The sequence below is a fragment of the Tyto alba genome, unplaced genomic scaffold, assembly GCF_018691265.1.
Source record: "Tyto alba isolate M040663 unplaced genomic scaffold, T.alba_DEE_v4.0 Super-Scaffold_1000006, whole genome shotgun sequence".
Taxonomy (NCBI): domain Eukaryota; kingdom Metazoa; phylum Chordata; class Aves; order Strigiformes; family Tytonidae; genus Tyto; species Tyto alba.
The window spans coordinates 17233278-17521635 of record NW_024881272.1 but is presented as its reverse complement, the minus strand read 5'-3'; the positions used below and the strand labels follow the sequence as shown (position 1 = coordinate 17521635).

Genomic DNA, 288358 nt, shown 5'->3' with positions numbered 1-288358 from the left:
CGACAATAACCCTTCTCTCTTTTTGATCAAGTGTTTAATTTTCTTGAAAGATCTTCTCTGACTTTAGTTATTATTGAAGGGGATTTTAATTTTACCCCAACTCTTTAATGGCTAAATCTTACATATCCACTATTTCAAATAGGGGTATTTCAGTTACTCTAAGTAAATAGTTCAAGGATTTGGTCTTGATAGGTAGCTGGAAAATTTCAAATCAAAACAAAATTGAAATTGCAGTTTCTTTTCCACTTCAGAATAGAGTTTTTAGTCTCCCTGAGTGACCTGTCAGTATATTGGAATAAGAAATGGATACTGCTAGACTGCTACTGAGCGTACTCCCATGTCAGCAGAGTTTCATCAGCATGAGTGGCAGCCCTGTATGGGAAATCAGTTAGCTGGTTATTTCATCTGCAGCTGATCAAAAATAAACAAGATAAACAAAGACAAACAAAGGGAAGTGGTGATGTAGAATGTATTCTTACTTTCCTAATCTCCACAGGCAATATTACTGCTAAATTTCCTCTAATTGTTTATAGTAGAACTTTAAAGTGTAACAGGAGAAAAATGAAGCAAAAACTAGTAGACGTTCAGCAGACAGCAAAGCCCAGAAACCCCTGAAACCTGCTTGCTTTCCCTTTACACAAGCATCCTCGGTCCTTCCCCACTGTCACTGCATTTCCACAGCCCAGTGGAAGTCCAGATCATGGGTGAACAATAATGTAATAGCTGTACTTAGGGCAGCCCATAGAGCAGGGAAAGATTGCACCATAGGACTGAGAGGTCTTTTGGGGAGGCTTGTTTTGTTTTGTCATACTGGGCACTCCTGTTTCAAATGATCTTGTTGTCCATGGTAATTATAACAGTTTACAACAGTCTCCTGTTCCTGGAGCCAGTAAATTATGAGACTGGACCCGTGACTTTGCAACTATAGTCTGTATTCCCAATATTGGCTTATTGTCTTTGCTTGTCCAATCTGAACATGTGTGAGTGGAAGCACAGAGCCTCAGCCTGCTCTCTCCTGTGCAGCCACTCTCCTTTCCTTGTTCCCAGGTTCAAAATGGGAGCTCAGCACATCTTTCTTACATTCGAAAGCGAGATGGTCCTTCACTCATCTTCCTCACCCCTCTTCCACAATAACCCATCCTCACAGCTACCCTCCCTCACAGCATGGACTTGCTCACAGGATGCAATCGGAGAGGTGCCAGGAGCTGCGTAGGACACAGCTGCTCCATGACCGGGAATTCAGGTGAGGAAAAGACTTGAGTGAAAGTGAGCAGGGCCAAATGCCTAGTTAGCAGATATGAGAATATGCAGATCTAAATCTATACATCTGAGCCTTAAGTTTCCCCACCTATGAAACCAATGTTGAAATACTTCCTTATTTCTCAAGAAAGCTAGTAGGGTTAATAAATTCATTAATGCTTACATAACACCATATTGTCAGAAAAATCTTTTCCCTAAATCATGTTTTCAAATACTTCAGTTGATGACAGAAATTAATTTTACAAACAGGTACAACACTGACAATAAACAGTGGCTAATAAACTCAAGATGATGCCCTTATGATTAATCTAATATTGCAAAATCTTTCAGAGTGACTATTTATTTCCCCTGTTGTATTTCTGTTGAGGCAGTTGGACTCAGCAGCCCCATTTGCTTTCTCAGCATCTGATGCCAGAGTACACAACAGTATGGGTGGAAAGAACGCAGCAAGGGATAGATGTAATCACCAAAGAAATGGAGCAACAGACTTATAAAGAGCATGATTCTCACAGCAGGTCAGCTGAAGTGGCAGCTGTGCATTTCTGGGCTAGTACCAAGTGTCCACTACCACCTTACAAGAGCCTTGTGGCTTTAGATTTTATCCCTGTTGACTGATATACACAAATATTTTCTAACAGTATCATTACTTTTCAGAAAGTACTGGTTCAGCCCCAGCATAGGACAAACTTTCTCCACTTCTTCTAATTTCTGTAATCTCTAAGGCTCAAAGAAGAGATGTGTGAAGAATCTTTGTGTGCTGCCCTTCACACTTGCATTCAAATCTTCCCTGCTTAATGAGCCATGGGCTGTTGCTCTGAAACAGAGGACATTAACAGTTCAGAAAAAAATAAACCCCTGCAGATTAATCACCTGGCTTCTTCATGGGCCCAATTCCAATCAGCAGACAGTATGAAAGCAGAGTATCTCCATATACACTGCCTGACTGATAAGCATATCAGCTGATCGCTACGCCTGGCTCTGACAAGCATATAGCATACGAGTCTTATTTCATTTTTTATTGCAAGTGAGTACCAGAGGTCTCCAAATGTCACTGTATTCACAGAAACTAACAACTGTGCCGCCATTACATGATTCTCTTAGCATCCCCCCTTCTTTGTGCCAGTGAAATAATATCTATTTCATGCTTCTTGATTTTTAAAGTGAATGTTTTATTGCTTTCTGAACAGCACTTAATTTCCAGGTATCACTTCTGAGTCCACCATACAGTAATCCTTGCAAAGACAAGGATCTCAATTCACCTTGAGAACTACACTTTGCTAGAAACTGGCCACTGACTAATGGTATTCCTGCTCCTTAGTAAACCAATATTAGCTTTATCGTTACTTAGCCTGACCACTCCATTTTAGTACAGGAGGGATAGTATGAAAGGGAAACGGATTAAGTGTTGGCCAAAAGGATGGCAAACCCATCAAAAGCCCTTTTGCCAAACTTTGAACATAGCACAGGCAGGACACAGTGCTTAATTTTTCTGGAAACACAGAGAAGGGAAATACCCAACCAACCAGTTGTGCTGTCGGCACAATTTCCCTCATCCCACAGCAAAGTAAGCTCAGAAAAGACAAATGGGATATGGCATTAAACAGACCTGAACTGCTCCAATTTATGTAATGACAATACCCTCCCATCACCATAACCCACCTCTTCACCCCTGCCCGCCCCAGCTCTCCATGGTTCGGGAGACTTTTTGAACAGAGTGATTCTAGCATAACATGAAGGAAATACCAACTGTATCTCTTGATCATTTCTTATTCATCTCTTTTCTCTTGATGGGTCAAATCTCAGTCTCACTGAACTCCTGATTTAGCCTATTAGCAGGGAGCAGTGAATCCCCATCCTCATTTTTTTCCTTCACATATCTACTAGCTTCTTTCCCGTGTTTCAATTTGTATAGCCCTTAGAGGCTACAGGAGCATGCTGCTTTGATTGCCTTTACCTTATCCTTCTTATAGGTCATGCAGGTCAGTGGCATACCTGGAATAAACTGGGACTGTTATTTCAACCATCAGTCACACTTCAGCTGGAAGGCAGAGTCCCGTTAGCAGGGAGACTGAAGTGCTGTAGAGCAAAGCAGAGGGCAGTAGTGTCTTTGATGGCAACTGTGTGCTTCAGCTCCTGCCTGTTAACAGGTATCCACGGGCACCGCGGTTCCCCTGGCTCCATTTCCCTTTGATCATGTTGTGTTGCTATTGGAGCATTTCAGTAAACAGGCCCAGAGCAGGGTGTGTGTGCCTCTGTGACTGTGCACCACAGGCTAAATCCTCCACAGATTAAAAGTCAAAAAAAGCTGTGGTGTTTTCCTGAGCTGAGGATTTGGCCCTATATTCTTAACGTTCCTTTGCCACCAAGCAACGCCTCATCAGGCAAGATGCTGAGCAGTGTTTGATTAAAACCAGCGTGAACGGAGTATGCACAGCACCACAGATTCCCCAGAAACGGTCCTTTTACGAAGAACCACCTGGATGCTACAAAATGAGCCACGTGCGGAGACCCCATACACACAGTAGCACTTCAAACTGGACGCCTTTGTAGACTGTCAGCCTCTGCTGGGGTCACAAGCCCTGGGTTTGGACACATTAATTCACCACTTCTTCAAAGAGGTAAAAACACTGCTGAGAGGGAGGCAGACATGTTTGCTTTATGATGACGCATAAAGACTCTGCCTGGAGTCTCCCAAACAAGCCTTCCCTTTCCTTCAGTGGCATGAGAACAGTGCACACTACATGCTTTAAATGGGATTCAAGTCACTTTTTTTCATTGCTACTAGAGCAGGTACTGTTGAAGATAAAAGCAACTGTCTCAGAAGAGCAGGTATGACATCTGGTACATAGCACCAAAAATAAATCTTTAACTTCCTCTCATACCTGCCAAACCTGTTCCAAGGAAATAAACCTGGGAAATATTACAAATACACACTTCTCTCTGATTTCAAAGGAAGAACTGACCTATTTTTTCTTTGCCCATTTTAAATATTTCCTATGACAAGATCAGTTTGCTAAAACAATGGGCTGTGTTTGGAATAACCACAATCATAAAAGAAAATTGCATGCATATGAAAAAGGCAAGTGGCCTGATGTTTGCACTGGAGGTAATTCACGCTAATACTGCTATTTATAGTGGAGCAGCACCTTAGGGACCCAGTCATGCTCAGCACACCTACTTGGTAAGCACTATACAAACATGAAATCTGATAGTCTCTCCCCTGTAGTGCACTCATACTTGTGATTTATGGAAACGGGTTGTGTAACGCCATATAATTTGGGAGTGGTCCTTTGTTAAATTATTTTCTCTGGTCATATTTGTGTAGTAAGTATTCCCCATATCCTTTCAGTAGCTGATCTGGCTTACAGGAAGACAAGAGATTTGTGTATTGGCAAAGACGACCTACTTAAATCAGGAACAATTAAAGACCCAGTTCCTATTTACAAGCTTGACTAAGGAATCACACACACACAAAAATCAAATTGAAGAAACCATGAAATGTTTCAGTGCTACAATTCTGGTCATATGGGATGGGGGGGGACACACACTCAAAAAAGGAAGTGCTTGTGGTTCATTATTAGCAATGTAAATAGGACACATTTGGAGGCTGTCACCATCCTGATCGCTCATCTGCTTTTATTAGTCCTCATTCTTTATTCTTATTGTCTTTGGTTTTCTGCGCTTGTCGTTAAAGTTAGTTATGTTATAGGCATCTGTTTAGCATATTCTATATGAAAATGCAAATGGCGATGAAAAACAGTAAAATAAAAATATGCAGCTTCCATGTCATGTATATATTTGACTGTACCATGTCAAATACAAAAGAATTGTTTATCCCTGAAAGTCTGCTTGTTCATTATGTGCATTACTTTTTTACCAGCAGATGGCAGTTTACCATTATTTTAAATAGGTTCTTTGTTAATATCAGATGTTTTAAAGTTCTGAGTGGTTGGTAAAAAGCTTTGAGCTCATTTAAAAGTTAATTTTTAATTCCGTTTCCTTCTGCATCATCCCCTCTAGAAAAAGTAATCAGGACTGAGCTATTTGTTTCAGTTTACAGCCCTGCTGTTGACCACAGCTAAACATTATCTACAGTTATCTGACAGCAAGTTCATGCAGCACCAGTGGGTATTATCCAGCCTCAAACACTCACTGCTGTACCAGCCCCGTGAGGCATACTTTACACTCCCTAATTCCCAGTCGGTGCTCGGGGAGTTGCACACAGCATTATTTACACTAGTAGCAGGGGTAACAGGAAAGCTGTACAAAGGGGCCAGTGGTTTATTTACTGCAGTGTTGCTTGGACACTGTCTGAATTTCAGGTAACAAAGAGTTAAAACTACCACCCGGGCAACGCTGCACTGCCTCCAGCACTGCAGCTGAGGAGGACCAAGGGCACAGGGAGTCTGCCCAGGAGATGCAGCCTGCAGGGCATTTTCAGAAATTCTGCTGCTACCCAAGGCCATCCTTTAACCCAGTCAGAGGCGCAACTACACCATCTCCCTTGGCCTAACAGAGGGCGGAGAATGAGAGCTTTCATAGCAAAAAAACTGCAGCAGGGAGCAGGAGCAAAATGAAGGGATGGGTCTGTCAGTCCAACGCTGCTTGAATGCCCAGGCACAGATTTTCCCTGGGCATCGCCTGACACATGCAGCTCTCGCAGACACAGCAGTGCCACGCACATCCCAAAACCAGGCACCGGGGAGAGACCTTTGCACCAAGAGCCTCGCTCTCCACTGACCCTGTAATGACATTGCTCAGTCCGTGTGAGCCCGTCTTCCCTTCCTGCCCCAACAACTCCCTCCTTTGTGTCAATACCGGCATTCAGGCCGGCCCGATGAGGCAACGCCACAGCTCACAGTTGGATTTGTTCCCTCATCCAACCCCGCCACCCACCACAGGACACAAATGCTCCTTTTGGCAGCATCAGCCACAGAGATTTTTGCTGGATTAAAGCAATGACGTGACTCCTGGCTTCTCACAGGAGCAGCACCAAAACGGCAACAAAGAACAGAACTCGCCTCACCTTACACCACAGGCACGCCAGCTCGGCCTTTCACTATGTGCTGGTATTTCAGGCACACGTCCATTTCTGCCAACTCTCCAGCCACGGAGCACAACGGCGGGTTGAAACAGACTGTACAGAGTGGGAAGGAGGAAAGGGCTTCCCTCACCTGCCCACAGGCTGGGGACAGACTGGTTTTGTGGCTGGGCTGGGATTTTGTTAATTTGTTTTTTTGTTTTGCTTACATGGCAAACTGCCCTTTCCCTAGGGCTGCACAAGTCCTTTCAAGTCCTGCAACTTTTGAATTTGTGTTCCTTGTATTCTCACACTGAAGTGGAGAACAAGAGATCCAGAGATCATTTTGCATCTCTTAGAGAACTAAACAAAGCTAAAAGTTTCAAAACAAAGAGCACCGATACACACCAGCCTGTAACCTATCTTGGGAATGCAGCGTTTTCTTTCACAAGCAGTCCCACATAGCCTCTTTTTAATGATCTGCAGAGAGACTGAGAAGTTCACCAGTGGTATTAAATTAGAAGCTGAAAACAACAGAGAGAGCAGATGCGTTACACAAATGGGCAAAGAGAGATGAAAAACATGGGAATGAGAAAGGAAATGTGACATCTGGGAAAAACAGGAGAGCATACATTGACCAACAGAGCAGAGAGTATACATTGACAAGGGGAGATCAAAAATGTGCCAGGGGGAACAGTTCAGCAGCAGTGGGGGAGAGACTGACTAACAGGTCTTTCTCTCTAATGCTGAAGATGCAGGACACTGGGTACCCATCGTGGTGAAGTCCTGATGAGCAGAGCTGTGCTTCTAAAATAACCACGGATAAAGTTCCAACAGCCTTTTGTTGGAACAAATAGCAAATGAAAGTATTTACGAATCACATTACCTTTTAGCCTTTGATATAGTTCCCAGGCAATCATATAGCCAGAAAATACATGCTGATCAACTTCTCTTCCTTGTATGGGCAACTGCATAAGCAAAGCAGATGTCCAAATGAACCTGACACATTCCTATCAACTTTTGTTTCCATCCAAGACGTACTTTAAGTAACATTCAAAGTAGGTGTAACATCAGTTATTACTCTATTTGATTATTGCATTCCTAAGATAATGGATTTCAGAATTGTATTTTCCAGTTGAAGATTAAAGAGATACTTCTAGGCTTCCTACCTTCTTTATTAAAGTAAGATTCAATCTAGTCTCAAAAGTTGAACATTAATATAGAAGAGATTTGCTGTCATCTTAGTAAGTGTTAGCAGCAATCATTTAGCATTCCCATTACTTTCCCACCCAAACTTCACCTACTCATGTTGAGAAGCAAAGTGGATTTCTTATACCCACACACCACCCTCATCTTGCAGATACTCAGGGATACCTACCAGTGTTGGACCCCAGCTTTTCTGCTCTGCTTCACAGAGCGAAAGCAGGTTTGTGCCTCAGGGCAGGAGGAGGGCAGCTTTTCACGCCTGTGATGCGCAGGTACCCTCCTGACCTTCTGAGCAGCCTGTTCCCACTCCAGGGAGGTTGCTGTGAATAGGGGAGAACGCTGCTGGCTCACTGCATGGCCAATGTGCAAATAGCATCTAGCCCACATTTGATGCTGTGGTATATACTTGGCATTGGAAAGCAAGACACATTATTGACAGTGCAAGGCAAGAAGGGAATCTTTTAATTGTCAGATAGGGCACATCAGCAAGCAGTGGAAGTCCATTTAGCTACCCCTGCGTTTCTTGTATACACATTATCACCTTCATATTGCAGGCACAGATCCCCAGCACTTGCCTGTGCTTACAGCATACATGCCCAGAAACAGGGGTGGAAGGAAGAAGGAAGAGATGAGTCTTATCTCTGGGCAAGGTGCAGAGCTGGGCCCTCTTGATCTCACCTTGCAGAGCCAAGAACAGGTTAGCTCCTGGCCCTGCTGCTGAAGAAAACAGAGGGAAAATCTCACATCCTGATGAGAATCCAGAGCAAAACTATGCCCCCTGGATTTTGTGAGATGCAGCATTGCCTAAAATAGGTCTAATTGCTACACAATACAGGATGGAGAATCTCTTAAATCCCCCCAAATCTGTCCCAAAGGCTGAGCGCTCTTAGGCACTTCACAGTCTTGTGCACCGTCATACTAAATCGCTATCACAACTCAGCCCGGGTTTGCTGCTCTCTCAATGTGCACTGCATTGGGAGGAAGAGTTGCAATCTGAGCCTAAAAGCCAGGGTGCGCATCTCCTCCCCCCGCTTTCCCCCAGCTTTAGCCAAAAGCATAGCAGCAAACCAGGTGACTTAGCTGCTGTTAGCACCTTCTGTTTTTCTAAGTTTCCTATCAGGGAGCAGAGAAGCCATGATGCTGAAGAACTACATTACCTCACTCTGCACCAGATTTTCCACCTCCCTCTGTGACCTACTGTGCCAAAATCTTTGCCATTTGAGTGATACGGAAAGCAGGAGATGAGGGCTCAAAGTCTGCAGTTTTGCTTAGAATATGCAGCAAATACCTAATTAGAAATTAATATTTATGAGCTATGTTCCTCTCCTATATTTTTTTTCTGCCCCAAAGTATCACCACAGTGTCACTTAAAAGACAAGAAGGGTCAAGGTGAAGTCTCTTAATAGAGAAACATAGCGGAGTGCCATGTGGGGAGCAGAAGCAGACTGGAGGCTGACAGTACTTGGCTATACAGAGATGCCGGCCTGCAGGACAGGGACAGAGGAGCCCACGGACAGGAGAGCTTCGAGACACAAAATACCTGGTGGCTGAGAGCTGGTGCAGCTGCAGCAACCAAGAAGGGTTTGTCTTCATCCGCAGAGCAGGGCTGTGGGCTCCTTCCCGGTGGAGGCGGACGCGGGTGGGTCACGTGCAGCCGTGTCCCGGGAGTCCAGCTTCCTGCGGCGTGCTCGGCAGCGGGCAGCCGCTCTGCCGCCGCGGGAGCGTCTCGCAGCACGTCTCCCCGGGAGGGGGTCCCCGAGCAACAGCTCTCTGCCTTTGCCGGTTGGTTTCTGGGTAGAACTAAGTCCTAGAAATGAGCGTCTTGAACCCAGCTCTGCAAAATGGAGCTTCCAAATAACCAGTCGCTTAAAAAAATTGCACTACAGTGTGTGTAACAAATTTGGGAATTAAACATAGGGCAGAAATTCAGGATTTCATTGTGTGTGTAAAAGAGATCGTGTCACATCAGGAGCCAACCTATGATTAAAACCAGGAACAAAACAAGGCCTGAGCACCTACAGAATGGAGAATACCCTCAAATGAGGCAAACAGCTGAAACAAAAAACCATGAGAGTCAAATCCCCTTTCACCTCCAAGCAGTATGTAAACACATGAAGGCCAGACTTGGGCAGAACTGTTGGTTTTGTGGCAGGTTTTCTCTGACCAAGAATTTGTGTTTTTAGCCCAGTGTCTGAGCTCTTTGGACAAGCTGCACACTGCTACATACTCTGCAGTTCTACTTGGCTGGGGTGTGGGACAAACACAGGACATTCTTCAGCCAGGACTCATCTGCTGTGGCAAATACAATGAATTAAGAACACACTCACTAGGTCAGTGGGTCCTATAAATTACAAGTGTTGCAAGGGTTACTAACAAAAGAAATCGCAGGATATACTGAGTTTAATTTACAGCTTGGATAATGAAAGTAAGGATCCTTACCCAGGAGTGAATTTTGCTCAATGAAACTCAAAGTTTAAGTAAATGCAAATAGCCTACACTGAGAATGTGAAAAATAAACAAAATATCATTTAATTTAATTTGAGCACCCAAGCAAGTCATTCACGAGTCTGTTTAATGTTTAGGAAGAAAAAGCTTTAGTTCAGTCTCTACAAATGGTTTTAGTTACTTCTGTGACTTTCCATCTCTTGAGGATAATCTACTCCTAATAAGGACAATTGCTTAGATTTATTACCCCACTGAGGTCTTGTTAAAGATCTAACAAAAATCCGATTTAAATGAAAAGGACAATAGAATCTTTAAAGTCAGTGTAGAGTTTAATTAAAACCTGAAACAGAAACCATGTCTTTATGCATAAGAAAAGCAAAAACAGATTTCAAAGCTGTTAAACTACATGTAATTGGCATAAACCATCCATTGAGCCAAAGTAAAAAAAAGTAGGCTATCGTATGGAAATTGGAATCTATTAATAAATAACAAACCTGATACATGTGCATAGTGCCATATTTTTGCATGCATTTTTTAATTTGCCTAATTTGCTAGGCATAACTTAGAGCAAACATAAGACATACTGTTAAATTGAACAAATCCAAAAGGGACAAAAAAAGACTGATTGAAATCAATGCATTAACATGCACCAGCATTTAAAAACGTTTCATAACGTTCCCAAAGAGAGCATGTAAACTGCAGCAGTCTCAGTGCAAAACTGCTGTAATCTGTGTTCCCATGTAGTCATTATTCACACATGGGAGTATACAGTTCCTACAGTCATTTTTCATGCATGAATAGTTTAAAACCCAAAATCACTGACACAAATACACAAGGGGCACCTCCCTTTTGAAAGTTAACATCCTATCAACTCTGAAAGGGAACATGAAGCTGGGTACCAGTCCACGTGCTGACACAGCTCTCCTGTCAGGGAGGGTCTGTGTGCAGCCCCCCTGCAACCACAGGTGCACCCCAGCCTTCCCCAGGCCAAGGGTCACCACCAGCCACCCAGCCCCCAGCTGCAGAGCCAAACCCAGCAAGGTCAGGACAGGTCGAAGTTTTACCACTTCTCTCTTCTCCCCCCCCCCCCCCCAGCTATGCAACTGGGGCCACACATGTAGGGAAGGGAGGCCAGCCTAACAGCTGCTTTGGGCACAGAGTTTCCTTTCCAGGAGATAATAAATTCTGACACACACACAAAAAAAAAATAAAAAAAATCCCATAACCTATTTCTGCATTAAAGGAACTTTTCCTTCTTTTCTACATGATCAAGGATGATCGGCAGGCTGGGGGTAGGCAGGCACACAGACGGGCTCTGCACGGAGAGGAAACGCACACGAAGACATCTCCATGGAGCAGCAGCAGCGAGTGTAATGCAGCAGCTGGAAAAGGAGGTGACAAAATGGTGGCCCTCGCCTCCTGGCTGGCTCAGTTTGCATCCCAGCGGGAAGAATGACTAAGCAAAAGTCATCAGGGAACTCCAGCTCTGGGGTGGGTCACACGACTCCCTCGTCTGGAAAAATCCTGTCAGGATGGTATGTTAACCTTCCCTCTGCAGCATGTCAGTCCCTGGTCTAATGATTTAATCAATTTTGTCAAAATACACTGTAAGCCCACAGTTAAGTGGCCATCTTGTTACTTAGCCTTTTCTCCATTTAAAATTCCAGCTCTCGCCGGTGCTATAGTATAGTCGGCGCCTTTGATTTTAAATTGCATTTTGTGCTCAGTACTTAGGGCCACCTCTTTTAGGTCCAGCGAAACCTGCCCAAGGCCAGCTGCGTGCCCAGCCAGCAGGCCCCTCAGAGGGCTGGGGAAGCAGCCGTGGTGGCCCAGGGTCGCCGCTCGGCACGTCTCCCTGGCACCGCTTCCCACCCGGAGCTCTGCCGCCTTACCCTGCGGAGACTTGAGAGCTCTTCGGATAAAACACAACGAAATACACCACGCTCTGGTTACGTGACCTGTGCGATACCTCAAACTCACCTTGCACCCGGTGCTACTAACACCGAGGCGGACGGCAGAGTAACACGCGAGTGCCACCGGCTAATTTAGCGCGGCGGCGGGACGGGGGCACTCGGCCCGCCCGGGGCCGGCGGCGGGGAAGATGGCCGCCGCCCCGAGCCCCGCCCGCCGAGCACCAGCCCGGGGCCCGCCCGTCTCCATGGCGACGGCCGCGACAAAGCGGGGCGCAAGGAAACGGGTCGCGGCGCCGGGCCCAGCCCGCCGCCGCGGGCCCCGGGGAGAGGCCGGGGGAGGGCGGCCCGCCCACGGTGGCGGGCAGTGAGCCCCGAAACGCGGCCCCGGCGCCCCGCAGCGAGTACCGAGCGCAGGGAGCGGGCTGGCCGGCCGCCTCAGCCCGGCAGCGCCTGCGGGCGCCCCTTTGGCTGGAAGAGGGGAACCGCGCGGCCTCGCTGTCATGAGAGGCGCCTCGTTCCTGCCTGCGGTTACTGCAAGGCAGATGGGTGATCCCTCCGTGTGCCTCAGGCCGGCGAGTGTCGGCGTAATTAAGAAGGGGGAATGTCCAATATGAGGCCTATGCAAAAGACATATTGAAACGCTTAACGTGCGGTGCATCCTGGGGGTTGTATTCCTCAGTGTCCTTTTTAAAGAAATAATGTTCTGAAATCCCTTGTCAGAATCGGTGGGAAGACACAGATGTTTACAGATGTTAGCCAGTACTTGAAATTATATTACTGATTCCATTTGGTCACAAAGAGCTCATTTGCCATTACACCCGCATAGCAACTGGAAGTGTAAATTTAATGCTGCACCTTTTTTCAGCTCTTTCACCAGAAATAGAGATCCCAGCACAGTTTCAAGGCAACGTGGAAGACTAAAGCTGGGATGAAATCTTGGAACATCCCAAGCGCTTTCATCCTCCTCTAAAGCTTAATAAGCAGAACTAACTACATGTTGATGAGTTATTACTAAGCTACAAATAAAAAATACAATTGAAAATACATTAATAGCTGCCAATGGCAATTTCAAGCAGGATTTAGGTTATGTTGTTCACTTGTCATATACATGAAACAAAGGCTATTTTCCAATTTAAGGATGAGTGAAATATAACTGTGGAAGGTAACATTTTAGTGTGCTTTGCTCTTTGCACACATGCACTTTTCTTCTAGCAACAACAGCATTACCAAGAAACAAGAGATCAGCTTCTCAAATTGAAGGGGGGGGGGAGGGGACGAGAGGGATGGACATTACTCACACATTCTTTTTTTTTAACTAATTTCACACAACCACCCCGTGGAACAACTAGACTGGCACAACAGCTGGGTGGCACAGAGCAGCAGTGGAGCTCAGCAGTCAGCAGCATCAACAGGCTTTTCTGCCAGAACATGCTTAACACAGAATTACACTCTTCAGCGAGTACTTTCATTACTGGTTAGATTCTCATGTCTTCACAACCATGTTCCAGTCATACTAACTTCCAAAAATGTGTGGCCAGTCAGCACAACCCTGTGCAGCAGTAGACAACATAGCGCCTGCATAAAGTTTGTCCATAGTAGAGCCAGGGCAGAATACAGGCAATGAAGGTAAGGAATGACCCTAACAACATGCCTACGTTGCTCCAGAAGCCTTAGTCCCTCACGTAAGCAACAGGTGGTTCCTAAAGCTGTGCTTCTGAAGGAGGGAATACTTTGTCCAGTATTTTTTCCTCCTGTTTCTTTTAGTTATGAGATGAACTGAATTAGAAGTCTTAGACCAGATGCCCCACTCCTGCATTAAAAGTTATGGGAGGGACTTTTTCATAAAAACACATCTACAAGAAGCTTCCTTAGTAATCTTACCATGTTGGGGGAATGGATTGTCGTACTTGTCCTGGGGTAAGCTGCTCTGAGGAGGCTAATGCTGGAGACATGGATGCTTTGTGGGCCTTCCCCGATCCAGAGCCCTGGGACCCTCCTTGCAGGCCTGTAACATAATGTTTCCATGTCTGACACCAGCTCCACCTATGCTTGCAGTCACAGGTTTTTCAGTGAACACTTACACAGCTACAGCACCTGACAGTGTATCAGCCTAGTGCTTCCAGAACATAGAAAGGAAGGTATGGAGGAATACAGATGAAGTACTGTACTTCCTGTGCATCATCCCACACCAGAAAAGAAAACACTTTCTCCCAGGGCTTCAAGTAAGTAAAAGCTGTGGCCTACAATTAACTGGGGCCACAACTACAAATGTTTTGATAATTATCTCAATGGACAGGTAAATGTTTCAGTGCTAACACCTGGAACCTTGAAATTGGATGACACATTTTAAAAATCAGCCCCAGAGTGACAAACAACCCGAAGGAGAATATACAGCTATTTTGGGAAACATTCATGCAGATTTAACCCAGTCAATAGCAGAAGTCATAAACCCTTCTGGTCCTCAGATCTGCTCTTCCAGAAGAGAAGCACTTCAAGAACGTGACAGACACTTTGCTTTTAAGCACACTCCAGATGATCTCAGCAGAGCTCATATACCCCTAAGTGAGCATTTCACTCAACCAAGTGAACAGGTCTGTCCCACATCTGCTACAACTTAGCCACTTGCAGGACCAGCACCCAATTATCTCTGTAAAGCTAAAACCAACCGAACAAACCCAGAAAAAGGCGAGGTTTAAGAATAGTTAGGGTTTTTTTGATCCTATCCACAGGGACCCTTGTAAGGGATGAGCCCAAAGTGACTGTATTGTGAGCCCAGGCAACGCCCAGAGAGGAGGGACCAGAAGTAAGTCACAGAGAGGGACCTGGTGTCTCAACCATTCCTGGAACTGGGGTGAGAGAAGGTTTCAGAAGTCCAGGAACTGGAGCCAATAAATACGGGCACGTATGAGTCCAGGGAGGGACTCTTTCTCACTCTCTACATGGAATCCCCCCATTGGCAGGTCTGACACAGGATCCAATAATGGTGATCTTTCTGTCTCTCTTTCTTCCTGTCTATCTCTTTATTTTCTCGTAAAGTTGTTTAAGTGTTAAAGGCCCACCTTGGTTTCCCACAAAGCCGCGTCGCTTAGATAGATATAATTGTGAGAGTGCCAACATTTACAGAATATTTGTTCACTGTGTTTTCATTAAAATTGATGTTTATGTAGGGACCATGAGCATTATCTCACCTTAATCCACACCAATGGGATATGCAAATCTTAGTCACTCCTCCCCTCCCCACAGGTGGGACATGACAACCCTGAATTAGCAATTGTCTTCAGGTAGAAGCTTTTCCTTCTGATAAACACACCCACGGAATCCAGATTCCTAAGAGCAGGTGCTGTTAGAATGGTAGGGCAGAATTATTCTTTAAAACATTACAACTCTGATCTGTTGGAAAGCTAGATTAAATAGAGAAGCCTGTAAATGAATCTCCCCGTTATGTCACTGCAGGGTGACAGTCCTACTTTCAATCCGGGTATTTCTAAATAGTTCACAGAACACCACAGACACCCCTCAGCCTGCTCTAGGGAATTCTCTTTTCTCCTGTCACTTCTAAAGCTTGGCTCTGTTCTGCATGCAAAATCCTAGTGCCTCCACTAGGTTGACTTGGCTCACTGTGTTTCCCTTCTGTACCCCACTTTGGAGTGCCAGCTGTCCTCACCCCTGAGCACTGCTCAGGTCCTCTCAGGGGAGGAGACATTTGCCTCTTCCCCCAGTAACCCAGAATGCAGGAGGCAAACAGGTGCCCTCCTTGCAGTCTTCTTCATGCCCTGCAAAAGTCCCAGCAACACAGTACAACAGGCAGTACTTCTGCAGTGAACTGAATGTGTATCACAGACACAAGCAGGGAAAGTCCAGGACAGTAGTTAACATGAGGAACAACTGAAGAGAGACTTGGGTTTTTCTTTGAGACAATCCTTTTTGTTTACACAGACTATAGAAAAGTAAAGTTTTCTTGAGCTTTTTTTTTTTTTTTAAAGCAGGAGGTGTCTTCTTTGCTGAAAATTCAAAGGGACACTGAACTGCACTAAACAGAAACATGATTTAAGCATTTTATTAGTCAAGCTGTTTCTATTGTTACTATGACTAGTCCTATCTTACTGTCACCTTTCCCTCTTTACTGACTAGTGCTGCATTTCACATGCAGGTACGTGTGGACACACCCATCTACTAAAACAAAACACAAGAAAGCCTCTACCCAGCTTTGGATCTCCTTAAACTGACTGAAGCCACATGGTACACTAGGAACTACCTGTAAGTATTCTAAAGAAAATACAATTAAATAAAAAAACAAAACTAGAAAAAAATTTACAGCAGGTCCTGTGAGTGTTCAGACAAGAACTTAAAATCGTAACTCATTTCAGGTTACTGTTTGGTTTGCACTACACTTAAATAGTGAAGAATGCTGGCAGGAAAAATGTTTATGTTGTTATTCTAGTGTTTCTCTAGGCACCATAAGACAGCTATTCTCCAGCAAAACTTCTGCAGAGGTAGGCTCTGGTGATAGAATGCGTTTAAAAATGATGGCCAGATGGTGGCACAGTAAACGCCCTTCTTCTGAAGGGCTGTATGTGTCTGTTAGAAATATTCCTTGTTCCATATGCATATCACAGAGAATTAGACACATACACTCCTTACACAGAACAACCACCTCCCAAAACACATGTCAGCAGAGTATTTACTACCAAATCCAGAAGGAGTTTGTGATTCTAACATTGTCCCCATTAATGAGAAAAATGTCACTATACAAAAGCTCTTTTTTTTTTTTTTTTCCTTCTTATCAAATCCTTCAAACAGCTGATAACTAGCTTTTATAGATTGGAGAGTCAGATAGAATTCTGAATCTATTATTTTACTAAAACCCCGGGGGTCAACTTATCACCGGAAAACCATTTTACATGGACAATTTGACTTTCATGTGGAGTGTCAGAACATACCCTAGATGGAAATCTAAAATAAATTATATGGAATGCTGCCTTCTTTGTGCTGAAATTTATCGGTCCCACACTACAATAATTTTGAAAATTTTATCCCTTAAGCTACAGTGCTGAGATATTATTAACTGCTTGAACTGAAAGAGCAGTTCTGATGGGCTGCTGTAAAGTCTATGGACAGAGACTAATTTCTATTGAACCACATGCTTATCTGAAGCTGTCTTCGAGCATTCCAAGCTGCCAACTTTATTTTCTTCCAGAATACACTGCCCATTTTATTACTATCATCCTCAGTATGCACTGTCACTTTGGTAAATCTGTTCCAGAAGCTAAGAATGCATCTAAGCTTCTGCTAATATAGTTGCCTGAGACAATCACACCCAAGAGAGAGGGAGGGAGAGACACCCACTTGTACCTCTTCCTAATGCAGTTTATTTTCCTCACTAAGCAAGCTTTCAGTCTCTGAAATGCATCTCTGTGATATACCACAAAATAAGCAGATCTATTTCATGGCCCACACTTTCTTAATCACTCTAATTACCATACTTTTGAAATAAAATTATTTGATAATGTGTTGATGCTTTGGTGGATGCTCCTTTTAAATCTAATAGTACAATTTTTAGAAAAGACCCAACTGACCTCAAAACCCAAAATCTTTATGATACTGAAATACTGAAAATGTTAATGATCCAAGCTACTGGGTGACTATTCTTTGAGTAGAAATTCCCAGCTAAGCAGAAAAACCTCCTCTAGGCATAACATGTAAGACACAAGAATGGAGCTCTGGGATAAAAGAAGTTTATTTCCTGCACCCAGTAACCTAACAAGTCTGGACTACAACAGCTAAAATATTATATCACAACCAGAAAAAAAAAATTAGAACCCTAGTAAACAATTCTACACTCTCATTTTCATTTAGATAAATGACTAGGATTTATAAACTGAAAGAAATAGCTAGAAAGGAAGTTCTGACCTGCACATCCAAGTTGCTAGATTGCCACCCACGGAGGTCTATGGCGGAGCAGATGCTGACATGCAATCTGTGGGGGGCCCCACACCACATAAGGTGATTGCACCCGAAGGAGGCCAGGATCCTGTGGGAAAAAGCAGCCCCTGCCATTGTAGTTCAGCACTGGGAGGACTGTAACATACGGGGGTGTCCCATGTCAGAGCATCTCGGGAAGGGCTGCAACCTACGGGAGGGATTCAAGTCAGAGAAAGTTTGCGTAGGCCTGTCTCCTGTGAAAGGGGGACCACGCTGGAGCAGGGGGAAAGAGTTCCAGAATTTCCCCCTCCCTGAAGATGGGAGAAGTGGCAGCACCCCCCCACTCCCTGCCCCTTGCGCCACTGGGGGAAGAGATAGAGATATCGGGAGCAAAGCCGAGCCTGGGAAGAAGGGAGGGGTGGGGGGGAGGGCGTTTTCAAGATGTGCTAATGCTTCTCAGTGGCCTATTCTATCTGTTAAGTGGTGGTGTTGTTGTTAGTGTCTGTATTAAATTAGTATTTTTTTCTTTCCCTAACGAGTATGCCTTTTGCCTGCAGCTGTAATGGGTGAGTCACCCCTCCCTGTCCTTATCTCAAATCCTGAGCCTTTGCTTATTTTCCTGGGAGGGAAGGGGGGGAGTGAGCAGCTGCACGGTGCTCACTTGCTCTCTGAGCTCAAACCATGACAACGACCTGTTGCTTCTGGGAATGCATTCAGCTCAGTAAGACCTTTACCAGGGGTTTGAAAACGAAGGTTTGGCAGGTCTCTTCCAAACCCTTTACTGCCTGGCTCCCAACATCTTTCTTTTATGTTAGGGTATATTGAAGAAGCAGCAGGATCCTGTCAGTAAATGAACCCTCCATTGCAAAGTCACCGTTGCAACCTTTCAGGGAAGGAAGTGGCTCATTGACTGGAACCCTGTGTTTGCTTTCATCCTAGCTGACATCCCAAGGGCATTCCTCAAGGATCTTGGGGAGCTCTGCCAGCTTCCCTGGGAGCAGTATGGGGCTGTTCTACAGAGCTTGGCTTTGCTGATGCCTAAGCTCTCTATGGGCACCAGTGCTGAAGTCATGCTGAATAATGTAACATCCAAGTTCAGCAACTAGATTACTACTACGTCAAAGACAGTTCAATATTAAAATTAGCTAGAGTTAATACTTCTACTGAAATACATACCCTATTTTAGAGAATTTGTGCAGCGAGCTGCAACAACTGGGGTGAAATGGCATATAGAGCTTTAGCTTTGAGACACTTGTTTTCTGGTTTGGCCAAGCATCAAAGTTGGTCAGTGGTAGCCTATGAGAGGCAGAAATTTTAGATGCATGAACTTATCTTTAATACAAAAGATAACCCGAGGAAACTATTTGGGACAGTAAAAGTAATAGCCCTATGTCTGCTTTAATTATATTCTACCATTTATTAAAGTGACTAGAGCAAGTTAGCAGGAATTCTGTCTTATCCAAACAACAAGAATTCCTAGTATTGAAGATAAGGAAAAGTGCCAAATTTGGAGTTGTCCACTTGTATTGGTAAATATTCTGAGCACTTTTAAGTGCTTAAACTGTTGAGATAAATGTTTTGGAATCTATTTCTACAAATTATAACTTAATTAGATCAAAAGAAGAAATTCGCAATTTCATAGTGGGCACAACTGATAGAGCCTGAATCTAGCTGGAAGTGTGATCAGGTATCAACATGCAGCAGCTTAAAAAAAAGTTACGCAAGCTGACCTTAATATGTGTGACTATCAGGTTTTCACTGTAGAAATATGTATTTTTCAATATCCTTTTCTGAGCAGAAATCATGTCATTTATATGCAAATCAGACTATATTCTGCAGCTGTTTCTTCTGGGCTGAAGCCATGGGAATTATTTGCACTTAATAAAGCCTCATAAATAGGTTTTGTCTCTAAATGGGTGGGGGAGCAGCAAATATATCATAGCCATTTACAGTTACAAGCATCTTTTTATTTTGAAAGTTACATGCATCCTTTAATAGGAAGTTTCACAGTTACAAAAGAAACACTTTCATTTGTATAAACAAAATACCCTTACAGCCTTCAAAACAAAAGGCTTTGCATTTTTCCCTATGCTCAGCTACCTAAAAATGTAGAAATTGCCATGTAGCATTAATTAAAAGGACAGTCTGTATCATCATTGCATGCTAGCTCCATGTAATATATGTTAAATACAAGAAGAAATTCCTTGCTATTGTATGTAGGCACTTTTATTTGAAAGAACATACACCTTTTTTATAGAAAGTATGTCCACCCAGTGTAATCTACTGCATTTCTGCAAAGTGTGTAACATTTTCACACACCACCCATCAGGTGTGTCCCTCAAGTCCTGGCACATGGTAAAAATCCATTTAAAAACCACAGGAGGACAGACTCAGGACCACTCAAAGCACATCCCACAAGACCAGACTAAAAGTGTAGTTTTTTAGTGTGGTAGGTAGCATACTAAAGTGAACTGGGAAACAACTTTCTGTAACTTGTATAAACTGTCTGGATTGTGACCTCTTGTTAAGAACAGGACACGCAGTGCAAGGCTGCAAATTAACAGTAGCACAGTTTTCCAGTCACTTCACAACCCCAGGGAAGAGCAACGATCATCACCGCCTAAAGAAAGATGGAGGACTGTTCTGGTTTAAGCCGGCAGGCAGCTAAACACCACACAGCTGTTTGGTCCCTCAGTAGGATGGGGGAGAGAATCGGAAAAAAAGGTAAAATTCATAGATTGAGATAAAGACAGTTTAATTGGACAGAAAAAGAAGGGAAAATAATGATACGAAAATATACAAAACAAGCGATGCACAATCTAATTTCTCACCACCCCCTGCCTGATGCCCAGACAGTCCCTGAGCAACGGGCCACCAGTCCCTGGCCAACTCCCCCCAGATTTTAGTTCAGCATGACATCATATGGTATGGGATATCCCTTCGCCCAGTTGGGGGCAGCTGGCCCAGCTGTGTCCCCTCCCAGCTTCTGGTGCCCCCGGCCTCCTCGCTGGCAGGGCAGTATGAGAAGCCAAAAAGTCCCTGACAGTGTAAGTGCTGATCAGCAACAACTAAAACAACAGTGTGTTATCAACAATTATTCTCACACTAAATGCAAAACACCAGCTAAGAGAAAGAAAATTAACTTTATCCCAGCTGAAACCAGGACAGAGACAAAAGGGCTCCAAGGGCCCCTTATCACTTAGAAAGACGCAGTCTCTACCCCATCCCACTCCATCTGAAATACCTGTCAAGAGCACCTGGAGACCAAGAATTAGGACACTGGGAGAAAAGTGAGGGCCTGGACAGATATAATTGTATCTCATACAGGTTTAAAGAACAAATACAGAAACATGGTTCAACTGAGGCGGCCCTTATCTCAGCTGAGCAGTGGCAGACAATGAACCACTGATTTTTTTCAGTCAAGCTGAACTTCATCACTGTGAACTATCAGCACACAGTACGTGCCTTAGTTTATTTTCATATAAGCCCTCAATAAATTCAATGTGGCGTTAGTCCTCTGAAGGAAGTGAGTTTTACCCTGACTAGTACCTCCTTTTCTATTTCCTTGTTAAGTAGAGTTAGAAAAAAAACAGGCATTCATGGATCTCATTTAAAAATTTTGTCAGTAAAACAATTGATATGATACTGCTCTCTTGCTTCTACATGAAAAGCAGAAAGAGTGACAAAGAGGTAATCTCTTTTAGAAGAGATACCACTGAGTCTGTCGTAACGATCCCTTAGAGAGGTATTGTTTCTGCTCTACAAAATTACTAATTTTAACTATTTTTCAGGTGCATATTGGTTCCACACAATGACTTCTGTTCACTCTTTATCATTATGCTGACTGCCTTTAAGAGCACCAACTTTTATACGTCATGTAACTATTCTGTGAAGGTATATTTAAGTAAAAATACACCCAAATAACGAGAGTCTGACTAGTCGCAACTGCCGTTATTATTTTATCAATCACTGTAATATTTAACTCATTAGTCTCCAAATATATGGATGTCTACATAATTAAAATGATCATGAGACATGCTGCATACAATTAAAATGATGTCACAATATATTTACAGTATCCTATATGCTATAAACGTGCCTTATACAACAAACTTGTCTCGCAACATGTTTAAACACTATACTTATTTTTCTGCTAACAATTTTTGAAAGATCATGGGTTTTGAGTGCATATTGCATTTTCTTCAGGCACAGATATGGTTGACCTCAGTTTATATTTTGAAACCAATGTATGTGATGGGACAAGGAAACATGTAAGGAAGTTGAAGTTAAATTAAAAGCAGGTATGAGCATGTATTTTATTATGGAGAATCAGACAAGTAAGATAGTAAAATCTGACTTCTTGTCATATTGAATTTACTTTCACAACTCCATTATGGGAAGCAGTATTTTTATAATGTAAATTTTACAGAATCATCCCCAGACTAAAGTCTGTGGCATTCTGCTGTATCCCCAAAGAATTACTTATACAATCCCACTGATTCAAACTCAAGCCACTCATTTAATGTTACAACTCTATGCAGAATTAAAAACAAGGATCCTTTCAGACTTTAACAATGTTTTTATGTATTTTAGTCTGTCTTTTATCTATTGGTAGTATCTTAGTGAAATTGTCTGATGTTACCTTGTTGAATTTAATTAGCCTGTTTTATCATCTGGGCAGCACCTGAAAGGAAGCTGCATGCAGCAACATTAGTGGAGCACAGCCATCTTATGCTGTACAGAAATGAGACTATTCAAAACTTAGAAAAGTTGGATCTTTATGTGCGTAAAAGAACTTGGGCATCTCATGTGCCCAAGAAAGGCAATATTCAGTGAGGCTGGCTGTGAATTTACAGCACACCAGCTTCTCCGTGCTAACTGTATGTGGTCACTGTCATCGCAGGTAATTTGGTGAGTTCCACCAGGGAGCAGTTCAGCCCTCTTACAATCTGAATCATCTGGCAGTGTCTGCCTCTTTCTAGTGACTACACAGGGAGTCCAGGTAAACTAGGTTTATCATGGCGATTCAGTTAAATGACTAGAATTGCAGCTCTTCACAGCTATGTCTATACTTACCTCTTAGGGCATGACCTGGGATTTTGGTCCCCTGGCCATTCATACAAAGCACTGGTGGAGAGAATCACCACTGTTCCTGCCTGGAAGCCATCTGATTTCCATGGAAATCAAAAGATGGTGATGGGCAGGAGTTAAGCTCTGCATTCTGCTGGGCTAAACACAGAAGTAGTATAGTAATTGTGAGTTACGTCAGCTTGGAAGTTTAATTTAAGAAAAATAATTCAGATTTGACTAGCTTTTTTTAATTCTGCACTTTAGTCTTTCTGCCTGTATTTGTTTTGAGGTATAGTCACTGTGTATCTGCAATTAATTACTGCCAGAGAGACCTACTATGGTTATCACTTCCGATCTTTCAATTATTATGATTTCAAAAATGGAACAATAACAAATGCTACCATATGAAAAGCCATTTCTTCTCCTGAGATAGAGAACACTTCAGCATATAAGTACTTCCAAATTGGTTTTCTGAAAGTGATTTAGGCTTTAAAGAGTCACAGAGCTAATATGAATAATGAAGCAAAAGAACAATGCCAAATAAAGCCCCTTTCAAAAAATGGTTTTGCACCAGAGGTTCAATATCACTGTAAAGACACTGCAATACTGAAAGATTTATGTCCTGAAATCTGTGAAATGCTGCCAGCAGCAATAGTAAAATTTTGTAATTTTCCAAGGATGATATAAGATGCTGATTTCTTGTGAAAAACAGAGATTGGAAATGATCTTATAAACCATCTGCAAAGTACTCTGATTAGTCTTGAAAGTCCTGAAATGCATTTGTTATCATGTGTTCTGACTATGGATCAACTGGAAATTAAAACCTTTTAAAAATCAAAAGGAAAAAATTTGAACACAGTGTCAGAAAATTAATCAGCTTGAATGCTGAATAAACCGAACAATAACTACTGAACTCCTGCACTGGAGAAAACTAAGAGGAAAATAAAATGCCTGCCTGCAAAGATATTTTAATTTGAAGTAATAGTCTAAATATAAACCAACTCCTATAAACTAACTAAAAGCAAGTGGTTATATTTGGCCTATAGAAAAATAGCAATAATGTGAATTACTTTCTACACATTATACAAACTACCAAAATATTTCACAGAAAAACAGAAATACACCTTCAGTATAGAAATGGGGCCAAAAAACATCTCGAAAAGATACTTCCTTAGTACAGAGAAATAAATAGAATCTTACCTTATTCATTTTTATGAAGACCTAAGCACAATCAACTTCCACTACAGTTGCTACCGCACAGTTCGGAACCTTTAGAAGGAGCTTCACGCAGATTAGCAGGAAAAAGCACAGCACATGCCATCAGAAGCATGCCTGGTTTGCAGGCAAGGCCTGAGCAACCAGCAGATGGGAGGTTTTAGAAAGTTGCAAGTTTTATAATCTCAGGATTATATAAATTATATAAATAATGTAAGCACAAGATTATACTAATTGTTTCCTTCCACTCCCACTTTCCATGTTTGACGCTTAGCTTTGTGTTGCTGTCTAAAAGCTTTTGTCAAACTTGAAGAAACTGAGGAACAGTTCCATTAGTTGTTGCAAGCTAAAAATCATAGGGAAGGGCAGGAGATAAATTAAAGAATGCTATGTAAATATTAACTGTCAAGCGGAAAAAAAAAAAAAGTGTGTATTTCAAGCAAGAGGGAGAGAGTCAGGTGCTTAAACACTGGCATCAAGTACCATTTTAGATGCCCTAGTAGGCCTGGAACATCTGCATGGGGGAGACCCGTGCTCTTCTGGCATGGTAGATAGAGCCCAGGGAAGATTCTCTGGGGCACCTAAAACAGCTCTGCATTCTGAAATCTCACCCTGACACAGAACTGGGAGGTGACTAGGATGTACATGACTAGGACTGCTGGGCTAAACACAGCAGCAGTGTAGTAATTCCAAGTTACCTCAGTTTGGAAGTTCAATTTTAAAAAAAAATTGAGACAAAAATAGATCTGATGTATTGCTAACTTCCAGATATAATGAAATATTTAAGGCACAGCAAAGTGAGTTATAAGCTTGTGCCTGCTGGAATTTGCAGTCAAAAACATATTGAGTGGTGAGTGTTGAGGCTGCTTGTGCTAGGCCATTCTTTCATATGAAGAAAGAGTTATACCAGAAAGTAAGTCAAAAGTATAAGGAAACACTGGAGTCAAGTAAAATGTTACTAGCTGAGAAAAATTCAACCAGGCAAAACATTTAGATGTACCACAAATGGTGCTGCAAGAACAGACTGCTAATGTTCCATGTGCAATTTTAACATTTTAATTCCACACATTTCAAATAATTAACAGTGAAAATTAACATTCTCTTGGATTTTAGGCAATATCACATATTTTTCTAATTGTTGAACTTGCAAGGTCTACGCTTCAAACACTAGAGCTACAAGAAGATACCCAAATGCAATGCTCAGTTGCCTGCATCTGACTAGGATGCATAAATGTCCATTTTATGACCTTGGGTGTCAAAGAGAACAGCCAAACACATCTTCAGAATATTGTTTATAGACATTTTACAACTGGTTTGTTGACAGTCTGGAAACATGTTTGCTTGAAGGAAGTTGCACTTTTTTATTAACAAGTTGATAGCACTGTCAAAAGAATGATAGTGTAGAACAACTTACCACTCTGTTACTTCTACTTGTAAATCTAATTGTTTTACAGAATCAGTGCTATGAAAAATTCAGTATTAGAGAAATGGAAAGGCAAAACCATTAAGAAATTTCTGAAGAAAGGGTCTTTCATTCATTTAGGGTACTTGTGAGCAGGGCATGTAACAGCTTACTTTCCCTTATGTGATTTTTAATTTATCTATAAAAACACCCTCCATTTGACAACTATTCTCCTTTGACACATTCCAGTATTTTTCTTTGTAATCGTGAAAATGGCAAGGTCAACAAACAAATATCTAAATATGTTTCAAAATTAGATAATCTACTTAGAATTACATAAATTAGACATCAATCTTATTATCTACTCTGTGCAGTAATCCAGCTATTGCTAAATAGGTATACAACAGAAATCAAGTTCTCTTAACTGGATTTGAAGGCTTCACTCTGTAAATATGACTATCTTTTTTTTCTCCAGCACTTACAATGTATTTTCTTTGTATGTTTTACAAAATACCATCAAATATTCCAAGAAAGGGGTTGACATCGTTGTTTTCATCGTCAAGAAGATATCTAATGAAGATTAAGCAAACAAGAAAATGAAATGAGGTATAGTACATCAAAACCTATGAAATCAGGAACACTATGCAAAGTATAGTCAAGAGATACCAACACAAGCAAAATAATTTTAAAGTATTTTCCTTTCTAAGAAAAGTTAATTGCTACTATTACTGTGAAAATTAATCTTTTTAAAATAAATGGTTTAAATTAACACATTGCCTAAAGGTCCATGATCCATGAAGAACTAAGCACTGGAATGCTGAGGCAACAGCAGAATGTTACACAACGTATTACCTGGGATCCACTTCTTTTTCCTGTTCTTTTGTGAAAATAAAAAAATCATCTTTCCTAGTGAATTTCGAAGAATCTGAGATTATTTTTGAGATTGAAGGACACTGTACGTTTTTCAGCTCTTGTGAAAGATTTGAATGCTTTTTTTCTTGAAAACTGAGCTGCAATGTAAATTTTAAAAAGTGTATATGGTTAAACTGCCAGATTGTTGTAGTATGTAGTACAGATATTGATATTATGGTATTTGACAAGGACCAATCACATGATAAATATATACTGTATGACTTGCAGAATCACAATCACACTGAGTAAATAGTTTTGAAGACATACTATATAAACTAAATTCAAGTCCTAGTTCTTTGTATCATGAGTATCACACTGAACACGGTATGCATGCATGTTTGGACAATACAAATTGTTTCAGGAATTCAGTATGTCCAAACTGATTCATAAATCAGATATGGCAAATATATTTACACATTAAATACTCTTATTATAGGAAATTCTGTTAAAATATTTTTGCTCACCATATTCATATTTCCACTCTGTACAGATACATTCACTTTTGATGTGCTGCTAACCACAGAAACAACTGAGTTCCAAATACTGGTCTCATCTTGTAATGTGCATGAGCTGAAAATACCAAGTTGAATAATTTAAATAATTTTACAAAAGTGCAAAATTATTTACTTTCAGTTCAGTATTTTCTATTTATTTCCCTTTACACTTAAATTAAAAAAAAAATATTCAAATCCTTTAACAATCCATACCTTTTAGAAGTTTAACCTTCACTCACTTTTATGAGTGAAAAAATACATTTAATACAGATACATATGAAATACAGACAATATTTTTAACTGAATAAAAGTTTCATAAGTTATATAATGCTTACGCTTTTGAAACATCATTTGTGGCTTTGCTTCTTGTATACTGGCAAAGTGGTTCACACTCATCTGGAATTTGAAGGCAGATATTTTCATGTTCCACATAAGAATGAAAGTTTTAAAAACTGATTCACAAAACAGCTGAAACTCCTTGTAAATATTTTACATAATATGATAAATAATTTGAAAATTACTCAAATACTTGAAATATTTATTCTGTGGTTTTGGGCTAATGTAAAGATAACCAGAGATAAGCAGTCAGATAAAATAACAAATATGCAGTTGCCATCCATTCAAAAAATATTTAATTATGACTTTCTCAATTCTCCCTTCCATATTAGATTTGTCTCAATGTAGGTGACATTAAAGGTAGAGTAATAAAGCTGGCAGTCAAGTCAATTAACCAAAAGATGTCAGGTAGTTCTATTCATTGTATACTATAATAAATTATTCTCAAATAATAGCCTGTAAAATAATTTGTACAGAGGAAGCAAAGAATTTTGTTATAATAACCTTACCTAATTCTCTACTGGCAAAGTTGCTCGCAAATACTAACTTCTCATCATCAATATCATCCCAAATATCATCTCTCAGTTCAAAGTCCACGCCCAAAGCATCTGAAAAACAAGATCTGCTTTTATCTGTATCAGTGGAGTTATAGAGATTTTTTTTTTATGCCATTGTCTCTTGGCTCTTCTCACTCACAAACACTGGATGTTTCCAAGAGAAGGCTGTAATACAATGGACAAGTACAACAAAAACTGTTCTATGTTTTACAACCAGTTGTTCAATCTATTGAAAGGATTGTCACATACGCATTTTTTTCTCAGCGTTATTTTGAGAAAAGTTATTCTCAGTGTAGATTCTAGAAAAACAGGCCTAATAAACATCACTGCAATTTCACTTTTTTTCTCTGTCAGAGGTGTTGTTTGAGTCCAAGTTTAATACTTCTAATTCAGTCCTTTCTTCTGTCCAGTTTTCCAAGCAACTCTGAATGCTGTCTTTCTCCCATACATCTAATGTCTAAGAACTAGCTATGACAAACACACTTTCAAGCACTGCTAAAATTCTTAATTAAATTTGTGATAGTTAATGTTCTAAAAACCCCTTTTTTTCTGGTGCAAAGATGACTTTCCTGTTTCTTCTCTTACTCTCTGTTTGTTGTATTCTCTCTTTTCATCACCAAACCAACTCCCTCTGCTAATTCTTTTTCATCTCTCTTCTGCCATACTACCCTCCAGCATCAGACAGTGCTGGAATCTTCATTCTATTGTCATGGTCCTAATACGCCTAAGAAACCCTGACCCAAGTGTCTATTTCAACAGAGTGGGAGCAGAACAGGCTCAAATCGAAAATGCTGTTCCACTGACACTGGTAACACCAGGAAGGCACTGCTATTGTAATTTTGGATGTGCACAGTCAGCACAGTGCATTATTGCACAGACACACAGACTTTAAATACAGTACAGGTTTAGTTTACTACAATTTCACAGTAAATTCTTAATTACCTACTTTTTTTTTTTTTTTTGTATGGAACGGAAAGATACCATATTACAGATGCAGTTAACCCTATAAAAATCACAATAACTGATGCCTTGCTTCATTACAACTATTTTTAGTGCTTTTTTCTAAATGCAGCTGGCCCAATCAATATGTCCAAGGTTACCTCTTCTGCTACTGTTCAGTGGAGATGGTTTTTAGTCAGTAATATCTACTATGTCCCCTTGATTCTGTATGATTAGCCTCAAGATGTTCTTGAGCACAGACCATGGAATATCCATCTGTCTACCCATGTGTCTTTACTCTTTTTAACACAATCATATCATACACTAACTGCCCACCCCACCCAGCAACTGACAATATGGCTATGCAACAGTCTTCCATCTGAAGACTAGATAACAACTATAGCAAGTGAATGAGTATGGCAGGAAAATATGAAGCATTAATTTAAAAGAATAGGATTACAATCCCACTGTCAAGATATTACGTAAAAATGAAATTATGCAGTATAGCTGCCAACACTTAAGGCAATATGAACTAAAACACATTTAAATTCATTTCAGCACAGTGTTTCTTATATGTCTGAGTATGATCTAAACATTGGAGCTGCTACTTATTAGCCAAATTAATCAAAACCCGATTTACCTCAACCTACTGTCACCAAATATAATGGCAAAAGGCATGAAGTGAGGAGAATACCATAGTTGTGTACCGATAATGAAGACTGATCATTTAACACCAAATGTAAAAAAAATTGTGGCCTTTCCAGTGGAAGAGAAACAGAAAAAGGATTTTTTTTTCCAGATAGAGCTGCTTTATCAGTTATGAATTCAGTTACTGAATGGCCACATTTTGTCAACTACCAAACAAAAGCTCGTATTTCACTAACTTCTTCCAGCAGAAAGGGAAAAGAAGAAATAGGAATAAAATATCTCTTGTATTACAAGTGGCTTTAGTGGAAATAGAGTCATACCTTTCAGGAAGTACTTATAGACTTGGACCCTCATGTATTTGATTTTGTCATTACTTTTTTACTTCAAGGTACATTTAGATGCCTAGATCTACACTATACATTCTTAGCAATACCAGAAAGAAAGCCAACTATATTTCCCTATACATTCAGTGTTCTATAATGCTATAATGGTTGCTGTAGTGATTTCTGCAAGTTTGAGTTTACAAGTATATTCAAATCAAAACAGTGAAAATCATAATTTCAAATATTAGCAATAACTTACTACTCTTTCCATAATTCCGGGATTGCAGTTGTTTCTGAGAGACTCCTAAGCTATTAACATTATCTACCTGGTCCACTGAGGGTGATGAAGATGACTGTTTATTGTCAGACCTATTAAAAAAAAAGAAAACCACAAAAAGAAACCAAAACAAAACCAAAAAACTCAGTGACATGTCAGTAAAACAGTTGTAGAAAGCTGCAAAATAATTTTATTCAGAAAACAGTTTTTAGTTGCTCTAACTCGACATACTATCTAGAATAAGACAGATTTCTTTTTTGTTACTTATATTTATCAGTACCTTGGCAATGCTGGCGACAAAGACTTAGGTGTAAAAGCAAATTGTTTGAGGTCCACATTCTGAGTATGATTTAACATCTGCATCTAAAGAAAGCAGATTATTGTAATTGGTATGATATAAACATACTGAAAACTATTGTTTTTAACAATCTTAATGACAACATTAATATTGTATCAAGTGAGCATAATTTTTAAAGATCACATAGAAGATCTTTCTGTTGTCTGCTTATCTAACGTAATCAGTTAAAAAGGTTTGAATTACATTCTTCAAGTGAAGTTATCCAAGTGCCCTGGCAAAATCAGACTGATTATCACTAACTCCCATCTTTATTAGCTATAGGCTAAATCAGTCCCTATTACAAACAAGCAAGCAAACAAAACTGTGAGGAGGAAATAAAACACTCCAATATCTCAAGTGCCATTCTTGATACAGGAAGTATTACTTTAGTATTACATTCAAAGGGATAATGTGTAAGCCACGAAAACTTTCAGAGGTTAAAAACTGACATGGTTCATTTACTTATAAACAAGTAGATCTACCTGTCAATGGAAAAAGATCTCTTAGTACCATTCCTTTGATAAATACCACTATTTGTTCTCGTTCAGGTCATATTTTGTCGAAACCAAGTCACAGTACAGTACCTTCCAACGACATCCCTGTATTTCACCCATCACAACCTACCAAGTGCCATAATCATAAAAACAAGAGTACGTTCACTGAAGTGGATCATTGGAAGCATTCCAAACAGCAATAGAAACTCTCAAAGATTCCTGGACCTTTGGCACCTTTATACTTCTTTGCTGTTTGCATTCTACTCAGAAAAGACAAACTTGAACATTCATATTTGGTTATAAAATTGTCCCTGCAGACAATACACAGAAATGCATAACAGATTAAAATAAATATTCAATGGCTGACTGTATTCAAATGAACCTTTAACCGTTTTACTGGGGGTACAGATGAAACTGAGTTCCTGCTTCTTAAATCAGCTAGGTATAAAGAAAACTTTGAATCTCCATTCATCTCAGACTTTGGAGGTACTCCCGTTTTACCTGAGAAAAGGAATGAAAATAATCTTCAGATTAGATTAGAAGGGATAAATCCTAATTCTTTCCAGATCAATAGAAACTTTGCCACTAAGCTTAGTATTGTCTATTAAAAGATCCTAAAAGATTTAACACACTGATTAAATGATTTAACACACCAATATTTATACAAAAGCATAACGAGCTTGACATTGCTCTTAAATCATATGCTAGCTGTTCTGAAAAATATTATTAATCATTGTAGTGACTATAAAAGTGTTACTGACAAAGCTTTTTATTACCACTTTCATGACTGCATCATAGCAACAACTCAGGCCCGACTCTCTTGCTTATATTGCTTCTGTTAATGTAGCTGTTGGTATAAATGAAACTATTTGAAATTATATTTGTCTAAAAGTAATAGAAATAGTAGATTTAATGAAACTCACAGCAGTCATGTCCACACACATCCTTATTTTTACAGCGATGGTTGCATTCTCTGTTTCCATATTTCTTGTAAGTAATCTCTTGTTTAGATCTGCCTCCTAAATATAATACAGAAATGCTCATTTTTTATTTCACGTCTTGTTGAGAGAGTACTTCATGCAGTAAAAAGTTAAAAGTAATCCAAGTCACTAGAATTTTGTTGCCTTCAGCAAAACTTTGAGCTGCACAAACAACATGACTGGAAATAAATTAATCAATGATATTGAAAAACAGAGGCACTACCACATTCCCAAATTCACACAGTAATTTTTCTTACGTTCGAATTCATCAAAGAATTGCACTGTAGTACTTGACAAGCAGAAGGAGCAGCGTTGCATTTTTATTATACTTGAGAAAGAAACAGTATGGAGAAATATTCAGCTCTCTACTGAAAACAAAATTCAATTTTCTGTTGACTTTTGTATTAACCAGATGTTGTGATCTGACCATTTACCTCTATCTACTTTTGCTGCTGGCAGACTTTGTGGTGAGCCATAATACATATCAAGTGAAGACTCAGCTTTCAGGTTTTGATTTGTAACCACTTTACTTCCCACTGGTTTTGGTGTTAAGTAAAAGGCAGTATATGCTTGCTGTATATCAAGGCCAACTTTGAAAAAAAATACAAAAATATTTAGAATTGCTATAAACTATTTCTAAACTACTGATTACCTTCAATTTTCTAATGAGTTTAAGAAAGCATAAGCATTATTAAAAGATCACAGAAACTTGTTATGATAATGTACCATTAAAATCACACTATTATACGAATGGATTCTTTATGATTGAGATTTAAAAAACCAAACATTTTCAGAATTAAAGACATGGTTACTTGAGTAACGAAATTAGTTCCTTTAACAGATTTTTTTCTGTATTGTTTGAAAACAAATTACGTTTATCTACAGCTTTGCACCGACAATATAATTTTGACTTTAAAACTGTACTGCAGTCTGTGTTACAAGAGTATCAGCAGCTCTGTACTGGCAAAGGCATAAAATAAGTATGTTAATAGCACTTTTGAAGTTGAATGCTAATAATGGTTCTAGTTCTAAATAAACCAAAATTCATCTAAAACTATGAGAGACATCATTTGTAAAAAGAGTATTTTCAACTTTAGGCAAATATTGCTGGAAAACCAGACAGGCTTTTAAAAAATCAGAGATTTCCTTTAAGTCTGAAACAGAAGTGACTTTAAAATAAGTAGAGACTAGAGAGATCTGCTTTTAGACTAACTTCACTACTACCAATTTCAGAAAAATTAACTGTTGTGTTGTTTTACTCAATGTGTAGATAGCCAAGCAGTAATAAAAGGACCATTTTTTCTTCATCTCTGTTTGGTTAGGAAACCCTCCTTTTTCCTGAGCCACAAGTTTAGCCATAGGAATACAGATTATTCCAGGCTTGATTATTGTAATAGTCTCAATATTCAATGTTTATCAAATATACTTCAGTTAATCTAGCACATAGCAATCTTCTTTACAGGTGGTGCATGATGACAGAATTTAATACAGCCAGTCTATTATTAAATTGTATTTCAAAGTTCTGTGTTTCAAGGTCATCAATGCCTCCCCTCATCTGCTACTATACTTCCAATCCTATGGAAATTGACACTGAGGGGACCAATGTTTAAATCTACACACATTAAGGCACAAAATTTTTTTCTACTGTAGAAATTTCTTGCTACTGAAGTGGAGATGAATCCATATCTAACATTTTTTTATCACAATGCAAAACCTAACCATTCACAAACACAGCTTTTCACAGCATAAATAACCTATCAAGCTGATAGGTTATCCCTACTGAAAGTTAATTCAACTTGAAGGTGAAGGGCAAAAGAGAATCCTACTCTGCATCAACAGAGCTAAGGACTATCTCCTAGTAACAGTTTTGATGTTTCCCAGTTCATTAGTATGCTAGTAAATGAAACAAACAGGTATGTAATTAAGAGTGTTAGGTAATAACCCAGTAAAAAACATGTAATAGAATTTTGTTTCCAGATCAGTTCATTTTCTTGTATTTTTGGCTTGACATAAAGTGTTTTAATAATTTATTCAAAATTCTTATGTTTTTTTTTTTTTAAATTAAAAGCATACCAATCAACCTACCATAATCAGAACTAATTAAATTTATACTAATGTCCTCTGATTTAAGAGCTCTTTTCACTTCAATTTTCTTTGTCCAATTTCCAGTTTTCAGCAGCACAGAATCCCTGTAATATATCAGTAACGTTTCATTAGACATGGACAATGAAAACAAGACTATACCATGGCATTTGTAACCAAGTGAAAGTCTTTATTTGGTCTTAGTTCTCAGATTTTGCTTGGTAAGTGGCCTAGGAATAACCTTCCAATAATATATGATTTATGGCCATAAGAGTGCCAGGATCCTGCAGATCAGTTTCAGTTCTGCCAGAAGTGCCAGGCTTCAGCCAGAACTCATGTGTAGGTCATGCAGTTGGAAAAGATTTTGCTTCTCTTTTCCCACTTGCTCCAAGCGTATTTTAGCCAACTGGAGAATTTAATTCCATCTCTGAGTGAAAAATGGCTTTGACAATAAGATATAATTAAAGAAATATAGCTAATAACAGTAAGTTACAACTTGAGAATGTATCTTTTTAATAGGTATTTTTTTTTATATTTATGTGGAAATTATTATGACTTCCATAATATGATGTCAGTGTTGTTCAGATATTTACACACACTCTCTGTACTGACAAGCACACTGGCATGTTTTGGGGATTTTTGAATCTTTTACAGCATTTCAAATTACGACAGTGACTATTAAATGCTGTAGGATAATTTTGTACCATTTGGCATCAGTAGAAAGTATTGCAAAAACTGCAAGTTACAGAAAGGATTAAAAGCCAATACCCTTAAAAGATGCAAGGCAAAGAAACCTCATCATACATACATAATTTTCTGATTAAAAATGACTTGGTTGTCAGCATCTCCTATGACCAATGTAACATAGTGAAAGTCTGTTGCTGTTCTCTTTGTCTGTAGCTGCTCATAGTTTGTCAATTTGATGGTTATCAAGATTTCAGCCAATGTATCACTGTATTTTGGAAGCTAGAAAAAAGTTATATAGAAGACATAACTGCTGTAATATACAAAGTAAAATATATGTCCTTCCATAAATTTTTAAACATTGATACAAGCACAAAAGTTCTGTTCAAGCAACTTCAATTTGTGGTACAATTTTTGTTGTTCTGAGACACTATTATGCACTATACTAACTTGCGCATAGCTGAATATCCTAAAATTGATTAAGTATTGAGAATAAAAGACAGTCTACATTAAGCCCTTGAAAAATTCTCCTCTGTTCAATGTAAAGAGAAAGATGCAAGAAGAAAACTAGGTATATTTTGGCATCCCAACATTCCTCCATAAGATATTTATCATTGTTAAATCTTTATTCTGAGAATAACTTCTGAGATACTCATCTGATATTATGTCAAATTAAAAACTAAAATGCAACTGATCATTATAAACACAGTAGTTCACACATTCATCAAGTTTTTAACTTCAAAGGTGTCTTCAACTTCACAGATACTTTACTGCAAAATAAGGCTATTTTTCAAGTTTTGCATTTTAGAAAGGTAGTGTGGCTATGTGACCTGTTTAAAGACAAAATCAAAACCTCAAAGCTCTTGACTGCACAGGGAATTTATATTCCTAAGTGTGATGTAGAAAATAAACACAAGTTAATGCTTCTTCAGTAAGTTTTATACAGATGTTTTTCCATCTCTAGGGTTTGTTTATATTCAAGATAGAAGAGACCTCTCAGACTCACATATAATGCTAGCATGTGGAATATATTGGTTTGCATCTCTAATGTAAAATGCTATTAACAAGAGAAAGAGAGAGAGAGAGGGCAATCTATTATTATAGGGAATGTCTATTCCAAGGCTCTCCATTAGTTTTTAAATGTTTGACTATACATGCTAAGGTGGAAGGAGGTCACAATATTGTGTAATCTCCTATCAGCAAAGGCTCAAAATTTCTTAAAATCAGTATTTGCTCTTTCATTTGATAATATGAGCATAAAAACATAAAATAAATAGGAAAGCATTACCTGTTCAATGTCAAGTTCATATTTTGGAAGGTGCAAAACAGATTCTTTTATCTGGTTTCCAAAAGGAGGATGTCTGTTTAAAATCTGCAGAGATTTAATTTAATTTCTGATACATTCAGCTGATCAGAGATGCCAACAGAAATGTAAATCCAAGGAAACAAAGTCACCAGAGTAATTATGCTATCAAGAAAAGCTCTTATCACTCCTGGTTCTCTACTGTCAGTGATGCTCAGAATAGCAACATAACCAAAATAAAATTCCACTACTATTTCATGTTTCTACCACTGCTGTTCAGGTAACAGCCAATGAACTAGCCAATAACCCCAAAACCTGACTACTCAGGTTTTATCTGAGATGGCTCTTCTATGTTGCCCTAGTCAAAACAAAACAAATTAGAGGGAAACTGCAAAAGGGGGCAGAAAAGAGAATCCAATTCCTAAAGTCAAAACAGAAAAATCCAAGAAAGATTGATTTCCTTCAAAAATCTGTTGTATCTTCCAGAACACTGGAAAAACAGTTTCCTCAGAAAAGAAGCCAAGGGCCAAAGAACTTGTCTTGGGGTAAAATCTCACTTCCCTAAAATAAGAAGTGTTTTACAGATGATTCAGAAGAATTTTATTCTACAACTATCTTTAACTAAAACTAGCATTAACGGAAATTCAGGACTCATCATTAACACACATTAAGAAAATCTGTAAATACATATTCCCTTTGATATATTTTTCTAACATTCCTAAAAGGGAAATTCATATTCTCCTTTGTTTCAAACCACGTTTATGATGAAATTCTACACATTTAAGCAACTGCTTTCCAAAACCAGCTACGTCAGTGAGATCATCCACATTAAATTCATACACATATAAATGTTCGTACATATTTTCAAGGAAAAATAGCAGTAGCCACATTTTTTTTAAATTTACTAGTATAAATGAATAAACTGCTTAAAAACTTCAATTTTGCTGACAATCATATAGCAGATATATATTAACCATACTGCTTTTACTGGTAACAGTATTAATACTCAGTATTTTTCTTATCATATTTATCTGCATACAACAGAATAAGTTACCAATTCAAGTTCCCTTGCATTTGTGTCTTCTATTTTTTTAAATGATGTCAGCCCAGCATTTACCATAGTGTTTGACAGTGATACACCTGTGAAAAATTTAAATTTTATGCTGTTAAATGACAACCACTAATCTCAAATTATTCTTAACAACTGCATTATAGTAGGTAAAACCAAAGCAGAAATAATTTTATAGTATGTTTGTTCCACTTTTTTGTCCAGCATATCACTAAGTTTTTTCAGTTGATTAAATATTTTATTATTATTTAATTTCACTTATCCATGAGTGAAGATAAAAAGAAATGCAATACAAATCAAACCTGAAAAAATTCAATCATTCAATACTGACAACTTTAAATTACATTTTATAGAGTAAAACAGATTTTAGATCACTTTCTACAAGAGTCAAGAAACATGTTCTGAATATATATGATGAAAAAAAGCATGTCACACAGCATTCTCAGAAGTTTTTCCCCTATGCAAGGAATTATTTAACTATGTTGAAGTCATAAGGATCTCAGTGGTTTTGAGCAAGCCAATAATGAAATTCACCCAAAACCTGATTTATTATAATCACCTATGAGTCTTTGCAGATTTAGCAAAAAATTTTCCCATGGCATATTTGCCACAAAAGCAGACTGGCAGAGAATTCCACATACAATCTTATTCCTCTTTGTGATTCCCAGTTCTTTTAAACTTCCAGTCAGATTTAGAGTTTTCACAGCATATGAAAGGCATTTCCCTTACCCGGAACTACAGCCTACTACAGTAACTACAATAATTTTAGATAAAAAATACTATCAAATACTTAGAATGAGTATGTGGAGTCTTCATACTTAATTCTGTAGAAACAGTAAAAGAGATCTGAAAATTAAGTGGGAAACCTCTCAAGAGACTCTTGGGTTGCCTATTGGAAGATGTTACAGCAATCTTGTAAGAAAAGACTCACTTCAATGCAAGAAGTTAATGCTTTAGAGAAACAGAAGATCTTTTGTCCTTTTATGTATATTTGAACACTTTTTGGGTCTGACTTAGGGAAGGCATCTTCTACCATCTCCCCTCTCCTTTGCAGAAGCTCTGCAAACAGTCTGAAGACTGAAGACTCTCACTACTTCTGCAGCTACTTCAGTTAGAGCTGTTGCCTTGTTTCTTTATAAGTGAAGCTGAAAACTAGTTCTTTTGTCATAATTCCTAAAATGACAGAAGAGTTTCCACCAGTGAAGAAAATACAAGATACAAATAAGACATTTTCTCCTTGTCCTTATCTGTTTCTGAGCAAGAAAAAAAACAGAAGTGTAAATCAAGCTGAACAAGTAGTAAAGGCGATAAAATCCTGTACAGCAACTGATCATTATCCTGTCTGTCAGAACAAGCTAACAGAAATAAAGCATATCATACAGCAATGACAGGGAGCATCATTATTGGACAAGAGTAACAAATTGAGATAATTGTAGAAATGCAGTAAGAATTCAACTGAATCTTCAATCTCAGTAAGGCCAAATGTCAGTTACAGAACAATCACTCTTACAAAGGAAATACCGATTACTAAGGCTATTTTTTAAGATTGAAAAAAATAACATACTGAGATAAGTTTAAAAATCAGGGATTTCTGAATATATTACATGATATCAGTACACTTCCATGAGCTCAAACGATTCACTTAACTTCACAAAGACCTAGAATAGGCTTAGCAGCCATAGCATGACAGAGATCAAGAATCAGACATCATAACATAGGCATCAATTCAATATTTGATTCAAGAAAAAAAGAGTGAACTGTCAGCAGACAGTTCAAAAGAAGCCTATGAGCAGAACAAATGGAATTTTGAAAGTCAGCAATTTTTTGTAACGTACGCTGCAAGAGCAAAGACAGCATAGGAAAAAATACCAAAAAAAAAGGAAAACAAGACAGAGATGTATATATAGCACTTCTATTATTAAAAAACTAAAACTGACTTTATTCTATTGAATATAGTGTACTGGAAAGGGTTTGTCTACACTGCAAGTGCCATGTTTATTCCACTCATCCTAACCCCCCTGAAATGCTGAACATGAGGCAGACTCCTCAAATGATCGTGTGCACATCAGCACAGATCTGGCAGCTGTGGAAATGGGTTCCCAGCACGCTGTACTGTGCTGCGCACAGGCTAACAAGCCTTGTCTCTTGATTTGGATCCACATGAATGAAGTAATACACCTTCTGCACCTGAGCTGGCAAGGCTGTAATGTACTGTACCACAGGGATGTTCTGGCTTAGCTATTCTGTAATTTGTAGGTCTCTCTACTATCCTGTTCTGTACAGAGCAGGTGTGTCTTTAAAGAGGAAATACAGAAAACACTGCAGTGAATTCTGGAAGCATGAAGGTATGATAAGACCAGAAATCAAAGCGGGAAGCTGTACTACTACCTCAAACAATTAACTACATTTTTGTAATAGAGGACTCGGAAATTTCTGAACTCCTTTTCAAATAATTACGACAAGGCGGTACTTCCAGCTAGAAGTTTGTCTGGTAACAGAGCACAGTGATAGAAGATTATTAGAAACTTGTGATCCTCATGTGTATAAGAACGTCATGCACAGTAAATTTATTTCTATTTCACGATTCCTATCCATGTCAATGCAAATTAAAGGGCTCTCATGCATACGAGTAACAGGACCTACAGTGACAGCTGTCTGGAAAGGAAGGCATAGCCTAGTCAGAGATGTGCAATCACACAAATGTGGAATATGCCCAAGATACTGAGATGATCATTAAAAAAAAGGAACAACTCTGAAATACTTCCAAAGCCTGGAGAAAATTACTGAACAGATTACTTTTACTTTCGTCATGACAGCCTATTCTGACAACTGTGGTACTCTATTGTGACAAATGAGTAATTAGGAGACTCATTTAACTATGTAGAGCAGACACCCCAGAAATTAGCAGGCTATTTGTGAGTTTTGATTCGCTATCAGATTACAACTTTATAATTTCTGACTAGTACCTACCAATTTTTTCCAATTGCTTAGACACATGAAGTGAATTTTCCCAAAGTTTGCACCTGAAACACTTTGCTAAAATCAGAGAATTTAAAAAAGCAGAAAAGTTGTTCTTGCATGATGCCAGGAAGTCAGATAACCCTGTAAAAATAAGACTGACTTGTATTAATCAAATAAAAATGTACCTTATTATTATATGTACTAGAAAAGGATTAAATTTTACCATACATCTAGTAACTCTTAAGCCATTTCTAAATATTCTGCCAGTATCTTGCGTCAAAGTGAAGTCCTGAATAGGAATGCATCCTAGCTGAGCCTGAATAAGACTAGAAAAAAATATGTTTTGGTGTATAAGCCATACAGTAAGCAAAGTATAACAGCATAAAAGTTTCTACTGGAAAACATAAAAAAATTCAGAATAGAAAGAATGAAATGCAAGATCTGGTCCTCTGTAAAACAACGCAAATTTTAACAGGGTCTTCAACAGCCATAAACGACACCTTTTTGTTAAAAAGCAACAACACAATATAATATTTACCAGTTTATTTTCATTTCTCTTGTTTTTATCTTCCCCTCCATTGGAAACCTATGTATGAAAATATACATGTTTTCTGCTATTGATTTTACTTATTGCTAAAAAGATACTTTCCTTTGTCGGTGTATTTATTTGCTATACCTGATAGTCATTTTGTCCTTGTCTTTATTCAAAGTGTTAAGTATTTTCTTTTCATTTATTCTTAACTTGACATCCAGAAATTCTGTGCAGTTGGAGATCATTGTAATCTGTAAAAGTTTAACTTTTTAATTAATTGTCTGTCTTTGCCATTTTTTCTATCACTTCTTCCAACTTTTTAAAAAAAAAAAAACTTTTAAAAACATTTTATTTTCTCAACACTATGACCATGAAAAGATGGTCAATCTGTTCTTTCTAATACTGACCAATGTTCTTTCATCTTCCTATAAAGGCTATTATATAACAAAAGGAAAAGGTTCTTCTTTCAGCTTTTAATTACTATTCTACTTGAAATTATCCACAAATCAACCACACTGCTAACACTTTATGACATAAAAGGCAAATATAAATAGTTTTTGCTATCTGTTATGTATTTCATTTTACTTTCTTCATATTTTACTAACAAAGAGCCATAGGAAAACAGGCATTCCATTTTTTTCATGGCCCATCTGTTCTACCATGGTATTTGCTTGAAAATAAAATGCCTTTTGTGACTTAACAGTGGCAATAACCTGTTATCTGACAGAGGAAAATTTCTTAAAACAGAAAGACAGTAACATTCCTTTAGAAGTAAAATCTGCTCTCCATGCAGCTGGTTTTTGCAGTAAGGAAAAACTACTAAGCCACAAAACAATACAGTGTTTAATACATAAACAGAACAGCTTCAGCAACTTTGTATCTTCATAAGCAAGGTTAGTGAGGGGAGAAAGAGTTGGAAATTGAAAGATCTCAGAATACAAAGCCTCAAAAATACTCCATATGGAATTTATTCAGATGTATTCTCTAAAATTTTATACTTTACATAAACAAAGCCTGCGCTTTTTAAAAGAAAAAATCCCCTTCTGCTTCTTATCTTTGATCTGTTTAAGTCAATGAAACATTTGTAAATTTTATTGAAAAAGTTAAATTACCAATTCATTCAAAGTCTCTGTTCCCTTAATTGTGAAAAATTGTTTCACTGTATCAAATGCAATATAATACCATGCCATTAATCTTCCAGTCTCTGTAAAAGAAGAATATACCTTAAAAAATAAATACGCAAAGTATGTTTTTAGTGCATTTTTTTTAAGTCACAAAATCAAATTAATTTTCTTATTACAGGGCTCTCTGAGATTTACCACCATTGACTCAGCATGTTATTGCCCCTAGCTGTCTGATGGATATTACTGATCCCATCATAAAGTGGCAGAAAGAAACACGTGCCAGTTACAGTTTTCTCCAATGGAGATGAATTCACACTAATATACTAGACTGTGAACTGTGACTGCGGAGAATCCAACCACCTCTATCAGAGGATTGTAGAGAGGAGCAGGTATTGATAAAACCTGTCCTTCATTGCAACGTGTCACATCCAATTATTCTGTGATAGTGTTCTGTAATTTTCTCCTTATCTGCAATAAAATTTCCAACAAGAGAAGATCTATTTATGGATCAACATTAAGAGAATGAACTTCCGTGATTTGTTAAATAAACTTGCTCATATATTCCAGTCAAACAGTCTCTCAGATTCTGCCCTCTACTACATTTGTATACTCCTATTAATGGGTCATAAGAATAGTTATGACCCTTTGTAGTTCACTACTATCTCAACATCACTCTGAAAATTAGTTTATTTTAAAAAGTGTTACCTGTTGGTTTGAAATTATTTGTTTCATCCATCCTGATCAAATCAAAAGATGATAAATCATTTAAGTTCTTCAAACACAGTTCTGTCGACAATTTGGAAATATATCTATTTTTAGTACACGCAGAAAAACTTATGTACAAACCAGAAACAACATCATCAACTTGCAATGAATGTATACCCAAATAATTCTACTGAACTCAAATAAAGGTTTTAGAATATGATCCTGCTTCTACTAAAATTGGTGGTTAACTTCTCCCTGGGGAAAGCTCCCTAAAAGATATCTGATACAGGACAACTCAACTCTTTTTCAGTAAAGTAAAATTAGCAAAGTAAAAGAAACTAGATGCACTGGACAGCCCACAGTATTTATACAAATGATTTCTGCTACAGTGCTAACACTTAAGTGGTTGAAATTTCAATATCCACAGGTATTTATGAATCCTTCATCAGAAATCTTCATACTGCATAAGGTGCATTTGTATTTACTTCACTAAACCTATTTAGTTGGATATCTACATGAAGATGACCAAAATGTTTTGGTTTTCTGTCTTTCAAATCCAAGGTAATTAAAATGCAAAAATTAATCCAATGTTCCAGATTTAAAATTAAATTGGGAAAGCACTCAAAATGATAGTTCCCTGAAATCATTCATATTGTACATGAAATGTATGAAAACATTATTAATTATACACATTACTACAAAATATTAATGTGTGCAGGGAAAAGCAGCTAGTTTCTGTAAGAACTTTAAAAAGGGGCTATTTTTAAGACCATAGCACTTCAAGGTAATATAATCCACACCTAAAAAGCATTTTTAAGTGAAGCCTTCTACCCTAGCACTGTCTGTAGAGGTGATTTCAAACCATGCCTTCTCGCATAAATTCTCCCTCTTATTTAGGTAGTAACATGCTTCATTCTCTACCTTCCTTTCAACCTATATGCCAAAAATAGAAATGTCCTGATCTAAAAGACAGGAAAAGGTAGAAAACAACTGAACAAGCATATGAACTAGGCAACTTTCTTTCCTATCTGCAAGTCACAGTCAATGTCTCTCACACTTGGAGACTTCATGCAGTAGTAGATATACTAAGTGTATTCCTGGAGATGGGTCCTTGAAACCCTTATACAATAAACAGCCTCAGCATAGTTCCACCAAGCCCAACAACAATCACAATTTTTTTCTACCCAATTGTGTAAAATTTAATGTATATGTAAGTGGAGTTCAAGTATTGGGTCTACAAATTTCAGGGCATATATCAGTCTATTTTTTTCAGGTACCAGGCCCCCCTTCAGATATTTAAGCTCCAAAGGGTCTAGCATATAAACACACAGAATTATGATGAACATGAGGACCTTCCCTGAAGAGAGAAAAATGCATTTGAAGATATTCAGAACTCCATTTAAAATCTTAGCAAGAAGTCTTTTATTAATATACTTATTTTGGATCTACTAGAAAGCGTATGTTTAAATAAAAAAGACTTGTATGTTATTTCCATATTTAAAGATGAAAAGCACTGATTCCCAAACTATTTAGTCAGCTGAAGGTTATCTGATGGAATTGCAAATAACTAAAAAGCAGTATTTTAAAAAAATAAATAAAATTAAATAATTTGGTTTTATTCATGCCTTAGCAACAAAAAAAGCCTCTTGAAAGTAGTCTTCCAGTAATTTTTACAGTATTACAGGGAAAACATGGTGGTGCTAATATTTTTTTTTGTATCTATAAAGTTGGATGCCTCATTCTCACATTACTGCACACTTAAAGACCAAATGCAATTTCTTATTTATATATTTGCATTCTCTCAGTTCTTTGCTACTGTATGATGCATTTGCTATTCATATGCAAATTTCATAACTAAATTTGGGATTAAAGTAGCAAAATAATTCTTAAGAGGATCTACTAAATCCATACCTCTCAGATATGACTGATATTGTATGGAATGCTTAATGCACAGAAGTCTTTGAAAGACTGCAAGTCTTCCCTTGACTCCCCTTAGCAAAATGAGTAATTCAATCCATAAGGGCCAATTTTCAGGTAACAAGCAAACAATACACTAGAATGTACATCTCTGATGCAAAATGTCATGGTCAGAGAGTGGAATTTTCAGATCATACCAGTCCAGACGTCTGAATAGCAAACCTGAACAGTGTGAGTACTGTGATTTACCTGTACAAAAATACAGAACTTAAGATCTGCTCCTATTCTCCAATTTACCAAGTCCATCCCTGGACGAGATCTGCCACACTCTGGAGTTCTCCAAAATTACCTTTTCACATTATTTATGCATTTTTGAGTGACCAGTGCAAAAATATCAATCATATAAAAAATAACATGTTCTCTCTCTCCACCTGCTCTTTTTTATTGCTGCCTAACATGCTATAATCATGCAGTTTTAAACTCTTTCTGAACAAGGTGAAGATGTTTACATTTTACATCCTTTGTTTTCAATGCTAAACTTGTAATGAAGGGAAGATGACAATTTCTGAGGAGGGCTTTTTTGGAAGTATAATAACAGAAATTAATGAAAGCAAATGAGATCAAAGGAAAATTAGGAATAATGACAAGCAATCAAAATTGAAGTGCTCTGCTCTATATTTCTGAGTATATGGAGATGAGGTAGGTAAAGGCAATTTTTTTTCCTCTATACAAGAAGAACTCTTCCACCAATCAAAATGTACTGATAGTGTTTCAAAAGTATTAATAATTAAATAAAATCAATAGCACAACATAGTAAATTACTTCTGTTCTGTGAATGGATATTGAAATTAATGGAGATATATAATAAACATGGATGAACCTGCCCTAAAAATGTAATGTTTTACTGAAAAAAACTTAAAGGTCACTTACCTTGTAATTTTGCTTCAATTCCGATTTTATCTAATCCAGGTGAAAAACCTTCACAAAAAGGCAAAATGCTTTTTAACCTAATACAGTAATATATTTCTGAATATCATTACCCTTCAAAACTGATTTGCTGATTTTTGGGAGCTAGACAAATATCTCGAATTGAAGAATTTGTAAATATTTATTATACTGGGAACAATTCAAAAGCCTTACATAGTGTAAGTATCTAAGTATTATTAAGTGGCTGTTACAACAGATGTGCAAAGGTAAAAGCTGCAGATATCCCCCTGCGTAAAATATCAGAGTCCTAAAAGCTGTAGAAATGTCAGTGAGCAACTTCACGTGTAGAGCCATCCTATTTTAGAATACAGGAAGCCACCTAAATTATAACATCCATTCAAGTACTAGATGTACCATGTTTCAGTTGCATCTATTAATCCTTAAAAAAAATTGTCTCCAGCAAGTGCCCAGTAATTTCACGATCAGGTGTAGAGCAAGTGGCCAGGAACAAAGATATGGTCAGAACTGAGGACCAAGAGGCTGTTCTGTACAAGTCAAATCGAAGACACCAGCATTAAGATTATTGGAATTTTGTTTTAGAAAAAACTATAAAATATTAGACTTTTTTTTTCTTAGCAGATTACATATTCAGTACTGAAAAGTACATTAAGGCTTGATACTGCATTAATACATGGTCGAGTTTACTAGGATCAAAAGCAATATATCATTATGAAGCTCCTTCACAGTTTTTAAATATTATACCATGCTGAAATTCCTATTATATTAAAACAACTGAAACTGTTGTTCCTAAAAATGTTACAGGCCATATTACACATCTTGTTTTCAACCCCTTATGAACTAATAGTCCATAAGAAAATGACAGAAAGAAATAATATGGATCTAATACATTCTAGTGTCATAATTTTGATCAATAAAAACAAACCAACCAACCAACCAACCATAATGAGTTGGATTTTTTAAAGCTCTAATGTACAAGAATGTTGATCGTATCCACTCCAAAGCTACAGTGACATCTGTGACGGTATGTAGCACTATTTCTGCATTTAAGTGCTCAACAAGATGCCTGTGTAAGCTAGGGGAAAAAAAAAAAAAAAAAAAAAAGGCAAGTACATTTACCAATGAGTACTACAAAACTGCTAAAACTATTTTTCAAGAAACCAAAACAAAGCAAACCCCTCCCCCCAAAACCACAACAGTTTTATGCCTTTTTTTTTTTACTGTCAACTATTCACTTCAACCAATGAAATCAATAAAAAACAGTAAAGAATATCTAATCAACAATGTAATTTGTTTATTATGGCTTAATGTTCAGCAAGTAAAAATAAAAAAACTCTGTCAACTGTAAAGTTTCACAATTATTTAAAAAACAAAGCTACATACATTTAAAAGTTAAAGCAAAATAATGTGAAAAATCAGTCTGTAGAAGCTATGAAATATTGCTACCATCTATATAGTCTCATAAAAAAATACTTAGTTACCTGCTCTCTATTATATCAGCACCATTTAACATCTGTATATACTTCTCCCTTGTACTCCAACGAGTCATAATAACTGCTGTAGCTGTAGTGTCAAACTGAAAATTAAAGCCACAAACAAAGACTGTTCTTTAGGTCTCAGCAAAAAAAATCTGGTTGAATAAGCATCATGTATCTGTGGAAACCATTAAAACTATTTTTGTCAAATCATTGTTGAAATAGCTGTTGAAAGCCAAGGCCTCTCTAACTTAAAGGCAAGTTCTGACTCATTTGGGTAGCAAGCAGGACTTGTGATTCCAGCCATTGCTCGCAGACAAGTCCGCACACCAGCCTGTATGTGCTAATGTACATATAACAGAGATATGGCGAGAAACAACACAGATATGAACTGTTATTGACCTCCTTACAAGGTCCACAGCTACAGAAAGAATTCCTAACTACAACCACAGAAAATAATTTATTGACATGAATTCTCATTAGTAATCACCAAACATTAGAAAGTCTTGAATGGACTGTCAAGTCTTCTATAAGTAATTTTTTATAATCTTTATCATCTACTCTCAAGCTACTCACTTAGATTATTTTGTTTTGTAGTAGGAAAAATATTGTTATACTGATTTATTATTTTTTGTACGAGAAGTTTCCTGACTTCCATTTTTTAAATCAGATTAGTGTATGTAATACTAAAAGGCAGATCTTAGTAAGTATTTCAGGTCTGGACTCAGTAAGCTAAAGTGGTTTAGGATTCTGAGTCACAACTTTAAAAATCTTACTGAATTATAATCTCTATCAGAAAAACCCCAATCAGTTAAGAAAGTTAGGAATACTAGAATTTCCATACTAGTTCAGAACTTAGGTCCAGATAAAATACTTTTATGTACACAATATACCACAGTGGCTAATATAAACAGCTTCTGAGACAGATCTCGGGGTAAGCTATCTCCCATATTAGGCTTTATTTGTATTTCTAAAAATCAAAAGACTTAAAAGTGTAAGATTTAACAGAAATTATCTTGAAACCTTAAAGAGATATAATTAAAATATTTTTAAACTCTGTTGTCGTCCCCCCAGCTCTACCCTTCCTTTTTACAACCAAAGCAATGTCTACAACCTTTCCAAATCAGAGCATTCTTAGCATCAGCAACCTCTTGTGGAAGCAAAATGAATTATAGCTTTTTAAAGGCAGTGCTCCTGACCCTCCCCCTCTGCTCCATTTCTAACTTAGATGTTTTCTTGTTCTGATATTATGAGAACAAAAGCACATTTCTATCTATACTGTCCAATATTCCAGATTTTTTTTTATAATGCAATTTATAAGTTGCGTGCCAGCTTCCTACTTTTTCTCTAATCCCCATTCATTGGGTAACCCAAAGGTAATCTTTAGATTTTTTTCCACAGCAAGGTGAAGCAGTACTTTTTAGTGGACAATATGAACACAAATTTCTTTCTCAATTAAGAAATTACCCAGGAGTAATTTAACTACTAATAACAACCCTTTAAAAACTAAATGCTGCAGTAAAATTATTGGAATTGTTGTTTCTTTGCCAAGAACAGTTTCTACTATCTGCCTATAGATAGCATCAATATAATACAGCATTAACTTACTTGAGGCCTTCCTGCTCTCCCAATCATTTGCAGAATATCAGTTTCACTGTACTCTTGAAACATTCCTCCAACATAGTGCATTGTGGATTTTATAACCACCAGATGTGCAGGTAGATTGACTCCCATAGCTAAGGTGCTAGTAGTAACTAGATTAAAGTATATTGATTGCAAGATGAACACCACTGAAATGTCTGGCAGACATCAAAAAAGCAGAAAATAAGTGACTAACTCTTGATTCATAAGAGCTCTTATTTTCTAGTGAAGTCAGTGGGCGTACTACACCACAAATAATTAGACTTACAGACATGTATTTGCATAACAACTTCTGTGTATTTGATCATCAGCATTCATTTACTATCAAGTATTCTTTAACAAACCACATCCCAGATATTTTTAAATGTTCCTTAACATTTGGAGATAATCCAAAATCCAATCCATCTTCAATATAACATGCACACACCGAAGAAATATTATTCATATTTCTTCATGGATAGATATGTGAATATAGCCATGACTTCATCTTGCTTTGTGGGGATCAATATCTTTAAGATGTACTTTTAAGTCATCAGTAATTAGCATTGCCTATATCCATGTTACCAATCCAGAATCACCAGCAACACTATCATAACACTTTACCAATGCATATTCTCACATGAAAAGCACCAGCTAAGTTTGTGGCAAATTATCTCACACTCATGTTTTCTAATTCACTTTCCTGAACAAATATATGGGGTGGCAGAAATTGAACATGGAAAGCTAGCTATACAGGCCAACTGATATAATGATTCCACTAGGAAAGCAAAGTATTAATGAATTTTCCAATTATTTTTTTAAATGAAAGAACTAAAATTAGTATTTAGGTGCATCAGGAAAGAGGAATCCAATCTAAACTAAAGCCGTAACCACACCACTTTGTGAGAATATAATGTTTTCATATTGTGATGGTATGCAAAATGAGAAATTTGTCAAAGCAAAATGACCTAACCATAAAAAAGTTGCAAAGAAAGGTTACTTACCAGTGCAGTCAGAGCTTCAGTCCACATATATGTATGTACATATATATATACACACGTATACACAAACATACACTGTGAGTATATATGTACTGTATTTCAAGGCCAAAGAATTTTTCCCCTTTGCAGTATTTGTGAAAGGTGTGTTAAAACTCTATCCTCATCATGCTTGCAGACATATAAAGTGAAATATACCCCATACTCTTTCAGTTTCCCCTCAATTGTAGAAATGTAATTTTAGTATCTCAGATGATTCTGAAATACTCATATGAACTATAAATCTCGAAGTATTTAAGTACCAATAAGCAACTTTGCATTCATTCGGTGGTAGTCCATATGTATGTTCACATTGTGCTCAGCTGTGGCACAGGGTCTCAAAGTTATTTTTGCGAAGAGCAATTGTAGAACCACAGTTTCCTGAGATTTCTGAAATGGCACCACAATTGTCAAAGCCATACACAGTGCAGCAGGCAGCCAAAGTACAATAGACTGCAGGGATGCAGAGACTTTTTATACCATGGGCATTGCAACTCTACTAAGCTTGCCAGATCACAGTAAGGGTATCTACCTTCAATTTTCATAGTGAGTCATGACCACTATACAGGAAAGAAAAAAAAATCCATTAATCTTTCAGTGTTGTAAATGAACCACACAAACAATTCCCCACAGGGTCTGAATCTTTACAGAAGAAAGCCTGGAGGAGGTGAGATTGTCACGTCTCAAACAGATACCTTCTCATTTCAGTTAACAGCAGACAGAGTATTTCTTAGGAACCTCCCTATCAGTCAAAACACCTTGCAAGGAAATCTGAAAATAATATCCTGCCCATCTAGAGAAGCATAAATGTAAAAGACTGGCTTCAGGGAAGACACTGCTGCAAAGGACAAAGACAAAAAAAAACATCATGTGAACTCTGAGGAAAGGCACACTAGCAGAGAGTTCCACCTCAGCAAGATGGCTCAGTGGTATGAAAAGGAAATGGACATGGCAAGACCTATACAGACATATGAGGGAGGATGACCTCTGTGTCTGCTGAAACGAATAAAAGTTCTATGATCTTTGGTAACAGTGTGTATGTATACTCACAGGGTAGTAGTGTAGTGGAATATAAACACATCTTTATCTGGATTTCCAGTAATTCCAAAGGATAAACAAACTATAGAATCATAAAATTTTTCCACTTCCAAACCGTAATCTTCTCAGGATACATTAACAACATTTTGACTTTCAAAATTAAATTTACTTACAAAGTACTGGTAAGTCTCCTACAGTAAAAGCTCCTTCAATTATTTTTCTGTCAGATAACTCCATACCCGCATGATGATAAGCCACACCATACATGAAAAGATCTGATAATGAAATAATTATATCCATCCTTGACTAAGTTTACTCAAGCAAGTATTCATTCACAGAGCAGAGTAATAGTAGGTTATATTTACCTCTCAGTTTGGAATCTTTCAATGAATTTGCAGACCTCTGTAATCTATGCAACACAAAAAAAAAAAAGAATACTTCAAAATCACAAAACAGATTCACTAATGTCAGTGAAATATACAAAGATGCAAGCATATTTTTAAAAAGCAGAAATAAAGCTTCACATGAAACTAGATACACAATTACCTCGCTGAAGTTTGTAAGATATATTCCTTGACATAACATGCAGTTTTTACATACTATCCCACAGTTCTACTGCGTTTGTGCTTTTTAAAGATATTCTCAGTTTCCAACTACATGTTAGACTATCTAAAGGACAGTATTAAAATCCTTTTTTAAATATGCATTCTTTGGATATTTTCAACCACCACCTTTCCCATCTTTGCAAAAGGAACAAACTGATTCTCTGGGGCAGTTGTTGCAGCTTTTCCAGCCCAGTCATCTTTCCAAGTCACAACCTACAATCTTGATGTGGTTCACATAAGGCAAAGAAGACAATGTTTGAGATCCAAAATCAGAAAGTAGCTTCTGCAGTTGACATGATTAGGCAACCCTGAAGTAAATAATAACTAAAGTGGGTCAGAGCTCTATTAATTAAAGGTACCTGATAATGCAAAGACTTCTTATGGCTTAACTTAAAAAGACCAGTAAGACCACATTCAATTCAACTATTCATATACTTAATCTTTGCACTACAAGGCTTTACAGGTACATAGAATTTAACATTTGTATGTTTAAAAAGCAGCTTTCAGAAACAACTTAATGCTTGTGAAAAGTACCCTAAAAATTTGAAAAGCAAATAAAACTTTCCAAGAAGAATGCCAATTTACTAAAACAAATGTCAACTGTGATGATGATTTTGTTGCAGACACTCCTTTCCTAGAAATTGTATTAGCTCAACAGCTTTCTTCACAATGTCACAGGTTTACAAAAAACACTTATTAACAACTCAAATATAAAAATACCTTTGTTTCTGTTCTATACTCAGTAGAAATTTAGCATCTTTTGCAAGAACAGAAGCAGCCTGCTGTACGCCTTTTCTTGTGGCACAAAACTATAAATAAGGAAAGATTTGTTTGAATTAACACTTTTAAGATAGAAACAGTTTCAAATGTGATGAAAAAAACTCTATTGTACCACAAGTGCTGGTTTTTGTTCAGAGTATGTTTGTATAATACTAGCTATCTTGTAGTTAAGAGTTAAGTCAAATTTGAATTCTGTCTGATTGTCACTGCAAGGAAAACCAAGCACAATTTTGCGTAGCTTCACTGGTCGTTGATCCTCATCTATTTTCAGACATACAGCAGGCATCTTACGATCGGAAAGCCATTCTGCAATCTTTAAAAAAGAAGAAATAGAACGAAAATGATAAATTTCTGCTTTTAATCTAACTGCATCACACAATAATTAACTTAGCTTTTGCCACATATAAACCAAATAGCACATTTGACATTGCTTTTATCTTTAAAATCACAGGTGAAGGTCTGCTTTCTACAGGACCAACATAATTCAGACTGAAACCTCAATTTGTGAGAATCATAAAACCTGTGATTTGTACTTAAGAGACAAAAAACATAAACAGAAATCAAACTGAAGCATGCCCATGCTTGGCTGATAGTTCCATATGGTTGCAGGTCATTTGTTACATTAACATCAGCCTCACAGCTGTCTTCAGCTGACACCTTCAAAATGACAACTTCATTATCAACCTGAATTTATAACTCCAGGTAAATTTCATAAAATACAACTAGATTAATTAAAATACAGTTAAAATGTAACTCTTACATCTTCAGCATTTGGGATTGTTGCAGAAACAGCTACAAATCTCAAGGGAGGCACAGTGTCATGATTTGCTGAAAGACGCCAAAGAGAACACTGAACAGTCTTCATTCGACTGACTACAACTTCTAATGTTGCACCACGGCTTTCATCCTTTATAACATGCACCTATTAGGAATTTTAAAAGATTTGCTACATATGTCTCCAGTTACAATCTATACATGTGTTAAATAAATGTTACATTTTCTAAGTTTCCTTTTATCTTCAAGAACAAAACCTGTGCACATAAAACTTCATTTTTTTTACCTCATCAATGAGAAACAGTCGTACAAGCTGGACTATCGAGTTGTCTCTCCACCTTCTAGTCATGCTATCCCATTTTTCCTAGGAGAAAAAAACAACACAGCAAAACAATAACAGAAGGTGAAAGATGTTTTAAAGATGAACATATGCCAGAAGTACAGTACAGGCAGACATGTCTAAACTTTAATAAATCTTTAAATAAAATCAGTTAAATTAATTCAAGCTAATGCCATGCATGTTTCATCTGGCACATTATTTTATTATTAACTATCGTTTATATGCACTAATAGTATACACAGCAGTGTGCAGGCAAGCATAAAGATCATAAAGTTACTACTTATAAAAAAAGGAGCAGTCCTAGTAGCACAGAATTAGTAGACTAGTAATGTCGACTTATTCTAGGTTTTTTAGAATTGGGATTGAAACCTACAGGTGTAGTGATGATAATGTGAGCGTGATGTATTTCAAATAAATCATCCATCACTGTATCTCCTGTCAGTTCCTTGCAGCTGAGTCCTACAGGCCCAAATTTTTCTTTCCAATCATCAAAACGTTGACTGCATAGAGCTTTTATTGGAGCCACTAAAAATACAACAAAATAATCAGAGTTGTATCAGGAAAACCAAATCTTCAACTGTACTGCTAAAGGTACTAAATGCGTATGTTTTTAAGATGTCTTCTTGAATTTAATTTCCATAATTTTCAGCTTTTCTCCCAGAACCACAAAATTTGTAACTGGTATTATTATCCTTATTATCCTATTCCATGTGCACAGATCAGTGTTGAGCTTTGGGCCCCAGTACTTCCTATCAGCAACCAGAAACAGAACCCTTTAATTAAGGTTATTTATGCCCTCTCTTAATCCTGATTTTTTCCTCAATCCCACATGGAAACAATCATTCAGGTATCAAAGGTTTTTTCACAGACGGAAGAAACCACAGGAAATACATATTTTCTAATGGAAGATCATACAAATATCAACCTTTTTCCAGTTCAGAATGATTTGAGCACTCCATATTCAGAGAGAAAAGGCACTATAAATAAGGAACTATCCACAAGCAAGATAGAATACCAGAAGAAATCAAAATCTATCTAACCCAAATGAAGTTAAGTATAGTCAAGGTGATGCCGAGCAGCTAACACAGCAGGTAGCAGTTCTGATGCTGGCCCTCATGAGCAGACTCCTAGAACAATCTATTTCTTAATTAGCTTTTTTTTTCCTGTGGACACATACTATACTTTTGCAGATGAGGTTGATTTGTAGAAATCAGAAGACATTCTCTACAAATACTGATGCTAATAACACATGTAAGTCTATATTGGATAGATAATCTATATGGAAAGAAGTAGTGATTTACACATAATCTGAAAACAGCATTAATAAAATAGATCTTGCAGTGATTACATTCTAGACTAGTTACAGTCACTAGAATATGAACCATTTCTGTGTGTCAGTTGACAAGTGATCCGTAAGATGAAAATATTTGAAGAACCAGTTTCTACTTCAGAAAGAGGTATGAAATTTTGTATCAGTGTCCTATAAAGCAGGGGAAAATCACTAGCTCTAGAAAACTGATTAAGCTACCAGCAAGTAACTCACAAAACTGCAAAAGTAATAATCTTTCGTTATGCAAGAAGCTAGTGAGTGCTTCTGAAACTTCAGTCCCCAACCCTTAGCATGTGTTAAAGCTACTGGGAAACAACTCTAATTTACACAACTACTGCAGGCTAATTCACATACACCAGTCCACTGACGAACCAGGTACCAGAGCATGTTCCGGCAGTACATAATCTGATTAAGACCTCTGTTCCAACATTTGGAAAACTGACACGTCTCCTTCCCCATCACTGTCAAACCTGGAAAGGTCAGCAGATCTAACTCCACCAGTGAGTAACTGCTTCCTTACTGAAAGTTCCAACCAGCCAACCTGTATCAATTCTACCAAGGCAATCAAAAACATTACAGTACACTGAAATGCTTCACCTCAATCTGCTGACAGAGAAACTATGATACGTATCTGTTTATAAAAGATCTGTTTATAATGCACAGTAAACTCTAAATCAACCATAGCTTTATTGTAAGAAATTGAACACATTGGAATTTAAAAATAAATAAGAATTAAGTTGAAATTTCTGCAACTATGGAGATTAATCATTAATAGCAAGACTGACAAATATATCACTGCACGAATTAATTAAAACTGGGACAAACCCACCCATTTAATCTGATTTACATGATATGAACTCAATTCTCCAGGAAGAAAAGAAGTGTAATTGTTGTGATTATCTTACAGTATTTTCATTAGTTCCTATACAGACCAATTAAACTCATGAAGATCACAGCTCTGTTGCCTCTAAACTAGTAGACAGAAAGTAATAGTAAGCATGAAATCTTGCCAGGTAAATGAATATTGGAAAATCTGATCCTCATCTCAGAGCAACAGACAGGCATACAAAAGATACTGCATGATTTCTGGCTCTGCCACTAAGAATTTGGTTTAGTTTCTTTTGCTTCCTTCTTTCCTTTTCATGTGCATCTTGCCTTATAAAGAGACAAACCCTTTATAAGACTTTTTTAAATTTTTTATTTGTAGAGGCAATGCTGAACACTACAATTACACAGTGCTGTTGAATACTAATAGTTACAATGGTATCACAAATAAACCAACCCTAAAAGAAACAACTTTTTAAAGAATGAGGTAAGTCACAATTTCTTAACATACTTAATTTCAATATTACTAAAGCACTCGCTCCCAATCTCTGCATTTACAGAATGACTTTTTCTACTGCTGTCACCAAAATGTTTAGAGCTGCATAATGCTTACTGTAAACAACTTTAATATTCAACCAAGGCAGTGGGGCTTCCATGAGTAATCTGGTAATAGCTAGCTCGAACATTACAGTTTTTCCAGAGCCAGTCGGAGCACAAATCACAAAATTTCGATCTGTATAAAGAAGCTAGGAAAGAATTGCAAAGTAGTAAATATAACACAGCTATCCATTGTATCAATTCATACATTCCAAAAGCATTGTCTAGGGGAAAATAACACGAGGAAATTATTATTACATTGATATATGTAGTCTAAAAAATTTTGTATTAGATATGATCTTTAAGTTACAGCAAAAGAACATCTTCTGCTACACATCTGCCATAGAACATAAATGAGATATGGTTCATCTAAAGTTATTATGTAATGAAGTCTACCATTCTGTAACAAATAAAAGAACCAGTATCTCGCCTCAGATGACATTAATACAGAATCACTGCCAATGTCCAACTGCAACCAGTCTCATCAGAAAGACGTATTTTGTGCTCAAATTCAACATGCAATTTGTTTTCTTTCTGTAATTCAATCTGCATTCAAAATTCCAACATCGTTGAATACATATAATTTTAATAGAATGCTAGGTTATTTCAATAATGTCGAAATTAGGTTTTGTATGACTATGCTTCCCTCCTTCCTTCCCCCCACATTCTATTCTCAACCATTTTAGAAGCCATGTATGTCCATGTCAGGGTTCCCTCATCTTCCTCTGACCAGGTTGACTCTACCCTCCTTCCTCCTCCGCAGTGTCACTCACCCATCCTCCTTCCATGCAGCATGCTCTGTGCAGCTCCATTTGCTTCCTTCCCCCCCAACTCCTCATGGATTCTACTGTTCTCATTTTTTTTTCTTTTCCTTCTATCCAATAATCCTCCAAAACTATTCTATGAGCATTAGGAGCTCACAAGGGTGAAAGGGAATCACCTAGTACTTGATTTCTAAGTAACTGTAATAATGACTGACACTGACATTACTGCTGAACAGTTACAGGAATTACCTGTGTTCTTCATCTACCATTCCCAGTTTTCCAATGATCACAAAAATCAATGAAGTATGAATGCTGTATGGATATAAAGTTTTCCCTGCTTTTTTGTTAAATAATCCTTTGTAACATTCACTGTGAATCAACCAGAGAAATTCTACCAAGTTGAAGGCTTACAACTCATTCCTTGCAACCTGAGAGTCGCCACCAAGTTGAATTTTGCAAGCTTAACCAATAAAGAAACAAAATCCAAGACCTATTATCTTTTTAATATGCCGATTTCTCTTATTTTTTTTTAACATGCCATGCCTTATACATGAGTGATAAGCAAACCTTGTCCTTCCTGGTAATTTACAAACAAGTTTATACTTAGGAGTACCAATACGTAAGCTGTTCAAAAAAAAATTTTTCTTTTAAACTATTGCCCCAATAACTCTGTTTTTGCAGCTTTCATGAAAGTAAATCTTGCTTACAGCTGTGGTTTTCCATTATTCTAGGAAAAAAGAGTCACACAGATTATTTTACAAGCCAATATGATACGTAACTCTCACCAGAAAATAAATGCAAATTTGGAAGTAAGGAAAAAATACCCCAAATCTATACATAAAGCTAAAAACATAAGGAAAAAAAGCTAATATACAGCCCCCCTATATACTTTTAAAACAAGATTATTCTGCTCACATAAGCACCATTGTTAAAAACTTCTCTTTATAAAACATTACCTAGTGAATAAGAAATTAAAACAAGATCATCTACAGCATCAAAAGTAGCTTAAAAAACATGCTTAGAAATGTTTGTGAATGACACTGGGATTTCCCCTAGAGTTGAATAAAAATTTCAAATGCTCTTTTCCCAGCTAAGCACAACCCTGCTCAAATATTTCAGGAAGAGGTTCTACATATATTTGTTTTCTAACCCTTTTAAAGTTCTGAATATCAAAGTAACATTTAAATTTATCAATAAAGTACTACCTGCATCTAACGTTTCATACTTACATCATCCAAAGCTTTAGACTGTGCATAGTTAAAATATGGGAACTCCTTAAAAATACTTCTAAATTGGGTTGCTTGACAACATTAAGGAACCGAAAACAATTGAGTGAAAATTATAAAATCTGAGAACTGTAAATGCATCTCTTTCTTGTAATTTAAATGCAAACTTAAAACATGCAACAATCTTTAACTGATACAGACTTGTAAAAAGTTATCAAAAAGTAACCTATTAAATGATTTAATAGTTTTATTTAGATTCTTGGTGTGCTATATGTTCCACTTTACCAAAAAAATCACTACCTATTTAAGAAGTCTCAGGATTATACCAATAATCAAGAACCTCTTCCTTGCCATAGGGATCATGGACTGGCATGCAAATATGGAATGTGAAACCAAAAGGGACAAAAGCTTTATTCCACACTGCAAACCAGATAGACACAAGCAGAGCACAGCTGTTAGCATATCTAGAGTGTCAATGGTCACACTGTATTTGTAACATAACACAAATTAATTAGCATAATATTGTATATCCAGTCATAACAGTAGCAAAGAAATTGACCTACAATCTCTTAGTGCTGGCAGTAGTTTTAAAGATAATTTCAATAGCTAACATTGCGTACTATGCAGACAACACCACTTCTTCTAAAATGTAAGTAAGAGGAAAAAGAGTATTGTTACAGGGAGTTGATCCTTGTCTTGACTTGCATTGAAGTCATTTCACATTTAAAAAATAAACAGGTTTAAGGATAAAATTTCAATCTTTGAAATAAGAATCAATTTGCTGAGCAGTGAATGATCTATAAATTGTCTTATTTTCATTCTAGCTTTGGAAGTCCAAAGGGTAAACACCTATCTACCATTTGATTCCCAGCATTACATTACAAATCAAAACTATTAAAGTATAATGCATGAGTTCCTATGGCTACAAATTAAACACTATAATTTTGTAAGTGTAAAAGCATTGTAGTAAAATTAGTAAATCAGATATTGCAAATACAAGGATACGTATTTCTGTAACCGCCCTCAAAATTTCCAATTTTCTTCCTGTAGTTCCTAAAGAAATAAAACCAGTAAATTTACAAGACCAAATTTGTTTTCAACAAATAACCATGAAAAATATCTTCCTGACCTCAAGCTATGTGCTCTGTGAGGAGCTGCAAGGCTACAACAGGGTCCAGGTGATACAGAAGGAGCTGACAGGATAGCACAGTGAGGTCACAAGCTCATCATTTTAAAGGACCATCGTGGCAGCCTTTTGCTGAACTCATTCCAGTCTAAGGATGCCTTGCCTGTACCAGAGGCTCAGAACTTGATGCAGTATCTAGAAGTGGTCTTGAAAGTACCACGAAGAAAGAGAGAAACACCTCCCTCAACCTCCTGGCTTTGCTCCTGTTAAAGCCCAAGATACTGTCAATCTTTGATATTGCTGAGGCACACTGCTTGCTCACATTCAGCGCCGGCTGTTCGCCAGACCCAAGGCACTTCTCCACAGAGCTGCCTCCAGTCAGTCCACCCCAAAGGAACCCCAGGGGTTCTCCTTCCCTGGGGCAGGACTTTGCATTTGTTCCTGCTGAACTTCATGAGATCCCTGACAGCCCTCTCCTCCAGGACAGATCTCTTCAGTACTCCACTTGTGACAGGCATGTGGGCAGAGTGTGACCCACTAACCATCACCCTCTGAGTCTGACCATCCAACCATTTTTTTTTTTTTTACCCATGTAGTTGTCTATCCATTTGTAATGTCCTAACTTGAATACAAAAATGTTGTGGAAGACAGTGTTTCTCAACCATTCTATAGATTAAAAACTATTAAAAAAATAACTCTAAACCAAGTATTTTATCCTTACCACTTTCCCCCATTTTACAGATTTTTTCCTATTTAAAATCTGTTTCTACAAAGATACAAGTGACCCACATCACAAACATTCCACTTTCTCATTTCAAATGCAGATGAAACTATTTATCACATGAAGGGACAAGGCTGCTCTTTTTCAAACTGTTTAGGGGACTGATTTGAAATGACTTTTTCAAAAAGGCTTACATGACTTGACACTTTTGAAAATGTGATTATCCTTCATAAATAGTTTACCCAGCTCATATTAAACAACAACGCAATTAAGTTCCATAGAATTGCAGTATGTTCTATTGAGTTTAGCCAATTATATCACCTTGAGCTGGTGGGAAAATGTTATTTACTCTACTCAGAACATGGATATCCATTATTATTACATACCAAAGACAGACAGTGGACTATTTTTCTTGAAAAAGAGTAATAATAATTACCTGTCATATCCAGAATCTCTGAAGCATTGGAAAATGATTTAATTCCATTTTTAGATTCAATGTCCCCATCATTTAATCTATGCAGAGTGAAATTTGAGTCTTTAGTTATCAGAGTATGATGATCATTTCTCCATAAACCTTCTTTTCTCATTTCTTTCATGTTTTCTCTTGTATTTAAGTAAGTATCAATTTCTTTCACATCCACACAACTATCTTTAAATTCTGTATTTTTGTATGTATAACCAGACGTTTTAAATAAGCTGCAAAATATCCAGGATTTTAATTAGTTTGTTGTAATGTTACACAGTTTCTCTAATATTTTAAAAATATGTATGCTTGTATTAGAAGCAGAACTAGTAAGATACAACAAGAAAAGTTTTTATCTAACTTTATTTGATCTGACACTCTTCTACCTGAAGAATACTCTTTTCAAGGTAAATTTTAATCTTACTTTAATTCCAGAAAGAACCTGAAAGAATAAACTGCCTGTCCAGATGGGCTCTGAAACCCAATAGCAGATTAACTGTCAGTCTCTGCATAATTAAAACCAGACATATACAGGTTCTGAGGAATGAGAAGAGCTAGGCATAGGAGTTTATCTGTAAAGCCTCTCCTCCCAGGCAGCACTAAAATCATGTTGAGGACTGCTCAAGGTATTCCTGGCTGGCTGACCTCTGCTCTGAAAAGCAAGTCATTTTAGTCTTCTTGCTCATTACCATGTGGATAAAGAAATAAAAATAGCATTTTGAAAAACTTCTTTTATCTAACAATTTCTTTAAAATTAAACCTACATACCTCATCCTTACTTTTCTCATAAAAGAGGCTGAGGTCAGGACACATTTATTTACACTACTACATATTGCCAAAAGGAAGCATCCTTTTTCCTTATACTAAAAAGAATTAGTGTTTGGAGCCCTGTTAAAGTACCTTCAATTGAAGGATCCAAAACTCTGTATTTAACAAATGTATCTAAAAGAATAATATGATCCTGACGGTTGATAAATTATCAGAATTGACTAGACATGTACCTTTTTCTTAATGTTGAACAGACACTGTCATCATCACTGTTTTCTGGAAAATTGCTTAATATGTTATTTTGTGAAAAAATTGTACCAGGTTGCTTAGAAACCTGTGTTCCTGTTTTAGATTTATCTTGGTCAGAAGAGAGAAACAATGAAACCATTTTCAGATTTTCATGCTGAAAACTAATTTTCTGTCTTTCTCCTACACTTAGTTGGAGAACTTCTTTTTCAGAGGCTATGTCAAAATTAACAGGTGCTGCTGATTTATCATTTATTTCCTCAGCTTTAGTCTTATATTGTTGTATAAACTGCTGGTGTTTTCTCCCTCCTACAAAAACAATAAACTATTATTTGTATTAATATTCATATTCCTATTAATAGCCATTTAATCAAATAACTTCCACAGAGAATAAGCCAAATTCACATATATTATATGAACTGATATTTCTATCTTATTGCAAGAGCTTTAGTGCATATTTTACGACTCATGCTGATGAACACAATGCATTGGTTGTCAATTAAAAATTATAAAAACAGGGTCACATTCTATGCTTGCTATACAAAGTAATGGAGCAAAACTATTCCTCAGAACTACAAAGCCGTTTGTAAAATAGAAACTCTTTACCCTGTCCCAGAATAACAATGTTGGTTTTTTTTTTTAAAAAAATGACACGACTAAGCTTGCAGTTCCTACTACAAAGAGCTGTGAGATAAACCCTGAAATCTCAACAGACAAAAACTGTAATGAAGTCCATGACGGGCTGGGTTCATAGTCACCTTGGTTAATTTTCACATTTTGCAGGGTTAGTTCTCAGTAGGATCAGTGTCCTGATCTGGCTGACCATATAAATATTGCTGTCAGCAAAAGGAAGGTAAGAGCAGAAAAAAGCAACTGAATGCAACAAGATTACAGAACAGCTCTATTCCACAGCCTATTAATTTCAGTGTTATCCATCTAGAAACTGAAAATTACAATGGCCTGTTTGTGACATAACCCCAACAATTCTAATTCCACAAACACCAGAAAGCTTATTTGCATGAGTAGCTCTTAATGGAATTGCTCTTGCATAAATTAGAAAAAAACCCTTCTGTCTTAACAATGTAATTCCTAAATAGAGAATACAAAAAATCAGCACAACAGCTAGGAAATGCAGAAATCTAGTTGACAAAGATAAACCAACCAAATTCTTTAAATTAAATTTCCTTAAGGTGATCCTGAACATCTAGATGGAAGGAATACACGACCTAGCAGCAATCAATGTTCAGATTAAAATTTGGCCTCCTGAACGGCAATTTGAAAAAAGCCCCAAAAGGGAAAAACAAAGTTAGGTTCATACAAACTCTCTGCTCCTTGGGTGGGAGACAGGTCATCAGATCCATGTGTTGCATTATGCTCTTACAGTTGCTTCCTGCTGTGTTATGATGCTTCATGGAACAATGTGGGGCAGCTGAAATTTTGATCATACATATTACCTTCCCACTTTGCACAGTAAACATGTAGCCTGTATATTTCCAAAGGGGACTGCTAATACTCTAAAGATACACAAGACCATTGCTTTCAACTAAAATACATTCTTTGTCTATATTTGCATACCTAAAATATTTTGTATTTCACAGCACTAAAAGAGGAAGGAAGAATTAACCATCAAGCTAATTATTTGTTAAGCCATTCAGAATGAACGGCAAATATGATGGTTTAGTGGGCCTTGGCAGTGTTAGGTTTCCGGTTGGACTCTATCATCTTAAACACCCTTTCCAACCTAAATGATTCTATTCTACAATATTTTACCCATGTAAGTGTTGTCTGTGGTTTTTTCCAATTCCCTCTGTAACTCCTCTGCAGTTGGAATTTCAGCAATAGCTGGAGCAGGTGCAATACACCAAATCTTAGGCTCTTCATTTTCTAGATACCTATTTTTAACAAACAAGTATAAGGTAAAAGCATTCTGTAAGCACCCTTCACAACATCTAGCTCAAAATCACTAATCATAAATAATTTACTGTTTCTGGAAGAACTTTTCAAAGTGAGTCATGAACCTGGAACTTTCTAGCCCATTTTTATTCTTAAACAGAAAAAGGAGTTAAAAAAAAATTTGGCTGTAAAATGTTGCAGAGTGTGAAAAAACTTGGAAAACAATTATATATATTTAACAATAAAGATTTACCTTTGTCTTGTATCTGGGCCTTCATAAAATAAATCATCCAATGAAAAGACCGTATCTGTACAGTTGAACATTTTTAAATCAAATGTGAAGTCTCTTCATCTGCAAAAGGCAGAACAAGGAACTGTGGAACCAAAATTATTAGAATTGAACATGTATAAGCAATAGAAAGTTTATTAGTTACAGGTATCAATGCTTCCTATATTTTTTTTTATTTCAGACCTCTTGCCTGCATCTCTAAATTCTTCTTCAAAAAGAGAATCTCTCTCATGATAAACCATGGTTCCTATTATTTCTGACCAAAAAATCCTGTAGGACAGCACTTTAAATAATCTTTACATCACCTTGACATGTCAGAAGAGAAAAAGTGGGTAAGAGTGAAGAACCAGATAAAGTTTCTGTTAAAATATTTAATTTCTAAGAATAATGCGAAGATTCTTTTATACAACTGCAGGCAATCTATTTTCTCAGATTGCTTCTGTTCTGATGGAAAAATACAATCTGTCTTATGATCAAATTCTGTCAACTTTTACAAAATAGAATTATTTTATTATCTAACAATCCACAGTAATTATGTTGATTTACAAGCAGATCAGATTTTTTTTTTTTTTTTTAATCTACATGCAAATTGCTTACCTGGACAACTGGAATATGGGCCCAACTCCTTAACGTTCTTACAAGTTTGTTCTGAAACATCAGGACCAGAGGTTATAAATTACTTATCATATACCCCAGTTTTAAAAATACACCATTTCAAATGTTTTTCATTTAGCACCAACTCTAGGCATTAGACACGTTCTCTTTATGTGCTTGTGTACAGAAGTTTCACAGCTCTTACTTAAGGACAACTTTGAAAAGCAAAGATCTCACTAAAAGAGTACCACCGAAAGCATTTTATGAGTCCTAAATCTTAGGTTCACCGAAACAAATGGTAAAATACCAAATCAACTTCAACAGTTTATAAAACTCAATAAAGGCCAAATCTGGTGATAAAATAACAAATCAAAGCTACCTTCTTTCCCTACAGAGATAAACCAAAGGTGACACTTCTTTTGTACTCCAGCATCTCATTAGTAACATATGAAAAAAAATCTTTCAGAATGCTTTGCAAATAGGATTCAGGTTTACTTAATTACTGTATACTGTCAGCTGTGAATCAAATATTTGAAAAATATTTTTCTTCCACAGAAGCTGTAAAACTTCAAATATTCCAGAGAAATGTTTCAAATTTAAAACAGAAAACATTTCACAATACCGGCAGAATAGAGAGCATATAATCAAAACTGTCTGAGAACACAGTGAAGATGGGGTTTAGAACTTCAAACAAGAAATCTGTCAATGTTCCTTTTACACTCCTTTTCAGAGTAAATCTGCAACACCATTTCTGCTACTTCTCCACTGCCAGGTTTTGCTACTTTTTCCTTCACACTAATAAATCTATCAAAGCTGATTAATTTTGCCACTATGCTTTAGCATGCTTTTAATATCAGTAATGTAAACCAGGAGTTTTCAGGCTTGGGTATCAGTAGTGGCAGCAGAAAGCATCTGTCAGTAGTACTATCAAGTTGTTGCTGTTCAAATAGTAATTATCTGTGTTAAGTGCTTATACAACTGAATAACCACCACTCCATCAGCTCCAAGGAGCTGCAAAGACTGCACACCAGCATGATATGGTTTTCATACCTCAGGTGGGGAATGATCAATCAATGATTACACAACTCATATTTAAATAATTCGGATTTATGATTCCTGCCCTTGAGCAGTCTTTGTTATACACAATATTTAATCTCTCAGGCCCTTCAGGCCTCTGCTCTCTATATGTCATTTATACTTTGACTGGCTCCACTAATTACAATTGCTTGATAATGTAAATAAAAATGGTAAGAGATGTCATGGTCATTCTGAGACAGGAAAACACTAGCACGACACTCCTTTACACAGTTTTGCATTCATCCACCTGCTCGCTGGCTGTCAGCTGTGACATCCACCTCAAAACACCCAGCCAAAAGCAAAAAGAAAAAAGGGCAAAACATATATCCAAGATGGACAGGTATCAAAGTATCTTTTCTGTACTCTCAATGCTGTTTTGATAGCACAGGTAAAATGCATATTCAAGATGGTAGAGTAAGGGAGATGAGTAGATGTTTGCAGGAACAGCACAGATCACTGATTCACACAGAGATCTTTGCCAAATCCTGTAAGCAAAGACCTCTCATGTATCTAATAAACCAATAGTCCTCTCATGTATCTACTTTAAGAAACAACTTACTACAAACACTTCAGGCCACAAGGGGGTTTGCTTAGTTTTGAAGCCCCTTTGATTTTCACTTCTCTCCCAACAACAGATCCTCTCCTCAGACCTATTTCACCCGAATGCTCTTTCCAGGAGACCCAACGCGAAGGTCACAACTTTTCAGTGGTGCCGACCCAAACAAACTGCAGCTGCTCGCTCTCAGCTGTGGACCAGGTGCCTTGTAAGAGGCAGAGAACATCCTCACCTCACAGCGTTGCTTCCCCGTTCCTGCAACCCCTAGGCACGCCCTCACAGTCAGGCTCCCTCTCCCGCCCGCCTCCCTCAACCGAGGAAGGAGAACCTGACACAGTCGCTGCCACCTCACCAGCAGCGCCTCCCGCCACCACCGCGCAAAATGGCGGCGACCGAGGGCCAAGGCGATGCCACAGCGGCCCGGCAGCGCCGCCCGACCAATGCCACTCAGCCGGTCCGGCCCAGCGAGCGGGAAGCGCCCATTGCCACCCGGCCTTTTCCTAGCACCGCCCCAAGGGAGGGCCGCCCTCCGGAGTTGGCGAGTGCCGGGGCATTCTGCTTCTCTCTTGCGGCTGCACGAAATGGAGGACGCCGGGCCCGCTCACCCATGGCTGCTTTTCCTCTGAGGCGCGGACCGGCCGGCCGTAACACCTGACTAAAACGCATACATTCACAAATCCTGAAACCAGTGGGGAAGAAAGGGGCTAAATTCTCCTTAAAACGGTAGAAAAAGGAATGTGGAGGGACTCCCCTGGTGCTGGATTTAGGGCTTGTCCAAACATGGATTTATTGGGAACTACTCCCTTTGTTGAAAAGTCCTTACTTTTACCCTAGTATAAACCAAAAGAGGTGGCAGATTCCTGCACCTTATTGGCTCTTAAGGATTCCAACAGGAAGAAACAAATACACTGAAAATATGCATCCTTAAAATATGTTCTAGTGAATTTCTAAAATTTTCTTCCCTTGCTGCTGAACTTGAGCAACAAAGCAGCCTCAAACAAGTTACTTGAATTGAAACAATATAGTGTGAAGTATTTGTAAAATGCAGGAGTACATTGCTTTCCACCCCCACGCCCCCCCCCCTGAAATACTACAATTTACCATTCTGGACTTACCATAGCCTTTGAACTAGTAAATTTAAAGTAAATTGCAGAACTGTCTCAAAGACTAAATTTTAAGCTGGTTCAAAGCTTCATGCCATTCAACAAATACTATAGAGGCAGCCACTGTAAATATGTATTTCCTCATACATAAATAGATGAAAAGGAGACATAAGATTTTCTCAAATATTGATTGATTTTAACATAAATAATTTTTATTAATCAACTTTTTGGTTTTCTTTCTTGAAAATATTAATTTTTAACTTTCCATTTCAAATTCTTAGACATTGTATGTTTGCATAATGTAAGTGTATTCTCTCAGACTGTGCAAGCCCAGGTCAATTAAAAACATGCAATGAAGGTTATGCTTATTTTTACAATCCTGTGTATATGAAGTCTTTCCTTTATTATTCTTACCTTAAAAAGACTCACATCAGAACTGTGTCATATTACAATGTTCCAAAATTTGCACCACATGTTTGGATGCTTTAATCCACCTCACCATCTAATTACTGGGCAGACAGCCAAGGGAAAGAAGCACTTCATTCCTACTTCCAACATGACAGGATCTTGGCCAGCACAGAATAAAAGATTCTATGATAAAGGGCTTAGAATACAATCAGGATTGCTAATGAACCCATTGTCTGAAATTAAATTCTGAAGCCACCAATATTATTCGGTAATTTGAATAAACATGGAGAAATGTTTGTGCTTATAAGCATACAATAAGCATTCATTTTGTGCTTATAAATTCTGAAACCAGAAAGTATTTTTACTTCTTAATATTAGAGAATGCCTTCTTCGATTCTGGCCTCAGGCAAGTTTCCATCTTAGCTCACAACATCTGCTTTTAGCTGACCAGACTTTAAAGTTTAAAGCCATAATACAAACAGTTCATTTTTTAAAGCTATTTTTTCTTCGATTCCCTTCCCTAGGTGACATGTCCCTCAACACACACACAAATCACATAAAATATATAGCAAAGCAGTCTCTCAACTGCTCTGAGACAGTTTAATTTTTTATTTTCCCCAAGCCTAACATCTGATCTGCCATATGGTTTGAGTCTTTTCAGCTCATGGAGATCACATACTAACTCATAAACCTGCATGTTCTGGAGCAATGCAACTAGAAAAATCACAACCACCAGACATTGGTCAGTGATCCATATGATAACAGAATAATACTCACATTTACTAAATGCAAAGCTGTTAGAAGATTCCATTTTCTCCAGAATTTACAAATTGAACAAATCAGCTACAAACAAATTAAATGCAGAAAAGTATCAAGACATAAGTAGGCTGACAATAGTTGGTCCCTTGTCTCAGTTTCCTTTGCTTGGCTTTATCCACAGTTTCAGAAACATGACAAAATCATTGGTCTCTAAAAAAATGCCCTACCTCGTAACATAAATCACTATGAAATATTAGAAGGTGTTAGAGACAGCCCCTGAACTATATGGTTCTTACTACATGCTTGAGATGGTTTCAATGATTCATTTATTAAAGAAATTACAAGATTCAAGCATTAAAAAAAAAAAAAAAAAATTGCAGCTGTAACCTTCTTACAGTCAAAATTAGGAAATAAAAATAAAACCAAAATTGCTTAGATGAGGAAAAGAGAAGTTTCTTCCATTTTATCATGTTAGCTAACACAAACAGGGGCCTGATGTTACACCACTCTTGCAAAAACTTAAAACAGGTGAATAACTTGATTCGTGGCAGCTGAAATTACTCATGTGCATAAGCGTTTGTAAGATTGGGTCTTAAGAAAGCTAAATGCAGCTCCTGCTGGGACCTGGCTATACCACTCTGCATGTCCGCCGGAGGTGATCTCCCAGGCCTGATACAAGGCACTGCTCCCCAGGGCAGCAGCAAGCAGCCTGCTCTTGCTGCGCCCCTAAAATATGCTTCCCCAGGAAGTTCAGCTCTTGAACTTTGATTTTTATGTGTCTGAAGTAAAATATTTTTAACGTGCTTCGTCTTTTTTTTTTTTCCCAGGGTGAGGTGGGAAAAGTGTTCTTTTCTGTACTTTTTAAACTTTGTTTCCTTTTTCAGTTTCTTACCCATACATTTTTTCTTTTAAGAGATGAACTCCTCCCACTGAAACCCTCAAGCATAGACTAACCACAAAGGACTCTTTTTATTATGTATAGTATTAGGATCATACTTCAAACTAAGAAAACAAGCACATTTCACATTCACAACTCCACCCTGAACAAACCTCATCATGTACAAGCACATTACTTTATGTCATATGCTATTTAGATACATTAGCAATTTTGCACATAGAGAATTGAGTATAGATTTTATAGTTAACACAGCTGATAATTTTTAGTTTTTGTATATTTAGATCATAAGCTGATTTCATAAAATGAGATATATGCAGAAAGATAGAAAATGAAATTAATGCTGTGGTGATATTTATTCCTTTGGAGTATACCTCCTAGGAGGCAAGTCATTGCTGCTTCCCTTAAAAGTAAAACATAAAGAATGTCCCATTGATACGGTGTCCATGGACTCTGCTTTTGAATAAATAACAAATCAATCTGAAAGTTGTATCTACAACTACTGTTTTGGAAAATAACTAACTCTGCTATTTTCATCTTGTCAGTTCTAACAATGTATTTTAAAGGGAGGAAGGGAATGGATGTTTTTTAAGATAGAGCTATTTTATTCAAGTCAGATCACAACAGAAGTATAAGGTACAACTAAATGCTCTTTTTTTTTTGCTCTAAATTATGTATCAGTGATATTTACTACTATACATCAGCTAACATCTGGATTCCAGATCCTCTAAGAGTTCATTTACTTTGACAAGATTTCCTGTCAGCATAATTTATTGCTTTAGATTAGAAACTATAATATTGTCATTGAGAAAAAATATTAATAAAACCCTGGAAATTAATACATTCGTAGATTTCTTCTTTCTATTAGATAGGAGTACTGTAAATATCTATAGATTTTTCCTAGAATCATCTTCTCATTTGTAAGAAATATAAACAGTTCTAATAAAAATTAATGTTATGAGTTAACCCAGTTCTGTGGTGAGCTTTGTGCAGGAACTGGGAACTTAAGTGATAATGTTTTCTTGTTGCAGTGTGAGCCTATTTATCTTTTTATCAAACTAGTTCCTTGAAGAAAATAAAGTCTTTTTCTGCCTGTGTTTTGAAGTAATATGCACTATTAATTTAGTGTAGTTTTGGCAATTTAAAAATAATTTACTCATAGTAGTCTTCATTTATCATTCTGAATACATATATGTCCAAAATGTTAATCTTCCAAACCCTCAGTTCTACAAATATTCCTCAGTAATACTTGCAGACCAGTTGACTTAGGATTGTAAGTGAAAGCTTGATAACTTGCTGCTGCTCATTAAACCATCAAGAAAATAGAAAATGGAAATAAAAGGTCCATAAAATAAGTCAGGATATGTAATTCTCAGGAAAAAGGATGTTTCTTATCTTGGAAAAGCTGCTTATACAGAAATCTTAATATAACTGAGGTATTTGTCCACACTCAAGGGACAGAAGAAAATTTGTTAGTTTTGAAAATATGAGTCTGATAAAAGATTAATTTTTAGAATATATTTTGTTTTACACATACTATTCTCATTCACCAAGAGAGTTTGTCTGTTGAAATGTGTCCCCAAACACCAACAAAATGCTTTTTATTTTGGCAGACAATGGCTTGAGGAACAAACAAGAGGCATGGAGAGCTTGATTCTTTTTGTGACACTATGGGCACTTAACCTCTATATATCTGATTCTTCCTCAGGAGAATTTATTTTCTTGGTTTTGTGTCCACTCCATTTTCTTTAGGAAAAAAAAAGGAGCAAATATTTCAGCTACTGCTCTCTTTGAAATGTTCATCCAAAGATTTCTAGAAAAGTTCATCTTACTTCCTTCTCTGCTCCCATCCTAATTACTAAACTTACGTCAGTTATGGTGGAATAAAGAAACTCAGCAAAATAAACCATGTTTAAAGAAGCAGTGTGATCCACATGCGAGGTGAATGGGGTTCACCCAATATGACTAGTGACTTGATATAGTCAGGGCTAAGACACATGTATTCTAGAGATAATTCTGATAATTTTAAACTGTCTTTTCTAGGATGACAGCCTGCTTACTCAGTTGTTTCTATAATCTTCTGTACTGTAGCTATGCTGTGCATTTTAAGTTAAACAGCAACAATATGCCAATTAAATTTCTGCAGACTATATGATCTGAACGCCCTGCAGATCCTTAGCTTTTTCAAAGTAGGTCCATGTATACAGATTTTGTTTGATCTCTGGTTCATGTCAACCTGGTTTTGAAACATACCATAACTAGAAGATATTTCTTTATGATATGTTAGTTATCAGGAATGTGATCTAAACTGATAGAGGGGAAAAGAGTCCAAGCAGTGATCTTTCTTAGAAAATAAGTTTATTCTCCTTGCATTAAAGGCATACATTCCTCAAAGTTTGTATTTTCTCCCATATTTATCTATTATAACTTTTATGATCATAAAGAACTTTGCCTTGAACCTTATGATTTTAAATTGAATAATTTGATTCTTGATAATATATTAGTATTTACTGATTGCCTCATAAAAGGGTTAAGTTCAAAACTGTGGCTCTGGTACACAGCTAACAAAGTATGGTTTAGTCCTGAGTAGAGCTTTAGGATATTACTGCAGTGCAAGTAATACACAGTAGGAAGTGCAGTAGAATGTACCCTTGCAGATGATGTAAGGGACATAAGCCAACCCTCCTGACTCTATATCAGATACCAGGAAAATGTTTGTACTTTATAGCCCTTGGACTATATTGATTTAGGAACTTTACATGATGTGGGCCTTCGAAAGGTGTGAGGAAACTGTACTGTTGTATATGCAACACAATGTTGACATTATAGTACACACAATAATGATACAAGTATCTAATATCAAAGTATTATGTTGAGTACTTCATCATATGTTTTGGGTTCACGGACCTTCATGTACAGAGCTATGCAATTCTATTGTACTAGTCTTAAAAGCATTTGAACAAAATATTTTTCCAATTTAACTAAATTTGTACCTCTAAACTTCAGCAATGTTGTATTTTTGGACTGAAAAATCATTGAGAAACAAGTATAATTCAAAACTTGAAAACAGTGAGTGTCTTACATTCTGCAATGCAGCAGCTTGTACGGATGTTCAGCTTTCAGTTGGGACACTTGGGGCAATTGTACCCGTTCCCAACATGTTATCTTCTGAAAACAAAAGCCAAAACAGAAAATGACATGAGAAGCCACAAAATAGAAAGCCTGAGTACACTCACAGTTAAGAAATTGTCCATCACCAGATGGGTTTGTTCCACAGCAAACTGTGGACTCCACATTGCAGAGCACGTCAGGAATAGGCATTGAATTAGGTTGAACATGTTCTGGGAAACTTCCAAACTAAGAAGTAAAGGCAATGACTGAAGCTTGGGGACTTCTCACCATCACAGAAACATTGGAGTTCAAAATCCCACTGCACTTTGGCACAGAATGCTGAAGATGGTTTACACAGACTCAACTTATCCTCAGACTAGCACAACTGCTTTGGTGACAGTGGAGAACCTGAGATATCAACATGTTGTAAAGAAAAAGAAAACCTTCTGTCACATGGAATTCTTGATAAAAATGGAAGAAGCAGTTGAAAAATGCAGTATGTTGACACACTACCATAAGAAACAGAGTTAGATATGAAACACTTTTATAACAAGCTGACTACTGACAATGATACAGAAAGTAGGTGACAGCATTTCAAAGTCAAGACATTCTACATACTTGTTGATGTGTTTACAACACAGATGAAAGAACAGTTTCAGGATTTCACAGAGAAATGCAGGCTGACACATTGACATTGATAAAGTTTTTAAAACATCTTTTCATATAAAGCCATGAAGAAAACTTTGCAATTTGCATATTTAGTCCAGCTACTCACTAAACAGCCCTTTCATGTATTAATTCAGACCATATGGACTTCCTGGTTAATTTTTTGTAAGATATTCATAAGAGGATATATATATTTAAGTAAATAAAGAAAAGATGGAATGGTCAGTGGATTAAGGCTGTATCTGCAGAAGAACTCAGGATGCTGTAATGCTCCAACAGTTTTGTGTGTCTTCTGCTGGAATGTAGTATGTTTTCTACTGGAATGTCCTGTGGAAAATTGAAATTCTTGGCTTCCTGTGTAATTCTGGGGAATAGTTGGGAACTTACAGAATCTAGCAAGTCACTACAAAGTATGATAGGGTTCTCCCTTCCCATTTTTCCAAACAGCATTATAGTTACAGCACTCATTCAAGATCCCTTCCCTTTTTATAAAGTGATTTCAATCCACATCTCCCACCTTCTGAGCAAAAACTCCAGTTAGTCAATTATTGGGTTTTGTGGACCAGGCCTGTCAGCTCTTTCATGGTAAAACCATTCGAAATGCTATGGTATAATTAAACCTTACGCAGAAAGAGTGCTTATGTGCCAACACGACTATGGCTAAGGAAAATCACCTGAGAGTTGGGAGACACCCCCCACCCCCACCCCCCCCAAATCACTGCATTCCCCTGGGCTACAAGAGAATACAGTCATGTGCACTGTTGTCCAAATATTTGATTCATGCAAAGGAACCCAAACAAATACCCATTATAAGCAAACAAAGTATTTCTAGTGACATCAGTGATGTTTGGATCACATTTGCAACAGAGCCAACAGGTCAAATCAATATTTAGAAATGGAAAATGTAATTTGTTCACATTCTAATAATGATGAATTGCAGGACTGGATTTTATGTAACTTTTAAAACTGTTTAATTCAGTATGAAAGAAACAAAAGAGTAAAGACTTGTACCTTAACAGAATGCTTTTGCAAATCATACATACTTAGAAAAAATTAATAAGATCAGCTTAACTGTTGCTACAGCATTGCTAAATATTAGAAAGTGTGGGTTTCAAGTGTTTATTAGCATTCATTACTTCTTCATACTCATTTAAGCACCTTATTTTCCTGTAAAAGAAGCTAGAATTGCAACATCTAGGCAAATTACTTTAACATTTGGTCTTCAGAAGCTTCTAAAGCTACAGAATACCCAGTGTGAACTACAGAATACCCAGTGTGAAAAAAAAAATATATTTATTTTTGAAAAAGTGGTGTTATTTTGTTTCTTGAGGAGTTGCCATTAGATCTCTTTATGCATGTATTTTTAGCTAATTAAAATACTACCTGAATATCAGGAGAATGTTATCTCTCCTGTTACCTTGTTTTAGCTCTTGTTCTTGTCTTGGCTTTAGCCCCTACAGACCCAGAGTTGTAAGAAGAGGGAGTCCAAAAGAATCTCCAACATGAGCTCCTGCATGTAAAAAGCCATTAAATGTCACCAAGTCACCCCTTTTTTGAGATCTGTAACTTTTCCTTTTGTCTCGACTGGTTTTTGTTTTCTTCAAAGTGTGACCTTTGGCCTGTATTCACAGTCTGTGCATAGGCTTTGGAAGCAGAGGGATTTGAGGCAGAAGCATTTCCTTGGGCAATAGAAGTGGCAACAGCAGGAGTGCCAGAGAAAACAAAGTGTTAGGATAAATCTCTTAAAAAAAAAAAAAAAAAAAAATCACAGTGCCAAGCTATTCCTCCCAGCTACTACCTATGTATAGGGAAGAATCTTTACCGTCAGTGCATGAGGTACAGAATATAGGTCTACAGAACTTTAGAATTCACTTAGATAAATTTACAGTATTCATTAGAAATAATAGTAATTTAAAAAATGGAGCGTGAACAAGAGAAAAGCACCAAAATGTTAAGACATAAGCCCAGTGTTCATAGAGTTTTAGAGCACATATTTATCACATTGCCAGTCAGCACACTGCAGCTGGCAGCTCTGCTACGTGGGTTTAACCACTGCTTTCCAGACACCAAAGGAGAGCAGACACAAGGCAGTTCTTGTGATGGGGCTGAGATCACCACAATAATAACCATGCAATGAAACAGTGGACATCAGGTCAGTGGAGGAGATTTACTCAGCAAAAGGAAAAAAAAAAAAAAAAAAAAAAAAAAAGAAGGAAGAAGCATAGGGAAGGGCTCTGTGAGTGGCTGAGACTCCTTGGAAGGGGCATCTGGATCCTGACTTCCTAACTTTGATAACCACATGCCTTAGATCCCAAAGATCTGGTCTCATTTATTCACAGATATTTCATGTTTCAAAAGTAAATTCCTATTTCCCCAAATGCATTCTAAGTTTTTAAAACGGGGCCATTACTACTGCTTCTTGTCATCTGTTTCACAAAGACTAAAGGGAATGCACAGTGATCTTTCAGGAGAGACTTTCTGCTTTGTAATTAGCTCATGGGGTGTGTGTTGTACGTATTTCAAGGGTTGAAAATACAGCTTGGGTGTCACCTGGTCCTTCCTCCTGACACTGAGAGCATGAAACATGCCTCCAGCACTAAATACAGACCAACATACATTGGGAACCGAGAAATATAGTCACACACTTGTACATATAGGTCTAAGAGCAAAAACTAATTTACAGCAGTTATCTTAGAGACCAAGAGAGCAGCAAAACTCCCCCTTTGAGACCACCACGGCTGCATGTCTAGCTTGAAATAATAGTTTTAACAATTATTCCTTTCCTGCCAATTAAAGAGTTGTATGATATGTCACTGAAGTACAAGGAATTTCAAGGACTCGGACTAATCTCCCAGTAAATGCTGCATCATTTCTCTGGTAGTAAAGTACAGCTTTATTTTTAACTTTTATAACTAGTGATTCCTTTGTTAATTTCTGGGAAGCCCATAGACATTATCATCACAGTTGGAGAAACATAAAATTCAAAGATATAGGATACTAGTTAGACAGTTTGGTTGACTTTCTCTTTACACTTGGACAATTTAGTACAAATTCAGGGTGATGCTTGAGAAACTTACCTTAACATTGTGCGTTGTTAAAACTGCCATCTTCTGTTGAAGACCGTTTTGGATGATGTGGTAGAATAGGACGGAATCAGGTCTATTCTCTAGACCAAGAGGACATCTTTCATTGTGTCGTGGTTTGAGCCTGGCTGGCAGCTAAATGCCACGCAGCCGCTCACCCACCCTCCCCCCACTTAGGAAGGGGGAGGGAATCGGAGGGGCAAAGGGAGACTCACGGGTGGAGATAAAAACAGTTTAATAACAGTAATAGAGTAATACAGTGACAGTATAAATGGGTAATGTACAATACAGGTGCTCACCACCCACCTGCTCCCAGCTGGCGATCCTGAACACAGAGACACCGTGGCCACACTCCTGGAAGTGGCAGCCCCTCCCGGCCCACTCCTGCCTTTATATAGTGAGCACAATGTCACATGACATGGACTATCGGCCAATCGGGGCCCAGCCCTCCAGCTGTGCTCCCCCCCGCCCCCGCACACAGGTGAGGGCACTCAGACCCGGGGAGCCCCCGGGGTCTCAGGGTGCTGCAGCTCCTCCCGCTGCCAGACCAACCAGGATACATTGCTGGCAAAGGACAGATAAATAAAAGCTAGTGACATACCATGATCACCATTAACATGACACAGAGATTAAACCAGTGGAATGAAGGAATAAGTAATGCATTTCCACCAGGACCTGGTTGAAGAAAAAAAAAAAAAAAAAGTTTTCATCCTGGTAAGATTCTTATAGGTCAGACTGCTTCCCTTTTAAAATACCCAATTGTTTTGAGACTTTCCATCAAAATTTTGGGCAAAGATGATATCTCCAAATGGAATATTCTGATTATGGTGAAATTTCAGCAGAACATGGCTTTACTTCAACAATGTTTCAGTAATTTTTCTACATTTTTCCTAGTTTTATTTTAGTAGTGGAAGTCTTAGCAATGTTATTAGCTACTGTCATAAAAACAAGCCATCTTTACCGTGAAGATTTATATAGCTAGGCAGCATGTATCTGAAGTCCCATATAGTTGACATTTGCATGAAATGGTATTTATGTTATATTTTGACATTATATGAAGAACTGTTGATTATATGTTTGGAAAGGATTAAAAAGCACTATCTTCATAATAAATTGTGGAGAGGGGCTTGCTAGTTATCAAATTTCTATTTAATATCCATGGTATTTCAAGTAACTGCTATTTTAAACACTAAAACCCACAAGAAATATCTACAGAAATATTGGAAAAGAGAGGAGAAAACCTGATACTAAACACAAAAGACGATGAGGCATTTCATTACTGTAATCGTTGCATTAAACCAGGCTTCTAGGTTAGTAATCTAACAGATCTCAAGAAAAAGAGACAAAATATTTCAATCATATACATCAAATTTCTCGGTTTAAAATAAATTTCTTTCAAAGAAGGTAACAGTTAACACTGCAGAGGGATTTTTGCCCCTTTGCAATGCTCTGTAGTTCTGAAATACTAGCTGGAAACAGGACTTCAAGGCCATGGAGGGAAGCATGAGATGAGTTCAAGAGCTTTCTGTGATTCTGCATCCACTGAATCATTAGTACTTCTGAAACTCAAGAAAACTGGGTAATGTGTAAAATAGCTTGAGGGAACAGCTTTAGAACATTAAAATATAGTCCATGGGCAATTTTCTAAAAGAAGTCGCCCTTCCATCGTTCTGTCCTCCCTTTTAATATTTTAAGCTAGCTGCCTTAAGTAATATATGTATTACTTTCCTTTCAGTATAAATTTTTTCTTTGACAGATGCTTTGGTCTGGGGGGCCCCAGCACTGCTGTCTGCTGGGGGCTCCGAACCTCTTCCCTCAGCCCACCGGGACCCCAGCACACCTCCGCCAGGGATGCTGCTGTGCAGGATGCGGCACAGTTTTCTTTGTATGTATTGCTTTCTTCTTCTGTATGGGGATATGGAACAGTTTTCTTATGAACTGCAGTTCTTTGTTCTTGTGTTCTTAGCTCTTCAGAACTGCAAGTGTGGTAGACACATGGAAAAGGCCAGACGGTACCACCAATTAACAAAGAGCAGCAGTGAACTAAGGGGTTAATTTTATCTCTGTTACACTCATATAAACATGGAGTAAACACAGCCTTGTCTATAATGGTAAACAAAGATGAAATATACATAAATAAGAGTAGCTATAGCCTAGAGTTTTGGGGAGTTGACAGCATTTAAGATATTTACAATTTTTAAGTTTTTATTTTAAACTGTAGTAGAGTCAAAGTTTCCTGTGAGTCATGAGTCGGAGCAAAGACTGAAACCACACAAGTCACTTTATCATGGGAGGGGTGGGTTTAGAAAGGCTTACTGGTTTTGTTTGGCTGTTTGTAAAATAATATGTAGGGGGGTTTCTGCCAAACAACAATAAAAGAGGTAGAGTTTAAAAGCAAATACCTGTAGTTTCTTCTGGTTTTAGAGCAGTGAAACCTTGTGTGCATGCACACAAGCATAAAGTATAATAGCAGGTAAGTGAGCACAGTTTTGCTTGTATGCAAAAACCAGGTGTTAGACTGAAATAATTGTTCTCACATCAGTGGCAACTTCAAAAATAATATCAATGCTAGAAGTATAAAAGATATGATAAGAAAAATGTTTCAAGCAGTCAGTTTTCCTGCTTAATGATTCTGGGAGCTGATTCTCTTCTTCATCACTCCTTTTATACCACTCATGCCAAAATATGGATAAAGTGAATACTAACACTGTAAAATACCTAAATGTTTTAAAATAGGCATTGATAGGTAGAATGTACACAGAATTCTTAGTTTTAAAATGTTCATAAAATAGTATACTGTTCAAGCAATAGTGTATAGTATCATGCTTTCCTAAAATGATCTTTTTAATTTGAAGAATTTAATCTTCCTAAAGCAGAACACAGATGTGAAGCAAGTGAAATGTTTACTCATAGAAGGTATGCAGAAGAAACTCAGCAGTATCTAGAGGACCATAACAGTAACAACAATGGAACAGTGAAGTTACAATTGCCTAGAAACAGCATAAGAGTATAAAATTTAGCCTTGTGCATTGATTTAAATAAAACCCTGCATGTATGTTGTTAGATCATATTGAAAGTGACATTGCATTAAGAGGATTCAGCCAATGAAGTTGTACTGACGTAAGCTCTGGCAGAATTTGACCCTGCCTACTGCATGTATTATACATGCACTGCTCATTCTCTTTTGTTTTGCTCCGTTCTGACCTAATAGTTGTCTGCTGCCTGTGATGCTGACTCCACTCTTGACCCTGGCTTTCTTTCTCTCCCTGTATCTCCCATGGCTGCATATTACTGCTCTCATTGCTTTAGCCATCTATTTTTCTACCTTAATTCAACCTCACTGAAAGCCCCTCTTAAGAAATCTGGTTATTTAAAGCTATCATTGAAGCTACTTGCTTTCCTAATTTGAAACACTTATATTTTGACCTTAATGGTTCTCAATACAAGCACCGAGCAGAAACATTAAAATTAATCCACTTAAAGCAAATTTTAATGTAAAATAAGATAATTTTAATCTTCAGATGTCCCTACCAGCTCTTCATTGATTTCAGAATCTGTTTTAAATGTCTCTCCTTGTATTCCCGCATGGATTTTCTCCAGACTACCTTTTCATCTAAAGGCTTGACTTTCCATTCCACCTCTCCTTAGGAAGTAACTTTCATCAGAGCTGCATGGGTACCAAGTGCTATCAAGTAAGACTGTGTTACACCCAGCTTTGTTTGCACTGTATATATACACACAAATGCAGATAAAATCGGTGCAGAATAAAGTCTCAATGGTCAGTGCTATGCAAGAGTGCCCTGGGATGAACAGACCATCTACAACACAGAATACCCCTAACTGTGTCCAAAGGGTGTATTTTGGATAAAAACAAGAGGAAATTTGGTTTTCAGAGTTGACGGGGAATGGTTAGGACACAAAGCCTCTGGCTACAAGAATACTGAATGTAATAGGGATTGTGATGAAATGACATATCAGCCTTTCTTTTGCCATGAAAGGCAGTGTTCACAGGGGAGGGGAGCATTACAGTTGCCTTATTTCTTCTCCCTTACTCGTAAAACTCTGAAGGAAAACACTCTGCTAGGCTGTATGCTTCCACAAAAGCTTAGAGATTCTTGTAACTAGGACAAACATGAACACTTCTCAGCTTTCCCCATCATCTCCAAATTAAAGCTGTAATGTCCCTGTGAGTTTCCCCCCTTGATTAGCACTATTCTCCATTCTGTCTTTTGTTAGTTTTACCAGCATTGTTTAGAAAACTGCTCCTGAGCTGCTTCTGCTATCCAAAAAGCCCCATTTTTCTCAGTCCTTCCATCCAGCCCTTCTGCTTTCCCATTTGTTTTCAAACTTTGTATGATAACACCCACTGACTCCTTTTATTTTGCTACAAATTCCAGTTAACAGGAGGACAAGAGAGAGAATAAGAGATCACTGTGACAGCAACGTCTCAAGAGTGCCATGGTCTTGCAGAAGTATCAGTTTACTACCATATTTGTACCAAACCAGTAACATTTCAACACCTCATGTTTGTTGAATACATGTGCTAGCAACTAGGTAGCTGAAGACTCCTATAAATGAAGTATGAACAGCCATCATTGCCTCCATCATTCCCCTTTCAGGGAAGCTACTAGCAAGTCCATTTCCAGTTAGGCAAGTGAACTGAGTACCTTCCTGTGTTACTTGTGAATTAAATTAATGTTCAGTTGTTTTCTTAACATTAGATATTTTAGAAATGCCTGTTGGACAACAATATTTCAGCTTTCATGGATAAGTGTTTGGGACATTATTCTTGATCCATTTAACGCATAATTTCCATATTTTGTAGCTATAATAGGAAGCAGTTGCATAATCAGCTCACACATCTCTGTAACTGTGCCATATGGTTCTGTGGTTTGCATACCACAGAGTGAAGAACAAAAATAAAAATCAGAATGTAGTCATCAAAATTCTGCCTTGGAAAGCTTGTGTGCAGCCAAACCCTCTACTTGGAGCATGCCCACACCAAATTATGGCACTAAAACGTTTCTTCACAGAAGATGTGAAATGGATCCACAAATTCCAAAAATTATGTTTTGTGGGAAGACTTCTGGAAAAACTAATGCCACCCTGCAAAAACATACTATGGCAGAGAGCAGGCAACCACATATAGGCAAGGCAATGTGACATAATAAAGTTTTCTAGATGATTTTCTATGCTTAGACGAACATTAGAAAATCATGGCATTTGTGGGCTCAGAAAAGTTCATTTTTAATTTTTAAATGACTGTCCTGCCTATTCCAGAGGCAGCCATATGTACTACTTGGTAGTGTTCCTCAACTGTCAGGAGAGCTTGTCACATGCATCTGAACATGTAACTTGGTAACAAGGAAAGCACAGCTCCACTTACTTGCCAGAGGTCAGGGTAGACTAGAAACATGACATGCTTTCCCACCTGGGGAGGAAAAGAAACAAAACAGCCTTCCCACACCATCGCATCACTGTTCTCCCTGTGCTAGAGCCCGAGAAGGGCCTTCTGCTGTATCTCAACACAGAACTACGCCGGTTGCAAGGGACAGAAGCCACAGTAAGCTTCAACATTTCCCTCTACCTGCTCACAGAAGCTAGTTTTCATTTCATTACCTGTAGCTGAGAGTAAAGGAGGAAAAAAAAAAAAAGTCAGACATTTTTCTTTAAAAATAAATGAATCAGTCAAGTCACATCAAACTACTCACAAGAGAATTCATCCTTGGAATTTAATACAGAACAGGTTCTGCAGCGCACCAATACACACTTTAAATCAAGGCATGCTAGCCTCTCCTCTTAGTGAAATCAAAAAAAGTCCCAAAAACCCCAAAGGTTATATATCCAAGTTCAGTAACTATTACCCCTGCAGTAGCTGGTAGGCATTGCAGTAATATTGGAGACAGCTGATTTAGAGGTATGACTACTTTCAGTATGAGCAGATTGCAAGAAATTAACTGTTTTTCTCAGATTTTAGTATTGTTGCCCCAAGGATAAACTGAAGTGGCAACAGAATCAAGGTATGAGTATATCACAACCCAGACCAAGTAATCATTCTGATTTACTGCTGGGCTGGGAGAGCCTGCAAATCAGGTTCCTTAGTTGCCTAGACTAGGATATATGGTTCCTGATTTAAATTTCTGTATTTGCTGCCCTTTGGCCAAAGAACCTGGGAGTTTGAACTGACAGCACAGGCAATTATATGCAAAGAGAGCTGCCAGGATGGAAACAGGTGGGTCAAGACCTACCTGTCTGGAAGGCTTTCATGGAGAGTCTTTGCTGTACATCTCTGTAATGGAGAACTGAGATGATGAGTGCTGGATTTCCTTCCCAGTAAAATTCAGCTATAATAATTTTCTTGTCACAGGGACATCAAAGGCAGAGAGCTCTTAGTGCTGTGAGCTGGGAAGGACTTCACCAGCCCTGGCCAAGGAGCTGGGCAGGGCAGGGTGGAAGGGGGAGCAGCCCCCAGCACCCCTCTGGCACCTCCCTGGGCACAGGGACAGGCCAAGGCTGCGCTGGGACAACAGCCCACAGGTTGGCCCATGACCAGCCAGGGCTGTGGGGAAGCTAGAGACCAGCACTGCTGCAGCCTCACCAGAACACTGACTGGAGGCCCCTGTCTGGGCTGAAAGAGGGTCCTGGGCAGGGCAGGGCCAGGCCCCAGGTGGGGCTGATCAGGCCTGTTGGTGCCCCAAGGGCCACTGCAAGTCGATGTATGTAACCACTTCCAAAAAAAAAACAGCGGTGGGGGAGGAAAATCATCCTAGCCTGGGGTTTTCCTCCATTTGCAGAGCTAGGAGTAAAATTCCCATTTATTTCAGAAGCGAAAATTAGCATCTGCCCTCAACCAGGAGTGGAGAGGAAGGAACTGCTTATGAATTTTTGGATCAGCAACTTACTCCTTCCACTGAGGCCCACAGAATGAGGTAATGTGCAGGTGACAGCTCATGCCTCCAGATTCAGTGTTTACTGAACTCAGTAGGTGAAACTATGTAATTGAAGAATACTGTATGCACATTTTCTGAACTCAGCTGTGCTTTTAATTCTAGCCTTACTAGAATACTGCAAATAGTCTACAAATTTTCTTTCTAGATGATATACAAGCTGATTTGATTTTCAGTTTTCAGCCGTGGGGTATCAAACATATCAATATTAGCATGCACTTCAAGAATTTTCTTCTGTTGCTTTTACTACTCTTGTTTTTTTTAATAAAGCTTCATAAAATATCCTAGGGGTTAGAATTTGAGTCTATTTTCAAAGAGAAATTTTTTCTGTAGACTTAAAAATTTGTTATTCTTGGCTACAATGCTGTCACAGACATCCCAGCAAAACAGACATTTATCCTTGGTTTACTTTCTGTTTCGACTCTGCTTCTTGTGAATAATTGTGAATAGGCAGCAAATATATACTGTTAAAGCAATAACAGCATTCCACCACTGTCTAAAAGTTTTAGCTTGTATTTGACATGCAGAAGATTAAAGATTCTACAGAAAAAAAAGTTTACTGTAATGACTTATTTTTTTAAATTAAACTCCAGAAATTAAAGTTACAGTGCCACAATATTGATTCTTCTTCAAAAACTAATGCAGTGAATACTTTAGGTGTAGTGCTTTCAGGATTTACTCAGTGTTATAAAAGTAGATGAAAATAAAATCTGTGATTCTACAAGTTAGCATAAAAAGTGTGTGTGGGGAGGAATTTTGTAATTCTAAACACCTGATCACGTGTAAAATAGCACAGAATTAATGTCAATTGCTCTGACCAGCATTAGGTCCATAATGACTATGCAGAGTTGAAAATTTCTTCAACATCCTTTGCCTCCCTGATTCTGTCAACCAAACCGGGATCCTTCAAAGTAGCTGTGAGCTGTTACAAAGGAATGTTCCCTGCAGCTCTTCTGAACACACACATGAATATCTATCTAGCACGTGCTACATGCAACTCAGTTTGCGGCCTTCAAGAAGATTACACATATGTTTAAAGTTATATACACACTTAAGTGCTTAGTTGGATGGAGCCCAGTGTAGTGGCTCGCAGACCCTTATTTCGCATGCAAAGAATTGGTTCAAGAACAGTCATGTATACAATTACAGTCTAATTTCTTAGTCTTGGTAACTTTGAGATGTTGATAGTCTTCCACAAGACATACTCCATGGTCTTGCTTCCAGAGAAACACTACAACCAGTCCATATCCAATTAGCAATGTCAAAATATAAGCCAGCAACTTTTCCCACGAAACATCTTCAGCTCTCTACACAAGGCCAGGCAGCCTAGGTGTACTTGAGTACTTCTAATTTACAGTAGTTTTGCAGCAGTGAATATCAGAGGTACTTTGGGTGAGATTAAAACTCTACTTGGATTGCAGCATACAGTATTAAAACCATGTGGGCTGATCTGTAATGATCAGCAGGTGTTTCACATGCAGCCTTTTTCCCTTAAATCTTCATTGTTTTAAGTTATCTATAGGCACATAGGTGCTATTGTGCAATAGCACTGGACATCTCAAGACTGTATTGCTCTATATGTCTCATACTTAAACTCCACAGGGAGAATTCAGTGCCAGTATTTCAAAACATGCCTATTTTAACTGCAATATACAGACCTATCTTAGACAAAGCAATTTACAGAAACTTCTTTTAGCCACTTTAGTCTCTATGGCTTGCTCTGATTTTGCTGAAGAAAATACCTGGGTCCCTGAAGTCCCCCTGCTGCGTGCATGAAGAAGCTGATGTCTTGACTAAGCAGAGCATCAGGGCAACCCTGTTCTGCCTAAATCCATCAGGAGGTTGTAGACCTGGCTGACCCAAACCAGGGTTCCGTGCCGGGGCTCAGCCCTGTAGGCAGCCTGTTTCACAGCACAGGTAGAACTGAGTTCGCCATAGGAGTACTCTGACTATGATCTGTAACCAAAGGGAACATTAAATGCTGGACACTGAAATGATGGTTTAAAGGCCAGGCAATTTTGGGCTGTGGACACATGCAGTTAATCCTTGGTATGTAGACCAGCACCTCTGCCCAGAGGAGGTACAGTATTTTCCACACGTGCTTCTCCCTGGCATTCCTTATAGTCTTCCTTAGGCATCTTTTAATTATTCAAAATTATTTCAGTGTATATGATCAAAAAAAAAAAAGGTATTAAATTGCTCTGTTCCTTTCACAGGCAGTTCTTGGAACTTAGTAATGGGGATGGGTTTCATCCATTTTCTAGAAAGTGCCACTACCAAGGAGAAATGCATAAAGAAAAGAGTATTTCATCTGGATAACCCAATGTTTCCATTACAATCACATAACATCTAATTATGTACTCCATAAATCTTCATATTTTGTTATGAAGCTCATAATAACAAAGTCTGATAAATAGATTCTCTCCCCCAGCCACTACCAATTGAGTAGAAAAAATACTTATTTATGAAGCTTTATTAATAAAATGTGAATAATTCAAACAGCTTCTTCAGTGAAGAAACAGCAGTAGAGTATATTCTTATTTGCATATAAATGAAATGATGCTTTAGTGTCAGAGTGAAGAATTAAATAATATGAATTTTTACAGTGCAGTCCTGACAGCCTCATAAATATTATGGTCATAAGTTGCAGTTTTCTAAAAATCTCATTTTATCTTTTATTACAAAAATATGACCAAAGGGCCAAGTCCTGCTCATTTTACATATGTGAGTATTCCCAATGACAACACAATTATTCAGTAAGTGAGGTTACCAGATTCAGCCTTATGTCAGTGGCGCAAAAGCACAGTGTTATCTACATAACTATTAGGAAAACAGAATCTCTTATTTAACCATGAAAAAAATCTTGTATGTTGGTAAAATACAGGGAACAACAAAGAAAACTGTAGCTCTACATTCAAACAGATGCTCCAAGTAAAGACAATATACACCATGGAGAAAGGAAAAGCACTTGACTAATATGCGTAAGATGCCAGTTTTCCCCCTAGTTATGTCAGGTACCAGTTTGGCCAAGCTCAATATTCCTGCTAGGCTGTAAGCAATCACAAAAGCTGTAGCAGATACAAGAACATTTAAATGACTTTAAATGGATTGTTGCTGCTGAGGAAAGCTTTGATTTTTTTCTATTTTGATTTCTTCTAAAGGACAAAAAAGTGTGAAGCACAACCCCAGACCAGCTATAGGGAGAGCTGGGCTGGATATAATGCAATCTTCTAAAGGACAAAAATGTCTGAAGCACAACCCCAGACCAGCTATAGAGAGAGCTGGGCCAGATAAAATGCAATCTTCTAGAGGACAAATAAAAGCAAGACCCAGAGATACTACTTAAGAAACTCCTTTGAGAGATGTTGAGCAGTCTGGGGTGCTGGGACAAGAAGTGGGTGCTGTCACCTCCCCATTACCTGTCAGTGGTATTTTTTCTGGCTACAGTTCTGTGCAAGTGGGACAGGATAGTCAAATACAGAAAAGGCATACATGGAAAGCAAAGCTAAACCTGGGGTGGTAGGAGGAAAAGAATTACTTATAGAGGTTTTGGAGAGCTTATAAAGTATAGAAATTTATTTATCAAGTCTAGAAGAGAAGGACTATGGGAGTATATAGCGTGATCTCCTGTAAATTACAGGCAACTGTATTTAACCCTGAACTGAACCCGTTGTACACAAATGCAACATAGGCTGTGTTTGGCTAGCCCGTGTTTTCCATGAAGGCATTGAGTCTCAATCTGAAGATATCAAGAGCCAAGGAATCAGCCGCAGCCCTTAACTTTATTTATTTATTATTTATTGTCAGTGGTACTGAATTAGATACTAAAGACTACACTACTTTAGTTTGCTTGATTCCAGCTACTGGGCATTATTCCTTCTTATTTCACTCTTTGGTAGGTTTAAGTGGCCCTTATATTCAATATTTTTTCCTGTGCCTATATGTATACACTGTTATCAACTCATCCTTTCAATCTTTTTGATCCATTATATAGGTTTTTAGTTCTTCAATTACATGGCATTTTCTCTGACTTCAGATCGTTCTGTAGCTCTTCTCTATACTTACTTCATTTTTTCCATATCCATCTTGCAATGTGAGCATCAGAACTGTGCACACCATGCCTTAATCACCCTGGGCAATTTGCACATGCACGTAAAAGTTGCCACCATTAACATCTGCACTCTATAAGTCAAGGTTTGCATGAACCCTTTTTGCTACAGCAAACACATCAGCTGACTCATCAGTCCTTTTCAAACTTTTCCATGTGTAGGAGAGTCTCCATTTCTTATTCTTAGGTCTATGTCTTCTGTTGATTTTATTAAAACATAATTTGTTTGAGTAAGACCCAGTTTATGAAAGATCAAGAATTCCTCTGCATCTTTGCCCAAGGTAATTTTTATATCTATTTTAACTCCCTATAATTGGCTGTAGAGGCTGCTATATTCCGGTATATTTTCTGATACCACCATAATTCTTGACATTTCAGATATAACTGTTCAGAAAATACTGGCAGAGACAGTCACTGTCACATCCAAGTGCATTATTCTAGGGCTGCATAGCATTGGGAAGTACTCATTTGCATGTGAGACCAAAGCTGGCAATCTCAGCTTTCCTGTAAAATAGTTAAGGTATGGAAATGGAAAATGAAAAACAGAAGAAGGTACTTTAGTCCCTTGATTTTCAAATCAATCTCTTCATGTTAGTGCAAGACTCATGAGTCCTGAATGATTGAATTTGACAGTATTCCTAAAGGGCACAACAGCATGAAGAGATTTGTTTCAACCTGGTGCTCAAGAGAGCAAAATTTTGCCATAGACTCATATTGCCTAACAAAAAGAGGAATAAAAAGTTGTAAAGCATGTGGCATTTAGGCTAATGAAGACTGAATAATACATTTAACAGTCTATATGATCATTAAAATTGAATTTTGTGTCTATATATATTTTTTTGTTTTTAATACTGCCAGGGCAATAACCACCTTGATTTGCTCATTTCTAAGTAGTTTCTAATTACTAAGTCTCTAATTTATGAGCAGATGTTCTTTGTAGCAGGGGGATATAAGGATCTCCTACCTCTATCTGTGCTGGATGCATTCATCAATTATCTTCCTAAATCTTGCTTACCTTTTTTCAAGGCTGGAGGACAGTACAAACACAGGGAGACTTCTAGTTTAATTGACCTAGGAAGAGGTTAATATATGTGCTGTAGTGTCAGCATGGATTCTTTTAGGTCTGTCAGCAGCAGATACAAAAAGTTTGATTCAGCTGCCGATTCTGGCACCAATGGATGCAACTGCACAGCAATGTTTGGATCCTTTCTTGGCAAGCTCCCAGAGATGGGCTTTGGCAATTTGCTTGTCAGCTGTAAGGAATGTTCTGCATGGGCCTGGCTTGTCATTTGGCTTCTCATCCTCCAGATCCAACCCAGAGATAAAGCCACAAGAGAAGACAGTGCAGCAGTTTGGCTTGCAGAGCATTAGACGTGCTGCTTTGTTTGTCATATTCAGTTGATGCAATTTCTTCTCTTTCCTTCAGAGAAGTTCTTGCCTTGGTGCATTGTTACAACTGGAAGCTCAGTAATGAATGAGAAGATGGAGCCTTCTCTGCCCCAACAGCAAAGAAGGGGTTTCTGCTTAGCCAAGCCAACAGAAAAGGAGTCTTGTGCTGTAGCAAATGCACAGAAGCTATGCAGAAGCAAAGCAGACGCTGTGCTTTTACCTATTCTACATTCATTCTGAATAAAGCAAAAATAAGCTAGAGATATTTAAGTACGTACTGAGGAAATAGAGTGGAAGTGGCACACATCCTGTCACTCTCCTGTGAAGATATACATGAAGAAAGACATTGAGGAAGAGGTGACTTTTGAGAAGATATTCGTACGAGGAGACTCATAGCCAATTTGACTGAACTTCCTCCTTAAACAGAGGAGAAGCGAGAAGGTAGAAAGCCTTTTTTAGAGAGATAAATGAAGGTAAGCATGAAGTCTGGCATTTCTGGCAGACTAAAAAGAGTAGGACAATAAAATAAGAGACAGTATTAGATTATATTACAAGGGCAGTTATGTTTGTGAGAACAAATAAATGTAAATTTGACATGATGGAGAACCAGAATCACTGGAAAGACAGCACAAGAGAGCACAAAGCATCTGGATCAATAAGAAAGGAGGAAATGGAGAGGAACAAGTGATCAAGGTAGATAAATGACCTGTGTCTATATGAAAATGATTTTAGGTGTTGGAACCAAGATAAATCGAGATATTGCAGGGAAAGCAACCACAGCTAGACAAAGTGTAGAGCAGAACATATAATGAAACAGATTTCTCACTGTGTATGAATGCAGCCTAAGTGATGGGGAGAAAGGTGGTATGGATATGACTGACAGAGAAATGCCAATAACGGGAGCTGAACAGAAACAGCGAAGGTTTGGTATTCCATGTGATGACAACTCCAAGGCAGGGAGGCCAAGGAGGTTGTCTGGAACCCTGACCTGGCCAGGAGGCAGCAGGGATAAATATGCAACCCATAAATAATCACCATCTTATTAATTTGAAAAAGTAATCCATGGTTCAATACAGTATTCAGAAATGACTGCAGGTAAGATTGTCCCAGGAGGTTAATTTAGAATGAAGGTGCCTGTCATTAGCACTAGGAAAAGCCTGCACTCATAAATGTTTATGATGCCCTTCTAACTTCTGTAAGATTACATGGGTAAAAGAAATAACAGAAATTGGCCTGCATTGTTTTGTTATTATCCCGTATTTAATTCATGTTTGCTATAATCTGCTTTTAAATACTGTCACCCTTAACTGAAATTATTGAGAGTTAGCATACTTGGCTAAGTGCAAATTAGAACAACTGTTGAAAACCCCCCACACACATCAAAACAACCCCCCAAAAAACACCAGATCAGCTCAGCAACTTGTTTCTACACCCTCCTTCTAAACTGTGTAATAAGAAACAACGAAAGTTAGCAGAAGTGGTGGAACCTGTTTTTGCTTTTAACGTTTTTGCTAACCTAGGCGCATCAATAGCCAAGTTACATTGTTGCCTTGGGAACTCTGGCAACCCCAGGCTTGGTTGTTATTTACCAAGGGGTGCAGTCAGGCATCTCTACATGAAGCATGTAATAAACAAGAGTATCATAGTTCATATTCAGGTAAGCAAGAGCTCTATGCATTATGAAATGCAGGAGAGCTGGTCTTTAACAAGAACAATGTTGTTTTATCTTAAAAGAAATAATGACCAAAATGGATAAAAGACAAAAAGCGCTAAATTATTTACAAACATGCAGCTGCATTGGCTTCACTAAAACCCAACCACTTTAAAAAACAGCAAAACATAATTCCAATAAAGCCTCTTTTCCTAGTCCTGCTCACTGTTGGTCAGTGGCTACAGCGCAGACCAGAATCGCGATGCATATTTATTTTTAGTTGTGTATTCTGTGCAATCCCTTTTGTTATGTGATCGGGTAGTAAGGCAAAGCTGCAAGGCAAGTTATGTTCTCCGTTATCGCTGATGTAAACGGAGTCGTTTCACTGACTCTCGACTACTTAACTGAATCTGTATCAGAGCTAACAAGATCTTTCCCAGGGATTGCAATTATTTCGCAGTAATCACACTAAGAAAAGAAAACGTATAAGGGCTGAAGGCTGCCGTTCAGAGCACGAGTATCTCGAGCAGTTCCCGACGCGTGGGGCAGCGGACCCACGCAGTGCCGGCTCCCAAGGCGCGCACCGGCCGCGGCCGCGCATTCTCCTGCCCGGGCGCCTGCGGCGGAGCGTCACCCCGCTGCGGGGTGGCCCCGAGGAACCGCCTCCCCGCCTACCCACGCCGGCGGGACACCGCTCGCTCAGTCCCCGCCACGCGATGTTCGTTACCGCTCCACGCAGCCCGCGCCGGCGACCGGGGGCGAGCCGGGCCACGGTTGCGTGGGGCGGCAGGGCTGCAGCCGTGGCTCGGCCCGGCCCTCACCCACCGCCCCGCCAGCGGACGGTCTGCTCCCCTGCGCCCCCGGCCCCACTCGCAGCCCCGCACAGGACAGGACAGGACAGGACAGGACAGGCCCGGCCCGGCCCGGCCCGGCCGCACCGCCCCACGCCACGCCACGCCACGCCACGCCACGCCGCGCCGCGCGCAGCGCCCCGGGCCGCTCTGGGCGGGCCCCTCCGCCACAGGCCGGCCAATAGCAGCGCGTCTTCCTCCGACCGGCGCTCCCATTGGCGGGGTCTGCGGCTTCCGCCCCGGGCCGGGATTGGCGGCCGAGGGGTGGCCGGGAAAAGGCGGCAGCAGGCAAAACCCCGGCGCGCCGCGGCAGCCCGCGCCACGCGTGAGTCCCCGCGCGAACCCCCCCCCGGCCCTGCCCGCGCCGCAACCAACCCTCCCCACACCGCCTTTCCCCCCTCCCCGCCCCGGCTGCGGCCGTGGCGGCCCGGGGGCGCCGATCTCGCGTGGGCCTTGCGAGGGGACCCAACCCGACCCAACGCGGCGCGGCCTGCTCGTCTTTGGGGAGGCCCCGCTCCCCCCCCTCCCCGCCTCAGTCCTGGCTGGTCCCCGCGGGGCGCAGTTCCCGTGGCCGGGACGGGCGTCTGGCCGGCGGAGGGGTGCTAAGGGGTTGCTCCCTGGGGGGCATCCGGGGGCCCCACGCAAACGCGCGCGGATCCCTCACCACCTGGTTACAACCGCTCGCACGGTGCAAGCACGGGACGTGGGTTCGGCCGAGGGAGTCGCTGCCCGGGGCTGTCAACCAGGCGAGCCCCGATGTTTTCCTTTTGTCTGGCAGCGTTGGCATCATCAGCGCAAACTGAAATTCTGGATGTGCGACTTCTGTGCTTGTAGTGGACGGATTTATTGTGTATCTGCATAAAATTTAAACTTTTTGCAAGGCTTCACCCAGCCACAACGCCTGCTTTTATTAAATGACAGAGATATTCATATCAACTTTTATTTTTGGCATGCCAAGCTTTTCCTAGGGGTGTCTGTAAGTTCCCACCGAAAGGAGCTTTGCATTTCCCTGGCCGCGGACCATGTTCCTGTTAGCAGCGTTGCTTTAGCCAGGGATTCAGCAGCAGTATCACGAGTTTCTATGTGCAAGGTTCAAATATCTGACTCAAAAGATGCTGAAGCTAAGTGGGCTGTTTGAATCTGTCCCTGTCTGTTTTTTGGTGTTTTTTTCCTTGTTTTGATACTCTGGAGATTTTTTTTTTTTTTTTTTTAATTTGAGATGTGATTTAACTGCAAGAAAGTTCCCTGAGCTGAAAGCTTGGATCATTTTGGTCTTCTTAATTTTTTATCTCTAATGGTGTCTTTTGAGTGTTTTTTAAATGTAAAAACTACATACCTGACTGAATCAAACTTTGCTTGATTTTCCATTCTATAACTGACAAGCCCACTTCCAAATTAGTAACCATTTTTTAGTATACTCAATTATTTGAAGTATTCACTTCTGCAGATAGTAGCCTGTGTGTTTAACATAAATGAATGGAAATGATACCTTGAATTATCAAGCCCCTTTCACCCTCCTCGTGGCCAGCAAGCCATGAATGTGTTCCTATGGCAGTTTGCAGGCAGACGGGAGCATTAATTTTCTTTTTCCAAACAAGGTGTTTGTGGCCAGCCTTGAACTGGAAGAGGCTAGAGCTGAGGCTGGCGTGGGGCTGAATTGGAGCAAGTAGGCTGTGGTGAGCGGCGGGGGTGTGTGTTCCTGTAGTAGTTTATGCTCTATTCTGTTAATGAGGCCATGCTGTTTAAGATTTGGAACGGGATTATCTGCCTACTCAGCACTAGCAGAGGGAGTGTCTACATGTGAGAGACTAGAAATATCTCTAATCTCATTCCATTAGTTTCCAAGTCCCACTTTACAGCAAAGCTCTCAAAAAAAGAGGCTGTTTGTTGCCTGTCCCTGTCCTGTTGCACTGAAGGTAGCTCGAATTCTTTGGGGAAAATATATTTCTAGCTCCATAGCTGAAACAGATAAATCTTTTCATTTGAAGCTTTTTAGAATACATTTCCCCTGTGTGGAAAAGTTCAGCTAGAACTTTGAAGGTTTGGTGAAGTTACAAGCAAGGAAGATCTTTGAATGGAACTAGTGTTGGGCAACTGTAAGCAGTGGCGCTTCCAGGCTCATTTATCACCGGTTATCCTGCCCTGGGGCTCTCTGCCTTTCTTTTCTTCATGAAATAAGATTTTCAGGGTTTTTTGGTTATACAATATTAGTACACTTTAGTAATTTACAGTTTTATTTACAGTGTTTCCAAGATTTGGGAAGAAGCATTTCAATATAAGCATGTGCTATTATTTCTTGTTATGGAGGAGGGCAACAAATAATTATGTCTTTTGTTGATCATATCTAGAAGAGAGAAATCTCTCATACTGAGATGATAAATTTTTCTCTTATAATTTTTTTCCAGTTTTCTGTCTTTGTATGGGTGCCGTTGCAGTATGCAATACAGCTATTTCTGTGTGCATCAGTTCCTTGGCTTTCAAAGCAAATTTCAGGGAAAAGATAATGCTTTAATGTGAATGAGGAGACACACAAGAGATGAAAGAAAATCACTTGTGTCTCAGCTTATCTTGCAGTCTTCCCTTTCCCTTTTTTGTCTTACTAGAGATAGTGGGTTTACTGCTTTAGTTTTTCTCTGGGATTATGGGTGATGCTTTGTTGTTTTAGGTAGCACAGAGGTACTCCCCAGACTCCCAAAATCTCATCTCAGGAACTCAGTGCAGGGCCAGGAAGTGTTTTACCAGATATGCTTGCTCCCCCAGGTGTCCAGAAGTGGTCCTCAAAGTCTTGGATTTTTTACTTCAGGTTTGTTTTATGATGGAGACAGTTTTGAAGTCTCACTATGATGAACAGCACCCTCATCAGGCTGAAGACTTCCATGGGAAGCATGAGCAGAACAGCAAGCTTTCAGGTACCTGCTAAAATAGAGATGGCTAACATTACATTTTGTTGCTAACATGCTTCTTCATCACTTCAGGAAGTTTCAGCATAAGTTGTAAGCTTGTCTGTATATGATCCTATTGTATAAAAAAATAATGACATTAAAATGTTTGAGGTGGCTTTTGATTTTAAATTTATTCTTGCTTTTTGTGTGTTACAAAATTTCAGCAGCAATAGTTTGTCACAAGTCGCTAACCCTACTACTTATTGCAGAATATGTTATTATATACCAGAATTCAAAAAAGGCAGTCCTTGAGAATAAAATTCTCTGACCAAAGTACACAAAAACAGTACTTTGCCTTTTAACGTATAATCACCAGCCTTATCCTTAAATATCTTTAGATGTTTCTATGTGCATAAAGCCACTGTTCACTCTTATCAGAGAAGCTGAACTATAAACATGTGTTCCAACAGTGGTTTTGTTTTCATTTTTGGGTCTCTTTGTGAATGTACTTCAATCTGGCCTTTCTGTGCAGTGCTTGCACAGTAACTGTGGATGGTCAGCCAGCTTATATATATTTAATGACTACTTATTTTCCTAGAAATAGATAGTCCTCTGTCAGTCCTCAGCACATCCATGCCCAGCATTGCATAGTATGATGCTGAATAGCATTTAATTGTCTCACTTTACAAATGCTTTTCGTTCTAGGAAGTAAAGAAATCACTTTAAAATATGCCTGTAGAAAATGTTGGACATTATTATTATTATTACACACTGATGGTACAATGACTGTTGTCTGTATCCAGCTGGGGATTCAGGTCCCAGAAGAAAATAGATGATGCTTGTATTGCTGTCTGTCAACAAGGACAGTCACTGATTGTTTCTATCACTTTTCAGCACCTTTCACACAAGAAGCTGTGCTGAGTTACTAACTGCTCTCAGTGCCTTGGGTGGGCACTACTCAGGCCTAGGATCCGCAGCCTGTGTCACCCCGCTGTTAGTGCCCAGACAGCAGTGAACTTTGTTCAGGCAGGAACCTGAATTCAGTGTCAGACAAAACAGAGTATTTGGCAGATTCTACAGCAGTTAGTGAGGGAGCTTTTCATGACTTAGTATCTACCTTAGGACAATTAGATTGGTGGCACAAAACAACCCAAAACCTGTTATGGGTAAGGAGAAATGTGCCGGTTTCTAAAGAGTTAAAAGATGTGCCTTTTGAGTCCTTGTTAGGAACGTTGCTTTTTGCCAGTTAAGACCTTTTTTCCTAACCAAGCAACTTTACTGGAGAAATTCCAGTGCAAATTATGCTACAGGTTACTGTCAGTACACTTTTTTTTTTACTAAAAACTGGAGCTTAAGCAGCTGTCATCAGAAGTCAGACTAAAATGTAAGTATTGGAATAAAACTGTAAGTTGCTTTATTTGGAGCAAGTTAGCAAACTAGTTCTAAACAATGTTGTTCTAAGAGAGCCTGTTAGAACTGTATCACTACTGAAAACAGACTTCTAGCTCTGTCCTGTGACTAATGACCTCTTGGGATAATGTTTGTGTAGGATGTTTCAGAACCCACTAACAGGCTTATCTTCCCAAGAGGAAAGGCCTGTGTCTTTGATTAATGCAATAATAACGTTTTGATGTTAAGTTCTTTATAGTTCTGTTATGTGGTTTTATTTCTTAACATCTTGGAGTATTCCTGGGGAAAATGAAACACAGTACAAATATCAGCCTTTGCCCTTTCCTGTAATTTCTGAAGATTTCAGAAAGTGTTCTTGAATGTCTTACATTTGTTTTGTAATACATGAGCATTTGTGCAAAAAGTTGAAATTACTGTACAAACTAACTGGAAATACCACTTTTTGTATGATAAAGCTTTTTATCAACTTTCTTAGTGACAAAACAACAAGAATTACAGCAATAATAAATAAATTTATCAATAAAGTTCTTGGCACACAGGCAATATTCATGCTATCAATTAAAATAACGTTAGGTAGTAACTTCTTGAATTTTTAGTGTTATTTTCAACAGAACTTTTTACTATACTGACAGGAAAATTAAGTAATTCCTTAAACTTTCAATTTCTTACTTTTCAAGGTGTTTAACTTAATCTGGCTTTCTAAAATTGGAGAATAGCCAGAATAAGTGTACAGTTGACCAGTTTTCCTTAGCCTTTTCCTTTGGGAATTATTAGATACAGAATCCTGTACATCTTGACTGTTAGTATAAATCTGGTCATTTTATCCTAGGATATTTTAAAAATTTTTAAATATGATTCCTAGCAGAACTGATTAACCTTTTATTTTTATTTGGTGATCAAATGTATCTTAAATGTATGTTAGCTGTTTTGGTGGGTAGCATAGAGGGTTTTTTTTTTTTATTCCTGAAATATCCCTCCTGAAATGACTTAGAACAAAACAACTTTGAGAAGCGTAGGGGACAACCTAAAGGAAGAAAATAAGTAAATGGATAGTAAGAGAGGCAGCAGGCTTCAGTTCTCAGAAGTATTTTTGGTATGTTGGTTTTTATACATTTTTGAAATAAAAAAATTTACAATCAAAAATTAACTGTAACTTGACTTACCAACTAATTTACTGGGCTTTTACCAGGAAGAAAGGGTTCTTTAGGCAGACTTCAGATTTTGTTGCTGCATAAAGTGATCTAAACCGTATTTTATTTCTAGCGTATCAGTGATATTTTGAAAATTATTCTCATTGTGTATGACTTACTGTCCTGATAAAGCATAGTATATTTTTATGTTTATAACACCATTTATATATTTATGTTGAATTTAATTTATTATTTATTTTTAGGATGAAAAATGTATACACCTTTTTTTTTCTTCCATTTGATTGACTGTTCTGTATAATAAAACATTTTTCCCCCCTGCTTTACAGAAATCAGTCACAGCCTCTACATAGTTCATCGCTTCAAAAGAACGGAATTCTTATTCAGGGTATAGAGAACACTTGAATGACAAGAATTTGTAAACTGAATGGAAAACTACATAATATTTTGAAGTAATACAGTACATCCTTGTCATGCCATCTAGTGATCACAGCACAAAGTGCAGCAATTTAAATGCAGAGCAAACATGTTTTTTGGTGTTTAAGTAAGAGTGTGAAAGACTACATTACTGATCTTAAAAAAAAATATATAATTATTTGCATCCACAGGCTGTGCTCCAGTGCTTACAGAAACAACTATTATAGTTTGTCTTTTTTCATGAGGTCTGCAACGTCAATTTCATAACATTTATCAATGAGCTGTAATCTGATGTCTTATAACCAGAATGCTCTTGCCCTCTTAGGAACTGCTAGGGAGCAGATAAGTGAAAAAAAAAAAAAAAACAAAAAAACAAAAACCAAAACCACAAAAACAAACAGATTTTTAAATGCTGCAGCATAAAAAGTAGTGTGATGAAGAACATTAATACTATCAAGTATGCAGATGGTAATGTCAACAGGGATAGATACCTCTCTGCTGTTTTTCCTGTGTTTATGTGAATTCACAGTCCTATGAACTGAAGTGTGATTTGTGATCTCAAATATAGATCAGATATTGAATCAAGCAATAAAATTCCTAACTTACTTTCCACATTCTTTCCACAGCAGGAATAAAAAAAGATATTGAAAAACTTTATGAAGCAGTGCCACAGCTTGTTAATGTGTTCAAAATTAAGGAAAAAATTGGAGAAGGTAAATGTTTTATTTTAGCTTGCTTAGGCTTAGAGTTCCTTTGTTATTTCTAACTTAAAAGGTATAAATCCAAGATCCCAATCTATGCAATTTAAGCCAAATGCCTTTTTGATTTAATTCTTGATCTCTGTAGGAATTCTAATATGTTGCTAAGCATACAGGTGTGTTAATTAGGGTCATTTTCAAGATATTTTCTTGAAAATCTGGTATATTAAAGCCTTTCAAATTTTGAGGTAGATTTGAGTAAATAAGTCCTAACACTCCATTCTTTTTCTCTTTTACACAAGAAATCTATTTATATGCAGCTGTGTTTTGGTATACGTAACTACTGTTCTTAAATTGTCTTTGTTTCCACTGAAACGCTGTGGGCAGAACTGGAGGAGGAGACTGAAAGATTATAACTGCTTGATTTAAAAAAAAAAAAAAAGTTTTTTTTTAAGACATACAGTATCAAATTTTAGAACACTTGTGTATACCTTGCCTTCAACAATTACTACTGCAGATACCTTCAATGAACGTTAGGCATGACTGTAAACAGATTCTTTGGTACTTCTGAGTGTGGGGTTTCAGCGCTTCTTAGAACTTTACACATTTGATCTCTGGAATGCTTTGTGACACTCCACACTTTCAAATAAAGATGTTGATGAGAAGCTGGATTGTTTTGCAGCTGTCTTGTGATGGAATACCTGTGATGGCAGGCTAGATGGCTAAAAGTTTGTGTCTCACTCCCCTACCCCCTCAAAACCCTCTACTCCATTCACCACAGCAATACAAAATTTCAAAAAGAAAACAAAACGAGTTCTGCCTATCATAATAAAGATAGTATAATTAAACAAAATATCTGTTCATGAATAGTACCCTGATTTTGCTCTTGGGAGCAAACAATGCTTTTAAAAGATACCACTTGCACTTCTGCAGCATTATGAGACAACAGGCTTCAATTTAGGATTCTACTCTGGAGTCACTTTCATTTTAGCAGTTCTCACCACCAAAAATAATGTCTGAGGTCAACTTGGTAAACCTTGTTGCTATAATCAATTCTGATGAATGTATGGGACTCTAGATTTTTTTTTTATGACTGCAAGAAATATTTAGAGTTTTTGCTGACATTTTGATGTATGTATGCATTTACAGACTGTTGAACTAGCATAATGCAAACACAGTACTTAAAATTATCAAAATAATTTTAATAATAAAAAATATATTTTATTATTTGTTATTTGAAAAATAATAAAAAGTAATTTGTACTGTTTATTCACATGGAAGAATCTATGTTCAGCTCAGATCATTAGGATAAATGAACCTCCTAAGAGGTATATTAGGATATCCTTAGAATGAAATGGGTGGGTACGTTTAGCATATAGGCTGAATATTCTTAAATGAGTCTATTGCACTCTCTGTGTGGTAATGCTCTGGGCAAACAAATAGTGAAGTTACATATCATGTGGGAAGTCTTACTTTGTAGATAAGGTAACAGAATTAAGAAAAATATAGTAATTTCAGAAGTTTTTTGAATAGTAAAGGCAGTGCTTTCCAGATTAACATTATATAGCCCACTTACATCATAGGAAGAGGGGAGTTAGATGTCAGATGAAAGTAAGCTACCTAAACAAGAAAGCAAATCAAAGATAGGAAATTTACATTCAAAGAGCTCTGTGTCTCAGGCAGGTTAGACAGTGTTACATTTGCATTTTTACTGACATAAAAAAACTTGTATACAAGATCACTGAATTCAGCAGTAGAAAAAAGGAACTCCTTTTTCTCTTCTAGAATATGCTTTTGATGTAGTATCAAGTATACTGCAGGCTTGTGAACAGTTAGATCACTTCTGTAAAAATCTGAATTGACCTAATTAAAAATGCTGAAGACAGTGTTTTTCTCCCTTCTTTACAGGTACTTTTAGTTCAGTTTACTTGGCCACAGCACAACTACAAACAGGATATGAGGAAAAAATGGCTCTGAAGCACTTGATTCCAACCAGTCACCCTCTGCGAATTGCTGCTGAACTTCAGTGCCTCACAGTAGCAGGGTACATAAAAAAGTTATGATTGTCATGACTTAACTGCTGAACATTGTCTTACTGGTCTGTATTTATTTATTTTAAGTTTTGGCACTTTGCTTGATTTTTTTTTTAACTGCAGAATTGAATATTCTTTTTATCAAGAGCAAATAAGAAATGGAGTGTCTTCCGTGTAACGGATGCCTTTTTCTGCTAGTCTCAGTTTGCGGGTGGTGCTGTATTTTCCATCTGAGAAGTTCTATGATGTATCTCTGTGATAACAAATATTCCAGTCCTGAAATGCCTGGAAAAAGTAATCTCTTCATCAGAAAACGTGGTTTTAGAAATGAATACTTGTTGCTTGAGTGTGCTGAATAGCACCCTCGAAGTAGTTGGTATCACGAAGATTAGATCCTACATTCAATTAGAGCAGTAACTACAAACCATGGCCCCACAAGTAATATGTGGAGCCCTCGTCACAAATTGCAGAACTCAAATGGAACATAGCAATGAGAGGCAACAGAATGAGACTGCTATCAAAATATAAATTAGATTATAACGGAAATCCTGACTGAAGTTTTTAAGAAATAACAGAAAATAAACATTAATCTTCTGGTCTTTATTTGGTGACATTACTTTTCTTTTAGGGGACAAGATAACGTTATGGGAGTAAAATACTGCTTTAGGAAAAATGACCATGTGGTTATTGTTATGCCATATCTGGAACATGAATCCTTCCTGGTGAGTCCCAGACATTTTATGTGTAGCAAAACTTTTAATTGAAAACAGTTGCATAATTGTAGTATCCAAATAATCTTCTAGGACATTTTGAATTCCCTTTCCTTTGAAGAAGTGAGGGAATACATGTTTAATCTGTTTAAAGCATTGAGGCGCATTCATCACTTCGGTATTGTTCACCGTGACGTCAAGCCCAGTAACTTCCTCTACAACAGGCAGCTAAAAGAGTAAGTCTGTCCAGATAATCATATTGTGATCTCATTTGGGGATGTGTGCCTTGGCAGAACAGAATCAATTAGGCTTTTGTTTTTTTTTTTTTTTTTTTTTTTTCCTTCCAGCTGCCTAACATATGTGTAAGTAATAAAACTAAAAAAGGGGTTTTTTTATTTGTAAAATTTTTCTTTCGGTGTTTAGGGACTTGAGGAGGGAAGGAATTTTTTTTTTTTCATACTTAATGTAATATCTGCCTCAGAATGACAAATACCTGAAAAAATGAAGATTTTACTATTGAGTAAAAATACTACATTTTTTAATAAGACTAAAATCAGCTTTTTTTTTTTTTTTTTTTTAATAAGAAAGCTAATAGTGGCTTGTGGTATATAGGCTGATACTTGTAAATTCTTACTTGTGGATAGAGTGACACTGGTACAGGTAAGATAGTTGCATTTGGGCTGTTTTCACCTTACATTGAATTAATGTTTATAACTAGTAGGGTTGGGTTTTTTTCTTGCAAGTTACAATATTTAAAGACTGTAAAAAAGCAGAGTACTGCTATTTTGTGAAGCTGAAATGGATAGAATAAGGTACTGTGTCAGTGCTAGCAGTCCTAGAGCTGTATTGGTGAGTATTGTGCTATGTACAATTGAGACTGGAGTGCATCCAAAGAAGGGCAATGAAGCTGGTGAAGGGTCTAGAGCACAAGTCTTATGAGAAGCAGCTGAGGGAAATAGGGTGATTTAGCCTGGAGAAAAGGAGGCTCAGGGGAGACCTTATCGCTCTCTACAACTGAAAGGAGGTTGTAGCGAGGTGTATGTCAGTCTCTTCCCAGGTAGCAAGCGATAGGACAAGAGAAAACAGCCTTGAGTTGTGCCAGGGGAGGTTTAGATTGGATATTAGGAAAAATTTATTCACTGAAAGTGTTGTCAAACATTGGAACAGGCTGCCCAGGGGAAGGGGTTGAGTCACCATCCCTGGAGGTATTTAAAGGATGTGTAGATGTGGTGCTTAGGCACATGGTTTATTGGGACTTGGCAGTGTTAGGTTTATGGTTGGACTTGATTTTAAAGGTCTTCTCCAACCTAAATGATTCTAGAATATTATTTAGTGAAAGCTTGTAGGGGAGATTTGATTATATCTTGTCAAACCACAAGCTTAAAAATTTGAGAAATACTGATTTTTAAATTTTTTTTTTAATCTGTCAAAATAATTTGTACTGCTGCTTTGCTCTTCCAGCATTTGTTTGAGCCTTAATCTCTACCTTTGTGTGTGGGAGCCATGAAATTGAGTTTGTCTGAGACCCAGAGACAGCTGGATTGTCTCTGTACTGGTTGTAGCAAAAAATAATAAAAGACAGATCTGAAGTGTGAACTAATGTAGTCTTACCTGTTTGAAGGCTGAAGTAAATTCCAGTAATATTGCTTGAGGTCTGGCAAAACTGTCAGCATTGTTAGTCTTGTCTGTCTTCATTCACTGCTACATTTGTCCTCTGCCCAGGGGACTCCTGCAAGGGTGAAGTCACTTGTACTTGACTGTTGGCTGAAGGTTCAGAGCTGTAGGATTCAAAGAACCCCAGAAATTAATTGCTGGGGATATATTTTTTTTTAACATCACTGGAGAAAGTATACATTTGAGAAGATTCTGGTACAAGAAACAATGAAGTAAGATGGTTATAGGGTAAAAACAGTGAGAGGATAGGACAAGAGGAGGAGAAGGAGGAAAATAGGACTGTGATGCTGTCTGTCAACAGCACAGATAAGTGACATACTGAGTAAAATGTGAAAGAAAGGTAAGTAAGCACGTAGTGAATAGGAAATTGAAGGGTTGATGGATACTTTGTGACTCCTGATTCTAAATCCCTGTCTTTCAGGTATGCTTTGGTAGATTTTGGCTTGGCACAAGGAACCCCTGATACGAAAATTGAACTTCTCAAAACTGCCTCCTCTGAAGACGAGCAGGGAAGTTGCTTGCAAAATAATCCCACCATAGCCTTGGGAAATGGGGTTTCTCTCAGTGTCACAGCACCTAAACAGATAGCTCAACAGTCAGCCTCAAAAGCAGCTGATAAAAGGTCCAGCTCTCTTTCAAAAATACAGATTAAACAAGGAAGAGGAGGAAAGGTTCTCAGTCTTTTTCATTAATATTGTTGTATGTTTAATGTATTACTTCATCCAACAGGGGGAGTTGTAATACTTGAACAAAAGTTGTGCCTGCATGTCTTGCAGGGTCCTAACGTGATGCACAGATACAGTTTTCATATCAAAGTGGCTAGTTTTATATAACCCTATTGGCATCATTTGTTATGTGTTAACATCTAATACAATGCTGAAGGCTGTATAAAACCCTAGCATGGGTTACTATTTAGACAGCCTTAAATCTTTTTTAAGTGACATGTACTGTGGAACTTCTCCCCAAGCCAATAATTATTCATCTATGTTTAGTTATTAGTTGCATAACAAATGCAGTACAGATGACATCCAGATTGTCTTGGGGCACTTCTGAGGTGTGATTAGTTTTATAAGCATGTTTGCTGTTCTGACTAGACCATGTTTTCTTCATCCACAGTAAACTGATGCCTGAAAATGACTTACCATGCAGCTGTTCTTGTTTTATGTCACTTCACACTTTTTTTTTTTGAACTGTCAGTATCCAGCTGACTGTGTGTTAGATAGGATCCTTATTGTCCTTTTTGTTGGTATTGTAGGAGGATTCCATTCACCATTCTGTCCAGCGCTCTGTCTTTGGAGAGAGGAATTTCAATGTCTATAGTTCCACATACCAGGAGAACTCAAGTACAAAAGTAAGAAGTATGACTCATCAGTAAGAGCAATCCGTTATGTATTTAAAAAATTATAGAACTGGTGGTTCTGTAAGACTGGACTCCAGGATGCTGTGGGACTAAAAGTTTGAGCAGATTATTAAGTGTGTCTTTGCTGAAAGACTCAAAGAATTTTTCATTTCTGTTTCAGTCCCTTTTGAAACTCTTAAAGAACTAGTTATATAGCTGTCTCCCAAGCTAATCCTGTTTGTATGCTAGTTATCTTTTTTCCTACACATGTATGTGTGCAACTAAGATATACTTAGCTTGTGAAACTTCTTTTTTTTTTCTTTTTATTTTGCAGTCGAAGCTAGAGAGAAAACTTGTAATAAGTATTTTTCTGTACTTTCTGTAATTAGTATTTAATATGATAGAGGGGAAACCCCAATTGAATTAGAGGGTTTGGGCAACAGTGATCATCTTACTGTAGAATTAGGTAGGGCCTTGTGTGTTGCTCTGGCATTTCATATACATTTTTTTTTATTCTCATGTTGAACCAAAAGAATTCTTGAAACATACTAACTTGAAAAATCCTTGTCTTGTAGTTTCAGAATACCTAATGTATGTTGGTTTGTAGTGAACACTGAAAAAATGTTTTCTGAAGGGGAAGGGGTGGAAATCAGGGTACTTGGAAAGCTCCAGTGTCTGTTTTATAGATGTCATGATATTGTTAAAAAGGTTTCCTGTCTTCTGTTATAAAACTGCAGCTTCTTGCTCATGAGCACCTGTTCAGTCTTAGTATTTTAGGAACTGGCCTATTTATATGTAAAGGTAAGCTTCTTAAATATGTCACCTTTTCTAAAATCTCTACATTGCAGCTCATAAAACAATCAAAGATGATAGATGTTTCATCTAGGAAGTTAGTAACAAAGAAGAAGATTATTTCTACCAAAACAGTGAGCAATGGGGCAGCCAGGAAAGCTGTCAGTGGTTGTCCCTCAAACCTGACCTGTGACTGTTACGCAACGGATAAAGTTTGCAGTGTTTGCCTTTCAAGGTAATTTGCTTTGATAATGTAAAATTGTCTGCTATGCTGTCAAGCACGCTCAGAAACTTAGATTTACTAGACAGCTGATTTAGTAGGTGAAAGATAGCATTTGATCTGTGCAACCCTTAAAACACTGAGTATGCTCTTTTTAAATAAGAATAGCTCATGGAATTTGTGGAATAATTGGTTCACTGCTGTTTGCAGCAAGAGAGATTCACTATTAATGACTTTGTTGTTGTATTTAATTATCCACCTGCGTGTGTTGTAGAAAATCACTTGAGTTAATTACACCACTTAGAAGGCAATACATCAACCTGTCCTCAGTCTAATAGGCCTAAATCATGCCAATGGCTTGGATTCTGGAAATCATGAAGTGTAGAATAAAAAGGGAACATGACTGTTTTGTATCTGTTAATTTAAAAAATAACATTTACATTTTAATAATAGGTTAGAGAATCTTAATAGCTCTGTTGATCCATTTGGAGTTAGTTTTGGTTATGATCTGCTATTATCTACACATTAAGAACACAGATTAATTCAGAGAATTCTGCTTACTAGGCATAGTCATGAACCTGTGGGGTCCCTCTCTTTCCAGACTGTCAACATATGGTAATATCAATTTAATTTCAGAAGTATGAAACATGAGGAATTTGCCAGACTTAGAAGTGGCCCATAGAAGGAAGACACTTTAAGACACACAAGAAAGCTCTGAAAAGTTGTTGTGGGTTTTTTTGTGGTTTTTTTTTTTTGTTTTTTTTTTTTTAAATAATAAGCTCACACCTTTTAGTTAATCTATTGAAAAGTAAATTCTTGTCAACACTCAGAAATAGTGAACCGTAGTTTGCTGTGGACTAATACAAAGCCAGAACATCCACATTCAAGAATCTAGTGCATTTTTTGCCTTTGGTTAATTAGTCTCAACTTTCAAGTGTCCTGTGAAAACAAGCCTTTAGCAAAAATGATGCTGCTGTTGAATGAAACTAAAAAAAATATCATTATAAGTGAGATATGCAATAAGTATTTCTGTGGGATTACCTTATGCTAGATAATAGAATAAAAATACAATAATGTAATTTATAAGGCTATTATGCAACATAATTTCATGCTAGAAGAGTATAAGGTGCTTCAAATTTATATAAAACTTGAATAAGGCAAGGTTAGGCTGTTTACACATCTTACACAAGTATATTCTAAAAATAATATTAAGCATTATTATAATTAGAACTTATTTGTGACCTTTTATTTTCTAAACACGTTTGTCTTTTATTACAAGGTGTCAGCAAGTTGCTCCCAGGGCAGGAACACCTGGATTCAGAGCACCAGAAGTATTAACAAAATGCCCCACCCAGACCACAGGTACTGCACAACAGACTGAAACTAATGCATTTTTTCACCTTTTGATCCTTCTCATTTATGCATATTACATTGTCTTTTTTATGGAAGGGGTTTTGTTTACATGTGAAATTCATATTATGATCCCTTCTAGCACTTAATCAAGCATTTCCTGATTTTAATTAAACGTTTACTATTCAGAGTAAGAAAAACTTAGGAATATTTTTCCTGTATTTGAAACTTGGATATGTCTATTAATTTGAGGGGTAAAACCATATGCAGGAGTTGAATATAATGAGTTTTAAAAGGAAACAAAACTAGTTTTTATCAAGTTTCTTGGTTTATTGGCTTATTTAGTCAAGATTTTACTTGAACACATCTTGGGGAGAAGATGTACTTTAGACTTTTCTAGACAGATTGTTACATACAGTTTGCTCTCATAGCAGGCATAGTTAATGGTATAATTGCAAATGTAGTTTAGAAAGTGTTGGTTAATACTCTTTATCAGAATTTTTCCTTTTTGCTAGTTCTTTAAATAGTTGGTCTATAAATGTCAGTATTTATCTAGTAAATAAGTTTCAGAGGTCTGGGTAAATATCAGGACAGAGCAGAGGGATGGTCAATGCATTAGCTGATGCAAGTGGGATGGGAGAGGTTGTACCTACCTGGAGAATGGAGGACCAGTAAAAACAAAGTTACCTGTTAAAAATTTGGTGCATCACCAGGAGTTTTGACTTATGATAAAGGAGGATAAATACAAATGTCCTCAAAAATGGGATTTAAAATAACAGTTTTCAGCCACTTTTTTGCTGAATACCTTTTGAGAAAATTATCAATTTCAGTACTTAAAGTGTGCATACACACTCAGAATAGACACAACGATACATTTGATCATCTTATCCCTAGATTAGTGTTACTTTAAACAACATCTGATCTGTGGGTACGACTGGGATTTCAAGGGGTATGGCAGCCTGTTTGGAGTTGCCGTGCCTGTGCTATAGCAGCCAGCTTTATGGGCTAGAAGACATCCAGAAATCCAGGACAAACTTAGACAATCTCTGTCTAGACAGAATTTAGGCAGAAAGAAGACATACCTAGGAAATCTTGGACACATGCTGGTGTTAAATATGCTTTCAGACAGTTTTCTGTTCTCTAGGGTAATGCAGAACAGGATTACAGAAAATATGGGTAAAACTGGAAACCCTTGGGTGTGGCACAGACAGCCCTAAAAGCACTGAGTCAGCGGTGCCAAGCTCCTGCAGTATGTCACCAGAGGCCTTAATTAGACCTGGGTAGACTAATACTAATGTTTATGAGATTCTGTTGTATTTGAACTAACAAATCTTGTCCACTTCCATTTGAGTTTGCTGTAGTCACCTCCTTGTATTCTTTCCAATCTTACTACTAGTTCTGGTCTCTGTGCTAAGATGAAGTTACCAGCTGGATCCAGCTGACTCTCTTACAGAGCTACCTTAGTGCATCTGACCCAGGTTCACAGTGCAGGGAATACAACCTAAGCTCCTAAACTGACGTTAGACAAATCCAGTTACACTTTAACTTGGTTTGTCCCTCTTCTCCCCTTTCCTTGGTCTGCCTCACTAGTTGAGTAACACTAGACAAAAGCATAGAGAGTATTCGTGATTTTGATATCATTGCACAGGAGCTTGCAGTCTGATGATGATCCAAGCTCTACCAGAACTGTAGGGCCAGGATATACGAGCCATTCAGTCATACAATGTCTATTAATTTCAGTAACAGTTAAGTAGTTAAACTTCTTCAAAGGCCTTGACCTTGATGACTCCAGATTTCCCAACCACATACTCAGGGTGAGGCACGCTTCAAACAGATAGTATGATCTTTTCAACAGTGATACAGTAATACTAAAATTCTTTTTCAGGAACTATGAAGAAGATACAACATTTTTCCACTGTAAATTGTGCCAAATGATTAACTTGGATTTTTATTTTTTTTAATAAAAGGCTTAAAATCTGGTTTTGCAACTGAAGTCCGCTTAATACTTTTTTTTTTTTTCCCCCCAAAGTCCTGTGGTAGTAGTCTTTCTAACTAAAATGTCCAAATTAATTACTGCCTATTTTACTACTTATTTTTTTGAAGAGAAGTATAACTATGGCTTTATTTCCCAATTGTTAATTTTTCTCTTTAGAGTTTGAGAATCCTTCACACTCTTTCACTTTCCCTGCCATCTCTCAAAATGTGCACCTTAGTGAGCCAAAAAATTATGGCAGACAGGTATTCTCATAACTTTCAGTATTAAATTTTCCATCATGCTTTGGCGTCTATCCCCAAAGTACTCTCTGTACTCCTCATAACACAATGAAAGTGATGAATAACTCCTATTACAGTTCTTAAACTGGCTGTCTTGTCGAGTGATTTCATATTAGAGAGGAACAAAGTTCATAGTAAGATAAATTTTTTACTACTGCTTAACTGTGGCAGCCTCAGTCCCAGAAAAATTCAGATTCACATTCATTTATGAATTATTTTTTATTTATGATCCTTATATAAGGTTTTCTTCATATGAAGCAAACTTAAATAAGTATCAAAACTAGCAAGTTTTTCACCCCGTCATGTCCCAGGGTAAAAAAGCCTCAAACACTCTTGGTACATTTTAAGTTTAGCAAGTTAATGGAGTTACTCATGAAAAATTCTATGGAAAAGCTTAAACACTCCCTCTGCATCAAAGCAGGAAATTATTCGTCAGTCTAATTATACTAATTTCCAGTGCTTACTGAAGTGTTATCTATGTGACCAAACTCTTTCTGATAGAAATTTTTCAGATCATAATTTCTTTTTAAAGCAAGTTGTGATTTTGTTTATGATGAAATTGTGAGTTTAGTTATTACAAAGTTTGCTTTCAATTGCAGCAATTGACATGTGGTCTGCAGGAATTGTATTCCTTTCTTTGCTCAGTGGACGGTATCCATTTTACAAAGCAAGTGATGATTTAACTGCTTTGGCACAAATCATGACAGTTCGTGGATCCAGAGAAACCATTCAGGCTGCTAAAACTTTTGGTATGCAAACCTTAATTGTGGAGAAAAGGGGAAAATATATGCTTGGTCTGCTATTTATTGCAGTGACTTACAAACTGATTAAAAAAAAAAATTATGTTTGGGAGTCGTCTTGGAGGCCAGTCACACTTTTTGCATGTAAAACACTAAAAGTAGTAGTCTACGTATATGGAGTTCTAAGAAAGTTTTGTATTTTTGTGTCTTCTATAATTTGTATTTGAGGTATTTCATGCCATAGGTTTCCCATCCTATCTACTGCATTTCACTAAGTCAGGGCCACTTGAGTTGAAATATGCCAACTAAATGTTTTCTACTGGCATTTGGTTAGAGTTCTTGAGGCAGTGTTTCTATTCCTGCAAAATTTTGCCCAGGAGGCTGCAGTCAATAATATTTAGATGATGTAAACCTTGCTTTTTCCCCCTCAAAGGGCTAGTAAAAAAAAAAAACAAACAAAAAAAAACAATAAAAAACCAAACCAAACAACAACAGATGGTCTGTTTAAAAAAACAAAACTACCATAAAACACAGAAAAAACTAAAATAACCATTCCCCCAGTTGTTTGCAGGCCAAATGCTGCAGCACTTGCTACGTGGAAGTATAACTGACAGCATCGATTTTCATTCTCCAGAGGTTTAAAAATCGGAGTATCTAATTTTCTTCAGTTCTGTTAAAATGACAGTGAAATGCAAAAAGATGGTGTGTGGCATGAGTGACAACCTGTCACTGCAGAATTCCTTGAACAAACCCAAACAGCTTTGTTCTGCACAGAACTGAGACTATTATCCCTCTGACTCGCTGGGGCTATTGCTGTAAAGCACGGCTGGTTTGGAGGAGTGGGGTGGGGTTTGGATGTGGTTTTCTGAGAAGTCTGAATTTTTTTTCTATTTAATGCTGGTTACACTTCCAGACATGAAGTTTCTCTGAAACAAACTTGGATGTTACAGTTGCATAGAAAATATAATAAAATGTCACTGTAAAATCTTTTTTTCTAGGTAAATCAGTTCTGTGTACCCAAGTTGTCCCAGCACAAAACTTAAGAACTCTCTGTGAGAAGTTGAGAGGAACAAATAGCAGCTGTAAGAGATCCCAGGGTGAAGTGCTCAGCAAGTCTCTAAATGACTCAGCTTTGCCAGTTGCAGTAGACAAACAGTGTGCTCCTGAGACACTTGGAAAACAAACTCAGCACTTAAAGAGCTTTCAGGAAGGTGATGGTGCTTTGGAAATGAAGGCAACAGACATGAAAGGATGGGATCAGGTTCCTGATGAAGCATATGACCTACTTGATAAGCTACTAGACTTAAACCCTGCAACAAGAATAACTGCAAAAGAGGCTTTGCTGCATCCTTTTTTTAAAGACATGAGGCTCTGAGAAGATACCATATTCTATTATTACTTTCATATATTTCATGTGGAAATGAGATACTGAGGTAGTTTTACCTTGTTGCCCTCAAGATTTACACTCATTGAAATACCATCACACTGTGCACAGAACTACTGAAATTTTGTCTTGAACAGTTGGACTGCAAATGTCAGTTTACTTTAAGAAATACTTGCAGATGTAAAAATTACACAAACATTACTAACATGGTCTTATCCTAAGATACTTCTGAGGGGTTATTGCTGTGCACACCTGTTCTCTGAGAAAGTTAACTCTGATCAAAAACTACGAAGAGTTTCACAAGCTCTATGCTTCATTCTTGAGATATTCCCTTAAAATTTACAAATTTGCCTTAAGGTAGGATTGAAATAAAGTACTTGAGAGACTTTTTTCCATACTTGCACATCTCTGCTTTGATCCTGATTAGTACATGGGGGCTGAAAATGGAACAAAGTGTATCAATTTTGTTCAGACTATTTTCAGAGAACACTTACTACTTCAGGAGTGTTGCTAGAGGAGGGACCAGGTGCTAGAGGTTATATCATCAAAAGAAAAGCATAACTGTTTTAAAAGTGTATTTTTGTTCCTGTCTGGTCTTTCCTATTTAGGCAATAGTAATAAATGCAGTTACTCATTTTGCATACAGCTACTGCCTTCAGTATGTCTTGTGTGACATGCATAGGTTTGGTTTCTGTTATGGAAACTGATTTTTTTAAAAGAATATCTGGTGAATAAAGGATTTGTTTTTATAACTTCAAAAGACTGTGTAGAGATGCTTCTATAAAAATTAGTCAGGTAATGTTTTCCTGGAGGATGTTTCCGTTCAGGAAGAATTATGCACATTTGTTTCCTGCATAAATTCCTCAGTGGTAGAAAACACTTTTCAGATAGCTCTAGGGTATATGACTGCCATAGTGGAAATATCTTAATCATCAAGGAAGTCTTACCACAGAATTAGAAGCTAGCTATTGTCTTGTCCTAAGTAGGAAAAACAACCTTAATAACCTCTAACCCTGTACATTCAATGTGCAAAGTAAATTACATTATATTCAGCAGAAGTTACTCTAAAACCCTTGATAGTTCCGGAGAATGAAACTTAATACAGTGGTTTTCCATGTACGTTTATTGAAATGCTAATGGTGGTGTTGCTGTAAGAGGTTACAAGCCATTCTGAGAAAATATTGCTGCTTTCATAACTTTTGTATAAGCCTTCTCATATGAGCTGGTGGCTGTGCTAGTGCAAAGGTCCTGACCAGGACTGGGGCTGAAGAAACATTATTTCAATATATTCAAAATCTTGAATATATAGAAAGTAATGGTAAAGTTGTTCTGTTCCTGGAATCAGCTGTTAGAGAAAAATATTTGCAGATGTCAGATATTGATTGCAGAAAATCTTGAAACTCACAAGACCCTGGGGCCCACGTCTTAGTAATTTTTGCTGTTTATATAATTTCAACACAGTACGTCACCAAGAAATTATTTATCTAAAGGAACTGTGGCCAAATTCGGCAAGCAATGCTGTCTGCCAGTGTCTGCAGATGTATTGTTTCCTCCTACGTTCACTCATGCTGTCTATGGTCTTACGAGAGCACTAGCTGACAACAAGCAAAAATATGTCAACTATCTATTGTGAACTTTCTAAACAACTTCAGCTTGTTAAGCTTTCCTGCTACCCACAGCACTGAGCAGCTCCTTGCAGCAGGCACTAAAACAATTAACCACTGCATAAGTTTAATAGCCAAAAAAGGAAAATTATTGCTAATGGTGTTTTTACCAAAACATCAAGGGTAGAACAACACATTGTTATTCCTTTGTCCAGATAGCTATTTATTTAAAACCTGGAGAGGATTTTGGGGGGGGGGGGGGGCTGGGAAGATAAATTAAAAAGGTGTTTGTACAAGCATATGCCTATGAAGTACTTCTTGTAGCACTCTACAAAAGAATGAAAGGCAGAAGTAAAATGTTAAATGCAATGGGCTCTTAATGAAAATGAAAAAAAAAATATTTTAAAATTAAGGAAAACAGTAGAGGAGCAGTGGTGCCACTGAGTTTCCTGCTTCTCTCTCCTGTGGTTCTAAAAATCTGCCAAAGCCATAGGTAAGAGCCAAGTACTAAGATTCCTTTAAAGTTTAATTACCTTAATTGAAATGTTTATAAACTGAATGTGAATCTCCTACCATGAGAGCTGCAATTAGAAGAAACGGCACAGAAATGACATTGCTGCAACACATGTTCAGCGGTGCTGGGGCTGCAGCTGGATTAAAGTTATGTTCTGGACAGTGTGCTATGACAAGGATATTAATTAATTGGCAAGCAACCAAAAACGGCAGCAAAAACCAGCATGGACTTGGAAAGATGAAGAGGAACTAATACCTAAAATCCTGAGAACAGAATGCTGTGAGCAAATCTAAATACATCTGTGTATCTAGCGTAGGGAAGACGAGCTTATTCTCTGTGCTAAGCCAGGCTAAGTGAGGAAATTGTGGCATATATTAAGTTCATGACATCTTTCCTAGTTGTAAATGATAATTAGGAAACAGGAGGTCATCTTAGTAAGAGTGTTTGAGGAAACACCTGAGAAACAGCAACAATTTTTTTCTGGATAATACTGATAATAAGGGATAAATGAAATTCCAAATTCTATTGCGTTCATAGTTCTATCACTTTTGAGATCAGACTCAGCGAAATGTTTATTTAAAGCAAAATACTATGTGGATAAGAAAATAAATGGACATCAATATTCTGTCTGAGAGTATTCGATATCTTTCTTGTTTTATGTATTTGCTATAGCTAAAGTTTACATATTCTCTGCTCTCCAGAAAGTAAAGGCAATGTGGAACCAATATGCAGCCAAGACTTCCTGTGCAGGTGCAAAAGGCTCCCCTGAATCCTTGAGTGGCCTCCTGAGGCCACCAGGTGTGATGGGATCCTCAAGTGTTTCCATAACTGTCCAATCTCCAGCCAAGTTCCTATGGTCAGGAGCCACGTTGGACCTTAAGGTAGAACACAGAGATTTTCATTCCAGGGCACCTCTGAGATGGGTAACCCAGCAATCAGTGCGTTGTGGTTTTGCAGGACTAAAACACACATCAAACTCATTGGCGGGATTTATAATCAGTTCTGGCTTCAGTGAAACATCTTATTTTGGGTATGACTGCCAAGCAAAAAATACCTTCTTTACAAAAACGATTTATTTTCCTAGCATCTTTCTGACCATTACATTCTACTAGTCAGCAAAATACAAAGAAAAAAAATCTTTAGAGCCAGTCTCAGATATTTGTTGGTATGAAAAGGTATGATGTTCTTCCAAACTAGATGACATGTAAAAGAAAGTGTTTGCATTTAGCAGGGTACACCTGAAATTTTCCTACCTCCTGAAGGCAGAGTACAGAAGACAACAGAAGTAAAAAAAAAAACCAAAAACAAAAAAACAAAACACAACCAACAGTTTTCTTCTATTTGTGCAATCTATAACTATTTCAAAGACATTTCAGCAATGGGGAGAAAATGACTAACCACTGAAGGCACTTAATAGAACAACAGCATTTTAAAGGAAATTAATACTTAATGGATTCATTAATTCTATAATGAAACAACATATCTCAATTGGTAGGCTTATAGCAAGGATGATACTCTGAGACATTACTCAAGCAATGTTCTTGCTCAGCATAGTTATAAATGGGTTTGGTGTTTTGGTTTTTTTTTTTGTATGTTTGGTTTTTTTAAGCACATAGTGATTTTTTCTACTAATGTAGCCACAGCATGTTCACTTCAAATTCCTCTTGTACCCTTTCCAGAAAAGAGAACATGTACCAGGTCAGTGGCAGTACATGTGTAGTTCATACTCCCTTTTGCTGCTGAGTTCCTGGCTGGCCAGTTGAAGGGGCAGTAAATATTTAAATTAGCAGCCTGCACGCAGTGGGTGGAAATAGGATAGTCCCTTTGATCATAGGCTTACGAAAGCCAGCATATAGAATTTTGTTACTCTGGTAACAAAAGATTCCTGGTACCACTGAGGTGAGGGTCCAGTAAACTGGGTATTTTGCATCAGCAAGTTACAGCATAACCCAGATATCCAAGGGGTTTTAAAAGTGCCTGTTCTATACTTAATTCTGCCTCTCCATGACTCATCCCTTTTTACTTTCATGTCCTTTGACTTTGCAAGAATATTATCCCTATACAATGCTTTATTGTATCATGTTAAAAACTAACCACTATAAGCATTCCTGAGTATCCCCAGAGTATTGTTTCTTCCATATCTGGAAAGACTGAAATCCTCCTGTGGGGATATGGCAGGGAAAAGCGTGGTTTTGTTACATGTTATTTGCTTTCTTGTATGAAATTCTTAATTGGTTTTCAGAAGAGTCAGATTTTAATCTAAGACTTAATTATACCTTTGTTTCAAAAATACTAGTGCTAAGAAGTGTTTTACCTAAGTTATCCATTTGATCCATTTTTTTATATGGCATACACTTGTAACAAATAATGCATAATTAGTTTTACTTCTTAATGTGAAGAGATAGTGATGAAGACTAACAATTGGAATATTCAAAGAAAATTAACTTCTTATGATTTAAAGTTATATAATTTGGTTTAATGAATGCCATGGGTCATGTCTAGCAGAAGGCAGCTCATTGATAAAATCTCTCTTGTACTTTCCAATCCTGTCTCCTCCCACGACCTCTCCCAGAAAATCCTACCAGAGGATCAGATTCCTGCACTGTGTTGCTATAAGGTATTTGTCTTTAATGATTCTTTTGCTGCTTTGAACATTACTGTGCATTATGTGCAAACCACCAATTATTTCCAAGTGTCCTATGAGTCCTCTCTCAAGTCCTGCTTCTGTTCTACTGTCCATTTACTCGTTTCAAAGATCTCAGTTTCCGTATCAAAATGCCTCACTTGAACTTGGCAGCATAGGTAAGAAATTCTAGAGCTCTCTGTAGCATCTAGAATTCTAGAGCTATCTGTAGTCTTGTCTTATCTGATCTAGAAATACCAATCTCAAATGAAAGCGGAAGTCTAACTGCTGAAATTTCTACTGTGTGTCTCCCCAACTGTCTCTCTTACACTGGAGGAAAGCTCTGAAGTGAGGCAGTAACACTGAACTGAACCTCCTGTGTTCACAGTAACACTGAACCATCTGATTTCACCACAGCATAGAATTGTCCTGCATACAGCTTATAGGCAAGCAGTTATTGCCTGCTGGGATCCTTCACATGTGCAATCTGGCATATGTTTTCTATTGTGGGTCTGCTTGCAACTAGGTCTGTAACTTGAGCCACATTCATTACAGTTGCTTCATGAAAAAAAAGTATTTAGTTTGAATTTATAGGTATTTACCCCAGTTGCCTTTGTAAAAATCACAGTATTCTGGAAAATTCACTTAGAGGCAGCCCATTCCGGGAGGGGAGAGAGGTTTGAGTTACCTCCTGATTACCATGCTTTTCATTTGTTAAAAATCAACAATTCAATTAATTTGCTGCATTATGACTTAGATACAGCAAATCTCCTAATAGCCAGCAAAACGAGGACTGCAGAATCCCTGGTAAATTATTTTGAACATCAATGCAAATATACTGGACCAACAGTGCTCCAGAACAGCATTCCCTGGCCTTTTTTCAGAGCCTATGAAATGAGACTTAATCTAGGGCTTTTCCCTGAAATATTCCCGTGAAGATTCATCACCTACAAATTTCATAGAGCACATAAAACTGATTAAGAAAAACCTACTGTTTCTAGTCATTTTGGATCCTAATGCATTTGGTAGGACATTACTGTGCCACATCAGCTGATAGCTGCTGAACCACACAGCTCCTGCTCTTACACCTCCTTTAGGACTACATACAGATCCTTGGAGATGAGAGTATAATCTGGACATGCTTTACACTGCCTGTGGCCTCCCAGTAAAATGTGAGGTAAAAATTTTAAATTACTCTACCAAACCAATTATTTTTCAAGTGCCATCTGACCATAATCACAGTTTGTGAGATGGTATTGTTTTGTTCTATCAGGTATTAATTAATCAAGAGAGGTAGCCATACCATCCTGCTTACAACTCACTGGTTTTTACCCTGTAATATTTGTCTATGAGGGCCATGAAATGCTGAGACATACCACACATTTAGATTGTAGCTACAACATCTATATGTCAGTTTTAAGTGTCTCAGTACCATGCTAAGCTTTAGCACGCAAATCTGAAAATTAGATTTACCACACAACTTTCAAATATTAACATCATTCATCTCCTATTGCTAGTATCTGCTTAAGTGAAATGCTAATTTGCAACATTCAAAGAAGTTTCAGAATATCCAGGGGAGAAATTCAGTGCTGTGATTCAGCCAAGTGCATGTTGTTTGGGTAAATCTCAGCAGGTCTATTTTCTGTCTTCCAGTATAACAAACTGGAGTTTGGAAAATAATCCCTCCTAATGATTTTATGGGAAATAATGAGAAAGGCCCCTGTAAAAACTAGGACTACATTAAATAAGAGGTGAAAAGAAAAATTCAGGTAGCACAACAAGAAACACATCTGCAATCATTACAGACGTTGCAAGAAGAATGCTCACCTCTCAGAGGACAGGACAGCCCTCATCAGCGGTGCCCTGAGATGGCTCGGTGGCCTCATTCGAGTGTGCACGTGTGTTTCAAAAAGTGCTGTTATGTGCTGAGGCTGGGCTAAGTCATCTCTAGATGGCTGTGCTCATTCTCTTAGCTTTATGTGCCTGGATGGCATGTATCCCATGCTCATCACTTTCTGGAAGCCTACTAAGGAACGATGGAGGAAAGCGGGGACGTTGTGCTAAGTTAACCCTGCTAGTTTCAGTGTCTGGGGCAGAGGCAACTCAAAACGCACTGCTGCTGGCACAGTTTCCCATATGACTGAGCAAGGGAGCTGCAGAGGCAGAGGAGGAGCTCTGCCAGCCACAGGCTCTTGAGGTGCTGGTTACCAGAAGGGCAGTTCTTCCAGGGCACCACTTATGGCCCAGCACAAGAAATTATACATCAACAGTTAACACTGGTCCAAATAACCAGCTCCAGCAGCTACCTAGACCCAGAGAATATTGCAGTGTCATGCGCGGGTGTTTCCCCACGCCTGGGGCCACGCAGGGTTTCGGGGCAGGAGCTGCAGCGGCAAAAGAAGCCGCAGGGAAGTGCCCCGGTGGGGTGACCCCTGGCCCCCCACTCAGTGGGAGCAGCCTGCTGCCTCTCTGACGCATCAGGCCCTGCACACAACATGAGCAGCAACCCTCCCTTTCTCTTCCTGCTAATCTTTTCCAGTTTATAAAACTGTCAAACAGAGAGTAATACATGGCTTTTAAAGATATGCAGCATATTTATCAGGAGGAACAGAGTTGGATACAGCAGCACAGAATTTTTTCCTTATCAAAATAGATGAAGAACTGAAAGATGGATGCTACCAGATACCACAATAAATTCCTATTCCCATCAAACAAACTGTAATGAGTCATTAACATCCCCACATTCAGATGGAAGGAGATCTTCCTGTTGGTCTCTTAAAAGAAACATACCATTTGTTGCTAAGCCTTATTTCCCTCAGTTCAGAATTGAGTCTTTCTAGTAGCAATAAACAAAAGGTGTTTCCCTCCCACCCCATTCCTCTGACTTCTACATTCTCCTTCCCCAAAATGAGCTTATCGAATTTATAACACGTAATTAAGTGTAGCAAACCTAAGTACGGGAGCGATCTTTAACAACTCTTCCGAGCTTACTGATGACCAAAGAGTCAGAAGAGACCTCCAAGTTGAGTTCCTTAATTTGGGTAGAACAAAGCAAATTTCCACTGTCAGGGAGAACAGAGATCAGCTGAAAGACTTCAACAGACTAGTGCTATTTTGCTGCCAGTTTTTCAGATATCACATCAGTGTCAGGGCAAGAATATAGTTTCCTCCTGGCATTTTAGGCCACAGTCCTTCTCAAAAGATTCTCTTTGACCCTGGTATCATAAGAGCTAGAACAACTAAGATTTTAATTCAGAACTGTATTATAGATTAATATATAGAATATAGGTACACAGACTATTCCAACTAATAATCAATGTGAGTACAGAAAGAGTCTGGACAGGCAAAAAGCGGAAGAAAACAGATGAGAGAGAAACACACAGGAGGAGCAGCAACAAAGTGAAATGGGAATGGAATTCAATCCAAAAGGAAGACCAATTTGTTTTCATATCTTGGAGTAGTAAAAGGAACAAGCCCACTGCAAATTTTCACAGCCAGTGTCCATCAGATAATTCCATGAATACTGGTCAGTCTGTGCACTGAAGTATTACTGAACACACCACACCATCTGAAAGTGAAATGAGAACACTAAGCATTTTCTAGTCTACTTGTATGCTGGGGCAGTTGTGCACCCAGCTCCCCTCATCCTTTGATTCTCCAGATTGGAGACTCATATGAACAAGCTACAGCTCTCTCTTAGGCTGGGGCACTCAAGGTTCCCCCCTCTGCAAACATATGGAAAGAATGAAAAGGAAGAGGGAAATTTTGGGACAGCATGCCTATGTCTTGCCCTACCGTGTGAAGGCAGGCTGAAGCAAGGGAACAAACTTCATCCTGATTGAAAAGTGCTTCCTAAGCATAACCTTGAAGTAAAGAGCTCAGAATAGTGATTAAAAGCAAACCCACCCCCCTTAGCAGCTCATGTCAAAGAAGCTTAAGCATATGCCTAAAGTTAAACAGATGTTTAGGTTTCTGCTCAAGTGGGGCCTGTGCTGACTCTGCAGTATTGCAGATTTACAGGACTGACTAGCAGCAACTGCAGGCCTGTAATTCTGCTGGTACCTCTGCTCTACTGATATGTGCTCCTTGGTATGCACACACTGCAAACACTGCCTCAGATGCCAGATTTCTGTAACATACACAAAGCCATAAAAGTACTTCTCAAACTCTAGCAATCTAGTTGATTCAAACAAAGCACTTACATTTATTGAAAATGAAAGATATATATATACATATGTGTGTGCTACATAGATACAAAACATTTTCATAACCCAATTATTGACCCAAATATCCTAAAACGCCACAGTAAACCAACAGCTGGCAAGGATAAAAATGCAAGAGAAGGTGAAAAATACAGAGTTAAGATTGTTACAAGACACACTTTTCAACTAATGACATGTTAAAAAAGGATTGTATCCACAGTGTCTAGAAATTAAAAAGTGTGTTACAAATACTTGAGTTTAAACTCTAAACTACTACTTCAAAACTCTTTGCCCTTTCCTAGCCTAAAGCATCATGTTATTCCAAATGGACCTTATCTACTTTAGAGACAAACTCCACTGTGGGGGGAAGCTCTAGTTGCCAAGCGCTTGGCATGACAGATTTGCAATTAGGTACTTCCCTCTACCCTAGGGGACCTGGACTATAAAAGGAGAGCAGGAGACAGACCCAGATTTAACTAAATGAACTGCACCCACTCCAAAAGCATTATGCCAAGTTTCAGAATATTCTGGCTTGCAATAAAGCTTTACAGATAAGTTTCCAACAGCCATCTCAACAGCCTGCTCAATACACACACACGTGCTAGGATTTCATATAGAAATATAGTTCATAGGGAGGCCTGGGTAACGCAACTTTTGCCAGAATTAGGACATATATAGAGAACATGCTCATGCACTGCCTATTAAACTCAGTCCATTAATTACAGTTGGCATGCAACACGTATAGGAGACAAGAGTGGTTGTGAAATAGATTGCAAGATCTGCTGGTTCAGAAAAAAGTCTATGCCAAAGGTACATAAGCAGTCTGAATAAAAGTTCATATTCCTGCAAAAGGTTATTGACTACGAAGATGAACTGGCACACACATCTTTTGCTGGTGCTCCAGATATGCAGCAACTGACTTGCTAATTGAGTTACACTGAAAATACCTATTTCTTACAGTTTTATTTTCCAAAAAGCTGCAGATGCATATATCATTTGTGAGGAAGAGGTAAGAGGGTCATAAGATGCTCAAGTCTTTCCACAATGCAAAAAAAAAAAAAAAAAAAGTATTTTCTAATCCTTCCTAGTTTCTGAAGCATACAGTGAAGAAGCAATTTAAACGATCCATTTATGAGGAATCTATGGAAGAAGGCCTAAGCCTTTCTCTTAAAAGGTTGAATTAATTTAGTCCCTGCACATGTGAGAGTTGCAGTGATATGTGCAGATTCGTCCTTTCCTACATAGTTGAGTTTGCTGAAACAGACTGGCTCTCCAAAAATTTTAGCTGCACAAAAGGTCATCCGTCATAGGGATGCACACACTCATGTAAGTGTAAGCAATCTGAGCAATAGCACTATGTCCCAGATAGAAACAAATGCAATGTGGAACATTTAAGTGTACTGGGAGACATTTTCATTTATAGTTTTAAAAATATCTCATCAACAAAAATCTATAAATGATAATTTTTATATCATGTTTTTTGTAAAATTCCTTTTATTATAGTACTCTACAAGTGATTTTAAAATCAGATCTAAAAATGATCAACAGCCTGTGTAAGTGTTTGCTGTATCCGCCCGGTCAGGCCAGCACGAAGGACCAAAATCCTGGTTGGATTTTCACAGAATCCAGCGTCTCTGCACAGAGAGAGCCCACAGTGAAGCACAAGAAAAGGGATGGGTGATCTGTAGCAGAAAGGATTAAAGTTATTTATAAAATTTCTGGATTTCTAGTAGCACCAAATCTGCATAACATCTTTTGCAAATCTGATTTTTCCATTAGCTTTCATAATAATAAACAGTGCTAGAAGTGTGTAAGATACTTCTTACCCCTGGGGAACCATTGTTTCAAAGTGATCTCTCAGATGAGGCACTGCTTGAGGCACCAGAATTCTCCAACATCGGGTTAACAATCCTTTCAGAGGCACCAGAGAATTTACCCCCAAAAGATACAGGCAGTACTTCGTGACCTTCCAAATTTCATATATATCTATTTTAGCCTGGTTTTGTTGTCAAAACCGTAATAAAAGAAAAGTTTACAAGCTGTCTTGTTTAGGGTGTTGCTGATGATAGAAGTATGTTGTTGCAAAACAAAACCCAGTTCAGTTCATCTTTAAAGAATCTACTATCCTGATAATGACCATCTCCAAGTAAACGGAGGAACCACTGGGAACCACAGCAATGTGAAATTAATTCTTCCCTGAAATACACAGAAACTGTTTAATTTTTTGTGTGCTCAGATACAATCTGGATTTCCATTTAGTTATTACTGTAGCACAGTGAAATGAGAGCTATAGCATCCTGGGAAACTAATTATGGCCCAGTTCCCCTACATCTTTTTTGTATTTTGATTCTAATAGGCAGGCACACTGTTCCCCTGCCCCCTTCTATTTCTAGTTAATCTTTAGAAAGGCCCATCTCACACCTCAGTTCAGAATTTGCTGATTTTTAGTGAGATTTTAGTATATATTCCTTTCAAAACACAGGTTTGCTTTTAGATAGTAATTGGTGATTTCCAACCAGATGAAGACCATTTATTGCTGTGCTGCTGAAGCTGCAGGTCTTGATTCAGGTAGGCTTAGCTTGTCTATGACACATGAGCACAACCTTGGCAGGTAAGCATGAAGTTACCAAGGCTCTGGGGGCTCTGCCAGAGGAGGTCTTGTCTTTTGGGACAGAACCATTTAGGGCCGGCCAGTATGAGGGAAGGAAACATGCACACACCACCAGGTTTTAGTACAGCACAGCCTGCTCCTTAGCACCCAGGCCACCAACCTCATCCTCCGCTGCAGCAGAGGTGGAGGCAGGATCTGCCTGTTCCCCTTGCTTGCCATGATTATTTTTTTTTTGGCTTTTTTTTTTTTTTTTTTTTTTTTGGTTGCTTATGCCAGAAAAAGTAGGCAGGAACTATCTTTATGCATTCTAGCAGAGGAGATCACAACTATCCCAACCCTACCCATCAGTGATCAAGTATCCCCCAACCTTCATACCTGGTACAGAATGAAAAAGGAAGTTTCCTCCTTGTATCATGTCTTTTTTGGGGGGGAAACCAAGACAGGTATCTTGCTTAAGAGTTCTGTTTTCTCAAGCCTAAGATATCTGCACTATATTTATTGAGCCCTGAAGGGCTTCAAATATCACCACAGGCTATAAAATACTTCTCAACAGACATCAACAAGGTTCAGATTTGCAGCAAGAACCCCAAAGCTTGGTGACACACTGTAGGAAGAACATTGAAGAAACTAAGTATCATCCCTGCTCTGGTCCCTACAACAACAGGAAATTTGTTAAACAAAAGTCTGAGCTCATCCCAAGAAGCAGTCAATGCCCCCATTACATGGGAAAAAGATATCACCTGAAAGAGAGGTCAGAAAACATGCTGGTGATCAGCTTAGTCTAAGTACATGCACAGCCAGACACCTTGAGAAGTTTTGTTACCCCTTGAGATGCATGAATGGCACAATCCTGCTCAAGATGGAGTTGATTTCCATCAGCTTCTGTAGCAGCTTACCAAGGCGCAGTAGAGTTCAGCAGACACACTGCTGCAGAGTTGGTATGCATTGCTATGTGCCAGCTGTCCAGTACCTCCCAGCACGAGCATCAGCTGCAATTCAGCAGCAAGGAAATGCCCACTGAAGGCCAGTAAAGCGTAGCAGGGTCAGGGCTGCTCCATGAATGGAGGGGAGCCAGGAGCTGAGGTGACCACAGTGCAGACACTCCCCTCACCAACAAGACATGATCTTGCAGTCTGTGAACAGGACAGGCAGAGCTGGGTGCTGGCACATTGGCAGTCCCCAATAAAACAAAAGGGATATAAACTGGGTCCAGGGCCAATGCAGAGGACCCAGTCAGTAGCAAAAGGAGACAGAGCTGGAGACAAGGCCAGAACACAGACCCGAGACCCATCCAGGAGGCAGAGTCAGGGCTGGAGACAGGCACATGTACAAATCTTGAGCTGAAGCACAACCCCAGGGGAGGCTGGTCAGGGTCTGTGGTGCACTTGGGGCCCCAACACACTGGTTCAAACCTTAACTCTGCATCTCCTTGCAGGAGAAGGTTACCATTGTAACCCTATTGCTTTTATCATCACGTTTCCAAAAAGACAGACAGCTGCCTCAATACTTCTGTCTCTCTCTTAGGAGAACAGTTTTTAAACCAGCTGTTAGGGTAATTTAAGCTCATGCTGTCAAATAAATTGACCATGCAATTTTTGGGTTTACTTCATTTATACCTTTTAAAGCCAGCCTCAGGGACCTCAGAGTTGCTGTTCAAGCAAGTATTTCATTGCTTTAACTTAGTATTGAAAACATATTACTGTCATCTTTCAATCTCAGTTTGTGCCTTTTATACAAGCTGCTTCCTGCCACATCACACTCATTCATTTCTGGTTTTCTGTATTAAAAAAAAAAAAAACGTCACAGACCCAGCGTGTGCCTGTTATGTAACCCCCTGCTAACGGGTGCAGGAATCTGGGATGCCGAGCGGCCGCAGATGAGTGAGCAGACTTGGCAAGCTCAGATTTTACTTCCTGTGAAACTGGAATGTGGAGCAGCTTGCTGTGCTTTGGAGTTTGTACAGTAATCATTCCACTCAAGAGTTAGTCTGGGAAAGGAAAATAAGGCAGGCGGGCCTCAGCTGAAATCAAGTGTTTTAAAGTAGGTCAGCACACCATATTACATGTATAAGTGATCACTGTGGCCCAATCACCTGTAGGTCACTGGGCTGCAGCAGAATGTACAAGAGCAAGACTCCAACTGAATGTGAGTCAGGAGAAGGAACAGAGCAAGTTGACTCTTCTAACTCCTATCCCAGCTTCTCCATGCCCCAAATATTTCCAAGCTGCTTTATTTCTAATCAGGTGGCTGCTCTGAGCAATGAAAGGACAGTGGGTTTACTTTTGGGAGTGCTGGATCTACAGAGAGATGTCTTGTTGTCAGGCTCTGGTGTCAAGCACCCCAAATGTTTTCAATCACCAGGAGATGTTGCTGCAGGACAGGCTGCCCAGCCCAGGAGTCCCGGGTTAGGACAGGCCCACTGACCTGGGCAAGATACCTGCTCCCTCCCAACACCCAGGAGCACTGTGGAAATGGAGCACATTAAGCAAAACGAGACTCAATACAGGATTCAACATACTAAATTCAGATACATCACATATTCGCAAATCCCCTGCCCCTGGAGGAATTGGGCTGAACTGCCGCAGCAAAACACAAAGAGCGATCTTTCACAGTGGAAATATAGAAACACACATCCTGTCCCCCACCCTAAGCCACATGGTTCACTTTTTGCATGAAAGGTTGAGTATAACAGAGATGATGTTTCATACTGGCCACTTAAGGCAGTGTTATCTCCACCTTTTGGAACTCTGGAAGGTGAAGGCTAGTTGGAGAGTTTTGAACAAATTTTACAGGCAAAGTTGCAAGAACAGTAAGATCTTGGAAGGCACAGGAAGCAGAATAGAAGTGTCCAACCCATACAAACATTTCTGCAAAGGGGGTTCCTACAGTGTTGGTGGCAGAATCCACACACCTGCTGTTCCCAAGAGACCAGACCTCCTGAATCCCACTGCTCTTTGAATTTCATCCCATCTCATACCCAAGTAAGTGCTTGAGTTACCACCAGTGTCGCTTGTCACAAACTGTTATTTAGTAAGCATGCATTAGCGACCCTCTTAATTTCTGCCTCTCCAAGCAGAGATGACTTTCCCCAAGAGCTAGAACCCAAAACAGCTCTTCATTATTGAAGTGTTTGTAGCAGGATCAAGGTGTCATCATTTCTTCACGATCTGAGGGTTTCACCATTGTATGTCACCCAGCAGGTTACTGGTAAACATAGCATCTCTGCTTAGCACTGACTGTGAGTTGATGATTAACAATTAACATTTCTGTATTCCCCCCCATTTCTTAAAGGAGTTGCCCATTTGCTGTAAGCATAATGTGGCACACTGACCCTGGTAGCTTGCATCCAGTCCTCTGCTTCTTCCCTCTAACTTGGCACAGGAGACACCACCTTGGGACTCCAACTGACCGAGCTCCTCCCAGCAGTAAGGTGGCGGGGAAGTGAAACACAAGCTCCTCCACTCACCACTCTCTTTATGCTTTATTCATTTAAAAAACCCTAAGAAATAGCTAGATCTGTTGGTTATGCTAAAGCTGGAAATAAAATCCTCTCAGATTTTTGACAGATCTGTTTTTCTTTGTAGTTTAAAAAGTTGTTTCTATAAGGGAACTAAGTAACTTCAATTATATTCTCCAGAATCTTTTAATTCCTGATTTAGGAATATAAATACATTACCAGTTAAGGACAAGATTTAGAAATGGTTAAAAAGTCCTCGTTCCCCTGAAGATAATGGGACTGCTCACGAGACCATTTTGAAGCATAGCAGATTTTTTTAAACATTTTTTTTTTGGCTTAAAATATTTAGAATAAGATATCCCAATTTTCCAGCAACACAGCTGTTACATGTCTGGCTTTTAACCCAGATCTGTTTGTACCATACTAAGATTCCCAGTGAATAGCTGCAAAACTAAATCAAGGCTGATTTTCCTTAGCATTGACAATTTATCCCTTAATCAAGGCATTTTTTTAAATGGACTACTTCAGTTAAATTTCCTTAATTTAATTTTACAGCACTTCTCTGGATGTATTCTGTCAAATAGATATTTGATAAGCTTAGGGATAGCTCAAGTCCCCAGTTAAAAACCTGGAAGTGAGAAGATTTGGTCAATGCCTCAGTAGGAATTTTTCATTCCAGGAGAAAAAAAAAAAAAAATTCCCAATTTATTAAAAATTCCTCATAAGGAAGAGTTATTTTTGAAAAAATGTCCTGATTAAAAAAACCCAGAAAGCAACAAAGAAAAAAAACCCCAAACTCAAAGCCAACTTTTATATGTCAAAATTGAGCATGTCTAAGTCAGAAAGTACTGTTTGCGTCCAACATTTTATGCACTTCAAGATTTTAGTTAACATGTTTAAAAGGTCAAAATATATATTTTCACTGACTGAATTTAATTTCTTGTTACAATTATCAGCATTCAAAAATTTGAAATTCTAAATTTAAATATTTGTAACTACTGTCTCACAGAGAAAAATTAAAGGTCATATTTTTACTTCTCTAGACCTTTTCTTGCACTTCTGAAGCTGGAATCAAATAGATTTTCTGAGTTTAACAAGTTTATTTATTTCTTTGAGATACAAATGAAAAGGAGGAAAAAACCCCAAACTTCCTCAGTATTCTGCTTGCATCTATGTGCAGGCTAAGTTAAAGTTATCCAGCAACCTCCTGACTGGGTGGAGGCAGTGGGAAATACTTGGCCATACTGATTTTTTGTTCCTGACAATGGTTGCCCTGATGGAAAATGATATTATACTACAGAGAGAATTGTGGGTGTTTTTGTGTAGGAAAAAACCCACAGAAATCTAATATTTTTTTAGTACTTGGTGTTTCTAAATCTAATCCAGATAATAACAACAACAATAATAATAATTTAGATATTAAAAACTAGTATCTGGGCTTGTAAGTTTTAAATATCTTGACTTCATTTGGAACTGAGGCAGACACAGAGCAATCTTGTAATCCTAATTTAACCACACCAATCATTTAAAGTAAATTTTTAAAGCACAGTCTATTGACCATGCTTTTATAAAAAACCAAAACAAAACGAAATAATAATAACAATAAAAAAGAAGTCCAGTCTGTAGAAGAAACATGCAGAGATATTCAAGACCAGATCAGATGCTCCACAGATTAGCCACCTCCTTCACTAATGTAATTAAAACTATTTTGATTTACATTAAATAAGATACCAGCATACATTAGGGAACCCATTTTGCCCACTGCTACATGCTAGCAGCTACCATGGGAGAAGCGGTCTCTGTTTTCCATTCCCCTCACAGTGACTAGGCTACTTTACCCCATCTATGGGATGTAAATAACACATGCACATTTGTTACAGAAGCCTCATCTCTCCAAAGGTGTCATGTACAACCAGAAGACTTCAGAAATGCAAAAAGCCAGGATCAACATCCAAACTCTGCAATGCACTGTCTCATCTCCAGGCTCAGGACACTGAACCTGCAGTTCTGTCCAGGTTTCCTGGGCTAGGTACAGCCTCCCATATACAAACCACCTCTTCTTAGATGACAAATAGGAATCATAAACCAAGATTTTCTGAATAAAAACCTCTCTTTGAACAAGACATTCAGGGTCTGGACATGTCAGAGCATGTAACGATCCAGTCAGCACAGAATAGTATTGCCTGACACTACATTTTTAGTCCGAAGTACAAAGCAACACCACAGTCTTTCAGGTATCAGTTCCTGACTTTGCAGGGCAACGCCAACTCCAACATTGACTCGCCTGTGACTTTTGCTGTTATTAATGTATTTCTGTAACTGTGCACAATTACATAATTCAGAAGTTCCCCTTTGAAATTTCTGTATTACGTATAAGGCAATAGCCTTCTGGCAAGCTGGCGTGAGTACTCTCTTAATTTTGTTGCTCTGAGACTCTTTGCAGAACAGACTTGGCTGAACTATTTGTGGTCCCCAACAGCAGTTCAGTTTCAAGTTAAAACTTAAATAAAGCAGGAATTGAAGGATAATCTCGATGTCTTAGGGAGAAATGCCATAGACCCTTATGGCCAGAATGCAGCACACAGCTTTTAGTGAGTTTCCTCAAAAAACTCATAGGATCACTTAAAAAAAGATTAAAATAAATGGTATAAGCAATTGTAGGTTTCACTACATTTAAGTTCTAGATTGTTATAGTAATCTACAGATTTCAGACACTTGAGATACAGTGCCTGAAGGATGCAGCAATAATACCTTTTGTTTAAAGCCCTTTTCACCAGCTTGGCAAGCCTATGACCAGAGATGCTCTTCCCCTTCTCTGACAGATGGACCCCATCAGCCCGCAGCAGACCAGGTTTCTCAGAGAGCCTCATGATCCAAGTAGCCAAACCCCTGGCTGTGGCACCAGTCCCATAACCAACTGTTGATCTGCCAGAGTCACCTGGTCCTTTCAAACCCCTTCGCTTTGACCAGGAGGATTGGTTAAAAAAACCTGCCCATGCTTCAGAATCCCTTACTGCCTCTCCCAGGGCTCTGTAATCCTTCTCGATACGCCTCACACTGCTCCTGCAAACTGCAAGCACAAAGCCTGAAGCATTACATCAGCACCCAGCTGGATTTCCACATGCATGACCTCAACTCTTTGAGAATACTACAGGTATAAGGCATGTTCATGCTTTTAAGTCTGCTGAAGTAGAGCCATATAGTACACAGTACTGGCAAACTCTCAAGCCCTTGAAACACATTAGCAGAATTGCACAATCTTGCTGTTAACTTACTTTCTACTTGTCTATTTTCAGTTTGAGTTGTTTGTTTGTTTGTTTTTTTCTTATTTTTTCAAGTATTGTAAGTTTGATACTATTGTTTGTCTCTCCCCTGTTAAAAAGACATTTCACTTTGCCATTATATTTCATATGGCATTAGCACTGGAATTGCCTTTCATATAAACAGTGTCAGTGGTTAAAGACTGCTATTTAATCATGATTGATTGTTCTGCAGATGTTTGCACAGGAAAGACCATTTGCTTGCATCAGCAGTATTTTCTGCGCTAAGCACAAACTGCTAACGCTTTGAAATTTCTTTCATTGAAGAGTTTTAAACATAGAATGCATTTTATTCACAGAATTATCTATTCCCATCCTTTTACATTGCTTGTTTAAACTGCACTGCTTTCTGCTGTATTCTTCCATAAACAGAATGGTTTACAACAGAAAATACTGAAACTGCCTTTATCTTTTATTATCCAATCCCTTGCATTACTTAGTTCTATTTCCAGTTAATACAAGGTTATTGTAGCCAGAAACACTGACTGTTGCTATGGTTTTGTACCCCTTATGTTTGATTCCATTCCTACTGGTCCTTTCTCAGTTGTTTGACATAGTTTTTAGTTGCTTCATCTATGGTTAATCTCTTTATTACCTCACTTGCTTACATATAATTTGGACTCATTTCATCTGATCACATATCTGGAATACTTCCAGGCTTTTAAAACAATATTACAGGAGGTTATGCTTAAAGTTAGATGGCAGTCTAACTCTTAGATGGTTCATTTTCTTTTTGGGTGACTGCAAGTCTTTTTAGGAACGTAGCATACTGCACCTTTTTAATGGTCATATCAATGATCTTTTTGGTCTTCAACTGAAAATAATTTTATATCCTATTACTGCTTATGATGTGCAGACAGGCAGAACTCAGGATGGAGCCTTTGTAAAATAAAGTGTGCAGCCACAATTTTATTTAATGTTTCTAGCTTCTGGTGGCTTGCAGATGAGACTCCAGTTGGTTTTCTTATCTTGCCTAGAGAACACCACACTTGATCCTTTCTTGGACTAAGTCACCTTCAATAGTTTCAGCACTTACTATGGAATCCTATGTCAAAATCCCTTCAGAGTATGCCGTTTTTTCATCAAGAAATAAATTAATGCCTCTATACTTGTGATCAATGCCTCAGTACACTATGTACCTACTTCCTATAGATGCCTTGAGCAAGGCTGAACAAAGCCAGGAAAATTAGAAAGTAGAAGTGGATAGTGTTGGTTAATCTTGTTACTGTGACCATTTCCACCAGAGTCAAAGAAATGAACCACATAAATGCTCACCATCACAACTACAGATTACACAATAATAATCCTAAAAATAGCAGCAAAACTGACACAGACATAGTACTATTTTCAAATCTGCAGCCAGACAGTTCAGCCATCAAGATTCCAGGCCAAACTGCTTTTCATACACAGACTGTCTGAAAATATTGCTGAGTCTCTGTTTTAACCTCTCTCCAACACAGCCCAACATTTTTCACGAGACATTTTCTATCATAAGTAACTCTTCATTCAGCTAAGATGGTCTATGGCCTTATAGTTGCTAAATCTTGAGATATACTAGACAGAGGATAACCAAGAAGATTCAGGTTAACTTTCTGGTGAACACTTTGATTAATCTGTTCATCGGGGATGTTTTCTGAATCCCATCTGTTCACACACAGTAACATTTATCACTTTCCCATCCAATTTGTAATTACACTAGGTAACGGGTATTAACATCTATACCATTGAGACCTACTAATCAAATAATTCTGCTCTTTCCCACATATAAAGAAGTGTCCAAGTTAAAATTACATTTCATTTTTGACACTGTCCCGCACAATATCATTGTCTCTAAATTGGAGAGACATAAATTTGAAGGATGGACCACTCAGTGAGATAAGGAATTGGCTGGACAGTCACACTCAAAATGTTGAGGTCAACAGCTTGATCTCCAAGTGGAGAGCACTGACAAGTGGTGTTCTTCAGGGTTGGATATTAGGACCGGCGCTGTTTAACGTCTTTGTTGGTGACATAGACAGTGGGATTGAGCGCATCCTCAGCAAGCTTGCCAACAACACCAAGCTGTGCAGTGCAGTTGACATGCTGGAGGGGAGGGATGCCATCCAGAGGGACCTGGACAGGCTTGAGAGATGGGGCCGTGCAAACCTCATGAAGTGCAACAAGGCCAAGGGCAAGGTCCTGCACATGGGTCGGGGCAATCCCAAGCACAAATACAGGCTGGGCGATGAGTGGATTGAGAGCAGCCCTGCAGAGGAGGACTTGTCAGTACTAGTGGGTGGAAAACTGACTATGAGCCAGCAATGTGCACTTGCAGCCCTGAAAGCCAACTGCATTCTGGGTTGCATCAAAAGAAGTGTGGCCAGCAGATCAAGGGAGAGGATCCTCCCCCTCTACTCTGCTCTCTTGAGAGCCCACCTGGAGTCCTGTGTCCACCTGATCGAGTGGGTCCAGAGGAGTCCATGAAGAGGAGTAGGGAACTGGAGCATCTTACCTATGAGGACAGGCTGAGACAGTTGTTCAGCCTGAAGAAGAGAAGGCTGCAGGGAGACCTTCTAGCAGCCTTCCAGTACTTAAATGGGGCTACAGGAGAGCTGGGGAGGGACTCTTTGTCAGGGAGTGTAGGGATAGGACGAGGGGTAATGGTTTTAAACTGAAAGAGAGCAGATTCAAATCAGATATAAGGAGGAAATTCTTTCCAGTGAGGGTGGTGAGACCCTGGCACAGGCTGCCCAGAGCAGCTGTGGCTGCCCCCTCCCTGGCAGGGTTCAAGGCCAGGTTGGATGGGGCTTGGGGCAACCTGGGCTGGTGGAAGGTGTCCCTGCCCATGGCAGGGGGGTTGGAACTAGGCGATCTTTAAGGTCCCTTCCAACTGAAATCTATGATTCCCTGATTTTCACTCCGTAAGTGCTTAAATTTCCTTATGCAGGACTTCTACATTGTGAGAGAGTAATTTGTGTTTTCTAACTCCTTCTTTGCCTTTTTTATTTAAGGAGTGTTGCGAATTGTATGCAACAGGACTGAGCAAGCCATAAATACAGACACTCCCACCTCCAGCAAGATCAGGGAGACCTCAAATATTCACATTTGCTTTCAATATTCATGTTCAATTATCTTATGGATATTCTTTAACATTATATTTTTAAAAAATTCTATCTTCTTCATTTTGGTTATACTCTGTTCTGCAAAATACAAGCATGCACAAAGAACATGTCTGGGGAAAAGACTGCAAGATTTCTCTTCCAGAACATTCCCCCTCCTCCATGCATTTCTAAGTATTTTCTTATCAGGAATTCAGAACTTGTTGATTACAAGTTGCTGTACAGAAACAAAATATCTAGTCAAATCCCACAAATGGCCACATCCTTTCTAATTAAATATTTATTTTGTGGTAATGTTCATGTATAGAGTGCTTATAACATATCTCATAATTTACGAAGTATGCTTTCTATCAAATTTTTATGGGGAAAATCTACTTTGCCAGGAAAAAAAAGGTTACTACTTTTACTAGTGAAAAATCACAATGGAAATCCTGCTATTAAAAAACCCCTCATAAACACTATCAAAGAATCATACCAAATAAGGTTTGTAAGGATCTTTTATTTAAATAACTAACAAACTATTTATATTTTTACAAGAGTCTGTCCTATTTTAGTAAATATTTGGCAAAGTTATTTGATAAAGAGAGCAACCTGACCCTCATTTAACATTGTTATTTGCCATAACTTGATCTTCAATCATTTCAGTTTAACTACACAAATAATTTTTTTATATCTTTAGCTTAAGTAATACTTTTTCATCACTTGGTTAAGATTGTATTTGCTGAGATAAGTGACCGGGGATCTTTGAATAAAACTTTTATAAAGACATCATAAAGCTGATATCACTCTCAGCAACTTAGTGATAAGTGCTCCATGGAATACAGTGTGATCACTAGATGTATCTTTGATTCCCATCCCAAGCCTTGCTTTAGAGGCTATTTTTTGATCTCTGAAAGATTTTTAAAGGCTGTAATTTGTTCTCTGTTCAGACATTGAAGAGCACCTCATTCCCATGGCATGCTACCTAACGCAGTGTCTCAAAGTGACTTGTATGTATCAAAATCAAAAGAGAGCTTGGCACCAGTGCTGCAGAAGTGCGAGGCAATGAGGCACCACTGTGCATCCTGCAGTCATCTGCGTGCTGTCATCTGGGATTTACCAGTCAGCAGTACCTGGGCATACTGAACTCCACAGACAGCAGCATCTGCGTGCAGCATTTACAGATCAACTCTAGCTCCTACCACGCAGCACGATTTTGCTCTCTGATATTAGGAATGGCTACAATGCACCACTCTAGCTATTAACACTTTTAGCTTGAGTTTTCTGAAGGAATTTTAAATTGATTTTTATGAGCACTTCTCTTTGTAAAAATGGAAACTCAATTACTCATTCTTTGAACATGAAGATACTGGTTTCAGTGAGAATACCGGATGCACAAAAAATACAGAATTAGCTTTACGATTGATTTTTGGATGGCTTGTAACATCAGATATCTTCAAATAGGTAAAACTGATAATAAACATTAAACCATCCACATATGGCACATATAGAAGAACTTGGTCAGAGAGTATTGAACTCCAACAAGAGCCTAATCCAGTCCACCAGATAAAATGCATTTCATTTTATTTCATGCTAGCAAGGTACTAATGTGGCTTCTATTTCAGAGTGTACAGTGGCAACCATATTACAAAATAATTTCATAAATCCATGGCTTATGGGTACTACTTGATTCACATTAGAAATATAGTGTAGTCAAGAAACTGTGCTACAACACAGTTCACGTAGACAAGCTTTAGCTTTATCAAGATTCTGTTGTGATGGATTGGAGCTGCTCTGCAATAATTTATGAATACTCAGTGTTTATACAGTTATTGGAATGTTTATTTTATAACTAGTTGAGGGTAGGGCAGGGTGTGGTCTTTTCTTCAAACACTTGAGTGACAATAAGAGATGATTACAGCTGATGGTCCATTCACACTGGAGGTCAAAAGGATTAGTATAACTTGAAATGGACTTTCTCAAAGGAACAAACAAAGTAGCATTTGGAAAGGAAAAGGAGCAGACTGACACCTGACCCTTTTTGGATGCCCATGGAAGTTAGGTCTACCATGCTACAATAGATTTAGAAGCCTTCAGATAAATAACAGCCTACGTAGACTTCAATAACCAGTCATCTCCACATTCCAATCACTTTCCTCCTCCTGATGAATGTAACTACCTGATTTTAGGGAGCTCTTTACAACTTCCAGGAAGAGATATTTTCAGGACTCACTCAGGTTGCAGCAATCAGGCTCTTGCGAGTATCTGTTCATACCATCAGCTCAAAGGAGGCAAAGGGAAACATAACTCCCATTTTGAAAAAGGGAAAAAAAGAAGACCTGGTGAACTACAGACCAGCCTGTGCCTGGCAAGATCCTCCTGGAAACTATGTTAGGGCACATTACAGACACCAATCACCTCCTTATTTTCCAACATGGCTTCACTAAGGGCAAATCATGCCTCACAAATTTGATTGCCTTCTACAATGGGGTTAGAGTGTTGGATAAGTGTAGAGCAACTGATGTCATCTACCTGGACTTGTGCAAAGCATTTGACACTGTCCCACACAATATCATTGTCTCTAAATTGGAGAGACATAAATTTGAAGGATGGACCACTCAGTGAGATAAGGAATTGGCTGGACAGTCACACTCAAAATGTTGAGGTCAACAGCTTGATCTCCAAGTGGAGAGCACTGACAAGTGGTGTTCTTCAGGGTTGGATATTAGGACCAGCGCTGTTTAACGTCTTTGTTGGTGACATGGACAGTGGGATTGAGCGCATCCTCAGCAAGCTTGCCAACAACACCAAGCTGTGCAGTGCAGTTGACATGCTGGAGGGGAGGGATGCCATCCAGAGGGACCTGGACAGGCTTGAGAGATGGGGCCGTGCAAACCTCATGAAGTGCAACAAGGCCAAGGGCAAGGTCCTGCACATGGGTCGGGGCAATCCCAAGCACAAATACAGGCTGGGCGATGAGTGGATTGAGAGCAGCCCTGCAGAGGAGGACTTGTCAGTACTAGTGGGTGGAAAACTGACTATGAGCCAGCAATGTGCACTTGCAGCCCTGAAAGCCAACTGCATTCTGGGTTGCATCAAAAGAAGTGTGGCCAGCAGATCAAGGGAGAGGATCCTCCCCCTCTACTCTGCTCTCTTGAGAGCCCACCTGGAGTCCTGTGTCCACCTGATCGAGTGGGTCCAGAGGAGTCCATGAAGAGGAGTAGGGAACTGGAGCATCTTACCTATGAGGACAGGCTGAGACAGTTGTTCAGCCTGAAGAAGAGAAGGCTGCAGGGAGACCTTCTAGCAGCCTTCCAGTACTTAAATGGGGCTACAGGAGAGCTGGGGAGGGACTCTTTGTCAGGGAGTGTAGGGATAGGACGAGGGGTAATGGTTTTAAACTGAAAGAGAGCAGATTCAAATCAGATATAAGGAGGAAATTCTTTCCAGTGAGGGTGGTGAGACCCTGGCACAGGCTGCCCAGAGCAGCTGTGGCTGCCCCCTCCCTGGCAGGGTTCAAGGCCAGGTTGGATGGGGCTTGGGGCAACCTGGGCTGGTGGAAGGTGTCCCTGCCCATGGCAGGGGGGTTGGAACTAGGTGATCTTTAAGGTCCCTTCCAACTGAAATCATTCTATGATTCTATGATGGCCTTAAAAGCTGCACTCAGTAATCAGGTAGAATTTGTGGCATCTTATTTGTGGCATTTCATGGGTTTTGTGGACATATTCTAATCATATCAGAATACAGCTATGGCTTCAGAGCATGTGTGGTCCTTAGAAGGTCTGAGGCTGTTTTGACTATCAATATCTTGCATATATTCCATACCATGTGGTTTTCATAGTTACAACTAATGATAGGACAACTTTTCACTCACTGTTTTTGACTCTTTCAGATGCTTAAAATGGCAAACCAAAACCTGTGGAGAGCTGTGCTTCTGCTTCTTCTGCCAAGTGTGAAGGCTGTGCAGACTAGTGTTTGGGCAGTGGTTTTACACTTGCCTTATGATGAGGCAAGTGCAGACTGTTGTCAGAAGAACCACTTTTACTTTCTCCTCTTCCTTTACCAGTAGCAATGACAGTGCAATCACAAGACAAATCAGAGAGATGATCTGACTGAAAGTTATTTTTTTCTCCCCTTCCTTCTACCCCAAAAGTTTAGTTTCCATTTGTATGTGTGCCTCTGGTCTGGTTTGCCAGACACTCATGTACATGAGCACCAGTCCTGGCACAAGGGAAGAACTAGTGCAAGGGCTTGTTTGATGCAGGTCAAAGACTTGGCTGCTGCAACTGATGAAAGCATCAGTGTCACCACGACCAGAGCTCTACAGGGACTGATCCAGAGACTGTGCTGTTTTCTGCAACTGACGACTTCCAGGAGGTGAGGAAAGAGGATCTGCTTTAGACTATGTAATCTTGCCAACACTGTTATTTTTCCTGACAGAAACGGAGGTAGTGTCTTTAGAGTAATCCTGTTTCTTTCTTGTGGAGAAGGTGCAACATGTAGAAGCACATACTTGCTTAGCTGTGGAAATAAGCAGCCTCACTGGGTACATACAAATGTCCATGTTATCATATTGCAAGCTCCCAAAATAGGAGGCGAGATATGAAATGTGAAATTCTCTTCAAACCCTGAGATGGTCTAAATCCAGAATGTATAAGCAATTGGTCTACAAAAGGCTCTGTCAGAAGTAAAGAAAGTTGGTTTAGATGACACTTCTCTTCAGTAATGTAGACTAATAAGATGGAGAAAGAAAATTTAACGTTGTAATGGAGATTAGCCATCTCCACTGAATAGGATATTTGTCTGTTGTTGCTGGTGTCTAGCAAACCTTTTTGTAGTTTCAGTTCTTTCTGGATACCCTACTAATTGCTATGAAGAGGACTATTTATCAGGACATTACTCCAAACTGTTGTTGCCATCTGTAAATATTTGTACATATTACCAGAACTCTGAATGTGTAAATTTCTGACAACTGAACTAAATCATGCCATTTGAGTAAAACAACTCAAAAGTCAGCCGTAACAGTTGAAGAAAATATGAACTCTCACCCTCCCCCAGCAGAGGCTTGAAAGGAAAATGTGCTCGCTTCTGAAAACAAGCTTGTCCTTAATTTAGTAAAATTTTTCAATCCAGCACAGAAAAAGCATGCAAAGAGGTTTGAAAGAGACTAAGTTGTCAGTGGGTGTCTCCAGCACTGGGGAGAAAGGTCTTACAAGATCAGCATCATGTGGAAGGAAAACAAGAGTCTGAAGCAAGTGGATATCACAGCTAATAAGCAGGAAAGGAGCTCAGTTTCTACTGAAAGAGCAAGGCTGCTGCTGCTGCTCCTCTGCTCCTTCAGCCTCCTTGTTGTCAGAATCATCAGAATAATCCCAAAATCTTCACAAGATAGACATCTCTAATGATGACATCATTCTAACAAGGATTTCACAAGCTGCTAGTCAGAGACATCTTACAAAATGGGATCTCTGCACCATAGGTCTGAAATAATGTTAAAGATACTGATAATGAAAAAAAAATTCAAAGCACGAGGCACTGTTTTAAAGAGTGAATGTTGAAGAAGCAAAGCAACAGACCAGTCTCTTTTTACCTTTCTTGGCAGCAAAATAAAAAATAGCACCCTACTTTGCACTGCACTAAAAGTGGTATTCAATTTAGAAAGTTTATGATTCTTCAAATTAATCTTAAACTACTTGTAGACAACACAGACATGAGTTTTCCTGGCATTTGGCTGAATTTAAAAATTAATGATATTTTTCCTTTTTTTTTTTTTTTTTTATATATATACATACATACACACACACTATTAAACCAACACATGAAGACACTGAAGTACTGATACTGCATTTTATTGTACTTTGTACCACTGCTAGAGAAGCACAAATATATTAAGAATTTTAACTTCACTGACAAAATACTCATACAGAGCTAGTCAAGAATATATAAAGCTAAATCCGATGCCAATAAGTAGTAATATCCACTCTCTAACATTAACAGGAGTTATCTGTACCGACAAGAGGTCTTATTACCCAGAGAGATGACTTCAGCTTCAGAACACTAAAGAGAGAAAGTCTATAAAGCAATTATAACCAATTTTATAATTGCTAATATACCTCTTCTTTCCACATACAGTGGTCCATGGGCTCTTTGAATATGCTTTATTACAATAGGAATTCTGTTTTCTTTTAACATCACAGAACTCCCTTGTACTATTCTTGGACTCCAGTTTTCACACAGTGAGAGAGAGTTTTTCTTCAAAGCAGACCTTCAGGATTTCTCTTCAATAGTTAAATCCTCCAGGTGTTTTTTTTTGTTTGTTTGGGTTTTTTGTGTGTGTTTTTCTGCTATTGGGGTTGGGGTTTTGTGTGTGTTTGGGTTTGGGGTTGTTTGTTTTGTTTGTTTTTGTTTTGGATTTTTTTTTAGGTGGTGGTATGTTTGGTTTTTATTGTTTTTACTTTTTAAAAAGGCCTGCATTGTATTCTGGCACTTACAAAACTCACAAACTGTGCTTCACAGTTTTAGCACCTTCAACATCACGTTATTTATGTATATCCACAGGTGACTAGGGCAGATGTGATGTATTACCCGATTCAGTGCCCACTGAGGCCAGCTGGAACATTTCCATTGACTTTAGAGAGCTTTGCACAAGACTATTAAAAGAGGCTTTCAACGAGAGAAATGTTGCACTCTGTCAGTTCTCATTAGCATTAGCAACATTAAATTATGAACCCGTTAACATTTTGGACATCTCAGTACAGCCAAGGGGAGCAGAGAATATGCATTCCCATGAGGCATACCCCTGCATTCAGAGCTTGGTTCTGCTTTTGAACATGAATTTGCTTCCCCCTAAAATTAAATGAGAAAGTGTCTCTCATTTTTAATTTTTTCCTCAATGGAGTCTGCTGGTCTCATTGCCAAACACTCTCTTTCCCAAGAAAGATTAGAAGATCAATTTAAGCAAACACCAGATTCCCCAAGAGAGCTGCCTTGCATGTGCAACAGTCTACCCCTACCCCACAGAGCTTTATAGTCAGGGGGAAACAGTGGCACTCATCTACTCTGTCTGAAACTCAATGTAGCTCTTCTGAGTGCACAGCCTTGGTACATAACATGCATACATGTCTTGTTTATAAGAACGGTTTCAGTTAACAGCCCAGACAAAAACCAGGCCTACAAATAAAGATACAATAAAACTACACAGGAGAATACTGAATAAAGAAGAGAACAGTAACACGCAACTTTTCCAACTCTATGCAGCATCCCTAGGGAACTTGAGAGCATTCAACAACTATCAGTTTCAAGCCATTGATAATTCTCTCTTTTCCTGTTCATTTCAAATTAAACTTCCAGCATGAATTGTTATCCAGAACACATGCATTGGATCTACATGATTATTCACACAAAGTTCACACTTCCCTGCAAACTCCACATCTTTGCATCTATTGTGCACAACTCCTTGCTGTCAGTCACACTCCTGAGACTCGGGCAGCACCAAGTTGGCTTGTTAAGAGCCATCCCCAGTGTGAGCAAGCTAATTACAATGAAGCACTGACAGAGTGCCTCCACATATGAGGGAAACATGCTGTGGTAAGAGCGGGAATGTCAGGGTGGAAGGTGATTCAACAGCTTGTGCACTCCCAGGCCTCACTTCAGTTAGAACATTTTTGCTTAAACAGGTTCCTCTGAGATATTGCAGAGCTTAAGTTTTCCATATTTTTTATTTCAGTAGTTTTTCAAAATTCTAGGATATAACTGGAGGCACCATGCAGTACTCTGGGCATGTATCCAGCAGAATTAAGAATTACAGCATGAACATCTTCACCTCAGCACACACCCTCCAAGAGGCTATGCGTGGAATGGAGATGACGGCCTTTGCAGGGCACCCAGGGAACAAACATATCCAGCATCTGACAGGCTCTTGAAACAGAACGTTCCCAAAGAGACCACCTCACGTGGGTTATGAGAAGGCCCCATCAGCAGCTCCCTCCCTCTTACCTGGGGGAACTCCAGCTCAAACACCTCTGCTGACCTCCAGGGAGGCAGCACATTCTCTGCAAACACTGTCCCGAGCCATTTAAAGTTTTATAACATAAAACTCAATATAACTCTATAATAAGTTATTGTAATTGCAAGTTATTATAATTGCCTATTCAACTATAGTATAAACTGTGAGAAGTATATATTGTAAACATTCCACAGTAATGCCTGAGAAGATTGCAAGAGCTAATTGAGCAGTGACTTAAGACACGCATCCTGGGAAGCTCTGTCCTGGTGAGCAGGCTGTGCCATCCTGCACTGGCCCTGTCCTCCAAATCACAGAACTGTTGCTTCCCTCAGACTGAAAATTGTTCCTTCTATCCTGAAAACCTGATTTTACTGTATTCAGAAAAACTAATTCTGCTCTCAAGACTTAAAAGGGCTGTGTGTTTTCTTTGGAAGTAATAGATATCACACAGAAGTTTATATCTTGTTTTTCCTAATGTATCATCATCTACATCTTTGTTATTCTAATCCTGCATTCCAAAGGAATCCCAAAATGTGTAAGTTTGTGCCTTCATTTGATCTGTTGTTTGTATGTTCTCCTTCAGTTTTTCCATCTACTGCACTTATTTTAGCACTCAGCATTTCAAGGAAACCAGGAAAGATTATACTTCCTGGTATCTGGAAAAAATGTCTTCAGACAAACCCTGGTAGTCTGCTCAATCTTAGCTTCCTCTCCATTAGCATCCACAGACAGCAGGGCACCCTGCTGCATCACCCAACCGGTACACGATGCATCAGGCGAAGGGATTTGAAAATGGTTTGCTTCTCTTTGCAGACCAAAAATTCACTCCTTCTCAGGAATAACCCAGGTAGCTTCCTTAACAACCAAATGTTTATAAATGATGAGATTTAATAAGTTTTATCCTCAAGTAGACAGACAGCTCCCCTGTACTGCCCTCTTCCTTCCCATCCCTCTAAATATGGTGGCAGTGTTCAAACAGTCCGTACACACCACATTGGCTAGTCTGCGAGAATTCTTGTGTGAAGTAATCCTCTAATAAAGGTCAGAAATGTAGTAATGACTAAAATATGTACAATAACTATTATAATCTTTCCTATGCACTTAAGAACTCCAGTTGTCTGCTGATACATTTGATAGGATTCTGCCAATGGCAATTTATATCAGCAGAAGGGGTCCGCAGTGTTTTTCTCACCTTGAATAAGGCAGACCTTTGTGAACAATGCACAGGCAGAAAAAACCCCCACATTTAAAGATCAAGTACCCTTTAAAAAAAAAGCATCACCTAAATGTGAATTGGTCCTCATAAACATGAAGTTGACCACTGCCAACAAAAACCTTCCACAAAAGACTATATGAGATGACAACAGCCTTCACGTACCCATGAGACATCACAAAACTGCATTTGGGCTAAATAAAGTAGCAATAAATCTGCACTCTGGAGAAACAGATAGCAGAAGCCACCACCAGGATATAGGCTTATAGATGGCAAGACTTGGACGGTTTTAATCTGAACCATTTGTCTTCAGCAGTTCCCTTGGAGATGGAGCACAAACTCAGGGCCAGGGCCGGCTGCAGCTGTGGGTGCCTGCACCGCAGAGGGAGCCTGAGCCTGAGCCCCAGCCCAGCCAGCAGCATGCAGAGCTGGGGGCCAGCTCCCGGGCATGGCACTCACTTGAAGGCAGGCTTGGATGTCTGAGCAAGGAAACGGCATTATGCTCATTTCCAGTGTTTGAGGAAAAAGGACATTGTGTACTTTTTTTTTGTGAATAGAGCAAGTTGCATTTCTGCCAAGGGAACACACGCTCCTGCCAGTGTCTCCTAACGGAGCAAGCAGTGACTGGTCTCCTGAGCAGAGGCAAGAACGAACAAGCAAACAAGTCCCAGCACCCTTCTCCTCCCCAGCTAGTGACATTCGTGAACATGATTATCCTAATCGGTTCTTGTTTTACCAGAAGCAGGGAAAAAAAAAAAACCTAGGTGCTTAAATCCACTGAGTACATCACGTGTAGAGACTAATAAAGCCTTTTATTGCAGACTGAAGTCAGATTTCAGTCTGAGTGGTTAATGTGCTCTGGTCAGCTATTTGTTTTTCTCTTCAATTTGTTCCTGTCCGCTTAGTTTGTGGTGAGGTATTTGTGTCTTTTCATTACTTTTATTATTTATATGAGACATAAACCAAACACAGTTTCCACCCTAACTAGCAAAACAGTCCAGTGGTCTGTTTCTTTTATACAGAAATAGTCTGGAGGCGTGACAGCTATCTTTCCCCTCGTTACGTTAGCCCTTAAACAAGCAAGACTTTCTCCAAGCCAACTATCAGAATCTATCATTGCAGACTGTCAGCAAGCTCATACCACCACAGCAACATGATGAAATACCAGTTTCTGCCTAACTTGTATTAGTTTCCAGCATTACTAATGGTTCAACATCCTCAGTAACAAGAGAAGTTAGGGACATGCAACAGTCTGCCAATCAATTTTTTTATAAGACATTATTCTCTCAAGTAAGACATAAATCATCAGAGGAACAGATTAGTGACTGTCATAAACAGAGTTTACATATTAAATCGTGTGCTATCCTGGAGATTTGATTTGGAAAATAGAGTATCATGGACTGTTCATCTCTGAAGTTGCTTTGAAAGAGAAAGCAGGGAAGACCTCCTCTTCAGAAAGGTTTTGATGGACAGAATTCCCCCAGAGAAGAAATGGCACCCAGCTTTACCTTCTGCTGTATAAAGGCATGGGGGGAGGTAAAAGACTGATTAAGAATTTGGTTTAAGTCCATGTTGGCAACTATTGCGATTTTGTCACCACTCTTCAATTTTGTCCTGGGGACCTATTTTATAAAAACCTCAGATTTCATTAGAAAGCATAACTTAAGTTTGTAGCTGTCCTTGCAGTGGAGGCTTGGTTAATTCTATAGTAACTGCTATGCAGGTAAGAGACCAAAAATCCTTGCCTAGTTTAAGCCAGCTAACATGGATAACAGTAACTTCTCTTTCCTAACATACACTTTGGCATGGGCTCCAAAACCTCTTAGAGAAGTAGGGTAAGTACCTAGAGTAGCTTGCTCTCTCTGAGCTTCATGCTGCTAACCCAGCAACACAAAGCTTGAGCAACCTGGAGTGCATGATCTCCAACTTAATCACAATATTTTTAATAGATGTGATTAGAAGGCCTGAGATGTAGCATTAATTTTATGCCATATCCAGCTGGGCATGAGGGTAGAAAGCAAAGCGGTGTTGTGGGAAGAAGGGGTATGGGGTGGGGTGGGAGGAAGACAGACAAGTCAGCAGAAAATACAGCTGGAAATATGCGGAAATAAGCCTAATTAAGAGCGGGAGTACCTGAGGGGTTATCCTAGAGACAAACATATGAGAGATAATTGGTGCCATCTTATTAATGATATAACAAATGCCTACAGCAAATTCAAACAAAATAACTTGCTTTCCCCAGTTATCTGGGCTAATTCATTTCCATGAGTTCTTGGTGATGGTTTTGGCTAATTCACCAACACAAAAGATGACAACTCATCCCTGGAGCTGCAGCAGAGCATGCATTTTGATTCTCTCCAAGCCACCAAAATTTCCTTTGTTGCTAAAATAAAATCCTTTCAGCCTTCCACCCAAACACAGGCAGAGGAGAAGGTTGGGAGGTGCACAGACTATGGCAACCCCTCCCACGAGCAAGTGGCCGCACCAAAGGAGATGAGTACTGTACAACATACTTAAGGATCCTCAGACCTGTGATACATTTTATTTGCCAAGGTAAAGTAAATTTCATTGCCAACAGGGACGGTATGAAGATTCAGACACTGCTGCTTTAGACAGTACCATTCTGCAACGCATCTGCAGTTACACCAAACACACCACCAAATGCAGGGGAAGATTCTTAAACTATCAAACAGTAATTCTAGCAGTATGATAAGTCCAGTGCTAGGGAAAATTGCTGGACAGCATGTACTCTTTCACATCAGTGTTTGTTTCTAGCAGTTGTTATCTCAGGGACACTACAAGAAGTTGCTGTTAATGACCTGTATCTTAACTGATCTTAGCTGCCTCTTCCAAGGCTAGGTAGTGTGATCTGCTAGTCCTTGAGTTAACAGTGACTGGACTGTTGAATACACCCTTCTCTTATCTGTGTTAGCACAGTAGAGATCTAAGAATCTCAGTACATAGCCTTGATATTTATAATTCAGCATACATAAGAAACTTGCAAATTCCAATTAGATTATAAAATGCAAACGTTCCAATATAAATTACAAAACAGACTCCTGAGAACAAGCTCAACAATCTCAGAATCAATATTCCACAGAGCGCTAATTGTGGCAACAAAACTGTGTCGAAATTTTTGTGTCTCTGATGGGTTTCCAGCTTTCATTTTCAGCTGTAAACAGTCAAGGAAATAATGTTTGAGTTCCCCTCTTTCCCTAGAGAAAAGGATATGTAGAGCTTTCCAAAGCTTTCTGAATTCCTTTGGCACCTCCTAATTGAGATCTACTATTGCCAAAGAATGAGTATTTTACCTTGTGATTGTACTCAAAAATGTGATATGATGTACTAGACATTTGGTCAGCATAACGTTCGTTAGTATATTACCATGGGCTTGACGGCGATTCTGTCCCTTGCTGAATGGCTCGGGTTAGTAATCATTTATGTAAGGCTACATGTAAAATGGAATTTTGGAACATAGAATCACAGCGCTGAAATATTACAGTTATTCAACTGTCTGAAATTGTGGCCTTGGAGAAAGGACATACCAAACTACCCTACCAGAGAGGCCATTTGCCCTGTGTCCGAGAACAACATGCCAAGTAGGATCAGCCTGGAAAAGAAGCATTTCTTGTCTTATCTTTTGTTTTCTTTGTAATGTACTTGTTCTTAGGTACATGATGTAATCAGGGCTGGATAATCACCACCTAATCTGCTCATTACCATGAAAGAATAGCTCCAACTGCTTTGGCAGCCCTTTTTAAACCCACAGCAAGTGGTGGGCTGCACAAGGATTTCAGCCATGACCTCTGGACCATGCCTGGTGGTCTTGGCTTAAGTTTCAGCCCATACCTAGGGTTAGGAGAGAGACACAGTTGAGAGCAGGGCCAGAATGCAAAGGGGCAGCCAAAAGAATAGGTCAGCCACACAAAAAATTAACTCCTATTGTATTTGCATGGGCCATAACCAGGCATTATTACTTTATACTGATCAGCCAACATCTGGGGGTAGCGTTAGGGTAAACAGGAACTCCTAGAGTTAGGAGCACCAGGTGGAGTGAGGCACCTAAGGGCTGACAGAGGAAAAGGTAGTCTGTGCAAACATTTGATCTCTGGCAGCTTATTCCTCTGGGCCATAACTGGGGCTCATGGGTTAGAGCTCAGCCCATGACTAGGATTAAGGTTCAAGCTTGGGTTTACCTGGGATTTGTCTCTCTGTTAACTCTAAAGCCAAGTATAATACTAGGCATGGACTGAACCTTTTTCCACATCCACTAGTCATTCCCTAAATTGTCAAGAACAAAGTCCTTGTGCAGCTCACCCCTTCCTTTGGTAAGCACTTTCTACCTCTACACCACCTGGAGCCCTTGGCTTTTTCCACTTCTTACCCTAACTGTACCTCTGGGCTTGGTCTTAGCCACATCCCCTAGGATCACTGGAGCTTTTTCAAGACCTGCTTCTTACTGCTCTTTTTTACTTTAATAATTAGTCTTGTCAACCCCAAGCTAGTCCCCAGATGTGAGCATCTCAGCACAGTTTCACCAACTCTAGCAGTTAGTTATCCTGACCCTGAATATAGGCTATATTTCCTGGAAAGGAGATGAGAAATTATAATATCCATCTGCTCACAAATATAGACCAGCTTATAGCCTGCTAGCAGCGTAAGCTGTAAGCACAGTGTTGTTGTAAGCTATATTTGTGGCCATTTTTTTGTCTTAGCATTAATATTTTATGAAGTTAAAGCACAAATATTAATGCTGTACTACTTGAACACATTAATTGCTTTTAGCTGCCAGCCCTCGTATTGGACGCTTGTCTTCGATGCTAGAGTAGGGTTCCAGAGAATAAACAGCCCAGGAATGCTACACTGCCTGCTGGAGTCCTAAAATAAGAAAGTGGGTGAGATGGTGCTCCTGTGTAACATCAGACTACTTGCAGAAGGAAAGGGAACAAACAATACTGTTAATGCTGTCAACAACTGCAGACCTGTAAATACTAAAATAACTAAAGCAGCTGGCAAAAATCTCATGAAGAAAAACTACAGCAAACTTCTAACTTCAAAAGCAGAAACAGAGATCAGTTGGCACAATAACATTTTGTATGTTGAATAGTCATCCTCAAGATTCCTTGGGGGCTGGATGCATTTTGTAACAAACACCACCTGCAAGAGCATAGAGCCAAGGGATATAGGGGATAGAACAAGAAAGGAATGATGACAGAAACCTTGCTAGCCAAGCTCACCACTTTCAGGAAACATTACAATACCACATACCAAATTGCCTGGTTCTTCATGCTCTATCATTTGATTTTCCACATGGTTTAATAATTAGCCACCTTAGTTCATGGTACTATTTAACATCTTTAGGAATTCTGTCTTATGAAACGTTTCCTTAAAAGAATTTGTAAGCAGGTAACAGAAACTCCGTAACACTGGTTTTGTGTGTACAGCAGTGATAGAATTAACTTTATATCTGGAAGTCTACCGCAAAACAATGTCTCTCAGGTCTGCTTAGCAGGCAAAATAGTGTGAAAACAGTGGCCAGGGTGGCATGGTTACAATCTCTTGTAACTTCATCAACATACAAAAATTAGACCATAAACAGACCATAGCCTGCAAAAAACCACCCAAACATCTATTGCCTCAACAAGTCAGTTGCCACTAAAGCAGATGCTGTAGCTAGGTTACTTTCCATTGTACAACAGAAGTACTTAGTGAGCTCAGGCCATTGCACAACGCTGTCTGCATAGAGAGGGAGGTATTATTTTTTCCAGACTTGGAGCTGTATCAGAGACAGCTCAGATGCATTCACAGCTGGGTGTGAATTTATCAGTGGAACTTAGAGAAGAGCAGGACACCAGAGTCATGTAAAAAGTACCTCAGACACAGTTACAGACTGGCCTTTAAAAAAAAAAAAAAAAAAACAAAACAAAACCAAAACAAAAAAAAAACCCAAAACCAAAAACAAAACAAAACAACACAAACCAAGCAAAACAAAACCCCCTAATATACAGATTTAGTCAGTTTAAAAAGCATAAGCAGAAATAAATAAATGCAGCAATGTCAATCATTCACTATGCTTCCTTATTGGTATTTACAGGAAATCTGATTTTGCCTCAGACTTTCTGCCAGGACTGTGTACCAATTCCCCTGCTTTTTATTAAAACCAAGATCATGTTGTAAATTAACCAAGTTTATGCTGCACTTGAATCACCCTTTGCCACTGTCCTCCTTTTTCAAACATGCTGACATTAGACTGCCTTTGCAGGCATGAGCCAAAACTAACAAATCTTAGGTACCTTCTAAGCATTTCAGTTTGAATCCTGCTCTTTTTAGAAACATGGAAAAATTTACTGAATCAATAGATTTTAATATAGTTTCAGAGTTGCAAAAATGAGTATAGTTGTTATAGCAGAAACTATTTGTATTTGCCTGTATTAATTTCTTTCCTTTATTTACCTTTTCTCTTGAAACCTCATTCAATGACCAGAGTCACTTAGATAAACAGCTAAGCATATCCAAAAGAAACAACAGTAGAAGTCAAAGAAAATTCTTAGGTCAGCAACATTTTAAAATGTCATTGTTTCAAATCACCAATATTTTATACTAGCCAATATTTCTTAGATCTCAGCTTTAGTAACACATTTGTTCAAAGTTGCATTTTTTCCTGACAAAGTTAGCAATGTACTGAATTTCCTACATATCAGCAACATTGACTCTGTTAGAAAGACAGCTATCTTTTAAGCCTTGAAATAAAATAAAATAAAATAAAACAGAAAAATCAGCATCGCCATTCCAGCCTTCCACCACTTGAGGTGAATGAGAAACCATTTGCATAGGACACCGCTCCATACTAATAAATCTACGGCAAAGCTCTGGTAACTCAAGCCTGCATTTGTAAGCCTGTTGGAATTGCTTTGGCTGCTGAAGGGCCGAGCACAGCCAGCGCCGGCTGCGCTACATCCCATTCAGGCTGTCAGTATGCTCCTGCCTTTCTCCTCCCGAGCAATGACCCCAGGATGCTCGGGCCCCGGTCACTGCTCAGGCACTAGGGTACAGCACTGTTCCTCTGAGATGCTCCCAGAGAACCCTTAGGAGCAGGAAAATACAGATTTTTGCATTAATACAAGCACTGAGGTAGTATCAAACCACAGGAAAATGGAACCACACCTAAGCCCAAGCAGCTGGGCTCAGCTCTGGGAAGATGAGCTCAGTATCCAAGTCTTGCCTTCAGCTTACAACTACAAGGGACAAGAACCAGAGGCGCTGCCCAGTGCTGCACACCGCAGTCTGAGCTGTCATACAGCAAGACCCTGCTGCTTTCAGTCTCCCAGGCTTTTACTTCCATGAGAAATCCTCTGGTATTACCTTGGTGGCTGAGGAAAGGGAGAGTAGCCCTGGCTTGCCCCGCTCCCCAGCCTGCTCAGACACACCCCACCCCCCCGCCCCGTCACCCCAAGCAGGATGAAAGTCATCATTATGATGTTTCCATTTGTAATTGGAAGTTAAATGGAAATGGACAGAAAAATGAGCCATAACCCAAGCTCACTTTTTATACAGACTTCAGAGAAGATATCCTGACATGTGAATTTATTATGGATTTTAAAGTTGATATTTTACTTTGCTTAACATGCACATTTTTCCCCAGATCGGTTTGCCCTCCAGCATTGAGCTGTTCCTCTCTCCTTACTAGCAAAGAAACAGATTTTTTCCCAAGTCTTAAGCAAAAATAAAGGAATGCAGTGCTTATCTGACGTTCTGTTTACTCTTATATATCACCATTGTGTAAGATCTGTAAATATTTTCCATATGTTAGCTAAAGCAATCCCTCCATTTCAGTGTCTTCAAGATTTGTCCACACAGCCTCTCAAATTAGCCTTAATACATTATTTCAGACAAAAGTCAAATAAAAACAGTTCAAGGGCTCTTTTTTTCCCCCACTACTATTGGATATAGCTTTACTCTCACACACAATATCACCGTAGGGTTCATATCCATTATACCTCTGCAATTTTAGATTCAAAGGCCTTGTTTCAAAAATAAAAATCAGCACATTAATTTTTCTAAGCTGTCTTACCTTTGCCTGCCAAGCTCAGAGCAGTCTCTAATACCAAAAGTGGTTGATTCCTTCCCCCTGCATCCTGTTCCAGGAAATAATCCCCGGACAACAGCACTTTCTGGGCTACTCAACCCACACACCTGGGAGACAAGTCACAGGTATAGGCAGTTAATCCACTGATGGTCACTTAACAAACCCTCCCACTTCTCTGGGGAAATAAAGCGTGCTCAGGTGTGCTAGCTGTAATAGCAACAGAAGGCACTTAGGAGAAATCAAATTTAAGTCATTTGAAAGCAAAACACTACTCTTGGCATTAAAACCTCAACTCAATTCAGTGAGCTGATGTGATGAGGAAAGGGAAGAATTAGAATGATTTAATGTGATCTTATTCCACCCAGCTCACTATCTAAATGAAGTAAAGTGCTCTCCCCTCTGGAGAGAGTCCTATGTTCATGTACAAATTGCTGTGCCTGGCAGATTTTTGCAGGCAATAGTGCTTACTGTCATGGTCAAGAATTAAAGTAAGATTTCTGAACGTAACATTCTGTATAAACAGATACTCTAGTAGAAACCTGAATGTTAGCGCATACTCAGTATGGGAGAGCTAACTGGGGTAAAAAAAAACATGAACCGTATTCTTGTGCTGATTGATTTAACTGACTAAATGGATTTCTGTTAGCATAATAGCTGGATGACTACATTATAAGAAAGTATTTATACACCCCCAAACAACCATAAGTTGCAACATATTGAAAGTTCTGATTTTAATTAATCTTCCTTTTGCCCTCTACCTCTCCTTCCTTTGATATTTACTCATCTTGCTTGTAGTCCTTATTCCAAGCTGGCTACACAGATGGGAAAATTCTTCCTCTACAAGTAAAATCATGAGGCTGAGAATAGGATGAAGAGATTTCTCTGAAAAGTTAGAAGGGGAATCCCTCAGAGAGTTTACTAAAGAAAGCTCAAAACTTCCTGCAAGGATACTGCCAACTGCTCTTGTTTCTCTTTCACCCCCTGCACCCAAGCAACGAGTGAGTTACCTCCATAATGCACCCAGCATACACGAATCAGATCACACAGAATCAATGTCTCAAAAAGCAATCTGTGTTTACAAGAAATCTCCAAAACAGTTTGAGCTGCCCCTTGACACTTCTTCCAATTTCTCATCCTAATTTCAGAGAAGTCATCATGGGTAAGACACACTCCCCCAGTAAAATTACTGCCCATGGCTTTTTCACTATTAAGTACTCTTGTTTAATTGAATGTGCTTGCTCTCCAGCCTGAGAAGCACAGTAGAAAGAATTCAAAATGGAGAAGACAGTCTATAGAAATAGCTCTTTTTGTGGGTTAGATTTTTCTCACTAGAGGTGGAGGAAGATGTCCCAGAGAAGGTGCAAAATGGTTACTGCAGGAGACTCCAGCCTGTTCAAGCAGCAAGGGATGGCAGGCAGGAGTCCACATCTCGAGGGGTCAAGATACCCCCTGTTCCTAGCAAGACAAGAGCACTGCAGTGCAAAGCCCCACAAAGGGAAAGGCAGATTTTGCTGCCAAACGTTCAGACTTCCCGCAGACAAAGGTTGGGCAAAGAAAACACTGCTACAAAAAAGGAAAACTCTTTGTTCAATTTACAGAGCAGACAGAGGTTAGGATCCGACTGAGGTATTCCAGCTCCCAACCTGGTGGTCAGTCTCAGCCTGGGAGCTGGGAAGAGCGGTTCTGACCCTCAGCCACACCAGAGGTGCCAGCTGTGGTCACACAGGACTCTAAATAGGAGGGCACTTTGTGCTGAATGTCTCGTTGGATGCTGTGATTCACCCGGCTGTGATACAATATTCATCCTTTCAGCGTGAGGAATTTTAAAATAAACTAGCCTCAGTGGATGTGCGGGATCCAATGTATTGTAACATCTTTTAATCATCTACAAGGATTATTAGACTAAATCTCTTGACCTGCAAATCAACTTTATTAAGATGGGATATTTTCTATGTCCATCATCTTCAGAACATTCTTCTACACAAGAGTGAAAAGCTTATTAAACAATATAGGGCAAGGCATTCATCACTCAGAGCCAAAGTAATTTCAGAACATGCAATTAGTTTTGAAATATGGAGTCAACAAAACACATTTTTTTCAGGTTTACCCTGGTTAAGGATGTTTCCTCACTACATGAATCCCTTCATGATGCCTCCCATTCCTGGGAGTGTTTAGTTTACAGCCTGACATTTAACACTTGTGCAGATTCACTCTTCCATAAAGATTGCATGTTGCGACAGATGCATCATGCTTTAAACAGACTGGATGATAACATGGAGCAGAAAAGAGGAAGAAAAGCCTCTACATCCTATGTACTATTTTCTAATGTAACTTGTGTGTTTACAAGTGAACAGTATTTTTAAAAAGTCAGCTTTGTCAATAAAGGGAAAGTGCCTATAAAATAACATCTCCCAACTTCCATTCCTTCATAGACATACCTGTTGTTAGTGATAAAATTGCCTCATTTATTTCTGATTCATGGTGTTATTTGCAGCAGGAAACAGTAGAGAGTATTTCACTGTTTTACCTTTGCAGATAGCATGGGAAAAACAAATTAACAACAAGAACAAGAAATCCATACTTTAAAATTTTAGGGAAATTTTCTTGATGTAATGCTTTAAAAATATAGTTAAGTACTGCATTTTTTTGCACTTGGCAAAATGTGCTTTTCATTGAGAAAAGTTAGAAAACAGAGCAATGTGTTTTACTCTTTCACATTTTACTGAGGATTGCCGAAGTAGTTCAAGTAGAATAGAGACCTGCCCCCCAGAATGTCAGCTCTCAGACATGCATTATCTTTAATGTGCTAAAGTGGATGTGAAAGCCTCATGTGTAAGAAAAGTGAGGCAGAGAAAAGTTAAATGCCTTGGCAGGGTTACTGGAAGAGCTGGGTCCTCCACTGTACTGTGCCCTGCAGAATGGTTTACATAGTTCCATAACAAGTATAAGGTTATCCCTCTTGAATGGCATTTTGGCCAGGGAATGTCATTCTTCAGAACTGATGCCTAAATGAAACAGAGCCGATAAGAGCTGCCCCCAAGAGGCTTAAAGTCCCCAATCTCCTGGATTTAGACATATCAAGATCTGCTCTAAGTTTCCTGTGTCTGGATACCAGAACCTGATTCACTCAGGTGATAATCAGAAGTGGTGTCACAGAAATCAGCACTAATTCTCTGCTATAAAATCCACATCAAACCTCCAGATGTCTCAGACATGCGGGCAAGGTGTCCTAAGTAGATACTTTCTGTGTCTAATTTACAATGTGTGAACCTTTTATTCTAAAGGTAATTCCACTGTATTGCAGTACCTGTAGTATGCAGAAATAACAAAAATTGACAAGAAATAGGCTGCTGAGATCTATTTGTCACTATCAGGATTTAAAAAATTAAGGAAATAAGCACAAGCTGCTTTTATTTCAAAATGAACTCAAACTATGAGAGGAGGAAGATACACAAACAGAGATCAACAGTAAAGAGCCAATTGTTCAACTGATCTGCAGGAGAGAGATTTACGTGGGAAATTCCCACTAGCGCTCCAACAATTTATACACAAAACCTCATGTGCCTTGATTGGAAAACAGATGTGCAGTATTAGATTCTACTGACATACTAGTAGGCAATACAGTTTCAGGTCTCTGGCATTTGCCTGTTTGCATTGGCCTGATAGGAACATCAAAGAAAAACCACTGCCATGGAGAAAAGTTTTTCTTAATTAGCATCACCAGTGAAAAGTTCTTATTACTGCATTATGGAGAGCAAAACCTGATGGTTTTGCAAGATTTATATGCCAGCTTTGATCAACTAATCTTCCTCAAGAAAAAAGAAACGGGCAACCCTTCCATAAGCATGTTTTTACTAATCCAATGAATTCACATGAAGTTATAAAGTACTTTAGAAGAATAAAACAAAAGTGTGAAATTTCCTCAACTGGCTGCCAGTATGTGTCTGAGTTCACAGCCAGAAGCATGAAGTTGTGTGACATAATTCAGTAATGCAGTTTAAAACAGGCTTAATTTTAGCACTAGAAGTCTTCAGGAAAATAAAGCAAAGTTTCAGGGAAAAATGCAAAATTTCCAATGAAAGTCTTCATTAAGTCTCAGTTTGAATCACACTGTGCCTTTGTCAACGGTCATGTAGTGTGTTCTATGGCAGTCAGTCCCAGGAAAGATGAAAAGTTCACAGAACATCCCTGCAATATCTTAGTCCTGAAGGATGAATTAGAGTATGTTGAAAGCATAGCCCATGATACATGAAGAGTGGTTTCCTTAAATTTGATGACTAATAAAAGAACTACTCTAATTCCTTTAAAAATTATTTAATCTTCCCCAAAGACTTCAACACAACTGACATACTTAGCTCATATAGCCTTTTTTGTTATTTTCCCCTACCTACTACTTGTCTAAGAGTAGCGTGTGATTTTACTATTTTGGTTGCTATTCCGAGACATTTAATGAATCCTGAATGAAAGTTGTAGCCTATATGTTGTTTGCAGACTGTTTTCTGGAAATCTTTAATACTAAAGAGCTCAAATATCACATGCTACTTCTTTGTCTCCAGTAAGGTCACCTAACTTAGAAACTCAGTTCCAGAAGACAAAGGCAAAAGTGTCTAGCTAGAGATGTGCTTGATTCGTACAAAAAGCATGCTCAGAAGTGTGAATGGACAGCATTCAATGCAGGAATGGCAATGAGCTCAAAGGAAAAAGATTAAGGAACTCTTCTGAAAACCTGGAGTTTTTAAGACTCATTGGTAAGGAAGCTTCATCACATGTAGTACTAAGTAGCCCAGTCCCAGCAAGAGCATAGACATGCTTTAAAATAGTTGCCAGTTAAAAACATCTGGAAACAGGCAATGTGAATAGGGTTTATAATGGGTGGGATAGTTACAGCTGATTCACGTATGACTAATGCTAGCGTTTTCCTTGGAAGCCTCACCAAGTGTTGTTTAGAAAAGAGACACAAGAGCAGCAGGGGCCCACTGACAGCTGTCACCTTTCTCAGGAGCGAGCCCATCAGCAGCCTGGAACCTGTTTGTCTTCACAAGTTTGGAAGTGACAGCACCTGGGAAACATAGCCCAGTGCTCTCCACATCAGCAGCACTTCTCTCCATTTACAAGAGTGACGTTGCCCCAGAAAGACAACATGTCAAACTTGGTGTACTTCTCTGGGCAAGCCCACAACCACTTGGTGAGTGAGGAGATCTCAAGTGTCATTTGTCCCCTGTGTGCTGTGATCAGGTACAGAACCACCAACGCCTTTGCAGTGTCAGCTAGAGCCTGAGCTTTGTTGTAGAGTATCTCTGTGTCTAATTAGCACATTATTCATATGTTTGCATTTGCGCTGCCCAGAACAACTGCTTCAACCTTCTTTGGGGGTTTTTGTAATAAAACCTACACAATTTATTGAAGCCAGAATTGCTCTAGTGCATTGCTACCTTGCATACCCTGCTCAGAACACATATATTTTAAAAAAATGAGTACAGTATTTTGCACTGGCTGATCTGAAATATGAGCCTTCTTGACTTAAATGCAAACAGGAGAACCAGCACCTCAGTTGTCAGAACTTCAGTTGGAAATAAGAGCTTTTAATGCTGATTAGAGTTGAGGAAAAAGGCTTTACAGATGCAGAGGGAAATTCAGCTGTTTGGAGAAAGGGGGTAGTGTGCTGAACTAATGTTGCAAGTATGACTTGAGACACTAGGGAAGAGGTCCTGTTTTCAATAAAAGTCTAAAGAAGGAGAGAAGAGCTGGGGTTCAAGGAATCATCTTTGGATCTGAAGTACACTGGCAGCTGTTCAAAGTGACTGCTTGCCAGATTATATTTCTGTTATTCAGTGCTAAAGAACAGCTTATACACTTGAGAGATGCTCTGCTGGTGTAAACAGACAGAATTTGACAGAAGTCAAAGGAGCAGGTTTATACCAGCTGAGAATCTGGCCCTTAGTGTGCTCTAAAAATGAAATATGGACTCTGAATAACAACAAACTCTTTTTTTTTTCTTCAAATGTGGCACTGAGCCTGGATGCTGGCAAGTGCCTCCAGTTTTACACACATTGGTTTCTTTCAATGCTGTGGAGAATCTTTTTGTAGGTTTGTAAGCAGGAGGCAATACCTGAGTTATCCCACCTAGAGACAGAAGCTGCATACCTGCATGGCAGTGACCCTGATTTCCTCTAGCCTCCTTCCATGTAACTGTTACCTTAATTGATTGTGTCAAAATAAATTACTTCATGGTATTTCTACACTGGCACTACCAACAGACATAAACTCTGAGAATTTATGAATTCGTTCCCATTCAACCATATGATTTTTGTAAAAACTGCTCCCCAGTCTGAGCAACACCGTCTGGAGAAGATGGACATCCAGATTCAGCCCAGCCAACTGCAGTTGCCCAGTCAGGTACATAATTGTTCTAGGGTGTCCCGAGTGCCCGCACAGGAGACAGGCAAGATGTGCTGAGTCAGCCTCAAGAGCTGCCTGCCTCCAGAGACGATATAGGAAACACAGGCTGATGGCTCCCCTAACTGCCTGAACTAAGCAGAGAATCCAGACCTTTAAGATTTTGAAAGAGAGCACAATTGAGTCTTATCTTCCAGAGGTAAAATGCTTGTTAGCAGGAGCACTAGCTTGCATACTCTAGATGCTTTCTGCGCTATTCATGTCCATGTACATTTGTCTTCTAACATACATATTGGCACTTTCTTTTCTTGAGTTCTCCCACTACTAGATGGAATGATGCGTGTTTGTATATATGTGTGCATTTATATTTAAAAACATAAATGCATGACTACCAAGCTTTTTGGTATCACAGTTTTGCCTTTGCTCAATAAAATGGCAGGAAAGCTATAAAAATGTAGCTGGATCCATGTAACCATACTATCTGTCATTACTTAAACACAGTAATTAAAATTTCTTACAGCTTCTAAAAGAGAGAATAGCAGATCTGTTCTTGGTTCACAGTTGTTTAACCAGATATTGATTAAGTATGCACTCTAGAAGTATGAGGTCTGACTTTCAATATCTTGTAGTCTCAGCCTATGATGTAAATTTTTATTTAAGCTTTTTGGTTTTTACCTGTGAATGAAAGAGCAATGCCATAAATTAAGGTTTACAAAAGCAAGCAGTGGAGAAATCTTCTGGAACCAGCTTGGCATTACCTTACTCTTACCATTAAATCAGAAACCAAACTTAATCATACATAATGCCTTGCCAGAGCCAGATTTCTTAAGTTCTCGATATAACGATGGTCTCCTTGGCAGGTTACCCCGTGGTGCAGGTGATGGGCACAACCCAAGCAAGAGAAATTGCTCCTTGTCTGTAGAGCAGATCATACTGTGCATTCCATGTCCCACAGGGACAGAAGCTGGTCCAGCAAAAGCCTCTTGGTTTGACAGACCCTTGTTGTCTAACATTGAATAAAATATGACTCAGACTCACTTCAAGGACACACATTTGAGGGAAGTCACAGAAAAAATAACTACGCATTGCCAGTAAAAACATGGGTGTACTTACTCTGGCTTTGTAATGGTACAAGTGTGTCAGCAGGGTACAAGCTTTCCAGTGTAATCATCCCTCAGCTTCCCCAGACAAAACCAGCACGCTCTGCTTCTCATGCTACAATATTCACAATCACAGCATTGATCCAAATTTCTCTGCTAAACAACTTGACAATAACCTCATCATGGAATCCTTCCTTTTTCCATCCTTTATTACCGACAGCACCTTCCCGCATCACCAGACTGAAGGCACCACCAGCTTTGAATCTCTTTCCACTTAAAACAAAAGAGTGAGGGAAAGTGTTTTGTGACCAGAGTCCCAGACTACACAGGTTCCACCTGCATGCAGAGACACTGTACAGAGCCACCCGTTGCCCCAGGGGGCACAGGGACCCTCACTGATCTCCAGATGATGGTTCAGTTAGATGGCAATTTAACTATCGGGCTAAAAACATGAGTCACCCTCTCTCTTCCCATCAAAACTCATGCGTATCTTTCAACAACAGCTATGTTTAATTTTGTCAAAAAAGGTTCACAACAGCTCTGCCTTTCATGTCACACACTCCCACTGGGCATACACGGACTGTCAGGGCTGTCCTCTCAAATCTATGCCTGAACACCCGCTTCCCTTGAGGAGCCATTGCCTAACTCTGCCATGCACCCCTCAGCTGCCATTCTCCCACTGACACCCCCATGTTAGCAGCCACCTCCCTTTCCACTTTGTCTGAGCTCCACCATAAAACCCTCTCGGGACACTGACAAGCCCCACGCCACCAATTTGAGCCTGCCTGAGAAGCCACAGGTCTCACCCTGACCCGTGGTGGGGCCACCCCTTTGTCGCCTGCCCCCCTGCTCCTGCGTCAGCTGGACCAGGAAAGGCAGAAGTTTGCTCTCATTCACCATGGAGATTTTTGAACCTCTGAGCGCAGTTTTTAGTAGCAGAGGAGATCCCCAGAAAGCAGGACTAGCACTTTACCTGTTCTCCTTGCAACGTAGACACAGGCCATCGGACCGTCCCAAGCGTCAGCACTGCGGTTTGGCATTTGCTTTAGCGACTCCTAACTGGAGCCTTCTGTATTTCACCGCCTTTTTTTTTCCAGAAGCAAAAGCCAGAGAGCTGCTTAGCTTACACAGAAACCTTATTTGTCTGAAAAAGTGTGTTAATAAGGGAGTATCGCAACGATAGACATACCCCAAAGTTGTTATTACAAGTCTTGTCAATAAGAATCCTGCTTGGTTTGCTGATGTTAATGCTTTCTAAGTGTGAGTTCCTGGTGACAGGTCACATCCCACCCCTCTCCGCGTGGGGGGCAGGTCGCTGGTGCAGGGCAGCCTGGGAAGCCTGCCAGTGCCAGCTTCTTTCAGGCTCAAGTGTGGCATAGTCTTCAGCCTCCCATTTCCAGACACTTTATAACTGCTTCCTTCATGTTATTTTATAGTTTCCTTTCAGTTATTTAAATTTTCTATGACATGTTTTGGCACTCTACAATTTTGTGAAAACCTAAATACTCCTGCTGCAAGTGCCCTGTGTGTATGATCCTCTTAAATCTTCCTGTTCATTTTATTTTCCATTCTTAACAGCTAATGTTACTGATTACTTTTAGGATCACGGACTGACAAAAACAACACATAGAGCAGATACCCCCTACATCCCAAGCTCTTACAACCCCATGGGATGTGCCTGCTTGCACTAGGGGACAGATTTAGAACTTTTTGATCCTTTCACCCTATTTGCAAAGCAAATCTGGAAGTTAAATGCTTAGAGGACCAGGAACACCACAGTCACTCACAGGGATTGCACTTTGATTTTAGCAGGCATACCGTAAAAAATACACGTGGCTGACAAAACAGACAGTGCTTGCTGAGCCACTTAAAGCATCTTTAAATATCACCAGGCTTCTCTGCTTAACACTCAATATTCTGATTTTTAAAATACTGATTTATTTTTTTGTCAGTACAGTATGTTCTTTACTAGAGTTGGCAGTTTGCAACCAGCAGTAAGTAACAGCAGAGTGAAAAAGAGACTCCACCCAAATATTTTTTAACCAGTTCTTCAGATACACATGCCAAAATAATTGGACGGAAAAAAAAATTGTCATTTTTAAAAAGTGCAAGAATAACACTTTTGTGCTGCTATTTTTCCTCAACTATCTGTAAACTAACTCCCCTTTATACTTTTCCTAAACACAGTGTAACCGCAGCACAGCACAGAGCTAAATGCCAGGCAGGCGAGACTGGCTGCACAGCAGGCCTGGAGCCACCTCGGTGCACATCATCTTCTGGACATGCTGCAGTGAGTCCTTGAAGGCTTCCAGCAAATGGGAGACTATAAAAATGTAATTTAAGCTGTAACTTTCTTTGGGTTGGTGAAGTGATGTAATTTGATCTTATGCAAAGAATTCAAACAGTGTAAATGCACACAGGTTTGCAAGGCCAGGTCTAGGGCCGGAGATCTGGGAATACCGTACAAAAACCAAGCTGCAAGCAGACTTCCAGCCTCATAAATATCTACTCTACAATTACAAAGTGACAGCTATGAAAATTTATCAAAATATTGGCTCCTTTTTCTTTTATATTGTCTTGGAGGAAACACTGTGATAAATTTAATTCTGTTTAAATCAGAAGAGCTCTGGACTGTGTTTTTCTTGAAACTGGCACTTGGTATTTTTTGACTCTCCAAAACATTTGCTTCAGTCACAAGTGCTTGACAGAAACAAACAAATACAACATTGATGCTTACTCTGTAATATGGTAAGACTCTTACTTCCTAATGTCTAAAAATATTCACGCAAACATATCACTTTTTTTGGCTAATTGCATTTTAAAATTAATTCCTCATATGAGACCCTGATCATGCTTCCACACATTTCAGTCAAAATACAAATCTTAAAGGTGAAGAACAGCTCCAGTATGTTTACACTGAGAGTCAGCTCTACCGAGCTTATTTCCAAAGGAAGAATGTCGTCTTAATGCAGAAACTGAAATACGGTTGTTGTAAAGCAATAAATCTATTGCACCTCTGTGGGTCATAAGTCACAGGCAACATGTAAGCTTACGATTGCTTCTAATAATAGTCTTCTCTGTAGTGAAGGGATCTTGATATTTAAAAGTGATCATTAAACATTTTAGATCCTTTCCTTAGGCAACTCTCTTTTGTGAGTTAATAATCACAACCTTCGAGTAACCTGGGGAAATACCACTGAGGCTGACTCTGCCAGAGTGCCCATAAAGAATATTTTGCACATGAAATACAGGAAACAAAGCAATAAGCAGGATAGTAAACACCCAAATGCTTGCCCTGCTGTTACACAGCCAAACTATCGTCTCTAGCACAGGCAGACCCTTCAGTAATGAAAACATCTCAGTCTTGCTCATGTGTCTCCAGTGTACTTGCAGTCAAGGGTACAACAGCCCAAGGGAGCTCTGCTGCTTCAGCCAGAGGACTAACAACATACCCTTAGGCTTGACTGTGCTCAAGCCAGTCTTTGTGCAGGATGGGACTGAGGCTGAGTCTTGACATGCAACAACTAAATGCCTCGGAGCTCTGGACTTCAAATCACAGTGAAGAACAGCAGCATCTAACTAAATATATCTATTGGTTTCTGCAAGAAGCCATGATACTGAGAAGCCAACCAAAGCCAATGGATATAAGAACACAGAAATGAGAACATGAAGGTGGCCACTCAAAATCAAATCCTGCCTTAACACAAGCAATTCCCACCAAAGTTTATAGGACATGAGGACATGGCAGTGAGACAGAACTTGGATTTGTACAACTTCAAATAAATGAATCACAGCATCAATTATTAATAAATCGATATATACTTTATTATGCACAAGAGACTAAGATGACATGACCCTGTGGTTATCAAAACTGTACAACTATGCATTTCCACAAGTCTCTGAAATACTGAACATAATGTGAAATACAAATGGGGTGTTCAGACTGGCCACAGGTATTAGCAAGTAAATTTCTCCCATTCTTTGATTTAAAAAAAAACATCTGGCATTTGGATCTTAAAGGACTGTACTTATTTATTCAAAGGTGAGGACATGGCAGCAAAGATCTGATCACACTATGAACATCCCCACGAATGACAAACAACAGGGCAGAAGTCACCTCACATGAAGGGCTGGTCAGCACAACCAACAGTACAGTCTTCTTGTGAAGCATGAGGTAGATATACATAACAGAAAGAACGGTACATACAGGAGAAAGGGTTAGAAAAGGGCAAGGGCAAGGTTACAATCATCAGCATCTACAGACATTTTGCAAAATCCATTTCCATATGGAAAATGCTATAAAAATAGCCTAACACAGAAAGATCTGACTTCTTGAAACATGAATATAGTAATGTCCAAAACTAAATGCTGTAAAAGGCTAGTTAGTGATTAGACAACACATGACACAATGAGCAGTCTACTTTGGAGTTTAAGTATGTTACTAATAGCGTTTACAAACAGAAGGTGACCCTTTTAAGCCCAATCCTCCCACTCTTATATAAGAAGTTCCTTTGCAGTCAATTCCATCACGCTGAAATTTGCCCCTGAGCCTGTCCCTCCAAAGCCCTGCTTTAAAGCCCTCCGATGGGACAGGAGTGTCTCGCTGGCCTTCCACACCCCACGGGTATCTGCCATGTGAAGTCCAGCGTGGCGAGACCAGGTTTGACGGAGGTGGGAACCAGGGGCTTTGTGGTGGCACACTCAGAAGCTTGCCACACCACACACAGAAACTTGCAGTGGAGACAAACGGCTGCTATAAAAGTAGAGCTTATACGTGTATCAGTACTCTGACCTGCAGGCAGCTTAAGAGCTGCTGGAAAGTACTATACATTTTTGTAATAAAGCTATCAACTGGGAATGCCCAGGTTTGGTTCTCTCTCTCTTTCTTGAAGCAGAAATGGCTGTTCCATCTGCTCAGTAATTACATGCAGTTTTGGCAACCTCCAATAGACAATTAATTCAGATTGATGAAAATTCCTGAATTAAATAGCTGAATACACCAAGTTCAGTTAATTTACACTGTATGTCAAACACAAGTCAACAAATCCAATCTTTGATCTTTATGTATTTTTGGTTTATCCAATGGTAATATAAATCTGTAAGTTATTTTAAAATTAGAGTAAATTTTTGATAAAAACATTGATAATGCAGCATGTTCAAAAATATACAATTATCTATTTTACATAAAAGTTTTCAACCTGTCCATCCCAACAACCAAATCTAATACTTCCTATGAGAAACTACTTAATAAAATATCTGAGGAAGGAAAGGGTTAAAACAGGGAAAAGAATTTACAAAATATGTAAATTTCACAGTAATTGAAATTAAACATTTCATATAGAGTAACGTACATTTATCTAAACCATTTAAATATATCTTTATACAGAAATTTAATGTAGTAAAATATAGCTATGATTGACCTTAAAAGACTCTAGTCTTCTTTGAAGACATCTTTAAAGACTTTACACATAGAATATGCTTATACAATACATTCTGCTGAAGGTTAGGCAAAGCGCTTTCTTTTCAACCACACAGGTAGCACATTCATCCTCCCGACACCTCGTAACAGAGCCAATCCTGCACACCCTTACGCATGGGGGTAACTACGCTTATGTGACAATCCTGTTGATGTTACCAGGACTACTCACTGGCCTGGTAACATAAAACATTTTTTGTATGTGTAACTATACACCGACTATCTGCACGGACTCCGAGAATAGTCATAATGTGTAGAGCTGGGCACGTGCTTGTACTAGCAAGGACAAGGCGTGTAGTTACGAGGACGCATAAATGTTTGCAGGATTAGTAACAGATTTGATTTACAATGAGTAATATTCCACCTGATCCTGGGCACTTATATCTATTGCATATCTCGCACTTTGACCATCCTGGCATCAGCAAGGCACAAGTGTAGAATCAGCAAAAGAAATCTGCAGCTCAGACTTCAGAGCAGACTATCACTCTAGTGTAATGAATTCCCTTCTCCACTTGCAGAACACAGGTAACCTTCACTAACATTAATGAAAGTTACTCATCTCATTTTTAGAGGAAAACAATGCTCATTTTTCCTTAAAGGAGAAGGATCAGTAGAACACATTACAATTACAAAGTGGCAACATAACAGTCAAACAATTATACATTAAAAGTGTCTTTTTTCTTGTAATTTGGCATTGATTTGAAGGACAAGATATGGCAATGACACTAAAAAAATACTGTAACAATTAGTACCTTTCTGCCATTTCCATATTCCAGCACTACTTTGGGACTATCCAATTGTAATGTTCATACAACACTTTGACACAAACAACTGCACAACTGTCTTAAGAGAACAGCTTCATTCTGACAGGCAGTATTCTGCACAAACAACAGGCTCTACCGTACATTCTTTGTGCCCTCAAAACCATCTCTTATTTCAAAGGGAATTTGGGGTAGCTAAAGGATAAGAACCAAATCAACCTTTTTTATCGCCTCTATCTACCTATTATAAACTGAAGAGACAGTTGTTTCTTTTTTTTTTTTTCTTTATATATATATATATATATGTATATAAGCATTATGTATTTTATGTATGGAAGGAACACTGAGCTAATTTCCCAATTGTTAAAGTGGTAAGTTAGGTTCTGTATACTTAGGTATACATCTATTTGCACAAAGACATTGCCATTAAAGGTACACACACATCTATGTTAGTGCAGAAGAACATTATTTGTCTTAATGTTTGTGTGTACCTGTATTTGGTATAATAGATTAAAAAAATCTCTTATTAAAGAGCTTTGGCCCAGAGAACAAGAAAGGGAATGTTAGAGTGTGCTCTTCTCCAATTAGCAAATCAATGCACATTAAAACAAAAATACCTGGAACAAACCTGAAGCTGCAAACACAACAGGAAAGCAAATGAGATGCTGTAGCTGTAAGCTTAACAAAACAAAGGTTACTCAAAAGTGGATAAACATAGCTGAAGTAATAAAATGTTATTAACCAAAGAGATCTGACCTTGAGGCTTTCTCGCTTAGACAAATAGAAATCCTTTGACCTAAGATCATCTTTGTTCTGCTTATCTTATCGAATTCCCTTAATGAATAGCTTGTGTCAATGAGAAGGTTTAGGGAAAGAAAAAAGTCATATAGACAAAGCAGCATTTTCCCAAACTGGCATAGATTTCACATTGAGGGCCCACAGACCCCTAGAACAGGTTGCAGTACTGTAAAATTAGTAGCTTTGTCACATGTAGCACAACATGCTATAGAAGATCCAACAGGCTGTGTTTACCCATGCATTGTGTGCACATATACACACTCACACACACAGTGGCTTCCCCCAAAGAAAATCAGACTTTTTTTTTTTTTTCCTGTAGAAAAATCCCGCCTCGTTTTTTTCAAAAGCAACTAAACCAATCCTTTTAACTTCAAAAAGCTGACGTCCACACACAGTCCTTTGAACCTAGGCACTCCTATGTTGCTCCTCAGCGGTGTTCCCCCCAGTTAGGTTGCACTGCTGCTAGAACAGGGGGTGCTCTGCGTGCTGCCGATGCTGTGCGCTGCACTGCTGTTCTCAGAGCCTGGCGGGGACGTGGGGACCTGCTGCCTTCCCGCTGTTTCCCCTGAGGGAAAGGGGAGAGAAAAAGCGGGGTCAGGAGAAGGAAATTGAAAATGTTAGTTGTCACAGAAAACAGTAATCCATTCATTCCCAGCCTTCCTCTTCTGATTGGTTTGGTATTTCCATGCAATGAATATCTTGGGTGACAGACCTCAGACAGTATTGTTGAAAATGTTACTAGACTTTGGCACCTTTGCGCTGCTGTGCACATGGGGAAAATAACACTGCTGTTTTCTTAAGCATTTTAAAAGCAGCTGATTGAAACTGCCAAGATAGACACTATCCCTCTTCTGCTGTCAGCTGTCACTCAAATAGGTCCTGTTATGTGACTCAGACCATTTCATAGCTTTGCTGTTTCATGGCAAAAGGCCAATGAAAATCAGGCTTTAGTTTTAATGCCAGTTTATAGAGCAGCATATTTACTAAAAGTGGAGATAAAGACAATGTTCTTCAATCAGCTGGATACCACATATCCTGAGACATGGCCAGTTTTCTTCATGTAGAAAAACAATAGGCTACCCTGAAAGCTTGACTTGATTTATCCCAAATATAACATGCAGGAAGTTCCCCTATAGCTACCACAGTATGTGTAGCACTTATAACCTGTAGTGAGAACAAGTCTCACCATTTCTTAATTTATTGTCAATAAGCAATTAACAAACGCCCTTTGTTATCTGGATTGTCAAATCATGCACTAGGAGTTAAACCCAGATTTATGGCTCCTGATAAAACCTAGTTTTTTGCCCGCTCTCCTCACACCTCTCCTGCACTTGTGGTTAGGATCCTATGGAAAAAATCGAACTCTTAACTAGCATGGAAGTAAAAATTGCACCATTATGTGAATGCCCAAAAGATCATAATGATGCCATGTAGGAAACGGTAACTGTGGCTTTTTTTAAGTTACGATGATCAAATCTGCAACCTTAGCAATATTATAAAATAGTCTCTTCAAAACAGATGGCAAGACTAAGTTTATATAACATGTACTGTAGCTGCCCCCTCTCTTGAGCTCATCTCTCAGGATGTGAACCTCTGATCTGAGCACAGTTAACGCAGACAGACTGCTGCTGCTGCTCAAGCTGCAGACCAACCGTGGCAGCCAGCACCAGCACAGCTGCTTTTCCATCCAAGGAGCAAGATGGAAATGCTTTGCTGGACCACAGGCAGGAATGACTGGGAAAAAATCAAAGGCTGGTACACCTCCTGCTTCATGAATTTATAGTGATGCAGATCTCCTGCTTCACATTGCCCTAGGTTATCTGAAACCTGACACTACGGCACCAGGTCTGCAGAGTCCAATTTTTCTTCCCGGCTCAGGATTTGGTAGAGCTCCGGTTCCCCAGTGATTGCTTCAGTGACAGGTTGAAGGCTGGAGGCACAGCCTGCATCCAGAGGGTTACAGAGCAGGGACGAGCCAGCTTCCTCCCGCAGGAGCTGCTCTGGCACATCCCCATGCCCTCTCTGCTGCTGCCCAGCTGCCCCAACCCCGAGCTCCTTGGGAACGCGGCCGCGGAGGAAGTGCGCTGTTAATGCTTTGTCTCTTGGGCTAGAAAATGTCCTAAATGTCCTTCTGCAGGCTGCTCACTACTCTGAGGTCTGCTGCAAACAAGGGAGGTCGGAGGATTTCTCACAGCAGAGGTTGCAAGTGCTCTTTGTAATGAAACCAGCAGGTTTGCTGCTAGCTCACACCGCAGCCACAGCCATAAGTGCACACAAGGCCCCACAATGCACAGCCCTCGCCTTACACCCCACTGGTTTAGGAATGGGGAGGAAAGAAAGGACGGGACAGGACAGGACAGAAAAACAACAAACTAAACCACTAAACCACATCACCCAGGAGGCCAATGAAATGTTTAAAAAGAGGGTGAGGATCATGCTCTTGGATTCAGCGCTCATTGCAGCATTTACTCATGTGAGCGCATTTTGATTCTGTTTTTCCCAGTGTAAGAAGTAACTACATAGCTCGCCCACGAGCAGCAGATTTCTGCTCACATGTAGCAGGTCAGAATCTACACCCAGTCATCTGCAAATAAACAGAGTTTCAGCTCCAACTTGCACTGAAAATGGCTTTGTAACCCATCAGAATAAACTGTATCAAATCAATGTCTGTGTCATTGTGCTGTAAAAGCTTTCATAAGCCTTGTTTGGATGTCTTCCCCTCCCAACTTGTTCCCTTCTCCTCCAGTTGTTTGTGTACAAGTCTTCCTTCCTTTTCTACTACAGGATATATTTACACAGGCAGCGATAAGCAAACTCCCCTTCATTAAAACAAAACAAGCGAATGCAAACGTCAGAAAACAGCAAGCCAGCGAACTGCCAGCCTGGCGGGAGGAGCAGAAGCTGGTAGGGCCGCGCAAAGGACCCGCAGCTGCTCCACTCCCCCCGGGGCCCCCGGACCCCGCGCCCTCCCGCCGGCTCACCCTGCGGCAAAACCGTCACCCATTTCACAAACAACATGGTTACACACAGCTTTGCGTCAGCCGCAGCATGTCAATACAATCTGCATGCATTTAACCATAAATCCATTTATAAGCTAAACACGTTGCTTTTATTTTATGGCAAAGTGACAAGCGCAGTGCAGGAGTCCCTGTGCGAGCCCAACAGCTCGCTCTACTCCTCCTGGCTCCTCTGGAAAGCATCTTAGGAGGCAGCTTCCCTTCGGTTTGGTGTGGGAGCCCCCTTCCCCTCCACTGTAATTCATTGCCTTTGCCGCACCTCATTTCTAGAGCACAATCAGCAGCTCTAATATACCACAATCAGTTGTGGAGCAATAACAAATTCTCAAAGTCCTCGAGGAGAAAAAATCCAAACCACAATGACATTATGAACACAGCCTAGTAACTCCATCTGGACTTGCTGATTTTTCCTACATTTTATTTCCTCAACACCTAGGTAATCTGTAGTGAAGTTTTTTTAAAGAATATTCATGTAAAGGATGTAAAGAAATGTAAACTATCACTGAAGAGGCATTCTCCATCTGTCTTTTTCATGTGAACAGCCTCATGTATGTCATGTTACTGAACTAGAACTACACAAAATGGACATGTCTCATCTATTGACAGTAAACAAGCTTTTACCCATTTGAGTGCGACAACATGCACTTTATTATTCACACTTAGGAAAGCTGCCAGTTGTACTCCCTGTCCAGGAAGTCTGAATGTTTGCTTTTCTATCTCCATTTGCCAAATATAATTGGTTGCTATGTCAGTTTATTTTAAATCAGATCCCATAAAAAAGGGAGAAGTGGGGGAGGAGGGACGCTTTTAACTTCTCAGATTTTGGAACATTTTATCCTCTTAACTTGCAACACTGCCTGGAGAAGGAAATCATGCTTTCTAAGAGAATGAAGAGACTGATGCTCTTCTCTGTAACACAGTTTACTTAGTTTAGCAGTCTCTCTAACTAATCCCACTTGTGCATGTCCCTTTATAAACATAATTATCTCTATTAAGACAGATATTACATTGGTAGATATTTATATGGTTACATTTTGAAGGGTTTCTGCATCCATGCACACGGCAAAATTGTTGCCTCTTCATAAGACACCCAGATAAATTGGGTTAATTGTGGCAAAACACTCCTAGTCTCCCTTTGTTCTTGGGTCTTCTCGGGGCAGGACCAACATGGCTGTGGAAAGCTTTCAGCCACCTTTCATGTCCTTTAACGGACTGGTGAAAGGATCAGAAGTATGAAGTTCTTATGCAGAAGTCAGCTAAAATTCCTCCTCTGTTACCATAATCCTAGTTTCGCCTCTCTCTTCCCCTACTACCTGTGCATTGTAGGACATCTGTACTTCATGCTGAATTGTTTCAGAGAATGTGGAGTATTATAAAGCACAGTTTTGATGTTTCAGCAGAAATTTGTCATGACTGAAATCAGCAAAAGCCCTACATGAAAAAAACTCAACACAATAATCCTTGTTCAGTATTTGGAGACAAAATTTTATGTATTTTGTAGTTCTTTTCTGCTATCAATTGTTTAGGTTTTAATGCTAATGGCCTATCAAGATGAACAAAAGAGCTAATTCATGTAAAGCTTTCTCCATGCTAGAATGAGCCTGATAGTAGAGACATACTGATAAAAGTATATCGGCAAAACTTCTTACTACTGGCAAAAAGGTGGCCTTTTGCTGTACTGCATGTAGCACTACAGCAACAAAAATACCTTACTTCACACATCCCAAGTTGCCATTCTCCACCAGCAGTAGCTTTTGTCCATGCTGAGTATCACCAAAACACAGTTTTAGAATGAAATGATACTTTTCAACCTTTGGTCTAAATCATGTTAGAAACCCAGTGCTACTTGCAGCAAAAGATGAGATTTCAGAACACAGTTCTGTAATGCATGAATTCTCTAATGGCAAAAGACAGCCACTCTCTAGATTAACTTTAGATTATCTTCTCCCCCCCTCCTTATTTTAATAAAGTCTGCAGCCAGCTCTAAAATGTCTCCACTGCAGCTGGATGATCTTGTCTGCCACAGCAGTTGTCCTCTAAGAAACCGTCCCTGCCAGAGCCTTCACTTCAATCTGATACAATATATGCTTTGTAGATACAAGATATTATGCACAGAAAAATTATGTGCACAGGAACATAGATTTACTTTCGCAATCCTTTGAAAATCTGAACCAGATAACTTTCTAGATTTTTTTTATCATTTCTGCGATTCTCTGATCTGATGAGTTACAATGTCCCCTTCCTTCCTTTTCTTCTCATTTATCACTTTTTGTCTGGCCTTTTTCTTCACTTATTTTCATCTCTCAAACACAAAGCCAGACTAGCTGCCCTCTCCACTACGTGTACTTGTTCGCTATGACTGAGGTACTTTGTTAATGTAATTCTTTTAATGGGATTGGTCCAAGTCCTATTGTTGCTGAAGGATTTATCACGTTGGCTTCCCAGTGTCCCTTGATTACTTTCACACAACACATGCCTATAGATGGTTCTGTATATGAACAGAGATTGAACTTCTGCAAATGCAGGACCAGCGATATTAATTTAAAAATTGTTTTATTTTTTTGTCAAAAAGGCTACCTGTTGAGAAATTACCATCTTACCTTACACATTTACCCATTGAAATTGCACTTGCGTTTCTTCCACAATGTTTCAGTAGTATATGAAGCAGAATTATACTACTTATACATTTTATCACAACCTTTACATTTTACACATTTGCCTCAATTCCAAACAAGCTTCATACACAGCTGATGCACTGAGAAGTATTAAACTGCTTATAGAAAGTTGTTGTACTGCCAACTGGAAAAAAAAAAAAAAAAACCCAAACCAAAAAACAGAGGGCTTTTTTGTATTCTTTTGTTTTGTTTTGTTTTTTCCAAATTAACATAAGCTCCTGGGTCTTAATAGTTACAGAAGCTCTGACCTGACAGGGCTGGATTCTCATTCCTAAAGAGCTTCCATGAAGTTTTAGATGCCAAAAATACCCCTGCAGTGGGCTACAGGAGAACTCCAGTGCTCCGGAGCTGCATAGGTTTGAAGTAATTGACCTCATGTTCTCCCCACCTCCCAGAGATCTTGGTAGGGTCTTGTGAGTTCAAAAGTGGAAGTAGTTGTGAGTCCAGCATGCTGTAGGGATCCTGAGATACCCCATAATCCACAAACAGCCAAGGTCAGATGCTGCGAATCAAGGCCCCATCAGTGTCCAGCCATTGTCTGTACCATCTTGCAGATTACATGCAACAGAAAGCTCCCAAAACTCCCTCTTCTTCCAATACAGTATTGTATTTCTTCTAACTTAGTTTAGTATGGAAAAAAATTCTGAGGAGTAACATAAAAATTATGTATGCATAAAGGCTACACCAATTCAGGCATGGTACTGGTTATTTGGTTGGACACAATTAAGTGAGATTACACACGACTTCTACCAGTTTAATAATGGAGAAATAAATAATCAAGGCAAAAATTCTATGCAATCAAGGCTCAAGAAACAATTTCAAGTCTAGTTATATTCAGAATATGTCTATGTAAATAAAGCATTCTCTTAGCCATTTGGCCCACTCCTTGTACTGATCGCATCACATTCCCAGTCATAGTCTAATTTACTAACTGCAAAAAAAGTTTTAAAAAGGAGTATGGGAACTAAAAAGGATCCATTAACTGAAATGTTAACTAAATTTGAAATACAGAGATGCTACTAATGATAATGCACAAGCCAGGAACACTCAGTTTTACTCCTGTCCCAGGTGATTTTAAGTTATTTTAGCAAATTTTAAATCATAATGCATAACACATTCCTTTAGGGAAGGGCAGGTATCAATTTGCCAATACGCACAATGGCCTCATGGAAGGAGTTGACAGAAAACACCCTATTAAGAACAGAGAGCAAGAAAAAAAGTGCAGGGTAGCCACTGCTGGCCCCCCTTCCTTTTCCTCCCACCTTGCAAGAGTACCGACCACACTAGGTTTCCTGCGGCATGATCTGCACTGAGGTCGGTAAGAGCCCTCATACTTACCTGTGTGAGAGTAGATAAACCAGAGTGCTCCTGTTAGAAGGGCTCCAATTACAAATGCAGCAAAGGCAATGCCCACAACAGTCAGCGTGTCCAGACCATAGAACACAGCTACAAAGGTAAACACATATAATAAGGGCTTTTTATTTTCAGTGGTGAATATCATTCTACAAAAATTCACCCTTATACTTTCATGGAAAAGTTTTTAAAAAATTCATAGTTAATTAAGCACTATTTTAAGGAACAGACTAACAGATCTGCATCAAGGAAATAAAAGTGATGCTTTCAGAGACTGGCTTCAGTCCAACCAACTGTTCCATATCATAAAGCAAAACCCCAGCTCAGCACATCCAAATCTGGAAAACGTTGCAAAAATGAAGCATTTTCAGTTGGCTGTTAATAACTTGCTTTCAATTAAATATCCATTTATCTTAAAAATGTGCTTTAAAAAGGTTGAGATGTTTGGCAAAATATGCTTTTCACTTAAATGCCTAACTTTCAGGCAAACTTTCCCCTACATGTCCTGCAAGCTCAGTCTGAAATCTAGGTGGAGAACGGAACTGCTGTCAAGAGGGAAGAGATGCCAGCAAAAAGTCAGCGAAAACATAAATAGAAACAATTGTTTTTCACATTTGGCAATGCCTTCAATAACTGAAATTAATTCCAGAACACAAAAATAGAACGACACACACACACACACACACGCAAATCACTTTCTAAGGGAGAGGCCCTTTTGCAGTACCATTTGAAGAGGAACAGCATCTGGTCCCTGGATGTATTGCCCTCCAATGTTAACCAGCCAAACAGAGAAACTTTTGTGATTTTCTTTTTGGTGATTAGAAATACTTCAAAAAAATAATAACCACTCTTTTAGCAATCATTTGGGGAAATTTCTTCCTACTATATCAATTTATAGTTTCAGTATTTTTAATGTCTCCCACTGCACAAAATGGCTCAGGTCAGTGAATAATATTTTAATAAGCTGGCCAGGAAATGAGCTGACTGGATCTTCTCTGTAGTATCCTCCAGTGGAATTTCAGCTCTCAAAACACAACCAACATCCTCACTTCACGTGTCCAGCAGATGTCCCCATGGACACCCCCCAGTCCAACAGCTCCTGAGACCTTCAGGGCCATTCCCCTTTTGACAAATGTCTTCTCCAGCAGTTCTTGTTGGTAAGGTCCTTCAGGACCCATTTCTGGGTGCCTGCAACCAAGTTTACATATGCAATACCTGACAGACAGTGACTTAGAAGGTTTCTCTCCCACTTCTTCTACGAGACTATTTCTGATTCACTTGGCCACATCTGGTCATTTTAAATGCAAACAGGAAAGAATCTCCTAAAAACTCAACTGTTTTTTCCACAAGGCACCAGCCAGTGTTCTCTCCTCTAATGAGGAAATTTAATGGAGGGGAGAAAGTCACATAGAGGCATAAGTGACAGAAGCATAATTTCTCATTCTCCTTGCTATTTTGAGCAAATTCTGTCCCAAAGACACAGGATAGGAGCAGTGGGAAAAAACCTTCTTTGCACTTCCTCTTCTAATTTTCTCTTTTTCTCCACTCGTTCTTGGTTTTGTCTACGAATCATCTTCACCTTCCTGTTTGTTATCGTCTTCTAGTGCTGCTTTTCTCCTTTTATCCCCTTCCTGGGTCAGTAAGTGACCTTAGTTAATTTGCTACGCCAAGACAACAGAAATAACAAATAAATTAATCCATATCAAGTCAGCGATCTCCTTTATAGCATGACCTGCAGGTGCTGGTGCCAGAGTGACTGCAGATGTGGCCAGCTGTGGTGCAGCATAGGAACGAGGCTTGGAGTAGGACACGGGAGCTCTGTAAGATGGCATTGCTGCTGAAACCCTGGTATTGGGAAGCAGTGGCCTCAGCAGAGAACAGGGAAGTAACACACACACATCAGCAAATGAACTTGCTAAGGGCCAGATTCTCAGTGGTGTCTTCCCAAATTTTATCTTCAGATACACAAAAGGCCACAGCCCTTCTCTCTAAACACTGATGGGAATTTCTCAATCAGCAACACAGTCAGAATTCTGTTCTGTTCCAGAATTTAACACGCATACACACACTCAGAAAGCTTGAAGATAGTTTCTAATAGATCTAAAACTTTCTAGACAAAAGTTTAAGGCTTAAAAGAGATTGGTTTAAGAGTTACTTACGTGGCTGTCTCACATTTGGCTTTGGAAGGGAAGGATCTAATTTAAAAAAACAAACCAAAACAAAACAAAATACCACAAAACATTAGACAGAGTTCCTGAAACATCCTACAAACTACACAAGCAACTTTCAGGATCTGATCTGACAAAGACATTAATTGTATTTTTTACAAACCAGGAACTTCAGGAAAACCAGCTTGAATTCAGTAATTTTGCTCAGCTCATAAAAACTATTTGTATATTGAGCATTCCTCAGAGGAACTTATCTGCAGTATAGTTTATGCATCATATGTTTTGCTGGCAAGTACACTGCAACCTTTCCCAACCAGATGTCATCAGGTCTGACCCACAGTAACTCAGGTTATCTCTACATGGAGCTCTTAAAAACCATAGATTGCAAAGGCTGTTTTAAGGTGACTAAATTCATCTGACTACCCACTAATCAAAAACATGAGATACCAGCATGCTAAATCACAAAACAAAATTAAAATCAACAGTGACTATCAGCTCTAAAGAAAAGTCAGAACTGTGATATGATACACACTGCTTTGTCCAAATCGCACGAATATGTGTTGATTCACACATTTTCCTGAGTCCTGCTCAGTATTATATCTTGGAAGTTGGATATGGGTTTTTTTGTTGTTGTTTTGTTTTGTTTTTTAATTATATACAGGAAATAAAAGATCATAGCTATTATTATTGGCAAGACTATCAAATATCATCATCATTATCAGCATGTAACAGAAAGAGACAAGTAAACATATGTTTAAAAATGAAGAATTTTCCCTTCTTTTGCTTAACTGGCTTCTCTTATCTTTCTCCAAGAATGCCACCTCAAGCAGAAGAGCCAGAGATCCTGGCTTCAGACCCGAAGACCTGTTTGGTTAGCTGCAGTTTGCTTCTGGATTGATCAGTAACCTAGTGAACTCATTTGAATTCTGGTATCTCTGAATGTGTTCAGTGCAACAGCTGTAAAAGGATTTGAAAAAACAGAGTCCCAATACTTGCTTTTGTATCTTTAGCAACTGAAAAAAAAAAGAGTTTAATTGCTATGTTAACATAGCAGCTGAAAAACACTGAAAATAAATATACTTATTTATTTAAAATATTCTTAAACCAAGACCATACTTCTAACTTCTAAAACACAAATGTCAGCACTAAACTGCCAGTGATATCCTATAAGATCATTAGGCTCTGAGACACGTGTTTACAATATCCAAAAAAAGCATTTTATTCTTAAACTGCATTATTGTCACTTGTTCTAACATATGAGGATCTCTTCCAGATCACTCTTGGCAGGATGGTAGGAAACAGGTGGACCAGTAGTAGGAAACAGGTGAGAACCGAGGGGCGTGCGGGTGTGTGTGTGTGCATGCACAAATAAGCTGGAAAGTTGTCAAGCACATAACAGCAAAAGCATAACAATGCAAGATTTGTGAGGAGGGATGGACTGAAACCAAGGAGCACTGAACAGTACAAACATGGGTAAGGGCACTATCTGATTGTCCAAACACTCTGCTAGCATATCTGAAGTTCCAAGAAAATGCCTTCTGAGCTGAGAGGAGAATGAATTTTCCATGCTCGTTCCGTCACTGGCCTCTCTACAGAGAATATAAAGTCTGCTAAGTAATGGTAGGCTGTGTAGGCCATTATCAATTTTCCCCAGTTGTCCAGTTCTTGTGTGTATTTTAATGTGGTTTGCTCAGAGCAACACAGAAGTTGTGGGAATCCTTGAGGAGCAGGAAAAGCATCTAACTTAAAAACAACAGCAGCCAGCCTTTAGAAATTAGCATAATTTTCTATACCTTTGTAGTATGGAGGCACTTGTTAGCTGCTCACTTGACCTCCTTTCTATGACCTGTCTCCTTTTGGTGTAGAAATAATAATCTGAAGTTTCCACACTTGGTAAAAATTTGAACAATGATATCAGCAGATTATTTCAACAGAAAAACACGTACTTCCTAGCATTTAAATGGCCATCCATATGCCTTTTATTGGAGGAGAGCACGTGTGTGAAATGCAGGAATACAAAGGGAAAGATCATGGCATGGAGTTAGGTTTTAGACACTTCCATTGGGATCTACTGCAATAATGTAAGCAACAGAGCTTGTCAATAATTAACAAAATTAGGAGGGAAGAGTTATTCTCATTTAGATATACAGTTGTTATTATTATTACAGTCAATGACAGTCATAAGCTTATGTCTGAAGGAAAAAAGATGACACCTTTGCAATGACTAGTTTGTTCTGACTTTTGAAATGTCAAGTGCATGACTTATACATTTGGCTTGGAGAGCAGATCCAATGGCAGTAACTCACATAACATGGTTTACAATGAAAGCTGGCCTGTTCACATGAAAAAAAAAAAAGGACACCACCACCTCTGATATGTAAATTATTCTGTTCAGGAATGTGATATAGTTTCTTCTCCAAATCTAAGGTTCACGTATTGGCCAACAATGGCATTTAGCTTTTAGAAAAGGGTTGCTTGATTCACTGCAGAACAACTGCATACCAACAAAGCTACGTTGTCAATGTGCCACTTTGTGTTATGTCTGAAAGCTGTGATATGCTGGGGAGATTTCCACCAAACATCCCACAATTAGACTAAATCACCCACAATGCAACAAAATACTCTATCACACTGTTGTCTTGTAACTAATCTTTATAAATTTAGCTCATCTTTGCACACTAAGACCTTGTGCCTCTGACAAAGAGAACATTCTGAGTGTAGCCCAAGACGGGAGCTGTGCACAATGCTCCACACATCAGAAGGGCAAGAGAGCTCAGAGTAAGAGTCTGTTTATTGAAAGCTGAACTTCAGTTGCAGGATTTACTCATTCCCAATAGAATAACCACTGAAAACAAAATCAGAGCTTTGCAAAAAGAGTGCAGAATCATGCCCAAAGCACAGTTTTAATTGTACCACACTGACAGATCAAATACTTGCCTTTAATTCGTAGTGGATTTGATCTGTATTAACAAATTTGTAAAAAAAAAAAAAACAACAAAACAACAAACTAAACATGAGCTGACTTGCAGAGTTAAACAGAAACAGTTGTTGCTTATGTCCCCTAGCAATGCTGTGTGGTACTTTAAATTGTTCAAAGAGTAAAAAGCACGCACTGTACAAGGGAGGTTAAAGGACTTCTGATCCCCATCCTTTTGACACCCCCCCAAAAGCATTCCAAAGGTCAAAGAGCCTTTGGACACAATTAGAACATTCTGATGTGGACATGAAGTCACTGAAGCTTCTGATTAAACTCCCATGTCGATATAAAAAGAAAAGATAATGTACATATATTTTCTTCTACAAATGCATCAAAACATGAGTGATGCTGTTGTCAGAGGGATTCACTAAGAAAAACTTTCAAATTAAATGAAACTCTGAAAACAGTTCTTATTTCCCCTCACTCACAGGGCATATTCTTAGGCTTGACTACAGTTGCACCATGACATTTGGCATTATCTCATAATGCTCTTCAGCCTCTCCAACTCCCTCAACCAGTTACTAGCCACACTTGTGTTTTTTTTTTTCATAAAGATTACATAATCAAACAAGCCCCACCAAAGTGGATCTAAAATACCTTTGTGCATCTCATCTTTTGCTCTTAATAGCTTAACAGTCTAATGAGTTTCTCTCTGGTGGCCACCCCTTTGCTTTACAATCTTATCAGGCTTTAGTATCCTCAATACTTCGTAAATTCCATTGTTGTTATTTCTAAATATGTATTTACAAGTACAATAAAGAAGTGATATAGCAGGGAGCAGAGCACTGCCTTTGATCTCTGGGCAACAAGAAGTTGCTAGAACTGCTACTGCTATATTCATACTTCTAAAACACATAGTGCTGTGTAGTACGGTATTCTTTTCTCAATGCCTGGCAAAACCACATCTCTAGAGATCAATAAAGACAGTTAAAAACCAACAATGAACTTCCATGATTATTGCTGCCAGGGAAATGTCTAAACAAATAACACCTTACAAACACAGTGTCACCACAAGATTATACAATGCCACATACTTGGAGTACTCAGTTCAAGCAGCTGTACGTTGCACAATATAATAGATATAGCTTTATTAAACAGTTCAAGCTCATTTTCATACCTTCTGGTTTTCCTTCATGTGTTATTACTACAAGGGGCTTGGTGAAGGTTTTCTTGTTGTGCATCATGGCCAAGATCATATCCACATTGAGAGAGGTACAAGCTTCATCAGGAGGAATGCACTGTGAGTGGAAAAAATAGTGTCAGAAAGTCACCCGTATGCCAGGACAGCTGTGCCAGCTGCGCTGTTTCTCATTATCAGTTTTGTAACATATTATTTGCCAAAATAGGAGGAGAACCTCCAACCCCCCTGTGTAATGTACTGGCAAAGGTAATTCTTAGCTGTGCTTCAGGACACAACCCTTGACTTCATTAAGGATCCTCTAACCTTTATGAGAGTGTTACTACTGAACTTAAATGGTAGAAATTATTTCATTTTAAGATAAATGTTTTTTAAATATCTGGTAGCCAAAACTGCAGCCATCAACAAATGAGTTTAGAAACAACAACAAATCGTTAAAAAAAAAAAAATACATTTTAAGGGGGATATGTAAAAACCCTAGAGTAAAAATAAATTCCCAATTCTTAGAACATATTCTTTAAGAAGCAATTTACAGCCATTTCCATTAGTTATGAAGCAAAATTTGGCAATTCTCTTTTGTAACAATCAGATTGCAATATTATCTGATATTATGCACATCTTTGGAAATTAAAGCTAACATTTTTTGCACTTTGGATATGGATGCAATATGGATAGCAAAAATAAAACTGAACAACTTGCATAATAAAAAGCAATTTCTTTTTATCCCCCTAATAGGGGGGTTCTTTTAACCACCTAATGAAATTTAAATAGAAACTGTAAATTATGCAGTCAAAATGCATAGCATCATAACTGTTACCTATGGAAATCTTGAGCCTAGAGATATCATGTTCATTACATCTATTCCATAGAAAGTCATTGATTGACTTGAAAGTTCAGATGAAAAAAATATTGTATTTTCACCTAAATCAGAAGTTTAGACTAATAAATTACTGACCCTTGGCAGCCCTTGAGTATCTTTGTCTTTATTTGTACACAAAGTCAACTCGCAGTGAAGAAAGAGCAGTGAGATGTTGAACATTGGTTTAAACACAAAGCTAAATCTTTTTTTGTCCTTCTGTGCATGTGGTATCAGAAAGTTCATCTTCTCAATACTGTAGAATTTAACAGATTCATCTTTAGGACAAATGTTTTCTATAATGGTGTAGTCAGACATTCTATCTGGATTTGAAAACGGGGAAACAAAGCATGTTTGAATGGCAAAGCCCAAGGATCTGTCAGCTTTAGTCACAGACACCTGCATTAAAAAGAAAGCAACGGTAAGATCTCAGAAATTACATTTCTGGTTCACATTTCATTAACATTTTCAACAATATTTTAAGCAGTTTTCCAGTGTCACTTCCAGTCTGAACTATTTTGAAGGCTAAATATTATGGGTAGACTGTCAGAGACAGAAAATTGGTGGTTTCAAAACCAGCAGCTGATTAATAGCATAACCATGCATAAATACGGCAATCCCTTATCTTTCCGAAAGCAGATGAGAAACCCAGTCCAGATCAGACACGTAAGTTAATGACTGCGACTGCCCCCTGAGGTGGTGCTGCTTCCCTTAGACACACAGACTATACTAGAGCTGTATGGAAGTCAATTACTAATTCCATGTCTTTGTATCTGTTTGAAACTTTAATGAAAAAGAAAAAAAAAAAATAAAAGCAACAGACACAACAGAAAACCCACCCCCAGCCAGGAGAGGAATGCAGAGGCAGAGAGGAGGTCATGGTCTGTCGTGTGGGTGGCATTCCTAGACTGGGGGGGCAGGGGAGCCTCCTAGAATGCCATAATTTCTTGTGAAATGATCCTTTTAGTTTATGGTAAGACTGAAATTCATATTCTTCTATGAAAAATAATTAAGACTGCAAACTTCCAGGGCACTGATGTTGTTCAGCCGGACTGGAATGCAGACAACAGATAGTACAGAATAATTAGGAAAAAGATTGAAATGGAATTTCTCACAAATGAAGCATGTTGCTCTTAATAAACAACAGAAATGTTGTGCCTAACTGTTAACACTGCTTGATGAAAACAGTTCCACAAGAAATCATTTCCTTAGAAGAAATGTGCCTTAAATGAGTACTTAATTCATGTGTGCTGCATGTATATTTAAAGAAGTGCCTGCCAAATTTTCCTGTGGTCTATACAGAAATTTTTGGATGCTAGGAGTTGTGCAGTGAATAAAAGCATTTCTTGTTTTTCTCTCCCTTATGTAAGCAGTAATCAAATTAGAGATGAAGGAATGTGTTGAGGCATCTAAGCAGGAAAGACCGTCTTCTAAAGAAAACAGAAATAAAAACTGATAAATGAAAGTCAAGCTACAGATACTGACAGGTAAACAAGCTGATGGTGTAAACTAGATATAAATGAGATTATGGCAAGGAGGACAGGCATACTACAGTATCATGAAACACCATCATGTAAATAAAAGGAAGAATGATACTTCAGGGGAAAAACAGAACTACAGGAGGAAGGTGAGACCAAAATATGATTATAAAATGACAGTAGAGAACAAAGGAAAAAAAAAAAAGCCAAAATATTCAAACACAAAAAACATTTTCAGCAGAAAATGAAAAGGGAGATACAGAGTTCTTACAGATTATGAACTAGGCAATTTATTGACCAAACCCCCAAAATATTTGTTAATTAAAAAAGCAAAACAGAAAGAAAAATGAAAAAAACCCAAACATTTCTGCCAGCTAAAATTGGAGTCACAGAAGTTCAAAACTGATACAGATTTTCCACTGTGCAAGAAGGAGAAACAGAAAAACAGGCGTCTGCCAGGACAGGTGATGAAGAAATCAGAACATCTGTCTGAATAAACAGCTCCAGAACCAGACAAATCCAGAGAGCTCGGAGCCAGGGGGATTCATCCCAGATCGCTGAAGGAAGCAGCTGGTTTTATCCAAATGAAAAAAAAATACTGTCTTTTATAAACATATCCTTAACAGAGTGTGACATACTTTTTTTTTTTGCTTCAACTTTCTTAAGTTCTTTTCACTGGGTAGAGATTGAGGAAGAGACACAACACATTGCAACAATGAAGAAAACTGCACCGATATTAAATGGGCCACTATGCTCATCACGTACAATGTGGGCTCACAAAGAGGAACTAAGTTGGGCAAAAGAAACATGGCACAGCACTGCTTCAGTCAATATAGTAATTTTCATGGTCTTACAAGCCCATAGCTTGCCACTTGACACTTACTCATCTATAAACTGGTGATACTACTTCATTGCCAATGTTGTATTTATTAATGCCAACCATTATTTGAAAAATACAAAATTCTGTTCACATGACTATCTTCAGAAATACTGACTGTATTGGTTCGAAATTCCCCAGATTCCATAAGCAACTTAGCAACACATGGAAATGTTACCAGGTTGAAAACGCATCTGAAGTCGAGGGTACCTGACAGTTGAATTTCCTGGTCTTATTTATCTAAAGCTGTTAGATCTCTTGTGTGATAGCATTCAAAATGATTGTAACTGGTGTTTTTAAGTGGATTGGGAGGAGATCAGAATCTGTATTAACTCTGTAGCCTAAGAACACTGGCATAAGGAAGACAGACACTTGTAATCATTTTTTGCATGTCTGTATCTTTCAAATGAGGTTCCGCCATATTACCCAAGAAGACGAACCCTGAAGTCTTCATCAGGAAGTGCCAGTTCAGAGCAAGAGCTCAGAGACCACCTTCAAATTCTGCACAGAAAAGCAGATTTGGCAAGAAGGACCAATTTACCTCGAAGTTAAATTCATCCATTTTGCAAGAATCCTTTGTTTTTGACCCAAAACATTGTCCTGCTTCTTACCCTAGAGTTTCTATTCTCCGAAGCCACCAAAGTACCCACCTGTCTGCCTAAAGCAACTACATGAGACCTTTCATCTGAAAAGAACAGATATGGCTCAGTTGTATGGCCTTGCAAAATGTTTCCATCAGTTTGAAAGCCTTTTTCAGCTTGTTACCTCTACATATACTGGCCCATTCTCAACAACAGAGAAGAGTCCTTGGGAGGGAGCAAGGAACAGATCTGTTTTGTACAGCTCCATGTTGAAGGTCACATTGGTGATGTGTGGTTCAGGAGGCCAGAACATGCCTCTGTCATCCTCTGGCTGCTGAAGCGTGCAATTAAACTGAAATGAAAAAAAACAACACAAAAACATCCTGAGCCAGAAGTGGTAACTGCGTAAGGACAAATTTGGAGTGCACAATACAGGTACACTCATGTTCCGTCTACTTAGTGCAAATCTTCAACAGGCCCACAAGAAAGAGAAGTGAGAAGAAATGTGTTAAAAGACAAATTGCAATACAATTAATTTCATTTCTGTGAAATGCCTATTACAATAGGTATTTCTCCATTGTCAGGTACAAACCCAGGAGTTACATACCGCTATCTCAGGCCAGCTTGAGAAAGCAACATCTCCCTCATCTGCATCCCCTGGAAATCCATTATCACCTGATTCCATGTCATCATCATCAAAGCCGCTGCTTTCAGCTGGTGATGACAGCTGAATGACGATCTGCACAAAAGGTATTGAAAGCGCGTAAGATTAGGTGATAACCAAGCTCTCTCTCTTCATGGTTATTATTTTCTTCTCTCTTCAGAACAAAGCAAAGGCCAAAAGAAGTGCACCAGCTAAGCAGATGGTGAAAGCACATCTTAAACAGCCTTGTGCTGAGCATGTAAGATATGTAGGTTATATTTAGATAACACCCCTTAGTTTTTTTCCAGGATTTAGAGCCAGCAAAGACATCAGTCTGGGTGCTGGTGTCTGAATGAGCAGCCTATCATTTCCATTCTATTTCTGGTATTTCTATAACCAACATTGAAAAAATAAATGTCTTTCTAAAGTGATTTTTTGCAACTTACAGTTTTCCTTAATGCACTCCTGGAAAATCACTGTAAGTGTTAGGGTCATTTAAGGATTTTCTCTTCTGTCATTTGCATATTTTTTTCAGAGATGTACACTCAATAATATGATGTCTCTTTCTTCATTTTCCCCTTCTCTGTTTTTCCCTGAATTTCTATTGTTTTGTTTTTTGTTTGTTTTTTTTTTTTTAATTATTATTTTTTTTATTTTTTTTTTTCCTCCTTTGCACACTTCTCTATTTCTTCACGCAAAAATTCCTGGTTTTATTTTCCAGTGTTCTGCAGTCTGCTCCTCTATGTCCTGCGGCTCCTCAGCTAGTCTTCTCCCTTCTAGGACTTCCTCTTTGTTTTCTTGGACATAGAGCAACTGCTAAGAAGTGACATATGCACTCTTTGAAACTCCACTGCATTGTGTTTATTTTTTTAGGAGAAATGCTCCCAAATTCTGGAAGATATCATACGTGATTCAGAGTTAAGTGAGTAGCCAAGACTATTTAAAGACATGATGGAGAAAGGGGAGGAGGCAAACATCCATTTTAGTTTGGATTATAATAGAATATAGGGACAATGACAGTATTTAGCTCCGGACACGTGCTATTCTGTAGTTTGGTGATTTTTCTATCCACAGTCTTGGTTTGGGTCTGTTTCTAAAGTTAGGTGCTACAGACTTGCCAGTACAGAATGGTTTTAACCAGGCAAGGTCAGATCAGATTGCCTTAGCTGTGTTTGGGTTGGACCACAGGCTTTCCATGATTTGCCAGTTACTTCTATGTACTGGAAAGCTCAGCAAGAGAAACGTGTCATTACTTTACAACCCAGATTAGCTTCACTTCAGTCTGGAAGCAGTCACTTGGAACCTAACTGGGCTCCTTAGCATCGTCACTCGTATACAAGTACCCAAGAGTCCCTTCATCACATATATCAACAGATAGCAAATATGAATCCAAATTATAAGAGAGAAGCTTGCACAGATAATGTCTTTTCCTCACATTTTGAAAGCCTTTTTCACACACAATTTTGGAAGAAAAAATTTAACGTAAAATAATTCAGCATATGAATTAAATGTTATTGGTTTGTGCAATCACAAAACTTCATTCCTATTCCTCCTTACAGCTATGTAGTACTGCTTATGTATGGGCATATCAAAGCTGCATAGGGAAAGCTGGTGCAAGCCATGCAGTTTAGTAAAAGTATTTAACTCCAACTCTTCCTTTTCCCCTTGGGAAACTATCTGACCACAGGAGCACACTGAACACGCAAGTCTTCATATCTCCTTGAATACAGTGACTGTAGCTGCAACCAGGTTTGACCAAGACAGGAAAAGATCAGGATGCTTCCTTTCTGCTAAGACTAAAGCTAACTACAACAGCTTCCTTGTACCACTACGATGTGCAGTGCAGAAGGTAGCTCCTCTTTGTAAAATACTCACAGAATTATAATAAACAATCTTGTTCAAGATATATGCTGTCCGAGTTCCGCATTTGTTCAGCAAAGACTCCAGAATGAAATGGGTACCATTCATCCTGGCTTTGCAAGAGCGATCCAGCAACGAGAGCTCTGTCCTTGTGTAGCCGCTAGCCTGAAACAAAGGTGCTTTGTAAGTGCTGAAACACAATTGTGTTAGGCTCTTGCTTAAAGTGCAGCTCAGAATACTGTTCGTGACTGACGATAGGAGGAAGTGAAGTTCCTCCAGGGAAGGACACTTTCAAAACGCTGTTATACGTGACAGACAGGGAATAAATGTAACAGGGAACAAAGAAAACAACAGGTTCATTATTAATCTACTGATCAATAATGCTGACTCTGTTTAGTCTGAAATGAGCTAAAAATGCTGTCTGTATCAGGCTCTTTTCCACAATACAAATGGACGCAAGCAACCTGTCAGCTGGTACATGGTAAAGACAGACCTATTCAGGTCTCACACAGCTATCAAAAGCAGCTTCTTTGTACTTTGGAGATTAAAAATTCAGACTGATGGTTGAGTACAGTGATTTTTTGAAAGAACCAACCCTGCAAAGCTTTAATCAGAAATCCCTCTACAAACTACTGGATTGTTGGGAAGAGGAAGCATGACTCTGAGTTATGACAAAGAATATCTACACTATAGTTTCCTTACCAATCCATTTTTTGGGCAGATGGGTGGTGACGGCGAATGTTTATTTTTTCAATCAAAATACAAATAAAATCGTATGCCCAAAAAAGTCTGCCCAAATCTGAGAATAAGAGATTACACCAACCTGCAGAGAGTCTTTTTCTACAGCTACTGTCATGATTTTGTCATCACACTTTATTGACAGGGCCATATCAGCACTGCCCTGAACCTCTTCAGGTTCTTTATGTTTTGAGAGAGAATGTTCAAAGTCATGATTTATTAATGTATCCACTGAATCCCTGGACGGGAAGATTCCTTCTCCCACTGTGTCATGTCTTCCTCTGTTAATGTGAAAAGGAAAGGTCAGGCCATCACTTAATGCAGGATTCTTTGGGGCAGGTAGTGGGTTAGCACCCAGCAAGTCTGTCAGCTCTGGAGGAAGGGAATGGTCTTCTTCATCATTCATCTCTTCTGGAAAAAAAAAAAAAAAAATGTGGGGGGGGAAAGAACATTAGGTTACTAGGTATTTTTCCTAGAAGTATTCAGAAATATTACTTTGCATAGAAAAAAAGATATTATCCAGAAAAGAAGCTCTTGAAGGACATCCAAAGCATCATGTTTGTACTTTTCAGGTAAATACTCCCAATTCCTCCATTAAGGGTTTGGTTGTTACTAAAGCATCTAATCTTGGTACATTTAGTTCCTCATAGAAATCTGCCTCAGTAAGAGCTGATAATAAACTTTGAGGAGTGAGCCTATTATACGAAAAAGGCAACCACAGTGGTAAAAGAAACCTCACATTCAGCAATTACACTATTTTAATGCTGCTGAAATAGCCTAACTGCAAATCATTGGGTGAAATTCTTGAATTACCTGCCCCATCACAAATTCAGTCACTCCACTGTTGTGGAACTACTTACATAATCAGAGTGAAGTTAAACAAGGATTAACTTTACACTGAGTAAACAAGGACACTATCTCCTGACTTATACACGACTGCTCAAGAAGAAATGAGAGTGCAATTGATAAAATTAATGTGAACATAAGTTTTATCAGAACAGCTAATCAATATGTTTAGTGGTTGAAATTCAGAATTAGTGAAAAAGCAGATGCAATTCCACTAGCTTCAATGGACCTGGATAATTTTACATCAGCAGCATCTTGAGACAAATAACTAATTTTTTTTAAACAGTTGTATATATTCTCTTTGCTCATATTTTTTTGGTAAGCCAGTTTTGTCTGTAAACAATTTAAAAGTTTATTTCATTGTCTCAAGGAAACACTATGCTCATACTTTTGAGAAAAAAAAATATAGAATCAAAGCTGGTTTTATTAACTAACAAGATATCCAGCTGCTGAAGTCCATTCCAATGAACACTGAGCATGGTCAGCCATAATGGCTTGTGAGTTGGATAAAATATAACCATTTAATTCCAATAACATTTCAGGAAATAACACAATTTTCCTGGGCTTTTCTAATCAAAAAGCCACAGAACATTTTTTTTAACCAGAATTCATAGATATTACCAGCATTCTTGATGATGAGCAGTGAAAGTACTGCAACCGCCAACAGCAAAGCTTCAAAACTGAGAAAGCACCTATCAAAACATCATTCTTAGAAATACAAGATATATTTTTTCTAGATGATAAAAGTCCATCTTCAAGCTTACCTATATCTTCCAGTTGCAGATGAAATCTGTTAGCAACAGGGGCTTTTGTATAGGAAGTAACTGGACTATAGTTATGCTCATAAGCCCACTTGATCAAACTCTCATGAGATGAGGGAATATCAGGTATTATTGATTTACTCATAGTCATGGATCTTTCTGTTTCTTTTCCAAAACCAATACTATTTGATGTCTGCAAACAAAGAAAAACTTGTTTCATGACTTATCATTTAAGGATACTTAAAATGGAATAGTGACACTGATTGAACATGTTTTTTACTCTTTGTTAAATAACAGCAAACTGAGAACACCTGGGAAATAAACCAAACTGCCATCTTAGACACAGAACTGCTGCACACATGGAGAAAAGCCCCCACTTCCTCCCAGCCACTGCCTGGAGTAATATAAATCAGTGTAATCAGAAACTGTTAATTCCTAAACAAGAGAAAGACATATTTATAGCCATTTGTATAATGCCATATTTTCTTCAAAAGTGAGTTGAAATTACTTCTGAGGTAAACTCAAGATGACAACTGATTTTTCAAATGTCCCCTTCATTTCTTGATTAGAGCGTTATTTAAGCTACATACAGGAAAACCTTTGTTCAAATGAGCATTACTGAAAAAGGCAAAACAGCATGCTTATGAAGTAGAGCCGTCACCAGCTAATGCTTTTAAGTCAGCTGGCACTGAGGATAGTCTGTCCCTCTCTGACCAAGCTTCATACTAGAAATCCTGTGTGCCTCCTGCAAAATGCTAGGTATATTAAATAGGACTGAATTAAATGCTTAACAGAGTAATAAGTGCGAGCATCCACATTTATGCAAGGTCAAACTACTTAAAAGACAACACATACTTTCTGCACATAAACAAAATTTAAAATTCCATTAACAATATAACTTTTACACAAATACATCAATACAGCAAACTCATAAATGCACTTGCCGACATCTTAGTTTTATTATTAAATAGTTACAAATAATGGCTCATCAAAGTTGGCCATGGAACACAGATGACTCATACAGTCAGTTAGATTTTGGTTTACTGTAAACATTTTGCAAAACTTCAAATTTTCTTGTCCAAATGGGCAAGTCAAAGGAATGTAACAAGCATCTCTAGCTGTTAGAGGGGCAGTTAGAAAATACACACTGGTATTATACTTTAACTTGCTTTTGAGTGCTTGGCATCTTAAACGTATTCACAGAAAGCTAAATACATATATATTTATTTTTACATTCACAACATTACTATTATCACTATAACAATCACATCGATGACTACCGAACAAGCTGAACATACACACAGCAATCCACTTTCCAATGATTTCTGTAACGCGACTGAATTGCACCTTCTATATGACCATTATACCACTGAATGCTCTACAACAAGCACTTTCATTTCCATTCCTGATTACCTTCTCTATAGTATAGGCTGCATTTTTTTTTTTTTTAAAAAAAGAACAAACTCCATTGTTTTCCCTCAATGTGAACAAATCTTAATTCTCTTTCACTCTAGAACATCAAAAGATTGACCGCACTTATCTCTTTTGCCCGGATTGCTTTTACACCATGGTCATATGGACCTGCTACCCAGCATCACAGAGCTCGGCTGCACTTCTCTACCCAACCTCATAAACACAGCTTTTGAACAAAGTGAATAAAGCTTGTAGAGAGTTCTGATGGAACAGCATAGTTTCTGCACCCTTTAAACACTCACAGCTTCACAACTGAAGTTAAAAGGGAATTTTAGGTGCAGTGTTTGGTTTGAGGATACTGTTACCAGTACAATTATCAATGACCAGCAAAGGCCACTGAAGATAAGAAACAAAAAGGAAGCAATAGGTATCCTAATTTTAGTGCATTACTACTGTTCTGGAACAAATAATCTTTTATTCTTCGACTGATGCAAATCTGAACATGATTTATCACACATTGTCATATTACCACACAGCTTTGACTGGCTGGAATTACTATGCTACCCCAACTTTGCTCGATCTCACTCTCTGCTTTCCTTTTTTTGTCATGAGGAGACAGCTGAACTAATATTATCTCAGAATTTTACTGTTCTAGCTGGCACCTGACCATTTCCAGGGCTTGTTTATACCTCTCCACTCCAGGCTGAGCCTGTAAATGTTCAGTCCTGCATCACCTCAATGACACAAAACTGAGCACAAGGGCTTGCAGGAGTAGACATACCGTCCTTCACTTGCCCTGCCCTGCCAACACCTCCGCAGGCAGTGTCTGAAACCAGGCCATCAGAGCCACCTACTAACCTACTCAGAACAGAGAGGGACCATTTCAGAAAGTGGTGAGCAGTTGTCCTCATGTAAAGAACAGTCCCACCAAGGTTCTGAAACCCTCACAGGTTTGTTCTGCGCATTTCATCTCTCTCACTTTTCACCCCTCAACGGTTATTTTCTTTCTGCAATTTCACTTATTTGTCCACTGTGCAACCCACAGCTTTGTAAAAGGACACCGAATCCAAAGGAAGCAATGTGAATGGCAGGTAGTTGACAAGCACATAAACACACCAGCACTGCACAGGGGTTAATGTAAGGGCTGACTGCAAACAGGAGTTAAACACAGCCTGGTAGGAAAGCACTGCATGTATATTATGCACAATTATTTACCTAAACTATTCCCATTTTACTTGGGTTTGTGTCCATCCTCCTTTAGAGTTTCAAGAAACACAGCAAGCTGGGAGATGTGCTAGATGACCTAAAAAGTCTTTCATTCTTTGTCTGTGAACTTAGACCTTAATAACTCACAGTGCTGATTTTGAGGCAGCTTAGCACTAACCTTTCCCTCTCGGTTTGCCAATCCCCTGAAGACAATTCTGATTTGTACTGAGGGCAAGAAGTTAGGAAAATTGAAGTGCATGGAACTGCTTCAACTAATAAAAAGAACATCGTGAAACATTACCTAATTGTTTAGTAATGTTTTATGCATTGTCTAAATTTGGGCTTGGAATGGCCTTCAGCTTAACAGAGATATGAACAGAACCTAAATGTTAGATGTATAGGCTTTTTAATGACATGGGGGTGTTTAGTTCCCTCCCACACTCCCCTCTAAACAAAAGGAGAACAAATACACATCCAGAAAATGAAGCATCTATATAAATGAAACAGTGTAACAGTTACTCACAAATCCTAACATAAATATACAAAGTCTTTTATATACTGACATTTCCATATATAGTATTACTTTCTCTTTTTGTTAGTCTAAATAAAATGTTATCTTCTGCCACTCGTTACAGAAAGAATTTTCACTTATACTTTTTACTTATACTTTCAATAATTAATAAAAAAGAACTTTTAAAAGAATAGCAGCCTTGATTTTCTATACTCAAGTGAAACACTTCAGACATTTTAAATTCTCTAGAATTTCTCTCCCTGAAAATTCATCATCCATAAAGAGATAGCTTCATGGTTATGAAATATGGTATTTTGGCTATTTCCAAGTGTGAAGTGAACTAATGGACAATTCTCTATTCTGTGAAAGTAGACACATATAGGCCTAAATCTCAGTGGTGAATTTTATGTAATAACCCAGAATGAAAATTTCAAGTCAAGCATTGCTTTTTGCCCTTCTGCTTACAAGTGTGGTAATCCTGGGCAACTAACTCGGACCCTTCTCTGTAAGAGCTAATTATTTAGGACCTGCAGAATGACCAGGACATCCTTTCCTATAAGATAAAGATGTGTCCGGGATCAAAAGGGAATTTCATCATCCACCCTAGATAATTTTTCCATTCAATTTTCTGAGCAACATCATAATTTATTTCCTTTTATTTCCCTCACTCTCAAAATTCAGCATGAAATCCTGCCTACCAAACTGTCCTCTTAGAAGATTTAGATCAAGCAGCCTTTGAATCCTATCAGAATGGCCCTTGAACACTTTAAAATGAGAAACCTCCTAAGCAAAGTAAAATTCTTATACATACAGATATCTGGAGTTTGAAAATGTATCTGAGTTTGTGCAGATCTGTTAATCAGGCAGCCACTGGGTAGTTCTGAGCAAGCATTCAGCAAAACTGTACAAGGTGTTCCTAACTGATCACTAAGTCAGAAAAAGGCCACACATTTATAGGCTGCAAGATTAGTCCAATTTTATTTATTTATTTATTTCAGAGTAAGGGAAAACACATTTTCTTAGTAGAAATGGTGTTAAGCCACAAAGCCTGCACCAAAAATCATCCTGAATCAGAACCTCTAATTATGTGTAAGTACAACTGCAGACATCCAGCTTAAGAGATCCTGGTTTTAATTTTTTAAAAACTTATTATTTGCAGTCTGAGGAGAGGTGAGGTCAATTTGACCAAAGACTTGCTGGGGATAGAAGTACTGGCAGAGAACAGGGCTAGAGACTACTACAACCACAAGTAGAAGGAGGAAAATATCCCACTTCTAAAGGGATGTGGGTGTGTGCCGCATATCTAGGATTATCCATTCTGCACTCACAGGCATCTTTCCAGCTTCTGAGATGAACCTGTAGATCCTCTCATGAAAGCAACAGCAAAAAGAGAGATGAACATCCAATTCTCTGTTTAGGGTACTTCAACAGAAGTCAAAAAGACACAGACCCTAAATCCTAGCACTAACAACCTGGCTTCTGTGATGTGCTGGTCAGTTTAATAGCCCATATACTAAAAGTTAAGGAGAAAAAAATACACAGTTTCTGTATTTACTCCTCAAAATGCAGTAATAATTAAAAAATGCAGCTAAGAGAGAAAACATTCAGGAATCATTATGGTCTAGCACTATATTACATTTAAATGGATTCTATACTGTCACAGTACGGTATATCTCAAAAAATAAAGGTGCCTCAACTTACAATCACTTCCAGCTTTCCCTGGACATCATGCGACTTGATAACCCAATTGACAGACTTTTTACATTTGAGGATAAGTACGATGTCTCTGACAAGTTTGGCGCCTGGTTGAGATGGTTTAATGTCAACGATTATATCCACCTGGAAAGCACTGTACGTGGAAAATAGAGAGAAATTTAGACCAGAAAGCCAGAAATTTTCAGCTATCAACCTTCTTCCAATCCATCATGTTTCCACTGTCTGGCCAGCTGATTAAAATGCTGGAGATTATCCCAGGCAACACAACATGTGCAAAACAGATTGTTATTCCACATATGCTTAAATGATTTTGTATAACAGTAGAAACAAATATTCTTAAAACAAATAATATTTTTGTCTCTTGTTTACAAGAAATGTGCTACGCATTTCAACTACTATTTAGAGCAGGTTAGTTATATGACTAGCAGTTTGCTTTATAAAGCAAATAGTGTTGTCTTATTTCACTGCGACAGTGCCTAAATATAGCTGTTTCAGTTTCCTTTGGCTATAACTGTATTAAAGCTCAAAATAATACCTTAAAAAAGCAAAAAGAGAAATTAAGCAGGTTAATAGTAAAAAAATGCATAAATACTATATTGGGGAGTGTCTCTGCCTAAGGCAGTTAAATTGTGGAAATTAATTTGCTTAGAATCTTGCATGTGTTGAAGAATTAAGCTGTGTATTCAGTTTCCAATACTTCTGGATATATACTTACTTTAAAAAGAAAAGAAAACAGATGTCCTGCCTATTGCTTGCTGGAAAATAGATGAACACTATCCAGTTTTTCAAGACCTCAGTAAAATAAGTAGAGCAAATAGGTTTGTATCCATCAGTATCATCTTGTCATGCAAAGTATTAATTCAACAGAAAAACCTTTAGTTCCACATCATCTTATGGGGCCATACGTCACAAGAACGTGCTCATCCCCAAGTAACAGATTTCAACTAATATTCTTCACTGACACTTAATGTATCTTGGGACCTTCGTTTCATCTCCTGCAGTTTTACATGTGCCCAGCTCAGCTTCTGTATGTTTCTTTGTGGATATGAATTTTGTAAAGATAGATGTGAACGATACATAAAACTAAAAACAAAGCAAGAGGAATTTAGCTTATTATTTTTTTTTTTTTTACTTTTAATAACCAATCATTTAAACATTTTGCAGTGTTATCAGCTGAAAAACAAATTCCTATCATACTACCAGCCAAAGACAAAAGCCCAAAGGGCTTGGAGACAAGGCTGTCATTGCATGACACAGCAAGGGACTTACAATGATGTTGATGGTAAGAACAGCTCTGTTTAGGATGAAGCTGCAACTCACATCACACAGAGGCAGATCATTTGGGCTTACCTACTCCACTTCCACTACATCTCAGTACTTCCTACTTTCCCAGTGTTGCTAGGCAAGAATATTCCCAGGCTCTGGGTTCACCGCCTTGCAGTGAGACAATTACCCTTCCTGCAAAGATCCCTCCTCCCACCTCTATCTCCCTGCGTGATTTCCTCATTAGGGATGGGATATGGTCAAATGTAACTGTATGAGGAGCACAACTGGACAATGCTGGATATCCAGTGTCTGCAGTACACAAACAGGATTTTAATTCTACCTTATCTCTGATGAAATTGTACTTTTCTTCTTGCAAAAGGGAAAACCATCAAAGTTTCATAGCAAATTTCTGTTCTAGCAACCATACTCAGCACTTATGAAGAGCTTTTCCAGTTATGACTATCTGAAGCAAACCCCATTCATGTGCTCCCACTAAGACCTAGGAGAGACCAGTGAATGATAAATATTTTAAATGTTTTACCTCACAAAGGTACATTTGACAATTTAGATAATCCTCATAATGCATACAGAGAGTTAAGTAATTTTTCCTAACCACGAGTTATAAGTCAGTGGACCACTGTCAACCCTTAACATTTCTTGCAATTACCAAACTATCCCTTAACCTCAAATAGACACTTGACAGAAAATACTGTTATGATTCTGCAGACCAAGTGTGGAACAATTACGATGGACTGCAGATCACTTGTGACCTCTGGACCACTGTCTGGGAGCCACTGCCCGAGGCCTTGCTGCCAATCAATCCTGTGACAGGCCAAGATTACTTCTAACCTCTCTTTCATCTCTTCATACAGTGGTCTCATCATAAACCCTGCCTGTCAGATGCTGCCCTAATTCATATTCCCTTATTCATGTTATTCTTAGAAAAATTTGATTGATTGAACAAGAAAGGGGGCAGGATACAGTCCATAAAAACTGTGCTTTGCAGTCTTGTCCAGAAAAATCCTGGGATCATGAAGCACAATCCAAAATCTGAAATACTGAAGAATACTGGAGAACTAAGTTCTATTTAAGGAAAAGTACTAAAGTCCAAGCTCCTCTTCTAAGGATGAAATGGCTACTTTCAGTTGATTTTCAGTAGACAGATAAAATCTTTAGCTGTGATTTCAAACAGACATAGTCTATTTAGACAATACTTTACCTGTATGGATTGGAATTTGGAGTGATTAGTTCAATGATATGAACTTCTCTTTCTTGGACTAAGTTAGACATAAGGCACCCCTCTGCTGTTTTTGGCTGTAGGTATCCCGCAAGGTAATTTAAAGAGAGAAAATTCTTTTCTATGTTGCATGAGGGAGGAAAAACTTGATCTGGAGAGGGGAATAAAAAAGAAAGCATATGCACCTTTACACATAAATATCATCTTACATGCATGTAAATACCGCATCTACTTCACTGTGGCACTATATTTTATGATATAGGTCTTTAGGCTAAAAGGTATATTTATTATCTATCATTAGCATTTATGACAACTCAACATAATATTGAAAGGGAGATCACTTTTGCAACAACACATCTGATGTAAAATACATACTTCTAAACCGAGCAGTTTCTATTTACAGATTTAAATATTTAATTAAATAAAATCTCTGCAAAGAGAAATCTGAAAACAATACTGAAGTAAAATATGTGAGCATTTTTCAAAATGAATAAAATACATTTAACTTGTTCCTTGCACCTTTAAAAAGATTTCTTTCTATTGAAATTAACTCATACAAAAACTTTTGTGATCAATTCATTCTCCCTTTAGAAAATGTTTTATTCTTGGTATTATAAGCTTACCATATTTAAAAGATCACAGAGTATTTTCCATTTCGTTACTCAATAAATTTTCCTATATATTGTGTAATCAGAGACAGTGTTGTCTAGAAATACTGCAGTTTTCTTGTGCATGGAAAATCAAATATAGCAAGAAAAGGATAAAATCAGTCATTGATACTAAGGAAGTCTGACCATAATATCCATAACTGAAATGAAGGAATTCTAGAGTAGATATTCAATGTCTCTTTTGTTTTTAACTGACTATCTGATCAAGAGCATTAACCAGTGTACAATGCAAACCACAAAAAATAGTCATTTGGTATGAAGTTCTCATGCACAGCCTACATTGCTGTACCCCAAGAAGCAGTATTTCCATTGAAAAATAGAAATACTTTGTATTTCTGAGACAGTTTTATATATGAATTGTCATAATACACAGAAGGACTAAGTATCACGTTCAAAGACATGAAGCCCTGTAAGAATATAATTCCAAATGGCTGGCTCTTTGACCTTTGCTTTACAAAGAAGGCTTTCCTATTAAGGTCAGTAGCAAAATAGAAAAAAAAAATCAAATATAATGCATTATGCATGCAAAACCATGGATGAACTCTTAAAAGCTGAGACCACTGTTAGCATTTGCTCCCTAAACAAGAGCTGAAATGTCACCCCTGTAATGAATTTGTGTGTGGTACACAACTTCACAGGGAGACCAGAGACTCCTGTGACCCCAGTCACTGAAGAAACAATTAGGGGAATTTCTTCTCCTGATCTTACACAAAGTACTCTTTGAATATTAACCTTGCTGTCTTCCCTACAGAATCTATGAAAGCTGTATGAGGCTTTAACTGCCCAAGTAAAGCACTCCTCTAACATCTGGTATGTGCCCTGCCAGATTAGCCTTGAATGCAGCTGCAGTTCTGCCAGCTCCTCCCACAACAGCACAGAATGGAAAATGATCCCAAATGGTCTGCATTGAGCTTGAATTTATATATATACACACACACACGCAGATACTAGGTATTTGCCTCTCAGCTGCAGTACAATACAATTCAAGCTATAAAATAGTAGCCTCTGAGTAGTTTGTGGATAATTGCCACACGTGCTATTGTTTGCCATTGCAAAGAACTTGGTTCCTGCTCCTGGCACTGTCATTAAATGTTTCTGGAGCTCTCAAGAACAGCTGCTTTTGCTGCCACCAGCACAGAGGCTCCCCAGCCTGGGCCTCCGCTCGATAGCACGCTTTTCCTCTGCAGCAAATTTTAACTCTGTCACTGGCTACTTGACATACACTTTCACTTCCCCCCTCTACCAAAATGTATTTACTCTTGTCCATACCAGTTACCAAGATTTGGGCTGGAACAGAAAAGAAAAAGGGATCCATTTCATCTTTGCTCACTACACTTCTTTTCTCTTTAAGTTTCAGGGCTGTCTAGTTACTTTGGAAAGGGACTGCAGGTGTCTGCAATCAATTAAAAACCTTACTAAACCAGCCAGCGAGCAGTCAATTCTCGGACCCTGTGCCTCTCTGATCTCCCCCGACTCCCAGGATGGAGTCAGAGACGAGGTTTGCCTGCAACGCGCTCAGCGCAGGGCCACGAGCCCCCACGCGCGGGTGCCGCGGGGCCCTGCTCGCCAGAAGGCAGGCGCTGGAGCCACGCGCCGCGGCCGGCACCCGCCTTCCCCTTCGGCACGTGCCGGGCTGCTTGCGTGCAGGCAGCGGGTTGCACACTGGGATCCGTAGTTTCTGTGGGCAGCACCTCCATTCTACAGACGAGGACAGACACAGTCTGCTCTATTCTGCACAAATTAGGTGTCATCTGCAAGTTCTTGGCTAAATTGGAAAACAGTGGAGTTTCCTTAAAATCATGAGGAGGTTTTTGTGAAAATGAGCACTGTTAATCAGGTGTCACTCTCTGAGACAGGCAACCTGGGCAGCAGCAGCTTGATTCAGTGATAAAAATCCCACCCAAGCAGAGCTTGACTTTTAAAGTCCGAGCTAGGGATAAGCAAGGCATTTGGGATTTTCCTCAGCCACTCTGATAGCAGGGCTTTTTTGTGTGTATTTTGCAGTTTACTAGCCCTTAGCATGACAGAGATCAGAACCTTGACTGACATTTAACAGCAGGGTATAAATGGGAGCAGGGAAGCGGCTACAGTGGTCTCTGGAGGGAGCGGGGAAACTCTCGGCAGTACTCACCCTCAGCAGGACACACAGCTAAAGCCTGACACGATGCCATCACCTACAGGTATTAAACCAAGCAACTACAGTGTGCAGGATACATGCATTAGTGTGCACAGCTACAAAATCAGAGTCAGGACTGAAGCTTCAACTTTTGCCAGGACAGGAGCACAGTGTTACCATCTGTAAACAGACTGTACATTTCAGAGTCTAGTTATTATTATAGCTGACTTTTTTTTTTTTTCTTATTTAGCTAAGAAATGTGTTGAAATTAGGCTCCCTCCAGGCTAGAACATCTGCCCTGGATTTTCACTGGCGGTACTGGATGCATTAGGTAACGTTTAGCTAGCTGATAAGTCTTCCCCACTTGCACAGTTGTATCTTATTGAAGCATGAGAAATTAAACTGACTTCTGCTGAAAAACATGTACTAAGATCACTTTCACCATGAGCAGTCCTGCTTTCTAGAACCTGTCAGCGATTATCACAGCAATCACATTGCCATGTCCTTCACTACACAAATCAAAGCAAGAACAAGAACTCCACTTTTTGTGCCCCCTTCCTCCAAACCCTCATTCTGGTCCCTTTAAGTTCTCGCTGTGCTCACCATCCCTGAAGTATTTGATCGGCCACTCTTTCAAATCAATGTGATTGAGATGCACTTGGCCCTGACCCAGCTTGCTATCTCACTCAGCTTTCTTTCATTTGCAGCTTCAAAAGCTATTTCAGATGCCCATGATGTCAGAAGCAGTTTTATTCTATGAAAGATCACCCTTCTTGAGATCTTTTTGTCCTCTGGCCTGCATTTTCTGTTTTCTGTACTCAGCTACAGCCTCTACTTCTAAAATGTTACATCTTCCAGTGTCAGGTTTTTCTAACTTGAGTGAAGCTGAAATGTAGACAATTACATGAATACTGCCATTTATTCTGTATCAGTCACATAGCAAGGAACTACATCATATGACCACCTATAGATTATGAGTAATACTAGCTGTGATTCAGAGACTGGCAGCTGAGGGTACCTGACTAAAGCACTTGAGGAGTGTGAGTTTTGTTTGAAAAGCCTGCAATGTCCATAAGCATATGCTGTAGTTTGTGGAATACAGCAATTCCATCATTCACTCTGCAGAGAAGCAGACCCGGTCCACATCCCACATGGTTTCCATAGAACTCCTTGCACAACTGCTGCAGTTCAAGAACTGACTCTCTCCCCACCCCTGAACACATGCATAACCCCCACACATGCATGCATATTCATTCTTCTGCCAAGAATTTAAATCAAAATCAAATATGGTTACAGCAGAGCTAGTTTGGAGGAGCCTTCTCAGAAACTGTCTATTTTGGTTGCCTGCCAAGTTCCATTTTGTGTACTTACTCCTAATAAAATTGTGTTTCAACACATTCTAAAGATGATGCAAAGATCTCCTATTTAGCTGCCTAGTTTGACTGGAGACATGCAAATCAACAAACAAAATTCTGGTTTTTGACATATTAAATTAAATGTTCATCTCTGCAACGCAGAGACCACTACTCCCATGTATACGTTCCAAGAGCACTTTAATAAGCTAATAAATATATTTCTGAATGATTTTCTGGCATTAAAATCCAAGACTGGTGCCAAGTAGAACAAAAATCATGCAGGGGAATCCTGTACAAATTTGGCAAGATTTGGATGAAACCAACACAGGCATGTTCCGATTTGGGGGGCAAGCCTCATGCTTCAGGAAATCAAATGATCAGATACAGGTGGTTAGAAAAGTGTTTTCTCCACAGAAGGTTTTGGGGTTTTATTTTTGGAGCCAACTAGTTCAGCTATTTAGGAGATTCTCCAAAAGTATTGCTGAAGTACTACTAAATTACGTTGCTTGTGCTAGTAAATGCTGAGCCCACCAGTACTTGCTGGATGATGATAAAATGTCTTATTGGATTTCTACTTTTCCCATCACTGAACTTCCTGAAAGACAACAATTAGTTTCAAAATATCTGGACCAGTAGCTGCAACACAAATCAGTTTCAGTTCAGTTTTACCAGCCTTTTAACTTGCTGCTTTTGGTTTAGCCTAAACCTGGATGTCTGCTTTAGCCTGAACTGGGGTGACATCTTCAGGGAACAAAAAACCCAGTGAATTGCAGGTCATTAGGTAAAGAACACTAACATCTTAAAACATCCCATACCTGTGAAAAAGAAAATTTCACCCTCAGTCATCCTGCACAATAGAGGAAAGTTTGCTCTCCCTGCAAAATTCCTTTTACTAACTATATATTTTTCAGAAAATTTACTTGAATAGAGATAAGTAGGGTATAAACCCTCCTGAACCAACTGCCTTGCTCCAAGAATGTAGGGAAGAGCTGTGGCTCTTGTGTTATCCACGGTTTATGACCAGCTCAGGTGGAACTCCCCTGCAGAAGATGTGCTATGTGACCGGCAGCCCGATGAGGGAAAGCATGAGCCAGAAGGTGCTGCAGAGGTTCATATCGTTAGTTGTTCCAACACTGCTCAGCTATAGCCCAAACCCTAACCTAATATGGACATGTGAAATCCCTGAGGAGCTGGAGTCCTCTCCCACCTGCCCTAGGCCACCTGATGAATTTGGCATGAGGTTCCCAGGGACAGGAAATCTTTCTCCTTGGGATGAAAATACACAAGGACATCAGACTGAGGCAACTTATCTTGGTGAGAAAATCGATAATTCTTTGCCCAAAGTAGTCTGGATCCTTATATAAACAAATACTGAAAAAAAATGTCATGCCTTTCTAGAACTTATCCCCTAGATCAGGTTCTCTACTTCAGTCCTTTAGATGAAGACACCCAAACAATCACCATGAGTAGTTTATTCCTTTTAAAAGGTGAAGCTTTGACTCCTGTAAGATTCTGGCCAATTGTATCCACATTTATGAGCATAAAATTATGGCACCAGAATCCATTAAAAGTTGCCCAAATCCAAGGTCTGGTCTTTAGACTTAATCTGATTTCTCTGCCTTGCCCTTTCATATCACACCTCTTGGAAAAGGAGAGGCATGTTTAAAGATTAAAATAAAAAAAATGTATACTACAGCAAGACTTATTCTCAACATCTAGACGTGTCTATCAATTCTGTTGGTTTTGTTTTGTTTTACCTTCTCCTACTTTAATATAGATGTTTCTTGATATTTTGAGTTCCGTGAAGGATGTTACTGCTCCATATTCCTTCTGGGCCCATTGTAGCAGATGTTCGTTTTTCTCAGGAAAAAGCTTTTCTTCTGTTTCTGCTGACAAGGAGAAATTTCCCTTCTCAAACTGAACAACAGAACCTAAAGACACCTGATGGGAATAAAAACATATTTTCAGTTTGGTACATTTATCCGCATGGACAGATAGCATGTTCAAGCAATGTAATCTGTCACACCCAAATGCATTCACTGAACGTGATTATGGCTTATTTCCAACAATGCCTAAATTTCACATATTTTAACATCTGCATGATTCCTTTTTCAGGGATGTTTTTAAAAAATCAAGCACCCATCAGCCTGCCTGGGGTGCACATGGCAGCTGACTAACGGAGGGCTCTGAGCCCCTCGCCAAGTCGTACTGCTGCAGAAGTGGCACGACAGTGCTGCAAGCGGAGCTGAACTGTGGAGGCGAGGGGAGGGCTGGAGGACAAGAGGAAAACATACACCTCACTGTCTCTTCCTTCAAGGTTCTTGAGGACTGGGGCCTGCATGCCCTACCTGGGCTGGTGCTTCCATGAATGCTTTCACTAAGATCTGAAACATCAAGTGAAGAACAACATGCACTTGAGTGAGAAAGCACAGAGAGAGGAATAAGCTTTCAGGTTTGAATGTATAGGTGAAGATTTCTTTGGACATATTCCCTGTAATAGTGTGCAAACAATGCTTGCCCAGGTATAACACACAGCCCCTACTTCCAGACTGCTGCAGTAGACAAGGCTCCATGAAAGAAGTACCATTTTCTTGTGCTATTCTCAGAGCAGCCTGGGAATAAGTCTGAGTCACTCAGCTGCTCTCCTCTCCCTTCCCTTTCGCTGTCTTTCTACCAACTCAGATTTCTTTGGAACAAAAGTATATTTTTTTGCCTCCAACTGAAAATCTAAAACTACTAATGATGATGATTGGAAGAGTGTAAATACATCATAACAATTTCTAACCTGTCCAGAGTATTACTTGCATGTTATAGTAGGATAATGGTCATGAGTATCTCTCTAACCTTTAAAACAACAAAATACATCAATAGCAATTATTTAACAGAGATTATCTCAAGTCAGGTTCCAATTACATAAATTAACTAATGGCAACCAATTAATACCTTCCCTGGAGTTATTGTTCCCAGCACTATTTCAGGATGTTATATCTCAGTTTGTTTAGCACCTGCAAGTATTTGTCAAAGTAGACACATAAATTACATCTTTTGGCACATGGAAAGAATTTCAGAGTTCTTCCCTGTGCTTCTAGCTATTACGTTAGCATTTATTATGCACATATCACATATTCTCCTCTAAGAGAAGGCCCATGTAATTCAGAGTTCAATTTGATCAGACCTGTCACAAAAAACAGCTTAGGAATCCTTTTGCCAGAATAGTTTTCAAAGTTTAAACTAACATCTGTTTCAATTCTGAATGATCTTCATTCTGTTGTTTTTCATATGACTACACCATAAAACATTTCCTTTAAATGAAAGAAGTTATTATTCAGTGAAGTGAATACACCATATTCTCTCAATATTCTCATACTTCTTAAATAAGAGAATAAACTCTGCCATTAGAGTAAATCCACTGCTCCCAGATATACAATACTAGGAAAAAGAGAGCAACACAGTTATCTGTAAAATGTATTTAGCAAATAGCATTCTCTTTGTACTTTCACCACTTAGAAGCAGCCACACCATGGACTGATTTTATGGGGCACCTCTACAGTGCTCTTAACTCATTAAATTTTATAGTGTACACAGTCTTGTAGGATGACAGTGACACAGGCACAAGCCAGGTCATGCAGGGATCGCATACAGCACACCTCTTCTCAATGCTGTCTTTCGTATCTGAAGCATGTGGGACATCTTTGTAGAGATCTGGCCTAACTAGAAAAATCTCCTGTGCATAAAAATTACAGGATTTAAGGACTTGACAAGTCATTATTTTACAGGGATATTGAATAGATCCTGGCATTCCACTCTCAGGAACAAATCTCAACTACCTCAAAAATACTACAGTTTATCCAATAAGTACAGTAGTTGCTTTTCATTTACACTATTTCACAATGTTCCTGGTATTTTTTATGGTCAGTATCAGAGTAAAGAAGTATCAGTGTAGCCTTTTAAGACATTTGAGGAAAGCATGAGAGAAAATATTCCTTCTAAATATCAAAGAAATTCATTAGCTTGCAATAATGCATTTTCACTGTATTTTTAATTTGAGATTTGAGACATTTAAACATCTCCTAACACAACAGCTTTACTCTGCACAATATGCATGGTTTTCCATTTATTACCAATTAAAACTTGAAAACCTTCTGCATCATCCTATGGCATGACAAATGTCTTCCTGAGAGACAGATCCTATTAATGAACCCCAAAGTTACTGAGTCCTAATAGGGAGGAACCACCAGACAGAAAGCAGAGCAACTAGAAAGCCTGGCACAAGCATCCTCACTAAACAATCATACAGTAAACATCTTTAAATAAACAAGAATCTTACCATAATTTATTATTTTAATCACATACTAAAGTCTATTTGAAATGCTAGTTCCACTACCAGGTTTTAGAAAGGAGTGCAGAGTTCTGCTATGCCTGCCAATGTTGGGGATTTTACTACACAGACCTAAAGCAAGGTTAAGTGAGCCAAGCACGTTATTTTTTCTGGAAAGAATTCAACAGACTCTTCCAAAAAAGGCAACCATCGCTGTTTCAACACCTGCCTTGAACATTAACTACTTACTCTTCAGAACAAACCGAAAGCAGCTCTCTAATATACTTAGGATAAACCAGAGCATTAAAATCAGAAAATGTTTTAAATATTTGGGAATATATCAACAATTTTTATCTGAGCACTCATTACACAGCCGACTGGGTGATTAAGAAACTGCTGCCACATACACTTTTATCTCCTCACTTCATCTCCTTCATTGGTTACTTTCAGAGGTTGCAGAGTGGAAAAAGTGCCCCAGCTCTATTTCTTCCTGTTGTTGTGAGGACTTTAAAAGTGACTGCACCAGAAACATCCTCTGCTGAAGTTCACTTACATGCCCTGTTACATTTCTGAGGCTAAATGAGGAATCTTCCAAGCCTGATGTGGAAAATCAGTTTGCAAGACTAAAAGATACTGGTCATGGCCACTAACCACAGCAAGGACTGCAGTTCAAAGGGCTCTTCTGCAGTCAGAGGAAACGAGGATCAAGTACAGCATTTTTGAAAATTTGCTACCAAAACCTGAGTATCCTATTGAAGAATAAAACATGTTTAGGGACATATTTGGCTTACACACACTACTACCCTGCTGACCATTGGGGAAAATAGGGACGGTAATTTTCTTTGCATTGTACAGAGGCAAGGAACCATATATCCATCATTCTGGAGAAAAAAAAAAAAAAAAAAAAAGCCTTTATATGTGCCTTAAGAAAACTCTCCAGTCTTACAAAAACTGCCCTTGCAAGGCTGCCATGGTAGTTCAGGACACCAGTTACCTGGCAGAAGTGCCAAATGGTGTAAGTTACTATTCTCCAGAAGGAACAACTCTCAGAACCAACCCTGAGCCGTCTCAAATATATACACTGGTGACCATGAACACTGCACACACTCAAAACAGCATTTTCTGTTTCTTATTTTACCTATTTCCTTCTCTCCTTTTAAGTGTTTATTGCTTTTTTTTTTTTTTTTTCCTTTGAACCTGATCCAAGGGGGATATTGACATTGTTTGCTTTATGACATTTTAAGTATTTAACGTAGTTATAATTCAGAACTCCCAAGTAGAAAGCAAGTTCATAATTTAGCCTTGGGAGGGAGGTAGGCACCTTTGGGAGATGACTTGGAATACAAAGTTAAGTGTCCACAGCTACACAGCATGAACCAATCCCTCCCTGCACAGCAACAGCTACACCACTACGCACCAAGGCCCCGTCAGCACAAGTAACCAACAAAGCCAGACATAAAGCCAAGACTGAGGCAAACATGCTAGCAGATGAAAAGCAGCCTCCTTCATATTTTCATATGAGCTATACAGTATCAGACCTGTGGTGGAATGTGTAGAAGAAAGGCAAATCAGCCCAGAATAAAATTCAAAAATTTGAACCAACTTTCAGAGCAGTCCACATGGGGTTCAGACCCAGCTGTTTTTTTATGATAATGTACTTTCACGTGTTTTGATCCCCTTAGTGAGGAAAAATAAAGCCATGGATGGAGCAATACCAGGTATTTGGAAATTCAAAAATATATCATTTGTTGTTTATAAATACACATACAACAGACAGTAATCACCAAGAGAACAATTCTCTTTGGTAAGTGACTAAGAAACACCCTGCTTTTGAAATGATGTGCAACATTTGTGAATCACCTGTCAGTTTTGCATAGTCCTTACCAGCCACAGAGGTACAATGCTATCAGGCAGTAGTAGAATTTTTCATTTTCAGTTTAGTATTCTCAAGACCACTTACATTCATCACAAAATTCCACTTCCAGTTTCCACATTTTGGAAAGCAAACACATAAAAGAAGCAGCATTATCTTAATTACATTTCAGATTTTAACTCTGCTTCCTAGGAGATGCTCAGTTCACCACCTACCAAAGATCTTGGTAGGAATTAAGGCTGCTCAACACTTTCTCAGGATAAAAGCAGAACCCCGTGGGATCAGACTCTTGTACATCTTTATGTATCTAGAAAGAAGAACCTGGTATTTTCCATCAAAGCTGAAAATGTGTCAGAACAAGTGCAACTTTTAAGCCCCCCATGTAACAGTTACTAGAATGATAAAAAGGAAACAAACAAACGAAAAATCCATGTAAAGGGGAAATCTATTCCCAAAGTTTAGGGCTCAGCAGGGGTTTATTAATCACACACAGGTAATTGTCCACTAATCTCACATTAATCTAACATCTTAATAGACTCAATATAGCACTCATTTGATCTGAACAAAATAGGGTAGCAGAAGCTTTTCCAGGGATTCTGTTTCAAGTTAGATTCAATTTAGTGGCAGAAAAGAAGGGGAGAATTGAAGCATATCTATGCAACTGCAGCTATAGTTTCCACTGGAATCGATGACTCAGTAACGCAACCTGATGTGATTTATTATCTCCACGTCACTAACACCAGTAGTCTGCCAAAATCCACTGCCTCCTTCTGTAAACTTCCACTAGCTAAACCCCTGTTTACCGAAGCAAGCAAAGAGCCATGACCATACAGAAGAGAAGAGACCATCACAGATGCATGTTTCAGGCCCGGCAGCCTCCTGTGAGATGGGTCTGGGAACACACATCAACCACTGAGTACCAGAATGTTGTTTCTTTCCTTATTCTTGCAGCCTGGTTCAACTTAAAGCCCACGTCTTCCTAACTATCAGCTTCCTTTGCTGTGAAAGTGATGAGTCTAGGCTCCCAGGTCTGTGAGAAGGAGGAGCACTCAGGATCAGTCAGTGGCAGCAACGAGAAAGACTAGCATGAGATCCAAGCAGCAGCAGGATCCAGATCTGGCCCGTCCACACTCCTAACACAAACTTTTGGTTGGAGTGGTGACCCACGAAGACAGCCCACTGTAGAAGCTGAAAGAAACACCAAGAAATAAAGCCTGAGTTTTGAAAGATGGCTTAACTCTCCTGGGACAGGAGAAGATCTAGTATGAACTACTGGATACTTTTAGCAAACCAGGCTCCAAAAAGGTACAGGACTTACTTGAAAGTTCCATGAAAGGACAAACTAAGGCACACAGACCTGCCTTGCTTCCTCTGAAATTTACTGGCAAGTTGGTATTTTTGAAATATTTCTGCTCAAACCAAAGTGCTTACAGGGAAAACAGAGGACACCTATGTGTAAAATTTCCCTATATTGGGACATCACACTACCACATACAGACTTTTTTAACCATACACTGCATATTTGTTTCATGTACTATATCTTGCTTCCTAACCCAGAAATATCACTTCTCTTCTGTAATGCCTTCTCGAAACAAGCTTTGAATGAAAAATACCCAACCCTAGATATTTAAAGATGCCATACAAGCTTTATTGTACTCTTAAACTCCTTTTACTGAATGCAGACAATGCATAGCTTTCAAAAATGTGTTTACCACCCTGTCATTTTCTACCATCCCTACTTCTGACAAAATCCTTCCACTCTACTGCCAAGAATGTAAGAACAACCACCATACGTAGCCTGAGGTTTCTCTGATATTTCTGGGAGTAAACCAGTTATATAGACTTCAGAAAAGCAGGATTTTGCAGGGGGTTGAATCAGGCCACAAGACAAAGTCTCCAGGAAAATTTACTATTGTGAATAGGATAATGAAAATTACTGTTTACTAAACACTGCTTTTAATTAGACACAACGTTATTTTCACATTCTTTCGAAAGGCAAGGAAATGGTGTGGGGAGGGGAAAGGGGAAGATGAACTCTGCCAACTGGAAAAGGGCAACTACAGGATTATTTCCAGATCCTGAGTAGAGCAATGATTTACAAAAAAAAAAAAAAAAAAAAAAAACCCAACCAAACCCAGGATTCTATAGAAATGTAAACATCCTTTTAAACTCCTCTTCACACTGTTCCACAACACTGAAAATCTACTGCTTTTACTCTGAATAGTGAAAGGTGACTATTTATACCAAATTTATCACTAGTCATGCATTTCCTATCCTTCCTCACTCTCTTCCTAGCAGAGCACTCTGTTCACATCTGGGTCTGTTTAACCAGTGATTGGAAATTTAGCCTTCTGATTTCCCGTTAAATACTAGGCACAGGAAAACAAATAGCACTTGTTTTTCAGTGAGTTTTGTCAGTCATCCAAAATCTAGTGCAAGCCATAGAACAGCCTGTGGTTTGGTGGCAGAGACCCAAAATATGTGAACCATATTTTCATGAAGTGAAGGAAATAAACCAGCTCTTGGCTGAAGTAATAAGAACATGGGTTTTTTCTTCTTAGAAATAGAGCAATGACTAATAATTAAACTCTTCATTCTATCACTTATTCTTCTTTGAAGCTTCTCTTTTTTCCTTTCAAATCTCAAGCCAAGAGCATGTGATCTGGTTTTGTATTTATCATTACTGCTGTTTCTTCCTCTATTTTACTAACTTAACACACACATTCAGTCCTCTTAAAGGGGTTCTGTGAGTAAGGTTATTTGCTTGCGTAAGCGCTTTCTCATCCATAACTCTTACTCATTTAATCGCCTGAATAACTAGCTCAGAGAAAGAGCTGAAGCATCACATCTTAAGTAAAATATTATATAAAATCACATATGTAGATATTTAAAGGCTTTTTGGATATATTCTAACAGGAAATCACAAAGGATTGGGTCCCTTCGTTCATTGATTTAATTCTCACTACTTTCACTTGCCCAGTAAAGACATTCCTAGGCTATAAAAGCAACTGAGAAAGCTACCAAATCTAAAGAAAAAATTAACTTGCTGAGTAGCACCTATAAAACTCTCTTTCTGGGCAGTTTCATAAAACTTCTGGTTTTCTGCCAAGACATGTTCGCAATAAACTGCTTTTAGAGGGAAGGAGAGAAATAATGACTTGATGGAAAGGGAGGAAATTATTTTGTTGTATGAAAATTTATGAGTGGGGTGGTAGGACAGGTTTGGTAAAGTTTTTCTGCAAGATTGACCTGCAACAGGATTACAGGTAAAAGCACTTTCTACAGGTGTTGCCTAGCTTATGCAAAGTTGAAATCTGTTGTAATCTAACCAGCCTAATCACCAGTAAAGATGTCCTTCAACTTCCCCTCCTTTTCTCCCTTTACAATATAATTTTAGCACTTATTTCCTGCTAAGGAAAAAAAAAAAAAGTTTAGCACAGATGCCAAGTATGCCCCTTGCTGAACTGAGCAGACCTTCCCATCCATGCACTGCTCTTCTGAGTGATAAGAGTGATGATGGTTCAGCCCAGGAACACCTGAACAGAAAATGTTAATTCCCAAACTGTTGTATTTTTGTGACATGCAAAAAATATCCAATCAGACTAATATGACTAGATACATCAGTAATTAAAGTGGTGATTTTCAAATACTTAGGTCAGGCAGAGTTCATGCACTAACCCATTTCAGGTATTTTCAGACTGAAATGCCATGATACTTAGGTATATTTATTTTTAACATGGTGAGAATAAACTCAAGACTTACTTTACTAAAATCACAATAATTTTCCCAACACCATCTACTTAACCCATCAAAATATATGTAACTCATGCAGAGTCTGAAAATAACCCTGTCTATGCCCAATGTATTGTTAACACCACACTATGTAGTCACCATATATTCAGTTTTCTCTAACACACACGGAAATATATGTTAGGTTTTTATGAAGATGCCAGAATTTTCTCTTAAGACTATTCACTAGTGTTCTCTCTGGTTTATAAATGGGGAAAGATGATCTGAGAAGCTAAATGACAATACAATAAGGCAACAGACTAGTAAAGAACAACTCCCTTAAGTACTCTGCATCCCGTCTCAGATGACTTCCTCCGAAGTACTGTCACTCCATAAGCACCACCATGCTTCCATTCAGTGCCATGGGTTTGGAAAAAAGTCTTCAAAACGTGACATTAAAAAATCCTGGTTCTAACAGAACATAACCTTTGGTTTGGTTGGGGCATGCTATTTAATTTTAATATTTTAATTCCACTGTGAGGTTTAGCCACCAGTACATATTTTGTGAAAAAGAATCTCCATGAAGATAAAGCATGCGACATATCACTGTGGTGGGTGAAGCTGTATGTATCACATGATAAAAATAAGTACAAAACCAAACATATAAACCAAATTTACATTTTTATACTGAAAAATGTTTACCAAGAAGGTATTTTGTGGCTTCCTCTATACTATAACCATACCCCCAAAGGCAGAATTTTCTCCCCCTTTCATTTTAAACTTCTTCCTAATGGAGAACCAGACCCAAGGCAAAAAATCCGAGCTTGAACTATATGACAAGAAGTTAAACTCCAGCCCAGCTCAGTAGTACTGTATTTTCCTAGTCTTTTGGATATGTGCAGACACAAGCTTTAAATCTTTTAATTCTTTACTTTAAATAAAGAAATCTGAGGCATCTTAGATTTAGTGGAAACTCAGACAATGAATTCAGAGAGTGAAGGCAGCAGATTCTTCCTAATGAGGACACTGAAAACACACGGCCTTAACTCTACCCTCTGCTCCAACATAAACATCATTGTCCTGGGTTGAGTGAGTGGTGCAGTTTTTTTGGTGGCAGGGGTGGGGGCTATAGGGGCGGCCCCCTGTGAGAAGCTTCTCGAAGCTCCCCCAGCTCCAAGTCAGCTCCACTTCTGTTTGGAAAACTGAGCTAATCAGCTGCGCCTCTGCGATAACGTATTTAAGAAGGGACGTGGTGACGTGCAGTCGGACTTGTGAGGAGGAGTTGCTGCAGCTGCGTGAACACCAAGGTCAGTGGAGAAACGGAGGAAGAAAGGAGGGGGGAGGTGTGCCGGAGCAGAGACTCCCCTGTACCCTGTGGGGAGACGGCAGGGCAGCCCCCCCTGCCACCCATGAAGATCTATGGTGGAGCAGACATTGATTTATGGCCTGTGGCTTCCACCTGGAATAATCAAGGTTCTGTGCCCAAAGAAGGCCAGGGTCTTGAGGGAAAAGGTAGCCCCGCTGCTGTAATTCAGCGCTGGGAGGATTGCAGCATGCAGGGGTGTTCCACGCCGGAGCAGCTCAGGAAGGGCTGCAGCCATGGGAGGGAATCCAGTCGGAGAAAGTTAGTGACACATGACAGAGCAGTATGGGGAATGCTGCGGCCCGTGGGAGGAACTCATGTTGGAGAAAGTTTGTGGAGGACTCTCTCCTGTGAGAAGGGGACCACGATGGAGCAGGGGGAAGAAGTTCCAGAAGCTCCCCCCACTGAAGATGGAGAAAGTGGCAGCGCTGACTGCACCCCCCATTCCCTGCCCCTGCGCCACTGGGGGAGGAGGTAGAGATATTGGGAGCAGAGCCGAGCCCGGGAAGAAGGGAGGGATGGGGGGAAGGTGTTCTCAAGATGTGGCAATGTTTCTCACTGTCCTACTTTGTTATGTGTTGTTAGTGTCTGTAATAAATGTATGTTCTTTTTTTCTTCCCCTAACGAGTCTGCCTCTTGCTTGTGACCATAAAGGGGGATTTTTTTTCCCATCCCAGTCCTATCTCAGCCCCCAAGCCTGGCTCTCTGTCCCTTCTTATTGCCGGAAGGGAAGGGAGAGAGAGTGGCTGCGTGGTGGTTGGCTGCCGACCAGGCTCAAACCATGACAATCATTTAACACCAGTGTGCCTTGGTTTCTCCACCTTTTCAATGGTACTAATAGCATTTTACAGAGTGCTCCGTTTCATTATCTGCTCATATCCTGGAAATATCTTCTCTGTTAGAAATAACCTTGGATCTTCTAATACAATTAATGTTTGATTATTATTTATTCAAAACACACCTCCTTGTAACAGTTTAGCAACTTTATTATGATGCTTTATAGGGAAAAAATAACAGCCAGTAATAAAAAGAGATAAACAGCTAGGACTTCACTAATGGTTACATGATCCTTTAACTACAAACTTTGACCTGGCTCTAGGGGTGTTGTCTTTATCAGCAGTAAATCCCAGAAGTTGCCATTTGAACTTCTTTACACTACTTACCTTTCTAACTAGGGATCAATCAATGGAACAGTGCAATTCATACTTTACATGCAGTATATTAATAAAATTGTGAATGAATGTATTGTAAGAAAAGTCTGAAGGAGAAGCCGGAAAGTCAGTGATTATCCTCCCCAAGGCTTCCATAGAGACAGACACAATAGTTATGACACTTCTATGGTATGCGTGACACAGATTTCTGTTTTGAGCATAGAATTCATGGGTATTAAGAATTTTTTTTAAATTTGAAATCTTTTATGATTCAAAATACTCTGTTTTCTGGCTTGGCTATATATTTAAGGAGAATGAACAAGACAGAGTTGCAGAAGTACATGGATAAGCCAAGTATTTTCAAACAAGGGCCAAGGAAGCGAGCTCTGCACTCCACAGCCCTTGGAGCTGCTATTTACTCTCCTAGGCTCAATTCTATGAAACTTACTGAAGGCTCTGGCAAGGAGGCAGGGAGCCTGTCTGCTACTAGTGAAGTAGTATGTCCATCTGTCCTGCAACTCACCTGAAACAAGAATCCTTGATTCTGCAAAGGGACAGGCTCCTCTAAGCCAAAAGCAGACCCAGGGATTGCAAACTGGCATGGCCGAATGCAGGCAAAGAGCTCTGCTGCAAAACTAGATCCCCTTGATTTCATTTTGGCATACTGCACTCACCCACAGATGCTGCTAAGACTTCCTCAGCACTTCCCACGTTTTCAGTGCTGCGTGATTCTGTGCTCTTTTTCTTCAGAAAGCTTGTGAAAAAAACATGCATTTGTCCTTGTGACCAGAGTGGAACTGTGGAAAAGCGATGGATGATCACCACAGTTTAAATTGTTTAGCCTGTAACCTCATGGCCTATAATCCCAAGCCACACTGGCTACTGAGAAACTGGTACATGAAAAGTGGAAAGGCTGATGAGCCCCTGGTAAGAGATTGAAATTAGTTTATGTTTGCAGCAAAAGTATTTCCTTAGAGAAAGAACATAGAGAATGAATATCTGGAATGAGAAAGACTGCAGGGACTAAACTGAGAGAGGTAACACTGGATTGGTACTCTGGAGTTTTTTGTTCTGCGATCTCATTCTTCAAGGCCTCTATAGAAAAGACAAATAGAAACCTTAACACGGTGGAAGGAAGAATACACAAATTGTATGGTGCTTTAAGAGATCCAAAATTGCCATGGAGAGCTATTCAGATGTTTAAACATGATTAAGGATGGGTTGACATTGAGAGCCAGTTCACTCCTTGCAACAGAAAGGCAAGCTCCCGTATGTGCACAGCTTATGAGGAGCACTGTTATCCCACCACCACAGGCGTGCTGAGAGGATGGTGTGAGGCACCACAACTTTCAACCCTTACCATGACCAGCAGAGCCTAAGAGGCTGGAGTACCGAGAGGAGGTATTTGAGTCCCACCAACAGAGAAACCAGACCTGTAGCATCTACCAGGTACTCCTGCCCCACTTGAGAGACAGCCCACCCCTTAATGCAGCACCAGTGGCCAGGTTTACTGTGGCAGTTCCTGAGGTCAGACTTGTTTGGAACAAATTGTGAGTGCTGCTGCTGACATTTTCAAGCCTGTTTTTGTAACTATGAGAGTTTGAAAGAGTTTTCTAAAGCAAACATTTAGCTAATGGTACAGTTTTGGCAGTTGAGGCTTTAGGCACATTCCTATTGTTCCTATGCCTTAATGCAGCCTGCTGAAGCCCCGCTGAGCCAAACCAAGCAAGTAGAACAGTCTGAACACTGGGGCAGTCTGCTCAGCATAAATAGATGGCTCTCAGCAGAGCACCTCCTTGCTCCCAGACTCAAGGCAACAGGAGAGGAAAATCCTGGAGAAGGAAGAAGAGAGGGGAAGAGATAGCTGAACACCAACTAGCTGATATGAAGTGGGAGTGATGATGTAGTAATTGTAGGAGGAGATCAAAACTAAACTGAAAGTAGGTCCAGGACTTGATAAACTGATGAAAGGTGCCATTTCTTTTGGCCAGGAGAGGAGTGAGGACTCTTATCATACTGTTGTTCATCATCTTGTTCCTCAGTCATTTTCTCTCAGCAGACCTGGACCAAATTGGTTGCATTAAGGACATATACCAGGAATGGCCAACAAGAAGATAACAGCCCAGAGTCTCTAACACAGTAATAAGAAAACCTAGAATACAACAGTTCTTTGTACCAATCAGTAACGCACTGTACTGGAAACTGAAGGGAGTCCTTCAAAGTTCAAAACATCAAGAGTACTCCTACTCTCATACTCTGATGACAGGAAAAACAATCCCAGAGAGCTTTTGGTGTCCAGCAAGTATCAGGACTCTTGGTACACTTAACGGTGTCACCACCATATCAGGTCAACTGACAGCAGTGTCCCTTCCCAGCATGCTAATGCAGCAGCAGTATCCATCTTCTCCTCCTGCTGATACACAGTGACACCATTATATTCCCATCAGGTACTACAGAAACAGTTTTGCCTACCACTGTCAGCTGTGCTGGAGGAGCAAAATTAAACGCTACAAGAATACAGCTAAAAATAATCAAGTTTAGTTCTGCAATTGCAGTTGAAATAGTGAAAGCTGCAACTTTAATAAAGACAACTCATGATTAGACATGATGTCACACATTAAAAATTTAATCCAAACAACTTGTCTGTTTCACTACAAATAGCAAATTTGAATGTCCTGGCAAACTGTAAGGACATGATTTACAAATACTAGGTAATATTTGGATCCTACATTATAAGCAGTGCTCCAGTCTTTCTGAGAAATAAAAATGACTTCATTCTGGGCTTAGCTTGGTCATTTCAATAGACCAAGCTTCATCAGAGATATAAACTGTAATTGTACATATTGAGCTCAGTACATACAGATTTTTGGTTTGATCACAGACCACACAACTAGCGTTCACCCATAATATTTCCCATCGCTTTGAGGCCTTTTGCATTACGGTACTATTAATCTTCTAATCAGGACCGGCAATCCGTTATAACCTCACAGCTTTTGAACTGGAATAGCTGCTACTGTTAATAACTACATGATATGCAGATTCTGAAAAAGCAGATCTGCTTTCTTTTCCTTGGATACACAAAACAAGTAATTGGGTACTTTTTCCAAACTGCTTTGCCCTACCACCTAACTGTTCCCCAGAGCTCTACACTGAAACTTGACCTCCTGTTAATTTGTTGGGGGTTTTTTGTTTGTTTGTTGGTTTTTTTTTTTTTTTTTTTTTTAATATATGTTTGAAAACTTCCCAAATGAATGCTATTAACTCCATGTCTTATGTGACAAGTAGCTATGACACAGAGCAGGCCAGAGGACTGTGCATACTTACAAAGAAAACTCTTTGGATTCCAGGTGCCAGTCTTTCTGTTTTCAGCTTCCAGACCAGAGGCAAAGGAGAGTTGAGAAGAAACACCAGAGGTTTCTGGTGAATATGCACTGATGAAATTGGATTCAAATGTAACGTGACCTACAGAGAAACACAGAAATCCATGAATACTTCCTTATAAGTTTCAAAACCAAAGTGGAATTTGAAACAACAAATCAAAGGTCATTTTTATATATATTATGGTTTTCAGCATTCAGACCTCTTGACTCAAGATTATAGACTAAACTACTTCCAAAAAAAAAAAATCAGTCAACAGAGCACAGATAATAAAAAGAATGAAACAGTTAACATTTGTGCTCTATGCTTGCAAAGCACTGCTAAAGTGTTTAAGAAAACCTTGGCAAATGCTGATGAAAAATAGCTTATGCAAAAGGTCAAACCACTAAGCTGAGAGTTGGAGAACAAGGAGATAAAAAGAATTGCAAAGCAAACTCCGATTTCTGGTTTCTAGATGGTAGCCTACTAAACTGGCTTAGAGTACAAACCTCATCTGCTGATGCTATTAGGGCATAAGTCTAACCTGCAAAACAAATAAAACTAAACAAACAAAAAACAGGAGGAACAAATCCAGAAACACAAGCAAGCACTACACTAGTTTATGGAAGAAATGCCAACAGCAATTTTAACATACTAGGGAAAGAAAATGCCTGTCTTCAGGGATTAAAAGGATACATGGGGAAAATGATACCAGGGAAGTGGACATCACAAAAGTAAGGCAACCTGTTAGAAGTGATTTTTAAGCAAGCAGTTTGTGGTTGCTGGAAGCCCTTCCTGCCCAGCTTCTCATATCCCAGCACTGCCCTTCTAGAAAGGGGCCAATGTGGGGCAAAACTGTAACCAAACATACAAGAGAGAACAGCCTGTCAGTTTTTAGCATGTAACAACTTGTAATATAAGTCATAGTGTTTTTGCAGTATATAATAAACTTTTAAAGCACTCAGCATTTGACTTGATAGTTCATACTGCTCTACAGGAAAAAAGCTTTAGTGTGCAATTCAGAGACAACAAGTCACACAGGCTAAGCAGGTAGGCTGATGTCTCACAACAATGGTGCTCAGGTGGGCACCTGGCAGACAATCACAGCTCTTACTAGAAAAGGTATAGAGGGAGCAAACATGAACAGAACCACCAATTTGAGTGGCAGCCCACAGAAATGAACATACAGGTAGTTCAGAATTAATTTTGTCTCCTGCTAGAGAATTTGAGAGGAAATCTGAGATACAGAAGCCACCATGTACAGTTTATTGCATTATTCTTACATACTGGTAAGCATCAGTTAGTTTATGATTAAAGTAAAAGCAGATTCATCTGGCAAACTAACCAGATGACAGCTATAGAAAAAACTGAATATCAGGTACCCATTGCTGCTAAAAATCTTTCCAAAAGAAAAATGTAGCTTGCTTTTTTTTTCCCCTTCCCAAAGTGAAAATCTCACCATCACTACAAAGTGAGAGTCAAACCTAAGTGTCAGGTCTGACAGACACCCGGAGGACAGCAGAAAGACCTTTTTCTGCTACTTAACAACTTGCAAAAAAGCTAGCAAACAACTGTCTGTGTTACCATGCCAATCAGTAAGCAGATGCAGAATTTACTAGATTCTTAAAAGCCACTGAATGAACATGTCTCAAGTCCTCACAGTGAAACACATGTCAAATATCCCTGTCCTCATCTTTGTTATGCTTGATTTAAACTTGTTGGAAAACTTATATGAAAATAATAATTCTGTATTTGTACTAAACCCAAACTGCTTTAAAGAACAAGCACCTTTTCCTTTCAGCAGCCTGGAGGAAGGCTGAGCACCATCACCTTTCTCACTGCTTGGCCTCTCACGACAAGAGCCCTAGTTGTATTCATGCATTTTCAAAAAAAAAAAAAAACAAAACAAAACCAATTAAGTACCACAGATTACCACATATTCTGGTGAGCACATTTCTCTCCGTTTTCTGCCTCAAATAGAATACCTTGTTTTAGGAAACTGCAGGGTGTTACCACTCTGAATGCTAACGGAATGACAGAGACTTCAAATGCCAAACAGTCATGATCTTAGCTATAAAAACTGCTTTACAGTATGAGGCTATAGAGCCAAACTAATTCTATTAGCTGAAAATAAGAGAGAAGATAAAATTATTTGTTTTACAAGACTCCCACTTTGTTGTTCTGTCTAGAAATGGAGAAGCAAAAGTAGAAAGAAAAAGGTGTTTAGAACTGCTATTAAATTCACAGCTACTAAAAAGCTTTAATTAATTCTTGTGGTTTTTCAGCTGTAATCACAGCTAATTAGTAATAAGCTGTTTAAACTATTAAATATAATTACCTTGTTCTGGGATTACATTTTCTTACAAAGCAATAAAATTACTGTAATGTAAGCTTTGCAAAGTATCCCAGTTATACCTTTTGCACTCTTGATCTGGCATATCATAAAATCATAGAATGGTTTGGGTTGGAAGGGTCCTTAAAGATCACCTAGTTCCAACCCCCCTGCCATGGGCAGGGACACCTTCCACCAGCCCAGGTTGCCCCAAGCCCCGTCCAACCTGGCCTTGAACCCTGCCAGGGAGGGGGCAGCCACAGCTGCTCTGGGCAGCCTGTGCCAGGGTCTCACCACCCTCACTGGAAAGAATTTCCTCCTTATATCTAATCTGAATCTTCCCTCTTTCAGTGTAAAACTGTTACCTCTTATCCTATCCCTACACTCCCTGACAAAGAGTCCCTCCGCACCTTTTCTGTACCCCCTTTAAGCACTGGCAGGCCACTATAAGGTCCCCCTGCAGCCTTCTCTTCTCCAGGCTGAACACCCCCAGCTCCCTCAGCCTGCCCTCATAAGGGAGGTGCTCGAGCCCCCTGACCAACTTCGTGGCCTCCTCTGGACCCACTTGAGCAGGTCCATGTCCTTCTGATGTTGGGGACCCCAGAGATGGACACAGGACTCCAGGTGGGGTGTCATGAGAGCTGAGTAGAGGGGGAGAATCCCAGGACACAGTTGGCTTTCTGGGCAGTGAGCGCACATTGTTGGCTCACAGTCAGTTTCCCATCCACCAGTACCTTCAAGTCTTCCCCACAGGGCTGCTCTCAATCCACTCATCGCCCAGCCTGTATTTGTGCTTGGGATTGCCCCGACCCATGTGCAGGACCTTGCACTCAGTGTTGCTGAATTTCAGTACAAGTTCAAATTTTATTCTGGTATTTTTTCAGCTCCAAATGGGTTAAAGTGCATTCAATTTTAAACTCTCTAAATTTCAAAGTGTCAAAGAAAAAAGTACTACACTAATTGGAGCAAATATTAAACATAGCCACTCTTACCATATGCATCCATAGCCACATTTTCATACCTAAAGGTAACTAGTTTCTTTTGATCCTGAATGAAGTAAAGACTAATGTGAATATTAATGAAATGAGCTATAATATAGGTTTATGTACTTAAATAATGAAGAACAGAAAACCAGTAACAATATTCTCACGCTGGCCAATGGAGGCACTCAGCTTGGGTTTGCATTCTGGCTGTGTTTTTATTAGAATTACAAGTCAATGCAAAGAAGATGCTCCTATTAGAAATTTTAAACAATTTTGCCCTTTAAAAACCTCTAGCATTTATTAAAACCAGAAATTATACAAGAAATAACACACTCTGAAAACTTCATCTCAGAAACAGCTAGGCCAAGCCCTTTGGGTAATAAGGAAATGGAGAAGTATCTCTGTTTCAACTGATCACAGACAAGTTTATTAAAAGCCAACATCTATCAGACAAGACAGATGTTTTAGACTTCCTGAAGACTTCTGCCATTTGATTTGGTCACATGAGAGAGCACACAGAGCAATCATACTTAGTGAGAAAATCAGAGACTCTTTGCGACTGGACCTACTATCAGATTTTGTAGTTGCTATTCCTTTAAGCTTTGGAAATCAAATATGTATGTAATATACACATACATGATTATTTTCATACATGCATGGAAAAGTACAGGCTGATCTGTAAGAAAAGTTACAGGACTTTAACACAAAATCAATTTTTCATAAGTAAATTAAGCATCCCTGTGAAAATTTTCAGAATAAATGTAATTTTGCATTACTGCACTCCTCAGTTTGCTCATGAGTAAGACAGCAACAAAACACATAATGTGGAATTCATATTCCCAGACCTAAACTGGAGAAATAATATAGTTAACATAAGCATGCTTCTGCCTTGGCCTATATATTCCCTGTCGCTATACTTCTTGGCATAACAGAGTCCTCAGAACCAACTTAGTTTTCCAAACAAAAAAAAACCCACCAAACAAAAAAAACCCAAACCCCCACAGAGCTGTTTATAAACTGCTCAGGACCATCTTGGTCACTGTATTTTCCATAATTCACTTTTTCTTCAGAGCTAGTGCTGATGAGGAACAGAGGGTAGCCTAGCCTGAATGTGACTGTTCCCACTGAGAACTCATATGAAATTAACCTCATAGTGTAACTATTCCCCCCCCTAAAATTTATGATTGCGCCTATCACTATCTGTGCTTGCTGATGCACAACAGGGGTATTTACTATGGGAGACTTTGCTGGTCCTTAGAAAGACTTTCAAGCAAACTGCTGGGGAGTTACTAGCATTCAAGAGCTTTTTGCCAACAACTGAGCTGCCAAGCATACGGGTTTTACCTTGTGTAACAGCAGTCGGTGGATTATCACACAGAAATTTCAGCCCAAGTAAGGTAGGCGTGGTGAATACAACTCACCAGAGAGGTGCTTCTGTGTGGAAGGTGGTGGTTTGAATTGTCCAAGTCAGAGCCTGAACTTCAACCAGAGGTACCCAAATGCCTCTTCCACTCCCACTTTAGAGATTGAAAGGCTTAATGGCACTCTAAGGTGCTATGAGCTTATGCCATTGACACAAGTTCCACGCTTCAGCTGTACCAGCACCTCCAGCATGACACCATCCCTCTCTACCTCTGCCCTGTTAAGCTCTCTGCTGCCCCATCCATGCTCCCTCCTTCTTGCCCCTTTGCTAATTTCTGGCATGGCTGCCTCCACCTGCAGCACTGCAGTGGAAGATCCTCATCCCTACTCACTACAGAAATATCTCTCACCAAAATGTCATTTCTGCTAGAGTGCTCCCATTGTGGCTCTAGTTAAACCACATATTGTCTGACTCCAAAGTGGTGCTCCCCTTCCCCCAGCCATCTTTCTGGCTCACTTTAGCTTCTGAGCTCTTCAAGGCACATCCTTTCTCAAATGTCTAGAGACAGTTCATAGCACCTTTTAAACACTCCACAAATTATTAGAAAGGTACTGGATCACTTCAAACCACCATACAAAATATTTCTAATTAATAGCAGAATAACTAACTAGAAATTTTCCCTTTCTTTTTGTATTTTCGCTGGCAGAATCCATATTACTAAATATTTATGTGAAGCATTGCCCAGAAACTCCATCAGAAACCAGTCCTACGTGTGTTCAGCACTGTACAGCTAGATATGAAGACATGGTATGAAATTCTGAACTTAATGAACTCTGCGGCAAAATTCATTATTTTTCTGAAACTCCCATATAAGGCTCTCAAAAGATATATTCTCCATCCATTCTTATAGGCTCAAACAAGCTTATAAAATACACACATTTTGTACTTCTTGGCAACATACTACTTCAGTCAAAGTCTTCTGCATCTCCGACAGCTCTAGGAGCAGTTTGGTCAAGCAATACCATAAAAAAATTAAACTAGAATCATTAAATGGACTAAAGCACTTTTAGGTCATCTATTCCATTTAAGAAACAGCTGCTATTGCTCTGCCTATGTTATTTTAAAAACATATTAAGGGAAAGCACATTAACCAAGCAGACAACAGCATAACAACAGTACAGGAAAGTAAGTCAATTTGGCCCAACATATCCCTCGCTCCCAGCGAAGGCTCATTTGATCACTGAGCTGTTGTATAGCCAGCAATTTCATTGTGCAATAAGCAGTTAGGCCAGACCTTCTGGACATGTGTGTCAGCAATGGTCCTCTCAGCAAGGTTCAGCTTCAGCTGCTGTTTGTCAGAGAAAGCTCCTCTTCCAGACTCACGTCTGCCCTTCGTGGACTCCTTTAGCATGCACTCCTCCAAATAATACATAACTAACTGGTGAGGAATATGATAACTTGGTCACAGGTGAAAATTAAAAATTAAAGCTATTCTGAAAATCTTGCAACAAAACCTACATTTTTAAAAGCATACCAAAACCAAATCCTATAACTGTGACTAGGACATGAACCACAGAGAAGTTCTGTCATTTTTGCTAGAACACATTTTTCAATACATGTTATAAAAACTGTTAAAAAAAAAAGAAAACAACACAACACAAAAAGCCCAAACCAACAAAAAAAAAACAAACCAAAAAACCACCAAAACCAAAACACAAAAAAAAACCCAAACCAAACAAAAAAAAAAAAACAAACAAAAAAACCCAAAAAACACAAAAAACCACACCACCCAAAAATAAAATAAAATACTTTAAAAAGATACCACATTACATAGGTGCAATGTCTATCAAACTTAGGCTGTCATTACATAGCCAGCTATATTTGCATGTATGCATGCCAGTCACTACTGTCTGCACAGTCTGCAAAGAGTTCCTTTAAGGTCTCTAGCAGCAGCAAGGTTAAGGCGGCTGCAGAGGCTCCTCTGTCCCCAGAGATCAGAGTTTCGTGGAAGGCTGAGTATCACCACAGAAACCAACTACAAAAACAGTCTACGGTCTCCTGCCCCATTACTCTGGTAAAACAATTTGTACTACGTGAAAGGCAAGGGCACAAATGCTGAAAACTGATCAAAGTAAACACTGCTGTTAAAGTACCATTTTGTTTTGCTGACTTCAAGGCATCAAATCGCAGACTCTGTGTTTTGTTCTAAAAAGATGAAAGTCAAGTGCCAAGGATTTGTAAGGTTGAATTAACTATTTCAGTGTGAAGGCCTTTAGATAAGTTCATAGCACATTTTCCAAAACAGCCATTACAAATTTGTGCTAATAAACCAGGACAAAATACGCTGTGTTGTACTGAATTACACTGCCCAGGCTAGGGCAGCTGTTCTCTAAAAGAGAAGACAAAAATGAATTTTAACTCTCAGATCATATAAATACATTTCAAGAGAAGTACTAAAGATGGACTTTTGACATCTTAACTCATTATTCAAAGATTAAGTTAATTAGTACAAAGCAGGCAAATTTAAAACAGAAAGCTGAAAATTTACTCCTATCACCACCCTCTATAAGTGTTTTCACTCTTTTTGTTAATATAAACTGTATAGGACATAAATTATCCTTGTTAGTAAAAAAAAACTAGTATAAATAAACTTATCTTTACAGTTCATTCATGTATATTACCCAATAAGAGGTTTAGAACTTCTACTGAAATTCATTTGAAAAATAGAATGTTGATACATTGGCTATGAAAGAATTCAGTCAAGGTTTAATCCATGAATCCACCTCAAGTGGTGGGATCTAGTATTGCACTGCTTTTCAAAAGTGTTTACCAATTGCTTTGGGAAAGATCTCCAGGCCAATTTATTTCTTTTTAAGATGAAAGTAAAGAAAAAGTGTATTCTTTAGGCAGGTCCTGTGAATTCAAAATAGAACACTTCCCCCCGTATTTCTGCTGTGCTCACTGAATATTGTGTTACAGATTTGATACCAAGCCAGCTATAGTAGATTTCAAAGTCCAGCTTTCAGGAGCCAACAGTTTCCAAGAGAGTTTGCTGATTTTTCCAAGAAACACAAAATATGTTCACATGGTGATACTGCTTGAATGTAATTTTGCTCAAACGGTTACATATTTGCACTCTTAAATCAAATGATTGTATAAGCAAGTTCCTATAAGCATGTGAGACCCCACTGCTTCCCTTCTGGGAAGGTTTTCTCCAATGCAGACTCATCTGTTCATGCAGGGCAAACACCTATTTTTTGAAAACTCACCCCAGCATCAAAGAAATAAATATCTCCAGGAAAACCGCAATGCCATTAAAAACAAGCACTCATACCCACACCACAGTTACTTTTTCTCCGGCAGAACTCGAAGCTGTGCCACCCTCGCAGGCCTTGCTAGAGATGCATCGCGCTTTCTTCTCTCTGCCAGGACAGTGCTGAAAGATGCTGTTGGGGCAGGGACCTGCTCCTTCAGAAGAGAGCAAGGGGGCTGCGATGCATGAGGCATACATAGGGGGAGGAAAACCCTTTTCTTTTCACATTACTACCAGGATGAGGCACAACCCCGTCCTTGGGGAATGGGTCTGAGACCCTGGTAGCATCTACCAGGTATGTGGAGGACTTAAGTTTATTTCCAAGGGTCAGGTAACACTAAACTAATTCTAAAACCAACTCTTTGCTTATTTTATCCTAAATACATGGTTGCAAATGGATTAGCATTGCCTGGACCTTCTCACCCACACTCTACAGAGATAATCAGATTGACTAAACAGCAGTTATAGCTCAACTGTGAAAATCATGGGAAAGATTCACCCCAGCATAATTCCACTGAAGCTACTGTCATTAAGACAGAGACTGATGTGGACCTTATAAAAAAGAATACTATTGCACAGTCTGCTGACCCTTATGATCTACCACACTGACTGGAAAACTGGGCTCCATAGAAAAGTAAGCAAGGGAACAGAAAGGTTGATACCCCACTGCGGTCTACAGCCCACTGCATGCTCTTCATTAAGTAGTACTCTCAGAAACCTTTGACTGAAGGGTGTTTGAAATCTCCTGGTTGTTTTTTTTTCTATTTGTCCTGCAACAGAGGCTAAATGTCAGGGTTCTCTGTGGTAGACACAGACAGCTCCCTTCCCAAAATGCTTACAAATCAAGACAAAGTTCTGCACCACATGTGCATGCCAGCACCCACTAACAAACTGTTTTGAAGTATGCATGATGTTCCCAGAAGGCTCCTTTAACATAAAGATGAATTATTAATGATTCAGAGGAGAAATGGCAGCCCCAATGCATGTGTTCAAGGGGAGAACTAAGCTAAGCTCCCTTCGTCATTAATGAGGGTGGAGCATTACCCCTGTGTTTGGCACCCGTTACACTCAAAGCAAAGCAATGTACTTGAATACACCATCTTTAACAAAGATCAAATGTTCACCCTCAGAACCAGCTTGAAAACCAACCTGCCCACCCACTGACACAGTAGTTGCATCTGACAGTCTGATGAAAGAGAGTCCATTAAGACAAAAGCCTAAGAGGTTGCAACATATTCAAATATTATCTGTAGTTCTCCCTCTAGTCTAAGTTATGGTACCTTTCTAGCCTAAAATTTTAAATGAACAAGCTGAGGATCTGCATAACAGGATGGAGGTACAGCATGTTTAGATCTCCTTATATGGATTTGTAATTCAGCTGATCCAGACAACAGACTAAAAAAGCAAATTACAAGTGAAATTTAGTGCTACAACATTATCAAATACATCATGTGTAAGACAAGTACCATATAGTACAGTGGCATGCTGTATGGAACTAAACATACACTCAGTACCTAGCAGCACTGTCATTTCTATCTGGTTCCTACCTGATGTTTTATTGCACCAGCAATACTTTCTCCTCAAAAGCGTAACAGTAGGCAACTGTGCCTGTAAGTTTTTACTGGAAACGCAGTGACTGAAGTGCCCATTCAGAAAGCACCACAGCTCACAGCATCAGAAAGTTCTGACGCAAGGAGACAATACCAAACAGTGCTCCTAACTTCATGAAAATGTTGGACCATTTCTGTCCACATCTCATTCACATAATTTATCTTCAGATAAAAATGTAGCCAGTTAATTTCTAATGTTCTAAAGTTGTTATTTTAAGCTAGAGCTGCCAAATGAGACTATGTTATATTAGATGCATTTATGCAAATACCTAGGTAATAAAAAAATCAGGACCAAAGCTATTCCTGATACAAATAACCTGGCAAATAGACAGGATAGTTATTGAAGTCCTATTTGCACTAGAAAGTGGCATTACTTTCAGAGTGCGAGAATAATAAAAGTGAAAAACTTGAGGCTTTATATAAGGACAGCTATGTTAGAACACAAAGGGTAGTAATTGTATTAGCATGTCATACTTACACTGAGGGAGCTACTTCTGTGACAATGATCTTAAAAGTATAACTCAAAGAGTTTACTGATAAATTTTACATAGAGATCACACACGTGTAAAATGCCTACTTTAGCTTTGTTTACATGAACAATACACGATCAAGCTTTCCCTGTGCATATATATTTCGATCTAGTTTTTATGTCTTCAGTGTTACCTCAAGCATTATATAGTTTGGAGAACATGAGTTCTCCTGAAAAATATTTTTCAAAAACTTCTGACAGCAGCAAAGAAAGCAGACAGTCTCTGTACAAGCATCTCTGCTCAGTTCTTCCAACCAAATGTAATCTTCACATACTATTCCCATTTTGGGCACCTACAAAGCAAAGGCTGCCCACAGTGACCAGCCCCACGGTTCACTCAATGGAAAGCCCATGCCTATCAGTGCAAGGCTGGATCCACTTCACCCACTCCTCCTGTGACCCAAACTAGATGCTCTGGCTCCCAAAGATTAAGTGAAACCATTTGTGCCCTCCCATCCTTCCACAAAGCAGTCGGGTTTCCCAGCACTTGAGATGTAAAAACATGATGTTTCACTCGGCGTTGCATAAATCAGTAGATGTCAATACTGTTCATGTGGCATATAATGAATCCTAAGGGGAAAGTCCTCCTTTTATACATCTTGTGGGAAAATTTCTTGTTGGCTTTAGATCTGTTTAAGGGTACCAGATCCATTCATGTAAGCTACAAGTACAGCATCTCCCCTACTGTTGTTAAGTGGCCTATTCACAAAACGGTATCACATCAGACTAAGTTTTACTTTAACAATTAAGTAAGAAGACTCACATGAAAAGGAAACATTTTCCCAGACAATATTCTATTCATCACTTACGTGTACATATATTGCAGATCTAAGCTGTTCTTTAGTGAATCAGCTTGGCTGCAAAGTAAGTTTAATTTTACACTAGCCTTCTGCCATTCCTAAACTATTACCAGATAGTTGTGTAACATCACGCTCAATGCCCTGAAAAAAAAGTGTGGTGGTGGGGTCACTGCTATGTTGGAGGATATATGAGTACCTACTAAAAAGCAGCTCCTGTCCCAAAGAAAATGTTTCTTAACCTGACAGATAAAAGACAAATTATAAACTTCTGCTGGGGACATTTTTCTTAAATGGATTTGGGGCATTCTGAGGAAATCTACATAGGCCTTTCCAGGAAGACACAAGTTTCTGCTGCCTGTATTTTCAGCAACTTAGATAGGTGCTAGCCACCCAACCAGAAATTACATAACTGCATTAAGGTACCACTACAGCATTGATACATTTCACCTCTCAACAGGTCTTGTTAGTGATAGCTCAGTATGATACTAAGTGTGGATTCAGAGACTCAGTGTTAGCACTATCTCATCTCTACGCAGCTCTCACGGTAGACGAGCAACTTCATAGTTCATCTCAACTGCAAAATGCCATGCAGTTGTAACATAGCACATGGTGTCATAAGAACATCATGGCAAAACTGGAATCTGAATACAGAATTTGCAAATCTCAGGGTAAATCCTGAACGGATGAACACCCTGCTTTCCACTGTTTCAAAAGCTGCAGGTGCAGAAGGAGAAGTGGCTGAGACAACGTGGCTTCACAAAGCAAGACAAGATTACAAACAAACATGAAATAGATGATGGAAAGACTTCAGGACAAAAGGTTATGTCATATGAAAGCCCCCACATATAAAACAATTTGTTCCTCACAGGTTTTGCAGCCAGACCACACATAGATCCAGATGACTGGAAAAAAGAAACATCATTCAACAGGTGTCTTTCAGAGAGGCACAGTCACACAGAGGACTGTAAAATGTGGAGTTCACATTTTTGTTGGACATGTAAAACTAAATTCTTGCTTTCCAAGCCAGGGTAAAGAACAGCATGTGTGCATGAGTCATGAAGAACTGAAAACCTAAGCAGCAGCACCAGATTTAGGAAACAGCTTTGTTTACTTTCTTATCAGTAATCCACCAGCCTGAGTAAAAGTTGGTGCAAGCGTGTGTCAGTAGTACATGCACTTGCAAATGGTATTAGAAATTAATTATAAAGGAAACTGCTTTCAGAAGATTAAAAGTAACTGTAACCAATACATTGTCTATCTACTCCCCTGGGGCAGGTCTTCATTCTTCCCAATTTTTTTCTATTTTCAAACTCCAAAAAATAATCAGAACTTTTACTCTCTGTACAAACAAAATATTATTTTGGGAATATTTCAAATAATTAATTTATGATACTGACTACATGAAAAAAAAACAAAACCACTAAGCCCTTAAGGAACCCAATTTTCTATTTAATCAGGCCTACCCATATAAGTAAGACTCCTCACATCTGTATACACTTGCAGAATCAAAGCTGTGAAAACTGACAAAATCCTCCAGAAGACATTACTGAGTCTATCATGCAAGTATTTTCTTGCACAATGATGACATTTCATGCATTTATCTACACTGTCTTGCTGATTCTTGCTTGAAAACAGATTTACTGAAGAAAATACTGGCTTGCCTTCCAACTAACAGTGTAAGAACGGACTGCTGCTCCCTGTGTGCAGTATTTTTCCATGTAGCTTCAGGTGCATTTTCAGTGTCCAGTTTACCTCATTGCAAGTATCACTTGAAAGCCAACTAGTGAAGGAAAGAAGGCATGTTCCAGTGGTCTATTCTGAAAAGATACCAACAAAGCAAGTGCCACTGTGCTTGTCTGCAAAACTAATGTCATACAGTCACATTTCCCAACAGGCTTCAAAACTTCACTTGCATATTCATGTGCACTAGCAGATCATGTCCATGAAGAAGAAATGAAGACTCTGCATCCTTGGGTGATGACAGACGAGTGAGTCAGACTTCAACCAGTCTTTAGGTTAGAGGATGCTACTTATCTTCAGAAAGGTGACAGATTTGAATACTTTTCCCTCACTGAGAGATCTGGGTCATCAGCAAACACTACTTCTCATCTAGAAACACTAACTAGTGCCACCATCATGTTTATCACATATGGTATGAGCTCCAATCATAATAAAAATATTTCTGTATTATAAATTGCCTTGGCAATTGTTAAAGAGACAATATCAGCTAAAAATTACCTATAATTCCTTTACACTTTTTCAAGCAATTTAAGTTTCAGATGTTTGTACTTCATGATGGTGCTATTTTCACATCTTCTCCTTTAAATAACAATTTCTACTACCATAGAAGTACTCTGTTTATGTTTTACAGGGAAAACAAGAGACTCTTCTAGAGAAACACAAACTTGAGTATATAAGCGTTATCAAAAGCATGATCTACATAAAAAACCCCAAACAATTAAAACACTGGTGGTTCTCACATCTTGCCACTGCAAGGTTTTACTTTTTCAGCTGATACAGGAGCATGGCTGTCAGGCACAGCAAACTCCACACAATTTATGTTGGAAATTTTCCTCGATTCTGGGAGGTTGGAGAACGACTTCATTAATTCCAGCTTTTGGTTCAGACACTCCAGAAAACAACATAAACATGACCACTCATGACAAGTGTTGCTCCAGCATCACACACACACACACAAGCCCAAAACTAGACTAGAACCTGCCTGCCCATCGAGTTTGCAATATAAACTGACTCCTGGAAATGTCTTCACTTCCTTAATTATCTTTTCTTGGGGAGAGTGGCTACAGATAAAGCAGTAATTTATAAATACTCCAAGGCATGTCAGATAGAAACTTTTGAGGAAGGAACTGGAGACCAAGAATGTGAATCACAGTTTACGATCAAAATCAACACACATGCATCTGCCTGAAAGAACATTTGAGTGCATATGCACAGTGTGCTTACACACATGTGAGCAGAGAGGGAGGAAGAAGAGTTCATCTAGTAAAGACAGCAGTAGCAGCCCAGTTTCTCTCTACAATCCTGCAACAGCACATCAGTACCTGCGGGCACTCACAGACAGGAAAAGAAGACAGGCCAATTCTCAGCTTCCAATGGGTCATTTTAAATAGCAGTCAGCAAAACCAAAAAATTTGAGCAATCTGAAAAGTCATTCTGACATTTTCCTCTTTGAACCTTTTAGCATTCTGTGGTGGGCCCTGGCATGGCTTCAGACACCATTCCAAGCAGCTCTCTGAAATTGTGAGCAAGTCTCACTTTCTGCACACAGCAAACAGTCCCGTTTCTAAAAACGAAAACGGAAAATACCAAGGGTTTGCACAGCACTTTCCAAGTCATGAGAAGTCACTGCTGCCTCTTTAAGGGTAGACATGCATCAAGCCACACTCCTGCAGGACAGCAGGCTCTGCACAAACAGGCTCCTCTGGCCCACACATGACTTCCTCTGGCAGTTCTGGTGGGCAGAACTTGAAATGATTGCCAAATCCAATGACCAGCAAATCCCAAGCTGGCTAAAAACAACCCATAAAAACTGCAGTCCAGAGCAAACAAGATAAAAAGCCACATTTAAAAAGGCTGGATTTTATGCAAGCACAGATGCTTCAAAGTGCTCGCAAAGAGAAGAGGGGGAAGAGGATTGTGAGAGCTGTTTAAGAAAGGGAGGCTGGGGTGGCTGTTGGTTTATTTGTTTTTTAAAACATGTCAACCAGTTGAAGCAATTAAGACATCAGTGTCATTTTAGTGTTTTAGCTGAATGGGAGTTGCAGCTTTCTGTAGACATGGCATCATCTGAGAAAGGCACTGAACAGTTAAAATTTCTGTGGAACACACCGCCGGTACCTTTAAGGCTTTACAAGGTCTATTGTGTGCTTTGCATTTACATTCAGTCCAGTACTCTGGAAGCCCAGAAAGGGCTCTTGGGAAAGGCTGTGGGGAAAGGGAGTCACAGCAGCCTGTGAAACCATCCTGGTGAGCCAGCAGAGCTACCACAGGCTGTGGGTAAAGCTTTGGAAAATAGCCAGGATAAAGAGATGAATTTGATGAGACTCCTGCTTTCCAAGGAACAAATATAGGGTGTTCCTGGAGTATGCCCGCCAGAGCATCGCTCAAACTGACTCTGAGGCCTCACTGGCCCAGAGCACTTTTGGAAACAGTAATTCATCTGGGCTTCCCACTCCTGATCTTCTGATGTGGGTCCCTTCCCTCACTCTTACAAGTGGTATGCAAAACACTGTGAAAGAAGACTGTGATAAAAAGCAGTAGTCAAGCTCAACCTTGACAGAGAGGCTTGCAGGTGGCCAAACTAATTTTCCATGGCCACTCTGCAGGTCCCAGTTGGACTGATAACATTGCCTCTGCGTGACTCTGTGAGCCACGGATCAATGAAGATCAAGCAATAAGAGGGCCAAAATGATCAAGCTGATCTCGGTGGGATCAGCATAATGGGGGAGCTGGCCTGCATATACGAGGTTGAAGCAAATCAAGTGTTGTGGAAAATCTGAATATTATGCACCCACCTAGACCCGGAGACAATATCTTGGTATGTTCACAGTGGCCCGCAAAAATATGCGGTACAACAGTAAATACTACTTCTTGGTAATGTAGGACAAGGAAAGATGAAAAGCCCCACTGAAACCCTGATGGCTGGGGAAGCTGATGGGGGTGAAGTGTAACATACGTTTCATAGAAAAACTGCAAAGCCAAGCACAGAAAGCACAGGGCAAGAATTCCCCAAACAGCAAAAGTTGCTTGCCAAACTACTCTGGAGTCTGTCAACTCCCAGTACTGCTTTGGGTGCCAGACTCCAACTGACACTCTCTCCTGAAAGACAATCTCTTGTTGGCTGATGAAGCTGGATGAGATTAGCCCAGACTTTCACCAACTCTCTCCCACATTGTAGTCTTCTTTTTAGGGTCGATCTTATCACATTTGGAATAAGACGCTTTGCCACCAAGTTTGCAGTACTCTCATCTGAAGCCTCACCTCTAATTTCTCCATCCTCAGAAAGACTAAGCATCTCCCCTACTTTCACCTCCTGTCCTTCATCCCCAGACAGACTGGGCAGCAACACAGCCACCTGCACCACTTTTCTCTCAAGCCATCTCACTATAGGTAGCTCATGCTGCTCCTGGTTCAAAACCCTGCATACACTTGCATTGCCACTTGTAAGTCTGCTGCCGTAGTTAAATATCCATTACTGCTGCCAAGCAAAGGTAGTCAGAAAGCGGAGAGGCAAGAACAGGAAAATACCCTTGCAATGTTCAGGTCCGGTCTGTACCTTGGCAGAAGCACAAGCATGGTGCTTTGTTTTATCTTTGAAAGCTTCTTCTAAAGCAGCAACTATTTTTTTAAAAACAAAGGCCTTTGGCCTACCAGAAGCACCAAACATACCCACATGCAGCAGCACTGGCTTCCCACCGTACCACAGTAAACAAGCAGAGGGCAGATGCAATGCAGCCTGGAAAACCAAGCAACTTGTCCTTTATTTCCCAGCCTAATTCTGCACCACAGTCTGGTCAGCTCACCAGAAACATCAAATTTGTCCAGCCAAGTGATTTGGCAGTGCACAGATCCAATATTAATGTTAGTGAAGTCTGTGATCTTGCTCAAAAGTTTAATCTCACAGAAGTAACAAGCTCTTTATTCTTGAGCCTCTTATTTTAGTATGAGTTTAGGACAGCATAGGTTAATGATGCAATTATTTTCATTTGTATTATTAACCCCAAGCTGCAGGGTGCTTCAAAATTTAAATCAAACTAGCCCGTCTTGTCAGTTTTAGAGCAGGTAGTCAAGTTGACACCGAGAGTTCAGCACTAAAAAGCCACAGTGGAAAAAGGATCTGACCTTTTTTTTCACTGTATGTAAGATCCCAAAGAGTCAGAAAACAGCTTAAGTGGACATTTACTTGGTACTAAACGGAAACTTGTTTTAACAAATATGCTTTTAGAGGAAAAAATAAACAAAATGGAATAAAATAAATGACTAGGTAGCAAAAACCTCACTAACTCCAGCCATCAAATAACAAACCTTGATATCCCTTCCTGCCTGCTGTTGGCACAAGACCTCCAGGCCCCTGACCATGGCTTTGGTGCAGCAGGTCAGCATGTTTAAACCATGCCCAGAAAGCGGCCCCTTTATCACAGCTGAATCTCAAGGCTCTGCCCAGATCTCTGGATGCCTGAGAATGAAACAAAACATTTTTCCCTGACGTAGCCCTGGGTAAGGCTGTTGTGGTATAAAGCTTCTGGAAACAGTTAAAATGAACACACTAGGAAATACCATAAATATGTAGAAAAATAGGCAAAATGAACCAGGTTTTCATCACCCGCATTGTCTAGCTCTTCGTAGTCCAAAATCGCAAAAACATTGTGACACAGAAGAATTATCCTGAATTCAGGATGCACTGTAAAGGTCAGAATGTAGAAATACATTATCAGTCGACTGTTTCAGAGTCTTTTCCTGTCTCATTTTTACAACTTCTGCAAGTATTTAAATATTGGATTAATTTAATTATTAATTTAATTATTAATTAAATAATTAAAAGTCATAAAATGATGGGCAAAATTATTTAAGTGGGTTGGCTCAGGAACCTGAGATACATCACTAGGAAGTACCTGGCTATTGTAATTAGCCTCCTCCACAGGAACTAACAGGCATTTTAAGATCAGGTTTTCTCTCAAAGGAAAATATTTTTTTATTTTGAAATTGTTGCCAAGTAACACTGATTAAACAGTGGGGAAAAAGTCTGTCAAATTTTTACAGCCTCAGTGGTGGTAATCAAAATTATAAAAATAAAGATGAGTCCTTCATCTTCCTGCCTTCATTTCACATAATGCATGTTAAACATCTGTATCAGGCATACCATCTTAAAGCTATTGAGGATGAGGATGTCAATGAAAACAATAGTGAATCCACTGCCAGGAACTCTGATTCCATGTATTCATATGTATTCAATCCTAAGTATTCACATGAGATTAATTTTATATGCCCCTGCACTCCCGTTAGCTATTTCAATTGTGGCTGTGTGCCTGAAGCAGCTCAGGGAAATTCAACTGACAGGTATAATAAAAGAATCCTCCATTAATTTAGGATGTGATAATATATATATCTAGGACTGACTTTCATCTTAAAATAATTTTTTTTAATACACATTTTCTTGGGTGCAAATCTCCTAGAATTTCAAAGAGCTTTTGCTAACAACAGTTCTTTCTCATTAACAGAACAAGCAGCTCCATGAGAAAGCAACTATCTTTTTCTAAAAACTGGGAAGCTGAAGCAGTGAAGTTACCAAGAGCCAAAGAGAAAATTATTGTAAGAGTTCAGTAGTTCCTGGCTTTCAGCTGAGACCCAGATCAGTACAGAAATGCACACATGCACTCACTTCCCCAGGAATATTTGATCAAATAAAACAAACAAAAAAGGCTTGCATTTTTCATGCCAAGTTCAATATAAACACTTGTGGCTATTACATGCACCCGTATTCTATTTCCTATGATAAAGCATAGCCAATATGAATTGTGATAAAACACATTTCTAAGAAATATTTGAAAAATATTGGAACTTTGGGGTTCTTACTTGAAGAAAGTGTCTTCACAGTCTCAACAAATGAGATGTCACTCCAATAGGGATTAACGAAGTAAAATACAAACAAATTATTTGAAGATCACAGATATGATTACAGCATTTCATGATATGACCTTATATTTCCCAGATTTCAGCCTTAACATGAGTGCTAAATTACTGACATAGTTTTGCAAAGTTTGTTCAGAATACATAATCCTATACGTTTCCAGTCCACCTTTTTTTTTTTTTTTTTTTTTTTTTTCAGTTTACAGGGAAGAAAAAGCATCCAAATCCTACTAATCTTTACAGAAAGGCCTGCATGTGTTACAGGGGGAACATATGCCCCTGCATCAGCCACCCCTCCTATGTTTAAACTTGTAAATGTTTGTTTTCTGTATATTCTACACAAGTGTCAAAGTAAGTTAAATTAATGCATACATGTATGTTCCATATTTATGAGAACGAGGATAACTGCACAAGTATGTTTAATGCATGAGCACTCCAAGGAATTTGTTAGGGGAAGTTTACACTCCTCCCAGCAAGTCAGGAATGTGTAATTTAGCAGCATCTAGCACAGGGCAGGTTAAAAACAAAACAAAACCTGACCTCCTCCCCCAAAGCAAGCCTTCACTTAAAGGTTTTCAGATCTTGCATTCCATGTTATCAGAACTTCAGCTGACCTCTGAACAAATGTGTGATTTACTTTAAACATGCTTTCAGTGCTGCTGAATCTAAGTAATGTACTATCAAACAAAAATACTGGTTTTATTCTGGAGTATACTGGAAATACTGTATGACAAACAAATCTCTACCTTTGCTATCAGCATTTGCAGGCAACAGGAAATACCTCAGCTGGTAAATCAAACTAATGTAACTTGAGGTGATGGGTACATTCTACTTTAAGACAAAAGGCCACTTGGAGTTGGTTTTCACAATAATGGAAAAGATAACATTTTCTCTGCTTTGTTTTCCAAGTCTGATCCTATAAGTAAAATCCGATCTTTCCAAGATGTTTACACTCTTTTGCTCGACACTGTCGCCTGCAAGCCTTGCTCCAGCTTCCTGTGCATTTTTAGAGCAGCCATCTCCAAGGGCTGTGACTAGAAGGTGGTTGGGAGATGGGAGGAAGAGACCAAGGGCTACAAATTGTGAGATATATTCTGTGCCCTACATTTCCATATACTGCAGACTACACAGAAGACATCTTGGGACAAACTGCTTTCTTACCGTAAGAGGAGGCACAAGCAGCCTCTTTCTGCTAGACAGCAACTATTCTTATTAAAAGCCAAGTATTTAAATGTTCTATCCCTCTGTCAAGGTGATTAGACAACAGTGACAGCCTTCAACCTTGTGCATGCATGACTAGCTCACCTTGTGTGTGCACACAACTGCAGAAACTGCACTGCTACACAAGTAGCGCTAGGAGCATCGAACCAGGGGGAAATTCGGTTTTATGCAAATGTGCACTTTGCAGTTGATTCATTCTGGTCTCTCAGGAGATACAAACTCCAGATGTAGCCTGCTTCATCCCATCCCTGGCACCCTTCAGTAACTAAGAAGTTACAAGTTGCCACTATACCATGTCTCCACAGCAAGGGCACTCTTCTGCCTGTTTTCAACAGAAGTTGTGATTACCTTGTGAGATCTATCCCTCATACCAAATTTGTCTATGACTTGCCAATGAATTTAAAGGTTCCTGGGTGATGAGAGGGGCATTGACAAATACACAGCAGAATCACGTAAGGCTGTTTAGTTTCCATAAGAAACTGTGATTTAAAAAAAAAAAAAAAAAAAAAAAGAGATAGATTCCAACTACAATTTGGTTTTCAGGCACAGAGACCTGGTTGTACCTACACTTTTTTCAGGCATCCACAATGCACTCATGAGGCTGATAACCCAGTGCCTAGCAAATTAAGAGATGCTTTAAAAAACAACACAAAAAAAAACAACCCAAACCAAAATTAATATAAAAAAATCTGTTCCTCATTCCCAGCTCCACAAAAAATAAAAGAATGTAATTTTTCTATTCATTTTGTTAAAGTTGAACAATACCTGACACTTTTGATTAAGGGCAGTCAATGAGATGCCTACTGAAAAAATAATAAATAACTTTTTCATCATACACTAGACATTTCAGACAGTGTATACTGAAAATGAGCACAACAGCTGAAGTTCCATGGATAAATACAATACACATTGAGCTGAACACACACAAACCCAACAAGGCTGCTATTGAAGTCAGTGGAAAGACTTTGATTATGGCCAAGACTATCTGCCTTTATTTAAATCACTAGAAAAGACTCCACTTAAAAGTTCTTTCAGCACAGATTTAGACCCGCTTTTTCTAAGCTTCCGCCTGCTAGATCATCATCATTGTTCTCTCATTACAAATTCTGCTAATTATGTGCACGCATGCTGCTCTCACAGGATGCAGTAGTACTAAGGATTTGTGCATGTAATACTGCAAGAACATGAACTAAGAAGCTCAGCTGTCATGGCATGTGATGTTTTCTTTTCACTTCGGCACTCTGTTTTGATGTGGTTTGAGAGTAAACAATAGTACTGCACAACTTAACATCAAAAATTTTCTTCTGCTGTTGCTTTCAGAGCAGCTAAAGTTCTTGCCAGTCCATCTGAGTGCAACGCACATAAATAAGTAATTGGACTGTGCTTAAGTACTACCATAGTCAGCAACACTTGCTTTCTGTATGGCACTTCCCCCTCCGTGAAGCATTAAGGATGTACTACAGGGGTAAAAGAATCTGAACTTAAATGTTTGTTTATAGTGGTCATGGCAGGGATCCAAAGGTATTCATGTTAATTTACAACACATTTAGGTAAACGACCTGCTTTTGAAGGCAGCCAATTCTGTAAAGGCCTCTTGTAGATCAAAATCTGTTTCTTATTTCCTTTGACCACCCCGCCACCTTTTTTAAGTATATTTCATGGTAGTGAAAGGTGATGGAGAGTGGCTGGATATGGAAGTGGTTTAACTCATATAACATGAAAAGCATAGGTAGACAGTATCCACGCAAATAGTGCATGCTTCTTTGTAGTCTTTCTAGCCACAATTCAGAAATAACTTTATTCAGCAAATTAATGGAGAACAATCCCATTTGCAGACACACTTGTAGCCAGGGATCTGGACAAAAAGTAATTTCCCCATTACCTCTCTTTCATGATGGCCAAGACCCTCATCGGGATTTCTGAGATTGAGGACATGCACCTCTTGCGGCAGGCCTGTTGTGCCTCGGCTTGCACAGCCAGATAAGACCGTAAAACTCTCCAATAAGGCATGGACCGGGTGTGAATTATTAACAGGTGATAAGACACATTCACTTGTAGGCACAGGACCTGCAGAGGAAGACACAGATGCACGTCACTTGGAGAAAAAAGCAATACATAGATTACACCTCTCAAATAATGATCATCCTTTTGGTCACAGATCCCACGGGAACATAAGCAGAGGCTTTGTATTTGTACTCCACATAATTAAAACATTTATTTCTATTGCCCTTTTAAGTTCTCCTGAATATGCTGAACCAGTATCATTGGTTCATTTCTTTCTGAATGTCTGAATTTATAGTATGAAGTCCAAGGTTGAAAGTCTTGTCTTTACCAGGGAGGAAACGAAGGATAAAAGAGAAAAGAAGACATAAAAATCCCCAAAGAAATAAAAACAAAGCTGACTGGTGGGAGGAATTGGTTCATCTTAGATGTGAATTATTTATGTCAAACATTGTTATCTCCAAACATTGAAAAATGTAATCATGTATATATAACAATGAAAAGTTAATCTCTAGTACAAAGGTAATTACATCAGGAAGGATTTGGGTGAGTTGGATTTGTTGCTTTTGAAGCAGTGCTGATTTATAGTGAACGTCATTCAAATACACTGTACAAAACAGCAGGCATCTGTCACATGATAAAATGAAATGTTTGTTTACTGAGTCTATTTTGTGTCTGACAGCAATTATCTACACTGATAACAGATATCTAGTCCAAAACAGAGTGTACACCCTTTCAAATAATCACCACAGCATGATGTAGTGCCACACTCTTATATAGTACGTGAGACAGTGTGATGTGATATAGCAAGATAGCACAAAAAACTGAAACATACAGAGCAGTTTACATTTAAACTATATCTCAGGAAACTAAAGCAAGACAAATATTTATGAAAAGCAGTTCTGCTTTTCCAAAACGGCTCAAACCCACCCCTGACAGTAACAGATACAGTATGTTTTTGATTCAGAAGGTCACAGGAGAACCTAATTGACTTAACCCCTAATTTGCACCAAAGTGACTGAGATAAGAATCAGACTCACATGAACCAGTTAGTTCAGAGGCTGCAAGGCATAAAAGAGAAATATAAGCTAGAAGCATGGATTTTCTTTTTCAGATAGCATACAACTGCAATTGAAGTAAAACGCTCCTTTCAAAAAATGCTTAAAATTAAAGAAAATCCTCAACTGATCAAATTGCTGTATCTGGTTTTGTGTAGTCTACATCCAGCTGTTGTAGCACTAGAGAACATTTGACTTCAGTGCACACATTTGTTTAATTATATTAACACCGACCTACACTCTGCTGGTTAAAAAGAGCTCGCTCAAGATGCACTTAACAGCTGGCCGTTTAGAAGTCAGAGAGTCCATCTTAAAACAGACTATCTGGAAAAAGCAAAGCCCCTGAGCACAGGGAGATTTCAGAGAGATTTCCTCAGTGCCTCGGGCCCTGCGTGCCTTGTCCTGCCACAGGGGCCGTTCCTGAAACCCACCGGTGCATAGTATATATCCTGCCAGCTCCCACACAACAGGAATATTTGTCAAAAGCAATGCTCAAGGCATAAATTAGACATGCCTGTGCTTGGGGTACAGAGGATAAACAAACTTTCTGCTCTCTAGCTGAGGAGCCTGGTAGCAGCACTAACCACCGGCTTGGAGGATGTGAGATTTATCTGGGTTTTTTTAATTCCTTGTTAAGAATATGCATACAACTTGGTTTAAAAAAAAAAAAGAAGTGTATTGAAAAGTTGCCCGTTGTAACGGTTGAAGAAATGTGTAGAATTTGTAGCAATAACACAACCAGCAGAGAAGCTTTATTTTTCTGATGTACAAGTGCAGATCAGAGAATGTGCTAATCAATTAACTCAGTCACTGACGTGTAAATCCTGCAGCAGACCCCATTATACAACCTGTACAAAAAACATTTCTAAACTCAACAAGCACTTCTTGGGCTGGGGAACAAACTGAGAACCAAGGAGCACTTGTTCATTGAATTGTTTCTCGCAGACTAGAATGGAGTTGACATTTGTTAAGATGCTTCTATTGTAACATACACACTAAGAACAAGGTGCAAGACTCAGAACAGGGCAGAAATAGAGTTGCTGACAAAAAAGTGTGCTTTCCTTAGCAAAGGTTCAGGAGAAAGAGCTAATAGAGCCCCCTCAGCAGGATTCCCTTGTGAACGCCCATTTCCATGCAGTAAATCTGCCAATCCTCCCCTTCATCCTTCATCTGGTCTTTATTCTGTACAAATTTGCCACATTAGAGGAGAAGACATCTGAATGTTCCTCTTGTTTCCTACAAGGACATATCCACATGAAGAAGATAGGGACTGGTATGTTCAGGCTGTAACTGCCTCCCTCGAAGGCACCTCAAGTGCACATTAACACACCCTCCTTTCAATGCCCTCCGTTCTGCTTGATGGGCAAGATGGAAATACTCCCAGAGGGAGCAGAAGTTCACACCCTGGATGGCTGCGCGCAGCTGAGCTTATCCACACAGTGAAGAGCAGACCGAGGCATGCCCACTCTGCCCGTGCTCCGTCCCACCGGGCATGGGCCAGGCCTCCTGCAGAAACTCCATCACCCTGCTGGCAGCAAACCCATGCAGCTGTACCAGCCTTAAGCAGGGCTTCTTAAGCAAGGCTTATTGGCATAGGCCCACTCTCACACCAGCACAGTCACATGGGGTCCGGACGTGTGCTGGCCTGTGTCACTTCTGTCAGCTCTGTTTTGAAGGAAGGGGTGCACATAGTTGCTCTAAACTGCTCAGTATAAGAAACCAACGTTTTGGGGGAGTCTGTTTGGAGTATGGAGCATTTGGCAGCATTACTTCAAGCCCAGCCTCATGAGTGACCGAGATAGAACCCTTGAAATTTTAACTGAAGATCAGAGTATCTACCGGAGGCTGGTTCCACTGCATTCAGACCATGTATGCTGTACGACTGCCCACATACATGGAATGATGGTGGGGTAAATGCCAGAGGGGTTACTCCAGATGTTGCATTTTTTATGAGTTTCACATAGGTGCCTTGTGTAGCTATGTCCTGGGCCCACACTACCCTTCCTAGGAACTCCAGACTCTCCTGAACATTATCTCTCTTAAATGTGCTGGCAGTACCAAAGAGCAGTCTTCATGCACTGAAATTTGCCTGTTTGGCCAATCACTAAATTGGATGTAGTGCCATGCCCAGGATATGCTTGCATGCCTGGAGGTAGTACCCAGTGAAAAGAAAACATTTCTAGATCATGAAGTCCACTGATGCCCAGCCTGTACATGGAACAGGACAACTCCTTCCATCACCTTCTCTCCATTTAGGCTATATTTCAGTATATTCTTACACTGCACACACCCCAGCACTGCCTGAGCTATTCACTAAACATTCGTTAACAACATTTCTTTCCAACATTTCCTACTGCACCTTCAGATCTGTTCCTGTCAAAGTCAGGTAGGTGCTGCTCTGAAGCACTGTCACTCCAGGAGGAGCAGCAAGAGCTCTCCTCTTTCCAAGTCAGCTGCTCTTGCTCTTCTTGGCTCTCACAGACTCCTCCTGCTTATCTTTCTTCCTTCCTGCCACTTTCCTCTGGAAAGCTAGTTACTTCCCTTAGGTAGTTTAAATCCTACAAAAATTTACCACTCTGAGAAAACAAACAAAAAGCCCTTTCTGTGACACTACTAATCTGATTTTTTATCACCTCTGCACCACCTCCTTGTATTTGAAAGCCAACACAAAACCACAGCCTCACCCTGCCTGGGCTTTACTGCTCTGCCCTGCACAAATACAAGGATCAGGCTCTGCCATCTTCCCGTTTCTGCCCCACACCCTACTTCTGCATCAGCGACATTGACATCCTCCAAAATTCACTACCATCACCGCTTAAGGGCCAGTTCATCCAATTAATGTGTCAAGATTGCCTCATCAGCTCCAAACACAGACACTCGCTTGCATCTCACCCCCATCAAACTGTCAGAGTCAAAAGTATCTTCCAATTTACACATCTTAGTGCAGCTACAAGCCTTTAGTCCCTCCTCTGCTAAGAATGTAAGTGCCCATGCACAGCCACTGTTGGGCTTTTGTTTAACTTTGGTGCATGTATCCATTTAACCTTGTTAGCAAATCCTGGCTCTTACCACAATCAAATTTTAGTTGCTTAATGCCTGCAAAGCCTTTTGAAGATGGAAAGCAGGTCAGGCAGTTTTATAAGAATCGCTTATTATGTATATGTTTTATGATAGCAAATGTTCAGTGAATTTAGAATTCTAGAGAATGGTTTAGTATTGAATTATTTTCCACTTCCAATTAATAAGAATATTTTAAAGGAACTCTTAGTGCAGACCCAACCTTGTTTGATACTAACATCTGGAACACATTCTATACAATTTCAACATTCTTGTTTCCCATATCATCCATGCTACTAATGAGTAACATGTGTTCTGCTGTAAGAAAGTAGCAAAAATGGGAGTAAGACACTAGAGGGGATAATATAGCAACCCAAGACCAACTCATAAATGCGATGGATTTTATTCAAATAGTAAAGGCCAATATACTTTCTGTCGTATTTCCATGGAGACTTCTACAGTGTTGTCAGCTGAAAAGTGCGACCAGCTCCTGCAAATTGCGTGAATCTGTGCTGTGGGCTCCACAGCATGCTAGCATGGTTCCTATACGCCATGCCAGAGGATACGAGCCACACCAATGGGATATAACACTCCTTAGAAGGAGGACAGATTTATTCCAATTGATTTCTGAATGAGGGAATGACACAAATCTAATCATTATACATAAAGACTAAAAATTCAAAAAACTAGACTTGAGGAACACCAGGGATGTCTGTGCTGTCAGGTACAAAGTAATATAAATTACTGCAGATCCTGCTAGAATTCATCACTTTATACACTGAAAAGCAAGTCTTAGAGGAGGCTAACTATCCAAGCAGAGATTTCAATATGCCCAAGTGACAGACTTTCACAAAAGTTCTTTTGAAGAAGGTTAATTTAAGGGCATCTTTTTACATCAGCTAGGAACAGTGATGACTGGAACAAGAAAGGAGACAGGATCCTCAAACCTACTTTTGAATGACAACAGGGTTCTGTAAAAACAAGAGGAGGAGAAGACATTTTCTCTTGAACTGAAAAGCTTAAGATTCACTGCAGAGCACCTGATCAGTCTTAATAATAACTTCTTCCTATAACCTTCATCACTCATTTCTAAAGATACAAGTGCATGGACAAAGGCCACTGTTACATGTAGAGTAATTGTTGCTGCCTACACAACCTTCTCATAAAGGGTTTCTCACTGAGGGAAGCATTTATAACAAAAAATTATACTCAGTAATTGAGGCAAATAAGAATCTACAGAGAAAAGCAATGTCTGTCACTCAAAGATAAAATATAAGTCATTACTACTTATTTAGTACGGGTGGCTCTGTAACAACAACTGCTGAATTCTTTCCTACACAAGCCTTCACAGAAGACCACCTGGGAAGCCAAATTCCTGGTGATTCCAGTGGTGTAGAGGATAATGGACAACCTCCACCATTAATTCAAAGAGTATTTTTTACTACAGATGAAAAAACAGCTTCACACTCTTAAGCAAGCACTTGAGTAAGACATTGCTGCTCAGGATCAGTCAGTTCTGGCAAGCAGCCCTAAGTCCTGAAAGATGGAAAAGACAAGATGAGATGGTAGGAAATATCACAGCTGCTTCATGAGGAAAGGCAGTGGTATAGAGGAAACTGCAGTGTTTCTCCTCATGGAAAAGAAGCATTTCCATCACAATCACCAGCAACAAGCAACCTGGACTGTCCAAGACTTCCTGGATTATGTGATTTTCCTCTCTGAGTAAGTGTGATCACCATAAGAAAGATGCAGGGGAGAGTAGCAAGATATTGAAAGAAATATTTGTACATTGGACCTTCATACTGGCCAGTAGGAAGACAAAAGTAGAAGATTACTGTTCAAAGCATTTTATATTTGTATAAATCTACTGCTGATTTATTTTTGTATCTTCCAGAGTGTTTGGCTGGGAGGGGAGGAGATCGTTATGGTTTTCTTGTTCTATACAGCTCATGGCAGCTGTTCCAACTCTGATGCAACACAGCATATGTAATGCAGAACAATACTACTAATCTGCCATGATTTTGGTAAGGAGGAGGAAGAAATTCAACGACAAACAAAATTTTAGTGTGTTTCAATATCACTTTTCTTGCATTAGTTCATAGTCAGAAATGCATGGAAGAAACAAAGGTTGTAGATTTGTTCTGTCAAAAAAAAGCAATTCCTGGACAGTTTAGTATTTAAGAAATAAATTTTAAAGTGTGGGGTGAGGTTTTTCTAGTTAGTTTTTATCTACACTGTGCACCTAGTAATTTAACCTGAAGTTCCAAAAAACTAGCATAGGATATACCCAATATTGCAATAAAAGCGTTGATATTTCAGAGGGCCAGCGAATGAGAAAGAAGAAGTAAGCTTACAGTATTAAATAAATTCCATTTGAATTTGGATATTCTCTCCTGTCATTTTTATGACTTTACCCAATATCAGAAAAAAAAAATAAGTATGTCCCAACACTTACTTATGTATTTATTTTACTATTGCTACTGCATACTAGGTCTTACAAGCCTTTCCTCATGCAACTATGGACTGTCTTGAAATGCAGCAGATATCTCCCTTTAATAAGACTATTTCCATAAACTAGGAATTCCCCAGGAAAAATATTTTTAAACTTCTTAAAAGCTCATATTTTCCACATATGTTGAATAACGGTGATGAGAGTTTGTTCAATCACTGCAACATAACCAATGGCCAGTATCAATGAATTTAGAGCAAATTCTACTTTATGAGAAGGAACAGCAGAACCCTTGTGAAGTGCAACTGAAGTGGGACGGAAATTGAGTAAATGTTCATGGAAGTTCTTGAATGCATTTTAGGACTTCGGCAGAAATGGATGGGAAGAGAAAAAAGTCCATGAGAAAATGATATGCACAGAAAATGAAGTGGGGACATATGAAAAAAAGGAGTCAGAAGCATTGTACTGAAAACACAAACACAGCATAGCTGTTGTACACAGGGCTGAGTAAATTCCCCTTCATATCCTTAATTTTCAGGCAGTTTTTTACCACCACATCTAACACAGGCTTATTGTCAGCAGGAGAAGAGTTTTTTCATGGTGGAACTACCGTTGACTGAATTACCATAGGGACAAGGGGGAGAGATTTAAAATTACACGGGAAAAGATTCACAGACATGGACTGATTTTGGCTATTTTGAAAAACCAAACCAATAAAACACTCAAAATCTGAGAGTTCACATCTATCTATTTGAAATGAGTGAGCTATAAAATTTAAACTGAGAAGAAAAATATATCCTCAAGAAATACTCGGTACAGATGGCAAGATTTGGTTGTAGGAGGAGTTAAAACACACAAGCTGTACTAACTAAAAAATGTGCTTATGCAAAAACACAGCAGAGGTTCCCTGTTCCAGTGCCTGAAGACCACTAATGTTCAGCATCTCCACTTCATGACACCATCCCTGCTCCTTCCCCCTTCCTCCAAGTTAAAAAAAACACACTATCCTCTGGAACTACACATTAACCCACATACTCCACATTTACACTGGTTTCTACTGTTAATGCTATGTGCAATCAGACCCTTGCTCTGTGTGCTCTCAATCCCCAACTATCAACCCCCAATTAATTCCCATTCCACTACCACTGACTCTGCCCAGACTTATTCCTCATATGGGCCAAAGTAGTCAGATGTTTCAGTATATTAGATTACACTTACTCTGCAATGTATTTTGATCCTCTGTTTTCTGCAGTGTTTCTAGACATTTCTGTTATGCATAGCAAACTCTATCTAGCATCTTCTGCTTGTCCACTGGGAATCATTCAAACCTACAGATGATATGCCCCATACCTTTTACGGGTTGCTGTTATGTTTGGTACAGACTCCTGATGCTAGTTTCTCCTTGTAAGCAAAATAATCTTTTATGTCTCTCTGGAGGATGTGTTGCAAAATATCCATTCCCACTGCTCCTAGTTGCTGATAAAAGCATGAGGTTTATCTCCTCTGTTCAGCAGAGATGATCTATCCTCAAGTGCTGCCTGCACAGATTTCATATTTTCTTTCCACGCGGGAAAACTTCAAATTACAATTTGAAAGCAGAAATGTTTTCTTCCACTTTCTTAAAAATAAGCTTCTATTGATGTTTTGTCCTTACCAGGTCATAAAAGTGAGACAAATTCAATTGGAAAAGTTAGCCATCAATAAAACTAAACTTATGTAGCAATGTACTACTATTTCAAAATGATGAATTATACATAAACTATCCATTTTATGAAAAAATCTAAATGACAAAGTCAAATTAATTCATTATACAGCAAAACTCATTTCAATACCTGAGCAAGCAAGGCAAAGCTAGGCAATGTCAATCAGTCAGTATCTTGTTTAACAAAAGAAACTCCAGCTGTCTTGTTTATACACCTATTAAGCTAAATAGACAGAAATGGCAATGAATGAAAAACCTGTTTGGTTTGACATTCACTGAGCACAATTTTAAGACATTGTTACACATGAAGCATAATCTTAGAAAACAAACATCTGTACCTGGAAAACAAAGAAGTCTTTCAAAGCAGATGTACTGTACCACAGAGCTACATTTTATGTAACCTCTGCTGTACTTCTTTCTGACCAGAAGTACTGTCAGAGCATTACCTTCTCTTGCGGTTTGCAGCAAAACACTGCTTACAGGAACTCTTCTCCAGTATTTTTCCACGCCTAAACATGCACACTCATCCATACATGCTCACACTCTCCTCTTCCCTTCTCCCAAATGAGTATTTGGAAAACACACCACTAACATAAGAGCATCTTTTTAATCTGTATAAACAGAACAGCATGAATGTGTTGACTTTCATTTAAATAAACCCAGAAAGCATAACTTGTGTTTTCCATGCCAAAGAAATGAAAGCAAAGTAGTCCACCAATATCTCAGAAAAGGTTGCCAAGTTCTTCCTGTTATCCTCAAGTAGTAGAAAACAGCCAAGTTTCCAGCAGTTGATTTAAAGTTCAAATACTCTTGCACAAATCTCAGGTCCCATGGAGCACCTCTCCTTTTTTATACAGTGGTCAATATTACTCAGAGTGAGGTCTTCCCCCCTGCAGACATAGCTGTATTTCAAAAATGCCTGACTTCTATCAGAAATTTGTACCAAGACTGTAAAAGATACAGAATTATTTCAGATAACAGGCAGTATTTAATAATGCAAGTAATTATTGTGCCTTAACAGCCTTAATGGAAGAACCAAATGTAGCATTCAGTTTTCATCACTATTAATGGATGTTGTCTTCAGCACTGTGATTGTACAAAGAGGAAGAAATGAGCAAACACAAACTGTTTCTAACATTCCTTGTTCATTATTCCAAACAACAGTCAAACTTTTTGTTGTGAAAGTCTCTTTTCCCCAGAGATAGCCCATAAATTATCTCAGATTTATCCCTCTTTACCGTAGAAAGGATAGGAAGTTGCATGGAAACAATGAATGGAAGTGCACTTTTTATCAGACAACGACAGGAAGCATTCTGCTTGGTTTACATGAGAGCTCTGTATTGGGGCCAAAAGGGAGGAAAAAAAAAGCCTATAAAAATTAAATGCCAGCTTAGAGCAAAAATAACTAAAACAGGTTTCAAAACCACTGTATTTTTAATAATTCAATATTGAAACTCAAACCATCCTACCCACACTACTGCTGTTACTGTACTCCTGAAAATGAGTAAATTAAAGATGACAGAGAAGGAAATTCCAGACTTCACAAAATCAGTTTCAGGAGCCGAAGAGAGAACCATGCTTACTTTCATGATCAGCCACACAGGAATTCATGCATCATCAAAGAGCATGCACAAAAACACACATGTAAACATAGCTCAGACCCCAGCAGTCTATGCTTACCTAAGAAAACAAGTCTTCTGAGTCTCTCTCAGCAAAATGTTACCTATTTAAATTGCAAATGTATACTTCAGTTCTTTGGATACTCATGAGTACTCCTGAAAGTGCTGATAAAAGCTCTAACGATTTTCAAACCAGCACAGGAAGTGTTGGTATCCCATCTCAGGCAGCATCAACAGATATAGAGAAAGGTAAAGTACACAGTAATAGTAACATTATAGGACGTATTCACTAGATTGGGGACAGAAGTAGGATTTTTGGTTTAGATCAATTTTGTTGTTGTTCAGTTTTTCCTTTTTTTTTTTTGTTTTTTTCCCCCTTTCTCAAAGTTTAGTCCAGAGTGATTTAAATATTTAAAAATCCTATGGAAGTTTTTCAGAAACACAAGTAGCTGTCACTTGCTGACGTCCTCACTGACTTCCATTTGGAGCTACATACACAGCCATCTTTTGCCCCAAAATACATAGTGCTATATTGGTTGTCAAGGGGGGCACTACTATGCAGTGAAAAGAGTTTATATCCCAAGTCTTATCTGATGGCTAATGACAGCAATATCAAGGAGATCAGGAGAGATTAAAGGTGCCTTGTGTTAACTGAATCTGGGTGCATACCAACCACAGAGTTGATAGCTAGTTTTCCAACTTCAATAATTTTATAATTGCTGTTACTGAAACTATTAGACACTCAACAAGCATTTCTAAACACTTACAGTATTAAAGACTTCTACAAACCATTAACATATATTCCTTTCATTCATAACAGCATCATTTCTGATAGGTCATCAAAACTCCAAAATAAAAGCATAACCAAAGTTTTCCTTTTTTAATTTAATTTCTTTTATTTGGGCCCAAAATGCTTCCTTTTCTTCACATATATAGACACATTGACCTTACAGGGACTCTGTCTGTGCCTTTTTTTTCCTCTATGCACTTCTTTCCACAACTCTCCTAAACTTCCCTGTAATTTGTTTTCTTTTCTATCCAACCCTTATTATTCCATTAAACAGTTCCTACACAGTCCTCTCCACTTCACCGGCACTTGTCATTCACTACTCCTACATACAAAGGGCTCTTCTTTCAATAAGATGTCTTGCTTTTATCTGTCATTTGGACTATTGGCAGGTCTTTCTTGATCTTCAGAGAGGAAATAATGAATTCTGGATGTTGGTGCATATGGATGCATGCACATCTGGAGAGAGAGAGGTGATTTCCTTTCAAAGATACCTTCTTTTTGACAGCCACAGTGATGCAGAGTACCAGATGGTGCAGCTTTATGTGCAGTCATCTTCTGCTTTAACTTTGCCACTACCCCCGGGGGCACATAGGAAACTTGCCATTCGTGTCTAATGCATCTGAAGAGCAGGCCTCTAATCTTTGGCCAGTACTGAAGCATGTGGACCCTGCTTGCAACACCTGGCACTCAGTGAAAAGCAGATGGAGAAGGCTTTTTAGTTTGGGGGTTGTTTTTTTCCCCCCCTTGGTTTTGCCTGTCAGAAGCCCTTCTGTGCTGACATATAGGTGCTTCACTCAAGCATGAAACTTTATAAGCCTTCCCCTCCCTAATCTCAGCTAGCATGTCAGGAACATCGCTTTATACTAAAAAAGGGAACATCTGCTCAATGCTGAATGTCAGGAAGATCTGATAAACATGCCGCTGGCTGCAGAGTTAGAACAAGTGGTGGCTTTGAAACATGAGATTCACATGCTGCCAGCCAGACCAGGATGTGCTGGGACTGCCTTTCCCACCTCCTCAGCCGCAAATGGATTGAAAATGCCCCTCAGTGTACAGACCCCTTTCATAAAATGAACGCATGTTGCTCTGTTACTCAGGCTTCCAGCTGTGGCAGTTGGCAACTACTAGCCTCAGTCCCATCAGATGCAGTGGACCTCAGAAGCAGCAAAAGCCAAAGGGAAGAAAACAGCCCTGGGAGAAGATGGCTCCATAACTGAAAGAGTACCAGCCCTTTCCTAATTAAAAATAACAAGATTACAAGTTCAGTTGAAAGCTGAATTCCTGTAACTGACCCTTTAAGGATGAGTTCACTATCACTAGACATCTCACTTCACAAACCTTGAAAGCTGATCAGTATCAAGCGCTTAAGCAAAATAAATCTTCCCTCCTCAAAACAGTTAAAGTTTCAGTCTTGTCTTGAAAACTGTAAAAAAAATTATCCAAAAAATAAAAAATGGCAAAAACTACTGTACTTTTCCCCAGCGCCCACTTGGTTAACCAACTCTGCTCAGCCTCTGTTGTAGGATCAGCAAGGAAATAAATTTTGGAATATGTCCAGCTACAGGTTTTCTCTTCAGACTTGTGATTTTTATCATCTGGTTTGTTTTTAACTAAGGAGGACCCTGTGCCCAAAATTGTTCAAGGCTCTGTGCCTAAAGGAGAAGAAACACCAGGTCGACCCCAGTGCTGAGGAATGCTTATAAAGTCCTTGCACTGTCTTGAACTCAAGGACAGCATCCCCTTGGACAGGGGAACAGTGTCCACACTCCCCTATCTGAAAGCCATAAAGCTAAATGCTGGCAAATGTTTTTCCAAGTTCATCAAGGTACCTCAGAGAAGTTGGCTGGACTGGACTGGTGCTGGAGATGGCTCAAGCCATAGCTTAATCTCCAACAAGGGCTATAAACATAAAAGAGCAGCAGTCCTAGAACTGTGGTCCACAGGTCCAGGTCACTGGTGGCTCAGCTGCTTATAAGTGGTCTGTGAAACCACATTTTCTGTATACTAAATTCAATTAAAAAGCCTGATGGATAAGGTGCATGGTGGTCCTTGCAAAATTCTGAGGGTTGACTATGCACCTAGATATTGTAGCAGAAGACAGAAAACCTCACACTTCTGAGTCACAAACAGAAGTCAATCGGAACAGCCTTCAGTCAGCACCAACAATTAAAAAAAAAGTTTCACCAAGTAAGCTAAGATATAATATTTGGAGAGCTCTAGGCACATCTGATGTTAGGCAAAGGGACAGAAATTAGCACAATGTCTAGCAGGCCATGGACAGCCCAAATACAGTACATCCCACCTGCCATCAAGTTTTTCAGTAATGTAACTTGAAAATTTTTTACTGGAATAACTTTCCCCCTGCTTTTCATTTAAACACAAAACTATCAAAGTCACTCTTTATTCTGGTTCAAAATTTCCCCTATATTTCACTTAAAGTAACAGTACACCAAAAATCCAAAAATACAGGAAAAACTTCAGGAACAAAGAAAATGCATGGAGACACATTCTAGAGTAATGTGAGCAGCTGACCTAATTTAGGCTTTTAGTGGCATTTATCTTCCACTATTTTCATATTTGCCAATTATTCCTCAAAAATCTCTCCCACAGTGACATTTTTGTATAAAATAATAAAAAATCCTTTATCATTATGATAGTTTTCAAGCTCCTTGGCAAAGATATACATTATACTATAAATCCCATATAAACTTGATTATCTTAAGCTAAACAATAAACTTATATGTTAATACAGATCCAGGAGCATCTGCCTATGCTTTATAAACAGTGCTAAACTACATATTGTACAAGACCAAAAAAGAGTCTTCCAAAGTCCACATGCTATGATCTTTAAAACATTATTTAAAATACTTATTACCAAATTTTCAATTCCCTGCTGTGTGACAAGGTCAACTACAAAATTACTTTAACCGTCAAGGCAGGGAAATAATTGCAAAAATAAAAAAGCAAGGCCTGCTGAAACTTGCAGCTGCCTTTTTTGTTCAAAACAGAAGCATTGTTACGGCAAAGATACAAACTGTCTTTAAGTTACCGTGGTAATAGGCATTACCCATGCTGTTTACCATTGTGAGCTAATCCCCATAGCCATCATTTTTAAACCATCTGAGCACAATCAGTGTTGGCTGACTGTAGTCATGATGGCCCATGTAGTTCAGCAAATATAAATATTTCTATAAATATTCCTAGAGCCAGCAACCAGCAAGGACTTGGTTCAGCGTATTCAAAAACGCATAAAACCCCCAAACATAAGAAATCCTCTCAAAGGATGCCCCTCACACAATTTAGTAGTGAAAATAAAGAAATTTGTTTTTTGCACATGCTGTACCATTACAATCTCCCTCCTTTATATCTACTCTCAATTTCTACTTGAGATTCAAAAAAAGTCAGGCTGTTAGAGCAGACCATCCTCTGGGGTGGAAAAATCAGAGGACAGCCTCTAGAATAAGTTAAACGCTGTCTGCTGAAATTGCAACACTGCTTCATGCCCAGGAGATGGGAGCCCTTATGCCAGGGCACGGCACGGGCAGGCGAGTTTGGCCAGGCGCTGGGGTGAAGCCCCAGGTCACGGCAGCAGCTGGGCACCGCGACGTGGTGCCAGGACCTTACCTGGAGCTGGCATCAGCCCTGGCAGCACCAGCCCGGCGCAGGATGGGCCGCGGGCACCGGGCGGCTCGCCGGTGGGTGACAAATGCTGTGCCTGGCACCCAGGGCATGGCAGGTTTGACAGACCTATACATACACAGCTAATTCTACAGGCCAAGGAGTGACAAACCACTGAAACCTAACACTGCAGGTTTACAAGACAAGATGAATCGTTGAACATCTTACCACAGCCAAAGCCAGGGTGTCTCATTCCCTCTACTTCTCCTTCCCACCAACACTTCCCAGTTACCTTATGCATATTTTGATGATCATCAAACCTGCCTTCCCCAGGAGCTGATTCAACTCACTAACACAACAGGAAACTAACCCAGCAATGGAGCCTAAGCAGGTTTTGTTGGTCTTCCGTGCACCAAATGGCCAGGAGGAAGGCTTGAGGAGCATGTAGGCTAGCTCCCACCAGGGGCAGTGGGGTAACCTGCACCCCTGTCCTCACTGTGGGCAGCAGGGAGCCATCAGAATTGGTTGTGCTCATGAAGCCACAGATTGAATGGGAAAAGGTCTTCCTAGAAAGAGATACTGCTGATTTTAGAAAACGTGCTGACTGTGCAAATACATTTTCCTTCTAATCCATGATCAGCACAAGAGTGACACAAACTACCACTTTCAAAAGCCCCACATGCATTTTCACTTTGATTAAATCTTTCCATGGTGGTGAACACAAATAATAACAGCTTAGCAACTACTCTGATTACCAAAAAGGCTTCATGCAATACCTCACTAAGTCCCATGTGTACATATGCGTATGTAAATATGTATCTACACACACACATATTCTCCAAAGCTATTTGACCTCTATGTTGACAGAAAATTCAGTGGAAATGAGAACAATCAGTCACACTTGAGTCATATAAAGGTATTTGTTCCACTTTTGAAGAGCACGCAGAAGACTGTTGTTTTAGAATATAAAGGCTTTTCCTGCAGCAATTTCATTTACTTTCCTCAGCATTACAAAAGTCACCACTTACAATGACAGGACATTGCAGTCATGACACAAGGTCTCTTAAAATTGCTTCCCTAACCAGCATTCCTGTAAACTCACTATTAATACCTCAGATGGAAGGCAAAACCGGGTCTGTCTCCTAAGTGGTAACCAAACCACATTTCAGCACACTCCTCCCTGTCTTCACTTTCTGTGTTAAACTCCTGTAAACCGCGTTTACAGATACACTGCAGAGATCATCTTAGATGTAGCAGTATTAGAGCTGATGTGGAAGAAGCCTAAAGTTTGAATGGTTTTAATAATTTTTAAATGGATACACTGTAGTCTCAATTAATTTACATATTTGGGATCCCATGGCACAGTCCTTCAGATACCATAAAGTTACTTATTCTTGTTTAATTAACCTAATGCTTTTTATCCACAGTGAATCATTTTTCAAGGAAACTGAAGGAGCTGTCAAATGCTTTTACCAGATCTGCTCTTGGTCCAAGTTAGACCTACCTCTTGCTTTCAGGGTAGAGGAAAAGGGAAGAGAGAATGATATTTAAAAAAAAAAAAAAAAAAAAAAAAAGGCTGAAAATGAGGATTGGGAAGTTTGGAAGTTTTAGTTACTGTTTTGATTAGGCAGATCCTGAGTAAACCCTGTTTGGTTTACAGATTTACAGATTCCTACAATTATCCTATTCCAGGTTACTCTTATAGCATCATTTTATGGAACAAATGTATGTTTACAAGATGCTACAGATTTGAAAACTATTGCACATCTCTTATTTTGTGAAGTTTCTCGACACATTCACCTTGCAAGACCACCATAGTATCTGAATGCCTAAAAGCTATCACACCACAGACAGTTTCACCTATATAACTAGTGAAACAGGGTGTTTTTCTAAAATATCACAGGATATCCAGGGAGAAACTTACAAGGATATAGGAAGGGTCAATATTAAAAGTTGAAGTCTTTTGGCCATGGCAGAAGAGGTTGCTTGTACACAAATGCCCTGCAGTAGAAGAGCTTGGGATAAACTCTTTTTGGATCACTGTGAAATGCTGTATTGCCCTATGCTTACTAAACTTTTTCCAATATAAAGAAGAGTGACCATTTGTCAGCTAGTAATGCAAAAAAAAAAAAAAAAAAGCCTAAAAACAAACCCCTGAAAATTATCATCTGCAATGTTCAAGCTTTTCCTTCAAAAGCAGAAAGATTTTCATTCCAATTCAGAGTTCCTGTCATAAGGGGACCCTGCATGGCTTATACAGCAATGTAGCACCTGCATCCAGTATGCCCATGCACTGCAGATATTTGTCCAGGACTTTCAAACCCCTAGAAGCAATTCCATACCAGTAACAGTAGCTTTAGCCAAGCTCCTAGATCCCAGAAAGTCCTGAACAAACAGCCAAACTCCTACTACTCTGTCTAGAAGAATCTTCCAGGCAGAAAAAGCCAATATGGTGGAAAAGGGCAGAGTAGACTGTTTTCTGATAGTCTTGGGTAACCTGCTGCAGCTGGGCAACATGTAACTCAAGAGGCCAGCCACACTTACAGAGATTGAATCTTAAATACAGACTAAGGCCCGAATGGTCAAAAGTAGCTCAAACTAGGATTAAAACATGTTGTTTATGAGAACTGCATGTATTGCAATGTCTGCATCCATTCCACCCAACTGGCTGGTGGAGTTATGCCAAAATGACCACCTGCTGCCAGGTGTCTGCATTAATGACACCAGCCTCTCCACTACAGAGACACTATCAGTCATACCCACCATACACAGAGCTGGGAACCAGAAGGTCTGAAACATCAATGCAGAATTTGAATGACAAAATAAAATCCTTTTCCATTATTGGTTTTTATTGTGGACAATGACTTCATACACAGTTTGTTGCCTAAAAGAAAGCTTTCTATAGGAGGAAAAGCACCCCTGATTCAGACCAGCTCTGAAACCATCTAATCACGAAGAGCTGTATCTATGGTCTTCAACCATAGGGAAACCTTAAAAAGGCTTTTTTTTTTTTTTAAGAAAAAACAAACAAACAAACAACAGCATCTTCTCATCAATAACATCCCGATGTTTGTTTGCTAGGCACAATATCTGTCTAGATCAAGTGCATGTTTCTTCTCATCTTCTGCTGCTGCTTCTATAAAACTGTCAATATTTAGACAATTAAATAAATAGATATGCTCTTCAAGCCAACTGCTTTTGGATCATAGCTATGAAAAGCAGAAACTGTCTCTGTTTTTTCCTCCCAAAACTGGAAGAAATTGAACTTTGTCCTTTTAATAAGGCTGACTCAACAGGATGAGTGGAATACAAGTGCAGAGGTCAAGTGGCCTAAGAAATCCCTGTTTTGAACCTCCACACCAAAAGGCTGACCAGAAACAACAGAAACAATACCTGAACATTAACAACCTCAGTGCTTACACCACACTCTGAAAACAGGCTCTGTCTAAAGTGTGATGTTACATATTAAACTTGGCTGTTAGGTTAATACTGACACGTGAAAAACAACCAACTGACCCTCCACTAGTCCACAGGCCATTCCACCACAGCTCAGTGTTGCCATCACCACAGTGAAGTTATCTCAAAGCAAGATGACCTAAACCAGAAATCCCAAATCCATCTATAAGCCTAGACAAATATTTTTCAGAGTATTTTCAAAGAGTTGACTATCTGAGACTTTATAAATGCTTGGACTCAGCAAAACAGATGTAGCTTTCCTAAATATGTAACTATCATTTAAAGGGCAGCTTAGCACTCAAGATAAATGGTTTGCACTAACGTGACTCCATGGCTATATTTTCCTTTTTATAACTTGTTAACGTTACTGCAACTAATTTATAGAGCGAAAGAAATTTAACAGTTCAAAAAGTGAGCTTGTCCTTAGGCAAATAACTTGGTGGCTTTTAAATGAGACTTCAAATTAACCCTATTTACCTAAGACAGCATGTTCTCTTTGAATGCTTTACACAAAAAACACCACTTAACTATTATTTTTACATCTTCCTTTAAAAAAAAAAAAAAAAAAAAAAGCACTGTTAATCACACTTAGTGGAAGAGAAACTGACAGTGGGAGTATGTAATCCTACAATACCTGGCCACAGTGCTACTATATTGTGTTTAAATTATACTGAAATTAAAACCTCTGAATTACTTAATGAAAATTGGGATTGGGAAGATTATTGTGTACCAGTTGCCTGGAGAAACAAGGCACGAAGGGACATGCTTCCTCCTCTTCCAGGCACTACACTGTACCAGCTCTTTTCCACACAGGCTGGGGGACACCAAGGACTTCCTCAGCTGAAGCCAGCAAAAAGGCATTTGCAGGTAAGGGATAAGTCCTTATGCCTCCTCCTTCCTGCTCTCCCCAAGTATCAGTGATATCCATGAACTGTACAATACAGATTTGATAACAGAAATTATGCTTTTTTTCCCTCCAATTCTTTCCATCACAATCTTTGCCTTCTACTCTTTCTTTTCACATCTTCCCACTTCTCAGTCAAACTCCATATTTACTTCCTTAAGCCTCTACAATAAGTTAAATGACCAAGTTTAATTGGTTGGTACCCTCATCTTGTACACCCTGCTGCATGTTCAAGAACGCCTTTGCCAGTCTTTGTTTCATACCTTTTTTCATGACAATCCCCATGGGGCAGGCTTCACTTGGGCCTTAGCAAAAGGATATCCATACTGCTTGACTTACAAGCATCCAAGCTCAGCTATTCCTATCGGCATAAACACTATGTGTCACTAGGTCATCACAGCAGAAGTCCATGTAGCAGGAAGATAACAAGTATGACGTGTCTTAACACACAAGCGTTATCTTGTTTGACCAGATACTACCACATGTCCAATCACAGTGTAACCCAACCCCATGAACCTTGTATGAAGCCATTTATAGAGGGGAAAAAGAGATAATATGCACCAAAAAAACGTTTTTATAAAAACAGAAATGCCAGTCTTGAAAGACTGAAAGAGCTTTATCACCAAAAAGCTACCTAGTTCTTTAGGTGACAAATACATCTGCATTTTCAACAAAAGTTGCTTTAATTAAATACTACCTATGTTTGATGATTTCCTTTTCAATAGAAAGTGATTTTCTTGATAGGCATCCTGTAGCCTTTAGGTCAAGAAATTTTTGTCTTTTGAGGGTTATCCCTTCAACCTAAAATTGAGTTTTAGGCTCCTCCTTATGCCTAGGCACACTAGCATTCAGAGAGAAACCTATAAACAGTATTACAACATTAAAGAACAACTTTTTCCTTATGTAAGATATTATTTGCAAGCTAAACTGCATTATATACTTACCTGCTTTTTAACTAAAAGCAAATTTGGGGATTGTGTGAGAATTTCAATACTTTCCTGCTTCTAAACTGTGAGATTCTGTTGGAGTTCTGTTTTTCCTTTTTAAACACAAAGCCTTGGATTTGGGTAGTCCACTCTTAAAAAAAAGAAAGTCTGAAGGGCATTATCCACACAAACAGTTGAAGGTCACTACTCAACTGTGCTCATTATCTCATTATACGGCCTAATTCTGTAATGTGTTTTCTTCCGTGATGTGATAATTAGCTTTGTGTTTCTTTGTTTTTAACAAAAACTCAGAGATATCAGAATCTTTTAAGGAAACAGTGAATCATTTTGGAAGGCTGTGTGCAATAAGAGTCAGTCACAACCCTTCCTAGATCTTACAATTTCATGGCCTCCACTTCCCAAAGGAATCTGCTCTCTTGGATCCTTGCTTTTAGGAAAACAGCTCCAAATAATACGAGTACCAATAAACTGGAATTTTCTGGTGAGGAACATCTCAATATACACATTCAGAAAATGAAAATTCATTCTAAATAAGCCACAAAATCCACAGAGACACCATGTGTTTTCCTTTCCACTGAGGATTCAAATAATGGTAATATGCTTGCAGCTTAATCAAGTTAGGGCCAGCAAGTATGTATATTGTAACACAGCCAAGTCCTGAAATCATTACCTTAAATCCAGCATACATGCTGAACACTTTAGTAGCACATACTGCCTTCAACTTCCATTGAAATCTGTAGATTCTTGTGGGGATGCTGGTTTTTTATTATCTCACAGGGTCAAGCTCTTAGTCCTTAATCAGGCAAGAATCCAGATGAGGTCCATGGGAGATTTGCCAGAGAAGGGACTAAATGGAGAGTGAGAAAGGATGACTCTAAACAACTTGGGAGCAGATCTTTATACAGAACAGAGAGCATGCATATTGTACGCCTGATTCATAGGGAGTATTTTAGCTCATGCAGATGGCAGCCACATGTGAAAAGATTTGGCCGTATATATCCTATATTTGCACCTCTTCTTCACTGAAAAAAAGAAAGGCTCATCACTGGACAGGCATGATTGCAATTATCTAAAATGTAAATTTTGACTGAATGAATCCAATAGTGAGATTTGACAAACTGTTAAAGTAACCATAAAAGAATATAAATTGTAAGATAAAACACTAACTAGTACCCCTGAGGTTCTTCTCCGTTCTCCAAACATCCACCAGAAATTAAACAAACCCGACACCAGAACAAAATCATTCACAATGAACAAATAAAATTGCTCACTTAAGAAATATTTCTCAAAAGGCTATCTGCAATATCAGCCAGCACTCTTAAATGAATCACTAACTAATATCTCTCTTTCCATTTCCCTTGAGGTAAAGTTCTGTTTAAGGAGTTTCTTACTAAATGCTACCACTCACTCATCTTCTTTCTGTCTAGGAAAGAACTCACACCCTGCTCATTGGACCCCTTCTTCCCTTCCAAAATACAAAAATATTTTCTCCTCCTTGATTTCCTTCTGCTCATTCCTTTCCTTATTAAGCATGTGCCCTTTGTTTTATCCTACCGGATTTCTCCCCATATAGTTCTGACAAGGGCATTTGAAGAAATGCAGAGATGTGGTTCTACAAGAGTTAACCAAGTCCACATTTTGTTAATGTACTGACCAGCTGCTTGTTAGCTGTAACCAAAAAGAGCATGCACATTGGCAGTTAACTGTTAAATGCATTTTCAAAACTATTAATAAGTTGAAAGCAATTCAAACCCAGGACACCAGTACAGCGTATACTCCCAGGCAAGCACCAGATATAAAAAAACTGAGACGGCCTCTATATGAAATCACAGTGGCTCTTCTCCTCAAATAATCTTTTATTGACTTCTGCTTTTTTTTTTCTTTTTTTTTAAAAAAAAAAAGAAAGGGAAGTTGGGGAAAGGAGTTTTAACTCAGGAAATAAGTCATTTGTGCCCAATGCTAACACAGCCTTTATATGGCATGTATCTCAGTATCACTGCTGCTCGGAAAAAAGTCTCAGGGAACCTCAAAGCCAATTCAGGTTTCACAAAAATATAAAATGTTCACATGTACATCTGAAGTACTTTCCTTGCAGAGACCCCACAGGTGCAGAAATCCATCTCCCTGTATGGCAAGGGTTCAACTCCTGTTTAGAGGCTTGTCTGAAGAAGGCAAGAGCCCCCTTGACACTACAGACAGCAGGGACTCACACAGGGAACCCAACTGCCAGCGATGGAGTACAAGTCACTGTCTTTTCCAGTATACAAAAGCTCTAGATGCTCCTTCTTGAACAATCAAACAAACAAGACTTCAGAGGAAAGAGAAAAAAAAAAATGCAGGTAGATTCTGTAAAAACTTACCACAAAATATTAACTAAATCTTAAAGCCTGAGGATGTTCATGTTGCAAGATCACAAAAGCTTTCTTGCCACGACTTAACTGGAAGCATGGAAGCAGATACCTCAGGAGCCGGGTGTTTTTTCCCTTCCAACAAAAAGACAAACCAACAACCCAACCCTGCATATGGGATGAACAGTGAGAAACCTTACAGTGGAACACCTTACAGTGAGACTTTCAGAGTGACTTGGCAACACTTAAAACAGCATAACTTTGTTTTCAAGTACAATCAGTAAAGGATAGTGTTATTTAGAAAACAGTCACCATATCCTGGAACTTATGAGATGTAAAATAATTCTGCAGTGGAGTCAGCAGCCTGTGAGGCCTCATACATGCTTTGCAAGCTTTGAAACAGTCCTCCAGAAAGTGCATTAAATAAAATGAGTAATATCTCTTCCTGCTCAACATTAGAGGTACACATAAAAGCTATCACTGAGTCAGCACTTAGTGGTGGCAGTTCATACAGTAAAACCTGTTTTGCTGGAATTTATAACAGTCTGAAGGTGGCCACTACTATGTATCTCACATACCTAGGTTTTGGGGTTTTTTTTAATTGTTACTGTTATTTTTGTAGAAGAAAAATAACATTCAAACAACCCATTTCAAGATATCCATAATTGGGGGGTAACATCAAGTTTTGATCTTGGGGAAAAAAAAAAGAGCTAGGGACTGTTTCAGGCTTTCACTTGCTAGCACTGTAGCATAACACACTGAGCATCAAGGGTTCCAGCTCAGTTCTGACAAGGACTGCTGCTTCTCATTTATGTAACAATTTTAATAGGAACATCATGCAAGTTTCAACATTACACTGTACAATGGTGCATTTCCTTTCCATAATGTATTGTATATCACTGTTGGAAACTCTGCTAAATTGGCAAACCCTTCTTATGGGTACAGTTACATCAGTTACATGAACAAAAAAGCATTTCTGTCAGCTTTTAAGCGTACTGTTGGGTAAGGAGGTGTAGCTATGCCAGTAAACCAAATCATTTTGTTACCATATGCTCCAATTCTGACAGTATATGTTTTACTCGGTGGTTGATGTCTAACTGTGCCACCAGGTGAATCACAGATCAAGTTACTCAAAATACTCGAACAATACTTCAATACTCTACTTCTATAAGAGGAAATTCAGTTTTGATCTAGTACAAACATGAGCTGCTACAAAAAAGGGAGGCTCTACTACCCCTGCCACCCACATTCAATGGTCCCTATGTTTGCTCTAGCAATCATGAAGGGGCAGGAAAAACCAACCACTCTTCTAGGACTTCAAAAGCTCTCATGTAAGCACACAGTAGCCAGGCTGAACCTTGTTCTTCCTATCAGTGGACCAGAGGTTAAACTTCCATTCCCTTCAATGAAGTTAACACCCATTATTTTACTATCATCTCATGAGATTCATGATAATTTACTGGCCATAGAGTGCAGAGGCAGTCTTAACATTACACCGCAAGACAAGTCACTTGGTTAAATGTAAGCCTGACTGCTTTAAAAGAAACCACCACCTACCGATCAACTGAAGTGTGCTACCAGCATTTTCTAATGGAATACAAACAACTGAATAAGCAGACACCCACCCACCCCACCCCTACCCCCCGAGATCAATACAGACCTGATTCATAACAGAGAAACAAGGCAGAGCAGTCCAGGAGTCCCACTACTCTCAGCCCTACTACCAGTGCCACAAGCTTGGCTGGAAATGAACAAAGTTCTTGTTGAGCACAAAAGCCCTTTTCACTGGATAACAAGGTTACAGTAACAAATCAAATATATTCAGAAACAAAGCATGAAAGTGTATTCTCATTCAGCAATTCAACTGCCCTTAATATAATCATTAATAGTTTAGTTCGCCACGTAGGACAGTCAACTGCAGCTTTCATTCACCATAAATGCAAAGAGAGGGCCCATATATAACCCACAATACATTGTTACGTCATTGCATAAAAAAAAAAGTTTATATTAAAAACTTGCAATGCAACTGCACTGTTGTATTTAACTGTTCCTTGAGATTATCCAGGAGATTACAAGGATGGTTGTTTTAAAAGTCTGTGCCAGTTCTTCCATGTGTATATTAGGAGCATTACAAAGGCTCATTAGTGATGAGATCAACCTAACTAAGAAAACATACTAATACGCATCTTGGATACAGATAGGTACAGGGAGATATTAGACACAGGAGGAAGAACGTGCCCTCAAGGAAAGAAGGGAGGAGAGAGCATCACACTCATTGCAGGGTCCCACTGAAAGTGAGTAATAACGTGAGTCACTTCATTGGCACTACAGCCCTTGTTCAGCAAGTTCCCACTAAATCTCTCTCTAACTGTACCAGTCATAGCCTATTTAACAAACTAGTGTGGAGGACCTGACAAGAGGTGGATAGGAACAAAAAAAAGCAAACAAACCCATGTATCACAAATGGAGGAGGAATATCAAAAGACCTCAGACCAGGACAACTGTATTGTTACCACTTCAGGATATGAACCCTACGATAAGAAGGAGCTGTGCTACACTGCTCTCAACTTTCTGCCATAACATTGTCCTAGAAATGTAATGTTATACAACAGTATCAGGATCAAACACCTACTGACTGGTTTGGAATGGGATTAAAGGGCAGAAGGTGTCGTGACTCTGTGCAAAACGTTACAGTCTAGACAAGTTCCAGTTGTGGGGGCTTGTAGCGCAAAGCAGCAAACTGAATCCCCAGAGAAGCGTTCCAGCAAGGGACCCCACCAGGGAGCACTGGGGCACCGGCATACAGGCTGGCACCACGGAGCACTGGAGAAAAATCATAACCCTTCTACTGGAACAGAGTATTGCTCCTTTCAAAAATTTAATGAAACTAGATGGAACAAGGAGACAACACAGGTATCAGAACTAAATCATCTTAATTAGTTCAGTCAACTAAAACAGAAAAATGTTTATTGGTCTAATTAAATTAATCCAGTCCACTAGGCCAAAAAAGCATTGATTCATTGCTCAGAAATCCTCCCTAATAAATCCTGATTTCACTCTACATTTCTTTGAGCAATCTTGTCAAATCATAGATGGATACATGAATGCTTGACCTACAAAACCATCTTAAGCACATTATTATTTCTCTGGAGAAAGAGGGAAGCTACATTCTAGGACTCTTTGAGGCAGGGATAAAAAAGGAGTTCTTAGTTAGCAACCTTTACTTGAAATGTGTTAGACAAGTTTTTTGCTTAATACTTTTGCATAGGGCTTGTGTGATGTTGAAACAAACAGAAGAATTAGCTGGTTAGGTTTTCTCTGCATACAGGAAGATTTTAACAACACTATTAAGGAGCTCAATACTCAGAACTGCTTCATTAGAATTCTTTTCTCCTGAATCATATCAATAAAGTTGAAGTTCAGTCTGGTATTCATAAGAGCTGACTGACTGACAGGCTTCTTGCTGCAAATGTAGTTTTGAGATCCAGTAAATGTAACAGAGGCCTAGAATTTAGTAGCTTCATTTTTAAAAATCTCTTTTATTCAAATTCAATGACAGAGAACCTTAAACATTGTTTTACTTTGAGCATGAAATTGCTTTTAAAAAAACCTAGCTTTGCTAATTTCAAAAAATAAAAGAGAATAGAGATTTCAAGAGAATTCACAAGCAACAGAACAGTCTTTTTCAAGACTGCTTTTCTTTTTCTGCTACTAGCATAAAGCATTCCTTTTTCTGTGCATTTTAGTTATGTGATTTTTTTTTTCTTATTATAGAAATTATTACTAAAGTCAGTTAGCTTGCGTTTTAACAAGAGATTCTGGAGAAGCATTTTCCTAGGTGTTACAGTTTAGACATTTATAATCTTTTTATAAACCTCAAAGAGTCCTTCCTATGATGCGTATTTTAGCTCTCTTCCCTCTGTGCTGATACGTGTTACCACAGAGATCAAACATTAGTGCTGGGAGAACAAAAGCGAAGAGAACAATATGGCCACTAGCACTCTTTCAGCAAGAAAAACAACTACAGCTGGCCTAGTTCCAAAAAGCAACTGAGACAAGTAATATCCAAGGTAATCTCTGAATAGTTTTCTTGCCAATTTTCTCAAACACCCATTACTGTTTCAGCTTGAAGGTAAAAATATCCCATAGAACAATTAATTACTGCTTTGAAATCATTAGTACTATAAAAGGAAATTTTGCCAGACTGATCTAACATTTCAAAGCAGAAAATGCAGAAAACTTACAACTTTTACCAGTTACATAGTTTAACAAATTATCTGCAAAGATGAAGTCTACCCTAATGCAAGAAACTGAAGCCCTATATTAAATTTGTAACATGTTGCTCAAACTATGCATGGGATATAATGTAGTCCTACCTGCTCTTATAAGTTTTCTTCTAATGATGCAAAAAAGGACTCACATTTCACCTGAAAATCCTTTTGCCTACAGCAAAGTAAGAGTGTCTCATCTTTCCCACCCCCTTGTTTCGAGTATGACTGATTCTACTTCCTGTAAAAATGGTGATTTATTTTTTTTAAATAAGGGATGGTATGGCAGGAGAAGAAAGAGGAAAGAGAAGCAGCTCCATCAGTTAAGACGCTCCTCAGGACATCATAACTAATTTATGAATTGACAAAACTTCAACCAGCTTGTTCCTTATCCGAGATGACAAAGAACTTCTGCAGTTCAGCATCCATTAGTTTAAACACAAGCAAGGAAGGCAAAAAGTCTGACCTTTAAATAAAACCTTTGCCATTTTCATGGCTCCAAAAAAGGGTTAGGGATGGGGGTAAGGTTTTGAAGTTTTAACGAGAGAATAGCAGTTAGCACTGAGTGTGATCCACATACTTTAAAGCTATTGTGCTAGCTCTTCAAAGAGTCCTGCATGGAATACTACAGGGCAGAACACATCTGTTTTACACATCAAGAGACCAAGATTGAGAGACAAGTAACTTGTGGAAAGATCCAGAGACGAGCCTTTCATCTTCCAGTCAAAAGCTGAGGCTCACAGGTTAGTCCTATGCATTTAATACACCTATGGCCATCGGGCCACAGGGTCTCCACAAGGATTGATCCAGCCGGTGGCCCAAGCCATCCCTGTGCTCTTCTCCAGGAGTCCCTGCTCTTGGCTGAGGACATGCCACATCTGGGAAGAATCAATTTGACAGCCTATAACTCACTTCACCCTCTCCCAAGGGTCCTTCAGACACAGGCATTTACATTTAGTCATCACACAGGGTGAACATACACACGGCAAGCCACACAGGGCAGCTGTGTGCCAGCTGTATGAAAAGCACACATCAGGCAACGTGCAGGAGAAGACTCCACCACGGTCCTCGGGCAGAGCAGAGCCGGCAGCCCACCCACCCCGCGGTGCCCCGAGCCATGTGAAGGTTTTATGCTTCAGAGCAGACCTTTCCCAAGAGTAACAAACCAGAAGTTGCCCGTTTCAACTAAACGCACAAACCACACACACAAATATATACAATGTGTTGCCAACTGCTGTACAAGTTTGTCATCTACAGATTTTCGTAAAGCAACCCCAAATGTGCAAACAGAAATACATTAAGCTACTTCTGCAATAGCTACATTTTAAAATGACCTTTTGCCTTTGCTCACTTTCATACCACTGCTGAAGCCTAGAGAACCACCATGACATTGTAATGCTAAGTAGCCATTTAGTCCTACTGATTTTTGCAAATTAATTGAAGGAACACAATCTTGTGAAGGAAAAAAAAATGTCAGCTTGACTTAATAGCTTGATTTAAAATAGCTTGAGCAGAACCTCTAGTAGGACATATGTTTTACTGCTCCGTTTAAATGGAAATTAATAATATAAAGGAAAATTTTATTTACTCCAAAATACATTGTATCAATCATCCTTTCCAAACACAAGGCAAATTTGGTGATCTAGGAAGTGAAGAAAAGAGGACATAAGAAGTGAAGATAACAAAATCAATTCTTCACCCACTCTCGGCTCTAAGTGTTATGTAAAGTAAATCCATTAAAAATTTAAAAACAAAACAACAAAAACCCCACCACCAAAACACCAAACCTGTTCCAGAGGAAAGCAAACTCTTTGCTGAAGAGGTACAACAGCAACAAATCTTACAAATGTTACTATCATCTAACCCTGCATTCCTTTATTTGTTACTACTTCTATGCACTGCTTCCAATAATGACAGTAATGACATTTTCAGTTTAGATCTTTCCATCACTGACAGGTAAAATCCCTTTTTTATTAACTGCCTACTAGCAAGTCTCACAGTGTAGTAGGTGCCAAATATCTGAACAATAGCTCCATCTTCTATAAAGTATACTTAAAAATTTGAAGAAAAGCACACTGTGCTTGAAGCAGCTGCACTTTATGGAATTATTTTAAAACTTTGCTTTTGTCACCTGGGGTCAAAATTTATCCTTGGTGAAATTCCACTGAATTTCACTGAAACTTAAAACACGTTTACACCAAAGAGGAATCCAACTCAATGCCTTCAGGTAATGAAACATGGCACAGAGTCTTTGTGCTAAATGTTTTTTTTTCACTCCAAATTCATCTCCCCTATGACTTACTGCCTGAGGAACTTCAGTTCCTTTTATTGTCATTACCTACAGAGGATGCAATTATTTCTCCTCTTTGGAAAGAAATATATCTGGTCCCTATATCCTCTGTACAATGTAGCATTACCAGTAGTAAAAAAACAGCATTGATTCATGCAAATATATTTTAGTGGAAAAATGGAAAAGCTTATAAAAGAAAAAGACTTGCAGAAACTCAATACATTTTTCATGTGAAAGTAACAACTGTTTTTCTAATAGCAGATACTCCATTTTTTGTTGAGACATCCTAGGATCACATTCAGGAATGCTGGGTTTGGGGTGCCACAGCCCTTGGAGCTTAATTCTTACTGTGGTAACAGATAAAACTCTGCTGTTTGACACTTGAACATTCCCTCCTTAGTTCACATGACAGAATTTATATTATTTTGCAGCAAAAGAAACAAGCAAGCACAAAATAAAGTTATAATTCTGTAGAAGGAAGGTAAGCAGGTTCAACATGTCAACAGCTGAGGTAATTTTGATGGGAGAATAATTTTAAAACAGAAAAAAAATTAAAAGACAAATACATATTAATTAGAAGACAATTTTGTTTATGTATGTCCTAGAGTACCTACCACTTTACTCCACAGACCCTTGAGTTCAGAAAACTTCCATACCTCCCCATGACATGAGACAAGACAAAAATGCCATCTCTAGTTAACTAAATACGCCTTTTTCACTTTTTTTTAAAGAGGAAATCAAGAATGTCTGTTATTTTTAAAATAAATGACAAACGGAGAAGCTAAGAAAGAGTTAATCAGGGCCTACAGTACAGAAAGGATATTAGAAGATCCACACACAAAATCCCAATTCCCTTCAGAAAACAAAAGAATTATTTTTAGCACAGCATTTATAAAATAATTATGTGATGCTTAGAACTTGTTAAAGACAAGTTTATCTTAAAAAAAAAACTTCAATAAATTTCCTTAGAAAGACAAAGATTAATGCCATTCACCATTCCACACCATAAAATTTTCCACAAAACTACTTTTCATCAGTTGAGTACTTCCCTCCAGAGACACTCAGTAATGCTGCCATTTGCCTGCATCTATACAATTCAAGTTCTGCATCATGGGCTTGATATTTCTTAGAATTCCTTTGGCATTGCCCAGAGTCAGTTTTAATCAAAGAACCAGACTTTCGTGTTTACTGATAAATGCTCCGGTTCAGCAAAGCACTTAGATATACACTCAGTTGTTTTGCTGAATCAGGGCCCACAATCCCACATCCTACTACTCCACATGGGTACAGAACTCTGCCAAAATTCAACTCTTTTTAGTTACAGAGCTTTGCTGATACAGGAAAAATGCAGTCTGATGAGTTCAAGCCATTCAAATCTGTGATACAATTACCTCTTCTAAAATACATAACCTTTCTCTGTATCCCAACATTCAAAGTTCTTCAGAATTTTTATGTGGTTTCAGATGATAAAAATACTATTTATGCATAAACCACACAGAAACAGCACAGGATCTGACTCAATTGAGCTGGTTTAGAGACAGACAGAAGACCAGACTGAAAAGTGAATTTACACAGGAACAGATCACTAAACAGCAGAGCTGAAGAAACATTAATTTAGAGGACCTGCAGATTTAGTCTAACTTCCCAGTTTTGATCAGTCTTTGTATCTAAATTGCTTACTTAAAAATATCATTTACTGCTTTAAAGGTATTACCCTCTTTTTGTGGGAAATTAAGATTAACTACCAATTTTTAATCTACATTTTGGCTTCTCAAAGTTATCCCACCAAGCTCACCAACACGAATTTAGGAATTCATCAGATGAACATCTGACATTAATGATGATTTGAGGCATCTTAAAGTGCTGAAAGGATTAAAAAAAATTAGAACAATTTCCACCTCTGAAAGCTAGTCAGTGACTCCTAATTAGTATTTCTCAGAACTGAGAGCACGCTAGGCTCTCAGGAAAAGAGCACGGCCATTCCGCTATAGCCCTTGCGGGAGGGCTCCTAGGCTTTCCAACCTGAAGTGTGGCAGCGGCACAGACACAAGACAAGCAAAGCACAGGACACAAACCAGCCCTCTGCTCCTCTAAACCTTCTCTGAGCTTGCAAGTCCTTAAATGTTCTGAGTACTGGTTCATCTCATCCTCTAAAAGACTGACTATCCAAACCATAAGGGATAGGACTGAATGGTTTTTCAAGAGAGGCAGAAGTTGGCTGATTACAGAATCATAGAATGGTTTGGAAGAGACCTTAAAGATCATCTGGTTCCAACCCCAGAATGAAAAAACTGAATGAAAAGGGAGGTGGAGAGTGAAATATCTATCCATTCAGAAGTTGCAACCAGAATGTGCTTTACTTCAGTCCAAATAATACAAGAGCCAAACTCTGTCCCTTGGTTCTCAACCTCTAACCACAATTTAAACAAACAAAAAATGCCACACCTCTGGCAACAAATATTTTGAGGAAAAAATAAAACTTACAATTTAATTACATCTGGGAAATACCCAGCAAACACTGTTTAAAAAGGAAGGAAATGTATGAGTGACTCCTGGCATTTTTTTGTTTTTGTTTTTTTAGATCACATCCTACACCTTCCAGTGGAAGGACTTTAAATTATACTTTGAAGGATCCTATATTGCTTTGGAAACACAGTTCTCAAGGGCAGGGGAAGGTCCTCTTTAAAAAAAAAATATGTCATGACAAGGCCTGTTTCTTTCTGTCATTATGCTGATTAACACGGTACCCATCACCACTATATTTGGGGTCACAGATCCAAAAGATACATTAGCTTACAAGCAAACAGCCTTATTGAAAATGAAGCACACATGCTCTGAAGAACATAAGATTACTTATAAGAACAAGTATGTAGAAAGAGAAAAAAAAAAAAAAAAAGCTAGACTAACAATACAGTAGAGAACCAGGGAATAAAGAGCTGTTGAAAGAAAACCATGCAGACCAACCTAATGTGAGCAGATAAACCTATAAGCTCAGTATTATAGAAAATGGGTAAATTCTTCAGTATATCCCATTCTTACAGTCTCTCCATCAGCCTGACCACAACCATGAAACTGTGTTACAAGGAGAGAGGTGTCTACAAGGCAAGCACAGGCAACACCAAATGACCAGGCATTTGAGGGAGAGAGAACATAACTGCATGGGCAACTTCTGGTTGGTATCAGATGCCACAGCACCACCAGAGGATCTACCCCAGAAGGCCAGAATGAGACCCCTGGCCAGTGCAGATCCACAGCCTGTATCTCCCTTCTATCTTATTTCCAGCTGAAGCATAAGGCAGTGTCGTAACCCAGGACAGGCAGGTAGGAAAAAAGAAGAAAAGAAGTTAAAAAAAAAAATTCCTATTCCTTCATGGCTGAACATATCTTGTTAAAGGTTTCACCCTCTGTGTCTAGGACAGGTATGAATTCCAGCTGGCCTCCAAGACATTTTATCAAAACCGACATGATATACCCAACTGCACAAATTTGGCAGCAAGTAAAATAAATATGTTTCAGCCTTTGATTTAAGCCACATTAGGACAGAATATTTTTGCTCCCAAGACAACAAAGCTAGGCTTGCTTATGAGGTTATCCAAGGCTGTAGCGTATGCAGTTCTGAATGTTTGTGTGGAGTTCCTACTGCAGGTTGCCAGGCTAAACTTAGTTTAAGCCCACTTCAAAAACATAATTCCTTCAGACAGGCAGGTAGTTTGCCAGCTGATCTCCTCTCCATCCCACCTTGGACTTTCCATAGGGAAGAAGAAAATCTCACAGTAATTAAGGTTCTCTTTTCAGTCTTTTTCTGTACAATTGAAGCTGTATAAGTGAGCTTACAAGAAATCTATGTACAAGCTAAAAGTACATCAGATTCAGATAAGCATTTAGCTACTTACATCAGGCAGTAAGAAGAGGTAGAGAAACAGACAAATATTCTTTGAATATTTATACAGACCATTTTCAATGCAAAGTTAGTGAGGTGTATTCTTTAAGCTATTAGCATGAAAAACATGCAGTTCTGTGGCTCAGGTTTGAATATGCACTGCTGTGCACCATGTCATCTAACTCAGGTTTTTTTGAATTAACACATTAGTACCTTAAAAAGCAAGAATGAAAAGAAAAACAAAACAAAACAAAAACAGCCACCACAGATTCTGTCTAGATGATCACTTACACCTGAAAAAATAACAATGCTGAAGATACTGGAAAGTCAGCAAGAAAACCTAAAACAGTAAGAACATTGTCAGTGTAGGACTGGCAAACAAAAGAAAGGTGTGCTCTCCTGCAGCAGACTCACTACTTCAGAAATAAAGAGTAAACTGAAAAAAGGTTCAATATATAAAAATCAACACCCTAGGGAGGTGGCATGCTGCCCCCTGCCTCCCCCAGGCTTCACCACAGGCATACAGGGATTTTATTTATACTTCTTATTTTATTTATACTTCCCAGTTTTATTTATACTAGTATGTTAGTGGTTCAAGCCTGAAAAAGTGTGGGTTCTGTACACTGGCAATTAAGAGCCAAGCCTGTGGTACCCTGGCCATCACACCAACAGCTCATGGGCACCTGCCACAGCTTTTTCCACACACAACTAGAACACGTTGCTTGCTTCCATCTGTGTTTCACCTACAGCCACAAGCTTCCTGCATTTAAAGTAAAACTGTTTGGGTTAACAGGACTTAGTGACTGCTAATAGAGAAATGTTGCAAAAGCTCTATCTAAACCTTCAGACAGCTGTCCTTCCTCAGCTGTAATTGTATCTGCCTAAAACCTCTCTCACTCTCCCCTCTCCTTCATCAGAGCCCATCAGTTCCTTATTGCTCTTATCTTACTGTACTCATGATACTTGGTAAAGGACATTAACTAGTTGTTCTCTTTAAGATTTTATTGCAAAAATAGGAAGCATGGAAGAAAACCAAAACCCACAAGACAGGCACAGCTAGAAACCACAGTGATAGTACTTCCTCACCTCCCTCTAACAAACTGTGACCCTTTCTACTCTCTTCAGCTATCTTCTTCCCAAAGTGGGAAGAATCAGTCTCCAAGAAAGAAGTAATTTTGAAGCTAGCCCTGCTCTGAGCAGGGGGCTGGACTAGACTTCCAGAGGTCCCTTCCAGCCAAAATCACTCTATGACTCGACTTGTGAATAAGCATCTGATCAAATCCAAGGCCACAGTGCTTTTTAAGAGTTTGTTTCAAGAATAGCTGCCAGAGGAAAACACAGAACTGGGGAGTAAAACCAAAAAAAAAACACAATAAACTTTAGGACAGACACGCTAAGGTTTCTGAACACTGAGTAACTTTATAATTGTAGAATTATATTGATAAGATTTTTAAATTAATGGCTTTTAATTAAAGCTGGTGTTAAGAGGTAAACTGACTTCTTAGGCAAGCAAAGTGGAATTGAGATTGTGATCAATTAAAACTTTTTCTTTTCTACACTGCATTTTCTTTTAAAGTAGATTTTTATGCATCTATAATGATTCACATTTACTCCAAGTAATCACTCTTCTCAGCCAAGACCAGCATTCATATCCTCAGCTCAAGCCACAGACACACTCAGACACACCCTGTATTGCTGAAAGTTCATCTGTAATGAAGCTATTGCAAAATGTTAGCATCACGTACTATTAAACAATCAAAATTACGAATGTTGGATGGATGCCTTAAGGAGGTCAGCCCCAGAGAAAGTCCCACAAGGCTTAAGGGCTTGAAACAACATCATTTTCCATGCTGACGATGAAAGGAAGCCAAATTGTAACACATTTAATTGCTCACCCCTCTCTCTTCCAAAGCTGGTCATCTTTTCCACAGTGAGGACATCTCAGATTTAAGCAAGCCATCTGTCCACTGTCCACTTTTCCCACTACCTCATTTTGACTGACTTGGCCTCTTCTCCAGTGACCCACGCTGTATGCAAGCTGGACACATACGAAGAGGCTTCCCCTTGCAACCACAGGAAGAACTTTGACAAACAAACATACTGAGAAGAATCACTTCAGCACTTGAAGAAACTACAGTATAAGCTAGGTACTAGAACTCCACGGATCTTTCCTTCCTCTGTCACAAGTTATTGCAACATACTGTTTTAAAAATCCTTATCTAGGACAAAATGTGGGACAGGAACAATCCCCATAAATGGCAGTGCATTTTCCTAACCTGAGACCTCCAGTAATGCTGACAACTGTTATTAAAAGGTCTTTGCCATCACCATTGACAGCTAACTTTAAAACAGAATAGACAACTGTCAGGGATAACCAAGGTGAAGTTTATCCCAATACAGCAGGAAGAATGGACGGACTCAGTGACTTATTATCAACCTTTCTGGGATTTTGTCAGAATTTTCTTTTTACAAACTAAAATAATTGGGACTTAATTCCAGATTGAAGGCAGCACTGAGCTGAGAGTACACCCTTTCAGCCCAACTCTGTAGAGAGACCCTAGCTCAGCTTCACCAGCACAACCTTGCACACAGGTTAATTAATCCAGTCTCCTGACAGAGCTAATAGTTCACCCTCAGCATCGTGTGCTGGCAAAGCTACCCTGCTTCCACTCCCAAAGGCTCCACAGCAATCTTCCCCTACATATGCGTCATGCAATTCCGTTTTTTTTAAATAAATAAATTACCAAAATCATTTACATTACTAGTACAGTTCATTAATGATTTTAAGGGGGAAGATTGGTGCAAGAAAATGCTCTTATAGGAACAGCATTGTTTCACACATCACCATACTAACAGTTATGATCACAATAGTTTTATATAAAACATTGATGTAAATATAAACTTTAGCTGACCTACATTTTTCCAGCATGAAAAAGTATTTTTCATCAATAATTCTGACTGTATACAATAAATTACACTGAACACATGATTTACATGACGACACCTACCTGCAGCTGCAAAGCACAAAATCATCAAAGTAAACAGTGAAGTCACACAACTTGAAGACATTTTTGCAAATGCTGTATCTTCTCAAATCAACTCCCTTTGTAGCTCTTCATGTAGATTTACTTCCTTTGAAATTTGTGGTATGTTTTGAAATTAAATCTTCCAGACTTTTAATTGCCTACAGAAATAAGTAAAAATACATTTTAATACAAATATAACTTACAGAAATATTACTAGATATTTAAAATTATCTCTCTTGTAACAAGAGAAACTGAATTCTCTCTTAAAGGGCTACTACAGGAGTGCATTTTATATTGCCAGATACACTAGGTACTGATAGCTTAAGTACTCTTCCCCCCTGTATTTCAGCACTTCTTTGCAGCTGTTGCTCTTTCATGTTATATACTGTGCAAGTTATGATCTACTTGGAAGTGAAACCCCAGAGTCCTTTCTGTCAACTAATACTGAAGTCCTGTTGAAGCCTGCCAGTGGTACTCATGGCCTCAGACATGCTTATTTTAAGTATTCAGACCTTCTCTGGGACATACAAACATTTGTTTATTTATCTGCTGCTATCTTTATTATACACATGTGCTCTAGCTGGTTTACAGGTAACACAATAAATTTAACTCATCATTTCTCAGTATCACAAATTCTGAAAACTTTTCAAGGCCACTTGACACTAAATATAAAGCTGCTCACAATCTTTAAGAGATTTCAAGACATGATATACCAGGTTAGTAAAACAACTTAAATGTGATATACAAATAAATGATGATACAGCTGATGCCTGCAAGCATTACAAAACATCAACATTTCTAACCACAGATTTTTGAGCAGAAACCCTTACTAGATTCACAATATCCTCTTATGTTTTTTGTTTTGTTTTGTTTTTTTTTTTTAAATCTATTCTCAGCCATCTAGACATCTGGAATGAGACTATAGACCAAGTAGGTAAAGAACCAGAACATTGGTATCACATTCAATCAAATAAAAATCTTGTCTACTTTACTTCATTACCAGCCTTCAGAAGCAGATGACAGGTGGTGCCTCAGCAGCCACTAACTCACCACAGATCAATGTAGACAACTATCACGGGGCTAAGCAATAGCAAAATGCTGAATCAGGACTGAAATCCTAACCGTGACAACATGAACACCATATAAAAAGTTCTTGCTGACATTAAAATGGAATTAAGTACAGAGTCAGACAAAAGGCTAGGCTCTGTTATACAGCATGTGCCATGCTGTGCACGATCAAAAACCTGCACAAGAAAAACCTGCACCTAGCCCAGCACTTACAGACAGATGCTGATAGCACTCTTACAGCTACGAGGAAAACACCAGAAACTCCTCCGCAGAGTTTCTCCACGGGTTATTCGGCAGAGGCGACACTGCCGTGTGCGGAGGGAGCTGCGGCTGCTCACCAAGAAAGGACTGACTGCCCAAGGCCAGAACCACGGCCTCCACGAGCTCCTTTGCTTGGCGCCCAGTTCCTACCACCTCTGCCCGGCCTTGGCGGTGCAGCAGCTCCGGCCTGAGCGGGAGGAGAGCTCCGGCGCGGCTCTGCGGGCTGCCGGGAGCACCCACGCTGCTGCTGGCCAGAAACCTGTTGGGCAAGGAAGGAGCTGAGTATTTATCACAACATGGGGTTTCATGCAGTTCTCTTTCAAGCTTAGAGTCCCATGTAAGAAGCACAATTGCTTTTGTTTCCTGTTTGCTTGTGACACACGGTATTTTAGGTGTGAATTCTGCAGCTGGTTCTCTCCCCTGTGTGCACCTTCTCATCGCCTCCCTTCCAGTGGCTTAGAACCCTTGTCAGACAACAACAGTGAATGAAGGAAACCTCTAGAGAAACTGTAACTCTAGTAATGCCACCTAGTAATCTTTAACTTCTACCTACTGTCACTCAATCTGGGGAAGAGGAGCTTACTTTTGATTCTGAACAGGTACACTTATCACTTTGCATAGTGTAAACAAGATCTGCGTATCTTGTTATCTGCTATGCACAAAGTTATGTACGATTAATGTACGATCAGATATCCCAAACTGGAGATTCTTTTCCATCACAATTAAATTATGAGCTTGTCACTATCTGTGAAAATATTTAGTCATACCAACCTAAAATCTTGACCTCAAAAATCAAGAACCTGTGAAACTATCCTGGGACGCTTAAAATAGCCTTAGCCACAAAAAAATCCCACCAAACTTCATTTTTGTTCTCTTCTATGCACTGTCCTTTTTAAAACTGCCCATGAACTTAGGAACAGATATTAATCTAAGAGGAAAAAAAAAAAAAATTGAGAAATGAGCGAATACCTACTTATATATCATTCATGTAACAACATCAGTTCTGTATAATTTTGCTTATTCCATCTTAAAACATATCAGCGTTACTGAGGCTGAATGTTTCACCACCTGCATGTTCTCTGGCACAAACTATTCTTCCCCGTGCTTGCTAGGATCAATACATCTAAAAAAACATTAAATGAGACTACAGCACTACCAACCACACAACACAACTGAGGTAACAAGACACTGCAATGAATTTCTATCATTAATAGCAAGACAAACAACATAGCCTCCTAAAGCAGCAATAGTCCACCTTACAAAGCTTGTGAAAATTATTCATCCTGAACCTACTGGAAGAGTTCAGTGAGTTCCTAGGTATCTCTCATCTCCCCCTAGAATGTAAGGTTATATAGCTAAATCCTCAAATCCATGAGGGATACTGAAATTTGTGGTAAATTACGGCCAACCTTTATTAAATATAAATGACAAATTGTTGACAAGTGTTGGACAATCCTTTAACACAGAAGTTTTTGAACATGAAAATCCAAATCAAACAGTTTAAATGCCAAAACAGCAAGCCATACGGAATTTATAACACATATTGAACATCATTTGAGAAATCAAACATAAGCTGGAATCATTTGTTGCTATTTCTCTAGATGAAAAGAAACCTAAATCTACTCAGTGAGAGTATTTGGTTGCTAACTCATTTTTTAAATGCTGCCATAAAGAAAAATTATCAAATACAGCAAATAATGAGATTTCTAGCCAGTCTTAACTATAAAGACCATCATAATGTCCTGCAAGATGCCATATGTGCAAACAAGCAATGAATAAGCATTCTGAAGCTGGAGTTACTGATGTATAACCATTTCATCAACAGCAATGAATGAAAGAGAAACTAGAAAGAGAGCAACTACAGCACATATGCTCAGTGATATACTGAATAGGAAAATATAAGACATTACTGCGATCATCCTTCCATTAGCACAAACCTCTCATTCCTCAGTGACATTTTTATAAGGCACATAGTTGTGCAGAAATAGGGAGCACAGGGAAAGAACTGGAGATAAAACAATGCTGCTGAGAGCAGCTGAGAATCCCATTCTGTGCCGACCACTTGAGTATGTTAAAAGGCGAAGTTTCAATTTGACTTTGATTTGGAAAGATGATTTAAAAGGGAGAGAGAATACACACACATTTCCATCTGTACATAAAAACAAGAAAGTAATTTGATTCCTACCGCAACCCACTGACCAATTCATGTACCAGGTATAACTTGGAGCAGCCGGTATATGATCAAGAAGCCCTAGGCTTCTACTCTGAGTCTGCCTGCTTGTAAAGGGTGAATAATGGAGACCTAAATGAAGATCAGGAAGAGCTTTCTAAAGAAAGGGCTCACTTGGTTGAGGACACACATTCACAAACTTAAAAAACAAGGGCAAATTTCAAATCTTCAAAGACAATGTGAAAAGGTGACAAACTTTCACATGAGTTTCAAGAATTTGAAACTCATGAGTTTCATGAATTTAGGATGGATGATATCCAAACTGTCAGCTACACCGCAGCAATTCAAGACAAAAGGCACACACAAAAATGCTACTAACAATTCATTTAAGAATAAACCTACTACGCAGGCATTTTGTCAGTATTTTGGAAAACCTGATCATCCTCACCTGTGACAGAAGTCATCTATGAAGCTGCTATTATGTGAGCATCTGACAGTACCAAAAAAAACAAACAAGAAAATAGAGAGAGAAAATAGAACAAGAAATAGAGTGAGAAAAATTCAGTGGTGGTGCAAAACATGTCAGATTTTGCTTCAGTGACCTGCTGTCACTAGAGGAGTATGTGAAACCCACAAACTAGAAAAAGTTGAAACAGTCCACAGAATAGGGGACATTTCCTTTGAAATAAGAGAAGAAAGCTGTGCAAAAGGATCAGGAACCTAAACTATTTACCCAAGAAGTAAACACAACTGTTAGTCAATTTGAGATCCAAAAGAAATTTCCGAGAGAATCATCTTTTCCTTTGGGGTATATCTGGGTAGCTATTTTTGTAACTGAGGTCACGAAAGGGCATATTAAAAGTATAATCAAAAAATCCCAACGAGGAAGAGGAAAAGAAGATGACGAGAGCTTTGGGTTTACTGAACAGTTTTCATGCCAATACTTTATACTACTACAAGCTGCAAGAAAGTCTGGCAAAAGAGGGCATCTGCAGCTGTAGCCACTGAAGTCTCTAAGAGGCAGAATCTGCTGGGATAATTTTCACTGGAGTTTGCTGTCATAAAGGCCACGGGCCCTGATAAAAGTGAGGGTCTAAAAAGCACATAAGAGCCTGTCTCATTGAAAAGTATCATTTTGCAGATGCAATCAAGAATGAGTGTTGCTAGGAACATCAGGAAGGATCTTAGTGCTACTAGATTTCATGAGGTTTGAAAGAAGACTGGGGGAGTGGAAGGGGGGAAAAACATTTTTAAGTATGTGAGGACAAGAAGAGGAGGAAGTATGAAGTTTGAATTTGATTTAAAGTAGGAGCCCCTAATCTCCATAATTTTACTGCACAAAGCTTAGCAAGAAACCAGTGAAAAATATGATGCTTTTGGAAGACACTGGGACATGTTGACTGGCCTATGAGTGTGGCCAGCCACAGATGGACAGATCTCATTGCTACTCTAAGCTCGAGGACAACAAATGCTCCTTAACTCAATGGTATTTAAAAGAATCTGACTTTGGTAGGGCCAGCAGCAGTAAGCACAAATCACTTCAGTACACTACTGGTATCTCTCTACCTTTCATTAACCAAAATACTTTTTCTTTGTAAAAATGTGCTACTCATCTTCCACAGAATTCCAGTCTTTTCTGGATTTTTAATGCTATTCCTTGAACTAAAAAGTCACCTTTAATACTACAACATTACCAAAGAATTCAGAAGCTAAAAGCATGATGCTTACTCTTAAAAAAACACCTTTCCCCTAAGGATTTCCCAGCACTCACAGGAGCTACCAGGACAGTGGTATGGATGTTACTAAGAAATTAAGTTCTGTGTTGCTCTGACACCAGCAGAAAGGTATCCCATCCCCATGCCTGCTTACTGATCTCGAAAATGGGGACAGGACACTGCTCTACAGTGCCTGAAGAACTACACATGTAAATGACCAAGTAGAAGCACTAGGATTAAGCTCTGTCTTCAGAACATTTGAGCACCTTTCTATTCAGCCTGTTTCTGTCCTTCTAGCAAAATACCCATTACATATTACTTGAGATCAGTGGTCTCCTAGCTTCCATTTTTACCCACTTTTTTTGCTCTTGTTAAATTTATTTTTGACTATTTTCTCAAAGCTTCTCTGCACAGTCCAACCTAGCAATATATATGCCTGCAGGTGGCCACAGCCACAGATTTGGGGGTGTTTCTGTTTCCTATTAAAGGCTTCCATAGCATAGGAATTTGCCACATTTATTGCTGGATTGGATTCTTATTGCTTTATTTTCTCCTTTTGTTTCTGTTCCCTTAAGCCTTTTCCCCAATAGTCACCATCTGTTTCTTTAATCACTACCTACATTTCCCATACAAGTTCTTCCCTTGCCTTAACTCTATCCTCCTCATTGCCTAACCTTTTCCTTTACTGCCTGAAGAATAACTTCCACTTCCTCTTCTCCTTATCGCCATGGACTCTGGTAATTCCCTCCTCTTTCCACGCACGGTACCAGAGGTTGCACAGCTCTCTATGACAGAGCCAAAAATCCTCCTCCTCTAAGACACATCACAAGTCCCACCGAAGTGAACGGGGATACTTGAGCGAAGCCAGCAGGATCTGTCCCTTTGTGTTGTTTTGCCATAGCAACGTGAACCCAAGTTTCTAGGCCATCCAAGGCGGCCTTCACAGCCAAAGCTTTTTCACTTTTTGTTTGTTTGTTTTACGCATGGCAACCATGTAGCTTACTTAACCAGTTTTTCTCCCATTTGTCCATGTTGGTCCCCTATGCAAATGCAATGAATACATGCATTCCGTGAAAAAGGCAATCATTTGTAATCAAGTACACCCAAGCTCAATTAAAAAAAAAAAAAAAAAAAAAAAAAAAAATCACAGTTAACTACACATGCAGTTCTATAAACTTAGGAAGAAAACAGTTTTTGAAAGAGTTTATTTATATCCTAGTCCTATTAAATATGCATTTCCTTTTTCATTACATGACATTTATCCTCTGTCAATTCTGCGTGATTTGCACACGTGCAGGTCAGAAAGCTGGCTAATAGTGTTAGCAAATATTAATGTGGAATTGCAAATTTGTATCTCTTTTTTTAATGGCTATATCCAAGGCATATACATGAGGTTCCACCATTCAGAACTCAAAACAGTAACTTATTCATAAACTATTAAGGGGACAACAACAAAGTGGTTTTGTTTTCAGGGAATACATGAATAGTAATAAAACTAAAAATCCTGACATATCAAAAGCCTAGGAAAAAAGTAACTCTAATGTCCTGCAGTTCACATGCTGCTGTGCTTGTAATGGGACATTTCAACAAGTCCCAGTTAAAGGCTATGGGAACTGGACAAGTGCCAAGGGAAGATGTTTTATGCCATTTAGCAATTGTGCCCCTCTATTCCATGTGACATTTGTTTTAACATTTTGTTTACTTATTTTCTTATTAATGTATTACAATGTAGCCTGCCAAATTACAGGAAGCCACAAAATACACACAAATGAGTCCATAAAAGATGTGAAACCATTCCACCTTTTTACTAACGGTTTACTGGGGTTGATTTTGTTACCTGGTATGTATTTCACTCACAGCTAGCACGAAGGTCCAGTTTGGATGAGGGTGTCTATTCTCAGTATCATTTCATAACCAACTTTCCCTTCAGCTTCCCAACTTTTTTTTTTTTTTTTTTTTTTAATCACCTGACTTGAATTGCTGGGAGTTTAGATCAGAAAAAAAAAAGTCGTGACACCAGACACTGTGGAAGTTTCAGCTGAATAATCATTGCACAATATAGCACAAAAGTAAGAAACAGTTTACAGAAACAGGATAAAAATCATACTGTTGTATGTTCCCAGGACTTCCCTTCCCCCAAACACAGGGAGGGATGCAGCTGAATCTTTATAGGCTGAGGGGCAAGATTTTTGCTTACCCAGTGTAAACAAGAGAATAGCCTCTTACAGGATCAGGATGTAGGAGGGTTTCAATAGGTGGAAGGGAAGGAAGTGCATTCGTGAGTCTTTTAGTGGAAGGAGTACACAAGACTCTTCCACAAGAAGGAGACTGGAACAGATTCTTTTTGGACAACAGCAGAAATTCCTAGAGGTTACCAAGTCTCTACAGAAGGGAGCACACATGGCACGGATGACAGAGTTTAACAAGACCAACACCCTACATGGATCTTGAGTACCGAAACAGAACTTTTCTACTTTAAAGTAAATCCCTCGGGGATATCCTACATCAGAGCATCTCTAAAGGGAGTGGAGAAAACAAGATGTTGGGATGTTGTACGGTTCTTGTACTATAATGGCTCGAGCAATCTGCAATCTAGTACCAGCTTTAGTCATGTATTTTCTGTACAACTCGCAGTTAGTCTGCTCTTTTCACATGCAAAAAAGTCATAACAGGACCTCAACATGGCCACAGCAGCCCGCTCATAACACCTACCTGAGACAACACTACTTCAGGCAGTTCTGTCTTCTAGTTAGAAGATGGATGAAAAAAAACTCACTGTTCTTACCAGGGAATACCAGTGTCACAATTACATGCCATCTTCCTGATGAACATTCAGGTAGCAGAAGGAGGAAGCGAGCAGACTTCTAGACTTCTATATGTGCATACATAAAGACTTCATGGCAGCCCAAGAAATCTATAAGTCTCAAATCTACATTTAAATGAAACTCAGGTTCCCAATGAGCTCGACCAGTAATATCCCACAACAACTAACAGGAGCCAGGCTCACGTTTTTTAAATGGGACTTGCTGCTTATGAAAAGTTTACCCCAAAACAAAAACATACCTAGTGCATAGGAATCTTCAGGCTGAACAAGAAGATCATGAATTGCATTAAGCAAATCTCTACAACCTTTCCTCCTCATAGTTAAATTTCTTTGGCCTAATTACTTTTTTTTTTTTTTTCTTTTTTTTTTTTACGGTTTCTAATTAGAAACAGAATAGGTTTCCTGGCACTGGACTATCTTACTTTTCACAAACACAGTAGCAGCCAACAACCTCACACAAATTTCATTTATCTTAAGCTTTAGTTGGCTCAGTTTCTAATTGCACACCTAAACTAAACAGCTAACAGCTCTAATGTACCTATCAAGAGAGATATAACGCTAGGGAAGGCATCTCCTTGTGAAGAAGGAGCCATAGCAGGATGGAAAGTTACCAACAACTCATCAAGGCTTCTTCCTCTCAGGGTAAATGATTTCAGTACCTTATTCTGTCAGTGAATGCTCAATGCTGTTATTTTTTTCAAGACTAAACTGCAAAACCTTAGAAATATTCTACCTGGAATCTTCCTACCAGGAAAAAAGCTAAATCAAGTTCTATTGGATTTAAAATCTTGAAATTCAGAAAAGTGTTCTTGAAACCATTGCCTACAAATACCCAAAATTCTCTGGGATAATTGTGAGAAACCCATAAGGGGTAATAATGAAAAATAAGATCATAGCATTCAACATAAATTTGCTATATAAGGAAGCCATCCTCTTGAGGGGCAAGGGGAGGAGTGGTGCCAGAAGGTGGTCAGTAAATTGAACAGGACTGAAAACCAGCATTTTCCATTACATGGGAATTGGACGAGGTGATACAAATCAGCCCTCCCCACTGCCGCCAGCCATAAGAAACTATAAGATGTAAGTATCTGGGGAAAAAAAAAACACCAAAACCAGTGTGTATTTAATTTTGCTCTCTGGAATAAGGCATACTCTAGAAAGCAGGTAGATTAATAGATTATTGCTCCAGGTTGCCAGACAAGATAAACACATTTATCAAAAGTTAGCGGTTAGCAACTAAATTTTCAGATGCACATGTATAAGATAGGAAACTTCTCCCACACAAACAGGGAAGACCTTAAAGTGCTACACAGTTAAAACCATGAGTCAAAAGGAGCTTCCCTTTGTGTAGGAGTAACCTACCCTCTCCCTAATTGTCTTCCAAATAACCAGTGTAATTTAATTTGTTAGCCAGAGAAACACATTCAAGTTGAGGCGAAACTTTTTTTCATAAAAATTATCAACTATAGGCACTGTGATGAGGATTTATTTCAATCAAGATACTCATCATTGGCACGTTCCACTCAGAATAAAGATATACTCCCATGTAATTTTTACCATACGGAATCTCCTGCCTTTCATTATTTTATATTAGATGTATACACAAAGACTATAAAAAGATTCTAATACAAGTTTAGGGAGGTAGAAGGGCACAATAAATTTCTATATTCATATACATAATTTGTGCATCTTCTATGCCAGAAGGAAATCACTACACTTCACCACTGCAGTGAACTAAACCACCAGATCTACAACTATTCAGAAATCCCTGTCGTTTTAAACACTGGAGGGAGGAACTAATTCATCACATAACACAAGCTGTACATACTAGAGGAGTGACTTGGTCCATTGATGTAATAGCCTTAATATAAGAAAAGGCCAATCTTTTCAAATACTTTAATAGCTGTTTTGTAAATCAAAACAGAATTTTGCTTCACTCAAATCACTGTTAAAAACAAAGTATTGCATTGATGAAAAAAATACTACCATAGTTCTCAATCACATTGTGTCAAATGCAGCTATAGTCTAAAAAAAATACCTCTATAAATCCAAGACAAAAGAGGACATATCAGCCTGCAATCCACCTCCAGCTTCTTGGCAAAGAAATGCATGGATTCAGCAGACCTATACTATACAGTAAGCTCACTGGATACTTTGGGATTTTTTTTATCGTCCCTGATTCACACAATGAACCTTCATTGATTTCCAACAGAAAATGCCTGTGCTTACACAGAAAATCTGAGTATAAGTGAGTTGCCGTTCTTTTTCAAAATCACAAATGATACCTTATGTATCACAGCCCCTATTGCTTACTGTGCAGAAAATCAACCTATACATGTAATTAACCAGTTTCAGTCCCGTGACCTCTAGAGAAGTTATTCTTCTGCAGTCTAAACAGGTCTCTTGCAAGGTCACAACTAAACTTTTTTAAAAGAGGGAACCTTTCCAGCTGACTTCCAAAATCTTACAACATGTTGCAACAGAAAGAAAAACAAAAAATCTGAACTTGGCCAACTAGTATACTGAAATTAGACAGACTATTAAAGAAAAGCTCATTTTAAACTACTGTCCACAGAATGAATATGAAAAAATGATTTTCAAATTTTCCTCAATAAATTCATATAAATACATCATAAACCAGCATGTTTTGCCAAACAATTATTTGCAAGCAGTACAATCCAACAATAACACTTGGAACGCAATATGTAAAATGTTCTCTGCTGAACTTGACAAATCTGACCATTTAGATATTCAAGGTCATAAAGGATATTCTTTCAAAAAAAAAAAAAAAAATTCTACTTTGACAGAGTGGAAATAAAAAATATGGGATATATAGTAAGTAGCAGCTTTGAAGTCCCTCTTTCAGTGATTTCCAGAGATGTATAAATCTGTTTCATTTTGGCTACCATAGAGTTAATAGTTGCTGTAATAGCGCAAGCAGTGCTGCTCTATTGGATGACTTCCAGCACATAAAAATGTGAATCCACAGTTATGGATAAAGCAATTCCAATTGCACTACTTCTTTGCTAGTACGTTTTTATGGCAAAACATGCTTCTATTCATGAAGTGGCTAGAAATTAGCATACCGCAGTTAATCACCACAAATATTACTGCTATAGAAGTAATGCCTATTTATAATACACAAATATTTTGTAGAACTAGATCAAAAGTAATGCGACTGCAAAGATATTTGCAATCTGTACCCCACAGACTATTTTCTGAGATCTACATAAATTGCCCAAGCCTTGATAATTCATGTCTTAAATATTAGCAGATTGTTATTGGAGATATCAAACAAAGTAACTATAAGTCAAGTTAGGCAAAGCTTTAGCACTATTTTCAAATAACATTAAAAAAGAAATCCCACTTTGACCTTACAAACTATGTACTTCAGCATCTCAGAGAACCGTATAGGGGAGAGAGTTTTGTGATTCCACAAATGTGATGGAAGAGGGAGATCACCAGTGTTTACTTAGCATGTGTCCTTTTGTTCCTTCAGTATCTGGCAACGTCAGATAATGCTCTTAGAGAAGAACGTGTGGCCATTGGAATACATATTTACCTGGTCATTGAAACAACGGGAAGAAAATTCATATTCATTTAGTACCTCGGTACACAGCCAGTGCCACTCCAGAGCCATAGGAACTTACACCTCTTCCTTTAAACCTGACTGGGGACTTTAATTTCAGTTGAACTACATTTTGTCTCCACTTGATGTAAGACCTAATGCCACCAGAATATACAATTGTTACCACTCTCAAGCAGCAAATCAGCTACTCTGTGGCAAATGCTCCCAGGCATGTTTTCACCCCACCATTCCTGAAATACATCTTAACCCCAGGTGTAAGCAGAAAGATCTCTTGCATTTACTGCAGGGTAAGAGACAGTTCCCTGGCTCTCATTTGGGAATAGCTGACATGCTGCAAGTTCCCATTTTTCACTTAGCATTCAGCAATCTGTCTGTACACCCATACCCTGAGTATTTGCCATTTGGCTGCATCAGACTTCACAGACTAGAAGGCAATATGGATCAATGCAAGGCATCCAGATAATCTTTGTTGGCAGCAACCTTTACATTCAGTATTCCTGGCACAAAAGACATCATCAACTGTTATGCCAATACAAATCAAAAAGAAAAATCACTATTGATCTGTGCTGGGAGCATCAGTTGAACTTTACAAAAATAAGCTAGTAATGACTTCTTAAAACCTAAGAGAATATCTAAAAATATTCTCTCTTATGGAAACCCTAAATACTAGGAATAGTTTCTTGTGAGAAAACAACTTTTTTGCAATTCAACTTTAGCTCTCAAGATTTCTATATACAATCATAAATGTGATACAGTAATAGTTTTACTGTGAAAATATTTTGCCTAGTTCATTATCTAAAACTTTATAGCATTACTCAAAATATCATTTATTGGGCTTAATTAATTCACCTCAAGCATTTTCAAAGAGAAATTTATTCAAATAAACCTTTAGTATTTTTTCAAGTTCAGTTCTGGCTAATACGACAAAAATTCCATTCAGAAGGGTAGGAGACATGCCTGCTAGAGCAAACTAATAAACAAGCTTTCAAAAATAATGTGTTTTTTCCAGTGCATGGTTTTGGGTTGTTTGTTTTTGCTTTTGTTTTTTGTTTTTTTTTTTTTTTTTTTTCCAAGTAAATTGGCAATCATCTTCTAAAGAAATACTACCAAAAGTGTAGGCCTAAAGTTTTAACAAGTCACAACTGTGGTAGGAAGAAAGACTTCACAGACAGAAAGTTTTGTGTTCCCCCTGCTGGTTTAGCAATTAACTTCAAAACACTGTTCCTAGAGGTAGGCATCAAGGTGCTGGGGGTCTTGAAAGACATCTTGCATGTCCAAGAACAAAAATTGAAAACTTACTTTTTAAAAGAAATCACATCCATGGTAGATATCATTTACATACTCTGACTAGAGGAGACTCTGGACACACAAAACATGCATCAGAATCAAGGACCAAACAAGACCTCCCCAGAGAGGCAAAGCATGGTAGAAGAGAAAAAACTGAAGTGTCACTTTAAACTTAACAAGGTTGGACGATAGCAAACAATTGGGGGAAGCAAGTTTCAGAGTAAAGGACTCTTCGCTGAAGGAAGCCAACAACCTGCCCCCCCCTCCAACACCCGTCCCTCCCTTCCTCCCCCTGCGAGCCGGGAACGCCGAGCGCCAGCTGCAGTGGTTGGTGTCGGCCCAGGTCCACATCCTAACAGGAGCAGCTCCTCCTCAGCTAGAACTCAAGCCCTGTAAGCTTTTATGGGTTAAACTGGAGCCTTCAGATTAATAAACATCTTCCGTTAACATTTTGCTAACACTCTTGTTGGAAATACTTTGACAGGACACCTGTGCAGTGCTAATTAAAACCCAGCTACCAACTCATGTTGTCCCTGGCATTCATGGAGAAAATGGGGACTGTAAGGGAAATGAAGTATTCCTAGCAAGAAGTGATAAACAGATTTTGTCTCTGGAAGAAATCGTATTTACACATGTAGCTTCAAAGTCTTCCACATGTGAGACTATGATAGCAACAGTGCTCCAGGTCACAGTGAGCTGAACCTAATCGGTCCTGCAATTAGAGAGCAGGTGGCTCTCTCACTTTGGGTTTTCTCCCCAGAGGGGGTCTAGTATCAGCCTGTTTGCCCTCACCCCCCCCAAAAAAGTGAGTAAATACCCAGTTTGGTATAAATACAGACCCAACCAAGAAAGTTTCCTTCTGAGAACAAAATCATGGCACTTGTTCACCCAAGTCTCTCTCTAACAGGTTACAAACCCTAGCAAGAGGTTTCTGTGAGAACTGAACTGTGCTGATGATCATACATTTCAGAAGAAAATAATAAATGATGGCAATTATATTATAACAGCTGCAGCTTAATAGAGCTAAGTAGATTTACATCTGGCTACATCCACAGCAAATGGAAAAGGCGTTACCACACATGCAGCTATACCTGAAGTCCTTTCTTTTGAAAAGGACAAGAAGTATCACCTCCCATACCATTTGACTTCAGTGACAATAACTTTGGAATTACAAGTGCATCTGAAACTAGGGAAAGTTAAAAAAGTTCCTTAATTTAGATCTAACTTTGACAGGATATTACTGCTATTTCTAGGAAACATGCACACAGAAGGCTGCAGTGAATCGACTCCAGTACAGCCCCTGCAAAATATGCAATGGTAAATCCCACAAGTCAGCAACTCCTCAGTGAAACTGTAACGAAGTGACATGATACTAGCCTTCGTATTATTCTCACATACACTGAATTTACACTCTGCTAGCGCATCACTAAGTTCCCAGCTGGCCTCAGGAAGGGTACGATGACCCCACCATGCACAGTGGCGTTAGCATCTGTGAAGGATTTCAGTGGGTGCCAGTGAGTAACTCGCCCAGCACGTACCAACCAGCCCGACACAAATGATTTTCGCTGGGACACCTGCAGCTCTCACTCGCCCGAAGCCCACCCCACAGCTTCCCACTTCATTCCCACACGGAGCCCGCACGGCCAAGCCGCTTCCAGCGCTCCTCACCGCACACGCGCCCAGGCGCGGACGCTGCCCATCCCACCCCCGAGCCCGGCGGTGCCCCCCGGGGACCCTCCCGTCGCGCTCAGCGCCACCGCCCCCCGCTCGGTGACATGTCGCGGGGCGCACACCCCACGCCCGCCCCAACGCCCGGTGCATCCCGGGGAGGGGGCACCCGGCGCCTCCGCCCGGTCCGGGCCGCCAACCGACGGGGTGAGGGTCGCGGCCGCCGCACCCACCTGGCAGCAGGTCTGTCCACGCCGCGTCCCGCGGGGGCAGGCGCGCAGCAGCGCAGCTACGCCATGGGCACCGCGGCGCCGGCCGGCCGGGACGGGACGGGACGGGGCGAGAGGGCAGCCGTCGCCGAGGCCGCCCAGCGCCGGCCACTAGCGCCCGGCCCGCGGTGCGCGGGAGGAGGCGGCGCGGAGGCGGCGCGCAGCCGCCCGCCCGGCCCCCCGTAACCCCATGGCGCGGCAGCGGCGCGCACACGGCGGGGCGGGGAGGGGGGGCGGTGCCGCGCCGCCATTGGCCGCGGGGCGGGGACGGCGCCCTGACTGACAGCCTCCCACTCCCGCCCCCGCCCCCGCCCCGCACGTGAACCCGCGCCTCGGGCCTGGGCGGGGCGGGGGGTGGTGGTGTGTGTGTGCGTTACCATCGGCCCGCTGACAAACAGAGCCCCGTTGGAGTGGGGGGTCAGCTGGCGGGGACAAGGGCGACAGCCCCCGCAGAGGGCAGCGGCACCCTGCCCCGGCCTGGAGCAGCGACAGCGGCAGCTGCGCCGCCGTACACGTGAAGCGGCAGGCGGGCGTAGCGTCACGGCAATTAATTTAGTTCGGCTTTGTAGCTAATAGCGGGCGCTCGGGGCCAGCGGCGGGATGAACGGCAGCCCCAGCACCGAGGGGGCGTCCCGGGGGCGGGTGGTGGAGGCGGCCCGAGCCGGGGGGCGCGCAGGGCCGGGCCGCCCCCCGTTACTGTCCCTAAACAACAGCCTCAGCCAGGGCGAGTTTCAGTCAGCACCACGCACCTGCCGTCAGGTACACCGAGCAAACCAGGCCGAGGCGTGCGGGGGTTACTGCTCTGTCATAGAAAGCAACAGAAACTGTCGTTCAGCACAGAATACAGTTCTAAGCTCGTCAAAACTCCAACAATGTCAAAACTATTGCATTTTGGAGCAAACTATCATTAAGGAAGCTGCATCGGGTGTGAGGCCTTTCCATCCATAGCCCAGCTTGACAGTAATCTTCTCCTTCAGCAAAGATGAGCTGAGAATTAGTTTCTGACACAGTCTCTTAAGGAGAGGTTTGTGCTGCTCTGCTGTTCTCCACCTATATATCCTTTCAAAGTCATGGAAATTCTTAGCACTGTTGGCACTTTGCAAACATTAATACAGCAAAGGTCCCATCACCACATTGAGCCCTAATCCTATTATTGTCCAAATATGCAAATATTCCTGTATAGACATGGAGACCATGCAGATATACAGAGAAACACAGATGAGTTTCAGAATGTTTCAACAGAATTGTACCAGTTCTGCTTTCTTACTGGGGGGAGTGGGGGTGTTTTTTTTTGTTTTTTTTTTTTCATACTGCTCCTCGACTTCATTTACAATCAGGCTGTTGTCCCTGAATCGTCACTGCTGAATTTTTGCATCTACCCAAGAGGTGTGTTAACAGAGTTCAGACACTGTTTATCTACTCTTGAAATGCCAATTTATAACCTAGAATAAACCATTACCACCTCTACTTAATTTTGATCTCTACCTATTTGGACCAGTCTTATTCATACAGTTCTGCTGCACATACCATCCATCCATCCATCGGTAAATGGCCAGATCCTGGGAAGTGCTGAGCACCCCCAAAGACTAGGCCTCAAAACTTCCACATTATCTGTATGTAAGAGACCTCTAGCAAGTAAATCAAAGGTTGCTCTAATAATTATTTAGTCTACATTAAATATTTCCATGAACGGGCTTATAAAAACTGCAGAAACAAGTAAAATACAAGTTCAGACTGCTTGTTGGCAGCCCAAACCCACTTACATGATTTTTGAAAAGCTGTGCATGTTGGAGCATGACATACTCCTCTCTTATCACTCTCAGTCTATATGTAGGATGCAAAATCTCCGTGAGAGAGATGCGGAGGTGGGGGAAGTCCCTTCAACAAAGAAGAAAATTAATATTCTACATCACTAAATGCAGCATATGTATTTCAATGCATACTATGTGTCTACTAGATTTCCGCTAGCTGAAATTCCAGAGCGCTGATTAAAAGTGGGATTGAAACTTAAACCAACCAATTATTTTTAATACTCATTTAGGTCCCAATCCTGCAAAGATTAATTTAAACAGATTAAGTTCACTCAAATGAACAGCCACTAGAGCTGTTCAAGTGGGTGAAGTCAGATGTGTGCACAAGTCTTGGCAAAATCAAATTCTTTGTACACAGGTCTGATCCCAGCCAAATTATTTTCACTGCTGTTGGTTAAGAACTGATTCTTGTCCTTGGAGCCAACTCTGTTAGGTACTGGGCATCCTTGACCATAGTTCAAATTTTACACTGCTTCCCCTGGTGTCTTAAAAAGTTCAATATTTCCAAGATTTGCTCAACACTGATTTTTAGTTACAAACTAATATCTAACTCAGATGAGGGTTGATGTATATGAAGCTCAAGGACTGAAGACATGAAAAATTGCTACATAAAAGGACAATTAGGTGTATGGGTTGGCTCACCCAGGAACGTAGTGATATACAGTCGGCTTTGGCAAATAATTTTTTTTTTTTTTTTTTTTTTACATTTCATGGCAGAATAAACAGAAAACACCTGACTTCTTATTACAACCAAGGAAAATTCCTGTAATCTTAGCTGTAGTGTTCAATCTTTGCAGCTGTGGAATACAATTATATACATAATTTACATTTTTACTTACTTTTTATATATTTGCAGACCTAGTGATTAACTTCTTGTCCAGGGCAGGATTATTTAACTTAGCACACATTGGCCCAATCCAGTAATGTAATGTATTATCCTTACTAAAATGTACAGAAGCTGTGACAGTTCACTTTTGCAAGAGGTTTAAAGGTTTCCAGAGTGCTACAGAACTGAGCCTAAGTAAATATCAATATTTTTGTCTTTAAAACTATGAACCAAATTAAAACTATTGACATCACCTGACAGTTTTAATTTCTTTTCTTATTTCTGTTTTGGTTTGTTGTTTTTTTTTTTTAACAGCATAAATTATGAGTTATTAACACTAATGCTTTTATTTGCACAGGCCCATGAAATTTAATAAGGATACTTCTGTGGATAACAACTACTCATTTGCTACTCACAAAATTAAGGGCTAGCTTCAATTACTAACTTCATATTATGATCATAAAGCTCTAACCTGCACTGAAGAGTCAGCTGAGTTCATGTCACCCAAGCCAGAAGCATTAAACTGACATCCAACCTGAACAAACTAATCTTTCCCAGGACAGGGTTTATTAATTTGGATATCATTATATATTCATTGAATCACAGAGTGGTTTGGGTTGAAAGGGGCCTTTAAAGGCCATCTAGTCCAACCCCCCTGCAATGAGCAGGGACATCTGCAACTGGATCAGGTTGTTCAGAGCTTCGTCCAGCCTGACCTTGAATGTTTCCAGGGATGGGACATCTACAAGCTCCCTGTGCAACCTGTTTCAGGGTTTAACCATAGTTGTTGTAAAAAATTTCTTCCTTGTATCTTGTCTAAGTCCACCCACTTTTAGTTTTAAACCACTACCACTTGTTCTATCATTACATGTCCTTGGAAAAAGTACCTCCCCGGATTTCTTATAGACTCCCTTTAGGTGCTGGCAGGCCGCTATAAGGTCTCCCTGCAGCCTTCTCTTCTCCAGGCTGAACACCCCCAACTCTCTCAGCCTTTCTTCATATTATTTTAGATCTTTACAATAATAAACAGCATACATATACCAGCCTTCATCAGCCCTAAATGAAAGGTCTTCCCATCACACTGTTATAAGGTACAAACACCTCCCATGTTATTCTGGGTTTAAATGAGCCTAATAGCCTTGGCATCAGCCAGGTTCTTGAGTGCCCAACACACTGGATATCCAGGAAGAACTCAGCACATTTACCACTGATTCAACAAATAACTTCAAGCACATAATTCTAAGCAGACACTACTGAAGATCATACAGTGTTATTTATAGTTAACACATGCTGATTTATTGAACCAAATCCAGAGCGTTCAACTTCTTGCAAAATCAGATTTCACATAAACATTTTTTAATACATTGGAGTTTAATGACAAAATTAGAGTTCACTTGTTCTCTTACCACGCGAAAAACATTATTGCCTGGGTAATTTCTGTGGTTTTAAGACACACAGAATCCTCTCTGCCTTCTGTAATGACACTAGACTGGGGCCTTGGGACTAAACAAGGACCTAGGAACTAGGTGCTGTAGTTGGTACAGCTTTGAATATACTTCTGCTAATGAACATATTCTAATGATAAATCCACTGCCACAAGTACAAGTGAGCTTTAAACAGTTATTGCAGGATGTAGGCATCTGATGATCACTTGCCTGCTTAAAGCACTATTTAAAAGTACTTCACCCACCAAAAGAAGTCACTCACCAAATACAATAGCTCTACAAAATGTTTATTCTCAAATTGACTTGGAGATTATAATCCTGAAAGCAGATTTCCAAAAATGAGCAACTTAGTATTTCAAGATCACAGAAATTATTCTTTGACAAAAAAACATTTACATACTCAGTAAGGACGAATTCTCACAGAACTGTCTTACTTCATACAGTGACTAGAATCTTTTCAAGGCTA

At 39.1% G+C, this 288358-nt stretch overlaps 3 protein-coding genes and 1 long non-coding RNA gene across 10 annotated transcripts; 1 reads left to right on the top strand and 3 right to left on the bottom strand.

The window, feature by feature from the left end:
• Positions 1–20504: 20504 nt before the first annotated feature.
• HFM1 (helicase for meiosis 1) lies at positions 20505–73752 on the bottom strand. The gene is made up of 42 exons (XM_042785695.1): positions 73576–73752; positions 71618–71900; positions 63587–63637; positions 62954–63052; positions 62578–62699; positions 60795–61116; positions 59767–60026; positions 58489–58536; positions 57487–57557; positions 55510–55642; positions 53115–53266; positions 52688–52765; positions 52388–52549; positions 51740–51940; positions 51568–51656; positions 50608–50651; positions 50416–50517; positions 48156–48301; positions 46554–46648; positions 46014–46147; positions 45058–45105; positions 42211–42291; positions 41494–41585; positions 40526–40632; positions 40388–40435; positions 40078–40175; positions 39859–39990; positions 36874–36959; positions 35805–35888; positions 34641–34798; positions 33836–33939; positions 32185–32340; positions 31694–31789; positions 31153–31271; positions 30220–30302; positions 29922–30031; positions 27705–27803; positions 27195–27255; positions 26830–26935; positions 26306–26463; positions 25936–26023; positions 20505–24186 (listed from the first exon to the last, which is right to left on the bottom strand). The coding sequence occupies exons 4-41, from the start codon at positions 63022–63024 to the stop codon at positions 25957–25959; spliced, it is 4323 nt and encodes a 1440-aa protein (XP_042641629.1). The 5' UTR covers positions 63025–63052; positions 63587–63637; positions 71618–71900; positions 73576–73752; the 3' UTR covers positions 20505–24186; positions 25936–25956.
• A 16692-nt stretch (positions 73753–90444) lies between these two features.
• CDC7 (cell division cycle 7) lies at positions 90445–110018 on the top strand. 4 transcript variants are annotated; one of them, XM_033000816.2, is made up of 12 exons: positions 90445–90512; positions 92991–93096; positions 96671–96757; positions 98651–98786; positions 99404–99497; positions 99579–99721; positions 101581–101830; positions 102415–102510; positions 103347–103525; positions 104790–104872; positions 107734–107883; positions 108873–110018. In XM_033000816.2, the coding sequence occupies exons 2-12, from the start codon at positions 93000–93002 to the stop codon at positions 109247–109249; spliced, it is 1692 nt and encodes a 563-aa protein (XP_032856707.1). In that variant the 5' UTR covers positions 90445–90512; positions 92991–92999; the 3' UTR covers positions 109250–110018. The 4 variants fall into 4 exon arrangements, with proteins under 4 accessions (XP_032856707.1, XP_042641825.1, XP_042641820.1 ...); XM_042785891.1 differs by having other exon boundaries at positions 90461–90512; positions 92948–93096; XM_042785886.1 differs by lacking the exon at positions 90445–90512 and adding an exon at positions 90883–91863.
• LOC116963545 lies at positions 92992–108967 on the bottom strand. Its single transcript, XR_004408265.1, has 4 exons — positions 108853–108967; positions 102302–102449; positions 101097–101263; positions 92992–93103 (listed from the first exon to the last, which is right to left on the bottom strand). It is a non-coding gene; the product is annotated as an uncharacterized LOC116963545 (long non-coding RNA).
• A 49248-nt stretch (positions 110019–159266) lies between the features above and the next one.
• Positions 159267–283978, bottom strand: TGFBR3 (transforming growth factor beta receptor 3). Of its 4 annotated transcripts, none has more exons than XM_042805405.1 (17): positions 283775–283978; positions 268942–269117; positions 233429–233613; positions 211716–211853; positions 197715–197898; positions 191801–191969; positions 189301–189448; positions 184473–184662; positions 182948–183273; positions 182140–182289; positions 180229–180360; positions 179806–179973; positions 176785–177084; positions 175809–175929; positions 171706–171741; positions 169532–169639; positions 159267–163066 (listed from the first exon to the last, which is right to left on the bottom strand). In XM_042805405.1, exons 2-17 carry the CDS (start codon positions 269000–269002, stop codon positions 162948–162950), a joined length of 2535 nt encoding a protein of 844 aa, XP_042661339.1. In that variant the 5' UTR covers positions 269003–269117; positions 283775–283978; the 3' UTR covers positions 159267–162947. The 4 variants fall into 4 exon arrangements, with proteins under 4 accessions (XP_042661339.1, XP_042661349.1, XP_042661358.1 ...); XM_042805415.1 differs by having other exon boundaries at positions 182948–183270; XM_042805424.1 differs by lacking the exons at positions 268942–269117; positions 283775–283978 and adding an exon at positions 252464–252592.
• Positions 283979–288358: the final 4380 nt, after the last annotated feature.

Excerpts from the sequence above, each read along its gene's own strand:
- HFM1 (XM_042785695.1), bottom strand. The coding sequence starts at position 63,024 with ATGTTCAACTGTACAGATACGGTCTTTTCATTGGATGATTTATTTTAT. Across the intron at positions 51,657-51,739 it reads AACAAAAACCAGCACTTGTG|TTTTGTGCCACAAGAAAAGG; the intron begins GTACAATAGAGT and ends CCTTATTTATAG. Across the intron at positions 26,024-26,305 it reads GAAAAAGAAGTGGATCCCAG|ATATCTTCTTGACGATGAAA; the intron begins GTAATACGTTGT and ends AATCTTCATTAG.
- CDC7 (XM_033000816.2), top strand. The coding sequence starts at position 93,000 with ATGATGGAGACAGTTTTGAAGTCTCACTATGATGAACAGCACCCTCAT. Across the intron at positions 93,097-96,670 it reads GCAGAACAGCAAGCTTTCAG|CAGGAATAAAAAAAGATATT; the intron begins GTACCTGCTAAA and ends TTCTTTCCACAG. Across the intron at positions 99,498-99,578 it reads TGGAACATGAATCCTTCCTG|GACATTTTGAATTCCCTTTC; the intron begins GTGAGTCCCAGA and ends ATAATCTTCTAG.
- TGFBR3 (XM_042805405.1), bottom strand. The coding sequence starts at position 269,002 with ATGTCTTCAAGTTGTGTGACTTCACTGTTTACTTTGATGATTTTGTGC. Across the intron at positions 182,290-182,947 it reads TAGAAAAAGACTCTCTGCAG|GCTAGCGGCTACACAAGGAC; the intron begins GTTGGTGTAATC and ends CCTTTGTTTCAG. Across the intron at positions 169,640-171,705 it reads GCCAAATGTGAGACAGCCAC|CTGTGTTCTATGGTCTGGAC; the intron begins GTAAGTAACTCT and ends TTACCTTTGTAG.